Source organism: Nyctibius grandis, chromosome 27, assembly GCF_013368605.1.
Source record: "Nyctibius grandis isolate bNycGra1 chromosome 27, bNycGra1.pri, whole genome shotgun sequence".
NCBI classification, from domain to species: Eukaryota; Metazoa; Chordata; class Aves; order Nyctibiiformes; family Nyctibiidae; genus Nyctibius; species Nyctibius grandis.
This window is the reverse complement of record NC_090684.1, coordinates 1,873,677-2,149,287: the sequence shown is the minus strand read 5'-3', so window position 1 is coordinate 2,149,287 and position 275,611 is coordinate 1,873,677. Positions and strand designations below refer to the sequence as shown.

General features: G+C 48.6%; 12 protein-coding genes across 16 annotated transcripts; 5 read left to right on the top strand and 7 right to left on the bottom strand.

The window, feature by feature from the left end:
- Positions 1–3,141: 3,141 nt before the first annotated feature.
- PM20D1 (peptidase M20 domain containing 1) lies at positions 3,142–14,711 on the bottom strand. Its single transcript, XM_068419311.1, has 13 exons — positions 14,516–14,711; positions 13,046–13,132; positions 12,233–12,465; positions 11,396–11,482; positions 10,457–10,590; positions 9,880–9,999; positions 9,019–9,094; positions 8,724–8,785; positions 8,393–8,471; positions 7,217–7,288; positions 6,482–6,650; positions 5,667–5,766; positions 3,142–4,837 (listed from the first exon to the last, which is right to left on the bottom strand). The coding sequence occupies exons 1-13, from the start codon at positions 14,709–14,711 to the stop codon at positions 4,708–4,710; spliced, it is 1,545 nt and encodes a 514-aa protein (XP_068275412.1). The 3' UTR covers positions 3,142–4,707.
- A 3,828-nt stretch (positions 14,712–18,539) lies between these two features.
- SLC26A9 (solute carrier family 26 member 9) lies at positions 18,540–30,499 on the bottom strand. The gene is made up of 20 exons (XM_068419392.1): positions 30,375–30,499; positions 29,178–29,317; positions 28,739–28,849; positions 28,307–28,482; positions 27,688–27,852; positions 26,940–27,092; positions 26,461–26,543; positions 26,029–26,176; positions 25,190–25,303; positions 24,658–24,735; positions 24,223–24,318; positions 22,963–23,069; positions 22,328–22,397; positions 21,991–22,083; positions 21,415–21,531; positions 20,582–20,899; positions 20,297–20,351; positions 19,755–19,900; positions 19,214–19,291; positions 18,540–18,587 (listed from the first exon to the last, which is right to left on the bottom strand). The coding sequence occupies exons 1-20, from the start codon at positions 30,497–30,499 to the stop codon at positions 18,540–18,542; spliced, it is 2,421 nt and encodes an 806-aa protein (XP_068275493.1).
- Positions 30,500–47,451: 16,952 nt separating this feature from the next.
- On the bottom strand, positions 47,452–49,393 carry RAB7B (RAB7B, member RAS oncogene family). 2 transcript variants are annotated; one of them, XM_068419201.1, is made up of 5 exons: positions 49,326–49,393; positions 49,070–49,196; positions 48,536–48,751; positions 47,997–48,122; positions 47,452–47,532 (listed from the first exon to the last, which is right to left on the bottom strand). In XM_068419201.1, exons 1-5 carry the CDS (start codon positions 49,376–49,378, stop codon positions 47,452–47,454), a joined length of 603 nt encoding a protein of 200 aa, XP_068275302.1. In that variant the 5' UTR covers positions 49,379–49,393. The 2 variants fall into 2 exon arrangements, with proteins under 2 accessions (XP_068275302.1, XP_068275301.1); XM_068419200.1 differs by lacking the exon at positions 47,997–48,122 and having other exon boundaries at positions 49,326–49,378.
- Positions 49,394–54,470: 5,077 nt separating this feature from the next.
- CTSE (cathepsin E) lies at positions 54,471–58,226 on the bottom strand. The gene is made up of 9 exons (XM_068419199.1): positions 58,168–58,226; positions 57,529–57,685; positions 56,672–56,789; positions 55,914–56,032; positions 55,622–55,821; positions 55,241–55,363; positions 55,011–55,152; positions 54,820–54,918; positions 54,471–54,635 (listed from the first exon to the last, which is right to left on the bottom strand). The coding sequence occupies exons 1-9, from the start codon at positions 58,224–58,226 to the stop codon at positions 54,471–54,473; spliced, it is 1,182 nt and encodes a 393-aa protein (XP_068275300.1).
- Positions 58,227–63,278: 5,052 nt separating this feature from the next.
- RHEX (regulator of hemoglobinization and erythroid cell expansion) lies at positions 63,279–65,017 on the top strand. The gene is made up of 5 exons (XM_068419486.1): positions 63,279–63,295; positions 63,482–63,570; positions 64,210–64,317; positions 64,411–64,472; positions 64,811–65,017. Exons 1-5 carry the CDS (start codon positions 63,279–63,281, stop codon positions 65,015–65,017), a joined length of 483 nt encoding a protein of 160 aa, XP_068275587.1.
- Positions 65,018–67,824: 2,807 nt separating this feature from the next.
- AVPR1B (arginine vasopressin receptor 1B) lies at positions 67,825–70,008 on the bottom strand. Its single transcript, XM_068419429.1, has 2 exons — positions 69,030–70,008; positions 67,825–68,126 (listed from the first exon to the last, which is right to left on the bottom strand). Exons 1-2 carry the CDS (start codon positions 70,006–70,008, stop codon positions 67,825–67,827), a joined length of 1,281 nt encoding a protein of 426 aa, XP_068275530.1.
- A 19,689-nt stretch (positions 70,009–89,697) lies between these two features.
- Positions 89,698–94,612, bottom strand: FAM72A (family with sequence similarity 72 member A). Its single transcript, XM_068419359.1, has 4 exons — positions 94,433–94,612; positions 93,369–93,446; positions 92,189–92,313; positions 89,698–91,270 (listed from the first exon to the last, which is right to left on the bottom strand). Exons 1-4 carry the CDS (start codon positions 94,582–94,584, stop codon positions 91,176–91,178), a joined length of 450 nt encoding a protein of 149 aa, XP_068275460.1. The 5' UTR covers positions 94,585–94,612; the 3' UTR covers positions 89,698–91,175.
- A 498-nt stretch (positions 94,613–95,110) lies between these two features.
- SRGAP2 (SLIT-ROBO Rho GTPase activating protein 2) lies at positions 95,111–192,911 on the top strand. 3 transcript variants are annotated; one of them, XM_068419094.1, is made up of 23 exons: positions 95,111–95,188; positions 96,149–96,690; positions 127,371–127,563; positions 136,552–136,714; positions 147,827–147,889; positions 150,765–150,980; positions 151,875–152,003; positions 155,919–156,140; positions 157,529–157,630; positions 158,484–158,681; positions 163,134–163,218; positions 165,944–165,971; positions 167,893–167,923; positions 169,040–169,100; positions 171,344–171,421; positions 173,346–173,480; positions 174,822–174,927; positions 175,924–176,148; positions 179,402–179,481; positions 183,315–183,495; positions 183,786–183,932; positions 186,030–186,357; positions 188,936–192,911. In XM_068419094.1, exons 2-23 carry the CDS (start codon positions 96,624–96,626, stop codon positions 189,317–189,319), a joined length of 3,222 nt encoding a protein of 1,073 aa, XP_068275195.1. In that variant the 5' UTR covers positions 95,111–95,188; positions 96,149–96,623; the 3' UTR covers positions 189,320–192,911. The 3 variants fall into 3 exon arrangements, with proteins under 3 accessions (XP_068275195.1, XP_068275194.1, XP_068275196.1); XM_068419093.1 differs by having other exon boundaries at positions 155,916–156,140; XM_068419095.1 differs by lacking the exons at positions 186,030–186,357; positions 188,936–192,911 and adding an exon at positions 185,129–185,716 and having other exon boundaries at positions 155,916–156,140.
- Positions 192,912–198,313: 5,402 nt separating this feature from the next.
- Positions 198,314–210,874, top strand: IKBKE (inhibitor of nuclear factor kappa B kinase subunit epsilon). Its single transcript, XM_068419252.1, has 21 exons — positions 198,314–198,420; positions 198,524–198,624; positions 199,420–199,560; positions 199,968–200,097; positions 200,549–200,730; positions 201,045–201,205; positions 201,683–201,793; positions 202,073–202,252; positions 202,597–202,799; positions 203,215–203,279; positions 203,359–203,450; positions 204,100–204,201; positions 205,459–205,534; positions 205,633–205,745; positions 206,014–206,090; positions 206,342–206,381; positions 207,226–207,327; positions 209,076–209,172; positions 209,376–209,479; positions 209,787–209,858; positions 210,591–210,874. Exons 2-21 carry the CDS (start codon positions 198,538–198,540, stop codon positions 210,622–210,624), a joined length of 2,169 nt encoding a protein of 722 aa, XP_068275353.1. The 5' UTR covers positions 198,314–198,420; positions 198,524–198,537; the 3' UTR covers positions 210,625–210,874.
- Positions 210,875–215,269: 4,395 nt separating this feature from the next.
- RASSF5 (Ras association domain family member 5) lies at positions 215,270–239,887 on the top strand. Of its 2 annotated transcripts, XM_068419382.1 has the most exons (6): positions 215,270–215,588; positions 224,975–225,093; positions 237,080–237,193; positions 238,358–238,655; positions 239,029–239,144; positions 239,709–239,887. In XM_068419382.1, exons 1-6 carry the CDS (start codon positions 215,270–215,272, stop codon positions 239,859–239,861), a joined length of 1,119 nt encoding a protein of 372 aa, XP_068275483.1. In that variant the 3' UTR covers positions 239,862–239,887. The 2 variants fall into 2 exon arrangements, with proteins under 2 accessions (XP_068275483.1, XP_068275484.1); XM_068419383.1 differs by lacking the exons at positions 215,270–215,588; positions 224,975–225,093 and adding an exon at positions 229,434–229,553.
- A 3,619-nt stretch (positions 239,888–243,506) lies between these two features.
- Positions 243,507–255,397, bottom strand: EIF2D (eukaryotic translation initiation factor 2D). The gene is made up of 15 exons (XM_068419256.1): positions 255,100–255,397; positions 253,966–254,156; positions 253,198–253,281; positions 250,981–251,071; positions 250,212–250,319; positions 249,283–249,572; positions 248,950–249,067; positions 248,461–248,506; positions 247,672–247,775; positions 246,245–246,403; positions 245,434–245,523; positions 245,234–245,329; positions 244,199–244,319; positions 243,880–244,054; positions 243,507–243,774 (listed from the first exon to the last, which is right to left on the bottom strand). Exons 1-15 carry the CDS (start codon positions 255,153–255,155, stop codon positions 243,704–243,706), a joined length of 1,800 nt encoding a protein of 599 aa, XP_068275357.1. The 5' UTR covers positions 255,156–255,397; the 3' UTR covers positions 243,507–243,703.
- Positions 255,398–255,786: 389 nt separating this feature from the next.
- On the top strand, positions 255,787–263,861 carry DYRK3 (dual specificity tyrosine phosphorylation regulated kinase 3). Its single transcript, XM_068419299.1, has 3 exons — positions 255,787–255,888; positions 256,578–256,690; positions 260,430–263,861. Exons 1-3 carry the CDS (start codon positions 255,849–255,851, stop codon positions 261,999–262,001), a joined length of 1,725 nt encoding a protein of 574 aa, XP_068275400.1. The 5' UTR covers positions 255,787–255,848; the 3' UTR covers positions 262,002–263,861.
- The last annotated feature ends 11,750 nt before the right edge of the window (positions 263,862–275,611 follow it).

The following is a 275,611-nucleotide window of genomic DNA, read 5'->3' as shown; positions in this document are numbered from 1 at the left end:
AAACACATGCCAGATGTAGTGGCTGCAGTACAGCCAAAATGGTCAGAATCTGGAAAAAAACATCCATGTTTTCTCCTATGGGCTGTCTGGAGGAGTTCATACCCCTTACTCTGGGCACTGGATCAATCTGTGAGGGTAATCCACTGCTGCCTTCCTCTAATCATCGTCACCATACAGAGAACATGAAAATAACCTGTTGTAGCTGTGGTAACTGGACTGAGAGCGTGTAGGGAGCCTCAGCACTGACACACAGTCAGCACAGTCGCTGAGCACAGGATTACTGCCATCAACTAGGAGCTTTTTTAGTTACTCGGTAGCTGAACTGCAGGCAGGCTCCTCCCTGCGGTTGCCTTTCTAGTGCAAGATCAGGCAGTGTTCAAGTGATCCGAGTATTTACAGGGGTACAATAAACCATACAATTGTGTTGGATTAAAAATATAAATTAAAAGATGTGTGAAAGGCCCGCTGGGATATGGTACATGACTTGCATGTTGCTTCTCATACCCCACTGCCCAGGCCGTGACCAACTCCTAGGTAAATCCATCCGTGACAAAGAGCATTTGCCCTTTGTCCCTTACCCCCTGCATCAACCACCCTTCCATGTGGTCATTTTCCTTCCTGCTGAGCACTGACTGCAGCTTCCTCTGGGGCCCACCATCACGGCTCTTAAATCAGCCAGTGATCTCTACTGAGTGAAGCGGGTCACTCCCTTCCCCACCACGCTGAGCTCTTTATCTCTGCCGCCCCTGCTGCCCTGGGAAGCCGGGGAACCAGAAAGCGGAGCCAAGCCCCCTGCACGGCAGCTCAGATGACATACAGCCTTCACTGTGCTGGTCAATTAAGGAAAATAATTCCCTGGGCAGCACTTCTGCGCCTCTAGGCCTTGCTACGGGCGCTGAGAGATGTTGGCATGCCACTACCAGTGCTGTACTAGAGACCTCACAGGTTGTGGCAGCACAGTTTCTTGAAAGGGTTATTGCAAGAGCCTGAATTTGGGGACTAAAATGACAAACTGCACGTGAAAGTTGCAGAGTGCTAGCAAGCTCTGCAGGGGAGCTGTGGATGAGGACTGAATGCATTGGCAAGAATCCGTGCAGGGTTCAACCTGGTAGCAGCAGGCAGTACTGAAGACCAGTAAAGGCCAGGATTAAGGGTCACAGGCTGAGCTACAGGTGAGGACTGCTTCTCTGTAATGGCAGAAGATGCTGCAGGCTATGACCAAGCAGCCTCCACGTTCCTCAGTGGATGTCTTGCTCTAGGGCACTGATAAGACTAGGGCTTGGTGGCATGGGCTGAGCTGTGGGGAAGCTTCCACAGCACCTGCTTGAGAAAATGGATCTTACCAGCTCCATGAAATACCAAACTGCAAAAGAGGAGCCAAGAATGCAAGTGTCAAACGCAAGGCTGGAGGAAACAACTTTGTAAACACCTTGTTCCTGTGTTCTCCTCCAGCTCTGTGCCTGAACTCTCCATGGTCACTCTGGGCTGAAAATAAACCAAGCCCTTTTAGAGGCCAGCAACAGAGCTTTCTTTAGAAAATGCAGGTGTGGAATGTGACCTCTTCTGCATCGTGTAGCAGGCCTGCATGACCCTAAATCAGCTGCTCTGCTAGCTAGCAGGCTGCTATGGCTGGACAACTACAGATGTGTTACTTTGAGCAACTGTTGTCAGAAGAATGGCAGCTTTGTAGACTTGGCTACAAAGAAGAGGAAAAAAAGGAAGTTGCTAATGGATATAACACAGGAACAGGTTAACATACTGGAATTGGACTAATGCAAACAGCACTCAAAAGCCTATTAGGTATGACACCAAGTTATGCGCCTTCAGAGCAGAAAATGAGGCTTTTCCTTCTCTGATGAATCAGAGGTAATTGCTCTGCACGCTCAAAGTACAGTGACTCATTACAAAAAAAAAAAAAAAAGAGTAGCTCAGAGCTATCACTCTGTTTTCATGATATACTTGGCATTGTCAAGTAACTACTCATACAATGCAAAGTTGTACACGATCTTAGCAGAAAAGGCCAGAGCATCATCCTTACACTATTATTTACATGATGACACCAAGATTTCAAATACCATTCTCTGAAAACATACCATGGGAGCAGTGAAATGGGGTGGAAAGAAAGCTGTTCTGCCAGGAGAGGTGTGCAGATATCAAATCATTGAGCAACCCTTCAGAATTGTGCCAGATAAGCATGGCAGCTAATGATAAAATAAGGAGACGTGAGAATACGAAGAAAAAAGCACAGATGATTACCAGAAGTGACTGGAAAAAATGGGCAGAGGTGGGGAACGTGCTTTTCCACAATTGGATCCTGCAAGATAGTCTGTTTCAAGCACTTCAGTTTACAGTAAAGCTCTGTTGAACATCGACTCAGTGCAGAGGCACTGCATGATTTCAGCACGAGCTGATGAGCAGCACTTAATGAGGCTCTGCAACAAGCTGCATTAGCGAAACCTCATGGCACACATTTGCATAATACCTGCGAAAACCAACCCTGCCTTCCCAGCGCTGTTTGCCCTTCACTCTTCCTTCAGCAGCAAAATGAATCTTCAGGTGAACATCCCCTAAAGAAACAATGCTCACCAACCACAGAGATGAGTGATTTTGGGCTAGGGACAAAACAATATTGGCCCCGTACTGCCATAGTCAAAGTGAAGGCTCTAGACTTAGTTGTCTTTATAGAGACTTGTCAGAGGAAAAAAAAAAAAACAAAACTTTCCTCCACCTCCCACTTGCAGGGATGTATTTTGCTCTGTGCTGTACCCTGACACATCACTTTTGCCGTGTCTGCAATGTGAGTTTGCAAGAGGGATGACACCTTCACAAATGAGCCATAGACATGTGGCTAAACAAATTAATGACATTAGAGCACACAGACAAAATGCAATAAATCATAAAAGCTGCAAGCTATTTACTACCTAATAATGCATAAACGGAGTTAGCTAATTTTGTATAGGAAGGGGAGCACCAGGGAGGGTGCAAAGATTAAAACAGGCTGGAAAATATGTGGATTTGTTTTGATGGAAACTTTGTCACTTGCTCTAGTGTAGAATCAAGTGTGGAAATGACTTCACTGCAATTATACAGTTACATAAAAAGACTAAATAATAAGCAGAAACAGAATCTGCATTCCTTGTTTTATTAGATGAAAATGCCAATCTGGTTTCAATTATTTAGTAGATTGATACAGTTTTAACCCATTGGCCATACTGATAAGATCAGAATGCAAATGGAGAATGGTGAACGGAAAGAACAGGCATCACAGCTCCATCACTGTTTTCCAGGGTATTTCCTGTACATTCCAGTGCATTTTACAACATGATTTTAGAGCAGAACAACCACCCATTCCAGCGTGTAATTCAAACTCTGAAAAAGACCCACACATCTCTGCAACACTGCGACGGGAGGAGCTGCACTAGTACCCGCAGCACAGAGTCAGCACGTCAGTACAACAAAGCAGCTTTCACCCAGTCTTTACTTGGGCTAACACTGGGTTCTTAATTCTTTCTTTGTTTAATTAACAATAGTAACTCCAACTAAAGAGACTACCAAGGCCAAGAGAATGCTTAACCCTTTAGTGCTAGCAAAGGTAGGCATGCTAGTGCAAGAACACCAATATGAAAGAGTCACCATCAATGGCCTGTCTAGGTTTCTCGTAGAGCAGAGTTAGCAGAAGTGCTGCAGTAAAGTGAAATCTGCTTGCTTAGGCTGCAAAGGAACAGGGGCTTTCTGCTCCCACTGAAGTGGAAGAAACTGAAGGCCTTCACCATCTTTCCCAATCAAGTTCTCAGAGGACCAAAAGAGAAACATACACTACAGAACCTGACTCAGTGCAAAGAGAATAGATGTGAGCAGACAACACTGATGTATTTGCTTATTTAAAGCAGCAATTCCTTATTCTGACACCCAGCTACACACCGTACCCTGGGCCACACCAAAGAGTGAGAGAGGAAAAAAAAAACTCACCGAAAAGACAGGAAGGAAAGTTTTCAGCACCTCTGAGATCAGGGCAGCATCAGTTAAAGCAATACAGCTAGAACTTCTGGAGCTCAGTATTTTAAATAGAGTCAGAGATCAGTGCATACACGGGAGAACTCAGCAGTATGAAGTTAACCCTGACACTGGTTGAGAGCCCCTTTGATGCTGGTTGAGAGCATCACCTGGGGCAGAAGCCCCTACCAAGCAGCAGTGCACAAACTCTTAGTATAACTCTACCAGTCACACGAATCCTACACCACGCCACAAACCTTTCACGTGAGCTTTTGACAGATACATCATTTGTGAAAAATCAATTAACTATAAAATGAGCTTGTCAAAAGCACACATGGGAAGATTCACCTCTTTTACTGACAGATGAGTGACTGCTGATTATAGCTTAGATTTTTAAGTGACTACCAATTTCAGAGGCTTAAAGAAAGTGCTGAAAAAATTAATACCATCAGATTAACTGCTGCATGTCAGAGCAGGGAAGAACAGAAATCAGGGTTATTTGTTGTGTTTTGTCCAGGTTCTTATCACTTTCTGGCAAACTCTACATTTGCCTAAAGCAGCAACCAGCAGTTTTTCTATCTGTATGTAAACCACAATATGCAAAAAACAAATTCCAGACGTAGCTCAATACGCCACACAACTGCATCTTATGGCCCAGCCCGCTGCCATCCCAGAGTCCACCTTAGTAGCTGCTGCTCTTCTCAGGTGTGTCTCTCACAGCTCGTGGGAGTTCGAGTGAGGCTCCGGAAGCTTCTCAGTATCACAGTTCTTTATCAGCTGAAAGAGGAACTCGACCTGTTTCTCATAATTCTCAACTGAGATTCTCTCATTCAACCCATGGATCCTAGAAGAAAGAAGAATGCTTTTCATTCCAGTGTGCATTTGTGGCCCACCTGCATATACCCAGCACCCTGCTTGCCTGTTCACTTCATAAAGCAATGCACAACATACAAATACAGCAATACACACCAAATACTGCACTGTAACTGCAGTGTCTGTTTCTGAGGCCAACCAAAATTTACTGATTCTAAGGCTCAGCACACAACAACTAAGTCCATAGTGTACGTGGAAAAGAAAAAAACGGTATTCTAGCTCTTTGCCCATTTCTTGGCCATTTATGTCACTGTCCTGTACAGCTACAAGGACACTCTACGCCTGTATCGTCTGCACCTCAATAAAACAACAAATCTAGTACATGCTAAATAAACAAACAATCCCTTGCCCGATGATGTTCTTTGTTATCACTTTACTCCAGGAAACCTAACTTCCAGCTCTAAGGAGCAAATAAATTCAGTGGTATGTGTCCAAACATAGGGATAAATCTCTTAAACAAGGCCAACGACCAGAGCAACACCCTTCACACTGCTGCACTGTATAAAGGATCCAGTCAGCTTCACAGCACTGCTTACTACCGAATGGGACACCTAAGTGACGTTGTATCTGCATTTGAAGTAAAGAAGAGCAAGGGCTAGCACTCTCCCAGTGTAATTACCATCCCCTATTTGTGCAGCACCCAAATCTGCAGGAAATAGATGGCCTAACAGAACATGAGGCAACACCACCACCATGCCAAGGTATACAAGGCTGGGTTTCCTTCTCCTAACGCACATCGATTTTCTCTCTCACTAGTCCCCACCCCAAACAGCTGCCCACGTGCAGGCAGAACACAGTACCTGGGAAGATCGTCTGATGTCAAGAGCAGTGGGTTAAATCGATAAATGGCATTGGTGATGTTAGTGAAATGCCTGCTGTCTGTGTTTCCAACACACGTGCCTGGAAAACAAACCTCAGATTTACTTTGCATGAGAGCAGCAATTTATGACCCACACTTTTCCCAGGAGAAAGGAAAGGCATCTGATACCAGTTCTGTATAAGCCCTAGCTACACCAAAAGCAAAATCACTGGAAACAATTTATTAGTACATCCTGGAAGAACATTCTCTCCTTCATGAACAGGAGGAGCTGAACATACAATTCAATCATTGTAAGAACAGCCATGATACTCAGCCTCCACAACAGTTTAAGCTTCAAACTGCAGAGCAACAAACAGTACAGAACTAGGAAGGAGCTGCGAGAAAGGGAAGGGGCTGGGATCATAAGGAACAATGCAGAAAAGCAGGAATGGCTTTGCCAGCTATGAAAACAATAAAAGAAGAGCTAAAGCAAGAAGACCTCCTACTCTCCCTCACAATTCCTTTCTTCCCTGAAGAGATTCCTTTGTATGTGCAGAGAGTCAAATTCAAGGCTCATTGTTTCTGTCAGTTTCCTGTTTGCTTTTTTACTTCCACTACTAAAAAACAACAGTAAAACTTCTAAAACATGAAGAGGGAACAGAATAGAAAGAGGAAAAAACAGCTGTTTCCAGTAGTTAACAGCTGGGGTGGAGAAATACACAGAAAATGGAAACAAGTCAATACTGGAGGATGGGGGAGAGAAAAGCAGGGTGGAAACTGGAGAGGAAACAATAACCATCATGGGCTTGCTGTTACCTGGGACTACACTGTCAACATCTGGGAAAGTATCCAGAATGGTTCTTTGAAAAATATGGACTCCAAATGTCTGGTCATCCCAAGGACTGACGGGGAGTGGGTCAAAGGCCTCTACTACATCAATCCTTACTCTGTCATCAGCAATGGTGTTTCTAACTATCTCTAGCACCTATGGGCAAAACACAGAGATTAAATAAGCAAAAGAAATGAGAGCACATCCCTTCTAGATGTCAGCAAATGTTCCACCTTCCAGAAAATGTTTGTCCATGAGCTGCCAACTGTTGCTGCAAATACAGATGCACAGTTAGGCCTGAAGCTGCGTGGCAGTCTCTCTTTCTCAGCGGATGGCTGATACTTTAGCTAACTTGTTTAACCCCAGTGCAATCAGATGCACACTACTTTCTCGAGGTATTCCCGAACTGCTTCAGTCCTGAAAGGCAGGTGGTCACCCTGCTGCTACTTGGTAGTTAAGTCATCCAAGTAAATAATCCAGAAAAAGCTCCCAGAGATGTAAACTTTCAGCAAAGGCTTGGGAAGGGAAGATATTATTTACTGACAATGTTTCACAGCTGTCCTTGGCTGACAGGCATGCCACACCTACTGAAGTGTGCAAGACTCACACGAGAGACAAAAAGAGTGTTCTTATAGAACAGATCTGCTGCCACAAATGGCCAAGTGCCACCCTGCTCAGAAAGGGAGGGAGAATAGCCCCACACCTGAGGGTACAGTAAGTACCTCAGCGGCCTTCTCTGCAGAGTGGATCCGGAAATTCACGGTTGCTTTTGCAGAAGATGGGATGACATTTATCTAGAAAAAAGGAAGGACCAAAACTTAAAAGGAAGTTAAAAACAGATTAAAATGCCAACTGCAAACTCAGAATCCAGGCGTCAGACTAATGCTTCACTCTGTTTCCATGAACATTAAGTGTGACATCTCTTTCTGCACTGTGTTAAAATACTCTAATCTATAATGCAGATAATTACACAAAGAAATATTCATCAATTCAACAAAAATGAAGTTATCTGTTATATAGAATTTTTCTTCTTGAGATAATATAAAGTTTCTGAAGGGAGAGTGTTTAAGAAATTCTTAAAGTTTATGGTGTTTTTTTAAGAAATATTTTTACCTAATTGTCATATTACTTTTCCCCAATTATGAGACACGGAGGTCGCTTAACAAATGATGTTACTGAAGACACATAACTCTTCTCTTCTACAGAGTGAATATTTATAAGTTTGTCACACACAAAAGGTGCAATCTTTAGAAAAAAACCAAGAAACCAGGGTGCCACTTCCCTCCTGACCACTCAGTGTCACTGTTCAGCCACTGTACCTTGCTTTCTTGCCCAGTGATGCTCTTCAGTAACAGATTTTTTCAGGGACACACCAAACAGCCTGTTTATTTTCCAGGGCTACAGTATTTTTGGACAGCTACACCTCCTTATCAGGGTAAGACCTGGCTGTATCAGCTAGAACCTGTTATCTCTCAGTCCAAGGTGCACACTAACCCTGCTCGAATGAAGGTAAACGCCAGACCCGTGCTCACAAACACAAGACCCCATCTGGGCTAGGGAAGTGTTTACGACCATGACACAGTTTCAAATACTGTTATTGATACTTTGTATGATTACATAGGAAACGCTCTTTCTCGTCCATCTTAAAATGTAAACAATCTTAATGCTGGTTTACAGAGATCTTTTTGTGACAGAGGTCAGGTACTCCTGAAAGGCAGTAATTGTCAACTGTAGCTAAACCGAAGCCACATCTAGAGTGAAAATGAGACTGGTGGTGCCACCACACAGGGTCTAAGACCAGGGCCCACACTGATCTTATAACTGCATATAAATATGTGGAAACAGTATATCCAAATGATCTCATTTTACTACACGGAGAAAAATCAAAATGAAACTACCTTGATTCCTGCGTTAAACATTGTGACTGCTGTAGTAGTTCGAATCAAAGCATTGGTGGAAGGTTTCCAGGCAAGAACTCTTACAAAAAAAAGAAAAAAATCTTTTTTTCAAAGTTTAATATCATTAAAACATAAGCACCACAATTACATAGGCAGTAAGTTGAACGATGGCTAAGTCAATTAACAAAGTAGTTATTAACAGTAAAGCACTGACATTGTCTAAACTATGAAACGGTGTAACTGATTTCCTGGGAAGACTAGAAATGGCCAGTGGTCTTCACCTTTTAAGAGGGAGAGGCTAGGAATGTTCATCAAGGACATAATTTCTTACCTCCTGACAATAGGGGAAAACAGCCATAGATTGCTCATGATGAGATTGAGAGGAAACGTGAACTAAGTGAAAGAAACAAAACCACAAATCAGAAAGTTTCTAGTTTTAAAGGAGACAGTGAAGTCACTTGGCTACAGCTGAAACAATTCCAGCAGAAACAGTTATCTGGGAGAAAGGCCAGCCTAAGTCTTCTCCTTTCCAGGAACTCCGTAACTGTGCTCTAAATTCATATGCTGGGTTACTCTTCACTTATTAATATGAAAATCTGAGAATGAAATGCTAGTTCTTTCCTCACCTCTGATGCAAGGTGCTCCATAGTCATGAGTTCTGGCCCATAGCCAAACAGATTGCGCAGGGGATTCTGCTCCAGTCTAGGGCAAAGCAAATCAACATTTAAAATTCAAAAAAACTCTCTGGCTATTATTGCTCCAGAAGGTTGACAGGAATTTGATCTGTGAAATGTATCCACGTATTTGAGATGCGACCACTCTTTCCTCTCCTGGTATGTAAATCTGTGAGCACAGCTCCATGACTGATTTCTGAGCATTCCACTCAACATGCAAAGATTTTCTTTCAAGAACAGCTGAAAAAATCCAAAAGCCTGACTCTTAAAAAGAATAAATGGAAAACTACAAAAATATCACACCAAATTCCATCATATATGTACATATTAAGTTTTTCTAAAATATATATTTATTAGACAATTTGATAGCTACACAGACATGTAATGAGATGATTCACTCAGCCACATTCTGACTTTACACCATGTTTATTGGCTTGGATAATTACCAGCTAGAGGTAGGAGGTATGTGCAAGAATAAATTCCAGAGACATTCTGCAACCCAAACAAAGCATTCTCTATCACTGCAGAGTAAATTATGATAGACATCACGATGCACCAATTGTCTTGGTTTTAAGGAATCAACTGACACTAGGAACAGTTGAAGTGAAAAGACACTCCAGACATTTGGCAATTGTCCCTTTGCTGGGGATTGCATTTCTACCCTTCAAAGTGAGCTACAAGCTTAAATTTCAAACATATAAGGGGAATTTGCAAAATACTCTAAATATAAATATGAAAAAAGAAAAGTCACATATCAGTGACTTAGGAGTCTGCCTGATTGCCTTCGAAGTTCGATGGCAGGGAAGGTCTCACCTGGACATCGCTGCTGCAAGAATGCCAATACTTGTCTCCTTAGGAGGAAAGGATGAATGTCCTGGCTCTTTTTCCACCGTGAAGTTCAGTGTCATTGAACCCTTTTCTGTGATAGCAATTCTGGTCAATGATAAATAAATAAGTGATTAATGCAACTCCAAACACACATGCACAGACAATAGGTAAAAAGAACAACTCTGCATATTTTTAGTATCATAAAAACCACCAAAGAAGCAGCAACAACAAATCCTTAAGAACAAATCCTTAACACAATCTTTAAATATTTGGACGACTGATGTCTTGGCTGCTTCCCCAGCGAGCAGATTCTACAGCACACAATTAACACGCTTGCACTGGCGAAGTGGAATATTCTGCTTTTGTCAGCACAGCTGCAAGGAACAGCAAGCAAATGCTGAAGGTCCTTTGCTTGCACTTTGTGCCACTGCTGTAGCTTTAGCAACGCCAACGCTGCCACATGCCTTGTAAACATATTTTAGTGACACTACCAAGGTCATTTCTCACACTTATTGAAAATTAATCACTTTCAACACAGTCAATTGTGTTCTCTCTTACTTACACAGCTACCGGCTTGTTCACTCCCGCAATGATGCCATCTAGTATTGCACTTCCCTCATCCAGTAAGAAGGACAGTTTCACTCCTCTAGCTTCCAACAGAGCTGCAATCTTCATTGCTCCCTTCCGACCAGACACCTGTGAGAATCCAGAGGAACTGGTCAGATTAAGCCATGCCGTTGGGAAGAATACTGGAAAACATCTTGCTATTGACAGTGACCAGTGCTACAATGCAAAGAATGCAAGAAATCCCCGAGTGAACAGCTCTAGAGCAACCTGCCAACAAAAGGTTCTCCCTAGTAAAATTCGTTGGAGATTGTTAAGGGCCTAGTAGCAGATGAATTTATGTCCACATTGCGGAATGCTCTCATTCATGAGTCACTGAACGTTGCTTTGAATCCTACTAGTTCTTGGACACAATGATATCTCAGAGCTATAAGCCTCACAGATTAATTAGTAATTTTAAAGAGGTATTCATTTTAACTATTAACAATTTTTTCTCTTTACATTTTGAAAATGAATAAGCAAAACCACCTCATCTGTCTCTTTGTACCATTTCCTAGTGGGCATACCCACAAAAGCAGAACATTTTTGTTAGCTCCTCCTGACCATTTGGAACAGCCATGCGTATCTCAAGCCAGCTTTTCACGTACTATATATACTCCAAAATGTGACTGCTGCTGCACCTTCCATGCAGAAAAGAATTTGAACTAACACTCTACTGTGTTCTTTTCTTTGCTCATCACACCAAACCCTTTGTCAATGTCACTTGAAGCCAAACAATCAATATGTAACTATGACCACGTGCCTGACACAGTATCTACACACATAACTAGGAAAACCAGGAAAGACTTTCTAGCTAAACAATGTTTAAAAATTAAGCCTTGTTACATGCATGAACAATGCAAACAACTAGTTGTTTTGATGAAATGAAAGAAAATACCTCTTCATCATGTCCAATGCCAACATAGAAAGATCTGCAGGGTCTGTAATTTCTTCTCAGCAAAAACTCTAGAGCTTGCAGAATACCCTGCAGAAAAAAAAAAGCAGAATGTATTGTACTATTCTTGTGTTAGTAAGGAGAATAAATGTAAAAGAATGCAATGTAATGTAAAAAATATGATGCATTCAAACCCATTGAGGAGACTTTGTCCTGTTCACAGCTGAGCTTTTATTTCTACAGCTCCTACTGATGATATTCGTATTCTCTGGAAAATACACTGCAATACTCTTGAGCAATAATGCTTCAGACTTCATGTGCTATACTGTGTCAGCGTACAGACACAAAACACAGTGTGGGCTTGTTCTTGCTACTGATGCAGTCAGTGACAAACTGCACAGGAAACACGACAGAGTTGCAATTATCTAAGCAATTCCCTGTTCCTTTAAACTGTTTCTTTTGAAACTCAAGCCTTTTCAAAGGGTCAGGTTTGGCTTTGAATGTCCATATGACATCTGGGAAAAAGTAAAAGGTCTATCCCTGATTTTAAACACAGCATTTGACATAAAATTTAAATATGACATTTAACCAAATACATCTGCATCTGTGAATATGTTTTTCTGTATCTTTTAAGAGCTTTAACTCTGTTTTCTTCAGTAATAAAAGACCATGCCTCTTCATCTCTAGGAAAAGTTGGGAGAAAACTGCCAGGCTTAGGAATTTATCACTAACATCCTGCATTTAAAGCGGGGCAATACAGTAAATTTCAAGAGAACAGATGCCTCCAATCTGCCTTTTTCAGGCTTTGTATCTCTCTGAAATATTACCAAGATGACGTACTATGGCAGAGTTTTTGTTATCCAGCGTTCCTCGTCCATAGATGAAACCTTCATGCTCTGCAGCTGAGAAAGGAGGGAAATCCCAGCCCTCTGGGGGAGCAGGCACAACATCCATGTGTGCAAGCAGCATATAGGGCACCATTTCAGGGTTAGAACCCTGGACAGTAAAGAGATGGCTGTATTTCCCAACAATTTCATGTTGAATGAGCTTTGAAGAAAATACAGCCGGAAAGACTGTCAAGAAAAAAATTAAAAACACATGAAAAAGAAAAATTAACAATAATGTCCAATTTTATCATTATATTCTCCATAGAGGAGCCATCTATTTAGCCTCAAGGGGAGCACTGTAAATAAGACTGACCACAACAAATTTGCTTCAGGAAGCAGATGTGCAGCTGTGTTCTCACACTTCTACCAGTCCATCCCGCTTTGTATTTAAGACTTCCCTAAGCAAAACCAGGAACTGTTGTTCACCGGTGCAGGCAGCAGTGATGGGACTGCCAAAAAAGCAGGCTGAAGCAGGGGTAGTATTCCTCTTTTTTTTTTTTAATGGCAAGGTCATTTAACCATCTCAAGGACCAAAAATCACCATTGCAAAAGGACATTTGAACCTTCTCTGTTCTAGCTTTGGCCATTGCTACACCAAAGTACGCTGTTGCAGAGGTGACTTATGTATGCCATTTTTGCCAGTCCTTTCTTGAGGAAAAACAAAATAAAAATCTGTTCCATTATATTCAAGAACCATATATACTCTCTCCAATTTGTTTACAAAAATAAAATTGAGCAGAGATTGCCAAGAATGAAAGTCCAGTACCTTCCTGAATGTAATTCCCAAATTCTGCCATGGCGGTTGTATTCAGGTCCTCTGGAGATATGGAAACAGTTGGGATTTTAATAGCACCTTCAATGAAATACGAAACAAATCATTTGACACTGAAATCAGTCAAATACTTGAATTGCATTTCAAAAGGGAAAGTAATATTTACGTTCCTGAATATTTTCGAGGCTTTAAAGATTATTTCACAGGATAGCAAGAGCTGCCACTATCAAAAGACTGATGTACTTCAGCTGAGCTGTGCGCACGCAGCACACCGCTATTCCTTCCAGCTTCAGCCAAGCTATTTCTCTAGATACTACAACCCCGTTTTTCACGCTGAAGTATTGAATGATGTTATTAGAAATGCTACTGTCCAGGAGCAGCTGCATTTTGCTAGGGTCAGCCGATTCCTCATAAACTATTCTGGCAGCTAAGCAGGCAGCTTAGTTGGCAGCTCAAGGTTCTTTTTCAGTAGTAAGTCAGGTTGTGATGGCAAGACTGTTACAGCACCTTCCTTCACACTGCTCCAACCCTTATATAAACAGACAGGTCTTTTGTTGATCCTTCTAGTCTGCTCTGTCATTTAAACAGGGTCAGACTAGACTGCTCTCCCATACTGAGTCACTGTCATGTAAAATATGGATATAACTTAGCCCCAGCTGCCTATCCTACGAGCATCTGCCAGGTGAGGTTAGAGATTGTTTTAAAGGTCGTGTTGTTCAAGAAGAAACACAAAAATAAGTTCTCTCTTGTACCCCTGCATTTTTGCATTTAAAAAGTGTGTAAATAGAATTTGCTAAGCAACAAATCTTACAAACCAGCAAAGATTTACAGAACCCAACCCCTACTTGAACAGCCACGGACTATCACGTCATGCCAGATTGTGGTTTCCTGCAAACTGCCAGTGCTCAGGAGGTCTAAATATCTTCCAAGTCTCCTGCAGAAGACTGTGTCAAGAGAACACAAACACACCCCGACCTGTTACGGACAGGCTGCCTACGATGAAGTGGTGTGCAAGGTTTCAGCCAGCAAGAAAGAAAAAAAAAAACCCGACAATGATTTATCCAGTGGACAAAGAGATGCCTCGCTAATGCAGTCACAGGGTGCCTGGAGCATTCTTTGTGTACGAGAGGGAAACGGTGAAGAAAATCAACACGGGAAGCAAGCTGGCTTCAGGAGAATAAACACCGGTTTTCTCCAAGGGGAAAGCACCTGAGGGACCGTCCCGCTTCACCGCTGCCCACATCCCACCCGCGCCCCGCGGCCGGCCCTTGACGCCAGCCCCTCCCCGCGGAGAGGGCTGCCACGGCCCCAGGGCGGCTCGGGACGCCCCAGCCGCGACGCCGCGGAACCAGGGGGACCGGCAACAGCCCCGGAGCCGGGGCTGGAGGGGGGCACACAGGCTGCGGGCCCCCGAGGTGGGCCGGGAGGGTGGGCCGAGCAGGGCGGCCCGCCGGGCCCCCTCACCTCGCAGCGCCTCCTTGAGCTCCAGCCTTTCGCCGGCGCTGAAGGCGGCGGTGCCGCCGCGCCGCGCCCAGAGCCGCGGGATGGCCGGGGCGCGCAGGAGGTAGGCGCGGAGCAGCACGGCGGCCGGCAGCGCCAGCAGCGCCGCGCACAGCGCCAGCCCCGCGGCCCACGCCGCCGCCCGCCGCCTGCCCGCCATGCCCGGCGGACTCTGGCTGGGGAGCGGACGGGCGTGGCCGAGCGCCAATCGTCACGCACCCGCCCGAGAGGGTGGCCAATGGGCGGCTTGGACCCGCCCCCTCCGCGAGCGCTCCTGGGAGCCGTAGTTCTGCGCGCGGCACATTCGAGATGGCGGCGGGCGGGAAGGGAGCAATGGTTGCCTCTCCCCTCAGTGAAATCGCCCTCTGTGTTTTTTGTCTCGAGGGGACGTTTAGGAGCCGTGGCGAGCGGTGTCTGGTACCCGCAGTAGCAAGCAATAATGGGAATGTCCCCTCACCCTGGCTTGGGCTGTGCCTGGAGCCCGCTGGTAGGCCCAGAGTGCTGGGCCTCAGGATGCTGCTCCCAAAATGACGGGGCGCTTGAGGGGGAAAAGGGCTGCCCGTGGGGAACAGCCACCCCCAGGCTCAGTGGGGCCGCGGGTGAGGCAGGAGGACGCTGGTCAGTCAGGAGCAGGCCAAGGGACAGCCCTGAGGCAGGCACAGTGTGTGCCCTGGGATGAGCCAGCCCCGCTCCTGACAGGGTTCACATCCGCCTGATTTTCAAAACACGTTACTTCTTGCCTGGTTTTGCCAGGGAGCACAACGGAAAAATTGTTCTTCCCTTCTTTGTGGCTGTCTTGTACTGAGTTTGAAGATTTATCCTATCTTCCCATGGCATAAACTGTCCAGAGATGCTTAACACCGGGTGGGAGCTGCCGTGGGAAGCCTGCTCTCGAATCAGCAGAAGAAGCAGATGATTGTTCACACATTCTTTATTATCAAAAAAGAATGAAACCAATATTAAATTAAATAAATTACAGACATTTCTGAGCTGGTTATAAATCATACATTTATCAAGTAAGGCTTCAGAGCCATTACACATAAACATCACTGTTACTTTAAGAGCAATAAAGGGACACTGGAAATTAAAATTTTTCTGCCTCAGCGTGAAGTTGAGGTTCCCTAATTCTCTTCCCTGGGCACTTGGAAATTAAGGCTTTGAATTGGCCGCACTGTGCCTCCAGCAATGCCATTTGCCCACTGATGTTAAGTTTATTGCCAGAATTGGCCCATGGCTACAGAAATGAGGTATCCTTCTTCCTGCGTCATCAGAATCGCAGAGCGTACAGTCACTGCTGCTCCTTTCAAGCCGTCTCCTTGGACATCCCATCCATTATGCTTGTAGGAATTTCAAGAAATACAATCTATTTTTTATACATGGTCTGTTGCTCTGCCTGCCAGGCCCTGAGACTGTGAAATCAGCCTCCTGTAATTAACCTTGAATGAAGAACTGGAAATTGGAATTTTCCTCATTTAACATGATGCCACCTCAGAGATACAGAAATATCAATTAGCCTCTGTAGGATTGTTTCTTGTTCCCTTGCACCAATTTCTTTGTTGCTTTTTTCAAACAAGCAAATAAAAGGAGCACTCAGGCAGTAACAAAAGACCATGAGTAATCACCCTCAAAGATAATTTAAGAGAATTAATCTCTTGATTTTACCTTATAGAACAAGCTATACACAATTCTGGGAAAATCACTGCTGTCTGAGATTAAAATAAGTAATAACCATTAGTTAGTGGGTTTTTCCTTTTGGAAACTAACCTCCTTTGGTTTTATTACTCTCTCCTGCACCACATAATCAGAAACTGAGGTAGAGAAATGGTGACTTAGTTAATGGGGTGCTACATAAAACCAAACTGGCAGGGTCCTGGTGTTGTTGCCTCAGTCTAGCTATGATGGTTCATGAAGCTCTGTTTTCCTTAAAAATGAGACATCTGGGAGCTGTAGGAAAGCCCCACTTTGTCTCCCTGGAAAGCCTTCTAGCAACCTGCTAGTGAATCAGCTCAATAATGTATATGTACTTCAAAACTGTACATTAAAGCTTGGTAATATTTTTAATATCTTAGAGTAATAAAATAGAAATAACTTTTAAAAATATAAGTTACTTTCATTATTAAGGCCACCCTTTATTTTCTTCATTTACGGAAAGATAACAGACTGTCCGGTTTTACTTCCATTATTGTTCACTTTTTCTTGTTGACTCTTCCATTTTATCCCAGTGCTGGAAATACTTTGTAGGAGGATTTGAAATTCAAACAAAAGAAATTGTTTTCATTGCAATTGAAGACATACCAGTATATGTCTTTATCTTAAATTTTTTAAAACCTTGTTTTCATAAAAGCCATATATGAGGTTGAAATGCACTGAAGAAAGAAGGGTCCCTTTAACCCTTCACTTACGCTTAGATTTTTCAGGCTTTACATTGTCATCTTGTCATTACAGTCACAACATCAGCACTAGGTAAGAAGGGAAGGCATCAGAAAAGGAAACTAAAATAGCAGTTGTTACTAGCATCACTCAAACATAAAAGAATGTCAGATTTTTAGAAATGATTAAGATCTCAACTGTCTGTCTCTGGGTTAGTAAGGCAGGCTTGTTTGCCTGAGAGGTAGATGGTCCTGGTAGCATCAGTCTGTGGTGAATTTTAGGGAAAATCATCAAACATGTAGTAGATAATCGTTCTGGAAATATCACATACTATACAAGAGTTGTCTCTTTCTGCACAAGTGACCATTTGAGAGCTTGTCACCAGAAGCCCTGCATAACACAGGGTGTCACTTGGGCTGTTCCTTAGTTGCAGACATAAAATACACTCAAATTTCAGTTTTACTGCTCTGGATCAATGGCGGCATGAAAAGTGTGCAGAAAGGGCTTCCTTCCCTGTCCCTGAACTTGCTACTTGTGCTCAAAATGATTTGGGAAAAAAGTATCTCCCCAAAGCACTCATCCATGTTCTGGATTAAATCTTTCAGTTGCTCCAGTCAACAAGAAGATGGGAAGAGTCAGAACACCCTGGGGATGAACGCTTTCATGCCATTCAGTCTAAGAGCCTTATCTGAAGTACTGTTCAGTCAGTAGAAATATCCTTAACAAATTTCAGAGGGGATTTGAACTGGACCCTGGGTCTTTTGAACATGTGCTCAACCCACTGGGCAGGCAGGACAGTTCGTGCATATAACACACAGTAACAAGGAATTCTTATTTCTGATTACAAACTATTCCTATTAGTAAGATAAAAAAATGTAATCCAGAAAGTAGCCCTACCGAGATAGAGTACCAAGGTCTTTGGGGTGTCACTGGTTTGAGGCAGTGGTTTCTGGGACGCTGGGTCACAGAGAGCAGTGCAGGGGGTGTAGAAGAGGGGCCACAGGAAAGGCAGAGGTGGTGCTACACAGACACGGGGAGGTTCAGGGGTTTGCACTTACTGTGCAGACACCCCCAAGGTCAGTGCACATTGTAGGACAACGTTACCTTACAAAGCTGCCTCGCCGCACCTTGCAAGGGTTGCTTTTGCTCGTGAATCAAAGCCGTGAAAGGCTCTTAATATTTGCTTATAATTCACTTCATCAGGAAAAGAGGGAGGAGGGAAAAGAAAGCAGGGGGATGCCCAAATTACGTAATGCCTATGCGGGCAGAAGGGTGCGATTGTGTGAGACAAAGGAGAGCGCTTGGCAATAATGACTAATCGTCCCTTGTGTTAAGGCACCTGCCTTCGAATGAACTCGCTTCTCTTCTGTAATTAATGAGATGGCATTTCCTGAGTTCCTGCTTCCGTAGACTTCTGTTGCCTGCTCCAGAGTCCGTTGCTCTGAATACCAGAAGCAGAGCAGGAAGGAGGGAGGAATTTATCAGTTCAAGAGGTGTGATGGCCTCTTGCTTTGCAAACTTATTGTATCCCCAGGAAGAAATGCAGCTCTTCACGAAGGGATGGGAGAGAGGAGTCTGTTCGGGAGGGTTTGCCCGTGCGCCGGCGCTCCCTGTGCGCTCACAGAGCTGTCAGGGTCTCTGAGCGGAACATGCTTCCAAACATCTCCTAAAGGGCACACAAGGCACGCTGGGTTAGGGCTGATGCCGTGGCACAAACCCAGCAACGCAGCTCGGCAGTCATTCAGTCACACAAAGGCCACCAGAGACTCCAGCCCTTCCCAGCCCTCCTCCACAAGGGAAAGCTGGTGGTGGGGAGGTTGCTCTGCTCCCTGCTGTGTGTGGATAGCATGGGGAAGGTCACCTTGGCATGCATCTCCTCCCAGGGACCTGGGTTCAGTGGGTGCATATCATTTCAGCATTAACTAAATCTGTGCTGAAAAACTTGACAAGTGACCCTTCTTTTGGGCTTGAGCTAAACCTGGTTCTCCAAGTTCACCCCAGTGCCTGAAGAGCACAGATCTGACTGTGAACCTGAGCTATGTGGCCCAGAATGGATTAAAGGATTCCCCTGAGGGGTAACCCAGCTGCTCCTTCATCCAGGTGCCTGCCAGAGCTCCTTGTGACAGGGGTTTAAAATTATTTTTACACCTAACTTTTCAAAGCGTTAACTGTTGCTGGCAGTTTGCCTGGCAGTGATACAGGGGACTTCCTATCTAATCAATCCCAACCACGACTTCTGATTTCCACCTTATGTCCACAGCTGAAGAAGTGACCCCTGACACTAGGACTAACCTCCTCCAAGTTCTTGAACTCCGCAGTGCTTTCATCCACAGACTCGTCATAGATGGAGAGCTCCGTCTGATTCGGCCTCTGTGCAGGAAAGAATCAAATCCCCAAATCAGCAGAGTGCAGGGTTGAAAGGAATGAAAAAAAATGACTAACTCAGGCTTAAAACATCACTCGTGCTCAGAGGGAAATGCCCAGGAAGAAGGGGCACAGAAACTGTGCACCACCAAACTGGGGGCATAGGGCTGGAAGAAGCTCTTTTGGCTTCTCCAGACTGGGACAACATTCATTTCCCAGTCAGGGGTTTACAGAAGACAGTTACACTTCTGAATTCTAATTGAAACCAATTCAATCAGTAGGTGCTTGACCCATATGTGAGAGTTAAGAGATGAAATGTTTTGTTGGATTTAGACCTTTACCACTTGAGATAAATAAGAACCTTTATTAGGTGCAGTATTGAGTTGTTATTCTTCCTTTGTGCTGATGCAGCATGTAAACCTAATAGTGCAGCAGCGTGAGCTGGAGAAAGGCTGGGGTGCAAATTTACCTCTTCTAAGATGGGCGGGTGGACAACTTCTTTGATATTTGCCAGTGCAAACAAAACAGCATCATGGATCGTCAAGAAGATGTGACTTCGGTCCAGGCCTCCTTCCTCAAAGACTCCACCTGTGCTAATGTCATTGTACACCTGGGCTGAAGAAAGGAAAAGCACATGAACAAGAAGGAACCCAAAGAAGGAAGCCTTTGAAAGTGCACATGGCTGACTGGTCCTCTGAGCTAAAGCAAGGGTGGGATGCATAGGGAAGGCACAGGTTTGCTGCAGAAATGAGAGTGTAGGGGTCTATTTTTCTGCATGTTAAATGTGGAGATGTTCCAGTCATATCACTTCCCAAATGAAAGGACCTATTTCACACACAGAGAACAGTATTTCTCCTTCCTTTCTTCTGTTCTCCTCTTTCATCTGTTCTGGTTTGGGCCAACAAAAGGCTGACAGCTCATACAGTTTGCATTAAAGAACACAAAAAGACCTGTCAGGAGCACATAAAGGGGGGAAGATCACATGGAAAAGTCTTCTTCATGGATTCTTACCGTGCACGTTTGCCAAGAACACTTTAATGCCAATCTTCTGATAACTGGAACACAGCTAGAAGGGATGAGAGGGGAGAGAGAGGATTAATAGCACTGCTGCTCCAGTTTTGTGTTTAGATGTAAAGTCCGTTATCCAGGGCTTTACACGTGTCCTGGTGAAGCTGAAGGATAAAGCCACACAAACCTTCTATTGAGGAGGGTAAACATCTTTATCTGAGCTGCCCAAGAGAGTAGAAGGTACCTGGGTGATATGTTGCTTGGCTGTGTTTGTAGTACAGAACTAACCTTGCCCAGTGCTTTTGTGCCCATGAGGTCAACAAAACACACTCCACTCATGTCCAGGATGATGGTGTGAAAGCTGATATAGGGCGGTGCTGTCATCATAGGGTCAACATCTGCTGGAGGCATGACACTGAAAGTGCTTCCTTGCAGAGTAGTGGTGCTGCCCAGCTCACTGGGGGCGTGCACCTGCCCAGCACCATTGGCGGGTGGTCGGAACGTGACGTAGGAGATGCTGGCACCATTAGCAGTCGTCTGGTTGTTATTGGTATCTGTCGGAGAGGTGCTTTCAAAGTCTTTCTGGAGCTCTTGCAAAGACAAGGTCTACAGCAAAGCAGAAATGCACAGTCAGGGCAGGATGTGCTGCAAGAAGTAGTATCTTCCTTCTTACACCCAAATACATAGAATCATAGCCTCATCTTGGTTGGAAAGGACCTTTAAGATCATGCAGGATCTTTCCAGACACTGAGCGCAGCTATCAGCAATAGCTGAGATCCTGATGTGTGAATGCACCTGAAGTATTCAGTGGCATGAAGTGTTTTATTCTGGACTAACTCCAGCCTGGTACTAGACTGAATGTCCCTTGGGGTTGGAGTACGTTAGGTTAATTTGGTTTCCATTCTAGCCACCCCTATGGCTTTCTCGCTCCCAGCCATTTCCATTTCTCCACATCTTAAGGTTTTGGCCATTGAGAGGAATGGAGCTGTGGGTGGGAAGGAAAGGAGGCAAGAGGTGGCAAATGTGGCTAGGAAGAGAGTGCAGAAAATCCTATGTCAAGAGGAGCTTTTGATGGGGACTTGGGTTCTTATTCATCAACACAGGAATCCAAACTGAGTTACCTTGTTGTGCCTCGATAAGAATTTCGGTAGCTTTGTTGGTGGTTGTGCTGTCCCCTTCTCCTGCCGTTTCACATACTTCTTCCTGGCTAAGAACACTTTACCAGGATCCACCCCAGTCTGTGGAAGAGAGAGAGAGTTTTCTTTGAAGAAGTCTGTTCAGTCCCGCGGTCAGGGGCTGCTGTTTCTTTCCTGCTCTTTCCCAGCCTGTGGCACGTGGCACAGGAGGACAGCAGCAGCTGTGCATCAGAGTGAGGTGATCCTGATGGCAACCAAACAGCAACATCTCCAGTAACTCGGGGTACCTGCACGTGCAGGGAGCAGAGACGTGCAGCAGCAGGGTGACTCTGCTTTGGAAGAGCTTGGAGGACGATACCTGCCAGCATTCAGGCATAACCTCGAAAATGGGGTCTACAAACAGTCCTGAAGATCAGGGAGAAAAGGATGAAAGAGTAGAGGATGGATGAGACTATCTTTCATGATCATCCTAGGCCTAATTATCTCCATGTAGCAATACAGGAGAGAGCAAGGGCCATTTGGGACTGGCTGCAAGCAGAAATTTGTTAGAGCATTGCTCACCTTGGCTATAATCTTCTCACGGAATATCTCTGAGTTGGCAAAATACAGCGGCGAGCAGTAGGTTACGATTTTAATCCCATTAAGTTCATGTACCTGCAACAGAGACAAGGGCTCGAACCGGGCCTGGTGGGGGGTGTGTGGGGTGCAGGGTGGCTGAGAGTTTGGGCAGCAGCTAACTGGGAAGGTCAAACAGAACAGCAGCTCTTGCTACCCCTGAAATGAGCAGCAAACAAACAGCCTGGCTGAGACAGAAACAGGGACTTGAGTTTCCTGATCACGTTGGGTACCAGTGACAGAGAACATAATTTTCTCTGAGGATGCTGTAGCTTCTGCTTACCTTGTTGTAGGCTTTTGGGTTCTTGTAGATGTCGGTGGAAGTTACCTGGCCCAGGGCAGAGCCGTTACGGCTAGGAGAAAAGAGGCAACCAGAATTAGAGAAAGTGTTGCAGGGGAAGAAAACTGCTTTGCTTCACATTCCGTACCAAGATTTGGAAACTTGCTTTGTGAGAACACTTAGATTTCATCCCTGCAGAGTCTACAGGGCAAAAAAGAGTCAGCAGTTTGAGATCCCAGACTGGGAAATATTAATAAAGGGCTTTGATGGATTAAAAATGGTGTGTAAACTTCACGCCAGTCTCTGCACATATACGGGGCTCTTTCTTTTTGTGAGCAGGATTTTCTGCTGCGAACTATGCAGGTAGCTGAAGTAAATACCTTCAGACTTCCCCCTGCCTTGGGATGTGCACATCGCTGACCGTGCGCAGGAGTGGGAACACAGGCAGTAAATTAGCGCCTGCCATTCCTGTTTGCACATTCCAGGGGCTGGGGAGGACACCTGCACTCCCCCAGGCTCCTGCCGCACGTTCCTTCCACACTTGGGCCAGAGGTCAGTTATAAAAATAATCTGTCGTTTATTCTGCAGCTGGGAGGTTTTTCTTCCCTTCTGGTTTTTGTAGTTACACCGATACTTACAACTGGGTATGAAAAACCACGACCAGCACGGAAAATCCCACGCCCACAGCGACTCCGTAGGGCAGGCTCAGGAAGAAAGCGGAGAGGAAGCTCACCAGCCAGACCAGCTGCAGAGAGAGAAGAGCATGGCAGGTCGTTTTACTCTACCACAGGCTGGAGCACAGTGATGGATGGAGAATGTCTCTGTGCTGATATTCTGGACCCAAAGAACTACACAGCTGAGGATCAAGGCCTGAATTCTGCAGCTATTCTAATTACACAGTTTATCGCATGCTTTCGTGTGAAGCATCCTTGCTGGGAAGCTTGCCAGAAGACCCAGTTTTCCAGCCGTAAAAGCAGCCAGTGCATTTCTTCACAGCTGCATGATCACCCACACCACTCGTTCAGTTCAAAAAGTATCAGCCTATAGAGTCAGGAAAAGGCTCCTGCAGATCGGACCATCTGCTGCTCAGTGACTGCTCCCAGCCCCAAGAAAGCTCCTGCTGTCCTGCTCAGTCCTAAGCATGGACCAGTTTTTGGTAGCTGATGCCCCATGCTAAAGTGTGCCTTCACATCATGGTCACACCCCTGTGAACTCTCTGCCTGGACTGCTAACCCATCGCTTCTCCAGCACCAATTTGAACAGTATTTTAGGAAAGCTCTTGATGACTCAGGTCAGCCCCTTTGGACTCCTGATTTCTCTGATAAGGCGGTTCACGGGGACCTGACAGGATATTGGCTCAGTGTCCGCACACACCACTCAGCCGTGGGAGCCCTGTTCAAACACTGTCTTTTTATGTCAGACATTTCCAAATTCCGTTCTCACTCCCCCGCACCCCCTGCCTGGGTTTATACATCAACTAGCGCCTGGAGTCCTTATCGCTGTGAAGGGCTCTCCTCACCCTGGAGGGCTATTGTCTAAGTTTTTAAGTCATGACTCCTAGATATTGAGCAGGGCCGGTTTGGCTAGTTCTGGGCAAACAGGCTCCCGCGCTTGATTGGCATTTAAACAGAGCAGGTAATAGTTCAGGCCTCTCTGATATGTGCGCTAAGCATGAGAGTGCTCAGCTGGGCAGGACAGGCTCCTCTGCTCCTCGGGACCTCCTTGGCGAGGGCTTGGAAGCACGACCACAGCAAGAGGGCGAAACCCACCTTCTGCAGGGGACTCAGACTTCCCTCCTGCCCCCAAAAGCCTGCTGGGGGGCTGGCCCTGCCTCCTGCCTCATGCAGCCATGGGCTGAGCTGCCAGCAGATGCCTCCCACCCATCCCCAGGCACTCACGCAGTCCAGTTTGCTCTTCTTCCACAGGTAGAAGGGATCAGCCAACTGCTTGAGGGAGTTTTTGAGGTTCACCGCGATGAGGGCTCCCAGGACAGACTGTGGAGGAGAGGGGATTGTGTCAGCTAGGATGGCCAGCAGTGTGGATGGGCCACGTTTTGCAGCAGATGCTTTCTGTGGTGTTTGCCTGCCTTGGTCCAGTTACCACAAGGGAATGGGAAAAAGTGACATTTGCAAAGACCTAACTTGGATCTGAGCACGATAATTTAGACTCTTCCTACTTCCAGGGACTCCATGCAGACAGGACCCCAGCACAGGACCAAACTGTGCTGGGCAGTGGTTTGCATCAGGGGTTTTTGGAACAAGGCTGTGCCTTCGCTTGGATGTGTAGAGTATGTGACGCAATGGCCGCGCTCTTTGCACAGAGGTTTGTGTTACCTTTGGAAGAGGTTCAAGGTAGATCCCCAGAGCCAGCATGGTCACCATAACCACCAAGGCCACACAGAAACTTGCCACCTGCAAAAAAGGAAGAAATCACTTCAGCAAACATCAGGGTCTCCCTAAACCCCCTCTGAGTCTTTCTTCTGCTGCTTCAGCCAACAGCACAACTGGTCACTGCTGTATTTTATATGAGCAGACAATTGCCTCTGAGAAGTGGGCTAGGATTTTGCAGATCTCACAGATAACCCCAAACTTCCCTCACATGGGAACTCTGCTTAATTGGGAGAGCCATACTGGTAACACAGATTTACAGCCCTACATCTGTGACCAATCCAAAGAACCATCCAGGGAACAAAATGGGGTTGGGGAGGGAGGAAATCCTGCTTTTAACAAGAGCAACCTGAAGCACCCATGTATGGAGCTTCTCCAGACCTACAGCAGCGATGTCAGGCTGGCAGCATGCAGCAGCTATGGAGGTTTGTGGTCAAGTAGGGTCATGCAGGGAAGACAAGGAGGAGGAGGTACTAACTTGTGATTTCCCTCCTGCCCCATCCACGGCGAGAGTGACGGAGAGAGCACAGCAGATCACGTGGATTTTGAAGAAGGATCCAAAGAAGTTGCTGCAGCCCAGGGCCAGCATTTCCTGTGGAGATGGGAGAACGTGGTCATCAGCAAGGACAACTGCCCGTCCAACACGTGTGAGCTGCTGGGCAGGAGAGCAGGGGCCTGAGGCTGGGGTTTGTGTGGCCAGAGAAGGGACTTGGGTTCCCTGCAGTGTGTCCCTGACCCTTTCCTTCAAGTAAGAGCTGGGATGGGCTTTGGTATGGCAGGGAAACCTGGAAACACAATTCCACATAAACACGTTGTCATCTGTTGACACACTAAGGGCAGGGCTTCATGTGGTATGTGTGGCTGCTATTGAAAGCTGCCACTGTGCCAGTGATGACAAAGAGTATTATTTAATGTCCTGCCTCTCACAGTATCTAGGTGACACACCAGGAATCCAGGTCTTTCTCTGCTCAGTGAGAAATACATGTGCCTCCTTGTGCTCCAACAACCTGTAAAAATGCCATCTGTGCCAGCACTCAGGGCTGAACCCTCAGGTCTGGAGGGAGAGCAAAGCAGAGAGCTCAACCTAAGGCTCTCTTCCCTACTGCAGGCTCTCTCCAGTCCATGGGAGGTGGATCTGCCATGTCCTTTCAACCCCCACATGGCAAGCTGCCACACGAGCCTGCATGCGTGGGAGCAGCACGTCTGTTTTAAGCAGAGCACGTTTGAAAGCTTCCCATTCATGCAGCGAAGTTTTCTTTTCACGCCTGAGAGCAAGGGGAACGGTCCTTGACTGCGTCCTTCCAGACCAAGCGTTACCTGGTTGGGGTCCACGTCGTAGCCATGCTTGGCTGCCAGCGTTCTCCCCATGGCTAGGTTGATCACGTAGCTCACGATGGCGAGCGAGAAAGCTGTGCCGATCATGTCTTTCCACTTGTTCACCAGGGGCAGGGTTGGAGCTGGGAACCTGCACTCAGAGCGGAGGCGAGAAGCAGTTGTGACACTAGTGTGTGGATGCTGGTGAAGTGGGTGAGGAGCTTGTGTGTTCAGGAATGACATAATCCGTGTCTACACTGTCACTGTGGACAGCTTGAGTGGATGGTGGCAGTGGTGTAACAGGGCACAGCAGTGCTGCCTGACAGTCCTGGAAGGGGACTGTCGTACAGCAGGGAAGAGCGAGGTGTTTTCCAGGCTGCAGGAGGAGGAAGGAAAATTATCTGGAAGTTGAGTCAGACCTGCACATGCGCTTACCCCATGCTGATCTTCCCGACCACTGGCATGCCGTACTTCTCGGGCATGCCAAAGCTGCCGGAGATTGCAGTCGCAACTATTACCTGAAAGGACAGAGAATAAAAGAGCAGTAAGCAGAAGGAGCAGGAGCTCACTCAGAAGCACTAACCTTGCTGGGCTCCTGGGGATGTCAGTGGAAAATTAGCACCAAATTTGGGGTAGGAAAGGAGAGAACCTCCCCAGAATGAGTTATAGTCCTCATCCTCAGCATCACCAGGATGCAGGTACAGTCTAACAGGGACAAGCTGGGCGTCAGAGGTATCCTCCATGAGGATGGCCCAATTTCTGACCCCAAGCCATGTGGGGGTCACGTCATATTCACTGTATAGATGCTCTACATGATGGACCCTCTGTGAGAAGAAGTGCGTGTCCCAGGACTGTAAAGTGAGGGGGGGAACTGTCTCCTGGAGGGTCCAAGGGACAGCTCGTGCATCACTTACGATGATGATCTCCATGGGGATGGGCATCCGGATCTTTTTCATGTACTTTAGGTTGAGTTCCTTGACAATGACCAGGAGCACAGCACTGACCAAGGCATAGACCAGGGAGGCCACGTTGGTCTTGGGCAGACCTTTACAAATATCAATGAACGTCTAAAGAGGAGAGAAGAGGAGAAGGTGTCATGGGGAATCAGAGACTCTGGATAACGTGGACAGCACAATGGAGAGCACTTGTTACCATAATCAGCTGTGAACACCCTGAGATGTGATGAGGGCTCTATAGGGTGAGGGAAGCGCTAGAAACCCGGCTGCTGAGAGATCAGCAACCAGCCCTGGGTCTGTGCTGTCCGGTTAAACACAGTTCTAGCTGCATTAATGGAGGATGCATCCATGGAAGATGCAGGAAAGCTCAGGAATGGGTAAACCTGCTCATAGGAAAAGTTTCTGTGGCTAACAATTGTGCAAGACTCCTGCTGTAAAGCAGCACAGTTGATATTCTCCCCAAATCCCAGACCCATTTCATTATTTCTAATTAGAAACTACCAGACAAGGGCTGAGATAGTACTGTAAATACAATGGTAGGTGTGCTGGGCTGGGAGTGGTGCAGACAGCCACGTTCCCCCTCCCTCCACCCTTTCCTTCTCTCCGAGCCCCCCTTTCCCTTGCACGGGTGGCAGCGATGCCTGCGGTGTGGTGGTCACTGGGGGAGGAGGTGCGGGGAAGGCCCCTGTCCAGAGCACCCACTTACATAGACGATAGCTAAGGGCCCGGTGTAAGACGGGACTGTCAAGCCGAAGACGTACTTGAGCACGGAGATGAGGATCTGCAACCCTGCTGCTGTCATGAAGCCCCTGATGAAAGACTCGGAGAGGTAGATAGCAACAAAGCCAAACTGCACGAATCCCAGGCAGAGCTAGGGGAGGACAGACAAGGCGTTGTTAGACGCGTGCCAGCCTGAAAGGGCGAGGTGCAGAGCCCGAGCGTGCCCGCGCCGGGCAGGCTGCTCTGCCGGGAGAGAGGACGCGTCCCTCCCACGCAGCCGCGGCACGGGCTGGGCTGAGCGGGCTGGCCCGGAGCAGGGGTGGCAAGAGGAGAGCTGCAGGGTGCTGGGCTGTCATCGCTGGCTGCCGTCCTGCCCCAGGGGCTGGCCTCACCCTGGGCCAGTCTGTTTGGGGAATTTCACACCAAGACTGCAGCTGGGGCAGGATTCCCCCAAAAACTCTACTCTGAGGCATCGTCCACTTAGAAGCGGGGCCTCTTCTAGCATCTGCTACCACCATTTCTGCTCCGGGGAGAGAGCTCGGCTGACTCTGTGTGGGTCAGCTCCAGCCAGAGGACACAGCACAGGCAGGGCAGTGAGTCCTTACTTGTATGACAGCGGTCAGGCAGGCTAACGTGGCAGAGATCTCCAGCCTGGCCGCTTCCAGGGCTGTGGTGTTCACGCTGGTCTCATTGGTAGTATGGTTGAAGTACTGGAAGTCCGACTCCGGAGCCAGCTCATTGCAGACGTTGCCAACAATAATGCTGATGACTGCAAAAGTACCTAGAGCACAACACGGTGATGTCAGTAGTTTTCTCTAGAAAGCATCCAGTCCTGGACAGGTTGGGCTGCCCAGACCGAGTCACCCAGCCCATCACTGCAACCAGCCCCACGGCGGGATGCAGCAGCGGATCATTGGGGTGAATCCTGCTGTGCAGACAGACCAAACATGCCCAAACATCTCTATTCTGGGACACACCGAGTATTCCCAACCGGTATTTAACTGATTTGTGCGGAGAATTGCTCTGCAGACTCTTACCTGGGACCATCTGATGGATACCACCAAGGAAGAGGTATGTTACCAAGGGGAAGAAGGAGGAGTAGAGCCCGTTGACGGGAGGCAGGTTGGCCAGCAGCGCGAAGGCCATCCCTGGAAAACACAAGGGAAACAGGCAGGTCACCCACGTCTGTGCAGCGGGAGTCAGCCCCTTGCCCTGCTCACACTCAACACCAGCTCCAAGAAGGTGCTGTGGCCAGCACAGACTGCTGCTTCCTGGGCAGGAGAGGCCAAAGAGGGCAGGGAAGGGCACCGCAGAGAAATATAGGGGCAATTAGGTTGGAAGTAGAGCTTGGGTTCACACATGTCAGCAGTAAAGGTAGCTAACCCCCCTGAGACTGGACGTCAGCTGTCATCTGCAGACCTTGAACTGGCAAAGTGCTATCCCCTCTTGGTGAGCCAGAAAGTCATTGTGTCTCACCTTGTGGCACTTGAATGGTCCCCGCACTGAGCCCACCGAGAACATCAGGCAAAATGTAGTCCTTAATTTTATACTTGGGAAGCCACACAAGTATTGGGAACAGGCTAAAGAGGATGAGTTTGAATCTGGAAGCTGAACATCTAGAGGGGATTAAAAAAAAATGCAAATAAGTAAAGAAGGAAGGAAGCAAGTGAGCTGGGAACTGAGCAAGGGAGCAGGGAAAGATCATCCTAGGAATGTCTCAGACTTTCTCCCACACCAAATCCTGAGCCCAGTGTTAGGTGCACAGCCCTTCCCTGCACGTGCAAGGCTCTTGCAGTTCACTAGCTGTACGTGCCGGGGGGGTTATTGTGGGGACCTTCCTGCCTTGGTGGGAGGTCCCCAACGCTGCCACAGCTGGAAGGAGACCCTGCACAGAGTGAAGGATTTAGCTCCCCAATAGCTTGATACCCTTCAGATAAGGGAAAGGTGAGCAGTAGGGTGGAAACACAGCTCAGAGATTCATGGGGCAGTTGCACAGAGCCAAAGATGAACTTTTTCAGGTGCTTGGTCAAAAAAACCCCACGTATATCTGAAAGAAGAAGATTGCTTCTGGGCTGACCCATGCAATATCTCCACCTGCTAACACGTACGTTCTCACTTTCCTGTATTACTACCTTCCTTTTTCCAAGGAACAGAGCTAGATTTCCAAGACAGTGATCAGCAGGATTATTAATCTCTGTTTGCAGGATTATTAATCTCTGTTTGCAGGATTATTAATCTTTGTTTGCACAATTATTAATCTTTCTTTAAGGAAAGCCAGTGCTATTTTTAATCGGAAAGCTGATAAAAGGCAATCCCATCTGGAAAGCTTAAAGAAATAATCCACACACCCATACCTACGTCACTAATTGTACTTTTTTCACTATTAAAAACAATCTTGGAAAACAGAACCCCAAATCCCAAAAGCACTCAGTGCAAACTGTTCCACTTATTTGCCTTACAGCCTAGCAGCTGAGGCAGTGAAAAGAGGAACCCGTTTCACTTGCTTCAGTACAATTTGCATTTCTCCTGTGCCTTTCATCCATCAAAGCCCTGAAGATCATGGAGAAGGTTTCCCACGATAAACAAGGGAGTTATATACCCAGGTCCAAATTATATCCCAATTCCAGACCAAATCTGGTTTACATTTGCCCCAGCTATAGCATTCTATGTTACCTGAAGAGGTTTTTCAATTTTTCCCCAACGGGATAACTTCTACTTTTCTTCTCAAACTCTTCATCGAAGAGGCTGACCGAATACGCAGGACGTTCGATGACATAGCGAGGCCTCGTGTGGTTCATCTCTGGATCATTTAAATTTTTCCCAGAAAAAAAAGAAAAAGCAAAGCCAAGAACGTGACTGGAGCTGGCCCCACCTGCAGTATAACAGACCGGACACCTCCAGCGTCTGGGAGCCCTCCCCGAACTTCTCCACCCTAAATAGTTTCCCCGTGGCGCAGAGGCAGGTCCTGGGAGTGGCTTCTCCCAGCACTGGGGGCTGCTGCTCCCCTGCACAGGGAGTTTTTACCACCTATTTTGAGGTGATGCGAACGAGCGCTGCCGTGTGAAGGGGACCGGAGCGTGTCCTGGATTGTCTGGCAGATGAGCATGGGTGTTAATCTTAGCTCTGCCAGTGACTGCCTTTTTGCCTCGGGCAAGTCACTTGACCTTTCTCATGCCTCAGTTTCACCATCTGCCAGTGGGGTTGGCAAGACTTTGCAGCGCTGGGCAGCCCTGACACAGTTTGTGATGGTAGATCCTGGCACCGAGGTGTTCCTGTTGCACTGCCGAGTGGTCCCGTTTGCGTTCAGCAGCCTTCCTATCTCCCCCTTGCCATGAGAGGCTGTGGATGAGCCCTTAGTTTGTTCTAGGAAGTGATGTGCAGAAAGATAACTGTTGCCAATCCATTTCAGTGATGAAGATGCCAAAACATCTGGATGGACTAGTCCTGCCTGGTATCTGGGTCTCACCAAATAAAGATGATGAACTTCAGAGAGCCCTTATTTTACTAGGAGCAGAGATGCCTGGGAAGGGGGGAGAATCATCACAAACTGGAGAGGCTAGGGCTGGAGGGAGGAAGTGGTCAGATATAAACCAAGGATCTTGGTAATTATTTGTGGTATGGCGTGTATCTAAGTGGGTCATTGCCCAACACAGGAGTAGAAGAGGGGGTGGAAAAAGCTGGTGATTCAGGCAGGAGAACATATCAAGAAACAACATCCAGATTGCTGAGAACTTATGGAGTGATTTGAATGTGCCACATTCTCCTCTCTCCTGTTTTGGCACTGTGAGTACTGCTGGTCAGTGCACTCCTTGACACCGAGTTCAGTGGAACCAGGATGAGCAAAATGTCCATCCGTAGGACTAATGTCAGTCCTCACTGATAAGCAGTTACCTCGGAGTGGGGGCTGGAAGACATGAGTAATATGAAGCAGAGTGGCCCAGAAGTCCTGGGCAGGAAGGAAAGTATGATGCAGGCAGCCGAAACTTTGGGGAGAATTTAGGTCAACAGAATCATTATGCAAATAGGAGCTAATGGGTTTAGAAAGAGAGGTCATCAACCCCAGTCCTGCAGTGGATGCTTTAGTTTAGGGCAATCAAGTGCAGTTTGCTGTAGAACAGCTCCAGCAACGGTGTGTTTGTGATTCCAGGCTCTGCCCTGCACCCGCGCTGGCTCGGGAGGGACCCCAGCCCGTGCCTCTGGAGGGGCAGCCGGGTGAAGGAGAAGACATGCCCCATCCAGTGCCCTCTGCAGCCATGCACACACTGGCAGCCCTGCTGCTCCTTTTCAGCCAGAGATACCCTTCCAAGAGCAATTACAAGCTTTACCATTTGGAGGATTGGTGCAGGCCAAGACTGAGCAGTGTCTAGGCTCTTTCGCAGCCCCTACGCTCATGCCAGAAGCTCATCTGATAAACGGTCATTCCCTGGTTTTCCCACGTCAGTCTGCGCAAGGCTTGTCCCTGCCTCCAGATCCCATTGCTCAGCAAGTTCCCAGCATACCCAACCCCACCACTCTGCTCTGGATTTCCAGTTCTCCAGACTCAGCAACAGGCTTTTAAGGGGTGATAAACCCGCCCAAGTTTCTGGCACGAGAAGTCTCTCTTAGCTTTATTTCTCGGCTCCATCACTTGCCGAGCAGCGTGCCTGAATCAGCCAATTATATCACAGCTCTTTAATGAATTTCTCCTGCTGAGCGAAAGTGCTGTAATCAGGAAAAATAATAAACAAGGCGCGTATAGAGGTAAAAATATCCCCATGATTAAATTCCATCTTAAACAAACAGGCTAATGATGTCAGCATCTCAGACAGAGTCAAGTTCTTGACTTGGCTTATCGCTGGCCTTGCCCTAGATCAAACAGCAGGTTAAACCTTTGAGATTTCGGAATTAAAGAGAACGAGCTGTGTGACTGCTCCTTGAACAAAAGGCAAAACCAGCTGTCCTGGTGTTGATGGGATAAGACCAAAGCAGGCTGCAGGGCTGGTTTAAATCCTGCAGCTGGGGCAGGACGCGGGGCGATGCAATGCGTGTGGAGAGAAAAGCAGAGTGCCAGTAAGCTGCTGCGTTGCAGGGACCAGGTTTTTCAAGAGCTCTGTTACCGTATGGGCATGGAAATAAAGGACGAGGTCTGAGGGAAGAGGTCTAAGTGCGGAGCTTTTCAGGAAGCCCATCCCTCCGATGTGTTGGCTAGAGTGGATGATGCTGAGAAACGTGACGTTTGGCCTCACTGATAAGTCTACTGAGCCTGGAGTCTTGGAGAAACTGTGACACACTGCATACGTAACTGTGATGTGATTCTTGGAGCAAGCAACAAATGAAGGCAGGACTGCTTCACTTCAAGAATATGATGTGGGTGAAAGCTACTGTCCCAGCAGGTCATCAGCTGAGTCCCATCAGTTCATACCTGGCTGGTCCCTGCGCGGCCAGTCTCAAACCAGCCTGTGCATGCCAGGCACGGACCTTTTTCCCAGTGTTCATCTTGCAAATACACGTACTAAGCTCTTATCTTCTGTCCCTGTGCTGGTGATAGCTGTGTTTGGGAAGAGGAAAGTCACATTGAGGTTTCTGGCTAGTGTTGACAGGAGCCTTTGGCATAAAGCCACTCTCCTGTGCTGATGTAGGCACAGAAAAGGGACTCCAGGACAAGGAGTGTGAGTCAAAATTTAGTGGGAAAGCAATTTGATCGCTGCCTTATGGGTGATACAAGGGCCCAAACTGATCCCAGTGCAAGAGCTGGACATTCAGGAAATGCCTCTGCTACATTTTAGGGAGGAAAATTCAGTGCTCTGGAAATATTGTTTCCTCCTTTGTCTCCCCCTCTCCATCCCCTCTTCTCCTTGCACAAGGCAACGCACACGCAGATCTCCTTGCTGATTGCTTCTCAGCTGATGGAGTTCAGAGGTCTGGTCCCTTCCAAACCCTGGGTGAATCTTCATTAAAAACATCTCTCTCCCAGCTCTGTTGCCCAAGAAAGAGTTATAAAAAGCGACTCTCCCCTACCCCAGGAGACAAGGTCTGCCTGGAGAAGGCAAGCACAGGTGCAAGGGTTTGGTTGCAACACCAGGACAAGGTCTTGACTCCTGTTCCCCTGAATCGATGCCTTCAGCATCGTGTCCGCTGCGACTCCCAGCCTCCTGCTCATAGCTCCGGCCACAGGTGCCATGGGAGCCCTGGGGCAACGCGGTGAAAGGGCCCAAGTCTCGCAAGGTCAGGTGAGGAAGCTGTCACCTCCTCACCTGCAACCTCCTCCCCTGAAACCGTGCTGTGCTTCCTCGCTGAGGCGTGGCGTGGGGAAGGACAGGGCGGCTGCAGTGCTGGGCTCTGCAGTGCCAGACGCTGCAGTGCCAGGGGCTGTGGTGCTGGGTGCCGGGCTCTGCCGTGCCTTGCAGTGCCGGGTGCTGCGGTGCCGGGCTCTGTGGTGCTGGGTGCTCCCCCAGACTGAACTCTGCTTCACCCTCCCACCGCACACCCGCCTCCCTCTCCCTTTCACGCCTCTGGTGTGGAGCTGGGCTCGCAAAGCACACAGGCAGGAGGAAGAGGAGGTTTCTGCTGTCAGTCAGTTCAGGTATTTCAAAAGGATGTTGTATAATTCACCTCCGCTATCGGGCACTGATCAGCGCAGCGGATCCGCCCCCGCGCTCCCTGGTTGTTCACTCTCTCCGACCCCCTGGCACCAGGGACGGGCCAGGACCGAGTCCGGCTGAGAGGCCACACCAGGAGCTCCCCACCAAGGGACCCCCGGTGCGTTCACTCAGGATAGTGTCTTCACCTTCGGGGACACCTTTGTGCTCACAGTTAAAAGCGCTTTGATCCGATTTAGTTTTATTTTACCTTTAACTCTGAGTTGCCACAGAGTTCGTCTACAAATGAACTGATTCACGAAGAAAGCACCTTGCAGTGGTAAAGCCAGACCTATAGTCCCACGTTTCTGGCACAAGTATATTGGTAAAAACATCTTTCCTAGTGAACTGGGGAAGGGGAAGAGGCAGAGGTTGTGTTTCAGGGGCTGAGCAGCCGGCTGCAGGGCTTTAACTTTTGCTTAACCTCTGCCCTTTGGAAAGAGAAGAGGCTGATGCTAGGAGAGCATATAGATCAGTTATGAAAAATATCCCATCCCAAAAATGACTTTTAGCCTCAGAAAAGGCAAAATGCCAGAGTCCATAAAGCTCAGTAAAACCTTAGCTGTTTCCATCAATTTTCCACAAGCATCACGCAGGAACAGTCGTGATGGCTGGTGGAATAAAAGCCAGGGAGGGAGGGAGAGGGCGAAGGAGGGAGAGAGGTGCCGGGAGGTGCTACCTGGCCCTGCCTGCTGGTGCTGAGGCCCGAGGGAGCCAGGTCTGCCTGGGTGCAGGGGCAGGGAGGAGACATCGCTGCTCCCCTCCAGCTCCCACCGTCCCACCTCGCTGCGCCGTGCCGCAGCCTTGGCTCTAACGGCCCCTCGGGAGCAGCCGGCCCCTTCCTCACTCCTGCGCTCTTGCCACAGAGCAGCCAGGCATTAAATCAATGTTTTCATTTCGTTTAGATTAAATATTTGGAGTGCTAAATAGGTGATTTCCATAAGGCAGATGGCCCTTTTCCTCTTTTAAGCCACCCAGCCCAGCACAGGCACCGGGCAGGAGCTCTGCACTCTTGCTCTGCCGTCGCTGGGCCGGTGCCAATGTTTGATGTACCACTTCACACGAGTTTCTAACCAAACTAGCTCTGCACTAGGTAACCAGAATAATAAGATCTGTAGACATCTGCCAGCTACTGAAGGTGAAGCCAAAGTGTCTGGCTCAAAGGGTGTTTATTAAGTAAAATGCTTATATTCAGCAGCCCGGCTTCTGTGCTTTTTAATGCTATTGTAAATGCAGCAAATGCCGAGGGCACGGGGGATCTGCTCTGTGCTGGCACCGGGGTAAACGAGCCCAGATTTTGCCCACTCTTTCTGTGATTTGTTTGATTAACCCCCTTTTTCGCAACCCCACCCTAACTCTCCAGTACTTTTGTGGTTGCATCCAGAGGGCTGGGCTGGGGTGAGGCAGCAGGCGCATGGCCTGGGGTGCTGCGGCCCGGGGGGCACATATGGCCCCATCATAGTCCTCCCAAAGCCACCAGCTTCCCTGCCCTGCACTCCCCGGAGGCGTCACCTCGCTGAGTGTGGCACAGCGGTGCTGGGACCAGGCTGCCAGCTCCTTGGCAGGCGGAGAGCAGGGCCTGACCTTAATGGCAGCTGAGTCTGTCCCCTGGGAAGTGGCGTGTCCATCCTCCCCGTCCCCTCGCCGCTCCCTCGGTATACAGAGCCGTTGGGATGGGGCGAAGGGAAGGTTGGAGAGTGCACTTAAAAGAAGAAGTGAAACTTCAGCGTCCCTCTCTGCCTTGAGTCTCTGCTCTCCACATGCCTCTGACACAGGCCTTGCCCTCCGCCTTTGAAGAGCAGGTGGGCAACGCAAATCCCAAGGAATTAAAAAGTTTGCAGACTGCAGCATTCTTGCCCTGCCTGCGAACACTTAGCCAGGATGCCTGCTGAGAGCTTCCTCGTGCACATGCTCCCCACCCCTGTGCATTTGTTCTTGGAGAGGGAAAAACACCTCTGGGGTCACCCAGTCCATCCTCCCCCAGAGGCAGAGGATGGGACAGCATTTCTCGACTGGAAATCTCTGACCTGGGGCAGAAATACTGTGTGGCCAGCAACAAATGTCACTCCAAGGACTTATCGTCAAGGGAGAGAAGGACAGGTCCCCTGCTTAAGCTTTCAGCTTGCTTACAAATAAGGTGTGGACAAATTTTATCAGGGCAGAGCAGAAAGCATCCTAGCTGCACGAACTGCAGTTTCCGCAGTGGAGCAGGCTGATGGGGATATTGTCTCTTGTCTATAAATGAGGGAGCCTGCCCAAACTGCACCTAAACATCCCACGAAATGGCACTGGGAGGAGCTGGAGACCCTGCACCCAGTCTGACAGGTCTCAGTCTGGGACCACATCTCATTCCCAGCTTTAAAATTCCCTCCTAGTCTGATTGTGTGCCCACAGCCACGTGTCCATGCACCGGGATCCCCTGTGCAGCAAAGACCCCTTGGTTAGATGCCTGTGCACAACCAGGGCTCCTCAACCACTGCCTACGGGCACTGGGCTCCACGGCCTCTATCACTATGCCTGTACGTGCAAAGTCTAATTTGGGCTGCAACGTCCTCGGGGCAGGGACCACTTTATATAGTTCCATGCACAGAAAGTTCTGGTCATAACAAGGATCCAGAAACAGAGGATCTCTCATCAGTATTGCCTCACCTATACCAGGCAAATCCCCCCACAGATCTCAGCAGGAGCCAGCCAGGATAAGATGGCAGGATTTATTCTAGCAATAATTAATTCTCATATTTGGCTCTTCCAGCCTCTCTTCATAAATCAAGCTCTTGGATCGTTGGTGTTGCTAATTCCTGAGTAAATCTGCTGCTGTAAATCCCCTTTGCAAAAGGAGGGGGAAAAGGAGAAGGGGGGGGAAAAAAAGAAGTACCAGTTCTCCAAATACTGAAACTCACACCCAGTGGCTGTGCAACCGGAGTGTAAATCCCCCACGCCCACCCAGACAAAGAGCACGATTGTTGGAGCCGGGTTACCTGCGCCTGGCTGGGCGGAGAAAGGGCCGATTCTGCGAGGGGAGCTGCAGATGTGGCAAGAAAGCCCGGGCAGAGAGGTGCTCCCGAGGAGGTGTGCAGAGGTCTGTGCTCAAATAAGCCAGTGAGTCATTTATAAATCACCTCAGTCAAGGGGACCGAGGGCTGTGCTTGGCGCCTGATTGGCTTGTAGGACGTAATTGCAAGCAAGTACACCCAGGCTAAGCCCAGGAGATAGCCAGGGGAGATAAGGAGAGATCTGAAGAGGGACAAGGGCTTTTTTGGATGTCCCCCCTCACCCCACCCCTTCCCGCCCAGGCCTGGGCTGTTTGATCACCTTTGCAGGTCCCTCTGTGCTCTGGGCTCTCGGTGACAATAGCTCATATTCACTGTCACCCCGGGCCCCCTCCCTCACCCGCTGTGGACTCGGGGCGGGAGGAGATGCTTTTGTTGGCCTGGGCGAGCTTCCCGGCGCGGTGGGTAGCCTGTCCCCGGCCTTTGTGCTCCGGCCGACTCTGCGCCTCCGGAAGGGACAATGGTGCTTTGTGCCAGCGCCGGACCCCACCGCTCGGGCTTTGGGATGGGGTTGGCAGGGGAAAGCAGTTCCTTTCTTATTTCCAGGTTCAAAGGGATGAGAGGAGTGAGAAAGAGAGGCGAAGGCCCCGCTACCTGCCCAGGAGAGAGGGCGCGGGCTCCATTCCCCTGCGTGGGGAAGGGGACGAAGCCCTCAGCGGCGTGGGGATGAGCTGGTGAGGATCAGGCTGGGCCATCTGCCATCAGCCTGGCAGGCACGGACCCCAGGCAGGAGCCACCCCTGCACCACGTGCTCGTCCGGAGGAGAGTTTGACAAGTTCTTCAGGTGCCCCTGTCAGTGGACGGGGATGGAGCAGGGAGGCGCTGGCATGGGCTGTGCGGGAGCTGCAGGCTTGGGGGCCACCTCCCAAAGGTATCAGTCAACCTCCTGGCCTGGGAATATGCCGATGTTTTGGGAAATGCAGTGTTTTGAGCTGAAAAAGGCACTGGTGTGACCTGTGTGATGGCAGGGAGCAGCCAGCTCAGACTAGGGGAGAGGGCTCGTCCCCTCCTGCCACCATGTCCCCAACCCACGCTGGCACCACTGTGCTGAGCTGTGCCTGGGCTCGTGGTCTCCTCTCCTCCCAGAGAGATTTGAGAGTGCAGGAGCCAGGTACTGGTCAGGGTGTCGCAGGTGATGAGATGGACAGGGACATCAGCAGGGGACATCACCGAAGGAACAGGCCACTAGAAGGCAGCTGTGGGGGGTTATTTGCTGTGGAAGGATTTGAGCTTTCATGTTCCTGTTGTCCCCAAGCACAGGTCAGCACAAGCTGTTTATAGGGAACAGCTTTGCTGCCTCCCCTTCACCGGGTGTGAGCCCAAAGAGCAGATGCAGGGTGGGTGGGATGTGCGGCCACCTCTGAGTGTCTGTTGGCCAGTGTGAGGGGAAAACGATGGGAAAAGGAGAGGAGAGAGAGGAGGCAGGGCAGCGAGGGAGGGGGGAGAAGGAGGGAGACGTGACTGGGGTGGGAGGAAGGGAGAAGGCAACGATGTGGCCTTTGCTTGCACCCAGAGGCTGTCAGAGCGAAAATCTCTGGTACCTTGTGTACGCACAAGGCATCAGTGTTTACTGCCAAGAGACCTCATCTTATGGGAATCAATCGTTGTGTCCGGAGCATGCCAAAGGAACACCCTGCCGGAGGGTGCCAGAGGAGAGGGGGCTGATTCATTGCCATCTGACAAACATAGGTAATAATTGCCAAGCAGTTATCCTGTAAATATCATTAATAACCCCTATCAAGTGTTTTTCTTAAAGGGCAGCCTGATATGCGTGGAGCCCTTTGAAACGGAAACGCGTGACATGGCAGGAGGACCAGCCCAGGAGTGTGTGCAGTGGTCCTGCCGCAGGGCAAGCCCGGGGAGCCCGGAGCACCAGCACCCAAAGGTCCCACCCCAGGGTCCTGCTCGCCAGGCACTGCGGAAAGAGGGGAAGCACCATCTCTGCTGCAGAGGCCATGCTGGCATTGCTAAACTGCCCGGACAATCAACTAATGCTAAACGGGACTTCTTTTGCCATCCTTGAACTGGCACTTTCCCCAGCAGAACTCCACCAATGAAAGATTTTTCTTCCCCTTGCTTTCCTAAACTGACATCCCAGAGCTGTGGAGCTGGGGAAGTGGCTGGGGGCACGGCGGGTAAATGACTTGTTTGAGATCAATATCTGAGCTTGGAACAGGACCACAGAGCCCTGAATTTAAGCTTCCACCTTAATGACAACCATCTGCCTTTGAAAAAGAGAAGCTGCCAAGCAGAGAGGCTTGTGCAGCCAGTCTGTGCACCCAGAGCTCCAGCATGGCTGGCACATGTGTGCCCCGAGCCAGGCGTGTGGCAGAGGGGACAGGTGTCCCCTCGGGGACCAGCCCAGCTCTGAGCTTTGGGAGCAACGTCAGCTTCATTTCAATCCAGCTGGTATGAAAAGTGAAATCCCAAACTGCCACACTGCGATGAGTGAAATGGGAGCAGCTCCAGGCGAGGAGGCTGCTGGTGGTCCTCGTCCTCCGAGCCATCTGCCCTTTGCACCAGGCCCTGGACAGGCGTGTTGTGTAGGACCCAGCAAGGCCAGCGGTGGGGGTGCCAGGTCCAAGGGAATGTGTCCCTGGCAGACAGACAGTAAAATGCTGTTACACTGGGATGAAAACCAGACTGGCCAAAGGGACCCGTGGTGCAGTTCCCTGGGGCGTGGGCTGGGACACTGGCAGGGCTGAAGTCCCACTGGTTGGGTTTCTTGCCCACCCAGCGTTGGCAAAACCTGAGGAAGTTCTCAGTCCTGCGCAAGGTAATTTGCCCACAGGGGATGGCTTACACGACACCTTCAGGCTTGCTCTGTCCCCTTCAAACCCCCCCACACAGACTCTCCACCGGTTCCCGCTGCGTGGGGACAGGCGAGCTCGCGGGGAGGGCTGGCAGCTCCCCGGTGCAGGAGCTGCTATTCCAAAGTCCCGGTGGGTGTGATCAGGGAACTGCAAGGTCTTGCCCTATGGAGAAATCAGCCCCGTACAGCCACCGATGGTGCTTTGGCATTTCTTGCAACGGAAGGTGCAGTCCTGGTCAAATTCCAGTTTCAGTAACTATAACCATAACTCCCGTTCTGCCTCTTTCTGCTTTGGCCAAGCTCGCCGTGTGTGGCCCAAGCCACTCTGCTGGGATGTGTCCGCCAAGGGACCAGCCAGGACGATGTGCAGGGCACGGATGAGTGTCTGGGGAGCACCGGGGCTGCCCAGAAATCCCAGAGGCACTGGGAGATGGAAAGACACCCCGGGGACTTCCGAGCCAACCATGGAGCCCTGGGAGCACGGGCTGCTGAGCTGTTTATCTTCTGGTCCGATAACAGCATACCAAGTGCTGGAATGTGTGGATTTATTTGCAAATGATTAATATTAGCTGATATGTTGCACTTAATGAGGGTAATAATTCAGTGCTAATTTACTGCTGGAAATTATAAGAAAGCTTCCTTGGAGCCCCGAGGTTAGAGTCAGTGGGGAAAGGCAGCGCGTGCCCCCGGGGCGGAGGGAGCTGGTTCCTGGGAGCTGGTGGTGGGACCTGCAGGCAGCTCCCTCCCTCCCTGGGACCCGCGCCCGGAGCTGCTGCTCTTTCAGACAGTTTTGTCAAGGAAAAGGGGCTTGTGCAGCCCCAGGCGTGGGTAGGAGCTGGGGTCTGAGATGGAGATGCTGCAGGTGGAGAGAAACTGGTGCTTCCAGGTGGGTCCAGGAGGTCCTGAAGGGCTGTGGCTCCACACGGCTGCTGTGTCGCTCGGGCTGTGACACCCACACAGGGGACATCTGAAGTTAGGGTGTCTGTCTGTCTGTCCCTTCAGGAGCTTTTGCAATCAGTGGCATACCTCAGCCAGTCGGGAAAGCAGAGGTTTGGGGAATGAGGAATGCGGTGGCCGTGCCTGGAGCAGGGCGCTGGACGTGCCCAGTGCTGTAGGATGCTCTGGTCTGCCGGCTGCGAGCAGAGGGCTCGGTCCCCACCGGGTACCCGCAGCGTGGCGAGCAGTGTCACCCACGGGGCCCGCGTGTCACTGCACAGAGCCTGCCTGGAGCGGTGAGGTTCCCAGGGCTCGTTATCATCGTTTCCTTCTCGCCCAGGAACGCAGCTCCCAGGCCTGTGCTGCCGCCACGCTCTCGCTGGCAGACGTGGCTGAGCCTCGGCTCCACGGTGCCGGGCGATGCAGACACAGGCCTCGCTTGAAAGGGAACCGCCAACTTTTAACACTTCCCAGGCTCCCCCTTCGCTGCAGGGACGTGTGGTTGGTCTCACCGGCTAGCACAGGGGTCAACGGCTTTATCCGGGGAGGGATGAGGAGCACAATGTCCCGGAGGGAAACAACAGCGTTATTTACAGCCCCAAAATAAAGGGTGGAGTGGGGAAAGGTGTTGGGGGGTTCAAAGCTGCCCCTATGGCTCAGCACCACGGGGACGTTTCATGCAGTTTATTTCATGGTGTGAACTTAGAGCTGGGGAGAGGCACTACAGCTTTGTGGTTATGTGCCGGAGGGAATTGCCGTGTCTGATCTGCTCATGGCCTTTACAGCCCTGCAGGAACATCTCCAGAGGCAAGGGAAGGGGGACCCTCCTGATGAGACCGTGTCCCCTGCACGTGTCTATCGAATAAGCCCTATCACAGCGGTGCTGGCCCTTGTCTTCAGAGGGAAACCACAAAAGCAGGGCTGGCACGAGCACACCGTGCAAGCGCATCCCCAAATCGAAGGCTTTGCAGTGTAAGACGTCCTGGCTCAGGGAGCAAAGCACGTTCTGTTGGTTAGAGACAACCCCACCAGCTCCGAACTCCCTCTGGAGCACAGCAAGGTGCTTGCATCACCCTGAGAAGACCCTGCCCGGCACAGGGGCAGCCCCTGGATAGCATCGTGGAGCAGGCGTGGGCCGTGGGCTGTTGGTGCTGCGGCTGAATGGCTGCTCTCCTGACAGCCCTCTTCCCCGCTCTGCCTCCGGTGACCTTGAGCAAGGGCTGTTATCTTATTTGTAAAATAGGTGCACGATAGCTGCCTTCTCCCGGAGAGCACACGAGCAAGGTCTGCCCAAGGCCCCGAAACGCGAGCAGCGCCCGGCAGCGGGGCGAGCTGCTGGCAGGGGCTGGGTGGGAGCAGCCCCAGCCCACGCCTTGGGTCAGAAATGCTCGGGCTGCGGTGTGGAGGATCCCGCTCGCCTGGAATCCGGGCTCGGGGCTGACTCTGGGCTCTGCCTCCCCCCACCACTCATTGCTTCCCCCCTCGAGGCTTTCTGCCCACTCTGTGAATGAGGAGTCAGCCGCAGTGAGGCTTTTTCGCACGAACAATTGAATTCCAGTGAAGGGAGGTTTTCCAATTTAGGAAAAAAAAAGAACAGAGGAATTTTTCCCCCCAAAAAATGTGGGAAGGTGCATGGAGGAGTTTGGGAGAAGCTCAGCAGCACACAGCTGCTCCCTCCTTTACGCCAGCGTTTGTGCAAAGCCGGGGAGGCCGTGGGAGCAGGGGGGTGGGTGAGAAGGGAACGTGAACGTGGTCCCAGGGCAGGAGCCATCGCGTTGGTACGTCGCTGCTATGTGGCCTTGGGCAACTCATTAAGGCCAAAATGCTCAAACCTCAGTGATGGGAGATAAGGCGCGAAATAAAACGTCTCATTGTTCAGGGCTCTGAGGTCACTATCTTCAGAAGTACCCGGGTGTGTAAAGTGAGGGTGGCGGCGATGGAGGTCCTGTCGCCCCCGGTTAGGGAGATCAGGATCCAGCTGTGAGATGAAAGCGCCGCAGCTTTGCCTTTTCCAAAGGTTGGTGCACGGCGCTGCCGTGCTGCGCGGATGGCCGGGTGCCGGTGGCACGAGGCCAGGAGCCGGCTCGGGCTGCGTCTGCCTTGAAAGAGTCGGCGGGCAGCGGGCATTTACAGCTAAATAAATCATTTCGGGCCAGAGGGATGCAATGCCTGGGTGAAATCTGTCGGGAGCACAGCGTTTCTGGAGGGCTTTGCAAAATGCACATCGACTGCAACGAGGGGTGGAAAACCCTCCAAGCAGAGCCCTGCCCTAGCCAGTGCCCCATGGACCATAGTGCCACCCCGCACTGGTCTGGCCATTGCGAGCCTGCCCATCCCAGCAGCCGCTGGCAGCAGATTGCACTTTGCTGCTGGCCCGCAGGCGGTGGGAAGGGTGCCTGAGGCTCAGGCTCGCTGCTGACTTCAGCATGTACCTTAGCTGACTGCGGACTGGCCGCAGCCCCTAATCCTCTCTACGTGCCGGCTCGCAGACCTGCCGCGTCCCCCGGCCCCACCGCTCACAGCCCCTGGGGCCGGGCAGAGCCCTGTGGCCTCGCACGACCCCACACGTGGGCGCTGGCTGCAGCTGGGACGTGGTAACAAAAGCTCCCGTGTGGTGGGTCTGAAGGAGAAGCATCAATATTTGCTGTGAATGGGCGGACAATGAAGCAGAGGGCGAGGGGACGGTGTCCGCTCTGCCTGATTGTGCTTCGCCCAGGGCCTAATTGCATGTCCCTGGCAGTCGTGGTGGGGACAGTGACATAAATCCCATTAGTGTCTCCCACAACAGGCTCACTGCTGCTCGGTTGGGGTGCAATAATGGGGCAGTGATGGAGGAAACAAAGAAGAGTCACTCAAGTAATTAATAACATCATCAGCGCTCGTGTATGGCAGAAGAGGTGCCGTACAGCAAAAAAACGAAGTTTAAAAAATCTTGCTTTTTTTAAAATCTGCTTTGCAGCTTTTTAAGCTACTTTCAAGCACCTTTATTGTAATTATCACAAGTTCAGTAAGAGAATTTCATCCCACCCAGCGCCAGGTGCCGCAGGCTGGGGCGGGCGGACGCTGCTGCGTGTCCCCGGGCGCGGGGACGTGTCTGCGGGCAGGAGCTGCGTGGTCAGCCCGGCGAAGGGGCGCTTTGCGATGTAAATCCACAGGCTCTGACCAGAGCCCCGCACCTGGAACCAGTCTGAGCTCAACCAGTCTGGTCACACGAGATAACACGGAGCGCACGCTGCATTTTTAGAGCACGTGGGGTGGCGGAGGGTGGAAGAGCTGTTAGGAGTAGTTAAACCTGAGAAGCACTTAAGCAAACTGCAGCTGGGAGTCGAGGATTTAGGGTGAGTGTCAGGGGCTAATTCTGCAAATACCGAGGGCAGCTCTTCTGTACGTGCCAGCGGGGCAGGGCTGGTTTCCCTGCGGTGATCAGCATCCTCAGGCTGGGGCTGATTTCTGTGCGTACCTTCCATCAGCGAACGAAAACCTGCCCAGGCAGAGGTGCAGCCCGGCTGGGCTGGCCAAGCCGAGCGCGGTGCAGAGCCCAGCAGCACGGCTGGAGGGTGTCTTTGCCTTATTAAATCCGGCAGTGTGGGGCAGGACAGCGGGAGGGTGAGAGCTCAGGCTGGTTTGGTTTCTTGGCTGTCGCCATGGCCAGGCGCTCTGCCGGGATGAGCTGGTGCCGCTGCCCGCGCAGGAACTCACTGAGTCACACAAGGCAAATATTTTTCGCTTTGATTTTCACCCTGAGAAAAATCTCGAGCTGACCTTGTTAATCCCACGCGTTGCAAACCTCCCCCCGTCCTTTATCGCGTTTCGGCCGCGGGATAGTGTTACCGGCTCAGCACCTCTGGCCGCTCCTGCCAGCATCCTGCCTGGCGCAGGGCCGGCCCGTCGGGCTCCTGGTGCTCCTGGAGGGAGGATTCCTGCAGGACCCCGACCACCCCGGGGCTGCCGCGCTGGCAGGACCATGCCGGTGCTCCTGCCCGGGAGGGATGGAGGGAGAAGCAAAGCTGGATGGCTGCGGGCGGCTCCAGCACAGCGCTGCACATCTGTGAGGTGCGTTAGCCAGGGTCTCTGTAGGGCAGGGATGCCACTAGAGATCCTGCCAGCTCCCAGGGTTACAATCTCTTATGCAGTCTTAATTCCTGTGTCTGGAATGACGCTCCACGGCCACACAAGTGCTCCGGCCCCGCTGTTCTCCATTGAGCGCCGTGTCTCGGAGCCTGAACAAGGGCTCTGGAGCGAGCTGCGCCTGCAGTCGAAGGTCTGTCCCCAGCTCAGCTGGGTGCTGTGACACGCTCCTGGCTGTGCTTTGCCAGGCAGACCCCAAGCCAAGCCTGCAGCTCCCACCTGGCTCCAGCTCCTGCCTCTCATGGGCTTTGGCACCTGCGGCAGCCCTGGACACGCACCAGCGGCCACTCAGCCCCGGCCGAGGGAGCACCCACTCCACTGAGTGCGTTCGTTTGACCTGCTCAGCGCTGGGTGTCCAAATTGCTGCTTGCTGGAATAAAATGGATCAAGTTTGCATCCACCTCCAGCACTGAGAGCTGCTGGGGAAAGGGTGTGATTAGAAACAATATCCCTGTTGACACGGGTGGTGCTTAACACCCACCGTCCAAACAGACCTGGCCAAGAGGGCTGTGCTGGGATGGGGGCTGCATCCCGGGGGTGATGCCGGGCACGAGGGGGGCTCTGGGCATGAGGAGGGCTCTGGGCAGGCTGCGGAGCCTGGCCAGGGACTGGGACTGTGCCAGGTGGCACTGGGAAGGTGCTGTTGTCCAGCTGCCTCCAGGACAGAGGGGGAAAGGGTATGCAGAGCTCAGGGAGGAAATAGTTAATGCCCCTCTCCTCCCAATATTAAGGGACAAATCCTCTCCCCGGCTTGGTGCCCAAATAAACAGGCTGAGCATTGCGTAAGGAGGAGGGTGGGAACATCTCTACATGCCTCTCTGGAGACTGGCAGGTGAATTATGGCACCGTGGCCCCCCGCGCCCCCCACACCGAGCTCTCGCTCAGGTTTCGCCCTGCCCACACGCACCCGCTGGCCCTTGCCCTGCTGCCAGCGCAGATGGGTGCCGTCCCCACCTTGTGTCATGGCTCGGTGGTCCTGGGTGAGGATCAGCCACGGTGGGGCTGCTGCTCATGGAAAGGTTCCGGTGATGCCAGGGCAGAGCCCTCATGGCCCCTGGGAAGCTCTGCAGGACCACCGGGGTTGGCGTGGATGGGTCTGGAGAAGGGTGGTGAGAGGGCAGGACATCCCGTGGACACCTGCCCGGACAGACACGGGGGAGGGTGCCCGGCTGGGGGGCGCCCTGGGTCCTACGGCTGGGTGCTGCAGCCCCAGGGATGCAGTTCCCGAGGCTGCAGGGAAGGTGGCACAGGGTGGCCACGGCCACCTCTCTGGCCAGCCCCAGCCTGTGCCTGGGTGCAGCTTCTTGAAGGTGCCAGAGCGGGATGGATGCAAGAAGGGAAGCGGTGGCTCAGCTCCCAGCGGGCTCCCTCTGCTGACAGCCATCCGGGCCAGGGCCCCATGCCACCACCGCACACCCACTTTGCACAATGCCTCAGGTGCCTCCTCTCTCCCCTGATCCAAAATTTGCACTGGAAAAAAAATCCAGCCCCAAAATGCATCCTCGTGCCCGAGAAGCTGGCTGGGGCTCAGAGCTGCTGGCCTCGTCTGGAGCATGGCCCACGGGACAGCGCAAGAGCCCGGAGCCCCCACCCCATCCTCCTGCTGCCGGCCCACAGGAGCGTTTTACGACACATATATAAAAATAAAAATGAAATATTTAATTTCCTTTTTTAAAAAAAGAATCCCTGACAAAGTGCTTTACTGAGGATCCTCACCAGTGGGCAGGAGGTGTTTGACAGGGGGTGTGCGTGAGAGCAGGGGAAACTGAGGCACGGAGTGGTTACATCCACAGTGGCTGAACGTGGGAGGGGACCTGGCTGCTCTCAGACCTGTGCCATGGCCACCAGCCCCACTCCTCTCCCAGGACAGCCCGTACGCACCGTGAACACTGCGGGGCCACCAGTGCATGTGCCGGGAAGGGTCACCGGCAGGGCCAAGGTCATGGTCTCTGGAAAGGCATCAGGAGCACTGCCCAGCTCCCTGGCACCGTCACCGCAGGGGGATCACCCGCTCGGGCGCCACATGGCAGCGAATCGAGGAGGACAGGGCCACCTCTGCCCTGGCCTGGCCAACCTCTGCGGCTGGGCTGGGGCGGGCGGGGGGCATGGACCCCCCGGGCAGGGCTCCAGCCTGGGGCATCGTGGGGTCCAGCACGCCCGGGCCGTACTCACGCAGGTCAGCCCAGAGCGAGGCAGCGTGCCTGGGGTCAGCAGCAGCTCTTCTTGGGCTTGTCGTTGGGAGTGAGTTTGATGGAGTCGGTTAAATAACTCTCAAAAATCCCTTTGTACTGGGAAAAAGAGGAGAGAAAGGGAGAGAGCTGTTAGCTCAGAGCCAGCCTACGTGGCCCGAGGGGAGCACAGGTTTAGTTCTGATTAGTGATTAAAGACAAAATCCAGGGGAAAACCACCCAGCTCAGCCAGGAGCGGGGCCACCCGCGTGCTGGGCGTGGGGACACGGAGGTCCCCGTGGGGTGGCCACTAGAGGACAGTGCTGGCGCACGGTTCCTGCCACCGCGGGCAGGGAGAAGCAGCATTCCTTATTCTTTTCTGGCTTGTTTTCAATCTATTTTAAGAAATTGAACACTGATGCATTTCTCTTCCCTGGCGCTCCCCTACGCGCTATGAACAGGAGATATTGTGCACCAGCGGGTGGGCTGGGAGGGTCTGTGGGACCAGCCCTGGCGAGTGGCCAAGTCCAGCTCCCACCTGAGCCCCGGTGCGGGCACATGCTCGGTGCGGGAGCGATGCTCACCGTTGTCAGCGCCTGCTTCGCGAGGGTCTCGAAAGCCTCGGCGACGTTGATGTTGTTCTTGGCGCTGACCTCGAAATAAGGGATGTCTTTCTCCTTGCACCAGGCTGAGGCGATCTCCTTGGGTACCTGCGGGAAGCGGGGATGGAGCCACGGCACAGCCCTGCGCAGGGCTGCCCGGAGCAGCTGGGGGGCTGGCGGAGGGGACCCTCCTCGCCCAGCCGGGCACTGCTGGGTGCAGGCAGGGTGCTGGCAGCGCGGGCAGCTGTCTGCCATGCTTAAATCCTGCTGCCTTCAGTGGGGACGCTCTCTGCTGTGTAGGGCAGTGGGGGGGATGCTTCTTGTGCCCTGCAAGAAGCATGGGGGAGGCGGCAGCACTGGGAGACCAGCAGCTCCTCACCCAGGAGCCCAGCAGCTCCTCAACTGGGAACCCTGGTTTTCACGTGAGCATCAGGAGGTGGCTGGCTCTGCAGAAGGATCAGCACTCGTAAGCCCTTGGGGCACCACGGCACCCCAATCCATGCACTCTCCTCCACCCTTACCTGGCGATCGCAGATGTCTATTTTGTTCCCCAGCACGACCATGGGGAAATCTTGCTCCCTTGGAATGACCTTCTGCAGAAAGTCATCTCTCCAGTTGTCCAGGGACTCAAAGGACTCCCTGTCTGTCACGTCGAAAGCCAGCATGCAGCCGTCCGAGCCTTTGTAAAAGGTCGACACCATGGATCGGAATCGCTCCTGTCCCCCTGTGTCCCAGATCTAGGGCAGAGAAGGGCACAGGTCCAGACACATGATGTGAGCGGCATGGGGGTCTGCAGCCCTGTGCTCTGTTAAGCTCAGGGGACAAGCTTCAGGGAGTGCTGAGCCCCCAAAACTGCTCAGGGGACCAGCTTCAGGGAGTGCTGAGCCCCCAAAACTCACGTGGGACTTCTGCATAATTCATGGATGCTCAGGGCTGCTGAAAATCAGGCCCTGCAAATCCAGCCCCGCACCTCGTGACACCAGTGGGCATTTGGGGACAGCAGGACATGGTGGCACCCACGTGCCCATGCACAACCAGGTCCCAGCCCCACTCACCTGCAGTTTCAGGGGGGTGTCGTCCACTGCGAGGACTTTGGTCAGGATGCTGGCGCCCAGCGTGGTGCGATAGTCCTCGTAAAACGTCTTGTGCACGTACTGGTGCAGGAGGGAGGTTTTGCCCACGCTGGCGGGAGGGAAGGGACGCGGGTGAGGATTTGCACGTCAAAGCTGGGCTCACGGGGTCGGTCGCAGCAAGGATGGGGGCTGCGCACCCACGTGGGGCTTCCCTCCCATCGCCAGCGCCGCTCCTTACCCCAGAGCTCCGATGATAATTATCTTCAGATCCACCTTCTTGTTGGCATCCATGGACAGGCCCTGTGGGATGAGAGAGGGTCACGCAGCTGTGGGGATGGGACTGGCTCCCGGTGAGCCCTGCGGCACTGGAGGAGGTGTGGGAGCAGCCGCTGCACCCCACGGCCTCTCCCCGCTCCCACCCCGGCTCTCCCAGGGCCCCAGACACCACCATGTCTGCACCGTGCCAGAACCGTGTCCGTGCTGTGCCAGCACCCTGCCGTGCTCGCGGCCCGGCGGTGGTGGGGGCAGAAACCCCCGTGCTGAGCCCGGCCCACGTCACCGCCCGGGACCGGCTCCCGAGGTGCCGGTGCACGTCCAGACACGCACCGCGCCGCACCGAATCATCACCACAAAAAGCTGCTGTGAGCAACTTCCCTGCCTCTCCCTCTCAAGTGCAATCCCTCCCCCTGAACTTGGCACACACCGGGGGCCTGCGGAAAATTACATTCATTAAAGAAGACCATGGCTGGACTTCCCTGGGTGCCCCAAGCACAGCCCAGGGATGCCACCCAGCCCGTGAACACTCCGAAGGGCTCCCCACAGGCTGTGTCCCCAACATGTCCTGATGTCCCCACCTGCTCTGTGCCCGGCTGTCCCAAGGCAGGAGCCCCAGGCGCCTCCAGCAAACCCCCTCCCCAGGCTGGACGAGCATCCTCCGTCGTGGCAGCATCAGGCATGGTGCCGGCCAAGGCTCAGATGGAAACGCTTCCAGCAGCCTCATCGCTGCGTTCCTCCCCGCTGCGCTGGCCAGCCCTGCGCCGCCCCCCCTTGGCACATCGCCCCTGCCAGGGCGGCTCTCAGCCGGGGGGTCCAGGCTCTCCCGCACCCCCTCTGCCACCCCAGCCCGCGGGCAGCATCCTTGGCACAGGCAGAGCCTCGTGTCTCAGCATGCACAAACTTTCCACTCCTTTTGCCAGCACCGGACAGTTTTCTCCGAGCCCAGGCGGTTTGAAACTCAAAATGGAGTTTCCCAACCTTTTTTCCTGCCGGTTGTTGCTCCGGGGGTCCCCTGCTCAGCCGTGGCCTCGGCTGCGGCCCCAGGGGCAGGAGGGGCAGAGGGTCAGCGCACTCACCTGCCAGGGCATCCGTGTGCCGGGCGGCCGAGGCTCTCGGCTCGGTTCCAGCCGGCGTCCTGGGGAGGGAAGAGGCGAGAGAGGAGGATCCAGGGAAGGGCGGCCAGCCCCAGCGCTGATTCCCGTCTGCTCCCCGCCCGGGGAAGGCGGCTGCGGGGCCCCGCGCCGTGACATCAGCAGAAAGGGGCTGAGATCCTGCCCGCGCTGGCGGAGGAGCTGCGGGCGGGCGCTGGGATGTCACGGCGTTTCCCTCGGCTCTGGGGCTATGCTGGGTGCTCCCTAGCTCGGGGTCTGATAAAGAGAACAAGGCTCTCTTCGTCCCCTGGGGGTTGGGATTGACTTTTGGCCTCTCCCCTTGCTCAGGATCCCCCAGTGCCTTTTACCCACCTCCCAGGGACCCCTTATCTGTGTTCCTGCCAGGGGATTATTTAGGGCTGAGAACAAACCCCCAGCGGGGCTATCGGCAGCATCCCCGGAGCCCGCAGGAGCCACCCTGGACTTTGCTCAGACAGCTCCGATAGCGCGGGATGGGATCAGCAGCTCCAGAACCGGGGACAGCGGGGGGACGGTGGCAGGTGAGGTGGGGCTGGGGGCAAGAGACGGGGGAGCAGGTGGGCAGGAGTCCCTTTGAGGGGGCTGTGGGCTCTGTGGGACTTCATCACCTTTTGCAGGCAGGAGGAGAGGGGCTGGGTGGGAAGCAGGAGCATCTGCAGCCCCTCGGTGCCGCATCGCTGCAACCCCCAGTCCTTACCATCCATGGCCAAGGCCAGCATCCCATGGGCACCCCAAAAGGAGGGGACCATGCCAGGATGGGACCCCCAGTAACCAGAGCCGGTGGCATCTCCTGGAGGAGGGGATGTGTTCAACCAACAAGTGGGATTTTGGGGATCTCAGCTGCCACCATGGAGCAACTGAGGAAGCCTCTGACCATCTCTCCGAGCATCTGGCTGGTGGCCACGGCTCTTTGGCACGGGAAAACCCGCTCAGCCGTGGCTGCAGAGGCAGAGCCCTGCTCGCCAGCGTGTAAGGGCAGGCCCTGAGCCTTTTGCCAAGCATTCGATAGGATTTGGGCTTTGCACCAGGAGCGGGGTGTCCTCCCCATTTGTGAACCCTCCTGGCTCTCTCACCCTGAATAACATCTGCTGGTAGCCTCAGAGGGATCCCTCCGAGGCCACCGGCTGTTGCTTTTCCACTGGCTGCCCTCATTTTTGCAGATTTTTTTTCCTGTAGACATCCCGTATGGGATCTCAGGGAAGATCGCTGCACTCAGCAGGACAAACCCTCCTCCTCCTCCTCTTTCCCAGGTATAATTTTGGGACCTGTCTGGCCAGAAAAATCTGTTTATTCCCCCCACGGGGCAAGCGCAGGGAGGAGCTGGGATGAGGCAGGAGAAGCACCTGAGCCAGTTCTCACCGGCGGTGGGTAGAAGGCTGGTGTTTCCCCAGAGCAGATCTCTCCTAATACCTATTTTCAGCCTGTTTTCTTTGTGCTGCTTCACCTTTGCCCTTACAGGGAGACTTTGTTGTCCAGCTTCCCCCCTGAATACTTCTGCCCTCGTTCCTCTCCACGTGTCCCTCCAAGCCTGGTGGGTTGGCCATTGCTCACGCAGTCAGATGATCGATGCCTCTCCATGCTGGTGGAGATGGGGTTTGCAGTTGCGTTGCTGCAGGCGATGCCCGCAGCCACTTCTGCTTTCAGGCAGGAGGGACCGTACCCATCAGGGCTGAGCCCAGCCTGGGCTCAGCACCGGCTCCAGCTTTTGTTTGATTTCACGAGAAAAGGGATTTTCCCAAAGCTCCTGCTCTCCTCACCGCTCCTGGTGTGAACTTCGCCCCGGCTGAAGGCAGTGGGAGCGGTGGTGTAGAGGAGGTGATGGCCAAGACGTTGCTCAGCAGCTCCTGCAACCACAGCCGCAACCCCGTCCCCGCTGCTTCACCGAGTCAGCAATTCTGAGGAAAAAAGCGTGTTTTTTGTGCCCTGTGACTATGAGGAAGATCTCGCAGCTAGGAGATGATGAAACACAGGCTGAGGGCTGCCACGTTCAGAGGAAAGGCTCGTGTGGGCAAGGAGAGGACGGGCTGTTCCCTGCGGCAAGGCTCGCAGGGCAGCGAGAGTGAGGGAAGGGGAAGCAAGAAAAATGTGTCCAAGTGAGTACGCTGTTCCCTGCGGCTGTTTGGCCACCTCTGCTCTCGGGGACAGAGGGAGCCCCGTTCCTCCCTACTGGGATGCTCAGCATTTGCTGGAGCAACATCCCCTGAGCATCCCCGGTGTGTGGGGAGGAGGGCTGGAGAGGACCCCCCGGCACCCCCCGAGAGGATGTGGGATGGTCTGGGATCCCAAGAGCACACAGCACCAGAGTGGCCCTGGTCGAGTCCAGGCTGAGCCACCTCTGGCTGCTGGCCAGTGTTTGGGGATGCCAGGTGGTCCCTCGTCGCGCTGGGGAAGCTGGGTGCTCCCGCAGTGCCTACGGCTGCGGTGATGGGCTGGTGCCCAGCAGCACCTTGGCATGCTACGAGTTAAGCTGGAAGAGGAAAAGGAGACCTTTGTCCAACTGCCCCTGCACCTTATCTGCCCGGTGCCTGGGCAAAGCGCGGCTGAGGTGAAGTCGATACAGGAACCGGTTACAGAAACCGTACGTTGGCGAGTGGCACAATCAATGCTTCTGAGAAAGGCAGATATTTCCTTTTATTGCAAACGACAAGGCTGAGCCGCAAAGTTTATAACCAGATCTGAATTTTTCAGCGCTCTCAGACCCACCCCTGAAATCTGCTCCGCTCTGGGCAAGATGCAGCAGGCGCAAAGCCCGGCTCCGCCACAGGGACCCCGGCACCTCGGCCCCGACGCCAGCCCACTGCAGGGCCACGCTTCAGTGGATAAAAATAACCCTCCTCTGCGCTTCCCTTTCTCGCTGCCTTCCGTGCCTGCCTCAGATGCATCATCCATGAGCCACCATTGCTCGTGCATTCTCCCACATCCCTCGCGCTGTCAGCAAGTCCCGTGTGCTGCCGTGACTCACGGGGAGGCCTGCGGCCAGCAGCCCATCGCAGCCCCCTGCATCCCCTCGCAGCCCCCCACAGCCCCCCACAGCCCCCCGCAGCCCCCCGCAGCCCCCCGCAGCCCCCTGCATCCCCCCACAGCCCCCCAGAGCCCCCCACAGCCCACCGCAGCCCCCCGCAGCCCCCCAGCCTCTGCCGCCCTCCGAGCCAGCCCAGCCCGCAGCTTCGCGCACCCACCAACCACGTTGTCTTTGCAAGTGCCTGGAGCATCAAAGCAAAATTCCCTGGAAATCACCGGTTGTTCCGGGAATTTTGTGGCACAGAAAGAGCCCCGGGGTCTCTCCAGTCTCTTTGTTACCTTCTTGTTAACCAGCATCAGCTCAGCCTGATGAAGAGACACATTCTCCCGGGGATTTCTCTGCTCCGCCAGCCCCTGCCCGCAGCCGTCACCTCAGGCTCGGCGCGGAGCTGGGGATGCCCACAGCCACGTCCTGGGACTTTCTGCTCTACTTGGGCAAAGTGTCCTCTTCTGCCCGGGTGGAAATCCCAGCTGAGGACCTCGGAAGCTGACCTTTCAGACCCAACGCTGCCCAGGGGCATCTCCTGCACCAACAGCACCAGGCACACAGCCGTGGCAGCGCCGTGGGTGCACCAAGGCTTTGAGCTCGCTGGGGAGGAGGGCAGGGTGCGGGGCAGGAGGGTTTAACACTCCAGTGCCATCCAGCTGAGATCTGCAGGGTTACTGCTGTGCTAATCATGAGCATGGCAAGTTTTGTTTTATTAAAGCTTTTATTGACCCGTGTTTAAAAAAAAGTGAATCTGCAAAGCAGATCACAGAGTGGCTCAAGACGTTTTCATATTCATGATGAAGTGGTTTCCTGGTGTGGACTGAACTTCTGCTGGGCTCTTCAGCCGCAGCCCCGGGTGTCTTTGTCACCTCTGGGGACACCGATGCAGTGGTGACTCCTCCTGCCCTGCCCAGGGGCAGCAGCCTGGTGGCTCCGCTCCCCTCCCGCCCCGCAGGGTGCCGCAGCCCTAAGGGACGGCGGGGGCCAACCCCACCCTGTTATTGCCACGGTCAAAGACGGAGTAAAACTGACGGATAAAAACGTCGCCCAAAATCCAGAGGGGTCCGGCGGGCGGGGGGATGTCCATGCCCTGGAAGCCGCTGGTGCAGAAGGGCATGCCGTCGCTGGACTCCTGGGGAGGGAGAAATGCAAAGCTGGGGATGAACATGACAGCCTCGTGCACATGGAAACATGCAGGAACGGGGAGTGTGTGTCCCATGCACAAAGCAGTGGGGCTTGTCACTGTGGCTCAGCTCCCGGGGTGGCTCTGGGCCACTTTTGTCTCCAGAGCCATTGGGAACTGGCTGCGGCCGTACCGTGAGGGTGTAGGCCTGGGCGCTGAGCGTGTAGGGGAGCCCGTTGATGGTGAAGGTCACGTCAGGCATCATGCCGAGGGTGCTGCAGTCCACGGTGCACTGCAAAACAGCCGGGCTCGGTGGGATGTCCCTCCTTCCAGGGTGGGGGTGCCGGGGTTTTGCCCCCCTCCTCTCCCCACCCTCGCTCTCACCTCTCCATCCATAGTCGTGGCACCAATAAAGCTTTGCAATTCTTTTATATCCTTGGTGGGGCCTGTGATGAGCGACGTCCCGGTGTCGACGATGGCCTGGCAGCTGTTCGCACAGAAAGCCACTATCCCACCCAGCTGGATGCTGGAGGAGGAGGAAAGAGAGAAGGACCAGGAGGGCCTTGTCCTGCCCCTCTGCCCCAGCCCTCCCCTCCCTGCCCAGCACCACTCACTTGTCCAGCTGGATCTGCCAGTACCCTTGACGGGTGACGGGCACCCAGTTCAGGGTCCCTGTGAAGTGGGAGGGGTCGAAGCCACCAAAAAGCAGCTCTCCTCCCAGGGAGGATTCAGGGTTCCTGGAAGGAGGAGGAGGAGATGTGAGGGATTTTCTCCCTTTCACTTTGCACATCATATTTTAAATGGGTGGATTTATACCCACTCGCTTTCCACAAATGCTTAGGGTCATTCACTGTATTCCTGTAAGGCCTGAGATCTGTGATGCTCGGCACGGTACCAAAAAACCCCTCTCCTATCTTTATTTTAGCAGCCCCTCCTGTTCCCTAAGAGCAATGCCTGAGTCTAAGCACTGTCCCGGAGCAAAGCCGTGTCCATACGTGCTCATGTAGACGGAGAACATGGGCAGCTCCACCAGATCTTGTGCCATCATGTTGTCAAAGACGGGGGTGACCCCATCCACGGCCAGCGAGGGGTAAGCCAGCCCCAGGATGCCATCGAACCCGGCGTCCAGGAAGGCTTTGCCCGGCTCGCTGACGCTCTCTGCAAACTGCTGGTTGCTCACGGTGAGGCCCTCGACCTGCGGGGAAGAGGAGGCTCAATGGTGATGCTGAGTCCTCAGGCAAGTCCCAGGCAAGTTGTCCAGAGCAGGAGAAGCCAAAGCTGACTCACGACTACTTGGTCAGATCCAATGACCCCCGTCAGACTGCCGGTCCCGTACTGGATGGAGAAGGGGGTCCCTATCGCCTGGTACGTGCTGGACTGCGACGGCTGGAACTTGGCGTGCTCAGCTGGGGAAAGAGACGGAGCTGTCAGCACAAATGGTGTTTCTCTGCACGGCCGTGGGACGCGGGCACCTGGGCTCTGTTGGAAGGACCCGAGGAGCCCTGGGGCTGCTCAGAGATGCTCCGTGGCCGGGGGCAGCAGGGCTGGGCTCCCCGGGGCCGGCTCATCCCTGACAGCCCGAACAAGCGAGGTGCTTGTCCCACGCTGAGCCCCCGGGCAGCCAGCCCAGACCATGCCATGGTCTCTGTGCCTGCCCTGTTCCTGCCACCCAGCCCCTTGCTGACAAGCCACGTTATGTGCTATCACTTTGCTTGTTTGTTTAAAGGCTCTCCCATAAGAATGGCCTAAAGAGCACGTCCGATATCTCCCGTGGGCTGGTGGTGCTGGGTGCTGGTGGTGCTGGGTGCTGGTGGTGTGATCGCCGCCTGCGCCTGAGCAAACAAACCCTCTGAGGCTCCCCCCGCTCACCCCCCACCGGGTTCTGTTATCTGTTTGTGCCTCGGGGGGCTCAGCTGGTCAGGGAGGTCCCCTCAGGCCCCTGGGGTGTGTGTGCTGGCGCCCCCACAGCCTCTCTGGGGCCACCCCAGGGGTGTCACCCAGCGTCCCACTGAAGGGGGACGGCTCGCCGGGGAGCCCCTACTCACCGCAGGCTTTGCTGACGCAGTAGGCGGACGGCACCCAGAGGTTGGAGGAGCCCGTGTCGAACACCACGGTGAAGTTCTGGGGGGGCGTCCCGATGGAGATCTGCCCAAAATACTCCACCTGGCAAAGAGCGGAGCCGTCAGCCATCGGCACGCCGAGAAATCCTGGCAAAGGGGGGCCTGTGCCGGGGCGTCTGCGGGGAACTGGTGGGGTTTGGTGCAGGGGGTGGCTGGCACCGGGGCGGTGTTTGATCTGTCACGGCCGCAACGTGCCAGGTGATATAAAGGAGACAAATATTTAAGGAACAACAAGGCAAGGTGAGAACAAAAGGCAGGACGACGGGTGCAGGCGCCATCCTCTTCCTGCTGGATTCAGGGGGAAGGCTGGGCCCCGAGGGGACCCTCATCAGCGGGGTGCAGACAGGGGCAGGGGCATTGGGGACAGGACCCTCATGCTGCTGGGGTACGGGAGGAGCCTGGGGAGCACCCTCCACCTCTGGCCCTGGGTCCTTCGTGGTGGGGTCTCCTCTGATGCATGTGCCACGTGTTAGTTTTGGAGGAAATCTGTCTCCGCGCCATGTGCCCGAGAGCACTGCGGGCAAGGGAGAGGGCTGGCAGCACCGGCCATGAACACGCTCCCGTGTCCCCTCTCATTGTCACATTCCTGGGAACAAAGGACGTGGCAGGAGCGGGCAGGCAGCGAGCCCCGGCACGCTGGGGCCCTGCCTGCAGGCGAGCGTGGGCTTTGTGGGGAGCACGTCGGCACTGGGGACTGCTCGGGCAAAGCGATGTGCTTTTGGGATGTGTGGGCACGCTGCCGGGATGCGGCACCCCGCAGCCCTCAGTGCCACCACGCTTACGTCCAGGTAGTTGATGAGGGGCTCGTTGGCCTCTGTGAAGGCGGCGCAGTCGTCGCTGTACTGGACCGTGTCGAGCTTGTGGGCTTTCCAGAAGTGGGAGAGCTGCCCGCGGTCCCGCAGGGACTTCCGCAGGGAGCGGTGCCGCTTCAGGGTCACCCTGGGGAGGCAAAAGTCCTGGTCACTCACCCGGCACCGCGGATGCTGCTGATGTCATACAGTCCCCACGTCTTCCCTGAAGGTCCCAGTGCCACCAAGATGCACGTCCAGACCTGCATCCCCACTGTAATGCTTTCTAGCCGAGGCACAGCAAAATGGGGGACTTGGTCTGGTTTAGGAGGCAGAAAATCAAGGGTGGTCCCTGTGTGATCCCTGTGTGATCCCTGTGTGGTCCCTGTGTGATCCCTGTGTGGTCCCTGCATGGTCCCGGTGTGGTCCCTGCGTGGTCCCTGCGTGGTCCCTGCGTGGTCCCTGTGTGGTCCCCGCGTGGTCCCCCCGCTCCCGTGCAGCCGCAGGGTGTCTGTGCCAGGGGAGCTCAGCTCAGCCCGTTCATCACCACCACGCTCGGCGCCGGCAGGACCCTGCGAGCAAAGCCCCCTCGAGAGCCCAGGGAGCTGGGGTTCACCCCGGGGACCTCCTTACCTTTTCAAGCCACTGGCCAGGCAGAGGCAGAGCATGGCGAGGAGGAGGAGGCGCTTCATGCCGGCAGCAGCATTGGCCTCGGCCGGGCTCTGCGGGTGCAGCCGCGCCGCGGGGTTGTTCTTATACCCGCAGGTACACCCTCACCCCGGCGTGCCAGCGCCCGCGATAACGCCCCTTTCAATGTCAACACAGGGCTTTGGCCGTGGAAATGAATCACTGGCCACGTCCCAGGCGAGGCAGAGCGAGTGCGCTGGGGTCAAGTTTGTTTTTGTGGGCGAGGGGCTGGCAGTGCCGGAGCAGGGGGGGTGTGGGGACCTGCCGGGCGCTGGGCAGGGGGCTGTGTCGGGCACTTTTGGGGGCAGCAAAGGTCCCGCAGCAGGAGCAGAATGGGGTCTCCAACCGGCACCAGCTCCTCATCCACGGGAAACCCCATGGCCCAGCTGAGCTGGTGGAACCCCCCCAAATGCTCCAGGGGAGCGTTTCCCCTTTCCTTTGCCCCACAGCCACCCCCGGGGACCTGCCCATGGCCATGGGGTGCCCCACACCCCAACGGCTGCCAGGGGGTGCAGGGAAGGGATGTGTTTGTAGCATCAGGCAGCTGCTGAGCAAACTTGGAAAGGCAAAGGCTGATTAGCGGTGATGAGCTGCTCAGGAATCTGCAGCTTTCCCTTTTAAAGCCTCGTGTCATCCCGTGTCATCCCGTGCCATCAAAGCACTTCGGGAGGAAGCTTTGCACGGGAGACAGTTCCGTGTTCTAATGGGCTTTTCCCCAGGGGCTGGTTTTTGTTTAACAGGGGATGGCCGTCTCATTAAGCCTCTGTGAATGCAAATAAAAAATGCTAATGAGCAAATAAAGCCTTCAGATACAGAGGGGAGGGGAGGGGGGGAAGGCGAGGCTCCTCTTGCTGCCTCCATCTCTCAGACATCGATGCTGTGTCCTCCGTGTTGTTGTTTTCCATGTTTACAGCACTATAAAACCTGGTGAGGGGCCGCACAACTGGGGGTGTTTTACCCCGTAAGTAGTGTTCAGGTAATTAACGGGGTTTCTACCCTTAGCACTGCTCTAATCGAATTTCCCTTTATCTCGGTTAGTCCGTTTTATCTAATTAAAGTCCTCGCCCCAGGAAATCTAAGCCCTCGCCTGTGAGGCAAAAAAAAAGTCCTAAAACAAAACCAATTGCAGCAAGTGCCAGATCAGCTGGAAGCAGCAAGTGGAACGTTACAGACATGGTTTATAACCCGAAAATCCTGTAAGAAAATCCGGCCTGAAGGGTCGTTGGGCTTCTGAGATAAACGTGAGTGGGAGCTGCTGCACAGAGAAGCCGAATACTTAAAGCAGAATAGTTTATTTAGTGGAAAAGATCCCCAATTGGATCATAATAATCTGCAAACTCGTGACAGTAGATTCAGCGTTAAAATACAAAGATTAAAGAAATAAAGAGGCCAGACCTTGCAGTTAGAAATCTTTGAAGTCGAGCAAATCTATTTCTACTTTTATTTAGTTATTTTAAAAGTAATTTTAAAACACAAACCCTTAAAGGCAAATTGACAGTTTATTTCAAGTCTGACAAAATGGGTTTTTTTCCTCTTTCTTTTAGGAGCCAGTGCAAGGCTCGGCCCTATTTGTCCAGAAAATTGGGGAAAAAGGCTTTGCCTCATGTGCACTTTCAGCTGGTTCTCAACGTTTGAAACACGCCGCGTACACACACGGGGGAGATGCACCATTTTCAACGCACGGTGCCCCTCACCGTGGCAGGGGGTCAGCCGTGGTGCTGCTCATCCCTGCCCGTCCCTGCCCGCGCCTGGGCTGCCGCTGCTGCCTTTGCGGCACCTCCTGAGCCCAGAGTGACGGAGCCAACCAGGCAGAATTATTTCCAAGCCTGGGGGCCTTGGAATCCGTCTTGTTAATAAAACAGTAGAAAAAGCGCTTACGTTCAGCAGGAAGGTAATGAACCGTGACTGCCAGCTACGGGAACATCCCGGGGCTGCTCGGTAACGTATGGCCTGTGTACAGTCCTGTGTTACTCCCAGGCAGGAGCTGTCACAAAGCGTGTCTCACCCCATCCAGCTTTGCGTTCGTGGCCTCAGATATGTCAGAAATAGGTTATGCACCTTCTGCGGAAAACCCATCTCTCGCCGGCTCAGCGTGCAGCACTTTACTCATTTTAAGAAACCTGCTTTCAGGCTAAAAATATTTTCTTGGTGTTCTTTTTTTATATTTCCTTTAGTTTAGCCACTTCCACGATTAGCTCTGATTCAAATCGCACCCAAGTAGCATTTGCTGAAAAGCCTTTTTTCTGTTTATCAAATACTTCTGCCACCTGTTAATCTGTTTATACATCACTGAGCACTTAAAAGAGTGAAACCTGCGACAGCAAACACTCACTTTTTAAAAAAAATAAACACAAGCAAGCTTCAGTTAAATATTTACACGTGGTGCAGAGGCTGTGGGTAAAGCAGGACTAAGACCCCCCTGGGATGGAGCTGGGAGTCCCCGCGGCCCCAGGGGATGGAGGAAACGTGGACCCACGGCGGGGACCTGGCAGGGGACCCCAACTCATGATGCAGCTCCTGGGGGGGACCCCCAACGGCGCCTGGCAGCTGAGGGTACGTGGAGCTTCTCAGGAGCTGCTCTTCTCTTTGCCTTTGGAAAGTCAGGGGGATGCACTGAGAAGCGGGGATGTTATTGCTGTGGGAGCCTGGGGGGGATGGAGGTGTTTAAAGGCCAGCGGGCACCGTCCCCAGGAGTGAGGGACCCTGCGAGAAGGGGGGTCCCTCGCTCCCTGCCCAACTCCTGCCAGGGAAGGAGCACAAGGGAGCCCATCGCCTCCGCTGCTCCCCCAGCAGACACCGAGCCATGCCAGGCTCCAGGACCGTGTCCCTTAGGATTGAAAATGTTTTACCCGCATGGAAGACTTTTACTTGGAAGCACCCAGAGCACTTTTTGGGTGGCAGCTGAGTTGCTCGGGGCTGAGCCAGCTCCACTGCTGGGCAGAGCTCTCTGCCCTCGGGGACTGCTCTTCTCCACCAAAGCTCAGCTGCATTTTAGCACGAAGCTGCTGGAAGATGGAGCAAGATGGGGGATGCTGCTGAGGAGAACCGCCCGGGGGGATACAGCATCCCCAGCCCTGGATCAGAATCAGCCGCAGAAGAGCAAAGAAACACCCAAATATATTTAAATGAGCCAGAGGGGAAGCGTCATGGAACCTCATGTGGGCTCGTTCCTGCCATCGCCATCGGGGTTAGAGCGAGACCGCATCCGGCACCACGCCGGCGAGTGCCTCTGCGCCGCTGGACCCGCGGCTGCGCGGGCACCCAAAATGCTGCTGAAACGTCCCTAAATCCTGCTCGCCCCACGGCCCCAGCTGCTGTCCTGCGGGGAAGGGAAGGTGCAGAAAGCTCTGGTCGTCCAGGTAAGGCACGGGTGGGTATTGCATTGCTGCGCGTCAGGACAAGAGCTGGGTTTGGTGGCCGTGTCCGAGGGTTGCCCGCAGGCGTGCGTCGCCGCCACCCTGGGCTTTAGCCTTAACCTGGGGCAGCAAGGCCTGACTTAAATGGGATTTAAATAATTTGAGGCATTCCCATGACTTTGCTTACCTTTATGTTGAGTGTAGACATCTTGAACTCTCTGTAACCAGCCGAGCAGGAGCTCTTTGTGTGCCTTGGCTTCAACAGGGCACCTTGCTGGAGAACGGGTTAATACCCTGGGGGCTGGCGGGTGGGAGGCTCGCAGCGAGTTACCTGATACACCAAAAAAGTACACGTGCTGCCAGCATCTGGCTAGCTGTTATCTTCAAAATAGATGTTTCATACGCGTATGCGTATCACCTCCTCGATCTCGCCGTACCCCCATCTCAGCAAAGCTGCCTGCTGCTGCTATTTGGATTTGGGTCTTATTTGGCAATTTCCTTTTGAACAGCTCGTTTTTCAGATTGTTATCTGCCACAGCAGCGTCTGCCCCACGATAGGAAATGAGCCATTTGACAGCCATTTGAGAAGGATATTTGGGGACAGATCGGTTCAATAAGGGAGGGGGAAAATTCCAGCAAGAAATGGACTTTTAGCTTGGCAGCTGCCAAACCCTTTGGGTAAGTGGAATTTCACAGGAGATTGGTGAGGTGATTGGAAAAGCTTTTGATGAATTACTCTTAGAAATGTGTCATAGAGGAAATTATAGGATCTGACCCATAGGATGGATAATGCCTTTGCTCTAACTATCAATCTATCTATCAGTCTATCAATCATCTTATTATGGCTCCTTTAATCATTGTATCAAAGCTTTAGTTTAAGACACCTCCCTTAAGGCCATTTATAAATAGTAAGTATATAGGCATTGAGGGACAATTTAATGTGCTTTTTTTGCATGTGAAAGCTCACAAAATGAATGCCCCCAATTGCCGTCCTTTATTATAAATCTCTTCAATATTATGGCCAAAAGTCCCAAGCCAAGGGGCCCAGTTCAAGCGTGTGTGTTTTCTGATGATGTGTTTTAAGTGCCCTTAACTTCAACAGGATTTAAGCGCTCACCTAGAATTAAATCCGAGGTGTTTCACAGAGGTTTTGAAGGGTCCCTGACCTTTCTGGCTGGATCTTGACTGATGCAAGAGCCCAACACCAAACCCGTGGCCTTCTTTTGATTACTTTCTTCTGTGGGTTTTTTCCCCCAGATTATAGTTATCAAATATTTTTTGTGGATAAAAAAAAAAAAAGGAAATCCTAGAGAGGATTAAAGCAAGAAGAATAAATTTCAGTTCTTGTTACTATCAGCGCCGCGGCGCAGCCCAGAAGCTCCAGTCAAGTATCAGATATGACCGAGGCGGCAGCGTATAAAACCATTAAGCTCGATGATAACGGCAGGGAGAGTCTGTGGCGGTGTCGGGTGCGTACGGGACGGACTCGCACCTGCAGGGGGAAGGCTGGGTACCTTTGTTTTGTGTCTGGGATGTCAGACGGTTGCTTTCAAGTGGGGAGCCTGATCTTTGGTTGGTGTGGAGCAGTGTGAAGGTCAATGGGGCCATTTTGGTTGGTTGCCACCAGGGCTAGCTGCCTCTCGCTGTCCCCCCGAGACCTCCTGGGCATCGCATCGGCCGCCGAGACACCTCGCAGGGAGGATGAGCACTTGTGAGTGGTGAGTAAAACACCCCAGAGCTACACCACCATGGGCAGCCCTTCGCAGCCCTCCTGCAGCGAGGGAGATGCTCTAAGGTGGAAGGAAAACCGCTGCTATGGGGCATGTTTCTGCTCCGTTCCTGAGTCCTTGCTCATTAATTTGGTAATTTCTTCCACTTAAATAAAATATTTTTCTCCTGTTCAGGTGGGTGCTGGTTGCCATCTCAGCTGTCACCCTGATCCTATACGCTCTCCTCTTGCTGACACTTTACATCATGCTCAGCAGGAAAATAGGTAATTAACCATCTGGTTTGATTTACCTGCTGCGTTCCTCACTCTCGCTCGCAATAGTTGAAAGTTTTGCTCTTCAGACAGCAAAAGCCCTTTGCCCAAAACTTCCACACCCCCGTTTGTAAAGCACAACCAAGTCCTTGTTCTGGGGCTGGTTCTCGCCCCCCCACAGGGTCCCGCCGAGCAGCTGTACGTGGTGTGGGCAGGATCAGAGGGGCTTACACAGCCTTGTGTTATTTCAAAACCATTTTCTTTTCTTGCTCTTGTTAGTAAAGGGGTAGAAAAATACCAAAATCGATTTGCAAAATATTAATTCAGATGAAGCTACTATTTCCATCAGGAAAACCTTTCACCCCAAACTGCTGCCCACATCTGTACATAAACAAGTTCTGCTCGGCCCCTGGGTCACACTAATTGCGAACCCGCACGGGAAGAGGCCCTGATGGCGTGATTTAACCCTGGAATCTCGCATCGCTCAGTCCCCTCAGTAATTGCATCGATATTTGCCCGCTCCAGTACATAATCATAATTATTGCCGTGCCAGCGGCTTGCCCCGAGCTGGCTCTGCGGTGGGTGGGGGTCCCTGTGGCACGGGGTGTGGGGTGCACCGAACGCGGGTGCTAACTGGGCTCTCGGTTGCAGCCGGCCATCCCTGCGGCGGGCGGGCGAGCGGCGGCCCCGCAGCGCAGCCCCGACAGCCTCCGGCCCCCACAGCGGGAGGGGAAGGGGCGCCCAGACCCACCTACACGGGTAAGGGCATCCCGCAGCAGCAGGGCTTCCTCCTGGCACGTTATTTTTCCCCTCTAAGCGGCGATGGAGGTGGTAATGTTTCCTGTTTTTAAGGGAGCAGCGACACGTCTTCAGAGACCTCGGAGGACTCGGACAGCAGCCCCTCCTGCCCGCAGGTACGGCGCGGGCTGGGACCCTGTGCCAAAAGCAACCACGAGGTGCCGGTGCCGTGTCCGTGCGGCTCCTGCCCACCTCGGGACCCCCAGAGCAGCAACGGGGCAGGGGGGGCAAATGTGTTGACCCCCATTGAAATCCCGGCGGTGAGGCTGGGGTGATGGATGTCACCTGCCATATGCAGCGTTCCCTGTTTAGAGGGAAGCATCCCGAGGGGTCAGGGGATGCCCTGGGCACAACCCGGGCACCTTGAAGGGACAGACACCTGTGTGGGTTCAAGGGCAAAGCCGCCACAGGGGGAGGCCAGTGCCTGACCTGGAGTTCGTGTCTGCTTCTGCAGGGCCCTCGCTCAGAAGACAACCTCAATTACACGTCCCTGGTGTTCCCGGGGAAAGGCCGCGGGCCAGGCTCCTCCGGGGACTACGAGAACATGAAGACTGGGGTGGACTATGTCAACGTGGACCCCAAAAAGAGGAAAGTAGATTTCTGGCCCTGCTCCAGCCCCGTGGCGTCCAAGTCCATGGAGTACACCGAGGTGAAGCTGTGACTCCCGGGGTGCTGCTGGTGGGTTTTGGGGTCAGACCGCTGCTGCGATGGGGAGATGCCCGAGGTCCCCGGCAGCTGCGGGACCAGGGCTCCCCCTTACCCTTGCCTCGGTCAGCGCCTGGCACGGGCTGACGCCTGCCAGCTTTTATTCCTTGTAACTCTCTAACCCGCCAATACAATTCGCTTGGTATTTCACTTAAATGCATCACTGTTCCTGCCTGCTGCTGAGCGTGGCATGGCATGGGGACACGTTCCTCCTGCCCTGGCTGAGATGTGCTCTCCAGTTGTGTGTGATGGCCCTTTTTCTCATTTCATGAAAGCAAATGAAACATCCCCCCCTGCCCCTCAAAATGGGAGGTAGTTCGGGGAGGGAAGTGCAGTGGTCTTCAAAATACCCGTCAGACCTGGCTGGCGTCTCCTGAACCGTGCTTGCTTTGCTGATGGCTGTCATAAAATCCTTTTACATACAGTTCCTCGCTGCCTGACAAGCCCTGATTCATTGCCCTCCTCTGCACCCCTTTCCCTCTGATGCTCAAAATCTTTCCAAGCCCTGGTCACCCCCAGAGCTGTCGCTGGGGTGGCCACGTGGGTGGCTTGACCCCCGGCTGTGTATCAGGGCATGTCAGGGCTGGGGAAGGAGGGTGGCCGCCCCCCCCACCCCAGAGATTTTCCTCCCACAGCTGAAAGCCATGGCCATCAGCCCAGCTGGCAAACGGCCGAGGGCTTCCAGGGGATTTATATGCCCCTCCTTGGGTGGAGGACCTGGGCTGGCTGCTGGTCCTTTGGGGTGTGAGGGGCACAGGACTGGATGACAGGTCTCCATGTGAGCGTAGGCAAGTCAAATCCCTCTGGGTCTTGTGGGGAGGGGTGATGTTCCGTGTCTCCCACCATTTGTTTTTCCTGCTTTGTCCCTGCACCAAACGCCCTGGGTGCAGGAGCTGGCCTCTCCCCACCTGAGCGATGCCCACACGCTGCAGAGCGGGGTCGGCACCCTGGGCTGGGCACATGCCACTGCCCCTGCTGTGATCTGACACCACATTTCACATTTTCCTTAAGTATTATTTTAATTCCTAGGGGACTCGGAGCACAGCACTGCAATTTTCTCAAACAAAACTGAGTTGGGGGCTCTCCAGCTTGCAGAGATAAGCTTGGGATTGTGAACTGAATGCACTGGGAAGGCTGTTATCTCCTCGGAGGTGCTGCTTTCCCTGCTTGTCGGTGATTATATGTGTCAGGTCACCTTCATGCTCCCAGGTCCAGGAGAGCCGGTGCCCGGCCAGCCCTGCCCGCGGCTGGGGCTCGCTGCACTCGCTCTGCTGCAGCAAATCACTGCTGAAATGGAGCCGGTTCCTTCCCATCACTCTGCATTTCATTACTTAAGTTTATTTTTTGAAAAATCCTTCAAAGTGCTGGGGAAGGGGAACTGTGCAACAGCGGGGAGCTCTGTTAGGGGATGGAGCCGCTGCCTCCCAGCACAGCCCCCTCCATCTGGAAGGGAGCTTTAATGAAAGGTTGTGAGACGATCGATTTGGTATCGATCCCGGGGTGCGGGGGTCAGGCACTCCTGGTTTTATGACCTTGTTTTGCAGATCTGGCCCAACTTGAAGGGCACATGAAGGAAAATGTTCAAAAACCCAAAGAATCTCTGGGCGACGTTGCTAAAGACCAGGAGAGGTGGGTTCATGGAGCTGGAGAGGCTAGTGGGAGTTTCTGGAAAAACTGATTCAAATGCTTGGTGATTAAAAAATGAAAATAACTTAAGATTTCAAAATACTTTACTCTTAATGTCTTATTTTTACAGATTTAGCCTGTGATAATAGAGGAGTAATGCACCTTACTGGCAGGGAATTCAGTACCTTCGGAGCTCCGTGGGGCACTTGTACATCCCCCATCAGCAGTTTTGAGCTCGACTCCCAGTGCACGGGTGCTCTTGCCCACCTCACTCGTGCTTTCATCTTAAATAAACCAGCTTCTGGGAGACCCACAGCACGTGGGGAGAGGGGCAGGGGCCAGGCTGGGACTGCAAGGCTGCAAGGCTGGGACTGCTCCTTCCCAGCTGCCGGCTGCCCCTCCTCTGCTCCCAAGCTCCCTGAAGCCTTCTCCAAGCCCTGGGTGGTTTTGGCACTCTGGTCTCTGCTAAATAAGACAAAAGCAGCAGCAGTTTGAGAGTAGCTCTTTACTGGGGTGCAGCAGCTGTTGAACAGCGCGGAGCAGCCCAGCACGGCTGGGGGCAAAGCTGCGCAGCGCAGGGGGGAGCGTGTGCTGTGCCCCAGGGCTGGGGAAAGCTGCGTCTGTGTTTGCTGCTCTGCCAGCAAAGCCCTGAGGATGGGAGAGGAGTAATTCGCTTGCAGGGAGCTCTCGAGCAGATGTAGCCATGTTGCCTCCTGCCGTGCTCAGGCTGCTTTGCTGGCGTCTGTGAAATGCCCCAACCTCGGGTCCCTGCAGGAAGACCCCCCCAATGCAGCATCCCCGGCGGATACCTGGGCTGTGGGGCATTCCTGGAGGACAGCAGCTGGGCAGCGAGAGGCTTCTGAACGTACCAGGGAGGTGGGTGCTGTGGTCAGGCAGTGGCTGATGGGCTCTGTCCGTCCCCCTGATGCTCACAACAATGCAGCGTGCATGGCAGCAAGCACCCAAGGGCAAGAGGGACAGGGGTGCTTTCTGGGTGAAGCACCCAGCTTCCTGCAAAGTCAGATGCTACCAGGTGGGGAGAGACACACCTCTGCGGTGACAGTGTTTATGGTGTCACATCTGGTGGCAGCTGTCCTCAGTGAAGGGATGTGCCCAGGGACCGGCCACCGCCGCAGCCTAGAGCGTGCCCGACTCGGTCAGCACCTCCTCGCAGGGTGGGCAGCAGTCCTTGGCGCTGCTGCCGTGCAGGGGGAGGCCGGCAGGGCTGGCGTGGTGGCTGGGGCTCAGGATGGTGGTTTTCCTGCTGCAGAGGCTGCCGGTGGAGGCCGGTCTCCGCAGCCGAGGGCCACCCCAGCAGGACAGGCAGCGTGCCGCGTCCTGGAGCAGGTGCCCGCTGAAGAACATGTAGATCCAGGGGTTGCAGCAGCTGCTGAGGCTGGCCAGCAGCATGGTGATGGTGAAAGCCACGTTGGTGGACTCTGGGAAGGGAAAGGAGAGAGCTGAAACATCCACAGGCTGGGCAGGGTCCCAGTGTGCAGTGGGCAGGACCTTGGGGGCTCTTTCTGCCTCGGGCACTTGTCCTTTGTCCCATTCCCATCCCATCTGACCGGCATTTCTTTGGGGAGGAGGTTTGCAGCATGGCAGGCAGAGCTGGGCTCTGCCCTTGGCTGAGGGTTGCAAGTGGGTGACGTGCTGTAACAGGGATGTGCTGAACCACATCCGCAGGGAGAGTGCTGGGAGGTGGGACCCAGCAGCTCTCGGACCTTCCCTCAGCCTGTTTGCTGGCCAAAGCATCTCCAGAAGCCTTTCAATCTTGGATAACATTCCTTCTACCCATGAACAGGCTAGGAGAGCTACTGAAAATTCCCAGAAAATGTCAGCCTATGAAATCAGAAACCCACTTCTGAAACCTCTGCAGCCGGGTCTGCAAAAGCCTCAGGGGCACTCGATGCTACACGCGAAGGACCCGCTCCAGAGCCACGGCTGCTCCATGAGACATTCCAATGGGAGCAGCAGGCACGGTAAGACCCTCCCTGCAGTCACTCACTGAACACAGCAGCTCCTGAAGCAAATTCCCACATGAGGGAAGAGACACACGTGGGAAAGATGCTCCCATAACATCTGTACACATCCCTACAGGTGACGGTCAGAAGCTGTTGCTTTTCAGTGGTTTTTCAGGTGAAAGCAATGATTTGACTCTGCAAACAGTTTGCTATAAATACTACTGGGAGCAAATCTGTAGCTTTCCCCACGATTTTTAAAATGACAAAATAACAGCAGCTCTTGTTTGTTAAAAATGCAGTGGGCATGCTGTGTGCCTCAGGTGCCCGGGGCTCTGCGCCTGTGCTGGGCTGCAGCTCAGCATCCCCACTGCTACTCACCATCATCGGGAGCATCCTCGTCCCACACCGACCACATCTGCATGCTGAAGAACGGCGCCCAGCAGGCGACATAGGCCACCACGATGACAAAGGTCATCTTCACCGTGCGGATCTTGGCACGGGAGATGGTGCGCACGCTGCTCACCCGCGAGGGCTGCCCGCCGGGGCATTGCCCCCTCTTCTCGGAGGAGCTGGGAGCTGGAGGGGCAGCCACCACGGGCCCCCCTGTACCTGGGGCACCACTCTGGGTCTTGCCCTTGAGGTTCTTGCAGATCTCGTAGCAGATGAGGCTGTAGCAGATGGTGAGGATGCCGACGGGCAGGATGAAGATGCACAGTGTGGTCCAGGTGATGTAGGCTCGGGCTCCCCACGGGTACCTGAAGTCTGCCCAGCAGTCCAGCACCCCCGAGCCCTGGCGCACCTCCCGCAGGGAGAAGATGAAGATCTGGGGCAGGCTGAGCAGGCAGCTGAGCAGCCACGTGGCCCCGATCATGACGTAGGCGTGGCGGCTGGGCTGCTGCAGGGTGTGCAGCGGGTGGCACACGGCCATGTAGCGGTCCAGCGTCATCACGATGAGCATGTAGGTGGAGGCGAACATGCTCAGCACCTGCAGGTACTTGATGGCCCTGCAGAGTAGGTCTGGCCCCAGGAAGCGGTACGTCACCTCCCAGATCAACTGCGGCAGCACCTGGAAGAGCGCAACGCCCAGGTCGGTCAGCCCCAGGTGCAAGATGAAGAGGTGCATGCGGCTCATCTTCTTCCTCAGGCGGTACATTGCCAGCAGCACCCCTACGTTGCCTACAGTCGCTATGGCCAGGATGGTGGCTAGCACCCCGACCTCTGCCTTGGCCAGCTCCTCATCCCGGGTGTGCAGGAGGGTGAGGTTGGGGTCACCTGCCAGGGTCTGGGGGCTCAGCAGCCCCCGGCCGTGCCCAGGCTGGCTGTGCTGGGTGCTGTTCCAGCCCCAGCCTGGCTCCATCCCTTTGGGAAGCTCTGCAGGACACGGGCAGCTGTACTGCTCGTCTCTGATGGCCTGTTACACCCTTCCCTGCCTCCCCCGGGCTGAGCTCATGGGGTCAGTGCTGCCCCTGAGCGCCGCTGCACCAGCTCCTCTGCCCTCTGCCGGGGGGCTGGACATGCCTCCTCCTGCGGTCCCCACCGCCGGGGCAGGCTGTCACCTCCTCTCCCTTGTGCAGCCCAGCATCACGCTGATCCTGTGCTGTGCGGCTGCACCTCCCCTCTCTGGCTCGGCTGCTCTGTGCAAATATTCCTGATAAGCAAAGAGGTGCAAGAGCCCCCGGTTCAGTCCTTGGTCTTTCTCTCTGCACTAAACACTCCCAAAGCCCCGTTTCTCCCTGGACTGCTCATCTTGATCGTCCTCTCTCCTCCCTGCACTGGTAAATTGAAGGGGGAAGAGGATTCCTCTTTGTTGCTTCTTTCTAGTGCAGCAAAAGTAACCGAAAACCCTACAGAGGCTGCGTCTCTCTGGCCTTTTCATTCCAAGAAGAGCACAAGGCAGGTGAGCGGTGTCCGAGCGTCCGTGTCTCTGCGGGCAGCGGGCGGCCGCCTGCCGCGATGGCTCTCGGTCGCCGTGTGTGTGTGAACGCTGCCCGGCTCTGGGTTTTATAGCCCCGCAGCTCCCCGCCCTGCCTGGCCCCAGCCTCCCGGCTCCTCCGCACCAGCTCTGCTGCTGCACCGTGCCCAGTGCTGCGGACGCTGCCTCGGGCAGGTGAGAGCCCGTTCCCCTCCTGCTGCTCTCTCAGGAGCTGCCACCCCTGGGCTTTTACCCACCGCGATTGCTGGGCGAGAGCTGAAGGCTGGGATTCCTCCGTCCTTGTCCCCCGTGTCCCCTCTGCTGCAGCGTGTCAGGGCTGGGGATCCTCTGCCCCCCATTTGCACTGTCCCTCCTGGTGAGACCTGGAGACCTGGCAAAAGCCCAAGTCTGCCTGCTTAGTCCTCAGCTAAATGCTGTCATTTCACTCCATCCGACAGAAAAGCCCCCGGAGGTGGGGAGCAGGATCCTGCTCGCCTGCAGAGCAGCCTCTGCCTCGGGTCCTCAGCGTTTGCCCCATCTCCCATCCGCACAGAGCCTGGAAAAAACTCATGGGAAAGGAAAAGCTGATGGGGAGAAGTGAGCTGAAGAGGCCCCAGAAGCTGCAGACTTTATGGAAAGGTGTGATGTGAGCCAGAGGGAAGGCGATGGCCAACAGGAACCCCCTCGGTCAAAGGACAAACGCACTATAAATTACGTGGCTGAAAATACAGATGTGGCACCAGCTGAAATGCCCCCACGTCCCACCCGCCTGGGCAGAGCCGTGGCTGAGCACGGGGCTGGGACCTCGGACGCCTGCTCACCTGCCTCTTCTCCTGCTCTTCCCACTCTTCTTTGAGCCTTCAAGGTGTCTTCCCACCTGGTGTGTGATTGCAAAATATTTTCATTGCACACGTACACAAACACACCGGACACACACACAGTTTCACTTTTGTTTTGCAACGTTAAGGCTTTGTATTTCCCCTGCTGCTGTTGAATGATGTCAATAAGAAATAAAGCCACTCATCTATCGCCAACGCTTTTTCCTTTCTCTGCTGGGGAAGGACGACAGCAGCAAACAAAAGAAACGCACCAGCACGGGCTTCTTCCCAGCACTTCTCTGCTCGACCTGGGCTTCGCTGCCTGCAGAGCCTGCTCCGGCTCTCTGGCTGTGGTGTTACAGTGAAGTTGCCTGTGAGAAAGCTGAACAAAGATCTGCAGATCACCTCTAATAACCATAAATGAGCGCAGTTTATATCTAATTAAAATACATTCATCCTTACAAGAGACCCTATGGGTATAAAGCACCCATCAGAGGAAAGTGCCCAGCTGAGGTGCTGGAGTCAGAGATAGGAAGGTATTTCAGTGAATAATGATATTTTCTATATTTGTGATCAGACAGATGAATTTCTGAAAGATTAATAGAGGGCAGCGCCAAAAAATCCTACAAAGCAATGGAAAGATGAAGGCAGAGGTGGAGGGGCAGATTCTGCAGAAGGAAAGAAAAGGTAAAGCGTTTTGAGGACAGACTCAGCTTTCACTGGTGCCAGTTTGATTTGGGAGCAATTCCTTCAGAGTTAGAGCTTTTACTCCAGATTTACCTAAGTTTAGTTGAAGGGAGAATACTTCTGCAGAGGAGCTCGGGGGAAGGTGAAGCTAATTCACAAAGAAAAATGATCCTTGGAAAATAGAAATTCATTTTCTTTAGAGAGAGATTATCACAGCAAGGAAATTTTTCAAGCAGAAGGATTAAAAAATAAACTCATTTTCTTTCCTCGGTTTCCTGACCGCTTTGACACATCGCCAGTATTGCCAGGCTGTGCGTGTTTCAGCAAAACCACAGCTGGGTTCTCCAGCTCAGCAGCTCGGGAATTACTCGCTGAGCAGGGTTATGGTTGGTTCAGCGCTCTGGGAGCCCCGGGAGGGGATGGCCCAGCTGTGCCCAGTTTAGCCCAGCTGTGCCCAGTTTAGCCCAGCTCAGCTGCAGCCATTTAGGCTGTTTCCCATAAGCCAAGCCCTGGGGGAGCAGGGCTGGAGGTGCTGCGGGATGGGGAAATGTTGCTGTTTTCTGGTGGTGCATCTTTGTGCTGTGCAGTCTGTGTGCCCAGCGGGGGGAGGCTGCAGCCCCCAAGGGTAACCCCGACTGCCAGGGCTCTGCGCTGCTGGTTATTGTTGCTGCAGGGTGACCTGAGCCCTGAAAACTGTTGTTGCAAGGTTTGTGTTTCCTCCTTTCCCTCTGGGTGTGATGCTGAAGTATGGGACCGTGTAACTGGATTTTTAAGCTCTTAACGTTTGGTTTGTCAAGGTAACACTGTGGTATAGCTGATTTTTGGCAGCTGGTAGCATCAATACGCCGTGAAGTGTGACACACAAAATGCTGTTGCTGTTACCAGCTGGCATCCTGCGCCCTGTTGCTGCAGAGCGCAGGGGTAGAGGGTTTGTGATTGCTGAATCATTTGGCACAGTAGTAGGTTATGTTGCTTTGTGGGTAGCTTGCTGGTGAAAGAAATAAATAAAATTTGTTGGCTTGGGTTTGTATGCTGATCTGGCTCCCTTTTCAACACAAATATTTTATTTGTGGTATGTGATGGTGTTAAACTTATCTTGCTGACAGCACAAAGCACACTTGGTCTGTCTTTAGCATTTAATCACTAAAGTGCTTTCTGTGGGTCAGGTCAGGAAAAAGCAAGATTTGGCTCAGGTGCTATAAAATTAATGGTGTTGCAACTGCTTTATAGCAGCTTGGGATCAGCTCCTGGGAAAGACTGAGGGCAGGAATGAGGGCTGGGAGTTGCTGGTATCTGATGCTACTTTTAATGCCAACTCTCTGTCAAAATTAAGCTGTGAATGACTCTACCTCCTGAAAATAGAAACTGCTGAGGCTTTCCAGTTCTTAAAGACTTCAGGATGTTTAAAAGCCTAGCTTGCTCTTGCCATCAACCTAACTCCATGTAGGCTTGTGCTTTGTTTTGTTCAGACTTTGGCAGTTTGGAAGCTGAAAACTTGATATAATTTGATTTTTCTTGCTTGCAATGTTTGTGAAGGGTTCTCAGAAAAGTGACCTTGTGGTGTCTGGAAGTGCTGAAGGATTTAGCACAGCCCTGGTGCATCCTGATACTATGAGAAATGCCCCCAAATATTAAACTGTCTCTAAAAGGACACCTGGTTCAGCACTTGTACTGTGACTGCCATTACCCTCCGGAGGCAGAAACTGCTGTATAATTGGGCAGCGTTATCTGCCATACAGCTCTGGGAACTGAAGGCAGGAGCTTCTATAATTTTAAGGTAATTATAAGCCAGATGTGTCAGTCTGTCTCCCCTTTTCCTCTCCCCTTTCCCTCATTCAGATTTGTTTTTTCCATTTAATTAAAACCTCTGATCCTGTTTAATATTAGAGAGCATGTCTGGGCGCATAAATAAACACGCTGAACACATGGTAAATGCCCCAAAGCGGTGCCTGTTAGGGCCGCTGCTGGGCGGAACAAGCAGTTTTGATTTTAATGGAAAATCCATGTGAAGCTGTAAAAATTGGCAAAGCAGAATAACAAAAGCTGGCAGTGCTGCATTAAAGAGCTAAACTTTAAAGTATCGGTGCTTAAAAACGTTGCCTTGAACATAAACTTGGGGGGCTGAGTGGCCGTCCCTGCAGGTGCTGTGTCCGAGCTGTGGGTTTGGCTCAGCCCAGCTCACCTCGGAGCATCACTCCCGTCGTCCTCCGTGCTGCTCCTGGCATCTCTGCTCTCTGGGGACAGCCCTGCCCACCCAAACACCCCAGGGCTCCCAAAAGCATGCCCAGAAGCACATATGCCCCCCCCAAACCCCACAGAGGCAAGCCCAACCCTGGTGGGGTTTGGACCAGTCTTCTCTCCCTGGCACAGTCTGCAAGGTGAGCCAGAAACGCCTGGCAGGCTGGTGAGTAGCACAGGGGATTTCTGTTGGATAAAATTAATCCAGTCCTGGGGTGTTATTGCAGCTGATTGATAACTCTATTACAGTTTACTTTTTTCCTTGTTGTTTTCCTGCATCTTTTCGTTTGACCCATATGCATGGCAACAGTCTGCTTAAGTAGAGGCAACTGCCAGAGGAAAAATTGAAGCTACAGGCATCTTCAAGATAGCAAATTACTTGTTTATTACACTTACGTTCTCCCTGTTGGTTTCCTCGTATAGCCAGGGATGTTTAAAGGCTTTGGTAGCTGTGAAATGCTTCAATCTCCTTCCCCACTCCCTTATCTCCTTTTGCTGTTATCATCATTAGCATTTAAAAACCAGACACGGCCAGAGCACTTACAGCCTTAAAATCAATAATAAAAAAACCAAAATTACATTTCAAGGCTGGAAACAAACGGCTTTTTCTTGTCAGGCTGCTGTGGGGAAAACATATGTCTGTTAGCTCTGGTGTGGACAGACAGACAAGGCAGTTTAGAGCTGCCTGGCAGGCAGCGGGGATGGGAGAAGTCACACCGTGGCCAGGCTGGGAAAGGTACTTTCTTTAGGTCCTGTATTTTTGGGAAGTGAACAAGAACCTTTCATGACCTCAGATCTGCTTTGTCTACTGCTCCCCTCCTTGCCTGATGGAAATGCTGCAGTTACTCAGAACTCGTTGCCTTCCAGGTAAGAGGCATCAATCAGGATTATGAAAGGAGAGGAGCAGCTGTTTCGGGACAATATATTAGAAAATGATGAATCATAGGGAAAAAGTCTGCAGTGATCTGCACTCTCCCTGCTAAAGCAAAGTTCAAGGCTTCATGATTAAAGGTTGTTCTTACCTATTTGATAGTCAGGCCCAGGTTATGCCCAAATACAGGGAGGCTTGTCTGGGATTGTGCAGCCTCTGCAGTGGGACCGCTTCCCACTGAGGTCAGCTTGTATCGTTCAATGAAAACACGGGGTGTTTCTTACCTGCCCTGACATTATTACCCCAAAAGCTCTGGGACTGTCAAGCGAAGGGACTTTAAGATGCTGAGAGACAAGTTCACAGAATCAAGACTTGGCCACTAGAAGCACTGCTACCAGACCTGCTGCTTCTCTTAAGCTGTTTGAGCACTTCTTTCCTTTTCTTGCTACCTTTTTGTGTGTGTGGAGAATAGGACAAAATAAGCCCAATTAAAGCACATTATTGTTGTTTCACTGGCAGTTTAGCTCGACATGCTTAACGGATAAGAAGTGCCAGGGGAATTACTACCTTCAGCTTGCACGAAATGTGGGTCTTCTTTTTTTATTTCTCCCATCATAGTGTGTGAAAATCTCCTAGGAAACATAGCCCTAATGGTCTGCCTCCTCCCTGTGCTGCTGTTCCTGCAAACGAAGCAGAAAGCTGCGCTCTAAACATGCTGCCTGCTTCTCCTAATTAAATGGCTGTGGGCAGAAGATCCTTGTAGCGTTGATGGAGCTGTAACACCAGGATGCTGCCTTTGTTTGGCAGTTTCTTGCTGTAGCTCTGGATTCTTGGGCATCCATGGATGGTTACCATGCTCTGATGATCCTCGCTGTCACAGGAATTGTTGGGGTGGAGGTCCCAGACATGGAGGCTGGAGAGCACCGCAGCTCTGCATGCTGAAGGAGATGCTCCCCCAGCTCTGTTCTGAGTGTGACCCAGGGGAGCGGACCTTCCTGGAGTGAAATGGGAGATGCAGCTTCAGCCCTTTGGACAACAGTGGTTGGTTTGGTGCGAGGTGACACCTCATCGGGGAAGCCTTCCCATACCCCCCGACCTGCTCTGCCCAGGCTGTGGCACTGCCATCACCACTGCCAGGTCTTGTTTGGAAATGGGCACCAGCTTTGAGGGCTTGCACAACTGCTGATCCCTTCCCCTGCAGCTTCATTAACACCCACCCACCACCTCTTTGTCCTTTGGTTAGGACAAGAGTAGTTAATCCTCACACTGCTCTCGTCTCAGCTCTCTGGCAGGCGGGGCAGCGGGATGGGAGCCTTTGGGAAGGCAGTTAATGCTGTTTAATCCTCTCCCAATGTGGGGTGTCTGAGGAGAAGGTGATAAAGTACAGCGGCTGCACATGGTGTACTGCCTGCCTGGGAGGTGGGTGCCTGGGGTCAGCTCGGGCAGCCCAGACCCGTTACCGGCAGCAGCGTCAGCGCAGAGGCAAAAGGGCTGGTGCAGGAGCGTGTGCTCTGGCCAGGCAGGCTCTGAGGGATGTGTTTTGCTCCTTGCAGACCAGGACTTCTCCAGGGAGACAGCAGTTGTGATTAAGAACAGTTGGTTGCTTTGATGGTAAAGCCAACAATCTAGAGCTCTTATAAAAGCAACTTGTTTCCCTTCATACCAACTGTCCAATAAGGTATTCAAGCAGCATGGAATAGAAATGATTCTGCCCCCTCCTCAGAAATTGATTTTAAGAAGTATCTGACTTGGTGCCTCTAAGTGCCCGATAATGGCGAACTAAGATAAAAGCCGTGGCAGGTGTATAACTCTTATTTTTCAGGCAGATCATAGACTGAAGGGATTATTTTAGCCAAAGGTTGGATAGTCTGGCAGCCTGGTTTGTGTGCCCGCAAAGAACATCATTTAACTTTACCAGACGATGGCTTTGTCTCTGACTCTTCCCTGCATGTACGGTGCTAATTGCCAGGGCGTCTCTTAAAAGCTATTTTCATATGCACTCGCACAACAGATTCGAAAGGCCGTGAGGGTGTACTTAGCACTGCTGCAAATGGGAAATGTCGCCCCGTGTTTCAGAACAATGACATTTTGGAACCTGCCAAACGCAGAGCTTTATCACTTACACTTCAGATGATCTGTGGACCAGTATTTCTGGCTGTAATGGATTATCACTTCATCGTGCGAGCAAATCACAGTCTGTAGCGAGAGCCTGCTGGTGGGGAAACCACGGGGTGAAATCGATGCATTTCTTCAGTGGCCTTTACATTATCTCCCTGTCTCACCGAGCTGCTGTCGTCTAGAAAATGAACCAAATTAACATGCAGGTCGAGCATCAACGGGTGATTTTTCTTTAGGGTTTCTGTATGGGCATGAGAATATGGGTATTGCTGTAGCAGCAAGAAAATAATTACATCTGTTCTGTGTCCCGTCTTCAGGAGAGCTCACGGGCTGGGCTGGCTGCAGGGTGGGTGAGCGTGGGGAAGGGCAGAGCCTGTGTAAGGTGGGGTGGGAGGGACAGATGCTCGTTTTTTGTGTGTTGGTTGTTTGAGGTTTTACAGGGTTTTGTTTGGCAAAACAAAAAAATGAGGGAGAGCACGCTCTGATCATGGTGCTGCTGTTTCCAGATTAGATGGGGCTTGGTGTACGCGGTTCAAAGCCCTGTTACTTGTGGTTAGTAGGTGGTCTGCGCCTGGTTACATCTAAGGAGCTTTTGTCTCACTATCGAGCACCAAAGGGAGGTCTCCATCGAGTCTGGCAGGAGTTTGGGGCTGGTGTGTTCTGGGACTGTAACCCAGAGGGCTGTGACTCTCCTTGCAGATCACTCGTATCAATTCAGGGCAGCAAATCCCACCCGGAGGCTTAACGAAGCATCGTGCCTGTCGCACCGAGGTGAGAGCGAGCACAGCCTCGATGAGGGGGTGGATTTACAGCTAACTGTTGGATTAAGATGAAATGTGAAAGTCACTGCTAAACCCCTTGTGTTTAGCCAAGCGAGGCGGGGAGGCTTGAACCTGCCCCCGATCCTCACGGGTCCAGAGTCTCTTTGATTATCAGCTTCGATGGTGAGACTTAAAAATAATTAAATTAATGACTAAGTCCTCAAAAGCTAATTGGGAAAGGATTATCCTAGAAGGAAACCGGAGACGCCGAGGAAAAGGGACAGCTCCCTGATGTGACCTGTGCTTGCTGCTTCAGCGGGTGAGGAGCCAGATGCTGTTTTCCCTCCTGGTGATCTGTGTGTAATCACCACAGCCAGGCTGGGGTCTCAACGAACTCTAGGCTTGACTAACAACCTCTTGGGAAGCCTGGCCTTGAGGCTTCTCACCAGACGCCTCAGCCACCCCGATGCAGAGTAGAGCAGCTCTGACAGCGCAGCAGTTTTGATGGGAATTATAACACTGGGTGATTCCTGCAGCAGCAATTGCTGTCTGCTTAACGTCTTGCAAACGTGCATTTATGCGAAGAGCAGGAGCAGCCCCTCTGCTTGTAATGGGAGTGAGCGCAGCCTTTTGCTCCGGTCAGGGATAATTCTCCTCCTCCTGAACACTCCACTGCAGGGAGCCACCAGTGCTGCTCTCATCTGCCCCACTTGAAAGACCACATTCAGGATAGAGGAGCACAAGGTATTGCTTGGGAAGTTACAAAGGTCCCCAGAGCCCTGGGCAACCCCATTCAACTAATATCCCAACTTCTGACAACCAATATCCACTGTCCTGCCCCAAAACTAATTAATTTTATACATGAGTGAATTTAACACCATCATTTAGCTCTGTCTACTGGCAGGGACTTTGAAGTACAAAGTGATTATGCAGGGAACAAGCTGGGAGCTGGTTAATAAGTTCCAACAAAGTGTGCACTGCTGGGAGGCCGTGTTAGATTAAATGTAGAATTTTATTGTTGTTTTGTCTTGGACCTCAGAGACAAGTGAAGCAGCAGCAGAGTCTGTCACTAGAGAGAGAGGGAGAAACGCAATGACAGTGTTGGGAAATGTTTAAAAAAGGTGTTAATGATCGGGACTTGACCTCATTCTTCACCTCATTTGCTTGGTTTTGCTTCACTTCAGGTAGGCTGGTGGTTAATGGAGGAAATCAAAGTGAATCAGCTCAACAATTCTGCTTTTGTGGGGCTGACTGGAGTGAAGGGTGAGGCGGCTTAGCCCTGAGCTGGTCAGCAGAAGGTGGGTGAAGAGCTCTGGGCTGGTCCTGCTCCAGCACTGCCAGGGCAGAGGCTGGGGTGTCTCCTGACTTCATCCTTCTTCCCAGTTGGAATATCTGGGGTCTCTGGAGACTGTGTTCATGGTGAGGGGCTGGGGCACTAATGGGATCTTCTGCAGAGCAAGGGGAAAGCAAGTCCTGAACAGTCAGTGAGTGTTTGCCAGGACACAGCCACGCTGGGAACTGTTCACAACCTTTCTGCCAAGCAGCAGCGATGACCAGTGCAATTGGGGAAGTGTCAGATAAGCTCAAGCATCCGCCCTGACACGCAGTAGAACAGCACAGCCTTTCTGACATCCGAGGTAATTGCCTTTTTCTCCTTTCAAATTCACAGTACGATTGAGGGAGAGAAGGGAGTAAATTGTGATGGGGAAAGACTGTTTGAAGTAGTTGTTCCCACACAGTCCCTGAGGATTGCTTGTTCCCTGAAAAGCTCAGTGCTGCAGAGTGGATGCAAGCTCAAATCAAAGCTTGTTAAATTGTGAACACTTTTTTTTTTTAAATGTTCTTAAATCGTGATGCCCATGATTTACCTGTGCTAAAGGCCTTGTCTCTGGATGATCCCTCAATAGCTATTTTCTTTTTTTTATAGTCTGGAATAGGTAAAGAGTTACTTAATTGTATTTAACTGGCTCGCCACTACCTATTATTCACATCATGGCACTTCTGAGAGGGAATAGACTGGTGACTGTGCACTGAACTTCAGCACAGATTCCAAGAGAAGAGGTTTGCCAAGGGGAAGCCAACTCCCAGCCATCGTGTTCTCCAGGGATGATCTTGGTTTGGCCTGTGAAGGAGAGGTAACGGCAGTTACGGTATTTTGAAGCTGTTTGTGGCTATGGAAAATCTGCACTTCACCAAAAGTCAAAACACAGCTGCAAAAAAGGTTTGTAAAGTCAAATTAAAAGACTAACCAGGAGAGAACTTCAGCAAAGACTTTAAATTAATAATCTCTGAGACTCTCCCCTCCCCTTGTGCTGCCAGGTACCGGGGCTATGCTTCATGCAGAAGTGCTGCTGAACGACGCTGGCCCAACCAGGCCATATTTCCACCCCACGGTCATGTTTTTTTTTAAAAAAAATAATTTAAAAAAGATCATTATAACAATTTTCTACCCAGGGCCCGGGGAGGGCGCGCTGCCGCCGCGCTCCGGCAGGGGGCGCCGTGGGGCCGGCGGATGAGGGGGGCTGGGGGGGTCAGGCAGTGCCTTGGGGGGGGTCTGGGCAGTGCTGGGGGTCAGGCAGTGCCTTGGGGGGGAAACTGGGCAGTGCTGGGGGGTCTCCATCTAATTTGGAAGCAACACGACTATGGTCAGAGCATGCTCTCCCTCATTTTTTTTTGTTTTGCCACGCAAACCCCTGTAAGACCTCTCCGCGTGACCCCATCTGTGGTGGCTGCGGTTGCACCCAGGTGCTCCAAACTGAGTTGCCCATGGGGCCCTGTCAGCCAGGGAGCTGGTACCACCACGTCTGCGCTTGGACAGCGGCCGGTGGTTGTCACTCTTGACAAAGACGGTCACCAGCGTGTGGCCTGACCCTGTGTAAGCTGTTTGACTCATTATATTTTAAAAGACATGTGTTGCTTGAGCCACTTCACACCCTTCAAGGGAAAGGGTGACTTCTTTTTCCTCTTCTGGGCCACATGTAACACTCTGCCATGAGCAGACGTTTCCACCCAGCTCCCCTGATACCGTTGCTGAAGACATTTGCTCCTAGTCCATGGGTCAGTTACCACATGGCCACCAAAGTATGTCTGATGCCACCGGGGTCAGGATTTCTGGGTAAATAAGACTCGCCAAGCGATGTTGCTGCCATTGCTTCCCCACTAGTTAATTCCTGGCCAAATCCCTTGTAAGTGAGACAGAGGTCCTTGCCCCGAGAGTGCCTGCCATGACATTCTTTTGGTTACACATAAGCAGCGAAACATTTTGGAACTGGTTGGGAAATTTTCACCAGTTTAAAAGAGATTTGGTTGAGATTGTTGTGTTTGTTTTTGCACATGTGAAATGTCTGGATTTTCCTTATGTCTGGCAGGAGAGTTGCAGTCAGAGAATATTCATACACTGATCTTGCTGACTTTCCTCAAGCTGTTTTTATTCCTTTCACTATTCTATCCATATATTGCTGCTTTTTTTTTTTTTTTTTTTTCCCCTGTTCAGGCTAAGACAAGCATAATCCCTTACATGCCTCAAACTGTGGGGAGAATGGGCAGGGTTATTTTTGTGGCTGACTGGGCAATAAGACGCAGACGTTGTCCTGATGTGTGCATTAACCATGCCTACACGATGCCAGGCTGATTCTTCTCTTTTCGCCTTCCTCTGAAGCTTCTGACACAGCCTGTGGCTCCAGGAGGACACGGCAATGAGGAACAGGAATATGAGCAACATTTCTTTTGAGTTTAATAGCGGCATTTCTTACCCCTGCTGCATACCTCAAGAGTGACTCCAGGCTTGGCCCTGCATCTTGCAAAACCGATCTGGCATTCTTAGGAGAGCTGATGTTTTTGGCTAGTTGGGGCTTCTGATAAATGTTGGCACATCTGATTTATTGTCTGACTCGGTTCCCAAGGAGATCACGTATGTAGCAGTCTGAGATAAGCGGCTTATAACCTAAAGGTGAATGCCTTAGAATACCAGTGTCCCTTTCCCTGCTTCCATTGATAGCGAGCTCTTGCTTTCTCCCTGCTATCTTTATTTCACTCTGTTATCAGAGAATTAAATACCTCGTGTTGTGTTGAGGAACCTGGCTGTCTTTACAATTGGCTGAATTTATAAATTCAGTTGGATTTTCTGTTATCGCTCTTAATGCAAATTTGTTGAGCATAATGCCAGTGCCTTTTATGCAGTGGCCTGATGACAGCTCTCGTGCTGAGACCCAGAGCTGGAAGACCCCCAGATCACCACGGAACGTGCACACGCATTCATTTGCTGTACTACCCCCACCCCCAGCCCTGCTTATTTGTGTGCTTCAACCTCCTTCTGCCTTGGTGAGAAGGAATCGCAGTTGTCCTGCTCTGGCTGTGGGGCTCCACTGGCTGGAGAGGGCATTTGATGTGTGGGGCACGATTTGTGATGGTGGTGATCTTACGATGATGCTTTTCCAGCCATAGCTTCAGCAGGATGCCAAGATGTGTGACCTCAGCAACAGGGAGACCGTCACCTCCAGTGTGCACCAACACCATGGGAATGCTAAAGGGGGATCTGAGGATACAGCTGTGGGTCTGCGGGGGCTGAGAAAGGGTCTTGTGGGGGCAACAGACAGCAGCAATTGACACCAGCAAAAAAAAAAGCCAGTTTGTCAAGCATGAAACAATTACTGGTTTGGGTTTAAAAGTGGGAAGATGAAGGAATTGGATTGTCTGTTTTACAAAGAAATTTGGAAGGTAGTGGGGGAGGCAGAAGTGCTTCTGCTTGGCTTAGAAAATATTCAAAACCTGTTACTAGAGCTCTGGAAGCACAGGATAGCTACCTGGTGAGATACCGGGGTGTTTGTGCACTGCAGGAATACAGACAGTCACCTCTCGAAGCCTGAGCCAAGGCAGAGGGATGTATATGAGTCAGAGGGACCAGCAGTCTGCTCGAGCATAGCAACAGACCTGCCTTTTGAGTGGCACAAACGTGCTCCCTCACTCAGGTTGGCATGCCCAGACATCGCTTCTACACAGCCAGCCTCCCCACCTCTCCAGCGAGAGAAAGGGTGAGTCTTGTCAACTTTTTATACACCTTTTTCCCCTGAGCACATTCCAACTGGTTCAGCACCTGGGGTCAATTTGTGAAGGTGTGCACAGACCTTGCAGGCTTGATGGATTCGCCTGACTAAACCTGTACTTTATACTTTCCCTCCCACTGCTTTGTTACACCCCCTCAGAGGCCACGTCTTGCGAACTGGGGCCTCCCTTGCCGGAGCAAAAGAAGCAAGATCATTCTTGACGTTGGTCTGTGTCCTGACCAACAACCCGAGCGCGTGGTGTGGCAGCCTATGAAGGAGATGCCACGCTGGCGCGGTGTCTGTGCTATGAAATGTGGCATCACAGGGAATGTCCTGGGTTGGCTTTGTCTGTCGGTGGCCACCATGGCCCCATCGACTCTCCTCTGAGGCGTAAAGCACTGGGCCAGGCTGTGATCCCTCCAGGAGGGTCTTCTCCTTTCTCTTCCTAGCAGTGGCCAGAAGGTGATGTCAAAACTCTGTGCAGTTTTTGGATGAGGGGATGCTTCTCCCGAGCTCTCATTAGGCAGAGTTTTGACTTATAATCCAAGCTGAAAGTCCCGTGGCATCATTTGTGACTTCCCAGCACTGTTCCCTTTTTGTAACCCAGTCAGCAAAGGGAAGATCACACTTTCCTGATTTTTTTCTCCAATCACACCATCAGCAGTGCCTATGAAATCAGCAACCAGTGAAGGAGCCATTTAGCCACAAACATCTCCCCTTCCACGAGGAGGATGGACCACTTGCTGAGCAGGGAAGGTAAAGCTTAAGAAACAAGTCGCTGGGTCTGTGCTATGGCGTCAAAGCCTGCGTTGGTGTTGAGTTTCTGCTCTTCAAAGTGCACGTTTTTCAGCCAAGATACATTCGGTTGATGCCTCTTCTCCCAAGGTCATTTGCAACCCCAGCTTGTTTTCAAGGAGTAAATTGGGCCAGCATGAGTTTTTGTGGGGGAGAGGTAAGTGACAAAGAGGGAACCAGTTCTTTTTCTAGCAGAGAAATTTTCAGACCATAATTGATGTGTCTTCTCCATGCATGTATGTGCATGCACACACCCAAACGTAGCTGTCTTTGATCTCTGCAGGGAGGCTAGGGAGAATACAGAGACTATAAAATCAGAGTTATTATTAGGGATGGAGCATGGGGATAACTGCACTGCTTTCCCTTGGGCTTTGGAAAACGGCAGGCTTGGATCCTCCTGGCACGTCTTGCCAGCCATTGCAGTGTAGGAAGAGATGTGACTGCTTCAAATACACCAGCAAGGCATTGGGAGGGGAAGGTGATGCTGCTTTGTTGTCAGGTCTGGCAACATACACTACAATTAATGCCAAAGCCATCAGTGCCCACGTTTTGAACCCCCTGGCAGGAGCAAGAAGGGGCCCAAGCGATGCAGGAAGAGTGGCAGGTTGTTATCAAAGTGCCTGCCACTGTTATTAAGTCCTATGATTTTTGTGGTTGACTTACAGCAAGTGCTGCTCGGTTTGCTGAGTCTTCCATCGGAGTGGCACAAAGGTAAGGAGCAATTCAGGTTCATGTGTTATCACTGGTCTGTTTGCATTAAAGCAGAGTCAGGATCCAGCTAATAAGGTAAAAGGTTTCTTATAGCAGCCAGTGCCAGGTGCTTTAAGCAGTCTTTGAATTTTGATTTCCCGTAAGGGCTGGAATACAAAAAATTGACATATTCTGCTGAATATATACTTCTTGACACTTCTGAATGCTGCCTTCTGGTAGCAGGTGAGGTGAAAAAAAAATGTATTTATCTGAATTTTCACTTTCAAGCCACAAATTTGGATTTTGGGTAAAATTTGAAGCAGAGTAAAACTCACTTTAGAGTAAAACTCACTTCCAACATGGGGTCCAATAAAAAGCAGACTGACACTGTGGAAAGTCTTATGATGGGCCTTTGCACAAGAGCAGATTGCTTAATTTTTTCCAAATATTTTAGGCGCTCATTACCATCTGAGTGGATGCTAGGGTGAGGCTGCAGTAGCTTTCACAATCTCTTCCCTCAAATGTGACCCTGTGTTATTTCATCTGTATTTTTAACCAAATAATTCTCTGATTGTGTTGGCTTCATTGACCACTCCATGAGGAAAGTATTGCAGCTTTGGTATTCTGGTGGTCTAAAACCATCGACTTCTCTGTCTTACACTGATGAATCAAGAGAATAAGTGAATTGGTCAAAGCAAGTAGCCCTAAAGTGGTTTAAAAATTCTGTGATTGAAAGGGTCTAGATTTTGTCTAGTGTAGTAGCCTAACACATAGTTTTGCTTGAATACAAGGGTTTTGGGGGTGCATTCTTAGCCCTGTTTTGGGCATAGATCCTATCTATGCTGTCTTCAAATGCGTTTGAGTCTCTAGCTTCACACACTACGGTTTTAATTTAGGCTGAAGCCTGCTTGCAGCACTCAAAGTGAAGACTGGCACTCCTCACATCCAAAGCAGCTTGCTTCATGCTATCTTGTAGCTCTTCCATTGCCAATGTGTCTTGAAAAAGCTTTCTGGGTATGTTCTGCGAGCATAGCAGAAATAATAGACCAGATTCATTCTTGTTGAAGCTTTGCTAGTATCAGAACTAAATATATACTTATACTTTTTAAAATGACAAATAAATTGGTAATAAAAGAACAGCTCCTGGCAAAACCTCCAGAAGCTGTAGACAAAGGGTGTGTGAGCTTTGTACTCCCAGTTTTCAGTGTCCTTTGGTCCTGAAACCCCTTTGCTTATCTGAGCAGTCCATTGCTGGAGTGTGGCGTTGGCTCTGAGAGGCAGACAGACGATAGGAAGAGGCAAAATCAGATGTATTTTTTTTCTGCTGTCCCAGCAGACACAGAACCAGTTTCTCTTTGGTTTTATGTTCCCATGTAAGATAGGATGAGAGTCCCAGCACACCTGTATTTCCAGCATTGTCTCCTCTGTTAGTGGAAATTTCCTATTCCAAACCAGGCCATATGCTCGAGTGGGATGAACTAATCAGCTTCCACCACGGCACAGCAGGGAAGGATCCTAGTGTGGCTGCAGTTACGCTGGAGCGATACTGGGTTATTTTTAATTAGCACTTTCCTCCAGGAAATAAGTGTAGTCAGAGAAACGCAAAAGATCAAGTCTTTTTTATCAGTCTTGCTTTCTAACTGCCTGCACAAATTTCTACATACGTTGACATGCAGATGGCAGTGCCCGAGAGTGCTATGGTGCTAATTTCCCTTGTGTGGCATTACCCAGGGACATCAAGCTGTCAGCATTCAGATGACATAAGAAGTGAAGCACCAGAGATTTTGTTTGGCTTCTATTTGAGCAGCTTTGTTCCCTGTTGGTTTTTTTTTCCTCTCACTGCTGTCCAAAATGTGAGGCGTGCTTTCTAATGAGAAATCAATAGAGTGCAGACTCACTTTGTTAAGCTTGTGTCATGCATGCAAGATGACAAGAGACACTGCAGACAGCAAAGCAGCTAAAATGTCCCCCTGGCTAATAGCTGCTTGGAAACGCTGATGCTTTTCCAGAGAACAGCACAGTTGATATTTCCTGATGAGAAGAGGGAATTTTGGGTAGTGCATCAACTCGGAGTTAATTTCACTGGAGGTGTTCAAGGCAGGCATCCTGCTTTTCTCTGTCGTTCTTGTATTCTGCAGAAATTGAAGAGCGCATCTCTCAGTTCTGTGACTGCTGTATCTATACAGGTTTGGAATAACCTGTTTACTTTGTAGGCTTTTTATTGGTATTTGACTAGAGGCTATAACCACTCTGTGTGCTAGAGCAAGAGGAAACACCTCATAATGCAGCAGAAATCCAGAAACACTGGCATAGAGAAGGATCCTTGCTTTAAATACGAGACGATCGAGTGTGTGTGCTGGAAGAGCTGAATCTATTCATAGACTTGCAAATGCCTCTTGGAATGGGAAGAAGCGATCCCTAGCTGCAGGAACAGGCACAGCTTGGTTCTCTGTTGTAGTGTTGGAACTAAGGAGTCTCCTCTTCAGGCTGACCCAGTTGGGGCTTTACCTCTGATCTCTGGCAGAGCCAGTGGCGCTGTTCCCTTACCATCCCCTGGCTGCTTTGTTTACAGTGCAGGTTCTCCGAGTCTACAAGTCGCTGTGCTCGTACAGTTTCTTGCACAACAGGCACCCGTAGTTGTTCTACTATACTAGCCAGTAGACACTCCCTTAATCCAAATAATAGCACACAAAGGCTGTTTACTTGGGATATGCGCTCTTCCTTGGGGTATGCTTTCAGAAACCGCACAGACTGCAAATGTAATAAAATATGTAACAATGACCTCTCACGACAAAGTAATTGGGTGATTTATAATACATGACCATTTTACCTGACTTTAAAAAGCATGCCAGCTCTCGCATGACAGAGAGAAGAGCAGAAAATAAAAGATAGCTTAGTGATTTCTGTCTCTTATCACAGGACTCCTTCTCAGATTCAAACCCTGGGACTCCAGGTTCTGTCCTAGGAGAGGTGACCCATCTGTTATCTGGCTCGAAGTGGACGAGCTGCATTCCAGGCTGTGCAAGAAGAGAGTGTCTTTCAAGTTGAACCTCCCTCAATAATCACCATATCGGTTTGTGCTGATAGAGATCACATACTGAATTTCATTACAGAATGATGCCTACCGTGGTCCTTGCAGCATGCTGTCTACTTGGCAGCTGCTTTGCATCCTGGCGTTGGCTGCAGTTCAACGGTAAAAGAATTCTTAAATGTTTGTCATTGTAAAGCACTTTGGGATGGATGGTGTTACATAAATGTAAGATTATGATTAGGCATTAATCTGTACCAGAATAATGAAGAATATTTAAATGTGCTTTTTCTAGTAAGTCTTATTTAATATGAAGGGGAGTCAATTTATCACTGTCTTGCTGTGACTTTCTCTTGCCCCTCCAGCTAGTATTGTGCATTGCAGGAAAAAAAATGGTTGACCATCGATGGCAATGTCCCCGTGATTTAAAAATCAAATCAGTTATTTATCCTCGGTGGCTTTTGGAATTCTACTTTCAAATGTTTTCACCCAAACAAGTCTGTGACCCTGAACCTAGAAGTCTGTCTGTCACAATAATAGCTGCAGAGCTGCTGGGAAGGGGCCTGGTACGTTGTGTGACCGATGGGTGCCCTGTAGCAGCTGCAACACCGTGGGCACTAAGGCTGGCTGCACCCAGCGCAGCTGTGCTGCTCCTGCCAGGAGACTCTGGAAGTCTTGTGCAAGCACTGACTTTGAGTCTAAAATTTAAGACCCTTTGCCTGGTGTTCACTCCCTTCTGAATAAAACCAGATTAGAGACACTGAAGTTCTTTAATTACTTGCCTTGTGCACCTTAAAGAGCAGAAGAGAAAGGCCTTAGGACTTGGTTCTTGTTTTTCAGCTTTGTGCTCTGTTTTTGGCTTCATTGGCTGCACAGCAAAGATCACGTAAAATTTCACTGTAAAATCCTTACCAAAGATGACAACAGCTGCCCAGCTTTTCTGTGTCAGACTGACCATGGATCTATCGGGAAGTTGAATCCTGCTGATATGTTAATTCTGTAAGTTATCTGACTTAACATGCAGCATTATTATACCAAATGCCTTGCAACCATCATGTTCCAAATAATTCACAGCAGATTCCAGGGTTGTGCTACACTATACATATCTTGTATGTGGAAGAGTACAGAGAAAACAAAAAAAACCCCATAAAGCAGAGACCCGAGTCGTTTTACTTCAACTGAAGCTTTGTGTGGGGTGAAGTACTTGGGAGCTTTTCTAGAAATATTGATCTGATTTTGTGCCAGCTGTTTAGTGTTAGATGTATCTATCAACCTGGAAAGTACTTCCCTACACAAGGGTGATCCTTGGAAACTTCAACCCAAAACATTAGGGCCCTATGAATAAGAAGCAGTGGCTTTACCACAAGCTGCTTAATCAGTTCTCTTTTTAATTTCAGATAGAAAGAACAGAAGGAGCCCTAGACATGATTAGTTTGGTAACATTCAGGACAGCTGGAGCTATAGATGATGTTTACTTTGATTATAATACCTACAAGTTTTTTATCCTCAAAAAAAAGTAGTGAACTTACTTAAAAGTTGGCTCATTTTTTCTTTCAAGCTGATGCCTCGCTGAGATGAACCAGCTCTAACAGGCCTGGGTAATTACAGTAGTTCATAGTAGAACTTCCAGTTCTATGTGTATGAACAGATAGGGAGCAAAACCAGAATGATTGACTTGAAGAAAGTGTAGTCCTCTAGTTCTCTGCAGGAGAACAGCTCTACAGTCATCTCTGCCACTGACACGGAGGTGACTCGGAATTGTGAAGGTTAGAAATGGCAAGTGTTGAACTTGCAACAAAGCAGAATTATATTATGGGAATTTTATTTGAACTATTATACATGCTACTTATACAAAAACAATCAGATGTATTTTTAGCTCATTAATTCTGTTGGAAAAATCTTTGCGTGAGATGTCACCTTGCCAGCTTACTCCTGTAGTCATAATATGATCAAATTCATGCAGCACAGAAAACAGGCAAAAAATGGGATGTTGTGTTATAGAAGAGTTAACTGACTAAACACCTTTAAGACTGAGCAACTGTCAGGTTTGTCAACCTAAAAAGGAGGTGATTTTTTTGAGGGTCTCTAAAACAAAATCAAAGTAGTAACCACCTAATTATTCAACTAGTTTAATAAAAGATGCTATTTCATTTTGATTATCTAATATCATTACACATCCGTATTTATTACAGCCCAGAAGACTATGCAGTCCAGAACTTGTATTTAATGAGCAGACATAACACAGGAAGTCAAAACAAGATACACATATACACACACATACATATATATATACCAATATACATTTAATCAATGCAGAAGAGGTAGTACTGTTAATTAAGAAATATATAACATGCAGTAAAAATACTAAGACAATTCAGATCTGCCTTCATTGTACCTCTTCCAAGTATCACAAGAGGCTACAGATGATTTATTCAGCACCAATCGGAATTTAAAAATGTACTCTATTTTCTTATATGATTGTACCTTGAATTTTCTAAAGGTGATCCTTCAGGTGATTAGCTGAAGGGGACAGTATTTAGTTCATAAGTTAAATACTATGGCTGTAACAACTCTGATAACGAGCTTTGAATCCATTACTCCTTACAGGAACCAGATTGCCTGTATGCTTTGGGATGTAAGGTTAGGCATGAACACCAAATATTTAACTTGATCTCTTTTTTTTCCTCTAAAGACACCCAATCGGATGACTGAGTTCTGTTTTGGAGGGATGCCTACCCTATAAGGGGAAAAAAATAACACATAAAACTGGATGGAGTTTATTGTTGACCTTAAGAAAAACTCCAGTGTGGTCTTGAAGTTCTAATTAGACATTAAGTAACTGCAATATTTAGGTTTTATCAGGGGAAAAAACTGAACTTGATTGCTACAGAAACATGATCCTAAATGTACTGAAAGCTGAAGATGGGAAGACTCTGTGAGATAGCTCCCCAGTCCACACTCGGGAGCATCCCAGCATGCCTGAGATACCCAGAGAACAAGCTGCTAAAAGCAGGAGAGCCAGATCATAGAGCCAAAGCTCCAACGCTTTAAGCCACTTAGTCAGCAGCTCTGTACACTCAGCATAGAAGCTCTGAGCAACAATCTGTGCGACCACAAAAGCAGAGTCTTTCAGAACGTTGTCAACCAGACTGAGGATTTCTTAAGATTTTTAAGCTGTACTTACAGCAACTGAAAGATTTTGCTCTGTGAATACTGTTTTAGGAAAGAAGAAAAATAAGAGTTAAGAAGGATTATCAACTGTTGAGACTTAAATGTAAAAACAAAACAGACCTAGACCTTGGTAAATGCACCTGCCATCTGCATTTCCAGATCAAACCAAGGCATGTCTCTAGTCAGAAGATAGACACTAGGCAGATTCAAGAGTCTAAGGAAGGCTACAGTAAAAGAGGAAGATAATACCTTCCTTTTTTAGGATTGCTTTCCAGATTTCCTGGTTTCTTGTATTGTTTAAGCTCTGACAAGCCAGCAGGGAAAAAAAAAATCCAAACCAAACAGCAATGCAACAAATGTAGGGAAGATACTGTAGTATGTTGTAGATAACATTTATCTGATATGCTCCTCCTCAGAGATGCAGGACGTATCTTCATCTGTGCTTTCCTCCAAATCTGGCAAGTTGCCCCAGAGCAATACATTCACACCTGGTGGGAAGGAGGTAAGAAGACAAAGGAGGTGGGGGGGGAAAAAAAAAAAAAGTATTTTTGGATTGTGACCTGATTTTTAAGTTGTACAATTGTCTGTCTTCAGAGAAAATAAGTACTCTAATCATTGCAAACTTGGTAAATCATGTTCATAAATATATCTAGACTATTTCCTATTTTTCTTCCAAAGTGATCTTGTAAGTGGTGGTGTTTACAGCATAGTTCAAAGTATAAGTCCCTGCCCACAGATTTATATAGCTAATTCATGTAGCTATTGATAATCCCCTCATGGATAACTTATTTTAAATGCATGGATCTGAAACGCAGGTGACACCGAAAGGTTTAGGCAGTAAGTTACTCCAATCTGCAAGGAGGGGAAATGATTTGTCAGAATGCTATGCGCTCCTGAGGACTCAAGGCAAATTACGCTAGACACGTGGCATCCAAGCAACACCTACCTGAAGGAACTAGCCAGCATGAGCTGTAACTTCAGCTGGAGCTAATGAGGACTCAGTTATTCAGGGTCAAAGTGACAACGTGACTCACCCAAAAAAAGTGCCCGTTGGACAGCTGCCTAATAGCGCAGTAAAGCTATACATACTGCTATAAATAGTAGCTGGTGGCTGTGTTTATACTGGTTATAATGTTGCTTCAGAAAATCCTGACTTCTGTCCACAAAAGGGGTAGGTTAAGTTTTCTGATGACGATAAATTTCCACTTAGAAATTTTCATTTACAAAGTAGCTACAACTGCCTCCCCCAAAGTGGTTCGCTAGATTAGCAATACAGTAACGCCTGCCTTGCGCCTCCATATGTTACACTCCCTCCGTATGCTTTAACTATAGTGAGATGCCTCATTAGAAGGAGGACTTGGAATTCAAGATTTTAAGGAAGAGAAGGAAACATATGTGTTCCTTACCAGAAGGGTCTAGTCTGTTGATGCCAAAGACTGCTTGGCTATGAAACATCCAGAAGTGGCCGTTATTACAGGACAGCAGGCAAGGTTTGCAGGGAGAAATCACATGATAACCGACAATGTTACCACTAGAAAGACATGTGAAATAATGAGAAATGCAAATGCCTCATGAAAAGATAGATATTGTTGGCTTTTCCAGCTCACACTAATGTTAAATAGCCACGGTATCAGACCATTATATAATGCTCCTGTTTTGATAAAGTTAAGGGGACATAGTTAAACAAGCATCTTAAATATTTAGGGAACATCTGTGAGGAGTTACAGAATATCTACATTTTAGATCTTTGGCATAGAGAACCATTTAGTAACCTAAATTGTGTAACCCAGAGTAGTTTACATGCCAACAAATTGTGGTGTATTTTTTTTTTTGGAAGGCCAGTGATTCCATTGGAATTGATGTAGAAGTTCATCATGCACATAAAATCTGTCTGTACAGAAGCACTGTGCATGGAAGAGTAGCAGTAGTAGGAGTAATGAGACTGAGAATATTGAAGCCTTATCTACTCTTAGGTTGAAACCTAGAGCAACCATTTTTCTGCTTTCTCAGTCATGCGCTCTGGTGAGCTATTTCTGTTTCTCTACTTCTGTCTAAAAAAATAAAATACTCTGTTCCGGTCAACCCCCCACCATTTAAATCAGAACAAGGTAAAAGTCTTGATTCTGAAGCTGAAAGGATTGTCTCAAATAACTGTGAGCTATTTGAGAGTTGTTGTTTCTACTTTTAAATATCAGGCATTAATAAAGAGGATAAAAGAACTCCAAGAACTTCAGTGACAGCATGTTCCATCTGCTAGCAACAACTAGATCTGCCAAGAGGATGTTCTATTAATTAGAATATGAGTAACTACTTCTTAGTGCGGCCTTATTCACACAATTATCTCAGTGTTGAAGCAGACATTTAATCAGGCAGGTGGCATGCAAGCTTTCCCATATACTCAGACTACTGACAAGGTTGTCACATTTCCACTTGGGACTTGCACAGAAATAGACTGGCAGCCATGCCCAGAAGTAGTGGGCTGAGTTTCTATCAAGCAGCATTAAATTTGAAATAGAGCACGCAATCTGTTCATTCATCCCTTCACTCTTGCACCGCAGTAGTCTGCGGTGAGAAGGGCATTCTTACCACTTTAAACACGCGATGTTCTTCAATTTGCATTTGCAGATCTCAGTAAAATAGCAGCTTCCGATGAAATCAACAGTACTAGATGGAAAGAAAGTAAAAATACAGAAGTTTAGATGTGGCTATGATTACAACTGTAATGTTTGGATAATACAGGTCTGAAGTCACAACAAAGTGATGTTACCATTACAGTCTTGTGTGGGTGTTTTAAAACTTTCTCAAGACCACACAATTCCATTTTCCTATCAGCTACCAGCCATACTCATATGGAAACAGAAAGAGACACGAGACATTACATTAATGTAATCATAAGTGCTCTCAAAGTAGACCAGGAAGCACTGCTGCTCCTGGTACTCGCCAACGCTTGCCTGCTCGGGCCCTGCTGCTGCCTGCGTGGCACTGGCAAATCTCAGCTAAGACTAGGGAACAACAGCTTAAAGGTTGGGTCGTTTAAAACCAAACCTTTGATTTCTTATCTCCTTTTTAACCCCTGCTTTCTTATTAACATGTTATTTTGCAATCTTATTTCCTTAGTATTCAAATATTGTTATGGGAAAGCAACACGCAACCCACTTGGAGGAGAGTCGTTCTGTGCAAGATCAGGTTTGTTCTGTTTACAGATATTTATTTCAAATTCTAATCTTTGCTTAAGGAGCTGGAGGAACTCCCCGTGGCTTCCCGAGCCCACGTCTTCCCCACGAACAGATGAAATTAGACCTTTGATTTGCTAGCCAAGGGGCAGCCTTGCTCTGGCCGTGGCTTCCCCGGGGCTGAGGAAGAGCCGCGTGGAACTGGAAAGGGAGGAACGGGTTTAATCGTGCGCTTTGGGGCCGTTTTCCTGGTGACAGCGCGTTCGGAGAGGGGTCTCCAGGGGGCCGGCCGGTGAGGGCTGCGCGGCCCCGCCAGCCCCGCTCGGCAGATCCCCGCGGGGGAGGCTGCGGCCCCGAGGCGGACAGGCTGCAGCGCCCGGGCCGGCCCTGCGGGGCCTCGGGGTTGTCACCGTGTCCCGCCGGAGGGACGCCGCGGCCCGTGGGGACCAGCCGCCCGCGCGGAGGCCCGGCGCTTACCCCGAGGGCGGGATGTCGGTGGAGTAGAGGTCGATGTCGGTGTCCGCCAGCAGCACGGCCTTCATCCCCCGCGAGCTCAGCACCTGCCGGCAGAAGCGGCAGCACAGCACGGCCACGCACCGGTCCTCGAAGGTGCAGCTGCTGGCCGACATGGCGGGCGGCCGCCGCCGGGCCGGGCCCCGCCGCCGCTCCCCGCGCCGGGCCGTGCCGCCCGCTCCCGTCCGCCGCCAACGGCCACGCTCCCACCTGTCAGTTTGAATTCCCGACCTCAGTCTGCCATTGGGCGCGGGAGGCCCCGCCCCCCCGAGCTGATTGGTGGAGATGGGCGGCGGGGCCCACCCTCTCCTTGCAGGCCATTGGAGGAGACGGGTGGCACCACCCCTGCCGCCTGGATATTGGCGGAGGGGCACGCCCTGCCTTGCTCCCATTGGCCCTGCCGGCAGCCGCTTTTCATGACTCGCCCCGCCCCTGCGCAGTCCTTGGGGCGGAGGCTACTGCGCTCCGCCAGGCTCCGCCCACCCCGGCCCGGCGGGGCCGTGCTACGGGTGCCAGGCGGCGGGAAAGGGGGGTGGGCCCAGCTGAGAGATGGAGCCATCTGGTTGGCCGGGGCGCCCGTCGCTCTTACCCAGCGCTCTCCTCCGATTGGGCAGTCCGCTCGGCGGGGCGGGGCGGCAGCGGGCCGGTGAGGGGGACCGGGTGGCGGGCGCCAGCGGCCGGAGGACGCCCGGCTGCGGGAGGCGGCTCCGCAGCGCCCAGGTAATCGCCCCGCCCGGCCGCCGGGCCCCCTCCCCTCCTCTGCCAGCACTCTGGGGGGCCGCGGGCTGCCCCCGCCGCCCGGCCCCGCCGCCTCCCCTCAGCGTGGCCCTGAGGCGGGGCGCGGGGCCGCGTCCCTCAGCCCCGGCCCCCCCGGGACCCCCCCACGCTTCCTCTCCCCGCCGCCCTCATTGTTCTTCCCGGGCGGGATGCGGATCCGGCGGGTGCCCTGTTTATTTATTTCTTCCTCCCATACGCGCACCTTCCGCGGGGGCTGCAGCCGCGCCCCCTCCCTCGCCCGAAAAAAAGGGGAAAAATTATAATAATAATAATAAAAACAAAAAAAAAAGACGGGAGAAAAGTTGTGTCCCGCCGTCCCACTGCGGGCAGGTTCCCGGCTGCCTCGCCCTGCCGGGCTGCGGCGCCGCGGCTGCGGGCGGCTCTGACCCGTGCCCCGGGTGAGGGGCCGAGGGGCCGCCGGAAAAACCCAAAATAACCAAAAAAAAAAAAAACCTCCGGAGCTGCCGAAGGAAAAGCTGCGGCTGGAGCCGCTCCGGCGGGGAGGGGTGTGGGGTGCCCGGGAGCGCCGGGGCTCGTCCTCCGACTCCCGCCGCCGCGGTGGCTGCGGGCTGGGGTGCGGGAGATGCTGCGGCGGGGCCGCGCTCCGGCCGTGCCCCCCGCGCTGCCGCTCGGCTGGAGCAGCCCCTTCCCTCCCTCCCCCGGGGACCCCGCTCTCCACAGGAGCCCCCGCTCCCCCCGGGGGCTGGCTCCCACCGAGGCGTTTGCCCTCGCTTACCTGGGCTGCGTTTCTAACCTCATCCTGCTGCTTAAAGGACAATTCGCAATGTCAGGGCAGCTTTGCTTTCAGTCACAAATTTTGGCTTCATATCTTGTGACTGCTGGCTGCAAGCTGTAATTTTCTAAATATATATATTTATATATTTTTTTTTTTTGCATTTGCAGGCAAGCAAACCAAAGAAAACGGCTTCTTGTCCTCCGTTTCTGCTCTCGTTTGGGATTTGATTTGCATCATCTCTGAGCCCATTTTAAAAAAAAAAAAGAAAAGGCAAACCAAACCCACACAAAACATGTTGTGCGGAAGGACTTCCACTCCCTGGCTGTGCTATTAACGTTAGCAATCAGGAAGAGCCTTTGGGGGCTGCAGGATCTCGCTAGTCTGATGCTGCTGCTAAAGGTTTTGGTGCAGGGAGGCAAAACTGCTGCCTCTTCCATCCGCTGATCTCTCAACATCTGCATTTTGCTGCTGCTGGGCTCCGTCTCACACCCTCTCTCCATGGACTGATTTTTTTTTTTTTCCCTTTGGTGGGGGGGAGGACAAGCGGAAAATCAAGGCATCGCATTGAGAGGAGCGAAATTGCATTTGTATCGTGTGCTCTGGTGGATCCTTTTTGAGGTTAATCTTTTTTGGAAAGGAAACATGACGTCGCCAGCAAAATTCAAAAAGGATAAGGAGATCATAGCTGAATATGACACTCAAGTTAAAGGTAGGAATGGTTTTATTTTCAGCTCTTTGGCTATTGCAGTCCTGACTTGCAATTGTAGGAGTTCGCAGGAGATGTTTGGGTGGGGAAGGGGGAAATCATTTGCAGATTGACTGCAGTTTGCAGGGCTTTTTCATAATACAATGCTGGATCGGGTTTGCAAGGCTTTTTCTCGTCCCCATGGGGTAGGTTCCTACTATGGTGGTGCCGTTTTAAGGTATCATGGTGAGGACTTTTTTATGGAATGTAATGAATCTTTGAGTTCCGAGACATCCATATTTTTCTGTCTGCTGTTCTAAAATATGGCTTTGCATTTGAAATATGAGAGCCACTTAATTGCTTTTTAATCCTCCTCCTATCATGGGAATCTTTTAAAAGTCTGTGTAGTGTCAGAAGAGCATATTTCCACTGGTAGTGACAGGGGCCGTGCTGAGGGTCCCTGCAAGCTGGTTGTGCTAGAAAGTTCCATTATTCAGGATTTTACTCTTGGTGAGTCTGTGCTATTACTGCCTGGTTTTTCTTACTGCGCTCTTGAGCGTGACACCTTAAGGCTGCAGTGGGTGGGTGTGTGTGTACGTACATATATATGCAGACGTATGTAAATGAATAAAACTAATGCAGCAGTGTTATTCCCATCATCATCAGGAAGGCGATAAAGAGTCAGAGGCATATTTGCAAAGATTGTGCAAGTCTTCTGCAGAATTCAGTTGGCTGGGTTTCAGGCTATCATGTGCCCTAGGTAAAAAAAAAAGAAAGGATGGAGAAATGTCTACTTAGCTTCTTATTTTTGCAAAGTTTTCAAGATGATGCTTATTTAAAAAAATAATTATGGCTTGTGCATGGCTTGATGTATGGCTGTTAGGAAGTTATGAGATTTAGTGATTTATCTAATCGGTTAAAACTTGCTTGGTATGCTCATAGCGTGCAGGAAAGATGGCCTTCGGGCAGGGCTGATTGAGTTAAATCAATGCGATTTAAAAAATGTGATTTAAATCTGAGTAGGAAACCTAGATTAGAACTGACAATTAAAATATTGTTTTGCAATTATGTACTTAGTTATTTTTCCTGCTGGGGGGGGAGGGCTGCTCACTGGTTGCAAGTCACGAAAACGTGTTGTCCTACAAGGTGCACGTCCTACACTGACCCTGGTACTCTGTACCTAGAAGTAGTTTTGACATTTATGTTAAAAGTGCTTACCTCAGCAAGTACAAAGCTGGGTAGGAGTTTATTTTATTATTTTTTTAATTTTCAGGTTCTTCAAGTTAGAAATGGAGAAGAGCATGTTTCTTTTTTACTAGTTTAGTTTCTATTCCTGTTTTCTAGCTGTCTTTGGAAATGGGAATTGAAGTCTGTAAAATTAGAGGCTTGTATGTTCTTTCATTATTTACCCCATCAAAATGTGTGTGGTAAATAGAAGCTTGTGGTCCCAATATTTGTGAATTGGATGCAATAATAAGCAACAAAGCTTTCGAATTAGTAAAGCGCATCTTCTCACCTCTCCATTTTTTCATGCATTAGAAAAGAAAATAAATCTTTCCCTTTTCAAAAAAGAGACCAGCAAGAGAGGTAACATGGGAATGAGCCTTCCCTGTGTGCAGACCATTACTGCCAAAACTCAGTTCATTGCTGAGGTGCTTATGCAGAGACCTGTCACTTCAGCCTGTGAGTGTGGTCCCAAAAGTGAATTGTTGTAGTGGCATATAGATGTTTTTGCTTTTTACCTTATAAAAATGTTCCTGTCTTAAATACGTGAGGTTAAGGAGAGCGGAACTGTGTGAATGGATCACAAGGAGCTGGGAGAAGGGGGTTTCCTTCCTGAATTAGCGGTGAGGGCAGCTATGAGTGTGTCTGGGGATGTTCATCCCTCTCACAGCTGGGCTTTCCCCACGCAGGGGACTCTCGAGGTGCACGCAGGGAGGTTAATGTTGTGTGACACCAGGGAAACCTTGTGTTGGACACCTCGGCACAGTCCCAGAGGTGGCTCATGGAAGGTGCTCATCCATCTCCTGCCCTTCCCTTGAGAAGGGCGGTATAGATGGGCTAAACAGCTCAAAAATACACATGATGATAAGTAACAATCCTCTCCTCCATCACCTCATTTGTTTCAAAGCACAGCAGGGAGCTTCCCTTCTCCACCTGGCTTCAGCTTTGTGAGCTGCTTTGAAGATGGAGATCATCATTCTTCTGCTTTTAGGTATGAAGTTTTTGGGGAGACTTTGAAGTTATACGCTCCTCTTAAAATTCTGTGAAACTTGCTTTGCACCTCATAGATACCTTGGTTCTGAGTTGGATCTGGCTCTACAGGGATGCTCTCAGGAGCGGTAAGACCCCTTGCCTCTCTGATTCCAGAGATGTGCTGGTCTCTCTGCCACAGTGGGAAGATGAGGTGGTACTAAAGACACACTTAAATCCGAAAGTGTGGTGCTGCCTAATCATTAAACATACCGTGGTCCTTACATAAAAATTCTGGTGTCCTGTTCAAATTCCGACTTGAGCTGCAGGAACGGTGTAGAAATGGTGTTAACCCTGATTATGGGTTGTTTGGTATCTTTTCTCTTGTGTTGTGAAATGATGCCATGAAGCAGTCGCTGTGGGGGTGAGATGAATCAGGTGTTGGCGTGCCGCATACATCGTAAGGTGTCACCTGTTTCTCAGATGAGAACACGCTGATATTTTTTACTGGCCTTTAGAAACTTACTGTATTTTTTTTGCTACGCTCCATTCTGCCGTGCATTGGAAACAATGTTTAGAGGCTTCGTTTAAAGCCATTAATCCACAGACAGGTTCTTAAGCGCTTTAAATTATTACTAATAGAATGATTGAGCTTTGTTTAAAAATTTAATAGTCTTAAGTTGTTAATCAAAAACTATTTAAAGAATAGTTTGGTTGTGGTTAATAGATCATTGTTATGCAAAATTTTTGGTTTCTGTTGCTGAATGAACTGAGTTATTTTTCTTGTAGAAGGTGTGTAGGGGTGACAGGTGTTGATGAGTGAAACTTTTTGCTCTCTCGTGGCCGTGAGCTATATATAGCTATTTGTTGTCTTCTTCCAACAGCCGGTTCTTTGCTTCTTTTGGGCTGGAGTAAGCTCTTCCCGTGGTTTGTGCATGCAGCTGATGGCAGGGGAGGTGAACGTTAGGATGAAATGAATTTCTGAAGATGAAGACTGTTTACCTCTTACACATCGAACTTAGGGTGCAGTGGTCAGTGGTCAGGGAGGGAGGGATGTGTTTCTTCCTAGTTACTTGTGTGGTGTGGCTGAGGACAGGCTTTGCAGTCTGCAGGTGCTGGTGCAGTGCACCCATCCTTGGAGGCTGCTGGAACCAGACTGGATACAGCCTTGAGTTCCTTGTCTGACCTTACCGCTGACCACCGGAGACTGGGCTGGATGACCTGAGCTCCCAACCTGAGCTGTCCAATGAGCCCATGGTCTGTAGTATCTGGAGGTTCAATTACAAACTCGCTGTCTTGTGCAGAAGTAAATTACCCTGCGGAGGTGTCCAGACAGGGCGACTTTCCTCAACAGCTGCACTGACCTTGATCCTTTTGCCTTTAGATGATGCCAGCAAAGTCTGGCATGGCTGTGCCATCTGCACTTGAATGCCTCACAGTGCTGGTGAGGAGAGGAGAAGTTGCCAGTATTAGCGGGCTCTTCTTGCAGGACTTGTTGAGAGTGCTTCTCTCTCTGAGGAAACTCTGAAATGGCTGCGTGTCATGCGGGATTCTCCTGACAAGATGATACGGGGTCAGCAGGGGAGGGAAGTGCAGCTTTGATACGTTTCTGTACCATGTGCTCGCAAAGATTATGAGTTCTGTGAAGCTGGAAAGTGAGATTCTGTGGGCTCCATATGGAGCCTTTGATATCTCAAGCTCATCCCCTTGTCTGGATTGTCTCTCCCAATTCCTTTGTGCAAGTTGTGGTAAAGCAGAGATAATTAATTTATGCTGTGCAGTGTGTTCCATGTGAGATTTGGATGCTGCCTATCTATGCCCAACCAAGGACTGTCAGACTGTTTTTTGGTTTAATGTATTAAATTGGAGTGTACATTTGCTGAGGAAAGAAAAGCTGGTGATTTATCTCTTAATTCTTCTTTTCTTTCTGCTCGTGTCCCGTGAGAGCCTTATATTTAATTAGTTTGCATAAAGCGTCAGTAAATAGCTTCATGGTTTGGGCTACAGAAATTTAATACTGAAATTTTTTACACAGCGAGGGTTCATGAGACACTTTTGTCCTTGAGTATCTCTAGCAAAAGTTAAAATGCATCTCTTGCAGATCTTGCAGCACAGTCCAAAAAGCGCCAGGAATATGAAAAATAGATGAGGTGGTTTATAGCAGGAGCGAGCACAGCACAGAGGTGGCTGTGTGATTATTTAGCTGAGTGTGTCTTGAACTAAGAGAAGGTGCCTGAGAAGAGCTTCAGGCAAGCCTCCCCCCTGCGATCAGATCCAGGCTGCTATAATGTCTAAAACTTTCTTTTCAATCTCCCCAAAATTGCTGATAAATTTCAGCCAAGTCCCTTTTCCTTCTCAGGGTTGAACAGCTGATAGTTTATTTGATCTGATTGTGATCTTTTGCCATAAATGCTGTTTAAAAATGCCTTCAATGCTGCATACAAATCTCGTTTGGGTGATTGTCGGCAGCTTGGGTGATGGTCAGCAGTTTTTAATCCTGGTAAACTGTTTGAGTGGTGCAGACCTTCTGTGTGAGCCGTTACAGAAGTAGCTGTGACTGGGTGAGCAGCCGCAGTTTTGGGACTTGGAAGTGTGATGCTTTTGGTGGTAATTTGAAACAAAATTGGGATTTCTCTCAACTGTTGAAAGTTTTTCTGTTAACTACGCGCAGTGCTTGTCTAGAAAGCGGCTATTTATAGAACTATCTTTTGATTTTTAGATCAATAAATTGAAATCACTGTAGTTTATTTTGTTGCTAAACCTGTGCGCCTGGGGATTTTCAGTGCTGTTGGCGTTACGTGTGTACGATGACTTCTCTTTTGTGTATGTCTTCTGTTTTGGTCGCCAAGGTGGTCGCTGCACACTGGTGCTCTGGTTGTGGATACTACCACCATGTATGGCTGCTTTGGAGAGTCACAGATGAGCTCCTGGCCACTTTGGCAATGCCTATTTAATACATCATGTAAATAGAGTTTTCAGCCGCGCACCCTGATGCGGTGGAGTGCAATAGTTCTTCATTTTGAGATTTGAGTTTGTATCTCTTGGATTACCATTTACATTGAAAATGTAAAACTACCTTTTAAGGGGTTTTTACAGTTAATCATTACTCTGTGCGCGTAAGTGATTCCATTTGTTTGCAACAATGACTTGCTCCAAACTCCGGCTGTGGAATTGCTGTAGGATCATCTGGTTTTCTGCAGTTCTTGATAGTGCTAATCCCTGGAGTTTTGGAGCTGGATGGGGCCAACGAAGCAGCCTGCTGCCAGAAAGGGGGAAGGGGCTGTTGGGTGACTGGTGTGATGTTACAGCAATAGTTTGTATTTCCTTTTGTCCTATGTACAGTTCCTACTAATGGATTATTAACGAGGAGGGGAAGAGGTGAAAGAATGCGGAGTCTTTCCATCTCCAAAGTCCCTCCGTTGCAGATTCATCACTATTGCAAGGCTAGAGACCAAAGCTGACCAAAGGACCCCAGTCTGCTTAAGTGTTGCAGTTTCTTCCAAAAGCGGAAGGAATGGCCAGTGTAACTCCAGTAGGGTTTCTACAAAAGGTTTACTAGAGATAGCCACTTCTCCCTAACTCCCAGCTAAGGGAGCCCCACGACATTTTTCCTTAGCTCTGGATGATTTCCTTTCGTGGTAAGGGTGCATATTAGTATCTTTTCCTTTTTCTGTTAGTTAAAAGGCTTGACTTTTTTTTTTATTTTTACTGCTTACTAATTTTTGCCCATTTTGGGAATTTACTTGGAAGAACCTATTTGCCTGGTCAACTTTTTCAGCTGTCTTTATGAAGAGTGAAAAATCTAGACCTCTGTTGAGATGGAAAGTATGTTTAAACACATGTTCTTTTGAATAGCTTTCGCTATGCCTTGCACAGTTGATATTCATTACTTATGACTTTATTTAGTTCATTTTTGTATGACTTTTGCAGATTTCATGCTTGCTTTTTGAAGATTTCTACAACATCATGGGAGTCCTGCTCTCTGAATATTGGAAACGTTTTGTAGGTGATGGAAGCAAATACAGTTATGGTTTGATTTGTTGAGGGATAAAAAAGTATGGGAGAAAATGGCAGAAAGGGTCTTGACTTCACTCTTTATTCCATAATTAGAGACCATTCTTCATTTCTGCTTCCTCTTTCTCCTTGTCTTCCAAAATAGCAATATTATAAAAGACAAAACAGGACCTTCTTTTTGTGAAATCTCTAGGTAGTGGCCAGCGAAACTTTTGATGCGAGTGTTTGAAGTCAGAAAACACATGTGACTATAGAGTAACTGTGTCAAGGAAGCTCAGCTGGTATTTTTTCCAAGTAGATGCTGCAAATGGATTTGAACCATTTAAAATATTATTTTTTTTGCCATCAGAGTAACTATTTGCTATTGTTAAACTCTAAAGCTTCTGACCCAGTCATTTAGCTTTCAGTTGATATGGTGAGTTAATAGTTGCTTGGAAAAAAAAGTAAGGGACGGAGAATTGAAAAAAAAAGAAAATAATCACTTCCTCTGCAATTCTGAAGGTAAAAGGATCATGTGTTTACAGGAGGTAGAGTTATGGGCATGATGTTAGGAGGGCAGCACGCAGCCTGCGCTGAGCCCGGGCAGGAGCGAGGATGTGCACGCCAGGAGAAACGAGCCCAGCGTTTGCAGTTCTTTAACCGAGCAAGGCCGCCGAAATGGAAGCAAATATAAATGCAAATGCGAGCTGTGCCTGGGTGTAAATCTCAGCTGATACGCCTGGCACGGCCGGGCAGTTTAATCTGGCGTGCATCCTTTTGTATGCCGCAGCGTGCCGCACGGAATAGTGCAGTAAATCTTTGGCATAAACCACAAGCAGCAAAATCTCAACGTGTTCATAGGGTTCCCCCCTTTAACGACCGCTTTTTCTCCAGCATTTTCTCTCAAGGTGTTGCTAAATGTGGTATAAAAATTCTTACATCTTAAGTATGTTCAGTGTGCCACAGAAACAACTTTTGCTCCACATTTATTTCTGTGAAATCAGCTGAATTAGGCTGGGCTGAATTATCCCGTGGCACATAAGCAGCTCCTGGCTTTTTGACTCTTGAGAAGGAGCCAAATAAACAGATTAACTCTAAACCAAGAGTGGATTTTAATCCACAGTTGTGAAGTGCTGCAGCAGGGTGATTTGGTCAGTCCTACTAATTTTGAAGTTGTGGGTTTTTTTGTTTTATTTTTTTTTGTTGTTGTAGGACTTTCCAGGAAGAGCCTTTTGGCTTCCCTTCTTTTGAGCAGGGAAGGGTTTTTTGGTTTGTTTTTGAGCTGCTGTCGTTGGACAATGGTTTTCATGCAGAGAGTGAGCCATGGAGCCGTGCAATTTATAGATGGGGAGTGCTTGCAAATTGAATCTACTTAAAATAACGACAGTTGTTGCCTGGGAATTAGTCGCTGACTCTTTCTTTGGGCAGCTATCCAGTCCCACTGCAGGGGCATGCTCTGATGGTCCCGTGGGGAAGGGGGGGTTTGTTCCTGACAGACCTGAAGCTGCCAGAATTGCTAAACTGCTTGCTCTGAACAAGTGGATCGATTGTTTTCTAACCAAAGATCCTAAGCCTCAGTTAGTCAAAACAGTTCTGTGTCATTGGTGGGTTTGTGCAAGGCAAAGCGTGCAGGGCAGTGAATGTGTTTTTCTTGCTGTAGCTTTTATTTGCTACCTGAAAAGGGAGAGGATAATTAAGCACAAACTAGGGCTTATTCTAGAAACAAAGATATTTTTCTGTTTTCTTTGGTGTTTAGCCTCTGCGTGGCATGCCCACGGGAGGGCTGAAAAGCTGCGCTTGTTCGGCTGCCGGTCACCTCATCGTTGATCCCTACGTTACAGGAGGGTCCGGGGCTTTAAGCTGCTGTTATCACACGTGAAGCTTTTTACCCCCTTTGCATTTGCAGCTTGAATAATGATGGATGAGGTGCTGTTCTGTTTCTCCTTTCTCACCCTCCTAATTTCCCATCCATCCTATCCCACCACTTATAGAAACAGTGAGGATGGTGCTGCAGATAATGTGGCAAATGCCGATGTTTTAGCCACCAGCCCATTCAGTTTTGTTCAGAGAGTGTCTGGATAAGGCGGTAATAAAATATGATACTGTCTGCTGCTGGTGGAGGCTCGGCGGTGAGAAACCCAGGGGAAACCCGGTTTGTGGTGGTAAGTCCTTCCCAGCGATTGCTCTTTGTTGGTTTAGTGATCTGAATGAGATGAGGTAGGGATTGTCATTGCCCTGTGTCAGCCATTATATTTAAGCACTAATTGATCCCCTTGGCACGAGGAAACCAAATTGATGGACAATTTCCAGGCATTTTCTGGGCCTTGTTACGTATGATTATGCCTTTATTTGGGGGATATTTAAGATGCCTGTTGGATGAGGTTTAAATATAGTGGGATAAATTACTCTTGTGTCTTTGAGGATGCTCCTACTTGTTAGCACTTAATGTGTGAAATTAGGTGTTAGGGAAATTCCACAAAATCCTTTTCTTTGTGCAGGTTAACACTGGGGCAGTGCTCTTGCTGTTCTGCTAAGAGTACCTGGTATCCAAAATACACTTTATGAGATGTTCTTGCTTTTAGGGGGAAAAAAAAAAAAAGAGGAGTTATTTACATGTTTCATTAGCACTGCTTGTTATTAAAATATAAAGAAATTTTACAAAGCAGGTATATTACAGGTGTGTTTTGAAGAGTCCTGTCTGATGAACATGAAGTGCTTTGTGAGCTCAGGACAGAAAACATGTAAATAAGAAGCAGCCATTATTACTGTGAAAAAAAAAAGTCTCAATTTTTGTTAATATGTGCAGTGGATATATTAATGGTAATGACAAACCATGAAGTGTTCTGTGGATGGTGGAGGCACAGAGCTCTGAGCAGGCCCGTGGAGGTTTTTCCCCAGCGTTCGATAACCAGTTACTGAGAAATTTAATAAATGAATCTCTCTGTGAAGTGGTTTTGGAAAGGAGCCTGGTTTTGCTTTGGTCTCTTTAATGAAAGTAACTCTTCCGAACTTTTCTGTGCTCTCTCCAGCTGGTGAAGAAGGAAGCTTGCTTCATCCCATTTACCCTTTATAAAAAAATGGGTAAACCACCAGTGTTTCTGCTGCATAGTGGGCTGCTTGTACCCGTCTGTGTCCCAGCTCAACGGGGCGGACTCCAGTGCTGCAGAAAGATGCTGAAATATGAACAAAAGGCTTTGCCAGTAAACGGCTTAAAAGTGTGCAGCTGGAAAAGGGAGGGGGAGAGGGTTTCTGTGCTGTATGGAGGGAGGAACAAATGCAACACTACAAAGGTCACAGGATACAGTAATGATGTTTGCATGGAAACTTAACTTGCTATGAATGAAACTGCGCTCTTGTGTTTTCCCCCTGGAGCTGAATGTCTAAAAACTCTGGATACTTCTTGTTCTGTTTCTTTTTTTTCCCCCTTTTCTTTTTTTGGCTCTCGTGAGCTTCCATGAGTTGTGCTATAGAAATTAAAAAAATGGAAAACTGGAGGACAGACAGCACCCGCACACATGCTAGGAGAGGCTTAAATACATTAATCTCTTGGGTTAATCAGAGCGGTGACGTTATTAATTTCTGGTTAATCTAGTACAACTGTTTGCAAGTCAAAGTTTTGTCTATGCTAAACAAATGTGTAAGGTTTCTTAGCAGGGAACTTATTACGTTACCAAAGATGTCAGCACTGCTGACCAGGGTTGTTGGATAAACTAAGGACTTGAGCTAAGCACCCCTTGGAGCCGGCTCTTGGACCCCTTGAGCCGTGATTTTTCTTTCTTGTGTGGGGTGAAGTCTTGTTACTGGTTGCTAAATTCTTTTCTCTCTCCGTGTGCTCTTATCCCGTCCAGATTGTCTGTATTTTCTCTGAGGTTAGTTTGATCTTTTCTCAATCCTTATGTTGTTGTTACCTTCCATTATCAGATTAATTTCTGCCTGTAATGATACATTACCCAAAAGTGTATGAGAAATCCTTTTGTTTAGCCCAGTTGTCCAATAGCAAGTACATTCATATGCATTGCCTTCATGCTTAAGGGATTAATCTTTATTTAGCCTTTAAATCAAATTATTTCCCCCATCCCCATCAGAATGAACTTGACAGAAGATAGCTATGAAGGGCTCCTTTCATCCACCAATTTCTACCTTTCACTCTTTCTCCCCAGGAATCTTGGCTAAAAATGCCCTCCCCAGATGTGCCCCCCGAGGTTCAGGCAGTAGGTTCGTTTCAGTTTTAAAACAAGGGAACAAGTTCTGGCACTGGCCTCTCTGGAAAATCCCTATAGGTAGAGTCGTCTTTTATGTTTTGAAAGCAGTGACAGCTGTTGCCAGCAAATGAGAAAATTTTTTGGTTTGGTTTGGTTTTGTTTGGCTTTTTTGTTGTTTTATTTTGTTCTGAAACTTCAAGTTATTTTCTGGTTGACGTAACAGTTGGTCATTCTCACTGTGATTTATAAATATGCTTGACTGTTGCTGATTAATTGCTAGTTTGAGCTTAAGGAGCACCCAAGGCAGGAGTATTACAGGGCTACAGGAGAAGGCTCCATCAGTATTTTGGGAAGGAGCTTGAAGTTGCTGGACCAACACAGACAGAGCGGACGAATATGTTGTTTTTCTGCTGCTGGAGGTTTCTCATCTGTAGCTTGGGACGTTCCATAATAAATACTTGCTGTAAGCTGAAAGATCAGCTATAATTTTCTCTGTACTCTCATGCCTTTTCCAGCTCACTCGCATCGTTACAGTGGTTTTATGATGAGGCTTCATGCAAATAGTTCTCGTTCATGCCCCACCCTCTACCAAACCCAGAGCACCGTGGCCAGCTGCGATGGTTGGGATGAAAGTGCCGCTAATTTGCTGTTACCTGTAGTTTAAGGATTCTGGATCTTGTGCAACATTAAGATGTTATTTATGTTGACTATTTAAACACATTTATCAGTTCTAAAAGATCGTTGCCTCTCCTTTCAAGAAGGAGGTTGCTTTGAGACCGTCCATGGGAAGGTGCATGCAGAGGATGACGGCTGCATGTATCTATAGGGAAGAGTAAGTTGATTTTTTTTTTCTTCTTTTTTTTTGAAAGTGATCAGTATTCAGCCGGCCTTGCTTGGGCTGTCTGTTGTGGAAAGGTTACGCTGTGCTTACAGAACTACTTTGAGTCTTTGACAGCGACAGTAAGAATAAATTCAACGCTCGGCACTAAGGGCTCTCTGATGTACAAGGAAAACAGGTTCCTTTTCTTCCCCTGCCTCCTTTTCTTTTTTTTCTTTTTTGCTTCTAGTTGTGTGCCTCCCCCAAAGCTTGTTTTGTTAACGAAACAAAGATCCCCCCAAAGCCACCCTACGCACGCTTTTAGCTTATGGCAATAATAAAATCTGTTGACCATTAACTTCTTGGAGCGCAGGTGTTCTCATTTCTTTTGCATAGAGTGGTTTTTATCAGAAATGTGTAAAGCTCTTTTATTTTTTTCTTTCAATGCATGAAGTATTTATTTACTGAGGAGAAGTTTGTTTTTAAGTAGCCCAAACAAAATGCCTGTTCCGTTCAAGGTGCTAAAGAGCTATTCAACTGTATCGTAAGGCTCCTACGGTTCGTGCTTTATTACTACATCACTTTCTAAATCCTGTTTCACTTAACATCTTAAATCTGCTTTCAGTCTTTGCGATGACCCCTAACCTGTCAGTTAAAGTGAGGATGTCAATACATCATACGTAATATTTATAATTGAGAAAGCTCTTGTATCTCGCATATTTAAAAAAAAAAGCTGCCCAAAAGCCAGAGTTGTCTTTTGCAGAATTCTTTGATTCTGAAACTTCCTGTAGCATATTTGAAGCATTATAGATGTTATTCCTTGTCTACTTTGAAGCTAATTAAAGCAAATTATTTCTGGGTATAACTGTGGGCGTAACTGTGTGTGTATTTATAACATCCATATAATGACAATTTACTTTCTTCCCTCTTCAAAATTTCATCCATTTCCTTTCAAATAGCCTTACGTGTTTGTGATCATTGGAAGAACATCCAGGCTAAATTAGCATTTTTAGTGGTTTGACGGGGTCAGGGCTCTGTGGGTGCTGTGAGGAGGGGCATCCTCCTGCGTTCGGTGCTGTTAATTCAGATCTATTTTGAGGAGTCTGAGCTCTTTGCGTTGCTGAATTAGGTCTTTCAGCAGATCTTGCACGGTTGAATGGCATTGTGTTCCAGGCAGACTGAAAGTAGGTAAAAAGATTAAAGGGTAGTGAATTACTCGAAATGGCCTAAATCAAGGTCTCCAGTGAGATTTATGGGATTCAGTTACAGATCTTAAAAGTTTTTTTTTTTTTTGGCCTGGCACGCAGCCTGCGTGGCTGGAAAGGATGTGCCTCTTCTTTTTAAGAAAAGTTACTCAGAGGAGATAATTGCGTAGTTGTGTATGTGGGATTTTTCCTTTTTTATTTTGTGTTCTTGTTTGGTTTTTTTTGAGGTGATGGAATGACAAATCCCAGCATTGTTTTGAACCAGACGGCTGTCGAGTCAAGAGGTGCTCGCTGGTCCGAGTGGAAACAGGGAGCTGGGGAAGTGCTCAGATAAACCTCAGTGGAGTTTACCGCGAAGAACAGTCAGAAACAATTCCATGAATGAGTCAAAGTTTGTGCAGCCTTGAGCTGGATTGTCAGTAGCTGAAACGTGTCTATAGGTATCCCCTCTTTTGACTCCTTTCTCCCTTCTCTTTTCTTCCTCCCTGACTTCTGCCATTGGGTAATAAGAGGGAAATAAACACTTCCCTGAAATTTCCTAACACAAATAAACAGGTTTTCTATTTTTAAGTGCTAGTTTTTTATGATTCTTCCAAAGTTCTTTTTGCTCCACTGGGATTGAGTCTTGAATGAATGTTTTCTTTAAGATTTATTTTTAGGAGTTAAAAGGCTTATGTGAACTTCAGTGCTGGCAGAGATACTAGGTTGCCAGTCCTAGACGTCAAATTTATGTTTTAAAATTTTTCAATCTTTAAGCTGCCAAGAAGAGAGGCCAGTTGAGAATACTGCAAGAGATGCTCATTTCGCTGCCTCTTGTACTGCGGTTTTGTTGACGCTTGCCTACGTCTGTGAGAAATACTTTGTGTTGAAGCAAACCTCCGCTGTTCCCGTTGAAGCCGAACTTCAGAGCTTTGTGAAGAGTTTCAGTTTAAATAGGAGAAAGTTTCTTCTTTTTTTTTGTCAGTTTGCTTTCTTTTTTTCTTGTCAGTTGGGACTAGAATAGACAAGGAAAAAGATACAAAGCGATCGGATGTGTTTGAGAAAGGGGAAGAGTGTCAAGAGTGAAGAAAAATCTGCTCTGCCTTGTTGGTAATTAAGGTGGACTTAAAATTTTAGCAAGTGCCTGGCTCCTTGGTGATTTCATTTTCCACGTGCCTTAGCTTGGTTTGAGGTTAGACTGCTCATACTAACGTGTTTTACAAAATGGATGTTCTCTGCGTAGTGGTGACAGTGGGTATGTCTATTATTACTGATGGCAAATTGGTTAATAATGTGGTCAGTCTAAATAAACTAATAGTGCAGACTGTGTTTCTTTCGTTGCCTAAGTTAATATTTTTATAAGTCTACTGTTAAGTTTCTGATGTGGGTTTTTTTTTTTTGGGTTTAATTTTAGTTCTTTTGCTCAGCTAGATGCAGCTTTTTTGTACGTCAGTTCCACAACCATCCACTCAGGCCTTGGGAGAGTTTTAACAGCACGTGGTGATTCCTCCCTAGGAAGGCTTAAAAATGCCATCGAATACTACGAGCTCAGGGCTTGAACTCATTTTTATCAAGCTGAGCAACTTATTTATGGCTTAATTGTTGTCATTTTTTTTTGGATAGAGATTAGTTTCAATTTTCTCCTGTTGGCGCAGTTGGTTTGGATGAAGTGAGAAGTCCAGTGAACACAGTGGAAGAGAGCTGGGTGTCAATAAATTCACTTTTGGGGGCTGGCTTTTTTCTTTGCTTGCTAAAGAAATATTTTCTTTAATATAGTGTTCATATGTAGCAATCTGCAAATTGGGAGTAAGTAAAATCTATTTTAATGAGTGAGAAGTCAGTGTGGGTGACTCAACCTTCATCTTTCTTGGGTCCCGATTCAAATTTATTCCCTGTTTGTAGCAATTGAAATGTCACCAAATGTTCACACTGTCGGAGGGGTTGGGAGTGGCTCCTGTCTCCGTGATGGATCGCACCACGTTGCCAAAGGTGGTGGGCTCCGAATCCTCCTGGCAGCTTTTGCGGAGAAGCAGGAGCCTGGATGGAGAGTGGGAGGATGAATCACTTCTCTGCTCCTCTGGACCCAGATTGGAGCTGGGAGGAGCTTTTGGCTTCACATGGCTGCATATAGAAGACAAAATTTTGCCTTGGGTGTTTGCAGATGACTTATGAACACTGAGGCTGTGATGGGGCTTCTGGGGCTTAAGTAACATGGTTTTTTTTAGAGGCTGATATTTCTGTGTCAATTACGAATCAAAAAAATTAATGTTTATAGAAGTAACTCAAGTACATTGCTTTATTTTGTGAATGGAGGATCACTTAATAAATAATTATGAAGTCGCGCTGAGAGGCGTGCAGTATCCCTAGGCAATGGCATTCATTCCCAGTACGTGCCTACTGGTTTTGATATATTTTGATTTTCCTACAGATGATGGAGATGAGCTAGTGTTGGATTGTCAAAGAGAAACTTGCCTGTTTTACACTTTGAATAGCTCTCCGATGGGGAGGTGGACAGCGAGAGCACACAATACGGCCAGCGCTGGGTCGTGGGGGCTCCGCAGGGCTATTATTAGATGACAATAGCCGGAATGGAAAGCCGTAGACGCTGCATCGCGTTTGGGCCATTGTGTGCGAGAGATGTTTTTAATTTGGAGAGCCAGAGGTCTTTCAGGATCTCCTTCTCTTACACTCCTCGTTGGAGACCTCTTGCTATTTTTCTTTGCTGGAGACGGTGGGGGTGATGAAGGAAAATGGCTGCGAAGTGGCTGCTTTTAAAGCAGACTTATAAATTCTGCTTGCGTGGGATAAGGTTTAAGACTAACAGGCTGTATGCGTTCCCCATTGAGTGCTTGGAAGGTGACTGTTTTTGCAAGGTTGAGTCAACTGTAAGTTCAAATTATGGCTGTCTTGATACCTTTTTGTTAATGTTTCTGTTTTCCAAAGGAGGTTCACGCACGCACAAGCAAGGTGATGATCTGTGTATGTATTACTCAAAAGCTGAGAGCTCCCAGGGCTCCGGGGGAAGCTGATGTAGCTGAGTGGAGTTCATCGTGACCTCGACCGATGTCAGAAATGAAGAGGATCTCTTGGCATTTTGCTGACTCAGTCCGTCACTCTGCTTAGGAGTAACAAAGCCTTAATTTTTGAGGAGCAGGGTTTTTTGACTGAGCAGGTGTGACTTCTTTGCAAGAAAGGAGGCTGTTCATTCGTAATCTCTCTGGCACAGGTCACTCGAGTTACACATCTCCGCAGATGTGTCCGTGTAAGACAGCGCCTCAACTTCAAGGGCACGCAATTCCTGACAACCGTATGGGCCAGGGAAAGAGACAGTGCTTAAATATTTACATTGCAGAATAAAATCGTATTTGAAGCCATAGATAGACAACTGCATCGTATTTTTCACAATACGCTGTATGAAGTGCCTTTTGCAAGTCTACTTTCCTCCACGTGCCTTTTCCCTTTGCCTTCCCAAGCTTCAGAGGGAAAAAGCAGCAGCTATGCAGATTGAGCATCTCTCGGGCATTAGGAGGAGGTCTTGGAAGACAAATTTGCCAGTTTCACAGTTGATAAAGCCATTTTTCATGTATGATGCTATAGAGTGGAACCATCTCCTAGTGCGAGTCCTCCGGTCATTTTAGGTCTCCTGAAATGACATATCTGGCACCTGAGAAACAATCCCAACTGTCCCACAGCACTGAATGTAGTTTTATTATTTGAATATAATTTTAATAGCTCTTTACCTGACTTCTTTACAGAGTGAAATCATGGTCTGTTTTTCCATCAGCATTGTATCCTGTTTTCTTCTGCTTCGATCTGCAGTTTTGTATGGTTAATGATAATTGATCTTTGACTTTCAAAAGTATTGAGTCCCAAAGAACAATTGGCAAGTGGCCACTTCTGGAGATCTGAACGTGTCGGACAAGGAACAGTCTTGTCATAAGTCGTTGACGCAGTTTTTGAAAAGTGGGAACTGAAACCTCTTGAGGAAAGAATTTTCTGTTCATTCTATTTTGAGTTTATTGTGAAATCAAGGAAAGTACAAACTGGTATTAAACTTAAATTTCTATAGCTGTGTATGCTGCAGCAAGAATCAACACTTAGGGTGAAGTGGGTGGTGATCAGGAGAGTGTATCCATGAGCAGCCCTTCGGTTGTGCTGACACACAGGTTTTGAGCTGAGCTGCAGTAAGATACTGAGCAGAGAAGTGATGGAGGTTAAACCATTACATCGTTCAGAGTGATCTGCAGTGGTGAGGATTCGCCTTGAAACTTTGCTCTTGGAGGACTGTCATCTAAAATCCTCCCTACAAAGTTCAGGGCGAAGAAGTAGTTTCTCTTACAACTTCATTTTTAACTGTGGGGCTTTTTGCAAGAAAGCTGCTGCCTGCTTCTGCTTCCAGTGGCTGCTGTCGGTCTCGGCCGTAGGGGAAGCAGCCGCTGTCACCAGGCACGTTGACTTCTCCCTTGGCAAGTCTTGAATTTGAGGAAGGTAATTTGCATTGCTGAGTATGTTGCTGATGCAAGCTCCAAACGTGGAGCTGTTTGTTTCAGTCCAGTCCTTGTGTCCATCATCTCCGAGGATGCACAGGAGTGCTGTGGAGTGTCACAGTGGCTAAAAATGAAGTTTTTCAGGTGGGGTGAGGTGGAAAGCCGGAACGTATCAGGCTGTCTCCAGATTGATTGGCTTGACTTCCTTCCCATGCAGTGGTTTCTTAGCTGTACTTTAGAGGGAGATTAAAAGCTGGACATCCTGTTCTTGAAGAGGTTTTGCACTCCTGGCTTGCAGTGTAGGTTACTCGTAAGTAAGAATGCTGCAACGATTGATGCCTTATGCTTATCTCATTAGTGGGATGGCATTCCCAGCCCAACACAGAGTAACCTTCCAGCCGTGCTGTGGGACGGCCAAGTGGGCCGTCAGCAGTTGTGCTAACACAGTGCTGTTAAATCCAGGGGATTTTCTTACAGTTCTTTTTGCCTCCCTGTCTGCGGACACGGGAGGAAGACCAAGGGAGAAGGCAAGGTTAGGGATGGGAGTCTTAGTTGCTGTACTCAGTAAATACAGGACAGGGCAAGGGGTAGGTGTTTGTCCTGCAGTGAAACGGGCTGTTGCTGTGCTGGTCCACCCAGCGCTTTACACTTGTGTTCTCGCTGCCTTTGCCATGGTACTGCAGCATCACCACTTTCCCTTCACTGCTTTTCTTAGTGTCTTTTTTCCTTTTGAAATTATGCTGGACATTTAGTAGCAAAAATACACTTTAATTTATCCTTTTTCTCTTGTTTTTCTTCTACACGATGTCCTTTTGCTTTCCCCTAAGCTCAACCCCGACTTCCCCCTAAAAGTAACTTACCAACAAACTGCTGGAATTTATCAAAGGAAAAAGCCCGGGGTTCTTAAAACAGTGAAATACTTAAGAAGACAGAGCATCTACTTTGCTTTTCACAAGCTTTATTTTCTTTTTATTTTACTTGCTCTTGTCGAAGAGCATCCGTACCTGCTCTCTTGCTGTGTAATCCGTTTTCTTCAGGCAAATAAGCTGATTGCGTCCAGGTTTTTTTTTTTTAAACATAATTTTATTCCTTTTTAATTACAGCATCCTCTGCAGACGTCGGAGTGTCATAAAAATGAAGTGTGGAAACAAATGCGAAGTTGTCATGGCTTGCTCCAGATTTGAGACAGCAATTAAGCTGTCGGGGGAGTAGTGGAAAGTTCGGCTGGCTTTATCTGTCTGTCCTTTGGCAAATGACGTATGGACTCATTAATGGGAAAGGCAAATGTGAAGTGAACTGTGTTCAGTGGTTTTTCTGTATCAGTGCATCTGCTTTGGCAGATCAAGGATAAAAATAACCGTGGGCAATAAAGTCTAAGGTTTGGGGTTTTACTTAGTAGCTGGAGCCATTGCTGATTGCTGTCAGGGGAAATCGAGGTGGAAACGAGCAAGAATACCCAGGGTCTGAGTGTTTCTTTTCTGGTTGGTAAGAAGAAACACTGGCACAGCATTCGTGTTGGGGGCTTGCTGGTTTAGCTGAGGAAAGCAGCAGATGAAGATGGGCTACCAGGTCCAGAACTGCTCCTATATGGCAATAACTTAAGGGGGTGGGTGGGGATCAATCGGTGACTTCATCCTTTAATGGCTTTTAACCCACCGTAGGACCATGGGCTTCCTTTAAGCCCCGGTGTGTTACCTGCTCTCAGGTTTTATATCTGAAAAGGTTGAAATGTAAAGAGATAAGTCATATATGGATCCCAAAAGGATACGCGTTTCCTACCCTCTGTCTACTTTCAAGATTTTCTGGCTGCCTCTAATGCGTTCGACAGATCATCTTGTGTAATCCTGTCTGGCAATTTGTTTCAAGACGTTGGGTTTTTTAAAAGCTCTTGTCTGAATGTTTTGTCCAGACGGTCTCGGTGAATCAGGCTGTAAGGTACAGTGTCTTGCTTTGATAAGGTTGCTCGCTCTGTTCAGATAGCGGATGGCTTTATAGGAGTAAAAGAACAGATCTCTCGTGTTAGTGGGAAATTACCATTCATCCTCTTGAAAATAGGGCCAGAGCGTCTGAAGCTTTCACTGCTCACTTCCCACTGTAAGTTATTCTCCTGTTCCTGCGAAAGTGTTGGATTTTAAATGGTGATAACAAACCCATCTGTCCTGGCTCCTCGCAGGAATGTCTCTTGATAGTAATGGTCCACCACTATGAGAGTTTACAAATGTCAGTCACAGCTTCGTGGCATTAATGATTTATATATGTAATAGGCAATAAAAGAAAATGAAATGTCTTATATTGATAATTCATAATTTGAAGATGTCAATAACTGGATTTCATAAGTTATCTGAGGTATTGTCAGCATATAATCAAATTTAAATAAGTTTTATTGGAAGTTACACATACAACTTTATCAATGGAGATTTTACTACACTATTTATTTTCTTGCTCCATATTGTTAAACAGTATTATTCATAGCTCTTCCTGACATAAGCTTTTGTTAAGTACATATATTTGCAAAAAAAAAACCCAAACCAAACAAAATGCTCCACCACCTTGGCATTTTAATGAGACTCAGAAACATGGATATTCCTGGGCTGCTTCAGTCTCTGGATAAACTGGCATGCCGCTGAATGACTTTTATAGAGCGACGTTTCCTTTCCCTAATTCAAAGTGCTTTTTTCAAGGGGAGGATGGAGAGAGGTCTGAAGTAACCTGAACCTGAATTCACACTGAAACTGAGAATGAGCGGCCCATAAAATAGTTGGCACTCGGAAGCCTCCTGGCTGTTTTTAGTATTTCTGCGCCGGGCTGTTTGTTGGGTTGGTTTATTTGGGCGTGTTGTTTTAAGTCACTGGTAAATGAACCAACATAAACATTCCTTGTAGCGAGGCTGGCGGAGGAGCCGAAGCCCAACGCTTCGCTCCCGGCTCCCGTGTTGACTTTGGCTGGTGCTGAGCGGTGCTCGTTCAGGGGCTCCTCTTGGCAGATGGTTGGAGCTTCAAACAGCGAGGGTAAATAAGTCACACCCAGTATCCCAATCGCAACAGCGAACGGGTTACGTGTGCTTTCGTTTCCTCCTGTCCAAATGGCTTTAATAAATCTTCATTTAAATTATATTTTTTTGGAGGTGTTTTCTAGGGACTGAATTGTTTTTGTGGAGTTGCATTAGGCAAATGAAGTGAGTTGCTAATCAGGGCTGGGGTAGAGCTCGAGCTGTATGGAGGAGATGCGATATGGCACTTTTCCTGCTGGGATCTGTCTGCGTGGAAATATAAAAAATTTCTACGCTCAGTATTGTCTTTTGAGGGCCCAATCCAAAAAGGAAGAAAAAGAAAAAAAAAACAGTTGTAGTGCAGATCTTCAGGGGTTTCAAACCACTGAAGATTAATCAGTGAGGTCAAATATCGGGAGACTGGAAGCAGAAGCACTTGGCCAGGCGTGGAAACCACTTTGGTGCAGCGCAGCGGTCAGGGAAGGTTCCTGTGCTTGCGAATGTGAGGGGAAGCCAGGACGGGAACCAAGAGATGGTCTTGTCTGTCCAAGTGATTTTTTTCCACCCTTTCTGTGACATGCACCAGCCCTGCTGTGCCTCGTGGTCGTGCCCGTCTGCCTGCGGAGGCTCAGAGGCAGATCTCCGGGCAGAGGCTCCAGTTCATCAGACCTTCTTATGCTCTTCCATTCCTCTGGGTATCGGCAGCAGAAGCTAAAATCCACCTGACATGAAGAGGAAAGCTCCCGGTTGCAGACTCGAGGATGCTGAAGCAGAGCCTCCCTGCCTGTGCTCCCCCTCCGTGTCCTTTGGGGCGTACGGAAGACACATGTTTGTCACCCACTTCTGCACAAAAGGTTGTTTGGGTCCTGCCTTTGGGATGTGTGTGCGGTTGGCAGCGTGGCTGTGGTCTCTGCTTAGAGGGAAGAGCTTTCTGATGTTCACAGGTGCTGAAGGACTTCTGTTTTCTAAGGTGTTTTTTTTAATAGTGATAATTTTTGGTATCTAGGGGCTGAATTTTTCTAGAAACATCAAATCCTGCAAAGCTTTAACTTTTGCACAGCTTTATTCAGGTATTTCTAACAAGTGCGTTTTCTCTAATTTTGCCCAGTCTCTATAAGAGCACATAAATGATTTCTAAATGATAAAGTGTGCGTGTGTAAAAAGGAGGACCTGAGTCTTCATGGCAGTTTTCTGACAAAGGCACCTGAAAAATAAGCATCTCCTTGTTCCTGGTCTGGTCTAAGCTGCGCTGATTAATGGGCGTTGCTGTAGCTGACAAAGAACTGATAGAAAAATGATGATTCACATCACTGGAGCTTTGCAGGCTCTGTCAAACACTCATTTCCCCTCTTTATGAGAGGTGCTGTAGAGTAAAAATATAAGTTCCTTTAAAGACAGCAGTCCTGTGCTTACACAGCTGAATATTTATAACTGAAGGAATGACTTCTGTGTTTGCTGTGATTGTATAGGAATAACCTGCTTGGGACACCTTTGCTTTCATGGAGTATTCCTGGTGTAAACTCCTTAGGAACATGAACACAGATGGAGCCAGAAAGCAACAGGGAGGCTGGATCAAGACTTTTTTTTTTTTACATAAACTATTTTTGTGGTAAATTAGGCTTATATCTTCTGGTTTTAGGTGCTATATATGAATTATAAACAATGCTCCAATTTGATTTCTTATGTAAACAGCTAAGACTGATTTATGGTAAGCTCTCATGCCAGTTTAAAGAGGAATTTCTTTGATTTTGTGTAATGGTTTTGGTTTAATGGCAGTTGTTAGTTATTACAGCAGGGAAAATAAGAGGCTGCTCGGGTGGAAACTAGCTCTGTCATCAGCATCCACTGGTACCGCGGGCAAATAACTTGGACCTTTTTGATCTTGTTGAAGTCATCTGTGAAATGTCTGTAATGATGCTTATTATTCACCTCTCCTGGAATGTTCATAGTTAATTAACAGTTCTCAAAACCTCCCCGAAACACGCACGGCAGTGTCTCTGCCGGGACTGCCGGGGAGGCAGTGACGACTAGACGGGGTTGCGGAAATATATTTGACTCACGTTGTTGACTTCTGTGGACAGTCGTCTTCCTCCTCGATGGACTGAGCGCCTTGCCCGGTGTTCCAGCGGGGAGGGAAACAGGAGCTTAAGGAGGAGGGCCGTGGAGATCCTCCATGGTGCATGTGTACAAGTCTCCGGGCTGCTGGCCTACAGCCGGCTCGGGCGCTCGCTGCGTCATTCGCGACCGACCAGGTGGGTCCGTCCGTGCCGCGGTGTGAGGGTCAGCCCGGAGCACGTCCAGCCCCGCATCTCCCGGGGACCCTCAGCCGTGGGAGCGAGGAGGTGTGGGGGCTGCAGGTCTGGTGTCTGATTTTGGGCTGCGGCACCTCCGGGGTGTGGGTTATCTACAAGAGACCGAGGACCAGGAGGGGAAGGTGTTCGTTCCCGTGGCAGCTTCAGGATGCCTCTGGAATAGTGGTGCTAACCCCAGGTTATCTTTTGCTGTTATATAGTTACTGGATTTTAAAGTGAAGCCTCATCCTCTTTGCTTTTTTTGTATCTTTAAGAAATGCTCCAGGTAAATTGGTGTTGGTTCTTCAAAATGTCAACTTAAAGCAAAGATGAAAATCGTTGATGCAATCAAAAAACCAACGCCGCGTTTATCTGTCTTTCCCCTAGCTGCCTCAGACAACTGTGGCAGCTGGCAGTCTACTGGAAGTGATTTTGAAATGTAGTTTACTGTGCTGTGCTTGAGAAGTGTTCACGCATCCCTTTTTGTTCCTCTTCATTTATTTCTCGATCATTTATGCGTGTTAACATGTTAGGAACCAAAGAGGAGAGGGAGGAGAAGAAATCCTGAGGTGAAATTAAATTGGACACCAGCATTAATCATTCTGTTTGTATCTCTAAATATATGACATAATTCACCAAAGGATTTTCCTTTCATTGAAGATATTAAAACATATAACTCATTAATTGCTACTTTTATTCTAGCAATTTTATTGATTTGACAAATACACTTAATGTTACTTTGTGTGAAATACTTGTGTGTAAGAGTGTAAATATCAAGTCTTATGAATTGGGAAGATGTAATAGTATCCCAGTATCTTCCAGCACTTCCAAACTTTACTTAACCTTTGGAGCACCCTTGACAGATAGAGAAATGGAAAATTATAATGTCAAATTAACTAAGTTTTTGCAGTAGGAGCAAAGACGGCTGGGGATTGGGTCTGGGCAGTTTGGTCCATCCCTGGACTGTTCTCCTGAGGAAACAGTTATCACTGTGGAGGATTTCATGGGTCCGTATGTGTATGGATGCCACTTTCTCACCTATAGATGTTTCTGTGTGTGCGTGCATATGAACAAGGTAGTCTGGTGATGTATAACATATAGTGAGTTTAATTTGGGATTCCTGAAGTGAATTGAAGCAGTGAGAACATATGGCAAATGCCAGAAATAATGATCGCATTACATGTTTCTGATGAATAATTCAATTCTGTTTAGTACTGTTCCACCATTAAAACAAACCCCTCACGATATTTGACATAGTGCAGATGAAACACTTCAAGAAAAAATTTGGGAAGGCGAAAGCAGCAGTTGTTTCACTTCTGTTTGAATCACCACCAGTAGAGGAAATCTTAATGCTCGGTTAGAACGAAGACATATAAAGTCTTGGGCTGGAGCTGTGGCTATTAAACAGCTCCTCTACGTTGTGTAGCAGGGGAGCAGACTTCAGGAGAAAGAACAGTGGTTGTGAAGGGCTGCTGTGGAGCTGCAAAGAGAAACTTGGTAAAATAGGCCGGGAAAGCACAGCAGAAACTACAGGAAACAATCCATGGGAGAAATTAATTTTATAATTGGTAAAAAAAAAAAAAAGTCTCCTTTTTCCTAACAGTAAATTCCACCTTTCTGAATTTGGGTACTGATACATCATGGGCAAAAAAAGTAGAGTGAAAGAGAATATTTCAGTGACACCCAAGGATTTTTTAGCTCTTCTGAAAAAAGTTCTGCCACCCATCATTGAGGGATGTGTTTTGGGGAGCGGGAAGTGAATGTTTCTGCAGCTGCTGGATGCTCTTTCTGCTGCTGGACCTGTTCTGCTGTCTCTTGCTGATGGATTTCCATTCTAGAGTAAAGAGACGTTTCTGTTGAAAGCAAGTGCCAGCCTCTCCCTTCACAGAGGAGTTACCTTCCTTTGTGCAGCGCGAAACACGGCAGCACAACATTCTTCATTCAAATCTCCTCCTGTTTTGAAGAGCCGTGAGTACCGGGCTCCCCTCCCTCCCTCTCCCCACGCCCAGGCGGCTCATTGCTTGCAAATGAATTAACGTGGTTTCTGAAGGGTGTTCCTGTACATTTCCCACACTTTTTGGTCAGTCTGATTAATTCTTGCACTCTGATGCTCGGTAGGGAAGCCCAGGATTGATCGCTGCTCATGAGCCTTCCCCGGACTTGATATTTCATTCCTTCATAACTTTTTCATGGTGTTTAAGATGTTAAATAGTGGTGTCAATAGTGTGCTGGGAACGGAGGGTTGTCCCAGGGCTGGTGGGGTTGCAGGAGTTAAACTTGTCTTGGTCGGAGCGTGAGCGCCTTGTTCGGTACCCAGGGGAAATCCCCACTCCTGTTCTCTCTCCCAGAAAGGACACAGAAACTTACATTTTAGTGGTTTTATGAGAAATTGAGAGTGGTTTGACTGAGAACGTGTCCAGCACGTGCTTAGTTTTATTCCTTACTGCATTTATTCCCTGTTGTTGACTTCCTATAACTGGGAGCACACGTCCAGGCTCCCTGCACTGCTAACCACCTCTTTCTGTAATTAACACAGCAGGGTTTGAGGAAGGAATCTCCTCTTTCTTGGAGGAAGGTTTGAGCGGTCAGAAGGAGAGTGTGACGAAAAATACCTGAGAGTCTGGTGCTTCAGGGAGACTTGGTTTGCCCTGGACCAGAAGCAGAAAGGGCATTTAAAGCAGGAAAAAAACCCCTTAGGTTAAAAATGTTCACCAAATTTTTGGCCATCTCTGCAGCGTCAGCTTCGTCACCCTGCATGAGAGGACGCTGTTCAAATAACTCTTAAAAAGTTGTTTGGAGACTGTATTATTTCATGTTGCTTAATGTGCCCAAAGCGATTTCTGCCTCCCGGAGCACGCAGGCTCTTGGGATGCTCGTTACTGGAGGCTGCAAAGAGTTCGTCAGCTCCAACTATTTTCTGAGTACTGAAAATATGAACTGGGGGGTATGTGTGTGTTGCTTTTGATTACGCTGATAGTCCATGTGTCAAAATGACTTTTAAATTGCTTATTATATAAATCCATGCTGCAAACCAGTGATAAAATGTAGTTTTGCTACTCGCCCATAGTATTTTGTCCGGCATTCAGAAGGTGGGAAGGCATAGGCAAAGGTTTGGCTGAGGTTTTTCTTGGCTTAATGTCCTGGGGGAAACCTTTAACTGAGCACAGACAATCCTAAAATAGCTGTGAAACTTCCTGGAGGCAGAAGCAGTGGTAACGCTCCTGCTGCTTGCGTGCACGTTTTGGGTTTTCACTTAGTTGAAATGTAGTGATAAACTTTTACTCACTTTGAATAAAGTTGTAGTACCTAAAAATATAATATTGCCTGATGTACTTAGACACGTTACCTTTATCAGGGTTTTTATGTGCTCTATGGATTAGATATAAAGCTGAGGACTTTGTTCTTGCGCACAGGAGGAGTTACCCACGCTCTGCTCTTGGAATTAGGGCAGTGAATCCCTGCGCAGGGTAATTTAATCTGGATTCTGTTTTTAAACATCCTCCCTGAAAAGTCAACAGCGTGGACTGTGTTTTGATAATGGCAAAGGAGACTTTCATGACTATTTCATTAGACAAAAAAAAATAAATCTAAATATTTAATTTGAATTCTGCGTGGATTAAATGCCTTGGCAACTTTGTCAACATGGTTAATTGCATAATTTTGAGCATTTGCTTAAAAGCTGTGCAGATCTGAAGCGTTGCATCAGTTTGCAGGCTGTGAACTGCAGATGAGTGTTTTTTCCTATGGGTATGGAAAACCAATGTATGGGTTTGCTGCGTTCAATGGGGTTCTAGTTGGTGCTTAAAGTTATAAAATTTCCAAGCTGCCAGTTGTGACAGAGGCGTTACACGCCTGGAATAAAGGCAGAAAGCATCGACTGCCTCGCGCCTTTGAGAAACACTTCTGTTGTGCCTAGAAAAGCTGGTAGACCCAATTAGTGATGCAAATCTATTATGATGTTGGTATGAAAATGAAAGATGAGTGTCCTCAGTACTTCACTGAGACTGAGACTAGCCTTAATTTTTGCTTTTAAGCATGTCTCGTGTCCTCTTCTTTTACTTCATTAACGCAAAACTTCATGCGCTCAGCTTAGACATCAAAACGATTTTATCATTCCGTATTAGAAAGAAGTTCGGCAGCTAACGCCTACAATTCTGTTTATATATTTATAACTATAAAGGGGTTGTTGTCAGTGTGTGTTACCCAGTGCTAGTGTTTCTCAAATGGCTGAGGAATATCCTGTTTCTTAAAGGAAAATTCACCTTTTCCAGGGCATGCAGTTTCTGACAGGATTATGAACCTGAGCCTGAATCTCCCTCCTGGCTCTGGTCTTAAACTGTATTTCCTCCTCTTATATCATTTTCACTTCAAAGCCTAGTTTTTAGATTACCAGCGAGATTTTTAGGGCTGTGATGATCAACAGCTTTCAGCTAGCAACGCAGTTTGTCCTGTGAAATTCTTGCTGTTACTGTGTAAAGGTTTTTCGAAGTCATTAAACCTCCCAGCCGTAGTCGGGGTTGTTGGGCTGTTGTCTGTCATTTGTCGCAGCCCTATTTGCAATCATGTACCAAAAATCAAAAAAATATTGTGACCACTTCCATAAAATTAAGCAGTCGTTCACTTTTGGAGCACAGCCTTTCTTATGTATGTTGGTAGGGGAAATGTGAACAGTTCTTAGCAATTAGGAGTGTGCTGGGAATATGTCAAAATATGTAACCCAAAGGATTTCCTAAAACTTATTTAAATGGTTTTAACTTTTACTTGAAGCTATACTGTTGGTGGGTTTTAGTTTTTTGAAACTGAAAGGAGTGTTAACTCCAAACTAAGCTGTAATCTTAACCTAAACCTCAGCGGGGTTGGCAAAGGGAGGCAGGTGGGTGCTGTGCCGCTGCCGTCTTACTCCGACGTTCAGCACCCGAGTGCGTGGCAGCTTTCAGGAGATGGGGATTCAAGAAACTTGTTCCAGCCAAGGCGCAAGATCTAAGATTAGTGCTCCAGCCTTCTGTACGAAGTGGAGATTTTGTTCATTTTGGCCTGCTTTGTCTTTCCCATGCTGCTGAGTAGCCTGAGAGATAAGATTGTGTTCGAGCTGTGTGTGCAAATTCATGCTTGGTGACTGCCAATACTTCTGCGTAGTTGCGTCTTACGTGCTGGGTGGGGGTCCTGAAAAGTCGGGGTAACTGCGCTACACATGAAGGTTTTGAAGCTGCTACCTTCCACCTTCCCATTCGTGGTTTGATTCTGTTCTGCTTCGATGTTGATGTGCCTCCTGCTTGTGTTTTGTTACACGGCATTAACACGGGAGGAGGACCGCTCCTCGCAAAGCAGCCGTGGGGGACCGCGGAGTCAAGGCGAGAGCGCGGAAGGTTTTGGAGTTCAGCTCTGCCAGTTGGAGCGGATTTGTGTGGGTGAGAGGATTGCTGTTTAATCAGGGCGGGAGCTGGGGGCTGGTGGTTCTGTTTTGTTGTCATCCCACTCCTTTCCCAAGCTTGTCATCTCTTCGTACAGCCGTGGCATTTGGGATAGGGTGGGAACATCTTGAGAAGGCTACAGAGCAGATACATGGAGATGGAGCTAGATACTGAGAAGCAGCTCAGGCTGCTCGTGCCGTCTCCTGGTGCAGGCTGTGATTCACTGTGTTGCTATCCAGTTAGAGCAGCTAAAGCTTATCGCTGGGAAGAGCTGAAACCCTGCCTAGGGAGATGATCCTGCTTGGAGCAGGAGCATCGCTCAGACTGCGTGAGATGACTGGGCAAAGAGGTCTCCTGGGTCTGAGTTCACGCTTCTATGTAGTATGTCTCTTAACTTGCCTGTGATGGAAACTACTGGTGATGACCAGTAGTATTAGTATTAGAAGTGTTAGAGGCACCGTCGCTTAAATGCCAGCATTTTATTCAGGGACAATTACCTTCATGATAGTGCAGCATCAGTTGCACCAACACTTTATATGCTTCAAAGTTTAAAAAGAAAAAAAAAATTGTATAGATTATCAATGTTGAGAAAGACAAATGTGACTAAAATACAGAAGATCCTTCCTTACCCTTTGAATTCATTAATCACTAGACATGCCTGCTGAGTGCCACAGGGAACGTTGAAAAGGTAGTTGCAGAGAGGATAAAAGTAAAATTATGCAACTGTCTAGCATTATACAATACTCTGTCCCTCTGTGACCGAGGTGACTTCATGATCTGGTGATGGAAGTGAATGAACAGTTTGTTTTAAATGGATGGAAGCTTTTCTATTGCTACTAGGGACGTTTTAATTATGTAGTTGTCAGCCACGTGAGCTTGAAATACAATAGAAAGGATTCTGCAGTATGGGGCAAGGCTTGGTGTGAGCATAAGAATACCTGGTGTTTAATCCTAATTCTACTACAGGCATCTTGACCTTGAATTAAATGTGCTACTTCACCTGTAGGCACTTGAAGCACTGGCAGCAGGAGCACGGCCTTTAGGATGCTGTTCCTTGTCTTGACTGATCACAGGGGGTGGGATTGCTAAGGTCTACAAGGTTTAGAAGCAGGTGGAAGGCTTTTCGGTACTTAAAGTGGCTGTTAACCTAATAACCTGTGTAAAGTAAAGATGCAAAAGCAGTGAATTCAAAATTAAAGGGGTGGTTGTGGCTGCAGACGTGAAAAGGTCCCGTGTAACATGGTGACCCGCGGGTTAGAGCACGCACGGCCTCTGGCTCTGCCGTGGTATGTTCTCAGAGTGAGTCTGAAAAAAATGTCTGTTGCTTGTGTAAGCAATGGGAAAACAAGCGGACACTTTATACTCTAGAAAGCCCAGTAAGCCTCAGGAAATTCCTGCATTCTTGATTTTATTTCGTGGCAAAGTACTGTGTGGTGTGTTTTTGAAAGATGAGCAAGGTTGCCCTTCTCCAGCCCAGCGCCACAGCCTCGATAAGCTGGAGCTGAATAGCTTATTGTTCCCCTGCGGGCAGCCCGGTCAGCTGTCACTGTTCCCCTCAAAAAACACTGAGTTTATTTATAAAGAAAAAGTGCTGATATTGCATTTCTTACTAAAGGAGAGGTTACTAGTTCTTGCTGCTGTTTCGCAGGAGAGCTGTGTGTGAAGTATCCCACCTTGAGAACCAAGAGCTTGAGCTTCTTGTAATTTTATAATTAAAATACATGTGCTCTGCTGATCTTCTAGTCTTTGAGAACTCCTACTTTTTTGGAAGTGGTCCTTTACATTTCTGCTTTTTCTCCTGGAGCTAGTTTCTCAGTCGAGAACATGACTGATGGAGAATGTCAGTTACCTGTCTCAGGAATTGGCAATGAAGTAGTTGATTAAAAAAAATTGCATTTGGAAATTGAAGCTTACCCATCTTCAGTTGTGGTGACAAAGTTGTGGGTGCCTGCAGTTGCAATGCATAGACATAAGCAAAGCTGAAGACCTCAATGTTACTTATTTTATTGCTGAGTCTGAATTCAGCCTGGAACAACACATCTCTGAAAACCTTTGGAAGGGGCAGCAATAACAGTCAAGCAATAGCAGGCGTCTCTGAAGTCTGAGTGCTCAAAGTTCTTGAGATGAAAGTGCGTATTTTATTGTTTTCATGTTGAGATTATTGCCTGGATAAAAGCCAAATAACCTCTACTAGCTGCATCGCTGAATATTTCCGCATTTTTAGACTAAGGAACTGATGCATTTCTGCTATGTTTTCTTGCCCTGTTTGTCATTTCACTATTCTGTCCCTCAAATTCAGAATCTGTAAGATAAGGAGAACACCACCCTGGTTTAAAGGGCTCATGTGAGAAGTTTTCACATTTGTAAAATGTTTGGAAACTGTAAAATATTATGTAAATACAAATAGATACCTTCAGTAACAATTATGCATAATAATAACATTTAACAGCTATATCTGTGTGCTTTATGGTTCCTTTAGACATAGGTATGTTACTTGCAGACATTTTAAAAAGAAAAATAGTCTTCCTGGAGATAATTCCCTAATGGGAAGTGCTGTCACTTCGGCTCACTGAAGGGGTGTCTTTATCTTTATTTTTCGATGGCTTGGTTTATAATGAGAGCTGCACAGCTGGGGACTCGGTAACTAACTGAATAATCCAGAATTGGTGCCTTTGGGGAGTGCCCCAGTACGCGCAACGTCTTGTTTCTGCATCAGGAGCAGCCTGCGAAGGAATTTGATCGAAATTCCCTGAAGTGATTTTCTGAGCTGACGTGGGGTATTGCAGCATTCAGTCCTTTTTCCAGACCGAGATTCAGTACATTTTTAGGCAGTGACCGCTTCTTTTTGATGCCAAAAATGCACTTGACGCTTGTAACTGATGCACTGTTCAGCAGTAAAGCTTCGCTTGTAGATCTGTGCGCCGGCTTGCAGGTTGTTGGATGACTTTCCTGCGACCGGTGTGTCCGAGGTGCAATCGCAATCACTTTCTGTCTGCAGATATAGTTAATCATAACGGAGCTTTGCTGACATATTACTAATGAGGGAACATATTTTTCACTATATTTTACTGGAGAATTTTTATGGTGTTTTCTCTGATGGGATTTTGTTTAATCTGTAGTGCTTTTATTTGTTACAGAGATCCGTGCCCAATTGGTAGAGCAGCTGAAATGCCTTGACCAACAGTGTGAGCTTCGGGTCCAGTTACTGCAGGACTTGCAGGATTTCTTCCGCAAGAAGGCAGAGATTGAGATGGATTACTCAAGGAATTTGGAGAAGTTGGCTGAAAGATTCCTGGCTAAAACTAGGAGCACCAAAGACCAGCAATTCAAGTAGAGTATTTGCCTTTTGTTCTTGCTCTTTTTTCCCCTGTAGATGTGGTCACAAGGGTAGGAATGCAAAAAGCGAGCCGATACAGTGAATGTAGGTACCAGCACTGTTGTGAATCTCAGAATAAAATGTTTCCCAAATTTGTGCTAAACACAGATCCCATTTTATTTTACTACGTAGCCTGGTTGCTAGCTTCATTTCAATAATTCCTGGTAGGTCATGTGTTGTCCATAGCGAATAGAATGGTAAAAATTGGCATGTTGAAAGGAGTAATTTTCTTGGGAAGGTGGGTAAAGCTGTACACTTGATTTGATGGACAAAGCCAGGATTTCCTTCAGTGTCAGTGGCTTTGGTCTGTCTTTTTAAGAGTAGCTGTTTCTAATCTGGTATATGCTGTGATTTGCCATTGCAGCTCTCTGTTTTCAATATCCTGCACATACTCAGTGTAGGATTTAAGTGTGTTGTATCTCTGCTACCATCACTTCAAAACAGTTAGAGCAATGAAGCCAATAGTACTTCCAAATACAGCTGTGCTATTTGGAGTGGGGGAATCCCTAGAAACTGAGTTGATGGGACTCAATTAAAATTTAAAGATGTCCTTATTGACAGTTGTCTCACCTGCTTGAAACATTATTTACAGGTAGGTCTGACCATACTGCTTTGGTTGTCCCCCGCTTACCTGTTTGAGTTGGGACGACTAACGTGTATCGAACGTGGTTTCGTGGATTCAGAGCCTTCTGGTTTACTACTGACTCGTGGCAGGAGGAAGGGACGCAGGTGCTTTTCCCAGGAAGGGGGATGCAGGAGAGGACCTGCGGGTGAAGAAGGGGCTGGTGCAGGCAGCGTGGCTCAGAGACATCAGCCCAGTGAGTAGGTGGCCGGCACAAAGCCACAGCCACGGGGCTCCTGTAGCTGACCTCTGGGCAGTGCACGAGCTTGTTGGGTTTTGTTGTCAGGGTAGCAGCTGGGGGAAAACACCGAGCAAAAGCAGCCTTGTGATGTGAATCATTTCTGCTTTGGACAGATCGGTCCAAGAGGATCCATCTGGGTCTGCCTCCGCCCAAGGTGACACGTCACTTTTAGCATTGTTTGGGTCGGGCTGGGCTGTTATCTGTGTTTGTGTTTTTTTGTTGTTGCTGTGTTTGGAGGGATATGGGGATTTATCAGCTTTCCCTTTCCACCAGAAGCTCTTTTTGTGAAAGCCATTAAGTAGGCACCGTTTTAGTTTCCTTTCTGTACAGCTTTGATTTACTTTAGTTCTCATTTAAAACACACATTGTGCTACATTGTGAGGAGAGCATGATTCCCAGGCATAGCTATGTGACAGGTTGGAGAAGAGCTATTCTGCATATCTATAGAGCTGTAATTGTCTTAAGTATTTTTTTTTCTTTTCCTTTACAGTGAAATTGTTCTTGTAACTATAAGCTGCACATATTCTGCACGTGCCTTTAAGATGGCACTAAAGAAATGATGTCTTGAACTGTAATTTTCTGCTACATTATGGTTGGTCTTTTTCAGCTTATTTTGTTGTTATTCCTGGTGAAAATTGACATGATTTCCTTTATATTACATGATGTGAAACATCCCATCAGAAACACTTTTGTATTCAGCTTTCAGTGGTGGGAAGGTTGTATATAACTAACATCCTATTTTGAGATTCAGAGAGAATTTTTAATGTGGAAGTTTTTACCATAGTTGAACAGAATCCTGCATGGTGTCGTGCTTCACGTGAATTAAATATGCTGGCTGTGATACTGCAGGTTTTTAAATTTTTTTTTGTTTGTTCTAATGCATTTTCCTCACTGACCTCTGCCTCTGGTTTTTGAGCTATTTGTATTTTAGATAGGCTTTATGGAGTTGTACCTGGACAAAGCTGACCTCAAATATCCTAGCTATCGAGTGTAGCCTGAATTAGATGGGTGATTTTATCAGCACATAAAACTTCCATTTGAATTTCTGAATTAAATGTCCGTGCTTTTCTGATCAAGTCCAGCTGTCTGTCCTGTAAAGCTGGCTGTCCTGGGTAGCTCCATCTATGACTTGTTTGGTCATTTCTGTCTGGCTGTAACATTCAGAAATATGTCAAAATACCACAGGGATCAGTAAGGAAGCAATTCCAGTTATAATTCCTATCCCCAACACTGCTCTGTCTGAATAGCGCGGGGTGACTTGGCTGGTGTCTCTTCTGTAGGCGCTGAAGCTGTAATCTCATTTGGAAGCCCCCAGAAGACCGTTTGATCAAAGCCAACCATCAGAGCTCTCCTCCTGAGGAGCCTGGTATTACACAGCCTCGAGTCGTGCACAGGCGGGTGGCTACTCTGTAATTGCCTGGCTGTGACCCTATAAATATACAGTAATAGCATGTTCTTTGGATAACGTGATAATTATGTCGGGAGGTACCGTATCATTCAGTGACTGCTTACCGTGTCACTCGCTGTTTTTAGATCTCATAACACACTGTCGAGGAGGAAATCTGTCAGGCAGTAACCCTGTAATTTGCATGTGCTTTCGTACTCCGTAGCCATTATGTAATTGCCAAGTGGCTCCGAACGTGTTCATTTACGGGAATGCTGTCAAGGGCAGGAGGCTTCAGTCTGACCCTTGGAACTGGATGGTGTGGCTCCCTCCACCATCCATCTCCGACCTGGTAAAAGCACACACTTAAAGGAAAGGGCAATGTGAGGTGCAGGCTCGCGTTGGGTTTGTCACAAATGCATTGCATGGGGTTTATTTTTCTCAGATGTGGCCGCATCAGAGGGTGAGCTGGTCAGGTGGCTGCGTTTTCCATACGGGTTTTGAAATGGAGGTGGTTGGGTCTTGACAGCAGACAGTGTATAGCCAGGGATGGACTTAAAGGGTGCTCGCACACTGCACAGTTCGAAGCTAGCTTCACTGGAGCATCTTAAAATGATTTACAGAGGTAGGTGTATGTTATTCGCATTTTATATCTTCGAAGAAAGGGAACAGATTGGTTTAGCCAAGGTGACATACGACTTGATGACAGTTGGATATATCCCAGGTTTTACTTGCTTTTAACTATTCTGGCATGGCTGTTAGACCTCGCTTTGTCTGTTTGCTTTTAAAAATGGTTTTTCAATTAGAACAGTTAAAGAGAATAATCCTACAAAACCTATATATTTGGTAAGGCTTGTTCAATACCCATTGGTAAATATCCTTGCACAAGATGTAAGAACTGGAGGAAAAAAATGCACACAGCCCAATTCTTGTAGCTCCTGTTGTTACAAGAGCTTGTTGGTCACAAGTTTGGTACAGCCATCGCTCCTTAAATATCTGCTGAGCTAAAGGTCTCAAATAATGCCTGTTCAAATAATCAGTTACCAACATAAAAACCGTGGCCAACCTTAAGTGATTCCTTTCAAGGGAGAAATTGGAAAAAAAATAGAAAAAAAAAAAAGTAAAAAAGGAAAAATGAAAAGACAATGCTATTTTAAGGCCATGTTTTAAATCAGAATATTCTTTGGAAGCAGGATACTGAGTAGCAGTTGTCAGCTGGAGAGCTGAATGTCCAGGATATCCCAGCATGAAATTCAGATGGCTTTCTGGCAGCCTTTGCCTTCAAGTAGAAGATGCAGAATAAGTCTGGCAACCTTCAGGCTGAGCACTTGTAAACAACAGATGTTCATAACTGGAATCTTTTGGAAGAGAAGGGCAGGGAGCAGCGTGTATGTCCATGCTTGTAATTCTCAAAATTTGCAGTTAACACTGAGCTGTGTCAGGAGGACTTTAAGGGGAAATTAAACGTTGGTTTGAATGAGCAGCTTGCAGAGAAGTTCAGCTTTCGTTTTCTTGAAAGTGAAATGATTTCTTTAAAGGAGAGATGATACAGGCAGTGAGGGAGGTATCGACAAAAGCATTTGGGTTATGTGGACTTCAGTTACGTTTTTATTATTATTATTTTAATTGATAAATATTGTCATAGGCTATTTTGACCTGTGATTCTTTTTGATGGAGCTGAGTCCTGAACATTTTTTTTTTCCCCTGAGTCTTTCAAGTAACATTTGGAAGCTTTTTCTAAGCATGAAGCATTCATTTACTCAGTGACCTCATTGAACCCGGAGATCTAGGGATACATCACCAGCAAAACCTGATGTAAAACCCCAAAGTGGATCTTTGTGATGTTTTTCATCATATCAGCGATCCCAGTATCGCACTGCGTTGGTTGGTGTGATTGTAGCTGCTCTTACAGAGCACACTGCAGAGGACAAAATTCAGACAAGTTTGAAAAAGTAGGTACAGAAACAATTACGTCTCTGTCTAACACTTGGTCGAGCTCTAGCTCTGATGGTTTGCAGGGCGGGCTTGACATTTGCACAGATCTGAAAATAACTGTCTTTTCGTCTCTCCCTTCACCTCATGTCTAATTTTAGCAGGTAGTTCAGGTGAGCTGGGCACGAGGTCGGTACAGCGGGGTGTGCACCCTGCAGAGCTCAGAGCCTGAGCCCGCGGGTCGCTGCTGCCATGGGAAGGGCAGTGCCTGCAGGTTACTCTGCAGGGTGGGATATAAATCAACTTCTCAGTTCCCAGGATCCTGATCACTATTTCAGGAGGTACCAGGTCTGGAAATGGCTGTCGCACACCTCTAGGAAACAGATCCTGAATATTTTAGGGGACGGGGAGGCAGAACAGGAAACTTCAGTTTTTCTATGTACCACCTGGCTTAAAACCCCTCAGTTCGAAGGAGGCGTGGTGGGAGAAGTTTTTGTTTCACACGGATGATGTGACATGCCTGTGTCAACTTAAATGTTTCTCTTCCTAGTTAATAATATTTTCATTCTCATCTGACTCATTCCTTCATCTCATGCTCCTTATGGAAACCCAATATTCCTATTCCTGGTTTGTGGGTGTGGGTTTTTTGTTTTGTTTTTAATTTAGGAAGGGGGGGAGGAGGTTGTCTTTTAAGATAATTTTTCTGCTGTTGCTCTGAATGGGGTTACCTTGCAATGCCCAACTAAGTGTTGCCGTTCTCTCTCCTACTTCCCTTAAAGCAGATAAATCTTGGATTGTCTTGCGAGTTCCTTGTATGAATGACTAATTTAATTAAGAAGTTTCAGATACTCGGAACTCAATCTTCCCTTCTGATCTTTTGAGACCGACTGAAGCCTTTGAAGTGGAAGTTGCACAGGACTCGATCAAGATAACACCCGAGAAACCACAGAGCTTCGTACTTTGTGGTTCCTTAAAAATCTGTGCACAACTTCCTCTTCCTGCTCCCAAACACCCCCGATTACTGTGATCTGGTGTAATTTAGGCTAACCTAAATAAACTCGCCAGATTCACTATCATCACACGATCTTTAAATGGGTATAAATAGTGCTTGAAATAAATCTGGATCTTGGCATCTGCTTCCTCCTCCTCCTCTCCTTGCAGGGCAAGTTTGAGTCAAACAGTGGTGGTGAGTGTGAAATTGCCAGCACTTTGGGAAAGTTCATATCCAGGTCCTAAAGTTTTGGGTCGATCTCATTGATTTTACTTCTTATGGGTGAATAGTGACTCTGGTCATTCTGCAGGATCTGTGGAAATGGAGCTCACTCTCGATTCAACCCAGAGATCCCTGTTGCATATTTTGCTTCCCTTTTTCATCCCTCCTCTGTGGTGACACTGGAAGCAGAGTATATTTGCCAGTTCCGCTGAGAATTGAAACGGTTAATGAAAATCGCAATTTGCTTCTCTGCCATCTGCTTGTGGTTGTGATAGAAAAGGGTCTGTTGTAAACAGTTGTATAACTTCTGCTCCGTGTTGTGAAAACTGTTGCCATGTTCCACCCCAGAAAACGCTGCGTTTTTAGAGGTACTTTAAGAGTTAATGCGTGTGTAGTTTTAAAGGCTCCTTGGAAGGTTGGAAGCAAGTAACTGCCTCTTTCCTCTTCTGTTTCATTTCTGTCTTAAGGCCTGCCTTAATCTGCTTTTTGCCAGGCCTAGGAAAGTTGTCACTAGCAAACAGTGAAGGAGAGTTTTTGTCTCGCTTCCTGTAAAAATCTTGCTGTGAAAACATTGAACCTGTACAAAAGCAAGACAGACCATTTTAACAACGTACTGAAGGGGTTAGTGAAACCGACAGGCACCAAGATATTAAAGGAATTTAAACGAGGAATCCCGAAGCGTGCAGAGCTGTGGCTGCGGGAGGCTGAGCCCAGGGTGCGGTGCTCGCTGCGCAGACCCGAAGGTGACAATCCCGGTCGCGGACTGGAAGCATGTGGGGTTGTGATTATTTTTTCCTGCAGGATGGCCTTTCATGTCTAACCACACGGAGTGTGTCAACAACCCATCTGGCGCCATTAGACACCAGCAATTTTGCTCACCATGCTTTTCATGGGCTCCTGGTATTCGTGCTATGCGCTGCCTTAGAATAGCTCCGGGTGTTGCGGTGGAGCAGCCTGGACAGCTGGGAATTGCATCTCTTCTGCTTCCCATTTGGTGTTTCAGTTTTCTTTGGAGAGCAAGGCGCTCGTACCATGCTGCTCTCCAGTCCCTTGCACCTATTCTTGTCTATAGGCATAACCCTTGTTGCTCACAGCTCTTCCAAGCTGCTCAAGGTGGGGTTGGACTGAGTAGGGGCATCCATGAACAGCCAGATGCTCTTAGTGGGTAGACAGCAAAAATTCATAACGAGGTGGAGAATGCAATGGGAGGTACTAAGGATCAAAACATCTGAGTGGTTTTTGGGTTGGTGTTTTGTACCGATGAGAATGGTACAAAGGCTGAGAAGGCAAGTTAGGCTGCACACAGCTGGGCTTAGGGCTGCACTGGCCTTAGGAAAAGAGTGAGGCAGCAAAGTGATGAAGCACTAACAGGCTGTTAAGGGTTTTGAGACAGGATTTCAAACAGCTAGGACACGATCAGCTGGTGAAGAGTCTGAGCTTTTTCTTCCCAAGTTTCATTCCCAAACATTTAATGGCAGTTGGTTCATTTTCACTCGTAGCTCCTCCAGCTTCAGAGGGCAAATACTAAATCAGTGTGTAAAGTACTTTTATACCACTGGTATAAAGCAGCAAAACAACCAACTTATAACATCTCGGAACACTGCCCTTTTTAAACTTCTCTTTACAGCCATCCACAGTACTATCTATCTTAGTTTGCTTTCTGTGTTCTACGTGAACCGCAGTTTGTCTGTCGGCAGAGATGGTGCGTGCACCTCCGACCTGGCGCTGCTCCTCCGAGGAGCTCTCTCTACTGATCCCTTTTCCCCTCCTGCCCTCTTTTTATTGAAGAAACTTGGGCATTGTTTCTTGTCTCACCTAAGTAAAAAAAAAACCCAAACAAACCCAACCTTTAATGTGTATATTTTGCGTTTCAGCCTGAGTCGGAGCATACGGCTCCTTATCCACACGTGTGCCCTCCGAGGGCTGGCTGCAGCCCGGTCAGTACGTGGAGATTCACAGTTTTATTAGCCAAGTCTCGCAGTTACTAATTAGCTCTCAGCCATATTAACAAAACAAACAGTACGCTGCAAACACTGATTGCAGATTGAGGGGCAACTATTTGATTTATAGAGCTTAACATCTGGCAGTTTCAACCTTGTACAGTTCTGCATTTTGATCATTCCATCTGGTTTTGCGCAGCAGCAGTATCTGCAATACAGGACACTACGAAGGCAAATATTGTCTCTAAATAAGATCTATGCCTTCTCACATTTTATGTTCTATTTTTTTACCCAAAACACCAGGGGAACCAAAAGCCCAGAATCCTTTTTATACCCCCTCCCTCTATACACACACACGCTTCAAACCTTGAAGCAGTCCAGACCACGAGCTGCGGTCATTTCATGAGCTTTTCATTTTTTAAGGAAAAGAAACCAAAGCATCAAGATCAGCCGTTCTGAAACTATTCTTTTTTAATCTAATATTATCCATATTGCACTACAGATCCAACCATTGATGTCATATGAGAAGGGTGATGAAAGTCTGCCATGGCTTAATTTTCACCTTTTCCCAGTGTCCGACATCTCTTGCAGCAGAGATTGCTGTCCTTTTAAGTGCAGAATATTCCCTTTTTCAATGGGAGTTAAACCGCATTTCTTTTAAGAGGAAACAAATCTGATACAGTCACGTACAATAATCAAGAACTTTGGCTTTCCACCAGAGATCTGACTCACTCTTTTCTAAATAAATATTGTTGTACTGTAAACAAATGATAAACAGATTTAGAGAGAAGTAAATGATGTAGTTAGGACTGCACCTAGATCTGCCAGTTCCAAACCCTGCTGCGGGGCTGCTGGGGGACCATGCAAAATCACTGCTAACGTCCTTGCTTTCATCTGGTATGAAATGGTGCCTTAAGAAATGACTTATTTTCCTTTCAGTAGATGAAATGTTAATCCAACTAAACTGAGGTTCCTCTCAGCTCTCCTTTTGCCCTTTGTGTTGCTTATTTGCAGGGTGCAGAGGGAATCAGCCATAATAAGGTTGAGAAAGTTCAAAGATGAGAAAATAAAGCTTGTTATGTGAGTGTTGCTTTCTCTTCTGCTCAGGACAGATATAGATTCTTGCACATAATTGTTTTTGTACATGAGACATAACATTTTGTTTCCTATGCAGATGCTATTTAGCTAACTGGATGCTTGAAGTCTTTTTGTTGTGGTTAAGTCGCAGATGCCTAAGACAGCTCTGTGAAACCTCTTGTCAGAGACTGGAGCCATCGCTCTCCCTCAGGCACTGCAATTTATGCACAAATTCGTGGATTCAAAAGAAAAAATTAGAGCGTACATTTGGCATCCTGTAGCTTGCACTTGCCTGATCTGTTTGTTAAAGCCCATGGCCCTGTGAATGTAGTCATGTAATTGAGGGCATGTTTTCTGTATGTGCAATAGCCATTTCAGAGCCTTTCTCTGCTCTCCTCTCCCTCAGCAGATCCATACATACTTGTAGCCGGGTTTCTAGCGTTTATAGATATAGAACATCATGGACAGAATCATTTTGTCCACTTCAGGTAAAGTCCTATCCAATTCTTGTTTCTATTTTGTGTCCTTTATAGGAAGGATCAGAACGTGCTATCCCCCGTCAATTGCTGGAATCTCCTGCTAAATCAAGTGAAGCGGGAGAGCAGGGATCACACCACCCTAAGTGACATCTATCTCAACAACATCATCCCGCGCTTTGTCCAGGTCAGCGAAGATTCGGGGCGCCTGTTCAAGAAGGTAACTGAGTGCTACAATCACGTGTTCTTTTGGGGCCCTTCTGAAATGCAAAGTTTTAGCTGTTGTTTCTGGTGGATCAATTTATTGTTGATTGTGCCTAACACATGCTGGGGTTTTTTTCCTCTTTGTGAATAACTGTGCTTGACTTGACCTCTGATTTCTTTAGTTATTTTCATGTTCCTAGTATTTTAGGATTTTCCTGAAGGTGATCAGTTGAGATTTGTTGGCCTAAATTCAGGCCATGTTTTTTCCTTTTAACCTGCTCAAAGTTCCGTATGCATTTTGAAACTTCTATTAAATAAGCAGAAACTCTCCAGGTTTTTAACTCTTAATATAATCAAGAACAACTCTCCAAAGACAAATCTATGTCTGCTGCAGAGGAGAAACTACTGTTGAAAGAAAAATTAGGAAGAATTCCTACTATGCAAGATAATAAAAGAATGTATTGTCCTTCTCTGGAGGAAGGAGAAAATGCAGCTGAGGTCTCTTTTGTTAGCCTTGTCCCCTTTTTCTCCCCTTGATTTCCACCTGGAAAAAAAGGTGGGATAGTGTGAGAGGGTATTTTTGTGTTAAGAATCTGTTCTTCCAGTTGAAGAAAGACGGTATGGAAGCTTTGAAACTCCTACTAAACAGTAACGCCAAGTCTCTTCAGAGATTTGTCAGTGGCTGTAATGTCTGCTAGTTAACATGTTAAAAGCATTGCAACTCTAACTTTGAAAGCAATTTCTCTTCCCCCACTCCGCACCCCCTTGCAACCTGTCATGATCTTGGAGAGTTATTTCTACTGTTGCAAGGCCTAGAGATGGGGGGTGCAAAAGGACTCGAGCTTTCTAAAGAATCCTTTTGTGGAGACTCATCCTAAATCACCCTGCTGCTGAGAGAGAAGTGGGAGAGCAAGACTTTTGATAAAAAACTCCTAGCATAATTTCCTGTCTGTCTTCTTGCCTCCAGTGGTGTCAGTTGTTATATTAAGAGAGTCGTGTGAGTGATGTGTGACTTTAAAATTAAAATCTGTTTAGGTGCAGTCTTGGCAGTAATTGGAGGCCGCGTTGGCTTTTCACTCTGGTCTTTGCTGTATTTTGAAATGTCTTGAGGAAAGAGAGTTCAGATATTTTGTAACATCTATATTGCTTTAACTGATAAAGAGAGTCTATATCGTGCAGTCCATCTAGACTGCTAGAAAATGAACAATGAACAACGCTCAATATTGTGGTGATGGTTCATGCCAAGACGCACTTCAAGGAGCAGCGTCTTGTGTGTTACCTGGAGAGCAGGATGCTTTTGCTCTTTTACGGCAGGTGTTTGTATGTGTTGGCAACTGATTTCTGTAGGAGAATGGAAATAAGTGCAAGTGCACCGTTGTGTTCCTTGTCCTCAGTGTATTTCTCAAGTTTTCAATGGACAGTGACAGAGCATGAACAATATATTCGTGTTACCTTCTCTCTCTTCTACTTCTTTTTTTGAGACATCACCCAAGCAGATGAGGAACCTTCTCTTTTTCAAGTAATGTCACACTAAGACCTTTTTGACCTTTTAAAACTTTCTGGTAATTACATTATGGTTGATTAGATACTTACACAGGATTATTGAATGGCAGTTACTCTTCAATTCCTCTAATCCTTCCAAAGGATAAGTAATCTCCCCACTGAATTTCAACAAAGGCTGTGCTTGAGCAAGGTGGCTGAGAAAATGCCTCGGTGAGGAGTTACATGGAAATTGATATCATCCCAGTTTGGCTGGAAAGTGGCATCTTAGTTTTCATCCCCTTGTACAAGCGTGGTCTCAGTCTCTTCTGTTTTATTTTGGGCAGTAAGACTTAAATGAAAACAAACAAATAACCAGCTAAGAACAAAAAACCCCTCTGGTTTCTTCTCACAGACAAAATGCAAACTCCATATTAATTTGTGCAAACAAAAGGCACTTGTTACTAAATTCCAACTGCTTGTTGTCTGACTGTTTGCCAGTCATACCAAATTGGCTGGAGGCCAAAACAGGTATTAGGTTGCTATTCCACTTGTGCTGGGTGGTTAAAAACAAAAATTGCATCCTGTCTTATCTAGAGAGTCCCATAGTTGAATCAGATAGCAGCTGATAAATGGAGAAATTTGGCTGAGCTTGGATCTGTTCCTCCTTGTGCTCTTTCACTAGAATCTCTCACCTTCCAGCATGAATTGGTACAAAAGCTACTGGAGGCTAGAAAACAGATGTGGTGTGTGGTTAGAATATTGGAAATCAGCTTTATATTTCAAGGATTAAAAAAAAAAATGCTGTCTGTTTGTAAAACTCCCACATAGCACGCGTGTAGTACTCGGTGTATCCCAAGAGCAGTGCAAATAATCTTTAGAGTGTCTCTGGACCATGAGCAGACAAGTGATACCTTTGCCTGGATGAAAAAACAGGGACAAGTGGATGAAGTCACTTACCCAGAGTTGCTCAGCAAGTCGCTGGCAGAGCCAGGATGCCTTTCTGATCAGTATCTGTAGGTATTGAGGAGGAATAATTAAGTGACTTAGCAAGATATTTAGGAGTGGCATGTGTTTTTGTGCCTCTAACCGGAAGTTAAAATGATGCTAGCCCAAAGGGAAATTAGTCCCGTGATGAGAAAATCTAAAAGAACATTCTCCTCCCTCTCCCCTTAGCTTCTCCCATCCTCTCATAAGCTTGAGACATCCTTTCCCATTTTTGAATGGAGAAGAGCTGCCGTGCTATGCGACAGCTCCTAAAACTGTGCACTTTTTAGCAGTCTTGAAACAGATATCGTTTATACAGGAGCTGTATGGAAAATAATGCTGCTGTGCCACGCTGCAAACCTTTCCATGACGCTGTGGAAGCAAATTTGGAGGCTCACTGGGTTGTAAATAATGCTATGAAATATGGAGAGGATAGTGATACAGAGATCCTCATTTGCTGAGGGCAGGTGAAATAAAATCCTTAGGCATGAGATCCTGTTCTTGGATAATCTATAATTTAGGCTTTCTCGAATCAGTGCTTTGTATCATGCTGGGATTGAGCAGGTGAGCTGGGAAGGACAGACAGGGTAAAAAGGATGTGCTTAAGATCCCTTTTGTTGCTGAACTCTTGAGTTGCTCTATCTTGTACTGTCTGAAGTGGTGAGCTTTTTCAAACGAGAGAGATCTAAGTGCAGCATGCAGCTGTAATCCAGCCTTAAGGCTGCAAAGGGCCTGGGCGGGTGCGATAAGGTCCGTGCTGGGAAGGAAACGCATCCTCAAGGGCAGCGGGGATGCGGAGGGAGGCGGGGTGGGAGCTGGCTGGGTCACAGCTGGAGCAGCGCGGAGCCCGAGGTGGGCAAAGCGGAGGTGTCTGTCTGGGGGGGCGTCAGCAGTGGTGGCGATGGGGGGTTTGTCTCTTCCAGCGGCTGCGGTGGAGAATCCTCAGGCTGGGACAGATTCTCCTGCGTTCGCTCTTGGACGAAGAGTTTTACGAAGGGCACAGCAGTGCTGACGGTCAAGCTTGGATGGGCCTGTCTTGAAATCAGTGAACCTTGGCAATGCCAGCGGTGGTGCCCGCGTTGCACCCAGGTTTTCAGAGGGTCTGTGTTCGCAGTGTTTGGATTCCCAGCGTCGCGGGGAGCCTGCGTGGCCTGGCTTTGTCTCATGCAGTTTTTCTGTATGGTGAAGAGATCCCTCTCCAGGGCTGTGTTACGACGTGGAGGGTCTTGTTTGTTTGAGTGTTAGATGGAAGCTTGCCAGCCACTTCAAAGGTATCTTTGTTGATAAGAGAAGCTGTGTTTGCTGCCAAAGCCAGCACTGAAGTGGTGCTGGATGTACAGTGTGTGTCAGCCCCGTTTCTTCCTGCCTCTCGGGTTTGTTTACTTCCTCGGTTAGCTCTCCCTGCAAAACCTTTACGTGTCTGAGCGTGGGGCTGTTTGCACCAAACATGGTTTTATATCTTGTTGGAAACTTGCAACCTAAGGTGTAGATATTCTTTGAACACTACTCTTTCTCCGCCCTTCATTTTGGTTTCTCCTGAGGAAACACTTTTACATTTCAGTAAAAGATGGTGTCAATAAGGGGCTTGCTGCTGTAGCAGTCTTGAAGATGAATCCTGTTGGCATCGGTGAGGATCTGGTGCTTGGCTTCAGCAGCATCGCTGGCCCCAGGAGCAGGGTCCAGGCAATTCTGTGCTACTGCGAAAGAAAAGGAAGATAAATGGTGAAATAAATGACCGCTCTTGAGCAAATAAAACTGGGGGGAACTGGTGGAACTGTCTTAATAACAAATTGTTGCACCTTGCGAAGGAGGTAATATTTTCTTATTTGTCCAACAGTTAATGATTTAGCCCTGGGTTTCGTACAAGGTTGAAGTTTAAAGCCTGTGTGCCACCCGGTGTTGCTATTCTGGTCACCTCTCCTGGAAAACCATCCTGCTTTGGTGTCAGCGCCTGTTCTCACGCACGTTCCTTTTCATTCCTCCATCTACTTATGTAGAGAGCACTCCTTTGATTTCCTGCTTACCCTCCTTCAGCGTGGCCCTTTTATTTGATATTTATACACACGTATTCAAAATATTCTTCCATTTGAGCTGACTCCCCTTTTGATTTCCCCTTTTCTCACTTTTCACTCTACCCCCATCATTTTAATGTGGCCCTTGATTTCTCTGCATGGTGCAACCTTTCTGTTTCTGGTACAGGTATCGGGTTTTCTTGCCTACGGACGTATCTTTTTGGTGGGATCCCTTGGTGATATCTATATACATGTGTAGCCTTTTGAGAAGCAACTTCTTTAATTTGGTATCTTTAATCACTCTTTCTCTGTTGTCTCTCTGAGATTTTCCTGGAAGCAGACCAATAGCTCTTGTTCAAATGTAATAGAAAGAAAATTACATCTTTTTAAAGGAAGGACTGTGGAAGCCTCAGTCACTTTGAGTAGTTTCTGAACAAACTGGGTTTTTTTTTTTGTTTTCAACTTGACAGATTTTTACATAACAAAATTGTGAAGTAATTGGAAAGTTAATAGGCAGCAAGGCAGATTTATTCTGCATATGCGTAAATTCCTGTCTTGAGGGGCCTCGGGACTGGCAGTGGCTGTTGTCGGCTGCTTTCTGGAGCTGTGTCTCTAAACAGAGGCAGGTGCCTTCTCAGCCTCTGCCTGCCTTGCTGGTACGTGTTACCTTTCCTGCAGTGTTGGTCCTACCGTGTTTAAAATGTACATCATCTGCTCTGGTTCTACCTTGGGGCTCCTTGCAGCGGTGTAACTGGGAGGCTCCCTGGAGATGCTCGGAGCAGTAACCCTCTCCTGCCTTGCTTTCTGCCTCGTTCAGGTGGTCCTGTCCTCTCGGCGTGGAGCAGCGTGGGCAGGGAGGGGTGGTTGCCCTACAAGTCTCGCTTTGAGAGCGTGGCATTCCTTTACACTGTTGTATCAAGCTCAGTTATGATATTTGTGAGGCGAAAACCCTGTAAGAAGGAATGAAGAAAACGAAACTGAGGATTTGAAATTCGCTTCCTGTTTAATACCTTTGATTGTGGAAAAAAAAACCAGTTTATCTACTCGTACTCTGCACAGTGTTTGATGTGAAATGAAAAATCCACAATGCGTTGGTTAAAAGCCTTGCAGTAATCAAGGAAGAAGAATTATTAATTCTCTTAGGGAGTCTGCGCTTAAGATGACCTACTTTACAGCTGCAGTACGTCTCACTGCTGCATTGGTACCAGAACATGAAAAATCTTAAAATACACCACACATGGAAAAGCCACGCACGTGAAGGAAATGCACTGGCCAAAATGCTGGGCATTTGTAAAAATATTTCTGCATAACAGTGTAAACATGTAATTATACAAATGCCATAAGTAAGACGGTGACTGAGGTACAGTCGCTGAGTACGTGCTATATCCCTGCTCTCAGGCTTGCATCCTTACCCACTGCGTCTTCCTCTGCCTTAGGTGCCTGAGGAAATAGTGATGTTGGGTTCTTATTGTTTTCCCAAAAGTCAGAACACACAGAGGCCTGTTGTGAAACGGCACTTTCTGATTTCTCATTGGGGAAATCACATCTCCCGGTTTTCCTACCTGCTTATTTTCGAACAAGTGGAATGGGGGAAGGGAGAGGGAGTGAAATAACTCGTATGCTGTTCTTATCTGAGTTAGTACATAAATCTGCTCCTGGGTCAGAGGCTCGATTCCCCCCACCTGTAATTGGAGTGGAAGGTTTCTGTTACACTGCTAACACTTTGCACCCGGTCAGGTACCATGATGGGATCAGAGCCCATTGCCTGGGGTGAGGTACTGAATACCAAAGGCTACAGCTGGAGTAATTTTACTACGTACGTTACAGGCTAAAAACCTCACTTCTACCTATAGATTGGGCAAAGAATATGGTGCATTTGGCCTTTTTTAATGTGTTAAAGTAGTCCGTTGTTGTTGTGGTTTGTTTCTGATTTCCTCTGTGCTGTTGTTGTCTTTCACTACACCACTACACTTGTCTTTATCTTCGCTGCAGCGTGAATTCAGATCAGCCAGGAACAAGGTGACAGCACTTTTACACTCCAGGTCATTCATCCGACTCTGATGCCTCCAGTCAATTTTTCCTAGAGATAAATCACAAGAGTTTGAAAAAGGATATAGGGAGAAGTCAGTGGCACAAAGCTGTCATGCAGAGCATTAAAACTGTAAGCAGAATTACAGAACGTTACTTCCAATATTTTACAGGACTTCACCACTTGCCGGTAGATCTTGCCACCTTCTGAAGCCCGTTTCACGTGCGACTTACTCAGTGAGGGCAAATGTAGCTGGCTTCACAACAAGAATGAATGCTCTCAGCCATAAAATTGCTTGGTTTGTTGGGATTGAGTGCGTGAAGCCCAAGATTCAATGGCATCACCACAGAATTCTGGAAAAAAAAAGGAGAAAAGGGGGGTGGGGGTTGTTGGGAAGCAACTCTTTCACCCCGGAGTATGGGAGGCAGCAGTGTGACGTGGTTTCTTGTAGGAATGGCTGTTTCAGAGCACAGTGTTCTGCTGTAGTAAGGAAAATTCCTTATTACTGACATAGTGGTGAAACAAATCACTAGTGAAATGGTGGAGAAAGCTAGATAATACAACTGTAATTTAAATATGACTGACCAGGGCATAATGGATCATTAAACTGGAAAATGATGACCTATCACCCAAAATATGCATGTATACTGTATGACATAGATTTTGTTTTCCTAGCTTTTCTTTAGATTCTGGAGAGTTTGAAGCTTTAGAAGAAGTCTTTACAGAATTCCTGTTCTGTAGGGCCATGTGATAATGGCCGAACACTTTCTTCATAAAAGTTGTTGGAGAAACTTGCATAAAACTTGCACAAAACTTGCGCAGGCTTCAGGTTGGTTACAGGCCTCATTGAGACGACATCCTTGTAAAATAAGGGGTACGCTCATAACAAATGGGTTGGACTGATGGCGATGATGGAGTACTGTACAGTGGAGCTAGTTGGTGGTGTTTAGATGAGAACATGAAGGTCATGAATTGTATTTGCTACTGCATGCAAATGAGCTAAAGGCAGGCCTGTTCAAAACAAAACAAACCCTCAAACAAACAAAAAGAAAACATTATCAAGAATCTACCTGTAAAGAATTCTAAACTTTAATTAGCAAATTTTATTTAAGTACTACATGTATGATCTTGGAGAATTTTACCTGGCAAGCTTTCTCTTTGAAAAACTTTGTAAGCAGATGTTAAGTAACGTATAATAAATACCTTGTACTGTAACCTTGATTTAGACAGGAATAAAAAGGATCTTGCACTTCTGCAAATTTCATCCCTGGTCTCAGCGAGGACTCAATCCACTTGCCTTCCAACTCCCACTGTTGATGTAAAAACATTAGAACATGTAATGTTTGTTTTTTACCCACCTATATTTAATTATTCCTTTTTAAGAGATGTAGAGAAATGATCTTATTAGAGAGTGGTTTTCAGAATCAGCAGATTTGGGTTCCAGTTCCAGCCCTGTCACAGGCTGACATAATTTCAGGCAGCGTAGTAGATAAAATCTCTTATCTCAGTGTGTTACGCATTCACCCGCCAGTGGTTTCTGAGCGCTTCCTTGCTGTTGTTGAGTTTATACAGAAAGCATCTCGTGAACTTCACGGTATGTTTGTTTTGAAGCCGTACCATCTTTCTATCAGATTTGGAACTACATTGCTGAGGCTTGAGATCCGGGGCATAAAATGTTGACAGCATTCCTTAGCTCTCATATTTATTATCCCCCCTAAATATTTTGAAGCTGAAGTCGTTAATGTTCGGTGGAATGCGGAACAGCCAAGCGAGTGCTGCAGTAGATCCCAAAAACATCTTGATTAAATTAGAGGGGAGGAGGGCTGGAACAAAGAGGCCGTTGAGAAGCTGGCACAGCGTGCTGGGAATTTATGTTCCAGCGAGGGGTGGCAGCAACCTACAGCTCTGCACGTGCTGCATATACACCCTGTTGTAACAAAGGAGTATGTGTGCATGTGTGAGCGTGTATGTGGATGCATGTGCATGCACGCACGCTTAGGGCAGCTTCTTTTGCTTTCCTCTTTTGGGCTGAAGAAAAGGCAGCTCACGAGAAAACTTTTGAGGTCATAAGTTAGTGCTCCTGGGCAACAGTTACTGTTGTCACTGTGCTGAAATGACTTCCTTGTTCTCCTGGGTGCTGTTGGTAATTTTCTTGATGTGCAGAGAAAAGGAAGGCTGTGTTTGTCGCTGATCAGCGTGTACCTTTGCAGCAGCACAGGTGAGGTGGTGCTGGCACCCGGCTCTCCCCCTTCCCCAGCCTCGGGCGTGTGGTGGGCTCCCGTGCTGTGCCATCTTCCAGGAGCGTTAATGACACGTATCAAACTAGATAATCTCCCAGATCAAGAGAACAAGTGTTTAGCCCTGGTGGGATGGAGTCACCATCTCTGGAGGGGTTTAAGAAAAGACTGGACATGGCACTTAGTGCCCTGGTCTAGTTGCCATGGTGGTGTCAGGGCAATGGTTGGACTCGATGAGCCCAGAGGGCTCTTCCAACCTCATTGATTCTGTGAAATTCTGTGGATAAGAAGGACACAAGGTTTGTGGGGACACCCCTTCCCCATGTGCACACACAGTTTATTATTGGAGCCAATCAGATAAGATTTTGTTGCACAAGCCCTTCCTCAGGCTTTTTAAGGGATGTGCAGATAGACTGTAGTTGCAGGTGCAGGCAGGAACAGATAATAATAAAATTTATCAGGTTTTCTTTTGCTTTTATTAATTGCTTTTTCCTGGAAGATTGTTTACAAAGTGAATCATTCTAAACTCTATCTACCTTTGAAAAACATCATATAGAATTCGATGTTGAAATAGAAATTGATCCCTGGAGACGTTTGCAAGTGAAGAGATGTTGTTGTTTTGTCTTGGCATGCATTTTATTTGTAATTCTGTGCCACATTCTAGCATGATCTTGAAATCTCTTTTGCCTGCGTGGCAATGGTGAAGATCAGCACCCTTTAATCTGGATGCACTTTGAACTCCATGGGACCTCAGAAAAGTTCTCCGTGTGCATCAGGTCCACCACCCTCTACAGCACTTCAGCAATATTTTTTTTGCTAATATCTAAGGCATTTTCTTTTGACTTTCCCAGGCTAACCGTTCTGCTTCCTCCAATGTATTTTTTTTTTTTTTTTTTAATTGGTGTAATCAGTACTGGGAGCAACATTAAATTAACAGTGTTCATTTCATAGCTCTAGTTTTCATGTCACCTCTGATCTGTCTTACCTTCATCTTCATGTAAGGTTTTTTCCAGTCCAGCAATCTGGTGGTTTCTTTCTTGAGAGCTCATTTGGAAGCACAAAGAGTTTTGTGTTTTGACAATTTGGCACTTAGACCACTTCTTCTTCAACCTGAATATGCATTAAAATATTCATTTTAATCTGTTTCGTGTAATTGATGCTTCAGCAGTTTGTACAGTGAATGAGCAATTTTATGCAAGAAATAAGCAAATGGGCTGAAAAGACGAGTGAAAGGCAGATGATTGGTCCAGTCCAGGCAGTTTAACCAGCACAGTGAAGCGTGCGGCTGAAAAGCTCCTTCTGTGTGAAAAGTTCAGTGCTCAGGGCATTTAAAACAGACCCAGCCAGTCACTTTCATTAATCATCTCCAACGCTGAGAAAAAGGCAGTCATGAAATCCTTGCCACCCATGTCACTGCAGTGATGAGCAGCAGCTTCAGCTTTTTTTCTGCTTTCAGAGATGGAAAAAAATGTAGATGTTGTTTCTGCAAACTCTCTTGGAGATTGGGAATCACCAACTTTTTTATTTTCTTCAAATTAAAGACTGCTCAGAAAAAGCAGGATGCTCGCCTCTGTCGGTGTTTGTGTCAGACACTTGTTTTTCCAGTAGCACGTCTGGCTGCCTGGGGAGCAGGTTTAGGCGCATGGGACTGGAGCGTACGAAAATGCAAAGGACCTGACCTTGGGTGCTGCTGCGTGTATGTCCCCATCTGAGCAACCTCGTTTCTTCCAGAATCGTTATGATGGGGTGGCACTGGCAACTCGTGATGTGCGTGTGGTCGAGGGGCAAGGAGTGAGGATAGGAGGGGCAGGCAGGCAGTATGCAGGGCTGCAAGATGCAAGGTCAAGGGAAAGGGCAGCAGGACTGCCTGGAGAGATGGGGGTGTGAAGGAGGTGGTGGCCGGTGGTCATCACAGCCTCGGGGTCTGGCTTTGTCGAGGAGGTACCTCACATCAGGAAAATTGCCGTGTTGCCTGTTTTGTGATACGATGTTCAATAAAGGAAGATCATCCCTGTTGGATTTCTTATCCTGCGTTTCTTCAGCTTCCCTATTCTAGTGTATACCCAGCTGTCCTGTATCAACAGTCTTGCTTGATCCTGCAGATCTGGTGTTTCCAGGCTTGTAATGTTGAAAATCCCACTGGAAATTTCCTTGCCTCCATACTGTAAGGCTTTCCTGACTGTGCATATATAACATTTCAGTTTATTAATACTGTTTGTGCAATTTGACCATAAGTGGCTCTGGGCTGAGCCGTTATTGGATTTGCTAGTATAAATAGTGCTCCTTAATTGAGCCTAAATTATTTGTAGCTGTGGAGCATGCTCTCTTCCTCTGCCTTTTGACCATGTTCCCCAATTAACTTTCATTTCTCTGTTTTGTTGCAGAGCAAGGAAGTGGGATTGCAGCTCCAGGAGGACTTGATGAAGGTCTTGAATGAACTCTACACGGTAAATCAAACTGACTTCTTGGCGTCTTTTCAGGCGGAAGGAAGGAGTGTTTGACTTCTCCCAGCCTGCTGTTACAGCAGAGACTAAGCACCAAGACAGATAAATGTCTGCAGCCTTTGCAGTTTGAGACAGCTTGTGTTCACCAGTCGACAGAGCACCATAAATCTCATTTTTTTCGCTCTATCCTTATATTGTTTCAGCTCTGTAAGTGGTGGCTCCACTTCTCAAAGATCTCACCTTAATGCACGTGTTGGTTTTAGAAAGAGCTATTAGAGTTATTTCCAAATACGCTAAAAATCTTCAGTCCATGGTTTTGTGTGGTCTGAGCACACAAAAGGCAGCATACAGCTTAGCAGGGGGACCCACTGTGCTTATTTGTTCCTCGACTCTTTCAGCAAAACAGCTCCCTTTAGAGTAATAGTCTTTCCATCCGTGCTTTTTGCTTCTCAGTATGTCCATTGCGGACACCAAGAAAGAGGCAGTGCTTCAGGAGGGAGAAGGAATGCGTTCATAAAAGTTCATGTGCTGCTTGGGGATTTTTCTGCTCACATAGATGAATGGAAGAGCCTGTTATTTGATTAAATTCTGGCTTTCTGCAGCTGTTAGCGAGCTAGTTCTCTTTTAAAAGCAGAACCTACACACGGTTTTGTGGCTCAAGATGTCTTTTCTTTTGTCCTTCCCTAATGATACATTGGGTCATTACGCTGAGGTGCACGTTCTTTCCTTCGTTCTTTCCAAACATGACCCAAGGATGGTTCTCAAGCCATGGCATATCAACCTTGGGATGAAATTTGGCATTAATATGGGAGGGGTTCCCTGAAATTTCCTGTATCAACATAATGTATACATGGGAATTGTTCCATTAGAGCATCAAAGCCTCCTCTAGAAATGGTCTTTTGTTTGAGGGCACAGTCTGATTGAACTTTTGAATGGGATCCTAAGGAAGAATGTAGGTCTGTCTCTAAACACAGACCTTTAGGAACTGAGTTTTATTTCTAATCCAAGTTCACATGGCACTAAAGTTGATAAGGTGGCTGGTTAGTGGAGTTTACACAGACGTACGTAATCGTTTCTGCATACCAGGCTCTGATGGATCATTGAGCCAAATAACGAGTCCTGATAATTTCTCTATCACTGGAAGATCTTCCAGAATTCAGCCTTTGATAAACAAAGTGATGTAGAGTATTACCTTTTTTAATGTCAATGCTAGAAACGTGAAATCAACACAGGGCAGGCAGAGCTTGTGGTTGCCAACGTGGCACCGTCAGCAGGATAAAATCATTAAAATGGTGATTTCTTTTTCTGCTTCTCTTGCTTTCTGCCAGTTCCACTTTCAGTGACAGAGGAAAAGAAACTACTTTGCATCTATTATTAGAAATGCCTGCTTTATAGTCTAAGCATATGCAGGAGCTGAAAGTGTGTGTGTGTGTGTGTGTGTAAATTATTCAGAAAGTCTCTCTTTAATACTGGCTGCGTTCACATTCTCTTTCATGTTTAAATATGACGTCTCTTTGTATCTGAGAACCTTTGCTGATCGCTGCATGAAGAGAGAGCATGCATCTTCTGTAAAATTCTGTTATGGTTCAAACTAAGGTGAAGTAGGTATAAGTGGGTTTTCACCTAAAATAAATCGAATTGTTTGCAGGTGGGGTCTTTATTAATGCTGGAACGATGCTATTGGCGTGTCTTTATGCAACTGTGCATTTTTTTGGCTCCTATCAAAATTTTATCATAATAATGTTGGCTTTGGAGTCTGTATGTGAATTGAATTGCTTTGTCATTGTGGAGAAAAAAAGCCAGTTTATATATCATGCCCTTTGGGTTTAGTTCTGTTTTCTTAGCACGAAGCTCGACATGAATATCCTGTGAAACAAATAGGGGTTGGCTTTTCATTTTTTGGTGGCTTTGGGGGATATTTTTCTATACTTACTTATAAAAAATGTGCTATAATAAAAGCTGTCCATGTAGTACAGGGTCCAGGTCTCCCTGAGCAAAGGGACCACACTCTTTTATTAGTATTTTTATTAAATAAGGTAAACAGAAGAGCTTTTTCATACCAAATTTGATTTAAAGAAATCAAACCTGAGTTGCTTTTGCAGCCATTGTGTTCAGACTATTGATTTGCATACGGTTCCTCAAGACTTGTGATGTTTAAAGGACTGATTCATCCAGATGAAAGGCTGATAGGCATCCCTTGTGAAACCTTACCTGCTGATGAAAAGCTATCATTTTCCAACGTTGGCATATAATTTTCTTTGAATAGTAAGGAGGCTGGATTTAGTCTGTATCTTTTTTCGGTTTTTATGACTCCTTTATTGGGTTGTACAAGGAGGCACACGCCAAAGTTAAACAAAGAAGCAGCTGCAAAATAATCCACTTTGATTTCAGATTTTAGGTTCGTTTTGAGAGCCACTTTCATTCATGCATCTTCTGTCATGCTTTTTTGAGATGTGAAATTTTTGAAATTTCCCTGAGTATTTTGCTGGTTTAGATATTTCTAACTCCCAACTAGCCACCAGATCTGACTTGCTGGTCACTGTCCATATGCCATTCCTTAGTTAGTATGATATTTTGCAATTAATAACTTACAGTTTTGAGGAGTGCATTGGCCAAATTAAAAAAATTAAAAAAAACCAAACAAACAAAACCAACCCAAAATGTTTTGCAGCATGTGACTTCTTTTTTAGGATTTCTCCCTCCCTCCTAGCCTATGAGCTTTCCAGATACAGGTATAACTGTTCTCCCTGAGGCTTGGTCATGCAGCTAAAGTAAGGCAAAACATCTGTATGCCTAGTTTGTTAGTTAGGTAAACCCATTCCTTCCTCAGCAGATTGAACTGTGGTGCTCTCTGACTCTTGTGGATCATTTTCTGCAGGTTATGAAAACCTACCACATGTACAACGCTGACAGCATTAGTGCTCAGAGCAAACTGAAGGAGGCAGAGAAGCAGGAAGAAAAGCAGATTGGGAAGTCGGTGAAACAAGAGGACAAGCAGACGCCACGCTCCCCTGACTCAACTTCCAATGTCAAGTTTGAAGAAAAACATGTTCGACGAAGCTCTGTCAAAAAAATAGAGAAAATGAAGGAGAAGGTACTTGCATAGCATTGCTGCTTGTGTAGGGTGCTCAAGGAGGGCGCCTGTGCAGTAGTTCAGCACAGGAGTTCCCTCCTCTGTGACATTCAAATGCAAGTCTCAGTTTTTGTACAAGTTTTAAACATTCAGATTTAGGAAAGGCAAAAGCTAGCACCAGTTTCTTGTAGGACAATCAGATGTGCATTTTGTGTTCTCCCAGGTTATACAGGCATGGCACAGAAAGCTAAAACGAGGTGAGGGTATGAAAGTAACAGCTGCCACCTTGGAAGTAATGGTTAATGCATTTTTTTCTTGTACAGAATACAAGATTTTTGTTTAGCATTTCATGCCACCTTAAGATCTGACCGGTGCTACAGGGAGATGTTCAGTCCCGAACCGACTTCATAGGCAGGACCAGTTGCCTTAGCAATAGGTCGGTCAGTTAAGTAGTTCAGCGATAAGATTCAAGCCGATAGAAGACAAAGAGTTATTTTTGGATTGATTGAGGCTCTGAAAGGACCAAGTTTAGGCCTAATGTCTGCTGGAAGAGCTGGAGTGCCTGTGGCAGCACTCAGACTACCTATGGGCTTCTACCAGCCGCTCTGGTAGTGCTGGGGCTGGGCCATAACCTCATAAACCCACCTTGTTCCTTCATTCTTTCCATAATCTTCCCCAACCCGCAGTCTGTTTTCAGAGAAGACTTTCAAGCAAAGCTGTCTGGTATAGTAGTTCTTAAAAACATATAAATAATTAATCTAAATTCTGAGTTTTGATAAAACTGGAATCCAAATGAACAAAAACTGTGTGAGCAGGGTAAGGTTTGTTCCGTGTACTGTGGTGTTACTAAGAATGCTGCTACTCCTGCTGCACCTCTTTTTAAAATATATTCTGTTTTTTTTGTTTATCTTTTAGCGCCAAGCGAAGTACACAGAAAATAGACTGAAGGCTATAAAGGCAAGAAACGAGTATCTGCTAGCTCTGGAAGCCACCAATGCGTCTGTATTCAAGTATTACATTCATGACCTGTCTGATCTCATTGATGTAAGTGCTGCTGCTTGGGTGCCCGCAGTGAATATCACTGCCATTACCCCTCCCACGTGCCTCTCCTTCAACATCTTATATACCTGGTGACCTCTGTACAGCTGTGGAGTGATGCTCTTGGGTGGGCAGCTCAGGGAGTTACAACAGGCGTGATAATCAGTCATTAAGCTGTTAGTTAACTACCCTCCTCCACCTGCAGAGCTGGAGTACCAAAGGCACTGAACACGGGGTGTCTGGGTCACTGAGTGTTGCTTGATCTTACTCTGCTTGCCAAGCACAGCCCGCTGCTGTATTAGAAACACTCAACTGCAAAGCCTGAAGGGGACTTTCTTTGTAGGAGGGGAGAGTAATGAACAGAAGTGTCTCTAGACACAGGCAATGAAGAGCACTCAGATCGCTATTAATTAGTCAGCTATTATAATACCTAACAGTATATCTAATGCATTTATTCAGCTGATCATAAAATCACGTGAAGTGCACTTCTGCTAGGGATTTGTTTAAACCTGTCCTTTGGAGGTCAGGATTGTCAGTGCTAGATGGTTTTGAAAAAATACTGTTATTCCAAAATGTCATGTTTTACAAAGCTGCTGTCCCTAAGAGGCATGTTTCGTTTATATGTGCTGCCTATTCAGGAGACCTTTTTTGGTTAGTATTTGCTCAACTTGAATCGTGCCACCTTGTTTTTTTTAACAAATGATAACTTTGTGTGTATTTTTATATTGAAACGTACAAGATAAGGATTCATTTCACTGGCATCAGCGTAATTCAATTGTCTTAACTTTTTCTTTTAAAATCCTATAAGTTCTCCCCAAATACTGCAAATGTGCTTGGTTCAGTTGTCTGCTGAGAGACTGTTCTTTGGACATTTTCATGAGTCACCTGTAGTAAAGAATCCATTTGGATTTCATAAACCCATAACAATTTTTAAGCACAGACCTGAGATCTTTTAAGTAGTGCATTGACAAGTGCAGGTTGCCCAGCTTTGAAGGAAGTGCTCCTCTCACTAGATACTCTCAGCGTCTCTGGGGCATGGTAGGCAGTGGTGCAAGACAAGAAGCCAAGCTTCTGCCCCACATGGGTTTGTCACTGTTCCTAGAGAGGAGCCATCATCATGGCTCTGGGTGAGTCCATGCCCATCTTAACCCCCTTGTGTTCCTTGAAGCTTTCAATTTAACACTACACTGCAAATTGTCATAATCTTTAAAAGAAAAGTATTAGCTGCTTTGCTTTCAGAAGGCATGGAAAAAATGTGGGGCTTGCATGGGAGCACAGGACATGGAATTCAGTTATCTCATTGTTAAGATGCAGGGAATATAGATTTACTAGTGCCTTTGATCTGAAGGATCAAAAATTAACAATTACAACCAGTGATGGTTGTCTGAAGCATCTGACTTAAATAAAAATGCAATTTTTAAGCCAGGTCCTAATTCTTTTCTTTGATCTAATAATTTGATGATATTGAATTTTGAAATATAATATAAAAGCAGTCTTCAAAGTTACTTAAAAGTAGATTGTGTTAGGCTGAATGGTATTAAACTTGTCATATTTATACAACACATTGTGTTCCCCCTCCAGTGTACATGGAGGGGTAACAACGAGTTAATTCTTCATTGTGAGTTAAGAGCAATAAATTGTTCCTGACATAGCCCAGTAGTTTTGAATTTCCTGACTTTGGGGACTGAGGCAGCTCTTTGATGCTAATGAAATATTACAGTAATGGGGAAGTTTGTATTAAGTCATATTTATGAAAGGGTCACTAGGACAGAATTTAAAAAAAGTAAAACTGCGTGTTTGAGTCCTAAAGCTTACTCTGCTCTTCTAGGAATAGGTGTACTATTGCTGTTTACTCCAGAATCTCATACTTTCCCTTCCAAATGTGAATTGCATTTTAAAACAGAGGGCTCCTTCTCCTTAAATATTCTATTTGGGGCATGTTTGAAAACTGCTAACTGGCAAAGGGTTAATCAGCTGTCATGTTGGGAAGTGAGTTTGAATGAGTTATCATTAAATTCTTATAAAAATTTGATTTCCTTGGAGAATGATTCCATCAAACATTTATATAACCCAGAAGAGGGATGGCAAGACTGATACATTTATAATGGTACACCGGACTTTTAGAAATGTTAGAGTGGGGGAGTGGGCTGAAAAATGTTTTCTGTCGCTGGCTTCAATAACATAAAGCTAAAAAATGTTCCTGTCTTAACGTAGTCCTGCTGCGCAGCGAGGCGGGGTGTAAAATACTAAGTCCCATGTGACTTCCCAGTCCCACCAGTGAACTCCCTGTGTGCAGCAGATCAGCTTTGCTTGGGGACGTGGATGTGCTGGAGGAGGGCGAGCGCGGGGGGGACAGCCCATCGCCCTGGGTGGGTGTGCAGCCGTCTGGCCCGCAGTAGGAGGGGAAAAGGAGCGACTGCTCCTCTTATATCTGAGCTGATCCTAATCCTGCCTGGACTGTTGGCCCAGCTGGGACTGGCTTTGCCCAAATTCCCGCAGAGGCTGGCACTGTGTGCCTGCAGAAGAGCAGTAGCTGTGAGCGGCTGTCGATCCAAGACTGCCTCCACACGTGCACATTCTCAATCAGCATCTTTTGTTTTGGGGTTTTTTGAGGTTTTTTTTGGCTGGTTTTTGTTCTTTCTGATTGAATGTAATGTCCTTTAATTCTCTGCCTCCAGCCTAACCAGCAAGTGCAGCTCTTTTTACAGGGCTCCACACCTGCCACAGCTTGTTGGCACAGGAGCCAGGCAGCCACCAGCACTCGGTGACAGAAATTCTGTGAAAGCAGGGAACGGTCCAGTAGTCGCTCGCTCTTCTCTCTCCCTCCACCCCTCTTCCCTCCTCCCCTTTTATTTTTTCCTTTTGCGTTTGCACACAATGACAGTGATGAGACCCAAATGATGGGTGAAGAGGAGATTTCATGTGAATTTTGCTTACAGAGCAGCACAGCAATCAAGCAGATGGTCTCTTTCTCTTTGGATATTCTCCTAGTGTATGTAATCTTCCTTGTAATTCCAAGAAGGTGGGCTCCTTTCTCGCTCACTTTATTAGATGTCTGAAAAATTCAGGCTGTTTCTGATCAGCTAATGAAAAGCGCCTTTCTCCCTTCTGAAACATTTAAGACTTGGCTGAGCAGCCGTGCTGGAGATGAAGCTGCTTGATTGTCTTCCAGTGACATCATCCTAGTGTCAGTAATAGCCAGGAAATTCTTGACCACAACCACTTTCTGCTTGAAAGTTTTTGCTCTTCTGTTTCACCCCAGCAATGAAGTCATCCCAACCGATCGCCGCTTGCTTTTTGGATGACTCTGTTCCTTGTGCCTGTGATGTACAGGTCGTGTTCTTGTTTCCTGAATTAAGCAGTTTTCTGTGTCTTGGGTGGAATTATAGATGCAGAGTAACTGTTGCAGATGATCCGAATCCTGTGTCTTGTTTCTCCACATAGTACTTTAGTGCCTTGTTTTCCTCTTACTTTGAATAATTTTATTTAATGATTTTGGAGTGTGGGAATCAGTGCCCCTAAAATAAGGTTAGAATTTAAAGAAATACACTGCCATATTATTGAACTTACCCTCTTCTAGGGTACTTTTTTTTAACAGCATGGAATAAAGTCTCCATGAGAACTCCACAAACTGTTATAACAGTTTAAGCTGTACTTGTCTTAATGACTAATTGTAACACGGTGTTGAAATTTGTATTGGAGTGTAGGTTGAGAGTTCTGGTTAGGGCCAACTCTGAGGTTCCCCAGTCAAGATGCCTCTGCAATCAAGGAGAGATGCAGGACCGCTCTGGTACTCAGAAGATGATAAAATGTCCATGATTTGTTATCCATTTATATAACTTCTGGCTTCAGAAACATTCTAATTTCCATTCCAGAATTTCTTCACTTATTCATATAGAATTGTGTGTGTTTTTCCAGCAGTGTTGTGACCTGGGATACCATGCTAGCCTCAACAGAGCTCTCAGGACATTCTTGTCTGCTGAGCTAAACCTGGAGCAGTCAAAGCATGAGGGTCTGGATGCCATTGAAAACGCTGTTGAGAACCTGGATGCCAACAGTGATAAGCAGCGCCTGATGGAGATGTACAACAATGTCTTCTGTCCGCCCATGAAGTTCGAGTTTCAGCCGCACATGGGTGATATGGTCAGTTTATGTTCCTCCTCCGTAAACACTTGTGGCTCCCCCTGTTTACTTCCCTCCTCTTTGATAGATAGACCCGCTGAAAGGCCACCTGTTTGGCTCTATTTTTGGGAGGTGGAGGAGAGCCTTGGAAAAGGGAGCTGATAGAAAGATTAAGCAGACGTTTATGGCATGGATGGCTGAATACGACTGACTCTTAATTTTTGACTATCAAAGCTCCTGAAGATGAAAATGCTTAATTAGGTATAATCCTAAATGTAGATAGGAAACGCTGTTTTGACCTCTCGTTCAACCCACGAGTTAACCCCTGCACCCTGAGACAGTCTCTGAAGTTAGAAATTTGAAGGGGCAACAAGATAAGAAACTTAAATGCTGGTTTTTGAGGCATTGGAGTGTGTAATCTTAGAGCACAAATGGTTTATAGTGGTGCTTTATGCATCTTCATTGTGAGATGAGGCAGTCAGAGGACTTTCATTTTTGGCAATGAAAATCTCTCTCTTTATAGGTTTATCAAGATGTGGTTACTCATCTGGGAACTGTTTAAAGTCGCACAAGCTGAAACCAGTTCACAAATCTAAACGGGAACACATGTGCAATGTAATAATTTAGGTCAATTGGTTGGATTTCTAGATTATCCTCCTGAACACTGAGGAAAAACTGTAAGGATGGTCTCTTGCAGCCAGCCTCTTCTTACAGTCGCTGGTTAAGGCTCCTCTTTTTCTCTTCCCTCTTAAGTGAAGCCCTCAGACTGCGGATGACCTGTCTCGGTGTTGCTGTGCTTTGGCAGTGTCCTGTAAGATCGTGGGAAGAAAAAGAATTACCTGCAGACTGTCATTCAGTTAGCAGCTCACATTCGCTGAATCATTTATCTTGGTTCTTTTCAAGGCTGAATAAATGCAGGCTGATGGTCTTGTTGCAAAGGTCCTGCACGTACCGGCTTGGATATATGGTGGTGTATGTGCATGTGTGTGATAAAACTCCAGTTCCAATTTCTGTCTTGAAAAAACAGCCTTATGCAATGAGGTCAGCGTTCTCCTTTTTGGAAACAAAGCAACAATAAAATAAAAGTAAAAGGAAAAGCTGCCTCACGCTGTGAAACAGGACTTCAAAACACCTGATGAGGTTACATTGCTGAAAGTAGCTGAGTTTTTCTTGTTCTTTTCTGATGTTCATGTTCTCTCTCTTGCTCATTTTTCCATACAGTCAGGAAGGGAACTGCAATGTGGTAGGACACAGACCTTTCCCACTGGTTGAAATCCAGGGTTAGAGTTTTAAAATGAAGCATTTTGGAGGATGTTTGCTTATAATAATTGAATGAAGTAATTGCCATGTTCTTGATTATGTATTTTTTTCCCCCTAGCCCTCTAAAAGCGGTGCTGTTTCTCTTCCAGGAGTCGCAGCTATGTGCCCAACAACCAGTCCAGAGCGAGTTAGTGCAGAGGTGCCAGCAGTTACAGTCTAGACTATCGACGCTTAAGATTGAAAATGAAGAGGTGAGCTAATCAACCAAAAATCAACAACCCTCTTACCACTTCCAGTGGGGAGTGGGGGGGCTAATTAAGGAATAATCTAGTTGCTGTGGTCCTCTTTTATGAAGACTTGTGGTAAAATTCAAGAATAAGGCAGCTGAGGCCAAGTGCATGATCTTGCATGGAAGCTGGGTGCGTGGAAAGGATCCTTTAAAATACCTGCACGTATCTCTCTTCCCATCCTTAAGTCGATAGGGCTGGCTGTGTTGCAAAAGTTGTATTTGGATAGCTAAGAGAAAAAGAGGAATTTAATGTTTTGAAGTGAGGACAGTGAATTTGCATAACTTAAGGTAAGAGCTAATTTTTGTTTGTTTGGTCATCTAAGATGAGAAGACCAGATCAAGGGCATTTGTTTGGGAACAGGTCAAAATACCTAATCTGCACCTCTGTGTTCAAGAGTTTTTAATCCTCCTTGGGCAAAATTTGCAACTCCTTTATGTCCAGTTGATTCTAGCCGTCAGTAAAAAGTCCTTTTTTTAATACCTAACATTTGATGCCCAGTAGATGTAGTTACAGAAGACGGTTGTAAGATCTTTGTTGCAGCACTCTTTGCTTTGAGGTTAAATTTCCTTACATCTCCTCATCCCAGCCTGTGAGATTACAACTGCTTTCCTACTCCTGGCAGGTTCCGTGTGCTGCCAGCCCTTTGTTTATGTGGACTGTGCTGCTAATGAGCAAAACTTGCACCTTAGCTGTGGCACAGTGAAACCAGTAATATCTGTTTATTAGTAAAATGCTCCAGGGTACTTACTACCTCTGTTTTTTACTTGCAACATACTGTCTTCATTTTTTAAGTACTCTCATTCTTGCTGGACAGGTTAAGAAGACCATGGAAGCTACACTCCAGACAATCCAGGATATAGTCACGATAGAGGACTTTGATGTCTCTGACTGCTTTCAGTACAGCAACTCCATGGAGTCTGTGAAATCCACCGTCTCGGAAACGTTCATGAGCAAACCGAGCATCGCCAAGAGGAGGGCCAACCAGCAGGAGACAGAGCAGTTCTACTTCACAGTAAGGAGTTAATTTTCAGTATGAGCACGGATAACATATTTAGAATTACACTCACAAGAGAGTGCAAAATGAGGCTATCATCTTACAGAGACGCTTCTGTAATTGATTTTGGACAAGCAGAGTAAGCATATTGAGTTTTAAAAACGGGTGCTTTGAATTCTTTACAAATATATTGGGATACTTTTGTTGATGCAAACTTAGTCTGTGGATAAATGGTGTAAAATTTGATTTCTGCTGCATCTAAAAAGGAATTGTCTGAGAAAGAGCTTAATAGCTTGTAAATATCAATTTTCAAAAATAATACAAACTAGAAGAATGTCTGGCTCTTTCACTTTTTGTTATTATCATCTTACAATTTCAGCTCACATAAGCTTTTAATTGAGTCAGTGCATTTTTACAAGATGCTAAGAGCTTTTTATATTGAATTTCATACCAGACTGTATGTTTTTTCCTAAATTAGATTTATGTTAAGCTGTTGGATTTGTTTCCATTTTAAAAATATTTTAAAATAGCAGCTGAAAATCATACCTCTTATCCTGGTTACTTTGTCATTCCTTTGGGCATCTTTTGCTGTCCCTAATGCCCTTCACATTGCTCTCCCAAGAATGGTGTTGCTTATTAAAAGTCTGAAGTTTCTGTGCAGATTATACTAGCTGACAGGATGGTTTCTGTCAGGCCTTACAAAAACTGGAAAGCCTTTGTGGAAGGTGGAACTGGCTACTGAGAAAAGTGGGTGGAGAAGGGGATTCAATTAAGAAGGGATTGACCACCCTGCCCAGGGGTATGAAACTAGAAAAATGATTTTTTAAATCGAACTCTAAGCGTTCCCTCTCTAGAGAGGGACTATTGTAAGTTCAAACAGGAGACCGAACCCAGGACTTTATTTGGATGTCGTATTTTTCCGTTTCATCGTGTCAGTATCCCGCTGCAGAGCGGCGAGGTCCCAGCAGGACCGCGGAGCCGGCTCAGTGAGCAGAGGTGCAGCCTGTCCTGCCCTGCAACGTGGGTAAAACAACTATCAGCAGAATGAAGCTGTTCTCTGAGGCCCTCTTTAACCAGCCTAATTGGATGTGTGATTGATCTGCTATTGACCAGGCTTATAAATATCCTTTAGAAGGATATCAAGCTTTGACTCTGTAAGGAGCAGTTTTTCAGTGTATGAGAGGATGCTCAGATGGGTGTTAAGGAGCTGGAGGGCAGAGCTGTGTAGCGATGTGGGCGAGGCATTCTTTGTGTAGGGGAAAAAACAAAGTGTGGTGTGGAATAGAGATTTAAATCCCCTCGTCCCTTACGATGTGCTAAATGCTGGGGGATATGAACGGAAAGCAAAATACTAATTTGAAAGAATAATCTGTATTACTATGTAAGTCAAGTTGGAAATTCCACGTTGTGCATTGCTAGCTAGGCAGAGCTCTGAGGTAAATATAGTGATGCCACCATGGGAATTTAATGGAAGGAGTAGTGACTGTAGTATCTCTGCGCTGGTATAAGCTGTATTTCCACTAGAGGCGTATCATTGCACACTGGTGCCGAGACGGCTCTGTTGTTAGGGCTTTGAAGGGAGATTTGTATTCAGAACAGAAGCTTAAAGTTCCCTGTGTCAGTGAAAAGCGTCGGGGTGATGATTGGCTTAGCACTGGGCTAATGCAGGTGGCTGAAGCAAGGAGCAGCAGCGGCTTCAGGGAGCCAAAATCCAGGGATGTGTCCTGGGTCCTGAGCCAGCAAACGCGAGCGAGCGTGAGGGTGAAATCCTATTGCTGGTGGTAATAGAGCTGGCACCCTGCCCTGCCCGGGAAGTGACAAGGGGAATGGGGGATTTGGTTCTTTTTACTTCTAAAACAGGATAATTTTAGTTCTTACTCGAAATGTCATTTTTTCCTCTAGAAAGATTAAAACCCAGCACGATGCTCATTCTGTGAAGCGCTTTAAAAATTGATGTAAATTTGTTATTCCCAAACCCTTAAGACATGGCTGAGTGTTATGTAAAGTTCCCCTGCTAATCACTCCTGCCGAAATGTCGTGCTGGCTGTGACAATGTGCCGCTGTTCCCACGTTCAGTCGCGAGCGGGGATCTGATTCACCCGCTCCCTCAATCGAGGGCCTTGTTTGAAGTCGTTCTTGGGGGACAGAGGGAGGGAGGAAAACTGCTGAGCTTTCCAGATCGGAGACAGTTAAGGATGTGGGACAGTGACAGAAACTGCTTATCTTTATCGCCTCAAAGGCATAAAATCCCCTTTCCCACAAGGCAGGAAGATTCGATCTAGTTTGCATTTCACTTCATTACGTGTGTGGTTCGCACTGGAAAAATACTGCAATGAGTTTGGGCTTGGAGAGGGTGTCAAAGTTGCATGGTTTTGAGGAGATGGTAGGTGCAAAATGCTCACCGTCTCTGGCTAGCAACAGATCCTCATCTCTTATTTTTTACAATGCAGAAATAACATGTCTTGAGGATGTTTCTACTGCTTTGTGTCTGATTGTACTTACTCTGACTCCAGCTGTGCTCTGCCAGGAATGAAATCCTAAGGAGTTCTCTTTTTCTTGACTGCTTTTATTAAGCCAGAAATCGAATGCTTACAGGGTCTTTGTAATTCATTGAAAAAAGCCTGAAGCCTGATTTTGAAATTACTTATTTTTTCATAAGTGTCCCGGTAACAGGCAGGGTACAGAATGTTAGGCATGAGGAAATAGAAAGAACGCATGAAATACTGCACTGGGTAGGAACGTGGTCTTTTTCTCCTCTAACACCACCCCTGGTACCCGTCGGCGGGCAGGCGATGTGCTTAATGGGACCGCTGCAAACACCTCAAAGCCAGAGCAGCTGCAGGTGCCAGCAGCGTGCCCCTGCCCTGCGCGGGGAGCCCATCTGCAGCCGCCCGTAGGCTGAGCTTAAGTTTTTATATCTGCTTCAAAGAGAAGCTTAAATCTCTTCCAAATCAAGTTGATTTGCTGAGCTTTAAGCTTCTGTTTGAGCTATTTGGGGCTGAGCCTTCCTAGCCCTTCTGTCTCTTCGCCTGATTGTGACTTTGAGATGGGGAGATCAGCACGTCCCAGATCCAGGTTTATCCTCGAACCCCCACTTCAAATTCTCTGGTTATTTTTCTTCTGTCAAAATCTGATGCAAAATTTTAGCTGATTGAGCAAAATACATAGTTGAGGCTTGGCAAACAGATTCTACAGGGAGATTCCAAAAAATATGGTTAATTTTTTTTTTTGCCACAGTGATCACGCGTCCTATTTTCTTCTAAAACAGCAAAAAAAAAAAGTTGAAGTATTAGTTTAGGAGGCAGGAAGTGCTGAGAGTCTCCAAAGGGACTTAATTCTTGTGAAATTTTTCTTCCAGTGTTGTCAACCAAAGGGACATAAAAGACAGATTCCTGGCAGTTAATTAAAGCCCCAGCTCAGCCATTTCTGTCGTGTCAGTACATGCTGCTGCTGGGGAGCCCGTAATGGAAACTTCGTTAGCTCCTGGGCAGTTCCCCCCACCCTCAGTAGTGTCACAGCATATGTATATATTGCTCAGGGTCCAGGCACTCTCTTAGCTGAAGTACCATTTTTTTTACCTTAAGGATTTGCAGTCTAATTTGGCAGAAAGTGGATAGGAAGTAGATAGAATTGGGGAAAGCTGAAGACAAGAGCTGGAACATTTCATTATTAAATGACAATCCTTTCTTTGTGTTCATTTTGCCAGCTGAATTTGTAAAATATATTTCTAAAGAATGGCCTGTGATATTTGAAGAGTTACATGCTATTTATATATTTTTAGGTGTAAACATGTCCTGATTATAACGTGGACAGCTATCGTACAGCCGAGTATTTTACGCGCTGCAGCACGGCGAAGATAAATAATGCCAAAATTAGAGATGAAAGAGCTGGAACAAACCAGCACTTGCAGAGCTGTGAAAAATCAGAAAGAAGTGGGGAAAATGACTGCAGGATTGTATAATATTTCAAATCTGAACTTAAATAATACCTTTATTTGTTTTGTCCCGTGCCCCCCCTGCAACCCTGTGTATCATGCGGCGTGGAGGCAGACACACTATTTGACAAGTAAAGTGGGGTGAGAGAGGTTAAGTGAGAGAATAAGCACAGTAGCAGCCTTTTAGTTTGTTACAACAGATTGCTCATTCAGTTGCCTGTGACGCGCGAGGGAAGCGCATTTCCATTTCACCCCGTCTGGAGAGGAGCTGCATGACAGCTTGTCAGATGTCTTAAAAGATGCCAAACATTCAGCTGATTCCACAGTGAAACAATAGAAATTGCGCCGCAGATACGTGTGGACTGAGCTTCAGATTTGCCTGGATGTGTAAACCAGGAGGACTTAGTTCATCCTTTGCACCATAAATTTCAGTGTAGTTCTGTACTTCGGCATTATGTTCAGAATCCAGTCACCTAAAGATGCAGTTGAAGAAATTAATTGTCCACTCATGATCTTGTTTTTTTCCACCCTCACAGAAAATGAAGGAGTATCTGGAAGGCAGGAACCTGATAACAAAGCTCCAAGCCAAACACGACCTGCTTCAGAAGACCCTGGGAGAAAGTGAGTGTGGGACCCGCTCGTTAGCCAGGCTGTGGCACTTACTGAATTAGTCAGCTGAGTGCAACGGTCGTGGGTTACTGATGCAAAGTGGACATACTCATGTTTTATGAATTTATTTTTCTGATCTGCATGATGGAGAAGCCAAATGACCTACGTGGCTGCTTGATCAATGGTGCACGGAAAATGCTTAATGAATCACTAATGTGCACCGCTTATTTATTAAAATGAAGCACACGCCCACTCATTCGTCCTGTCCTCGCCCTGTACACACACGTTCTGCTTCTCACTTGACAGTCTATATTGGGGTAAACCTTATGATTTGCAGTTTACTGATTAGTTGAGAAGCGTTGCCTTGTTAGGCTGGGCAGAAGTTTATTCGCGTGGTGGTGTAGCTGCTTCTCACCTCTGTGAGTTCAATCCAGACCACGTTGATGTATGTGAGCACAGGCTTTTATTAGGAGAATAACAAATTTTAGAGCGTGTAAAATATGTCGCCTATCCAGAGGGCATGAGGGAAGGGGCAGCAGCCAGAGCTGAATATGCATTTGCTATTAGTGTCTGAACAAAGGAAGATTTCTTTCCCTTTTCATGGTATGGGCAAACCCTGTTGGCCAAACACATTTAAACTATGCATCCAAGTTTCCATAGAAACCTGTCTGCCTCGTGTTTGCAGAGGAGAAGGTTTTAACAGACTAAATGTCAGGTCAAGAAATGGCTCAACTCGTTGCTGGGTTTATATGCAGGAGCAGGGCTCGTGTTTTGATATGTAACTTAACTGGACTCCCCCCAGTTTGTGGTGTGCAAATCTTCTGAATGAAAACTTGAACAGCATGTGGTCTTTGAAGTGCTTTGCTTTCGGTTTAAAAAACACACTATAAAAATAAAATACTTATTGCTACAGTAATTAAGAGTTTCATGTTTATCAGACCCAAACCACTAGAAGGTAAGGAAAGGACGTTGCCATCGTTTTGAGCTTTATTGTTGAAAGTTGCTCCTCTCTTCAGCTGTCCTGTAGGAAGGGTGGGTGAAGCCAAAGATCTGTGTCCGTCGGGTATTTTTCTTCTGTCTCTAAATATCTCCAAATGACACCCGTGCTGCCCCTGTGACTAATCACATTCCTGGATCATAGCTGACCTCTGCATACCGAGACCTATTTCCTCTTAACCTGCCTGCCCCTTGAACCCATCCCAAGCTGTGGTGGGGGGAAAGAAGAGGAAATGAGATGCGATTTCTGTATTGCTGTGTAGATTTGAAGGCTGCTTCTGTTTTCTTGTGGTTGCTTTGCAAACCAGAGCTTTCTTAGTCGCTCTGTGAAGGGACCCAGTGTGTGTCAGGGTGAGCTCCAGCAGCTTCTGAAAAAAATCCCTTCTGTCATCTGTGAGATCAAAAAGGAGCTGGGAAAGGGAGGTACATCTCATCTCCAAAACCACATTAGCAGGTTAATGGTTCAAACTGGGGACTGTGCCTAGACTTATCCATAAAATGTCACTTAATTGGGAAATGGGCAAATAAAATTCCTTTCACAAGCCCCTGGAGCACGGTTAGAAGCTTTACTGAAAAATGTGCATGCAACTGTGTGTCTTCAATCCCTGGGAAATTCATGTTATTGTTATGATTTTTATTCTTCTCTGCCCCATCCGCAGGTGGCATTTACTAGTCCTCTTGCAAATTACCTTAATCTAAAGATGACAAGTTCCAGTAATAAGAATAGCAGCAAGTCTTCCTATCTACAAGTAATTATGTCCCTACCTACTGTACACATTTGTCACCCTAATGTAGGAGCCCCTTGGTGTTGCCACAGCCATGTGATTTATATATATGAATATTCTATGATGGAAATGGGACAGATGGCTGGAAATTCTGCTGCAGAATAACATTTTCATGTAAATTATGCACTGTTTTGGCTTTACGTGGGGAGAGGAAAGTGGCTATCGAGATGTGTTCAGCTAATTGTCAGCCATCAGCAATTAGACGTTTCCCTTGTTCGTTCTTCCATCTCCCCAGGAGCAGGAAGACAACTGTAGGGAAGGTGGGTTTTCAGCCACTGTAGATCAGTATGGTTTCACAGATGATAATCTATACCACCAAAATATCTGGCCTGTACGATTCCCAAAGGCACGTACTAGTTTTCTGTCTCTCTTCCTCCTTGTTGTGCTATTTTAAAACGAATCCTGCATTAGCAGTAGCCATCAGCTTGGCTGCTTCCTTGCAAACTCAGTGCAAGTTAATGGAACGTTTTTATAAGTGTGTTTGTGGAAAATATCATTAAACGTCTGTCGCCCAAAATAGCTCAATGCCAGCACGTTCAGTCTGTGGGCTAACAAATCCGTGGATGTTTTCAGTCTTACTAAATGGCTTTATAAAGAATAATCTCTCGCCCCACCAGTTCCCCTGGGAAGGGGGAGGGAGGGAGGGGTTGACAAGCCCAGTTTTTTTGGCAGCAGAAATCAACAATTAGAATGCACAGGGAGCTAATCTTCAGAAACAATACTTGCCAAAGAAAGCGTCCTCGGGCAGCCCGAGCTGCTGGCAGCGGAGCCGTGCTGGCGGGGCTGGGCTGCGGTGGTCTCCCCAGCAGCGCTCCCAGTCTGGCTCCTCAGGGCTGCCCCTTCCCTCTCTCAGGGTTTTTCTCCTCCACCACCTTCCAAAACTGGCTTTACAAAGCAGCTGGAAGTATTTCCCCGTTGCTTTCTCCTAATGCTGTGTTTCTTTGTCTTCTTAACAGGTCAAAGGACTGACTGCTCCCTTGCCAGGTAGGTGTGGCTCAGGGAATCTTTTTTTTTAAGGAAAATCTGATGCAAATTGGTCACTGCCATTCCAGATCAGTTACCAGCCCAGGATATGTATCTGTTCGAAAAAGATATTAATTTAGCTAATATATAAGCAAATCCCTGCTAGTTAATATGGCTTTAAATACCACCGCTATTACCTACATGGCTGCAAGGTGGTGGTGCAGCTTCTACATATGTTTGGTAACCTCTGGTCAGCTGAGTAAAGAATATTTCTTTTGATGCAGTGCCTGCTTAAACGCCTCTCCTTGCTTGCTGCCGCTGCACTTGTGGCAGTGCACCTGCTGGCAGGGCTGCCTGTTGCAACAGGTTGGGAAACTGAGTTAAAAATAACCAAAGGATTAAAAAAAAAAGATACGTGGAGGTCTTGCACTTTTTCTTGTCCTGGTGCATTTAATCCAGATCAGGAAGGGGATGGGCAGGTATGAGAAACTGCTGAATTTGGCACTTGTCCAGAGGAGTATTCTTCAAACTAAGGGTTTCATAAACACATTCCTATTTCTGTAAGGGAGATGGGCCCATGACTCCGCAGGGTTTATCCACGTGGTTGGTGGATGGGGCTGAGTAACGTAAATGGGAAAACTCTTTATCCTGTTGACACTCTCTGCTCTGCCGTGGAACCGGAGTGCAGCCGTGTAGAGGTCACGGAGAATAAACTTTTCATTTATAATTAGGACCAATCACAAAACCATAACTAAGCTTCTCCTGATGGGATTTTTTTATAAAACATAACAAATCTCCATCGCCAAATTGATGGATTCAAGGGGCTCCGCTGGGCGCCAGGAGCTGGAGTAGGGGCTGTGCATCATCCTGCCTCGTTAACAAAAGGAAGGTGATTGCTGCTGATCTGGAGTCATTACTACTTTTCCCATTCCTTGCAGCAAAGCAAAGCTGACAGGTCCTAATTAGAGCCTGACATCTGTAATAATTAAATATTATTCATCATGAAACAATTTTAAATATCAAAGAACCATTACTGCTAATAGTTTAAAATAGACCATATTGTCTGTGGCAGCCCATGGAATCTGATTTATTTTTTTTTTCATTCAGTGTTTTTGATTTTTATAAAAGGAATTTCCTCTGAATTAACACATTGTACTGTCTTTTTAAAAATCACAGTTCTAATCACCTTATTTATAATTCAGCAGCCATCTGCCCTAGCAGGGAATTGGCTTGAATGATACATTAGGGCCTCTCTACTATTATCTCTCATGCTTCATTTTTACAAGAAACTATAGGAATTTTAAACCTCAGTAATAAATTTTGAGGGGGAAATGCTGGCAGAGGAAGGCTTTTTCCTATTTTTCTACAGTTAATATCTACCAACATCGATAAATGAGGCCATCCTGGTTTATACTGAGAAGGTTTAGCCTGGCTGGTGTGTGCTGGTGTGTGAGGGGATTTGTTTTATTTATTTATTTGAAGTCTTACCAGAAACTGTCATAAAGCCTCCACGATGGCAGCTGTTAACAGCACAGTAGGAACCAGCACGCTCCCACCTGCTTCTCCCCTCTGTAGAGTGGCTCTTCCAGAGAAGTGCTATGTGCAATTTATAACAAACTTCATCTTCAACAAGGGGCCCTATAGAACAGATTTCCATATGGTTGGAATTAAAATGTCAAGGGTAATCTTTTGTCAAAGCAGCGGACTCCCTTGTGTCTGTTTCAGGTTTTTAGTGATTTAAAGTCACTTAAAATCTTTCTGAAGCTCCGTAAATTGAATAAGACTAAGTCATTATGATTGACTTGTATTATCTGGCTCCTTCCCTCCCCCAAAATACACGTGGTTTGGAATGCTGAACGAGCGGAGCGATGATAGTAAAGGATTATCTTGACTTTTCTGTTCTGTTTTTCCCTCCTGCACCAATGGGTGGTTCTGATCTCAGCGGCAGGCGCAGCTCCACGGTGAGGAAGCAGGTAATAAACCTTTCCTTGAGTAACCACCCAGAGGTGGGTGTGTGTATAGGGGAGGACAGATGGAAAACAGGGAAGTGTTTTTATCCTTCTCTCCCTCTCTTACATGGACCTTTTCAGGCTTGTTCAAGTGGAACCGGTGTCTGCTTGTTCGGTACCTGAAATCAATAAAACATGGATCCATGGCCTTGATTCATTTTCTTTGACATAAATTTAAAATCATTTTACTCTGTGTTTTGACAGACCTGGAACCAAAAATGGCAAACAGCCTTGAGCTGTCCGCACAGTCACTGTTTATGGGTTTCATGCAGTTGTTTCTTTGTCCCCTTTCCCTTTATTTTCCCTGGTACCCCACTGCAAAGCTGTTAAAGCAGGAACTGCTCACGCGTTGTGTCGCCTTGTAATAACGACTTACAACAGCGATGCTTTGTTTTCCTGGCTGTGGTGGATAATCTGTTCCATTTTAGTACCTGATGAGCTAAAATATGTTTCTTTGAGATAGGGAAAAACACAAAATACTTCTTGTTGATACTGTAAAGACAAAATTTGGCTTGGAATTTCATTTCATACAGTCTGTCTTGGGGTGTTGCTTTGTAGTTTTTAGGATCCCTGTATATTGGAAATGAAATAAAAGAGCAGGTTGTGTTTTCGGTGTGCAGAGTCGAACCTTTTTCAATTACTGAGCTTAATTGTTCTTTTATTTATGCTTTAAAAATGACCCTTTCCTATGCTGAAAATGAAGTATGTGTGTGTCTGGATTGCCATTTTCACATGTAGTTTTTGAGGCGTCTCAGAAACATATTCTGAGACAGTGTTTTCCATGAGCAGGTACCTGTATGGTGCCCCTTACTTGGTGGGTTGTGACCATAAGGGACTGATGAGCTATTTTAAATGTTTGTGACAAAATAGGAGATTGATGCAATCCTGAAATATTTTGAGATGAGGGGTAATCAGTCCAGAAACTAAACACATCTGGAACTGCATGGAAGCAGAACATGGCAGATGAAAGGATAAATTTGCTTTCCATTCTTTTTTTTCCTGTTCTCCCTGCCCTCCCTCCACTTTCACCATCCCTCTGTGTTCTGACTGCTCTTCTTGTCTACATTTCTCTTTGTGCAGGATTCCTCACAGGCCATTCCCCTGGTTGTGGAGAGCTGCATACGATTCATTAGCAGACACGGTGAGTTTATGGACAAAAGGGATCCTGTGGCAGTTCTATAAAATGCACAGTGATATAGAAGCCTTCTGAAAGATGTTCAGAGCAGCTCAGGACACGGTGCTTGTGCAGCAGAATCCTGGAGACTTCAATATAAAACTATCACTGACTTTTGGGTTATGTTGTTGGTATTGTGTGTGTGATCACTTTTCCAAATGGTTATTGCAAATAACTGACCTTCCAAATGTTGTTCTTCCAACAATATCCCTTTATTTCTTGTAAAATAAGGTTCCCATCCTTAGATACCACTTGTGTACCTTAGATACACTCTTCCTAGAGGAGGAAGAATACTCTAGGAGGTCAAGTAGCGAATCAATTGCTTACTTACTGCCACAATTAGATGATTTATACCTGTTCCGAAGGTTAACTTCACAGCCTTGAATGCTATAAAAGGTTTTATATGTTTATTGTAATTTGTTTTCATTTTTAATCAATATGATCTGTTAGTAGCATGTGAAACAGCTGTTAATTAACATATGTAGAAAGAAGTTGAATTTATCTTCATTAACCAAGACACGCAGCCAGATAGTAGGTCCCGTTTCATTTTCTTTGTTTAATTACCATTTTAGAAACTGTAATCTGGAGCCCCATTGTCATCATCCCTTGGAAGAACCAAGTGCTATAATCCTTCATTAAGGCCATACTTGGACATTTGTTGGAAAAACCGTTGAAACCACATTGCAGAGCGAACCAAGTTGGGGCCATCAGGAGATTTTATTTTTTAGATTCATATTCCTAAGTTAGCTTAGATCCCCAACAGAAAGGTTTTCTAACAGACTCAGCTGATTTTTGCTCTGAATGTCAGATTGTGGCCTTACAGGTACAGTTTGTAATTAGGAGGAGTGTGCTTTTATACAATAAATCCACTTTAGGAAGGAGAAATGATAGAACTGCCTGCCTGATGCTCTTGCATTGCGGGAATGGATTTTGTTGGAGGTAGCCTGACATTTCTAAATGTTTTGCTGTGTAGGTGTGGGATGAATGTCATTTTCATCCCTGCTTCTCTGCGCTTGGGATTGTTTCTTTCCCTGTTCATAGCTGTGTGTCACAGCTACCAGATAGAGCCACGTACTGCAGAGGTTCCATTGCGTTGTGATGAAAAAACAGTCGCAGAAATTGAGAGGAGGAGGCCACAGATGCTCTCAAGAGGGCTTGTTAGTTTATAGCCATTATTATAAATAAAACAAAGACAGAATCACAGAATCAATGAGGTTGGAAGAGCCCTCTGGGATCATCGAGTCCAACCATTGCCCTGACACCACCATGTCAACTAGACCATGGCACTAAGTGCCATGTCCAGTCTTTTCTTAAACCCCTCCAGAGATGGTGACTCCACCGCCTCCCTGGGCAGCCCCTTCCAGTGTCTCATGACCCTTTCTGAGAAGAAATGCTTCCTAATGTCCAACCTGAACCTCCCCTGGCGAAGCTTGAGGCTGTGTCCTCTTGTCCTGTCGCTGGTTGCCTGGGAGAAGAGGCCGACTCCCACTGTGCTACAACCTCCCTTCACGTTGTTGCAGCATGCCCTGTTTCAGAAGGTCTACACTTAAAAGGCTTGAGTGAATGGGAGTTGACTTCCCTACGTGAAGCATATACTTCGTTCGTTAGTTGATTTGTAATGGCTGTTGCTCATCTTACGTGTACCAACAAAATTGTTACGATGGTGGTATCTTGGAGCATCTCAGCCACTTGATAATTGGTTTTAATGGCGTTGCTAATGCTTACTTTTTAGCCAGAATGTCTTAAAGACTATCCTAAAACCCTGGATAGCAGGTCACGCTGGGGTAATTAAACACTTCCGTTTCAATTGGCTGATTTGCTCTGGGCCTTTGCGGTATCACTCTTGCAAAATAAACTGCTTTGCTCTGTAGTTAGCCATATTTTACTTGTGGCTGATATACCGTTAGTTTATGACTTTCTCTGGGTTGTAAAATCCTTTGGGGATCCTTCAGGGCAAAAGATAACATGCCCGGCTGTTATAACCTGGTTATTCTTCAGTTTATGGAGAAGGGTTGATTTTTTTTTCTCCTGGTGCTGAGTTCTGGTTTTACATATTCTGTATGTGCCTGGACACATAAGGGAAAGACGGCTTGTAAACCAGCATACTTGTGCCTGTGTTGCTTGTGTTTCCTTTATCATACATGCTGTAGCTGATGAAGGTGCCAGCTTATCTTATCTTACTGTTATCAACATCTCTTACTGTCTTACAGGTTTGCAGCATGAAGGGATATTCAGAGTGTCTGGGTCACAAGTTGAAGTAAATGACATAAAAAATGCATTTGAGAGAGGTAAGGAGGATCTCGGAAATTGTTACCAAATGTATCAATTTGTTTAAATATTCTGAAGTGGCATGTTTTGAATGCAACTTGCAATATTTTGTTCCTTTGGTTTTTGTGTTTCCTAAGTGAGTCTAGCCCAAACACTCTTCTACTGCTCATTAACCTTGGATACTCAGTTGTTTGGCATTACACTTTATATCTTGTAGAGTGTCTGTATAATAAATATTCTGAACTCAATCTTCTCTCATGTCTGATAGTTTATTGGTTATTTGTAACACTAAAGGATATAGAGAATTTCATTATTGGGTGTAACTGCATTTTCCTACCCTCTCCCCGCAGCTCTTTGCGAATAGGCTGGCTGCTAGAGGATGAAATTCTGTGTTTCCCGTGTTCTTGAGGCACAGCTTGGCTACATTTGTTCTAAATATCAGCAAGTGAGAGAGTAAATTTCAAGACACTGTTCACTTGGCATAGCTTTTAGTAGATTTGATTTTCTATGTGAAGAACTATTCCACAGAAAGGCAAAGAACGGCTGGGAGCCTCCTGACTCATCAGCTCCTAGCTGGGCTGGTCTCCCTGGCAGAGCAGGTTCAGAGGAGCTTGCTCTTCAGGCAGCCCCTGCAGCCCGTCTCCCCAGTCTTGCCTGGGTCACTGCAAACAACAGGGCTCGTGTTGATTCCCTGCATACATCACTCTCAAAGAATATAGTCAGTGTGTTTCTGTGCTTGCTGTTGGAAGAGACGAGCAGTAATGACTTAGGCATAGCAAGTTTATTTTGCTTTTGGGAAGAGAGGAGTTTCATGGGCAACGTGTATGAAATGTGGCATCTAATTTCACCTGTCTTCATCTCCATCTGCCTGAGAATTAAAATCCTCAAGAATAGAGGAAGCAGAAATGTGTTTCATAGGCTGCAGGTAAAGGTTTGATATCAGAACGAAAGAGCTCTTTCTTAAATAAAGGAAATACCAGTCATTTGGGGAAAATAACCAGTTGTTCCAGCACTAACATGCAGAAATAAAAAGGTGGTTTGTTTTTTTTTTTGCTTCATCTCACTTGTCTCTGCGAAGCATGTGATATACAGAACAGACAAAGTTCACAATAATGTCTCTGCAGTTTATTACTTCATCCAGAGCCCTTGGTGGCAGTTAATATCAAGGATAACGCTCCGGTTTGTAGTGGCCCATTTATTATCCTGTGTGTTATTAAGATAATAGGCAAGCTTTGGTAATTTCAGTCACATAATGGATATATATAGCTTCAGTTTGAGGATTGCCCCGTCATTAAACCTAATTATATCCGATGGGGAGTTTTCCCTAGGGAACAACTCCTTAAGTGGGCATCATTTCTTTTGTAATACAGACAAACTGTGGCATATCTGCAGTGACAAATTACCTGTCCCAGAAGCATTTCCCCCCTCCTCACCAATTCAACGTAAGGTGTCTGCATCCTGCTGAGCCAAGTGCATGATGCTCGGGGGCCTCTTGCACGTGTGCTGCATCCACCTGAGCTTCAGTTGTGAGTTTGTGTAAAGACCCTCTCCTGGACTCACGTAACGTTCACCTCCGTGGTGGATCTGTGAAGTTCACACCCTACCAAAATATCTGGAGCACAGAGCCTGGGAGTGTTACTACTGCTCTAGGAGCAACACCACCCTCCGTGGGCACGAGGCAGGCGCTCCGGTGTCAGACTGTAGTCTGCCTGGTGGAAAGCTGTCCCAGGCCTCCTGGGATTGCTGCAGTGGCTTCCCTTCTCGCCTGCGATGCGCAGGAGACATCTCTCTCTACCTCACGCTGGTTGTAGTGCAGTTGGGGTATGTGGGATTAACTTTGTGCTGCATAAATCCTCTTCTCCAGCTGAGGTGCATCCTTCCAGTCTGATACTTTTCTCCAGTATTGTGATTTTTCTTGCCTGTTTTTCTTTGCTTGTCATGAAGGGGAAGATCCATTGGCTGGGGACCAGAATGACCATGACATGGATTCAATAGCAGGAGTTCTGAAGCTCTATTTTCGAGGGCTGGAGCACCCCCTCTTCCCCAAGGACATCTTTCATGATCTGATTGCCTGTGTCAGTAAGTATATGAAGGTCTGCAAAGAAATAGGATTAACTTTTCCAGTCTCATCTTCCACTTTCCTTTCTTCCCCTCCCTCTTTTTCCTGGCTCCAAAATAATCTATTTATGGTTACTTTGGTTGGGTTTGTGTTGCATTGGTCTCCTAGTCTCTATTACCCAGGCATGTACCTGGTTACAGCCATCTTTATTGTGATTGCAATTCTTTTATGAATGAGCAAGGAGACAGAATTGGATAGATTTTAAGGGCTGTGTCATGGATTTTTCTGAGACAGTGCTTCGTGACAGGGTTCTTTTAAAACAGAATAAAACAAAACCCTCCACTTCTGAAAAATAATCTTTAAGATGTCTCGTCAGAAGGTGTCAGAAATGCCCTCGGAAACCCGGGTTTCCAGCAGGGCTTCTTGCCCTGCGTGCTTTCCCTGGCATGGACAGATAACACGCTGTCTGTATGTCTGCTGCCATGCTTCTGCATGCTCTTAGCTGGCAAGGTGACAGTCATATACCTTCTAGCTTCATAACCATGAGGGACCCTCTATTGACTCCTTTTAAAGAACATCAATCATGAGAGCAGTCCCAGTCCAGCTGATGGTTTCTAAAGGTGGTTCTGGTAGGCAGAGGGGTTGTTTGTGGTTTTTTTGTACATGAACAACCTCATTTTGTGGCCTGACTATTGCCACGTCCTTCAGAATCGAAGAATGATTGTATTGTCCAAGTAGTGAAATAGCCTTTGCAGTGGCAGCCTTTGAAGTAAAGCAGAAGATAACTGCTTCTAAAATGGCTCGTGGTTTTCTTCTCCTGATAAATGCATTTACAGAGTTGAATTCACATTATATGAAAAGAAAAATCTGCTTCCAAATAAGTTCTCCCTTCTGAGATGATTTATGCTGCCCACTTATTTCTCAGTAGGCTGCTGCACACAGAGCTTTTTGCCTCACCCTTTAACTATGTTAATTCTCCTTTGAGTGTTATACAATTTCTTTTTTAAACACCCACCTTTCTAGGCTAACTTGAATGAGCTATTGTGCCAGAACTATTGAAACAGATGACATCCAGTGCTCCCACGCTAGGAAGGAACTTGCAGTGAAGTTTCACGTGTTCAGGGACCTTCCTTGTCCAAGGCTTCGCCAGCAGGTTCTGCAGCCGTTGCGTTCCCATGCCGGGCAGCGCTGGAGGATCCGGGAATGGGCAGAGCCTTCCTTCCTCCTGCTGCTGCTCTGCTGGCTGCCCTCCTTGATAGTTTGCCCAGGAGCCATCATAGTCTGCTGGTGGCATTTGGACACGGTGGCAAGTGGTGTGGGTATGGTGATGTGATGACTGTGGTGCTCTTTCTTCCCTCCAGCAATGGATAATCTACAAGAGAGAGCGCTCCACATCCGCAAGGTGCTTCTGAACCTGCCGAAGACCACCCTGATTGTAATGAGATACCTCTTTGCGTTCCTCAATCAGTGAGTATCCTTGAGAGCACCACGGCTCTGCTGCAGTACTAGGTGTAAACGTACACTTTACTGCTCTGCTGCAGTACTTGGTGTAAGAACCAGCCTTAACGTTGCTGTGTGTGATCTGAGCAATGGTTCGAGGTACAAATGCCACAGCCGCTTGCTATTGCATCTGCCTTCCTGGGCTCTTCAGCCTTGCTGAAATTCATCCTGATGATATGAGTGCAATCTCAAAGGAGTTCCAGAAATGAAAGTGAATAATGTGCTGGTAATCCAAGCAAAAAGTGATACGAAAGAGTCAGAAACTGGGTCCCGCACCAGGCAGGAGCAGTATGTACGAAGTAGTGTGAGTGGTGGAGAGTGCTTTGTTAAAACAGTCCACTGCATCTGCCTGGTTCACTGGAGAGCTTGGCAGCAAGGAGACAATAGTTTCCTCCAGTGATGTGGTCTTGATACCTGAGGTAGCATAAAGGAAAAATGTCCTAACCATGAAGTTATATATACATTGTCAAAGCCCTTTGAATACCATTAAGGTGAAAGAGAAATACAACTGTAAGACAATATTTTGGCTTAACAGAGACCTGAGGCTTACTGTCTGCTTTTGTAAAGCTCCAGTTCAGCAGCTACTTTTGAGGAACATCTTACTCCTTACATTAAAATGAGAAAATGTTAGGGTTTGGGATTTTTCTTAAAGATTTGTATTAAAATGGAGCAGGACATTTAAAGAAGAATGTCCTCCCCTTGTAAAGTCAGCACCCAGTACTTTTCACATAGTCTCGAGCTTTCAAACTCCCTTTGGGGTTTCCATTTCATTTCTCTGTAAATGCCATCAGTATCTCATTTTTTGCACAGACCCAGAACACTCCTGTCCCAGCCGATCAGCTTTAAACAGCAGAAAGCCCAAAGCAAACCTTCCCAGCTCAGCCGTGTGTCCTCCAGCAGATGATGATGATGATAATGCTGTTTCCTGCTCTTAACCCTCCTCCCCACTTCTGTCTTTTGCAGTTTATCTCAGTTCAGTGAAGAGAACATGATGGATCCCTACAATTTAGCCATCTGCTTTGGGCCAACGCTGATGTCTGTGCCTGAAGGTCATGATCAAGTCTCTTGCCAAGCTCATGTCAATGAATTGATCAAAACCATCATCATCCAACATGAGAACATCTTCCCAGGACCAAGGGAGCTGGAGGGTCCAGTCTATAGCAGAGGTGGAAACGCTGAGGATTACTGGTATGACAGATACCACTGAGGAGAAAAGGAATGGGTGGATCTGTATTTACGGATTAGCATGCTACAGTCGTGCGGTCTGTGGTGTCTAATTCTGGATTCGAGCATCTGGCCCAGCCTTTCAAAAATCTGTTTTATGGAAGAGAAGACAGCTCTGGTATCTCTGGAGAGTCATCAACTTAAAAGAAATAAGCTGGTAGAAAGTAGCTATTCAGTTGTCAAACCTAGCTCGCTTATCTTGAAGGGCAAGGTTGTGTGGGGATTTTCTTGAACGTTCTGGTATGGTGGCTGCCAAAATCAATCTTTTTTTTTCTTTCTTTCTTTCTTTTTTCTCCTGCTTTGGCATTTTTTTTTTCCTGCTTGTCTTGAGTGCCTTTGCTTCAGACACAGGGGTCACTTGCAGCTGAACCTAGAAAGCTGTGGCAGGGTTTAATTTTCAGGGCAGCGCTGATGGTGGGGGAGGGAAGAGGGAGGAATGCAAAATCACCGTTTCCATCCAGCATAAAGCTCCAGAGGCCCGGCCGCGTGTTCAGTCTGAAAGCCACATCTGGAAACAATTCAGCCAGAGCGGCTCCTGTCATCTGGGGTGGAAGGTTGGGGAGTGGGGGAAGGAACGGAGGTGTTTTCTTTCCTACTGGCCAAGCTGATCTCTCCCTCTGAAAATGAGGAATGTTAAATTGTGTCCTGCTTCTCCCCCCTCTCCTTCCCTCCTCCAGTGTCCCAGGAATGCAAATGATTATTTTCATATACTAAAATAAATACATTTTAAAAATGAGGTCACTTTGGTGACAGAGCTAGCCTTGTTTCCCTGACTTGTTTCAGAGTAGCTGTAACTATCAGCTCCCTCCATGTCCATGCGGTGAGGAGAGGCTCCTCTGTACTCACTGCTGTGTGCACAAGACTTGCCAGAGCCTCTTTTGGAAATTCTGTTAGTTTTACCCTTCGCTCTGATGTTTTTAGCTGATGTTATATGTGGAAGAATTGTAGAGAAAAAAATTTAAGAATCTTTGTGACCTTCAAGAAACACATCGACTTTGACAAGAGGTTTTGTCCCATAGGGTGAAGGGAATAAAAACGTGAAGTGTTCGGTGTGCTCAGTGTGGGTGACACTTCGCATGAGTGTGTAGGAGGCAAAATGTCCTGCAAGGTAACATCAGTTTTCTGAAGGCTTTTCTTCATTGCCCTTCCTAACCACCCTGACCTGAGACCCTGTTAGGCAGAGAAGGGTAGAAGCAAGCAAAGGAGACTGCTTAATAAAGCCAGGAGGAAGCATCTGGTTCCCATTCAAGCCTTCTCATAGCCCTGGTATTCAGGTAGTTGGTAGTTGTTGCCCATAGGTCTCCCTGCCGCAACTCTGAACCCTCGAAGTTCAGCTGATTCATCAGGGCACGGAGCCTGCTGTGTCTGCAGTCGCCTGGTGCCACTTCGCTGGGCTGAGCTGTCCCTGTGCCAGGGCACTCGCAGACGGGGCTTTGGCGTGGAGCTGCCCGGGCTCGGCGCCACGGCTCGCGTGCCCTGCGCTCGTGGCACTCGCTTCCAGGCAGCAGCTGCTGGGGAGCCGTGAGACGGCTCGCCTCGGGCAGGGGAGGGTAGGGCAAGGTTCAGAGTTGATGACAAATTCAGGGCTGTGCTGCTGGCATCTTGGAAATAACTGCCTTTGAGTCGAGCCTAGGGCTGCGCTGCATCTGTCTGTCCATCTGAGACTGCAGGAGGACAGCGTGGGGAGAGGCCAGGAGCCCTGCATACCCCCAAGTGAGACCATGGGGACAGCAGGCAAGAAGACAGCTTATAGCAGATGGGCTTGTACTGTGTTCCTCTGGCAGCGTGTATCGCTTGCACCTTCGGAGCCCTCGGGGTGAAGCCCGGCAGCCTGGTGCTTCCCGGGGCTCGCAGGACAGAGGCTGAGGCTGCAGCAAGGACAGTTTTTTGATGGGAGTGCTGTTGGAGGCATGGCTGGGAGGAGGCGCATGGTCTTTGTGCGGTGTTTGGATCTGTAGCGTTGGCTGTACGCGACATGACTTCACAGTCTGTGTGAAACTTTAGCCCTCAGTGCTGTGCTCCTCTCGGGACCTCCCTTTGGCTTCAAATTCTTCTGTAAACTTTATTAAGTAGCATAAAGGATGGGAAAGGTTGATTCCTGAGGTACTGACTCAGAAGATGGTGGGGGCAGCTTCGTATCATGTGGATTAAGCATAATGAGATGCCAGAACTGCTCAAACATTTTACCACTTCTCCTCTTTCATTTTTTCTCCTCTTTAAGAGAGTACAGGAGGTAGATTACCAAGGGGAGAGCACTTTACATCCATGAGCGCTCACTTTAACCATTGCAAGACCAAAACGAGGGATGAAGAGAATTAAAAATCACCTTTAACGAGTTACAGTGTAAGAGCGCAGCAAACGCATTGTGTCTTTAGCGACAGCGTCTGGTAAGAGGAGGAGCGAGCGCCTTTGTTGCTCTGGCAGGAGCAGGCAGGGCAGGCAGCGCTGCCAGCTGGCAGCAGGTCTGTGGAGCTGCTCGGGAGAGGCAATGGATCCTCTTCCAGTTTCCTTTCTGCTCCCGTCCTGGGGGAGCTGCTCGTGTAGCTTCTTACAAAAACATAACCTTTGGTTGCCACTCGTTGTCTATTGATCCTTTCAAGGCTTTTCTTCACACACAACGTAGATGAGTGCTCTGGGTGGTGTAGGTGCTCGGTAAATAAAGGTTCCAGGCAATTGATCTGGCTGTGGGAGTCGTTCAGTGAGATGAATGGGACAATTTAAGGTTGTGATAAAACGGAAGGAGGGAGATGACAAACTCAGACCTGGAAATATCGTCATGAATTGAGAAATAATTTCCCCCAGGAAGTGGCAGCTATCTCATCAGTCATCTAATGAGCTAATTAGGGCAATGGCGAATCCAGCTGAGGGAATAATTCTGGCATGGCAGAGAGGAGCTAGATCCAACATGCCACTGCTGTCTGACTTCTGAACATCTCCAGAGGTCCGGGTTATAAGATCTGAAGTTGGACTTCCCTGATAGCATACAAGAAGGTCAATGAAGGTGTTCGGTTTGCTTGATCAAATAAGAACTTAGCTTGATTTTTAGACACACCGACTTCAGTATGTGCAAATGCATCTGCAAAGTGTCTGTCACAGTGGAACCTAGATGTGGACTTCTGATACGGGTGTTCCTAGTTAAGTTATCTTTGATTTTTGTAAATGAGGAGGCTCAGTTTCTACCAGTGTAAAGCGTCTTCTCTGTTTCCTTCTGTTGTAGTGAAAGTCCTCATGGAGAGAGAGCCTCAACAGAAGACTCGGCTCAGGACGTTACGGCTGAACACCACACCAGTGATGATGGTATGCAAAGTCTATTAAACTCCTGGGTTAACTGGTGCAACCTGCTGGGGCAGAGGCAGAGAAGGTAGCGCCTTGCAATTTAAGTTCAAAGTTAGATCCAAAGTGGAGTTTAAATCAGAATAGTCACTTGAAACATCACATACAGCATTTGATGCCAAAAAGTAAAAAGGTGTGGGATCAACAGGAATCTTTAGAAGTTACCTGTTTTTAAAAAGTATCTCTTTTTCAGGGGTATCTTATCTTAGCAGCAGGCCTGGGCACACTCCACACTCGCATGACTTTGAGCTCATCTGTTCCCTAGAAGGATCTTAGAGTTGGAAGTCATGGGGGAAGCGTAGAGCCAAAGGCTGGATATGTTCCAGCGTGTGCTCCTGCTCCTCTCTGCGTGTGCCAGGCATCTCCCCTCTCGGTAGCTTTGGCAAGGGAATTGTGAGTGCCCGAAGCCCCAGAGCTTCTGCTTTAAGGAAGCAAGCAAAATAGAATCAAAATCTGTTTGTCTCCCACTGGAAGCCAGGTTTTAGGCTAGAGGGTCCTGGTGGCCTCTAATTTTTTGGGTTGTCTTTTGGCAAACTTTGTTACCCTTCTTGTCTGATCAGTGAAGAAAGAGGTGCAGACACTGAGAATTTAATGATATTTCCGAAGGAAAAGGTGATGCTGTAGTCTTGGAGTGTCTGTTGTTGGTGCTGCTTTTGGCTCTCTTTCCTCCAGCACTTGCCTAACAAACCTCTCTCATGGCACTGCCGTGCTCCTGCTGCCTTCATGGTGTTCCCACACCAATAACAAAGGAAATGATATTGAGCACTGCTAGAAATGCTGGAAAATCAGTTCTCCCTCGGCAAGGTCAAGCGCTGTCACAGCGACTCCTCGCCAGGGTTGTTGGGAGGAAACACAAAGCCTACGGGAATGCACCATGAGTTCGCTGTCTGTCTTGAATAGAGTGTTCTTTCTGGAAAGTGTTAGCTGCTTAAAAATGCATGAAAACGTCCTTTTTGAGTTTGTACCTAAAGAAGGAACAATTTAATTGCTGTAACGAAGGAAAGGCTGACTCTTCCCACATCTGTAAAGTCTGGGGCTAAAGCCTGCAGGCTGAAACACCATGGGTGTACTTGCATTGATTCTGTATGGGGTTTTTAGATTGCTCATGTAGCTGTGAGAGCGCAATGATGGGAAAACGAGCAGTTAGAGATTAGAGAAGGACACTGTTTTACTGCCTCTGGAACTAGATTGCGTGGGGCCCCTGAGCAAGGTAAAATTTGGAGGCGTTTTGGATGGAGTTCTGCAACCTACACAGAATATTCCATAGGAAGCGTTTGGGAGGGAGCGTTTGGCACCGAAGCAGAGGGGGGAGCTGGGCCTCTATCTCTTTGAGGGAGCAGCAAGGTCTGGTTAACTAAGGAGTCTCACGTCCTGATGGAGCTGTGCAGTGTCACACCTCGGGCACGCTTGTCAGAAGCGCAGCGTACAACTCCGTGACTCAGTGGGACGGGTGTTTTGAGGTTTTTCTCACTCTAGTCTTTAGATGTGACCAAGCACTTACTCCTTTAGCTCTCTCGTGAGGCTGGCACTAGTCCTCTCAAAGTAAAGCTGTCGTCCCAGCCGCCTTCACTGAAGGAAGGGATCAGTTTTGGGGTGGGAGGAGAGGTGGTGTTTTGCAGAGCATCTGTGCTGTTGACCATCACTGTACGAGTGAGTGGACACTCCGGTTTGAGACAGGCGTAAGAGGTCAGAAATGCAGGCAGGTCGTATGTTCATTAAATTACATGTATGAGTGGAAAGATTTTAAACTGCTGCTTTCCTGCGCAGGCTGTCAGACCGGCAGGGTAATTGTTTGGCTTAGCCTTATTGCTCTTTATTCGCACAGCTTTCTTCTCTGAGCATAAGTGTAGTAGGAAAAAGCTACTGGAAATTAGAGTCTAAAATCACTTCTCGGGATGAAAGCCAGAGTCCTAAAAAGCAAATTGGAAACATAAGAAACCTGAGTGCCGCACTCATCTGGAACAATAAACACTTCTTAATGAAGCAGACGGAATTTACAAAACCACACTCCCATCCCCTTCGTAAATGCAGGGGGACACCTAAAAACAGCATTATCCTTTTTTTTAGTGTTATGAAGAAGTTGGCTCCAGAGGCAAAACAAGCAAGAGGAAAGAAGGAGCCAAAACCAGATAACCACGTGCTTTGGGGAGGCTGGAGCAAGGCGGCTATCGCAAGCTGCAGACCTGGGCCGGGCTTGTCTCACCCTCACAAATATCCCACTGGTTGCTGGGGGCTGATAATGGGATTCGTGTGAGGCTGACCAGAGGCTTACCTGAACTGCGTGGTGTGACACCATTCTGAGCTGGCTGGTTTAGTAATGGAGAAGTTCATTGTTGGGGAGTCGACCTGGCAGCTCCTGCTGCTGATTGCCCTCAGTGCCTGGTCACTTGGTGCTTTGTGACTGCAGATGCTGATGGGGCTTGGGGGGGGATGCTTGTGCTCTGCTCTCTCAGACCAGCTGATGAGATGGTGGTACTGCAGCATCCACTCGCTCCAATGGAGTTACACTGTATATTTACTCAAGCCCAGCTACTACCTTGCCTGCCTGCGGGCAGCTTTAGAGAACTAATTCTTGAGTGTGTGCTCTTGCAAGGGACAACTGTAAAACCTGTGGCTCCTTTGGCCTTCTAGTCCTTTTTGGCTGGCACTTGCACTGTAGAAGTTTCCTGTTATGCAGAGGAGATCTCAGGGCACCTTTTCTTGTCCTGAAAGAGGAACTGCAAATCTCTTTCCCCAGGAAAAAACTCAATTTCCATGAACCGCTTGGCTGTGTTAAAGCTCCTTTAAAGTAATTAGAGGCTGAAGTCCACTGGGGCCATGTGGCTGAGCTCATCTCCATTCCCCTGATGTCTGCCTAGAACTGGGAGCTGGCTTAATATATATTTAGACTCAACCAATGGCAGGATTTTTCTAAGTCTTAAAAATAATCCAAGTGAATTTCATATTGATTTTTCCGAGTGTCTAAATGCCCATATTGTCCCTCTGCATGATATCAGAGTCCTCCAGGGCCCCGGGCTGGTGGCTGGCTGCAGACACAGCGTGGCTGGCGTTCTTCTGGGAGCTTTTCAAGGAGGAGCAGTCGGGTTTGGAGCACGTTGTGCAGCTCCAAGCGCAGAGCACGGTGCAGCCCAGCTGTACGGGGCCCGGGGGAGCCGCTGGCTCTCCTCATCGCTGCGCAAACCGCAGCCGTGCAGGCACTGAATGTTTTCGTTAGCTTCCGTGACAGTTCGATGAATAGCACGGCCTCCCGCGGTGCCAGAATCCGGTCCCCCGGGTCAGGTGAACCTCACAGGCAGCAGAAATTGCCTTCTGAATAGATGCTTTATTTCTGAAGCGGCTTGGGATCAGAGGATGTTGCCCTCCCTCAATGCTAATAGCAGCTCCTGCTTGCCTGCCCAGGAGGTTTAGTTTAGCTGCCTTTAAGAAAGCGTGCCATAGGCAGATTTTTGTCTGGAACATACCTGATTGCTACCCAGCTTTGAAATGTTTTATGTATTTTAATGAGATACTAATTTTGCCATCGCCACTTCCATCTTTGTGCACTTGAATTGCTGTAAGTGGGTTTGCGACGTGGAAAATGTGAATGTGTCAGGTAAATGCTGAAATTGCAACGTCCTCCTGTTATAGGGGTTTGCCTCTGAATCTTACTGCTTCAACCCTCTGCTGCCTCAGGAAGCAACACTTTGTCCTCTTCCATGCTCTCCTCATAAGCTGTTTTATGGTGGGTTTAAACTGTTGAATACTTACCTGAGCCCAAGCGTTTAGTGAATGGTTGTTTATCCCCTTCTGTCTCCTAGAGTGTGAGCCCATAGAAGCAATAGCGAAGTTTGACTACGTTGGCAGGACTGCACGAGAGCTGTCCTTCAAAAAAGGAGCTTCTCTCTTACTCTACCAGCGGGCCTCCGATGACTGGTGGGAGGGACGCCACAACGGCATCGACGGCCTCATTCCTCATCAGTATATCGTCGTTCAAGACACGTATGTTACACTTTCAGCCCATCCACAAGACGGGCTTGCCTAAAACTCAGGTGTGGAACGGAGCGGTTGTGTCAAGGTGTTGACACCAGGTGGGGAAAGTTCATCCTGATCTCCAGGTTGCTCCCAGAAATCAGGCGCTCTCATTTGAAAGATACGTAATGATTCTTAAGAGAAAGCTGCTAGCACAGTGCTGTTGTCCTGGATGTGTGTTTACATACGCAGTGCTGTATTTGAAATTCAGTGCTGTTGGCCCTGTTCTGGTTGTGATTTCCTTCCCTCCTCCTTCCTAGTGAGGATGGTATCCCGGAAAGATCCAGTCCGAAGTCTGAAATAGAAATAAATTCTGAGCCACCGGAAGAAAAAGTGACTGCTAGAGCTGGTGCCGGCTGCCCGAGTGGGGGTCACGTCGCAGATATTTACCTTGCAAACATCAACAAGTAAGAACAGCCTTGCATTATTTTACTTAAATGTAAAGATCTTGGTGATGAGTCCAGTAAAATATTTCCTTCCCTGAAAAAGATTAACTAACGAGCGCTGCCACCATTATTCTCTGCTCCCCCCCTCTTCTACCTTGCTCACATTTTGCTGTCCTCTCTCTCTTTGTCACCAGTGTGGCCAGTGCTCATTTAAAATCCCACTGGCTTCTCTTCCCTGTCCCTAAGGTGCCATCTGTTCCCATTTTCCCAAATATGTCCTATTTTATAAGCTAAGCACCCAGAGGAAGGGAGGGGAATAGCAGAGTGAGTTCTTGCAGTGGCATGTTCCCATTCCTTGTTATGTTGTGTGATGTGTTATGTCTCGTTTACATTTCACATGTTTTGTTTTATGGGGTGTGGGACAATCTCTTCAGAAAGGAGTGTCACGTTTTGGGCTAAATAACATACCTCAAGTCCCACCATCTGGCATTGCCTGTAACATTCTTCCGTTCCTCCAGCTCTTCTCACCTTAGGTTACTAACCATATGCTTGCAGTGAAACAACACACTTCCCTGTTGCTCTGACTTTACCTCCTCAAGCAGAAATTGTTACTTTAGCCAACACTCAGCATAATAAAAAATACTGGGAAATTAAGCTGGTAACAGACTAAATTTCTAGAGGAGACTTATCCCCCATATCTGTCTGATTATTTCCATAGTATTAAAAAAACCCACATCTCTCTGTTGTGCAGTGAAGGTATTAATATCATAATTACATTTTTATGGGAGTGGAAATTTTTTAACCTTCAGTTAATTTAACAGAGTGTGGTCTATAAAGGCATTAACAGAAATGCATCATTTTTAAAGGTCTGGACCTGCTCATGTCCTACACAGAGCCTGGTCCTTAGTTTATGGGAGTTGGCAGAGCTCCGTGGGTAGCAGTGAAGCTATGTTAATCTGCATCAGCTTGGGATCTGGGCTTTGGTTTATGATATTTATTGTCTGAGCCAATGAAGTGTGCCATTCTGCCAGTTAGGGAGAGATTTGTGTAACACAAAGAGCTGTCGGAGCTTCACCGTCTGATGGCTTTGGGAGCGCGTTGTGTGTAGTGGCTTTTAGAAACCTGGGTAATGTCCACTCCAGTTTTTTTCCCTTTTAGCAGGGAAACTGATATTTAGCAATAGTAGCATAAGACTCATTTTGTTGTTTTTTCTTTAGGAATGAATCTTCTGACCTATGTGTGAACAGACTTGAGCAAAATTAAATCAGATGGTTTCGCAATGACAGTTGTGCCACCCACTGAATTATTATTTGGATGCCAAAATCCTACTGGAGTTAACACTTTCTTGCAGTTATTCATGGGGCTGGTGCTATATATAAATGGATCCTTCCCTGTATAATGGATGCCAAGCTTCAGACCTATGGCATAAAGCATTCTGCTGCATTGGCCTTCATATGATTTGAATGGAATCGTGCTGTCAGACCGCATGGTGCTGGGGTAGAAACTAAATTGTTTGGACCAGCTCATCCATTTGACATCATCTTTTGGTAGATCTGTAGCCCTACATACATAATGCCTCATGGTCCTGCTAAAGCAATGAAAAAGAAACATCTATTACCACCAGCAAATATTGGAAATGATCATTAACCCCAAACTAGGGGGTTCTTTGCTTGCCAGTCTCTGAAAATAACAACTTGATGCCTTGGGCCAGGAGCTTAGTAGACTTATACTGTGTCCTCCAGTCAAAAATTGTAGCTCTGCTCTTCTAATGTAATAAAAACACATCATCAAAACCTGTTGATGGCACAGAGGGTTTTTTTTGTTCAAATATGAATTCTTTTCTTCATGACCAAGTTAATTACGTTCCATCCAAGTTTTCTGGGTTTGCTATGGATGTGCGCAGCTGCCAGAAACTCAGTCTCGTTAGAAGTGTTAAACTGGAATGATTTATAATTTTACTGTTTCACAATGACTCCTAAAATCCTGGGTGTATTTGTGATCTGGGTATCTCTATGTCTCTTCCCATTGTCCTCTGTGTTGTTTTGGGGGGATATCTTCAAATTACAGCCCGTTATGTGTACCTGCTTGTATTGACTTGTTTTGCTTTTGTGACTGAAGGCAAAGAAAGAAACCAGAGTCAGGCAGCATCAGAAGAGCCTTCCGTCAAAGTGACAGCCATGGACTAGGTAGTTCAATGGCAGAACCAGCCTCCCCAGGAGCCATAGCCGGTTCCAGACCCTCATCTCAGCCCATTATGAGCCAAAGTCTTCCCAAAGAGGTGCCAGATAAATGCTCCATCAGTGGCCACGGCAGCCTCAATTCTATCAGCCGACACTCGTCTCTGAAGAACAGGATAGACAGCCCACAGATCCGGAAAACTGTGACAGCAGGGAGGTCCAAGAGCTTCAACAACCATCGGCCCATGGACCCTGAAGTTATTGCACAGGTAAATAGGAGTGCTTGCCTTAAAGATTTGGTTTGGAAACGTAAAGAGTGTTGGATACAATGAGATGTTTTAATGTCTGATTTAATCTCGTATCCCTTCCCTTCTCGCAATGCAATATTAACTGACACCACAGCTTGAGTCTAGTCTTTCAACCTCACTCTGTGTAACTCACTGAGGCGGCTTTCATGAGTGAAGATAAACAGTCAGGTCCTTCCTCCATGAAAACTTGGCCCTGTTCATCTTTCAGAATTTAGTTTCAACAATAAAAACATCCATTTCAGAAAGTTACACAGATTCCAAAGCTGTCAGCAGAAAATTAAACAATCATAACTTCAAGACATGAGAAAAGTAAAGTCTTTAATGTCAATTTAACATTCTCCTGTCAGTTGTGCAAACTTGCCTGTGGTTAGACATCGGAAGCATATGGAGTAGTACAGTCAAAATAAAAGCAGGCTGCTGAGCTGTACAGCGCTCACAGTGGCATCTTTATATGCTTACAGGGTTCGGTGTGTGATCAGAAACCAACTTTGAACATAACACTGCTAGTTTTTCTTAGTTATTTGTTTAGACAAGTGCCTTGAAATGAGGGCAGGCTGCCGATGTGTGTGCAGCTGTGCTGTAACTCTGCACAGAGCTTGGCTTTTGGGAGCGACTCCACACACTGACCAGGCAACAAGGAAACCATCTTCTCCGATTCCTTCTGTGCAGCTTCAAGGGAAAGGTGTTCTTGGTACTTTTCTTAAGCCAGTCTGTGTCAAAACTAACAAAGACTGTTACAGATCTTTGTCTCTGTGCGTATTCTCTGCATCTCTACAGGCAGAGATCTGTCCCATCCCTCTGTGAGCTGTCACAGCACTGACTGTTACCAGAAATGCAAGTGGTACCTTGTGTCCATGGTTTCACAAGTAGAACAGAAAACAATTGAAAGTCAGACTTGGATTTGAACAAGTGACAGCTATGAACGGGGTGAATGATGTAAATGTTACACATCTCCCTCTTCCATGAGGGATCTTCCCTTTCTCCCACTCCAAGCCGTCAGATGTGCCTGCACACACGTGTTGCCTGTACCAACTGTTCTCAGTATGTGATGGGTCTATTAAAGCCAAGGAATGCTTGGGGCTCCGATTACAAACCAGCCCTGGGAGACCTGACTTCTCTGCCTGCTTCAGGACTTTGTAGGTTTCTAAAGAGCTGGGGGAAGACACGTGAAAAGAAACATTTTTATTGACAGAACAGCAACATCAAGTAATAAGTAAGGTCCAAATAAAAAGCTGATGCATACTCTGATGGGAAGCTGTATTTTGCTGTTATGAATATCTTTAGCCCATTTATTCCCGTGGAATTATAATCTATGGTTCTTGTTCTCTTCATATTTCATTGTCCTTCCAAGGCTTTGGTTGACATAAATCAGTTTCTTTGTTTTTTCAATTAAGAGTTGTTCTGTCTCCTCTTCCTGCCAGAACGTTAACTCCATTGTTTTCACTGGAGAAGAGTCTGGGGAGAAACAGAAAAGAGGAGAAAGAGGGGAAAAAAAAAGAAAAGAGGAGGGCAGGCAGGGAAGCTATGTTAAATTAGTGTTTCTCTTTGCCCTGTAGTATCTGTTCAAACACCACCTAATAATCGTCGAGCATTTTACATATTTTCCCTAACTTCGTAAGTAAAATCTGCCCGGCCTCAAGATAGACTCGGGGGTGTCAGATTTCTGTCTCTGGTTTCTTCCACCGTTCCTTGACTGATTTACCTTCCCCACCCCCTGAAAAACCTCTAAGGAAGCTGAAAAGCTGTAGCCAAACTGTGAGTCACAGAAAGGCCGAGCTCTTCTGCTCCCCGGTGAGCTCTGTGCACCAGTGGGCTCTGCAATGCAAACACGTGGGTCCTGCTGAGAACAAAAAAGCCACGTTTTTATCTCAAAGTTCTCATTATATTAATTTTTTAATAACTGTACTATTTTATAAGAGGAAGGAGAAGTGCCAGCTTGAATTTCTATATGTTTCTGATATCTTCTGTGTTTTCTAAAACACTAAAATCTTGAGCCCCATGTAATACCTTTCTGGGAAGGGAAGACAACTCACACAGCAGGAAAACCAACAAGGCAGGAAGAGCACACAAGGATTTCAGCATTTGGTGTGTGGCCCATCAGCCAGTGTCAAAATCATCAGTCCTTTCTTTCAGAATTTACTCTCCTGAACCTCACGTGCCAAATAAAGTACAAGAATGGATCTTAATACTTTGAATCCCCTGCTTTTGTCTTCATTGCTGCATTTTGGGATTGTACTCGCCTTTGAAGTCCAAGCAGCATCAGGACCAGTAAAGGACCAGATTAGCATCAAGAAAGTGCTAGCAATTATTTTGCTCCCTGTTGATGGAAAATATTACTGCTTACTGGCTTCAGTACGTAACGCTGTGGCGTTGGCGTGGGTTTCACTTTGACACCTAAAGGTCCTTGACCCGCCAGTTGATTTGAGCGTTGGTGTTTACAGGCTGAAAACAAATACGTCGCTCTCAAAGACTGACTTTTATCTCTGTATTTCTGTGTCTGGGTTCTGTTATTCACTCAGCTTCTCTTTTGTGTTTGCAGGATATTGAAGCTACTATGAACTCTGCTCTGAACGAGCTGCGGGAGCTGGAAAGGCAAAGCAGCGTAAAGCACACGCCAGATGTTGTCCTCGACACCCTGGAGCCTTTGAAAACGTCTCCGGTGGTGGCCCCCACCTCGGAACCTTCCAGCCCTCTGCACACCCAGATCCTCAAGGACGCTGAACCAGCTTTCCAGCGCAGCGCCAGCACAGCCGGCGACATACCCTGCACCTTCAGGCCAGTGAAGTCGGTCAAAATGGCCACCCAGGTGAAACCTCCAGCGACTCGGCCGAAGCCGACAGTTTTCCCCAAAACAAACGCCACGAGCCCCGGCGTTGCCTCCTCTGCATCTCAGCAGCCTACTGACAAGTCCTGTACTGTCTGATAAACTTGGTGCTGCTCTGTGGATGTAACTGTGTTGTTTCAGATGAAGAGACTCTGTTAAAGACACTAAAATTCCTATTTAACTAATTTTTTTGAACTTCTGCTGAAGGTTCGTTGTGAACTGCTGCTTACTGCTGGGAGCACTTCCTGGGAGTAAACTAAGTGGTAACAACCTCGTCCCATGTACCCGCATCAGCGACGTTCGTAAGGCAAAACAGTTCATGCCCCGCTTGGGAAATCCGGTATCGGGTCACTGTGAAGCTGAGGAGGAAAACACACAAAAAGCGCTGAGTTGGATCTTGGTTTCTAGTTGATGCCTTGTTCCAGTGTTTGGCCACTGAAAGAAATATTTAGTGGCATCATGTTTTGAGTACTGGTGTAGTGACTTATATATTCTGTGTTTCATTTATCACAGGGAAACAATAGGATAGGTTTTAGTCTATTGCATGTTTTGGTGCCACTGGTTACGTGGAGCTTGGACATGCCTGTTTCTTGTGTATTATTATTATTATTACGTTGCCCGCTGGTGCCGCGGTGGTTAAGGGTCTGTCTCGACTTCCATCACGTCCTCTGGTTTTGTTTGTTGGCTCCTCCGTTCCTCCCCCCAGGGCCAAAGCTCTTGGCCATCCAGCCTCATCCTTTAGTCGACACTTGTCACGAACAATAGTTTACTCTGGAACGCTCTTAGGTTTTGTGGAGTTACACGTAATATGTGTCTGTGCAACTACAAACAAACATGTTCCTGAGGTTTAGGAGCATAAGAAAGAGCCCAGTTGTTGCTTATGGACAATCTAGCTGTTTTCCCCCTTTGCTCTCCCATATTTAAGAACAGCTTTATTGTTTTTCAGTGTAATTTTCAGCCCGTGGGCTGTGATGTGGTGTGTGGTCTCAGGAGACTGAATGTAAAGACAAGTTGACTTTTGGAAACTAAGCGTACTCTGATGGGAGTTCATTTACTAACGCACACATTCTTGTTTTGATCATACATCAGGATGGATCCTTACCAAAATCCCCGTTACAAGCACTGTAAAAGCTTCAATCAGAAGTTCTCAAGCTTTGTGTCTTCTCCCTCTTTCTGCAAACACTTCGGCCGGTGGCTGTGGCCGCTGTGAACTGCTTTAGGGCTCTCCGCTCTCATAGAGCGGGGTAGGAACCGCTGCTGGGGACGGTGATGTGACAGCATGCAGCTTCTGGAGTGGCTTCCCTGCGTGTTCGTTGGTAGACTGGCATGGCTCCGTAGGACTCCGCACACGTGAATGAATTCTTAGTCTTTGTATTTATATGGTAGGCAGCAAATGCTTCAGCCGCTAGCAGGCTGCATGAACTTTTTTGTACTCTACTGGGAATTCTCCACAACACTAACATTTATTTAATTTAAAAAAAAAAAAAGGCATGTGCCGCTTACAGCGGTAAAGAAGATCTCGCAGTCCTGCAAGAGAGGAGACTCTGGCTGACCCTCAGTTCACCTTGCTCCCAAACTTTTCTGGGTTTTAAAAAAAAAAGCTGCACGTGTTATGTTTTCATCAAATAAATTCAGGCAAGGACAAAATGAGAGAAGTAATTTTCCTCTCCCATTTAGCTGAGCCTCTTTTAAATTTGTGGGTTTCTCACGCGTAGGTTCCTTGTGACTGCGGTGTCGTTTTAATTGGCACTTAGTAATTAAAAAAGAAGAAACAAAACTTACATTTCTAAGAACAGTTTCTTCAATGTACTTCATTTAGGATGTTACTCAGAGAAACGAACAGGGGTTTACTGTGTCCCTGTCCATCCCCACGCACACGCCCCATCTCTACAGGTGTAATATGTCCGTGTTAGTGACGGTTTTTGAAAAGACCAACTTTCTCTGTGCCCTAAATTAGGAACATGTGAAAGTCGGGGAACACAGGAAGGATTTCCATGAGAACGCTCTTTATCATCCCTTTCTCCTGGGCCGACCCATAGCAGCGGTTCCCCGTGGGAAGCCCCACGGTACGTGTGTGACTGTCACCGGACCTCACCCTGTGCCTCTCGCAGGGGAGGATCCCCAACAGTGCGACCAGCGACCTTTGCTCTCAGGTTCTGATGGACTTCTACCACCAAGGAATCACTTGTTCTTTCGGGGGAAAAAGAGAATTAAACTTGTAATTTTTTTGCTCAGGCAGAACTTTCTGGCATTTACTTTTACGTAGGGAGTTTTTGGTTTTGTTTTCTTTTTACTCATGAACGACCGAAGTTAATCTGTGTCAAGAGCAGGATCTCTGTAAATTTACTTCAGCTCATTTGTAATGCCTTATTTTCTTTATATTTTTATGCCTAGCATTCGTGTTTCTAAGTAAGTGTCCAGCCACACACAGCACATTTGGAGGAGATGCTCTTTTCTGTCTTCGAGGTCTGATGTATGAGTGGAAATTGAGATTAAAAAAAAAAAGACTTCAGGTTACTGTAACAGCAACTGTCTGTGTATGAATTACTGTGCTTCTCTCTAGCATCCACAGCTCTGGGACAATCCTACCGTCGAGGGGACTATGCTTAGCAGGGTAACCTGTATATTGAGCAACTCAACTGGAATTCTGGTGTGCACTGTGATTGACACTTACACTTAGAGCAAGCAATACGGCAGGCTGAAGATCGTCCTTCCTCTTCCACGTGCTCTGGGTCTGGCCAGCCAGCAGAAAACTCACACACGCACACACACATGGGAAAATTAAAAAAAAAACCAAACAAACCAAGAAAAAAGGAAACTTCTAGCTTGTCTGCTTCACTCTGTGAACGTACAACGCTGAGAGAACATTTGCCACAAGTGTTTTACGACCAGTCGTTGCAGGAGAGGTGGGAAGGAGAAACTGGAAACGTCGGCACCACTCCGTGCAAAACCAGTGGGCGTCTGGGAGGAGAGACCAAGGTAGAGTGGACAAGTACAAGACAGTGGTTTGCTTGGGGAGGTATCAACGTTACTTCATATCTTCATATTCAGAAGAAATACTAGCTCTTCCATGGAAATTCTCTTTCATGACTTTTATGTAATGTTTGTGTCAAATATAAAGACAAGAAGTGTTTGATAACTGGAATAACGTATGTCTGTTTGATAGTGCTTTGTATGAACAAAGGGTTCTTGTTCATCAGATGTTGGATTGAAATAATCCAAAGCAAAACTTTTAAAATAAAATACCATTTTAGGTGATCAATCTTAATAGTTTCTGAAGCTCTAACCTTTTATGTTTTATTTCCCTAGCTGGGAATTGAGCAGTGTGCTTTAACGATGGCTAAATTTCTGCCTCTCTAAGGCAATCCAAAGGCTCACAGTTTATAACTTGTAAATTGGGTCTTCGCGTCAAAGCCGTGGGACATGATCAATCTCTCACTTTATCTATACTGGATATTTTGTTGCAATGAAAGTGATTAAATAATTAGAGTGCACTGTGACAGCAGAAAAAACTTGTTGTATATGTATGTATTTTGATACCTGTTCAGAAAGAGTCTTTGGGTTTCCTGTGATGAATACCTCATATGTTGGGTTTGGGGAGTTTCTGTTGATTTTTCTTTTTTTTTTTTTAAATTTTTTTTTTTTTGAAGGCAAGATTGTTCTTGCACAAAAGTAGGTTAAGATAACCGAGTTCTCATAAATTTATTTACTGAATCAAAACACTTCAGAGTTTGGCAAGAAATTCCATCTGTTGTAGTTCCCCACCTTGCACTTGGTACAGGGTGAGCAGTCGCTTCGCTGTTGGCGTGCCTGGAAGAGCTCTAGCAATATTCAGACAAAAGAGGTCATTGCAGATGGAGTTTGCTGCCTTATTTCTCTTCTTCTGTGTGTCAAAACCTCAAATTCAGTTGAACATTGTATGTGTTTGGGGATTTGTTAAGCATTTGAGAGATGTTCTTCAATAGAAATAAATGTCTCTAGTTAGCACTTCAGGTCCTTGGCATACCTGGTAGACGGATGTTCTGTCGCCTGGTGAAATACGTCTGGATTTGTATTTCACCAGGCATGAAAATACAAATTTCCTTAAAGGAGGTTGTGCTCTCAGCGGGGTGTAGTTTGCTAGTAAGGCAGCGGCAACGATGGAGAAATACCCATCGAGGCAGTTTGATGGACTCGGTAAGACGTTGAGCTGTCTGGCCCCTCTGAGTTCAGGTGTGTGGTGTTGGTTTAGTGGGCCGGGTCGGGGGTACCCACGCTTGGCAGGGTCAAGCCCTGACTGCAAAGTGTAAATACATTTACTCACTGGCCTATGAACCACAAGCTAGGAAAACTGCTTCTAAAAAAAAAACAAAACCACCAAACTGAAAGGAAAGCAGGAGCGTTTGGGCGTTCCCGTCACTAATGAGCCTGTCCAGAACAGAAAATGAGTTTAACAAGCTGAGGATTTATTTATTTTGAGATTTTAAATTTTCACAAAAGTAATGAGCCTTTTTGTGGGCTTACCGGGCCTTGGCTAACACCCCACAACTGCAGTTATAGACATAAAGCTGTTTCTTTAGCAGGCTGGTAGCACTAGAGGCCTTTGTGGAAGGGAGCGATGTTCTCCCGGGGCTGAACGTCCTTCCCTGCGGGATGCTGCCAGCCCCCGGGGGTGGGAAAGCCGAGCACCTCCTGGTGCCCTGCACTGAACTTTGGGGTTTGAGCTCACATATCACTTCCCAAGATAATCCTCTCTCCGGACCAGCTTTCTGCTTGTCTCTGTGTGTGTGTGACAACCTGGTACTTGAAAAAATAAAAAATACTTGACCCGCTGCCTTGTGCCCACCCGGGCTCCAGAGGGGCCGGATGGTCCAGCGGCTGCCGGGGTGGGTTTAATCCCTCTGCCTCCGCTGACCGCCCCGCCAGAAGGCAGGGGAATTATTTTCCAGGCGTGGTTCTAGGAGTTTTATTTTGGTGGATCTAGAGATGTCAAAACAGCAATTCAAGACCTGGAAAATACAAGGTTTGGGGTTGGTTTTTTTTTCCTGTTTATATTTTGTGCTTCCTATAACGTAGTTTGAGACAAGAGCGCGTTGTTTTTCAGTGATGGGCCAAAAAGAGGTGAAGGCAGAGAAGGGGGGGCAGCTCCCAACTGTACTAATACTTGATCTACCAAGCTTCATACAGGGTAAATACTGAGCAGTTTGCAACAGAAATAATAGACGGACCCTTCCCTTTAAAGGCACTGCAGTGACCTTACTGCTGAAGCGGACTTCACCAGCCTTTCTCTCCAGGCAGAGCCCTGTGATCTGAATAACCAGAGTCCAGGGGTTGGACTCGTGAGTGTGCCAAACTGCTGGAGCAATACTTGTGAGCAGCAGGTTCTTCAAAAGACCAGCTCGATGTAGCCAAAATAGGGCAATTATTGAAAACCATCTCTGACGCGGCTTAAAGGATCGCGGTGATGTCGCGGTTCTGCTGTTACGTAGGAAAGTTTGGTCGCAAAGTCTTTGTTTTCTCTGTTGGTCTGAAACCTCAGTCCTGCAATAGCGGTGCGTTGGGTTTGGGTTTTTTTATTAACAGCAGTTGTTTGATGGTGGGATGGAATGTTCTTGCTAAAACAGTTTCCATTGTTTCATGTCTTCTACACCAATATATATATGGTGTATATACTAAACTGTGTAAAATTGTACTTTGTATATATAACTCTGTACAATATGGAGGTACATCCTTTTTTTTTTTTTCCCCTTTTGGTACAGTATTGTACAGTATTAGGAGTCTGTGTTGGAAATGTTCAATCCATACTGGGGCAACAAAATGTATCCATTGTCATTAGCAATAGTTTTGGAGAAATAAATGTTTTGGGTATGGTGGAAATACCGACCTGTGGGCAGCAGTACGTGATGTGCGGAGCGAGCGCGTGTGTCCTCGGCGGCGGCACCAGCGTTGGGGATTTTGGGGGAATCCTTGGGAGTTGCCTTTGTATTGGCACCGGTAAGTAGGTGGGGAGGAATCTGCAAGATGCAGAAATACAGAACATCCTTCAGAGGCACTGGGGGTCCTGGTGGCAGCGGGGAAGGAGCGTTGGCCGTAGCGCGGCGATACGGGGGGATCTGAAGAGTAAGTGACGTGGTGGTGGAGCTTGGGGTCGGTGGGAGCCCCGCAATTCCCCTCCCAGGGCTTGCACACACCTACCAGCGATAACAGGATTTGGTAGAGCATAAACTTCCCTTGCAATGACCTGATTTAAAAATGTTTCTGTCCCGAGCTCCCCAAGGACATGATGCCTGCTGCAGGCAGCTCGCTGCTTGGCCCTTATTTTTTAGGCTTTGCTGCCACCAGCTGGAACAATTATTATTTTATCACTAACTCTGTCCCCAGGCCGTGGTTTTGCCTGTGCGAGCCGGGCGCTCGCATCCCACGCGGGTTTATCCCACGTGGGCACGTCACGGCCCTGGGTCTCGCTGCGTGTTTGGTGCTCGGTGGGATCTTCCCCAATTCTGACCACGGATGCGAATGGTCTGAGCAGGTCAGGTGGGGTTTGGGTGTCACCCTGAGACGGGGAGGGCAAAACCGGCTGTTGGGGCAACCAGGGAAAGGAAATAACCGATCAAATGTAAAAGGAGAGCAACAGGAGGGCTAGGGGGGTCTGAAAGGAGCTGGGCTCTGTTACAGGACAAAACCCGGCGTGTGAGTGCCTGGGGTTGGACTGGGAGCTCCCACCGAGGCTGGACCTGACGGTGCAACCAGCCTGGAGAGCTGCTGGGGTAACTGGGATGACCCGGAGTCCCTGGGCTCCGAGGGCTGGCACCATCCTGGCATCAGGGTGTGTTGGTTTCCCTCTCGGGCTTTTTTAAATGTTATAAAATATTTGAATTATTTCCTTCTTGTCTGTGTTTGCCCAACTCTGCTCACCCGCCGGTGAAAGCTGAAGCAACGAGTACAGGGCTGAAGTCTCAGAAAACGCCCCAGTCGGGGTTTTCTGCCTTTAAAAATCTTTGTTTCAGTTTCTTTTCGCAGTAGGGAGCTGAGCCGCAGGACGGGCCCCTTTCCTCTCCCACTGCCCCTGGATGGGCTCCTTGTGCTCCGGTGCAGGAGCTGAATTTGTGGAGCTGCTCCGCACCCACTGCTCGAGGAGGAACTCGCTGGAATTCCCCTCCGGAGGTTTTACTTGCCTCAGTTTAACACTTCCTTGTGTTCACTGCTCTTATCAGCACTTGCAGGGGTGGCCTGAGATGAGAAATGAGCTGCGTTGTTTTTCTGCGTGGGGAAAGGCTTCTCAAGCATCTCCAGCTCACATCGATGGTGTGATTGTCCGGTGAGTGAGGGACACGGCACAGCCACCCCACCAGCACAGCCCCACACTGCACCGGCAGCCGGGCCCCCAGCGCGGAGCTTGGCTGTGTGGGGAGATCGATGGCCCCGTGTGGAGGGGGACAAGCACGGGCTGAAGGACACAGTTACCCCACGCATAGAAAATAGGGCTGGGAATGACTTCAAGAAGTCACCCCGTCCCTTTCTCTTCCTGTTAGCTGAGCTGCAGCAAAACGACTTTAATCAAAACGAGGTGAAGTTTCGCTTGGTTAGACCCGCGTCACTCCGCTTCCGCAGCCTGCGTGAACTCTGCTGCCCGGCGCCAGCCAGAGACGCCCCTTCGATAAGCCCAGGGCAAGGGCCAGCCTTTCCAGCGGGTTTCTCAAGCAGACTCGCACGTGGCTGGGAAATGGAGCTCAGCAGTAATTAGCAAATTAGTTAGGCAGAGGGCTGGTGTGCAGCCTGGTGGAGTGTCATATCGGGTTTTGGATGCGCCGCACGCTGATGTACTCGCGTACCTTTGCAGCTTCATTTTGTGGGGACAGGGCCTTCAGACACGCGTCCACACCAGCCTGAAATAATTCCTGCCAGTGAGACCCTGGCTGCTGGGGCGGAGGCCGGGCACGGCGAGGCGTGGGTGCTGCGGGGCCAGGAAGGGAGCAGGAAGCGTGAGCAGCCCCGGTCTGCCCTGGGCAGGCAGCGGGGTTGTGCCCTGAGCACCCTGCATCCCGCTCTGCCCTGCATCCCACCCTGCATCCCACATCCCACACCCTGCATCCCACACCCTGCATCCCCTGCCGTGAGCATCGTGGGGTGCTGCCCACGGACAGCGTGGGACAGACAGCACCCGCGTTCCCGTGGGGAACAGCGATGCTCAGCCCCGACACAGCCACCTTCGCTTTGTCTCGCTGAGATGAGAAGTCCTTGATCTACCTGATCGACCTGAATCTCCGTGTGAGTCCCGGTGAGAGCGATGCTGGCGCTGCAGCTTGGGAGCAGCCGGGGAATGCCCCGACATCTCCCCTCTGCCCTTTGCTCGTCTCTGAAACCCTCTGGAAGCGTTTGCAAGCGCTGGGGCCGGGCCGGATCCATTGCTTCACCCCTGTGGGGGATGGGTTTGTGGTCAGGGGAAGGATCAGGGCTGTTTGCTCTGTTTGCACCTGCTTCCTCCCTCCTTTTCTGTGCTTTATGAGCAGTTTTACCTGCTCAAGGGCTGTCCCCGGGGACGGGGAGCTGCCGTCCTGCAGGAGCCATCCCTGAGCTGGCTGCGGGAAGCCTCTGGGACCTGTAACTCCTGCACAGCGGCTCTTGGATCAAACGGCTTGAGCTAAACCACCCCGGCCCTGGCACGGCTCGTGAGCAGCCCATAAAGCAGGACAGCGGCAGCAGCTCATCGCAGACACATCCCGACGTGCGATGCTGTGTCCCGTGCCAGGGGCAGCCGGGGCCGAGCCCTGACCCCACACACCCAGCATGGCTCACGGGGGCTGAACGCAGACCCTGGCTGCAGGTCCTGCTCCGACTCTGCTGCGTGGTGACGGTGCTCAGCACCATTTGCTGTTACCAGAGCCCAGCCCATCCCCGCCTGGGGACCGCTGCAACTCTGGGAATTTTTTTTCTCGAGCAGGAAGCTGAAGCATTTCCTCCTCCGAAGCGTGCAGAGCGGGTTTTGCAATCCCATAGGTTTCTGTTCTCGGGCGGGGAGGTGCCTCTCACCACCTTGCAGCTCGCCGTTTGTTTGCTCGTATTTTTTTGCCTCTGTCAGTGTTTCTCTGCCAGCCCGGCCAGGTCCCAGCCGCAGGGTGGTTTTTTGGCACCGCTACCAAGCTCCGTCCATGCGCAGCCCTTCGTGGGGTGCTGCCCGCTCGGCGCCGGCGAGGTCGGAGGCTGGCGGCTGCCTGCCAGGGGTACGTCCTGCGGCCGGCTGCTTCCCCCTGCGCTGCCAGGCGAGGACGGGTGACCACCGGGGGCTGGCGCTGGGGTGACCCGTGTGCTTCCCCCTCCCTACAGCGGCACCGCCGGAGATGCAGAGCACCCCGAACTACCTCTGGAGCACCGAGGACCTCCTGGGCCAGGGCGCCACGGCCTGCGTCTACAAAGCTCGCAACAAGGTGAGCGGGGGCAGCCCACGCTGTCCCCGTGCCCCCCAGCCCTCCTGCCCCACGGCGCGGGGGTGCCCCTGCTCCCCCCTGCTCGCCCTCCTGGCAGCGCTGAGGGCTGCTCCGGGGTTTATTTTCATTTTTCATTTGGCTCCGTCCCCCCGGCACCCGCATAGGGCTGCAGGTCGAGGGCAGCGGGTCAAGGTCTGTGGGTCGAGGGCAGCAGGTCAAGGGCAGCGGGTCAAGGTCTGTGGGTCGAGGGCAGCTTTTGGGGCGCTCGCAGCCGGACCCTGCTCGCCGGCTGCCGGCATTCCCGTACATCACGGGAGGGAAGAAGCTGTTTTCAGGGGAATGCCCAGAGGTTTTGAAAACCCCGTCCTTGGAGATTTGCATATTTCATGCAAACACTTGCCAGGGTTGGAACAGAGACTCTCCGCCTGCCGGCCTTTGAAGTTTACGCAGGGCAGGAGAGGCGGCTTCGGGGATGGTTTGAAACCCGCCCCGTCCCGCAGAGAGCCGGCGGGGAGCTGCCGGCCTCAGCTCCGGCTATAAACTTTTTATGAAGCTGAATAAACACGCTGCCATGGAGCACGTGAGCTTCAGGGACAGGAAGCGAAGGGAGGCGAATAACAGCGCTTTGCTTTTGCAGTGGGGAAAGCGAAGGCTGTGGGGTGCCTGCTCGGAAAACACGTCATGGTGTCAGCGCAGTTTGCATCCCGAGAGGGATGTGGGAGCAGTAATGGGGCTGCTTGGGCCGTGGATGGTGTCACCTCCCATTTCCTTTTTCTCTTTGTCCTCTTTTCCCAGAAATCAGGGGAGCTGGTTGCTGTGAAGGTCTTTAATAACGCCAGCTACCTCCGGCCCCAGGAGGTCCAGATGAGAGAGTTCGAGATGCTGAGGAAGCTGAACCATAAAAACATTGTCAAATTATTTGCTGTGGAGGAGACGGTAAGCAGGACCTCAGCTTGGAAACCCACCGTGCTGACCGGGCCAGTAACGTGGGGGAGCTGGTCTGAGCCATGGGAGGGGTGCGGAGGTCCTGGGCTGCCCTCTCCTCCCGTGTCCCTCCAGCTCCACACCAAGCCTCAGCCCAGCCCTTCAGCACTGGTGGCACTGGGTCACTGGGCTGGAGCACGGATGTGACCTGCTCTTGTCCCCTGGCCAGGCGTGTGTCACAGCAGGGACATTCTCCAACACTGGTTTGTCCGAGCAGGACGAACCCAGGGACCCACAAACCAAGGGAGGGGACCTGGTCCTGCTGGGGGGGGACAGGCCACCGGCTGGGACCTGGGGCCGGGCCGCGATGCTGAGCACGTTGTGCACAGCCAGACCCTCACGGCTGCTCCCCGCCGCAGGGCAGCAGCAAGCAGAAGGTGCTGGTGATGGAGTTCTGCTCGAGCGGCAGCTTGCTGAACGTGCTGGAAGACCCGGTGAACGCCTTCGGCTTGGCCGAGTCCGAGTTCCTCATCGTGCTGCAGTGCGTGGGTGAGCGCGGGGGTCCCTGCGCCCCGGGGTGGGCCGGGCAGCTCCCTGCCATCGCGAGCACAGCCCGGGGCCGACGGCTGCAGGATGGGGACCTCGTGGTGCTGGCGGGACCCTGTGGGCACCAGCCCTGGGCTGTGGACGTGAGGGTCAGGCTGAGCAGTCAGAAATTGCACCTCCAGGCGAGGTGGGTTCGTGAGTTCTGCTTTCAGGGGGAGCCTGAGGGTTTCTCCTTGCAGACCTGCTCTGGAAACGGGCTGTGCCCCACGGTTGGGGAGCACGAGGGCAGTGCCCTGCCGTGTGCTCACTCGTCCTCTCCATTCCCCCGGTCACTTTGGTCCCTGTTTACGTGCAACCAGCCCTGGGGCTTGTCCCCTCTCATGCTCCTACATTTAAACAAAACCAAAGTGCTCCAGCCCCTCGCGCCAACGCCGCCGTCCCCCCTTGTGCCCAGTGGCAGGGATGAACCACCTCCGCGAGAACGGCATCGTCCACCGAGACATCAAACCCGGGAACATCATGCGGCTGATGGGGGAAGATGGGCAGAGCATCTATAAGCTGACAGATTTTGGGGCTGCCCGAGAGCTGGATGATGATGAAAAGTTTGTGTCTGTCTACGGGACGGAGGAATATCTCGTGAGTACGGCGTGTCACTGGGCTGGTGGCCCCTGGGAGCCCTGGGGGAAGCTGGTCCCCATCCCTCCATCCCACAGCTGGGCAACCTACAGAGAGCAGCAGTGACTTGGAGAGCCCCGTGTCACAGGGGCCATGGGTTTTGAAGCGGGGAGGGCTCAGCATTTTTGTTGTAGAGTTACAGGCGATGTTTTATTTGGAGGACCCAGCAGCAGAAGAGGCCAAAGTGAGCAGTCAGCTCTCGATCCCAAGGCTGGGCGCCCGCTGCGAACCCGCTGGCCGCGTTGGCAGTGCTGCTCTCTGCTTCGTCCCCGCAGCACCCGGACATGTACGAGCGCGCGGTCCTGCGCAAGCCGCAGCAGAAGGCGTACGGCGTCACCGTCGACCTCTGGAGCATCGGTGTCACCTTCTACCACGCCGCCACCGGCAGCCTCCCCTTCGTCCCCTTTGGGGGACCTCGCAGGAACAAGGAGATCATGTAGGTACTGCTGGGTGCTGCTGCATGGGACCGTGGGTGGTGGCCCCGGGGGCTGCAGGACAGCCTGGCTGTGGCTTGGTGCCTGCCTGCAGCACCGTGTGCCTGTGAGCTGTAGTTTACTGCTCACTCAATCCCACCCAGCCTGGAAAGCCCTGAGCCGTAGCCCGTGGAGAGCGTGTGCGTGCAGCGTGGTGACGGCTCTGTGCCCCGTTTACCACGTGTGCCCTCAAAATGCATCCCTGTGACTTTGTGGCTAAACAGCTGGGAGGGGAGGCAGGGTTAGCGTTTGCTTCAAAGTTTTTGCTTGTTTCTTGAAGCATTTTCCTTCTGTGCGTTTATTTTTTGTCTTTCTGTGAATCGCTCCTTTCCCAGCCCATCCATGCTCTGCCCTTTCCCTCTCAGCTGGGCCTGAGGGATGCAGTGCCCAAACAGACGTCACCTGACTCGTTTCACCTGCGAGCAATTTCCTTTCAACAGGTATAAAATTACCACCGAGAAGCCTCCTGGAGCCATTGCGGGGGTCCAGAGGCAGGAGAAGGGGAACATCGAGTGGAGCTACGAGCTGCCCATCACCTGCCAGCTCTCCGCGTGAGTGTCCCTTGCCGGGCTCGGCTCCTGCAGCGGGTGTCACGTCCTGGCACCGTGGCAGGAGAGCACATTTAGTGAGGCAGATGAGCTTTTCATCTGCAGGTGTCACAGCTCTCGGACCAGGTCTTTGCGTTACAGCCGGGAAAAGGGGGTGAGGGCAGGGCAGCGGCTCGGTCCCTACGGGAGCTCAGCCGCAGGAGAGGGGCTGCACCTCTCCCCGGCCCCACAGGGCACCGTGTTTATGGCTCAGGGTCTGTGCAAACATCTCTCCTGCTGCAGGGGGCTGAAGGACCAGCTGATACCCATTTTGGCTAACATCCTGGAGGCGGATCAGGAGAAATGCTGGGGATTCGACCAGTTTTTTGCAGAAACCAGTGACATTTTGCACAGGATCGTGGTTGACGTCTTCTCCCTGCAGCAGGCTTCCTTGCATCGTGTCTACATCCACTCCTACAACACGTAAGGACGCCAAGGCTGTGTTAAAGGCAAATTTGGGAATTGAGCTCAGGAGCCTCAGCCCCTCATTCAGTAGGTGAACCTGGGCAGGGGGGAAGCACCTGTTCCCTCTGCACTGCAGTTAACCCAGGTTAAAACAGACCAGGTTCCAACCAGCCTTTGCTGGGGAGGGCACTAACAGCTCCCGGCGTGGCACATGGAGAACACCAGGGAGGTTGTTCAAGGGGCCTCGCTGACCCCCGGGGTGTTTTGCTACAAGAAGAGGGTGTCAGGCTGTCAAAGCGGTGGAAATCTGAGCGCTCACCTCCTTGCTTATTCCCCATCTTTTCATTTCTTTTTCTTTTCAGTACCACCAAGTTTTTAGATGCTGTCTTCAAACAAACAAATATAGCCCCTCACCATCAAGAATATTTTTTTGAAGGCCATCTGTATGAGCTGGATCCTAATCTACAAGCTCATAGTTTCTGCAAAACCACAGAGCGCAACCCCCTGACCTTCCTGAGCACCGCTGAGCAACCAGAAGACGTGGTAGGAGTGAGATACAGAGACCGTGAGTACCGTTGGCTTGGAGACGCATCGTGGCATGCAGGGTGGGTGCCGTAAGAGAGACTTGCTGAAGTTATTGTCCTAATAGACTCCAGTGCACAGCAGGAGGTGGAGGGGTTATGATGCTGGAGCAGGATTAGGAGGTGTCAGGGTCAGTTTTTCCCTTGCTGAGTGCTGCTGCTCCACGGCCGCCCGCCACACCGGGCTTTGCAGGCGGTTCATGCCTTCATCCATGACTCCAAAATACCTCCGAGGGCTGCACTAAGCCTCCAGCATCACAGCTGCTCCCATGCCTGAAATCCTGAGCGGCTTCAGGTTGTCCTTAGGTGGGCGTGAGACATCCCCGTGGGTCCACAGCTGCGGCTCGGGGGCTCCAGGCTCACTCCCCGAGGCACCATGACCGCTGTCTGTCTTTCCAGCGGCACTTGACTTCCCAAAGTTTGTCCCCAAGGTGGACGTGGTGGCCGACTGCAGCGCAGCCAAGGTAGGTGGGGGTGCCCGGGGCAGCCCGGGGAGCCCCGGCCCTGCAGGCGCAGCCCCTGGCAGTGCCCTTTGCTTTGCAGAGCGCGGTGGGCGCCGTGCACCAGACCCTGCGCATCGCCCGGGCCCTGCGGCGCTGCCGGGAGCTGCTGGCCAGAGGTGTCCACTGGGTGATGTGAGTGCCAGAGCCACCGCGGTCACGGGCAGTGGGGGGGTGACCTGTCCCTTCCCAGCACCGAGATGTGTGTGCTAAGGGTTAAACCACTCAGGGTTTTCCAGCCTCTTCCAGACAGCACAGGACCACTGGGTCTGGTGGGATGTGGTCATGGGGTACTGGGAGGGAGCACAGCACGATGGCCAGTGTGTTCCCTGTGGAAGGGACACACAGTGCCAGGCTGTGAGGGGGCTGGAGCTATAGGGAAACACCACTCGGTGAGGTGAGGCTGCTCCTGTCCCCATTTTTTACTTTTGAGTCACTTTTTTCAGTTTAGGAGATGCTGAGGAAAAGAGCATCATTATTATTATTATTATTATTTATATTATTAATATTATCATTGTGCATTTTCACTGTCCTACCCACCTCCTTTGGGGCAAGAGCTTGTTGTGCAGTGGTAGGTCAGCGCCCAGCGGGCAAGAGCCCCCTGACCTGGGACCTGCACCCAGTTTTACTGGGTTTACTGCATCCAGCCCCCCATTTTCCCACGAGCAGCCAGAGCGGAGCCACCAGCTCCATCCTCACCCCCCGCCACGCGTGGCCGGCCCCGGGGATGGAGGTCGGGCTGCCGGGGAGCACGCGTTGGATGGGCTGTTTTCTCTCCTGGCAGTGGGAACCTGAAAACGGAGTGCTCACGGATCGTGGAGCAGAGGAGAGGGGCTCTGTCCGTGCTCGCCTGCCTGCAGCTCACTGAGGTGAAGACCCACGTGCTGTAAGTGTGGCTGCGCCCGGGCAGCTCTGCAGCCGCGGGGATGCAGGCGCTGGGCTGGGCAGGCACCGGCACTGCCCTGAGGCTGCTGCAAATAAGATATAGGACTCTCAAAGTTGCCTCAATAATCATAAATAAATAAAATTCCAGGAATAAGCTGGTAGCTGGAAGGTAAGAGGCTTTTTCACTGTATGTGGAGGCTGCGGGAAGTGACTGCTTCTCCCTCTTTGCCTCAGTTTTTAATGATCAGTCCCTAGTTTCATGGGAGCCCACAATTAGTCCTCACTCCCTGGCTCCTGCTCTGGGATTTTCAGCTCAGTTCAGTGAGAGAAGGAGACAGGGCTGCTGCTGCTGGCTCGTGGGAAAGGGAAAAAGAGCCACCGCTGCCAGCAGCCTTGGAACAGCAGGCAGGGTGGCATCAGCCGCCAGGTCCCCGCTGGGGTCTGGCCAGCAGCGCTGACCCCAGTCCCTGCAAACAGCCTCGGAGAGTTGGGCACGGGGAGCCCTGGGGAGGGCGGCAGCAGCCCATTGTGCCGCGCTCCCACTGAGCCCATGGCACGAGATGGCTTTTATTGCCATTCAAGAGGCCCCACTAATGGACCATTCACCGGAGGCTGAATTACAGAGAAACCCTATAACCGATGCACCCATTCCCACCCACGCTGCCCCAGGGAAAGCTGATCCCCTCTTCTCTAAAGCAACCCACGGTCATTTTGCTTTTCTGTTTTGTTGTTGTTGTTGTAGTGGAAAATTCTTCGCTGCTGGGTTGCTGTGCTTTTATTCTTTTCAATTTAGCAAGTCTCTTTAATTTCCATTTCATCTCCAAAGACAGGGACACATGGTTCCCGTTGAGTTCAGCCGCGTTACGCGGGGCTGTAGTGCCAAGAGCACTAATGCTGCAGCTGGATGCTGCTGGCTCCTCCAGCCCCTCCAACACGCTCGGGACCGGGCGTATTTCTGCTGGCTCAGCCAGCGCGGGCGCACGGCATCTGATCTGGCGTGAAGCTGGCGGGTGTGAAGCTACCAATTTGGGAACAAATTGGACACAACAGGGCGAGTTTTTACCAGATCAGCACTTTGCATCTTATGGCTTGGATCTGGTACCCTGAACACGGAGCTACTGCCCGAGTAAAGCACAGCTCGGCTTCCCCAGGGAACCCGACGCCGCCTCTACCCCAGGATGTATTTTCTTTGCCCAGGTGACGGCTGCCTCTGGCTTACATTCTGCTTCAGCAATATTCATTTTCTGACTTCCTTCAGGTCCGAGGCCGCTCCTGCAGACAGCGGGGTGCCGGCTCTGAAGGACATGGCCCTGGTGAAGACAAGGCTGCAGAGGGTGAGTGCCCGCGGGCGGCTCCGAGCGGGGCAGGGACCATCCGCAGCTGCGGGCAGCGTTCGGAGGGGCCGGCCCCAACCTCTCCTCCCCATCCGCAGGTCGCAGAGGAGCTCTCCCAGTGCTCCCACAACATCTTTGACTTCCAAGGGGCGCTGGACGGCATGTTGGCCGAGCTGGTGAAGCACAGGCAACAAGTGCACGAGGACAAAAGGTCTGTAGCGCCAGCTTGACCGAAATCCCTGCCAACGCGTCGCTGCTCCCAGCTGCACCGAGCAGACATCGCTGCGTGAGCTGTGCACAGCCCCTGGGGGCAAACGGCTCTGAGCAGCCCTGTGCACGCACGTGTAATGTTGCGTGATGTCCCTACACACAGACACGGGTGGCAGCAGTGTCCCCTGTTACAGCGCATTCGGATTTCACCCCAAAGTGCCAATTTCACCCCAACCTCATGCCCTTCCTCTTCCCCGTCCTGATTTCAGCATCCGGCAGGTCGAGTGCTGCCTGGAGAAGATGCAGCTGATCTACAGGCAGTTCAAGAAGGCCAGGACGTGTCTGCGTAAGTGACGGGGACGGCGGCCCCAGGGGCACGAGGTGCGGGGCTGCAGCAGGAACATCCCTGTGCTGGCCCCGTGGAAAAATGAATTATTTCAGTTTATTTGGTTCAGCAGTTCTTTCTGTGCCATGGCAGTTAGCCCAGGGGCTGCAGCCCTGAAAAGCCCCTTGACTGATCTCTGCAGGTTGTGAAATTGCCCATTTATTGGGTTATGAGCAGGGAAGCATGTGGTGACCAGTGTCTTTCCTCCCCAGGGCTGGGCTACAATGAGGAACAAATACACAAGCTGGATAAGTAAGTCCCAACCCTCTCCCCTTCCCAGGACCTGCCCCGTGCTGCGGCCAGGCAGGAGTTTGGTGTTTCTGGTTGAATCCCAAGGGGATGTAAGATGTTCCTGGGTCACTAACGTTGAGAGAGGGCACCTGTAAGCGGCCTCTGTGATGGTCCATCGATGCAGGACCGTTCACAGCAAGGTTTTCAAGCTACAAGCTCTTTCAGATGAAGATGTGAGAAAATCTCTGCAGACCTGGGGACAGGGAGCTGCTGTTGGGCCAAACCCGTGTGGGACTGTGGGGATAAGCACGTTTCAGGCTATTCCTCCCACAGTACTTAGTTTGTGGCCATTTATTCACCGAGATGCTGATTTAGGAAGTGTCTGTGCTTTCATATCTGTTTAACTTTCAGTGGCAGTAAAGTGTCTGATGGCTTTTGTACCTTTAACAATTCTCCTTTCAGTTTCCACTGCAACCAGGGGAATTTAACAAGCGCAAGAAATGAAACGCACACTTCAGTACATACCAGGGACGGGGAAATTTGACAGGCAGCTCCTTTACCTTAATTAATCTTCACTCTAACCTTGGACATTTGCCTTAAACTCCAGGGCAAAGACTTCTCAGAAGTGCCCCGGGGTGGGGATGACAGCCCGGCTGGGTCCCCCTGCCCCCTGAAACCTCCATCTCCTCTTCATCACAATTCGGTTTTGTTTTCTTTATAACACAGACACAGAATTAATTAATTCCCATCCAGTCTCTCTTTCTCCATTCAGGAACAGCTTTAGGTCTCCTGCCTTGCGGACTGTGATGTTCATTCTCATACATTTAAGGATATGACAGCATTCTCTCTTTTTTCCTGGTTTTAGGGTGAATTTAGGGCATCTGGCCAGGAAGGTTCTGTTGATTTTCCAGGACGACTGTGTCCAGCGGTACCAGGAGGCCCTGACCCTCCACGGCAGCAGGATGAGGTACCAGCCCCTGCCCAGCCCTCTCCAGGGGTTTTGGGGTTCTGGTTTTTGGATGGGGAGGGGAGAGGGGACCTCCCAGTAACCCACCAACCACCCGGGCTTGGGGATGCTCCCTGCTATCGATCGAGCGTTGGGATGCGGATGGAGACGATGCTGTCGGTAACTGCTGCAGAGGGTTTCATAAAGGGGCAATAAGACCTTAAAGCAGCAGCTCTGTGTGACTGCTACAAATCCTGCTGTGTGCGCCCGTTCTTACCCCCACCGTGTATTTCTGCCCTGTTGGTTTAAGGTTTTTAAAAAAGCCCCTAAACTTGCAGCTTGAGCTCAAGCAGCTGGTTCCCTCGCTCTGACAGAGGTGATTTTATCAGGACACAGTCGCTATTGAGACAAAGAGATCTACTTACGAGGAATGATTTTCCGTTAAATGGTGTTTGGGGAATAATGCAAAGAGCAAATTGCCTTGCAGTGATTGAGCACAATCCACTGCCCATGGCAGCAGCAGAGAGCAGGGCTGAGGGGAGGCAGGCAGGGCAGGGGGGGGGTGCAGAAATTGGATTTTTATTGCCAGGTTGCTTTTAGAGAGGAGCATCCATTCCCCTGGGCTGCCAGTGTGGGCGGAGGAGAACGATTTTCTGTAATGCCTTAGAGTTAAACCTGGCTTTTGACCTGGTCCTTATTTCTGATGTGGAGTAGCCCTGCTGCTAGGGCTTTACTAGGGGGGGATTTTTAGGCTAGAGGTTTGTCTGCAGTGCTCAGGAATGTCCTGGGAGCAGCAGGCAGTGCCTTGTCCCTGCCGTGTCCCCTTTCCAGCCTCACCTTGTGCAGCTGGGGGGTTTCCACGCTGTAGACCCTCGCCCATGGGCAGGTTTTGCTTTGGGGGCAGAAGCTCTTGCCCACAGCCACCTCCCACCACGTCCCATTGCGGGGCAGCGAAATCTCCCCTTGGCTTCCACGGGAATTTTGTCTCAGGGTGAAATACAGGTCGAGCCCCACAGACTCTGTGCAGCACAGGAGCCCCGTCTGCACTAAAGCGGGGCTTTTACCTACACTTACATGGAGGAAAAAACTTCTTCATGTTTTTCTAGAGTATTTTTGTGTGTCTTTTTCTGTCCTTAGGGAGAGGGCACTGTGAGTCACAACTGGATATTTTTAATTTATTGTTACTTCAGGTTTTGTTGTCCTGTTTTGAGTTTCTTCCTGCCAGCAGCCAGGGGTTGTGGTGTGGTGGCTGTTTTTCTGGGGACTGGAGGTGGACCAGTCACCTTAAATATTCTTTTTTTATTTCTTTAAAGCCAAACCAAACCTTTTTTTTAGACAACTCACAACACGCCTGCCTGGCTTGAGGGGGAACTTTTCTGGCCTTCATGTGCTTCAAGTGTGAAAGGAGAGCAGGCAAAAAGAAATACAAACCCCAGCAGCCTTTTGGGGTAGATGCTCAGTCCCCACGGGGCACAGAGGACCGGCCAGCGCAGCACTCAGGGCAGGAGTGATGGGCTTGGGCTGTCTCTCATCTAAGCAACACTTTCCCTAATTAATTTGCTATTAGTGTTGTTTGGATAACCTCCCCTACGGCGGCTATTAGCAGAGCTGCAGCCGTAATTACAACATAGTTGTGACTCATTTGCTTTCCTTCAGGATTTTAACTTAGATCCAGGAAGGTTTGCAGAAATTAAAACACAAGGAAAATGCAACGATCCACACTGCTGCTGAGCATTGGCTGGAAATACCGTTGTCGTCTTTCTTTCTAGGAAAGTTTGTGAGATAAAGAAGCATCTGAAGAGGCTCAGCAACCGCATCAGCGCCTGCAGCGTGGAGATGCTGGAGTGCCAGGACTGCCTGCAGAGCGTAGGTGCCCACGGACGTGGTTCTGTTTGTCCTGGAGGGGTGGATGTGCCGGGTGTGACCACGTCGGTGCCATTTCTCCGAGCGCTTTGTCCCGGGGTAGGCACGCTGTGCTCGCAGGGCTGAAGGGAGACCCGGGCACCGCAGCACCCAGGGGGTCACACCACCACACCTGCTGGGGCTGCCACGGCTCTCCCTCTCCACAGGCTCTGGACAGGTTTCTCCAGAGGGAGAAACGGAGTTTGGCCCCGGTTCCTCCTGCGCCTTCCCCTGTCCATCTGAGCCAGGCACGCCAGGAGATGGCTTTTCAGTGAGTCTTTTGGGAGAGGGCTCTGCGGACAGCCCAGCTCCCCGGGGAGAAGCGGGACCTCCCGCTGCCCATCCTCCACACGAGCAACAGGGCGAGCGCTGGGGCAAGGGCTCTGCGTGTGCAGGGCTGGACAGTCCGCGTTAAGCCCCTCACCGCTGCGCACGCCGTGGCCCTGCCAGGTGCCATCCCCGTTCGGTGACACGTGGGGTGTCCCTGCCAGCTCGGCCAGCCCTTCCGCAGGAGGTGCTCCCACAGGGAGCAGGGGCTGAGCAGCACGGGGGTAAGGGGCTGGTTGTGTCCCTGGCAGGATGCAGGAGCTCCTGGAGCAGATGAGGTCAGCGAGTTGCAATCTCCAGTTCAACAACAGCGTCATCGAGCGGTAAGTAAGAGGACCCAGAGATGGTGATCCCTGCCCCTGACACCAGGACACGGCCGCGCTGCCCTGGGAAGGGGCGGTGGGTCTGGGTGGGCTCCCTGGGAGCCGTGCCTGGTGCCCAGCACAACCACAGCTACTCATGGGGTGGTTCACATGGGCGCTTGAACGGCACCAAGTTTACATCATGATCTGGCAGCAGCAGAGTTTCTCTTTCTTGGAAGTTTAAGCATGATCTTCTGCAAATGCTATGTCATGTCTACACCCTCTTTCCAGCCTTCCTCCTCTGCTGCTCAGCACTGTCAGCTGCTGGCTGCCACGGAGAAGATGTTTTCCGTGTCTGGATGAAACTGTGCAAATCCCAGCATCCTACTGCTGACAGCTCCCTCCTGGGTTTCTTCCTCTGCAACCTTTTTTTCTGAGGATCTTAATGCAAATCAACAATATGAATATGCATATCAAAATGTCAGAGAGTTTCAGATCAGATTTTAAAAGGAAAAAAAAGAAATGGGTGATTCAGCCCAGCCCTGTTTGTGTAGCACCAGCTGTGTTGGTGCAGCGGGTCCACTGTGAATAAGGGCTTAAGGAAAGATCTGGTGGGCTTTTGGTTTGAGGAGCTCATCCCAAGAGACACCGGGACGAGCCCAGAGATTGGTGCCCAGCCCAAGTTGTAGTCTGGGACTGCGTGAGCCCAGGTGACCCCTCTCCAGCCTAAAGCCTTTGGTTTTGTTCCTGCAGGTTAAGTGGGGCTGCCCCCACGCCCGGTATTTGAGAGACGTGGTGGATTCACGGCTGCTGGAGCGAACCCTGTCCCACAGCAGGGAACACTGACAGCACTTCGGGTCCGGAGCGATGGAGGCATCTGCCGGTCGTGTTTGAGGAGCTCTCTGTGTCCTACCTCTCCGTGCCAGCACTTTTGCACAGTTCACCAGCATTAGCTCTGAGCGGCTTGTGAGCCTTGAGCCTTGGAAAGTTCAACCAGAAAACCGTTTTGGTTTTTTTTTCATTTTAAAAAGTGCTTGAAGGACTTCATGTTTTTCTAGCTTCTCTGTATCACCATGTCAGATGATGAAGAGGAAGAAGATAGACAGATAAATTATCTTTTGCCCTTTTACTTATTTAGGGATTACTCCCACTTGTAATGTACTTCTGCTCCCTGAGGCTTTGTGGAGCAGGGCAGGAGCCCAGGGCAGAGGGAAGCTGCACCTGATGGATGGGAGACGGGATCCAGCCCAGGACGGCTCCAGTGGTCTGCCCGGGAGGCCCCAGCATGGGGAAGGCTGGAGCCACAGCAGCCTCTCCTCCTGCTCCAGGGCTTTGCCTCCAGCCCAGCCCCATGTGTGGGCTGCTGGAGGTCTGGGAATGGGAAGCTGCGGGAGGCTTCTCTTTTTTGGTACATTTCTATAAATATAACTGAGTTCTGTGTTTGTGCCTTCTCCAAACAACCCTGTACTGAACGTACAACTCCATCCACTGAACCTGGCTGTGAGCGTTTGGAGCTGCCCTGGGAAGGACACGCACAACACTTCACTCCTGTTACACTCCAGAGAAATAGGATGGAGGGGAAACACGTTACCCCCCCACCTCATTGCCCCCCAGGAATTTCACAGAGAGCTGCGGAAGGACCCCGATGCTCCGCGTCAGGGCTGTACCCAGCCCTTTGTTAGCGGTGGTTATTGTGCTTCGAATTTCCTACTGTTTTTTGACCTTGGGTTTTACAAGGAGCCGTAATCCTCCCGTTATCGGCTGCGTCAGCTGCTCGCCAGCAGCAGCGTGCGGAGCAGCGATAGGGGCAGCCTGGGGTCTCGGGAGCGTGAGCATCAGATGGTATCGAGGAGCTCTTTGTGGGAAGAGTCAGACACGCTGCCCTCCCTCCGCCTCTTCCTGCCGGTCCCCAGGGTGATTTATGGGTTGTCACCCAGATTCCCACATCCCGTAGTGCAGCAGAGGGGAGCAATGTCCCCCCAGCCAGGCAGGGCAACAACCCCCATCCAGCCGGGCTCAGACATGGGTATTTACACCTGTGAGGCTCCTGCTAGACTGATGGGCAGAACCACCTTGGCTCTTCCCACCCCTCCCTGGCACACACGAGTGCAAACACACACAAATCACCGCCCTGGGCTCCCTGGAGAGCCCCAGCCTCCTGAATCACGCTGGGAAGGGGACTGTGCTGCTGAGTGGCAGCCACTGGCCAGGGGGAAGCACAGGTCCCGGTGCCCCTGCGTATGCGGGGTGGGGGGGCTGCACTGCCGGGAGGAAGGAACGTCTGGATTCATTCCTGTCCCCTGCCTAAACCCTTCCCTCTGTGTTTGCCTGGTTTCTGCCTGTGTGCAAACCATGACAGGCTGCTGGGGTTACAGGAGGTTGGAGCAGGGCCTGGGGAGCCGGGGCAGCATTGGCACCAGCAAGGTCCAAGGGCGAGGGACTCGCTGCACGTCCCAGGGACTGGCTGCGTGTCTGGAAGGGGAGGCTGAGCCATCATTTGGCAAGCAAAGGAGTCTGACTCAGCAGCGGGGATGCTCAGGGCGCCTGCCTGGACCTGTCCCTCGGTAGAAAACGAAACGCTCGACTCTGCCCTTCACCTTCGCTCCAGCTCCCTTCCCAGCCCCTTTGCTGGAGGGGACACACATCAGCTCAACCGAAAGCCTTGGGCCAAGTCAGGGCCTGCCGTGGCTGCTCTGGTTCCCCGGACATCGTCCCCAGGATTCACGTTACCTGGCAGTGCCCAGAGGCAGAGCTGCAGCAAGGACAGGGAAGGGGGTGCCTGCCATGGGTGCTCCTTGGATGGACCCCGCAGCAAGTATTTCTAACCTCTGCTGGGAGACATTTGGGGACGTCAGGTGAAACATCCATGGAGCTGAACATCTTGCTGCCGCGCTGCCCCAAGGCTCAGCAAGGAGCAGCCACTCCAAGGCTGCGCCCAGCTCCACTTTCTTGTAAGAACAGGCCAAGCGCCCAGGAGCTGCCCCCGCCCAGGAAACCAGAGCAGAATTTGGCACCAAACGTTCCCATTCATTTTAATCATAAAAACCAACATCCTGACTGTCAAACCCAGCTACTTACTTGTAGGAGAGGTGGAAATAAGCCATCGCTTAAAAGCTTTTCTCCTGCAAATGATTTTCTAGGATTCGCCTGGTTTTATAACAAATGTTATTTTTAATTCAGCTCGAATTCACTGGCATCCCCTGTAGGAACAGGGCAGGGAGCCCGGGCAGGGTCTCCTCGGAGTCAGTGGAGCTGCGCTGATTCGTACCAGCTGAGTGTTTGACCTAGAACATGTTTGGCTTCAACAAAAAGGGATTTATTTCTTGGCAAAAAGAAAAAAAGAGTTTTTGCTAACAGCCCTTGTCATGCTTAAATTGCCATAACACAGCAGCTGTGAAGGGGACTCCCAGAATCCAAATGAAACAGGAATTTTCCTGCCAATGTTAATTAGGGTTTTTTTTTTTCCCCCAAATATTTTAACCCTTGGCCTGAAAGAGCTTCCTATGCTGTCAGACCTGAATACCTGCACAGACAGCTGAGAAGGATGATGACTCCGCCACATCTCTTATGCAGGTGTGACCCAAAGCTTCTTATGTTGACAAAACATACTATATATGATATTTATTTGCACTAGAAGTTGAGCTCTGCGGCTTCCCCGGCCAGCCCTGGTCCAGCCATGTCAGCCTCCAGCAAGAAGGGGCCAACACGTGTGACCCGTGGGCAGAAGGTCCCCCAGCATCGGGGAGGACTTTCCCTGCGGACAACAGCCTCCGCTGGAGCAGCTCCCGGGGGAAGTTGTCTGCAAGCTGCTGTCAGGCTGTGCGTGCCCCCCCATGGCAGCCACTTGGCTCCCAGGCACTGGGGATTTCCTCAGGGCGAGGGGAACCAAAGCCCTCCGTGGGCGAGCAGCGGGAGATCCCCCCCTGCCTCCTCCAGGATGCTGCAAAACTGAGCTGAAACTGTGCCCCAGGATGGACCTGGAAAAGCAAACGTCCAGGATGGTTTTAACAGGTTCCCAGCCAGGTGCCAGGTATGTCTTTGCCCTCAGGAAGGTCGTTTGCTTTCTCGCAGGTGATTCCTTATACGATTCAATGGTTTGGGGAGAATGTGGGCTAAAATGCCAAGTTTTTGGGAAACAATTTACCCAGGAATAAATCTGCTGCTGTTCTCAGGCAGAAGCAGAGGACACATGAAAGTGAACCAGGATCCTGAATGCGGAAGAAAAAGACCTTCTGAAAATTAATCTGGCTACTTAGCACAGAACAAAACTAGAATTTTTCAAGCTGCATTATTGCTTCTTTGGTTTGAAGCTCTTATTAGTGACTGCTTATGGCACTAGTCTTTTGTAACTCAGAGCCAGTGTTTTAATCCATCCTTCAAATTAAAATCCTTGAAAAGGATTTAGATATCCTTGGCTTATCCTGTCCTCGGGAATTCGTGAGAGACATCAAACTCAGCTTCCCGTGAGCCCAGAAGCCAGGATTCACACAGCCCAGCACTGCACTCACTGCAGCAGCTCTTCACCCGCCTGCTCTCACGCAAACCAAAGAAATTCAGGAGCAATTCTGTCTGAGTTATGTATTTCAAACCAGTACAGTGGAGAGCGGCAGAGAAGGGACGGTCTGGGTTAGGCAGCCAGCCTGCAGCCAGTCGTGTCCTGCATGACTTGGGGTGACCGTGTCACCCTCTCTGTGCGCTGGGCTCCATCCAGACACGGGAAAAAGGGCAGTAGCTCATTTTGTGCCTCTTCAAGCCAGTGGGGAAGGGGTTATGGTGACACAGGACCTTCACATCGCGATATCCAGCCCTTGCTACTTCAAAACTGGGCCGTAATATTTTCGCTTTCGCACTTCCCACAACCACAAGTGCCTCATCTGGGAGAGATAATTGCTCCAGCTCACCGCCCTCCGTGTCGCTCCCCAGCCCTGCTGTCACTGCAGTGGGGAAAGGTGATGAGCTCCAGCTGCCCTTGCAGCCGAGCCAGGAGAGGGTTCGCACCAGCCTGGGTTAGTGTCGAGCCCACACAAGATCCTGCAGCTCCCGTGGGGGCAAAAGGGCCGCGGGGCGGGATGCCGCTGCGCTCAAGCAGCAGACGCTGGAGAAAGCCCCCGGCACCGCTTCGTGCCGCGGGACCCGGCCCGGGGGCGATGGACGCGCTCCCCCGGGCAGCCCCGGTCCCACGGGGAGGCGGGGGAGTTCCCACGGGGGAGGGTGTTACGGGGAGATCCCGCGGGGAGGGGGGTTGCCACCAGGAAGGATCGCAACGGTGATGGGTCCTGCGGGGAGGGGACCCTCGGGTCCTCCTGGGGGGTCTCCACGGGCAGGGTCCCCCGCAGCGCCGGTCCCGCTCCGCCCCCCCCCGCCCTGTCTCCTCCCCCCGGGCCGGTTCAAGGCGCCTGCGCTGCCCCACGCCCGCCCGGCGCTGCGAGCCCATGGCGTGCCCGGCCGTGGGGCAGTGCCCCCGCCTGCTGCCGCCCTCCGCGCCCGGCTCCATGCGCCGGCGGCCACCCGGCCCCGCCGTCCCCCCCGAGCCGATGGGCGGCCGCTCCCCGGGGAGCCCCGGCGGGGCCAGGGCGGTGCGGAGGCTGCGGCGGCGCGGCGGAGCCCCGCGGCTGCTGCCCGACGTGCGGAGCATCTTCGGGGAACCGGGGGAGCGCGGCCGCGGACACCGCTTCGCCCTCCGCCCCCCGCGCCGCGGCTGGTGCGACCTGTGCGGGGAGGCGGTGCGGGAGCGCGCCCTGCGCTGCGACTGTGAGTCCTGCCCGCGCCCTGCCCGCACCCTGCCTGCGCCTCGCTCTCCCGCACCCCTGCCCTGCCTGCACCTCTGCCCGGCCGCTCCATCCCGCACCGCAGCTCTGCCTGCCGCTCTGGTCCCGCACCCTGCCCGCACTCCTCCTCCCGTAGCGGCAGCACCGGACCCTCTCCCTCCCCTTCGCCCCGGCTCTGGGCCCCCAGACCCCGCTGCGGCTGCCGCGGGGACCTGCCGGGTTTGCGGGGAGGGCTCCGCACCGCGCCGGGCTTCCCTGGGGGGGGTCCCCGGCGCCCCGCGGTGCTGCGCTCCGGGAGCTCTGCGGAGGACGGGACCTGGCCGGGGTCTCCCCGCAAAGGGGCCGCTGTCCCCGGGTGCGGGGCAGGGCTGGGCGTTGGGCACGGGTGCGGTGAGGTGCTGCCGGGCGGATTTGGGAAATGAAGTTTTTCCAGGAGAGAGGAGATGATCAGCTCATCGGCGGGGCTGGGAAAGGGCTGGCACTAGCGCTGGGCAGCAGGAAGGATTTGTGTTTGTGAAGCTTTACAGTGAGGTGTAAATTCCTGTAGAAATAGTAACTTTGTCAGACACCTGCTTTGCCCAAAGTCCCCGGGTAAGAGTGCTCATGCCGGTGAGATGCACTAAGATGCGTATTCCTCGCGTTAGACACGCTGTATTCGTGCTTGTGTTTTGCCGGAGAGATTAATCTTTCCATCGTGTGGGAGGGGACACAGAGGGGCCAAACGAGGTGACCCAGCCGGGGCTGTGCAGTGCCACACGCTCTGTCCCATGTCCCTGGGGTGCTGCTCTCAGGCCACGGGGTGTTTGCATGGCCCATGGAAAGGTGGGACCTGTGTTAGTTGTTGCAGCTGCGGGTGGGGAAACGAGGGGGCCGTGGCGTGCCAGGGCAGAGGAGGTTTGAGCAAACCCGTGTCACGGATAACTTGGTAGCATGTGCTGCGCTGGCTGCTGACAGTGAACCTGCTCCTTTCCAGCTGGGCCCATCAGCACGTCCTGCTGCAGGCTGGGTGGGAACTGATCTCCGATGCAGCTGTAGAGCTGTGCTTGGGCTTGAGTGACTCGAAGATTTGCTGCTCCGGGTCAGCTGAGCCTCTTGATTTGTGGCAGAAGCTGTAACACCAGTGCCATTCGCCCCAGGCTTGTGCCCACAAGACCATCCATACCCAGGCGGGGGCATGTGGGGCGAGGGTACCCTCAGCATCGGTGTGGAGGGCGGGTAGTTGGTGCTGGTGGTTATTTGGGGCGAGGGAATGAGCTGTCTCCGACCACAGGCCCTGGGCTGGCTGCCCAGCTGGCAGCTCTGGAGGAGGCTTCATTGCTTGTTTGCTGGTTTGTTTGGGGGGTTATGCCAGGCACGTGCCGTAACGCCAGCCTCACCGGGGCAATTAGTCTCTCGCTCAGCCCGTTCTGGTTCTCATGCTTGGCTTTCCTTAGATTATGAATCAATTAAATGTTTCTAGCGGTGATTTGCATAGCGTGGTGTGAGCAGGGCTCTTACACGTGCCTCCTGGTGCTGTCTGGAAGTGAAGGGCAATTGGGAGAGACAGTCGCACCATATGGCCCTGCTGCATCGCATTAAGGATTTAGCATTGACTGCTGTTAATTAAATGTAACGCAGCCATCACCGTGCGGCCAGCACAACATGACACAGGAATACGCTGGGGCCAGTGAACAAACTTTGTTGGGGCTCTTGTCTTTCACCGGCCATGCTGCAAAGCTGCCACAGGGCTCATGTGCCAGGTGGGGTCCTGGGCTGTGTCTTTTGAAATCGTGATCTGAAGTAATAATTCATAGAACTTTGTGGTGTTGCAAATACTATAAATAGTTGTTTTGAGGGACTTCTCCTCCGGCAGGAGTTTTCCCATAGTTATATTGAAACAAATCTTAAATAACTCTATTTCCCTTTTCATTTTGGAGGCGAATTATTCAGACTGTGGGAGTAGTTCTGCCCCTAAAATTCCCCAAACAACCAGGCTGGGGGAGGAGGGAAGCTTCAGTGGAGGTCCTCGTAACATCGTCTGCATTCCCTGTCATCCCAGTAGTGTATCCTTTTAAAAATGCCCCAGAGCTGCAGACGGGGTGTGCTGTCCTCCCTTGGTAAATGTTTCTTTTTCTTCTGATGCAGAGTTGCTGCTTGTTTGCTTTTGATTTACAGCCTGAGGATACTCAGGTTTTAGTTTGTACAGTTCTGGCCTATTTTTATTTGTATCAGATGTGATGGTGATGTGAAAGTGGTAACCCTAAACGGTCCATGTCCCTTCCTGTCCATGCGGTGGGCACGGTGTCCCACGTGTGATGGTGCCTGGCCCCAGCACAAGGGGAAACGCTGCCTGCAGCCCTGGGAAAAGGGAAGGGGCAGCAGGAGCCGGCCCCGGTGCTGAGTGAGGAGGGGGTTTCGTCCGCGTGCTTTTCACACCAACCAGCGATGCGCTGAAATCCCCTCAGCCCCGTTTCCCCTTTCTGGAGTGGCGTGGAGCCGCCTTTCCAAGGCTAATGTGGGATACGTGCGCTGCGGTTCCTCTTCCAGCCGGGGGTCTGGGTGGAAGGGGTGGGGGCAGAGACCTGGCAAGTCCCCGAATCAGGACGGTGATCCCCTTGGGTGGTTTCCTTGGGCACCTGGTGGGTTTAGGCTGTTCTGAATCAGTCTCATGGCTCTGGAGGCGGCGAACAGGCTCTGACTGAAGTTTTAGGTCAAGCCCTACCCACGGGTGATGCATCTGGGGCTGATGCAGATGTTGTCTGAGACATTGGGAGCCTTTTCATTGCCTTTATTGGGAGCCTCTGGGTCTGTCCCCTGGGTGACAGACATCAGGCATGCTGCTCCCATTGGCATCAACGCGAAGGGATGGGGAGGTGGGAGCGCGGCAGCGACTGACCCCGGGCCATCCTGCTGGCGGTCGTTACAAATGCTTGTTTGCAGTCTCAAAGTGAATGCAATTGGGCATGAGGAGTAGCTGTGCCATTAGATGCTGTGTCTTGAGTATCTTCTGTCTAACGTATGTGGCTTTGTGCTGCTGGAGCCTTTCAAAGCCTGAGTGAATATTAAAAAACCCCTCTCGCTGCAGGAGTGTAAAGGTGTCCTGCTGCCAGCAGCTTTTCCTGACACGAGAGGCTGCTGTGGCTGGGGAGGAGGGGCCGGACGGGCAGGTTGCAGAGGTGCATCTTTGCTCTGGGTTTTCTTTGGTGTTTGTTCTGGTGGGGCGGAATGCAGTCGCTTGAACGCAGCGGTGACTAATGCAGCTTCAAAGCCTTCAGCGTGGTTTGTTTTGCTTTGGAGCAGAGACAGCAGAGAGACCAGGCTGAGCTCTGCGCTGGGGGCAGCTTCCCCGTGGGGAGGTTTGGGTGGGCAGTGATGGAGCAGCACACAGGCAGGGCAGCGATGGGTTGGGCTTTGGTGTGTGGCTCAGGTGCTTCCCTGGCTCTCAGTATCTCCGTTGGTGCAGTCTCAAGCGTTGTAGTTGCATTTTTTTTTCCCCTGGCAGCATCGTGCTGGTGACTCAGGGTCCCTCTGTGCTGCGTGGGGTGGTCACTGGTGAGCAGGGATCTCGTGGCTTATGTGAGAGCCTGACCTGTGCGAAAGGACTTTCTCATCCTTGCTGTACCCATGATGCAGGTGCTGTAGGAAATTCCTGTTTCTGGTGCTGCAGCTGTTGGCGAAGCCCACGGTAAGATCTGTAGATCCTGCGACGTGGACCTGGTTCAGTGAAGCACTTCAGCGTGTGTCTGGGTTTATGCCTCTGGTCTGAAGCCACCCTTATCTCTCAGAGCAGTTAATTCTGTGTTCAAGTACTGTGCTGAATCAGGACCGATTTCCTTAAGGAGGAAATTGGTTAAACACACACCATTTCTCTTTCTAGTTTGTAGAGCAAATGACAGTTCTAATATTACTGGTCCTCAAGTAGATGTTTGCTTAAGATAGTGAATTCTTTCGCAGGTGTGGACGCTCTTAAAAAGCACAGCCCAGCCTGGCTGGGATGAGGCTCTGCTCACGCCACTGGCACTCTCTGGGACATCGTGGTTTTTCGTGTTCTCTTCTTCCAACACGTCCTCCCACGCTCTGTCGTACCTCCAGTCTCGCCACTGTAAATAATAATTACTAACAGTCCACAGGACCCACGGTACTTTGCATTTCTGTCCTATTGAGCTGGTCCAGACAGATTCCTGAGGCTTCTCCTCCTCCCAGGTGACTCGGGCAGGTTGGGGTGGCACTTGCCGGGCGGGTGCTGCTGAGGTCAGGCGAGGACGGGGTGGGGTGCTGGGGTGCATCCCGCCCGCTGAGGCTCCCCGGGGCAGGGCGTTCGCTCACCCTGGGGAGATGGAGGTGTGGGGAGGGACGGTGACCTGCCCAGAGCTGTGTGGCTGGCTGCCAGGGCTCCTGGAGCAGCTCAGGTCTTTCAGGGACGTGTTTCTTGCTGCAATCCAGTCTGGTGCCTTGGGAAGGATTTATGGAGGGAAATACCAGCCAAGGCTCCAGGTCTTACTTTGCAGGTCAGTTTTTGGGCTGTCCCCTTTTCTTTCCCCTCTCTGTCCCTGGTCCAGTAGGTTTAGTTGAGTTTGCTGGTCACAGTGTGGGAAGCAGGGGTGTGTGTAGCTGAAGAGATGCTGTCTAGGTGTTGGGACAGCGAGGGGTGAATAAGGAAGTCCCCGTGGTGTTTAACTTATTGCTTATGCTGCTTTGGTGTGATTTTTAGGATTAGTTAAATTCCATCTTTGTTACTCCCTGTGTAAAAGCAAGAATGTGTTGTGCAGGGTGCTGGAAACCTGGTCTGTTTGTAAGAGGATGGCTGAGCAGAGAGGGGACAGTCGTGGTGTAGGGGGAACAAAGTGGCAGATTTCAAGGACTGGTGTTTCTGTCCTACCCCATCACTGACACCCGGTGTAGTTGTGACTGATAGATGCTCTGAAGGGACTGTAGTGTGGATCTAAAAGCCCAGCTGACTATGTGCAGAGTTCAAATCGGTATTATAAATATAGTTCATCTTAGTGTATTCCTTTACTTTAACCTTTGATTAAACACTGGGGACTTTTTTTCCTTAAACTTTAGAAGGCTGCAGGGGGAAAGCAGCAAAGTGAAGGGGGGGTATTGGAAAGAGCCCTCCCAGCGTACGGCTGGGTCCTGCGCTTTCTCTCTCTAATCTCTTCCGTTGGGTTGTTTTATCTTATCAAGCAAAAAGCCCCAGAAATAGAAAGTTTTCCATGGCTAACAGGACAAGCCCAGAGATGCACAAGCTCTGAGCTGCGTGTTGCCTCATTGCTTAAAAAAAAAGAAATAAATAAAGCTGTCAAATGGCAGCGGATTGTAAATGGACAATGTCAATGTTTTATCTCCGTGGGAGGAAAGACCTCCCGTGGAAGCAGACGTAACTTGCACCGATGCAGGTTGCATCTCGGCAGCGTTCGGTGTTGGAGAGCTGCCCGCCGGGCTCCGCGTGCCCGGGAAGCCATCGATCTCCTCCCGCAAGGATGACGGACGGGAAAGAGGGGGCAGCCGCTTGCTTTGGGCTCCTAACAAAGAGAATTCGCAAAATATTCAGGCATTTTCCCAAGTCAAAGTCTTGGTCTGAGGGACTCCGGCTGCTGAGGAGGCCGAGCAGGGAGGTCTTGCTGGTTGGAGGTAGGTGGTGGTGTAAATCGGCGTGTTTGGGTGTATTTGCTGGCTGCTGCTGTGCGGGTTTGCTGCTGCTCGTAGGTGTAAGGGGATTCCTGCGGTGCTGCCCTGTCCGTGCTGGTGATGCCCGGCTGGCGCGGGGTCCTGCCCAGCTGGCACGGCGCTGGCACGGTCTCCTGCCTCCGTGCCGGGTGGCTTCGACTTCTGCTCCGGCTCCTTCTGCAGCCCCAGGCATCGGTGGTGCCCCGCTTGCCACTCGAAAGGAAAATTTACCTTTTAGCAAACAATGGCTGAAGAGCATCTGCCTGGCAGCTGGGATCGCCCTCCAGACCCTGCGGTGGTGCAGGGACCTCTCCGAGGGGTGGTTGTCACCAGGGGGGTCTTGTCTGCTCTGGACAAGCAGAAACCCACCCTTGGCTTTCGCTGTGTTTGCAAACAAACTAAACCCAAACCACCTGATTTAGACCTAAAACTGCTGAGACCTCGAGTGACGGAGCTGCAGAGATGGGGCTGGGTCGTTGCCGTCGGGGATGTCAAAGTGCTTCGCGGAAAAACCAAGACCCTTCGCTCTGCGCGTGCGGGAGCTGGTGGCGATGCCGCGGGCCCTGCCCTGGCCCCGTGGCAGGAGGAGACGCCAGCTCTCGTGGTGCCGCAGGGCCACATCCTGCAGCCGTCCCTGAGGTTACCCCCAGTGACGTGAGGCGTCTCCTCCGAGCCAGGGCAGAGGCACTGAGCCCTCCGTCCTAAGCAGCACAGCTTGCAAAATCCACCCTCGCGAGTAGCCCACGTTTAAGGGTGTGTGAGCTGGCTGGAGGATTGCGGGGTCCAAAGGCGGATGGAGGAGACCTCCGTCCTTCAGCACTGGCCACTTCCAGCCCTCAAACACCTGCGGGCTCTCGCGTTGCTTTCAAAACTCGTGACGTTTTACTTTTCTGTCTTGGCTGGCTCTGAGCCTTCCCGTGGCAGCTGGGTCACGCTTCAGAGGTTTTCCTGAACTTTGCTGATGTTGGGAGTATTTCTGATTAGCTTTTTTTCTTTTTTCCTTTAATGAATGGCAGGATCCTTAACAAACCAGGAACTGGAGCTTTAAGATAACTCCTGCAATTTCATGATTCATTTTAACATCACACGAGGGGTTTTTTGTAGCTTGTTTGAAGCGTGCCCTCTCGAGAGCACTCCTCTGTGGTCCCATGTGGGGAGGCAGCCAGCACCGGGGCAGAAAACACAGACTTTGGTCAGAAATCAGAGTTTAAGAGCATCACAGGGGAGGTGCTGGGATACTTTTGACCCTTCCCATCCTAATTTTGGGGGCAATTGTATCTGGTCTCCCATGCGGGGTTGCAGGAGGTTTTTCTTTGGGTGAAAGCCACGTGTCATCGCTGGGGTCAGGCTCTTGGACCCTCTGTCATCGCTGGGGTCAGGATCTGGCTGCTCTGCCACAGACCTGCGCCTTCTCCTTTTGTTGCCCCAGCCTATAGATCTGGGGCTTGCACCCGGGGTGGGTGGAAAGATGCCCCGTAGCATCTGCAGTATTTGGGAGGTGGGAGTGGGCGGATGGGGGTGGGCAGGATGACTGCAGTCCTATATTTAGGCATCTAGATGGGCATCTGTCTTGGACTGGTTTACACTATCCAACGTCATCCCTCTGGGAAACGTTATCTGTGGAGAAAGGGAAATTCCTTTCAGCCACCAAAGTTTTTCACAGCATTGTGATCTGACTAATTTTTTTTTTTTTAAAGAAACTACGTTTCCAAGTGTTGCTGTGTGTGACTTGGATGGAAATTATCTCAAAGCGTTAAGTGGAGGCATCCTGCTCCTCTTGGCAAACCTGTCACGTGGCTGCTTCCCAAAGCTGCGCTGGGTTTCTAAAATTAGTGTTCCCTGCCGGATACGGAGTGATTAGGTCTGTTAATAGGTGACGGTGACTAAGGAGGTGTCATACTTTAATCCCGTAAAGAAATGCCTGGCCATAATGGGCCCGATGCGGAGGTGTGCTTGGAAACTGTAATTTCTGTGGTCCGTGTTACGTGTTTCAGACCTCTGAGGTGAACCTGCAGCTGGAGCATCCTCAGATTGGCATCTCCAGCAAAGACTTGGCGCATGTCCCCTGTTAAAAGGCTGTTCCAGTTGCTCAAAAGGTCATGCATTAAATTACCGTGTAACTGTGCAGCTTATCTCTAATTAAAAAAAAAAAAGCCCAAACCAAGTCTCCCTGCTTTCCCCCAGGCTTACTTGAGACAACTGACTTGGAATAGGAAAATGATAGACAGCTCATGCCAGACGGATGTGAAATGATAAATGATTTTTCTGTTTCCCCTGGAGATTGATGTTTTCCCCCCTCAGGCACCAGCTCCCAGCAGCGGTTCAGCTCTTCTCATTCATTCTCGGGCATTCCTGCACGTGAGCACTTAGCAGCGCTGAGCAGAAATCACTGTTTCCAGAGCAAACGTGGGATATTCCTTTGCTTTCCTGCAAGCCCCAGATATTCAAAACCAAGGACCCAAGAAAAAGAAAAAAAAGAAAAGAAAAAAGAAGAGTATTTAAAATATGAGCTGGGTGGCAGGGCTGGCGCGGGGATGGGCACTCAGTCTCGTGTCCTTCTGTTGAGTGAACTCTCTTGCCTTGGTTTTAGGGTATAATTTTTTTCAGGTCGGTGACCGCTCTGGAATTTTGGGTAGTGTAAAAAGTAAATTTAATGCTGTTTGTACGACAGTTAAAAATTAAAAGGATCAGAAGGGCCATTAAAGGGGAAGGAGGTGGTTAGCTGTGGTCAGGAGGGTACGGAGCAGTCAGGGCTCTGAGGGAAGGGGCTGGGGGAGCGATAGCCACGAGTGTGTGACAACCGTGGTGGCTGGAGCTGGAGCTGGCTGGGCTGAATGCTGCCCCTCAGCAGCCGTGGGCAAGCAGGACCCTGTGCTAAAGAGGTTAAACCTGGGCTCTGCAGAGTCGTCTGCAATTCCTACCGGGAACTAGTTAATGTCTTACAGCAGGATGGGTCAGCATCCAAAGAAAACACACCACGTAAGTGCCTCACTGCACCCGGGCAGCGTGTGTGCTGGGGATGGATGGTCACAGCCTTCCCCGGCGCCCGGGACGTGTCCACACCCTCTCCAGGAGTGGCTTTTTGGCAGTCTGATGTAGATCTGTACCTCAGCCACTGTAACGGGCCCTTGAAGTGTTCATCTTTAGTGACCTTAAATAGTTTGACTTCTGTCTTACACAAAGATGTGCATTCCCTCCTGGTGTCGGAAGATGAGGCATTCCTTTCCTCGTGAAGTGGCCAGGCTTTTGCTGCAGGTGACATCTCCAAGGAGCATAGCTGGGGGGTGGCATACCCTGTGGCTTGGTGGGACCATACCCTGTGGCTTGGTGGGACCATACCCTGTGGCTTGGTGGGACTTGACTTGAGCATATTCTTTACTTTGTATATTAAGGTGATGGCAGATCAGGGGAAAGGCAGCAGGTCACAAGGCAGGAACGCTGCCAGTGATGGGGCATTGCAGCAAGAAGCACAGGTTTCTCCAGGGAGAGGGTGTGGGAGTAATTTTTGCTCTGGATGAGGTATTGTGGAACCTCTCCCTGTCTGCAGGAGCGTGCCCGCCTGGGGACGTGTGCCTGGCTGGCAGCTCCAGCCATGCCGGTGCCCACGAGCATCGCTCTGCCCTCCGGCAGGAGCCTGGTCCCTTCCCGGGGTTCCCCGCCGCTCCCGGCAGCAGGCTGCGGGTCTCGGGTGCCTCACTGTCTCGTTTCTCCCCCGTGCAGACTGCAGATACACGTGCCACCAGGAGTGCCGCAGCCTCGTCCAGCTGGACTGTCGCCGGCCAGGCCCGTGCCAGAGCCAGCTCTCGCCCGAGAGCACCCTCCTGCCGCCCTGCAGCCAGGTACGCCGGGAGGGGTCTGTGGGGGGGTCAGCAGCCTCACGGTCACCGCTTGCATCCCCTTCAGAGACCTGATTTCGTGGTCCCCAAGGGTTTTACAAGGAGGAGGTGTTGTCAGAGAGGTCAGCCCGTCGGTCCCGCGGACCCAGGCATATACTGTGTACGTGTTGCCTGTGTGCCATGCATGGGGGGCGTGGGGGAGGCTGCGTGCATGGGCATCCCCCTCGCCATAAACACATGTGTGGAGCTACATCATGTCTAAAATGCTGCTGTTGGCCAGGTGGGCTGGAGCAGAGCGGGAGAGGAGCGATGCCCTCCTGGGACGGGGACGTCGGCCCCCGCGCTGCAGCCTGGCCACGTCCTGGTGCCTGTGACAGAGGGTCGGTACCAGCATTAAATTGCATCCCAGCACTGGGTGCAACGTGCTCGAAAAGGAGCAGCAAAGGTGCATTTCTGCCGCATCTTGGCAGAGCAGGAGCATGGGTTTTGCGAGGAGCTCTGGCTTAATAGCCTTGTTTCAAGAGTTTCAGTAGTCCCGGGGCATCAAGACCCTTCAGTCTGTATTAGGCATGTGCTGTAATCCCCAGGGCTGCTCCGGAAGGCTGAGCTGTGTGCTCAGTCCCCCCGAGGGTCCCGTGGTGGCTGTGATGCCACCGGCGTGGGTGTCTGCTGGGCCAGGCTGCAGCGCGTGGGACCGGGCGATGCCACGCAACCTGAGGTGTAAGATACTGAGTGCTGGAGGCTTAAAACCGTGCTTAGAAACCTGCCCGAAGGGGATTTGACTTGCACAGAGCCTTTTCAATCTCTGTATGCTTTTTTTAAGACTTGGCTTCTCTCCTTCGTTATAACCGTGTGTTTGTGTTCCTCTTTGTGGAGGACCTTGATGCACTTGTGCAAAATTGGAAGTGGGAACGTGTTCTCTACCGAAGAAGACGTGGGGTTTCTGTTGGGCGCGTGAGGAGCTGGCGGTGGGGTTTGGTTGTCGTCTGCTCTTTGCTGTGCAAGGTCTTCCGAGCCAGGAGCTCCTGTTTTGGGCTCTGTGGTCGTGATCCTTGGGAAGAAAACACTGGGTGATTGCTGCTCCGAAGGAAACAGTCAGGAGGGAACCTGAGTTAGACGAGGTTTATCTTACAAGTGATGCGTTACAAAGGGGCTCTGAATGGATTCTCTACTGAGCCTTGAGGTATTTGAGTAAGCGTGTGAAGGCAGATATGTGTGTGTTTACATCTCCTTCAGACAGTGCTGGGCTTCCCCCAGCAGCGTGAGAAAAGCTTGATTTGTAGAAAAATTGGAAAGGCTTGTTTCTTCTTCAGGGTTGATAACAGCAGCCAGGGGTTATTGATGGTCCTAATAATAAACACGGAGCCTGCGCTTCGTGGCAATTCATCACTCTGACGGGTCTCTGGTGTGATCCCGGGGAGGGGCAGGCGTTTTGTGCCAAGGAAACAAAAGTCTCTCCGATTACAGCAGCAAACAGAAATCCATAAACCCATCCCGAGGTCCTGGTCGGGGATCGCAGCTCTGAACCCTCGGCGCAGCAAAGCGCTGTCTGGAGTCTCTTTACCTGTGCTGGGAAGGGCTGCGAGGCTGGGGGGGCTCAGGAGCTGCGTGGGCTGGTTTGAGGGTGAAAGAGGGTAAATCGCTGCAATAAAGCTCTGTTCTTGCTTGTGGATAATCAGGGAAAAATCATCTTCATGTTTACTCGATCTGAGCCTATGAAGCTGAGCACACAGCCACCTTCCTGGAGGGTTTCTGTTGGCCAAGCAGCTCAAAAGAAGAAGGATGGGGAGGAAACAGTGTCAGTATTCCAGAAAGAGACTCAGAGAGTGCCTGAATACACTGGGGGGGAAAGGGGGATTGCACACTGAAAACACAAGGAACTTAAATTAATAGCTGGCGTAGTTGGAAGTCATTAAATAGTATTATCAAATGTAAGCAAACTAGAAGCATCAGAGAAACAGCTACTTTAATATCGCGTAGTTAAGTACTGTTGCCATGTAATACCAGGCATTAATAATTTGGGCTTTGATCCAGCAAAGTACTTAAGAGTGCGTTACATTTGGGTCCCAGATTAACCTCCCTGGGTGGAATCCAGACTCTGCTGAAGCTGACGAAAGCCTCGGCTGGTCTCAGCAGCACCAGGAGTTTGGCCCCTGGCTCCAGCAGAGCTGGTTGTGCACTTCCCACCTGCAAACTGGTGCAGGACACTGGTGGGTGGGTTCTCTGGGGGCTGTTGTGCAGGTAACCATGAACTGGAGCTGCTGCTGAACCAATGGGTCAAAATTACTTAGGTTTTTATTTTTGGTTGGTTGTTTTTTTTACGGAGCTGATCTCCTAAGGAGGTGGACCCCAATGGAAAAGTGGGGGCTCCTTGGGGAAGCCCATGGAGCAATGCAATGGCTGTGCCCAGTTTCCACATGAAACACTCAGGGCTGAGGCTTCAGTGGTGGCTTGACGCCTGTGCCACTCGTTGGCCCAACTGCTCGTGTTGTACATGCTCAGTTTAAGCCTCTTTCTCTTCTAAATATAGCCTTGTGGAGCTGAGGAGGTTTGTGCCGCTGCAGAAGTACACGTGCTGCTAAGAGGATAGCTTATTTATTTGCAACATTACGAGCTGCTTTGTAAATATGCCACTTGGATCCTTGCCTTCCTCTCTGAGATGCAGATGTTGCGTCCTCCCCCCGTCTTTACATTGCTGTCCTGGTTGGTATTCATGGGATGCTGCTGGCTGTGGGGTACAGAGCTATCAAAGGCTTGTAGCAATTTAAGTCCTTCAGCTAACAGATGCAGATGGAAGGGTATGAAACACCATCTGCAACCTATCAAGAGGGGAAGAGGTTTTCATGCGCAGATGGTAGCTTGTGTGGAGATCTTGGAGCCCTTTTGGACCGGCCAAAGGAGCCCTGTGACCTGCAGAAGCCAGATACCTCGTGCAATTCTTTATTCTTTCTTGGATGTGCTGGGGGGGTATTGCACAAAAGAGTGGGCATAGGATGGATTTATTCAGTGGCGTGATACTCTCAGGCCTTGTTCCCACTTTCTTTCCTGAAATATGGTGGAGAATTGTTAGCGTGCACATTAATACTGCGTTGCCTAAGCAGAGTCCTTTCAACATGGTGTGTCAGGCTTTTCTTTAGCCCCCTCACCCTGCTCATGCCCAGGTGGGTGAGGAGAGCCCGTGCCGGGATGTGCTGCATCCCCATGGGTGCCCAGGGCTCTGTGCCCTGCCCAGCTCCCCAGAAATACCCGTGATCTTCACCAAGGAGGAAGGTCACAGCTGCTTTAGAAGCTGCTGGGTAAAATGCAGGGTCTTGGTGGGATGGTGGCACCTCTGGAGGGGCCAGGGCAGAGGGGGATGGAGGAGGCAGCTCTGGGGATGGGTCTGTGCCAGGCTGGGGTTCCGCAGGGCTGAGGGGAGCGGGGATGATGCTGTTGCTCTGAGGCTCCTTCCGAGGCCAGCACAGCATTTTAATGGTTCTGGAGCGAGTGCATCTTGCACACAGGACAGAGAAGCTCAGCGGTGTTTTCCTGGGCTGCAGTTGAAGCTGCCCCAGGCGGGTGCCAGCGCTGCTGAAATCGCTCCCGCTGCTCTAGAATCAGCTGCGGAGCGGGGAGGCACCCACTGCCTCCCGGAGCGTGATGGCCACGGGCTCCTGGCACCCCCGAGGAGGGTCTCTGAGGCCGCCAGCCTCCCCCCTTCCCCACCACCTTTTGGTCGGGCTCCATCCAGCCTGGGCTCGCTTTCCTGAGAGAGCAGACGCAACGCAGCCCTCGAGGATGCGCTACCAGGGAAGGAGCAAGGAGCCAGCCTGCCGTGGCCATGTCTGTTGGGTAGCAAAGGAGGTGCCGGGGGTCCGCGGGGGCCGGGCAGTGCCCAGGGCCAAGCCCAGCGCCTCGGCCCCGGCGGGCAGCGGGGTGAGAAGTTTTGCAAGAGGAAGCGTCAGGGCTGCGCGGGGAGGCGAGCGCAGGAAGGGGAGGCGATGCTGTGCGGGCGCCCTGGGGACCAGACCGCGGGCGGTGAGCGGACCTGGGCACCGAGAGCGGGAGCAAAACTGGCAGCTCTGCCCCTTCCATGCTGGCCCAGCGCCGCTGCGCAGGGAGGCGGGTGGAGGAGGAGAGGGAAGGGTTACCCGGCACGGCTGCCTGTTAAAGAGAAATAGCTCGGCTGGCTCTGGAGGATGAGCAGAAGGAGCTGTCGCAGATAAGCGCCGGCAAGCTGGGGATGTGAGAGCGGGCTCGCTGCTGGCGCGGGAGCCAGAGCGGGGACGGCCGATGGTCGCCGGCCCCCCGAGCCCCTCGGTGACCCCTGCACGCGCTTGGCCTCTCGCCTCTCCTGGGCGTCGATGACCATCAGCAGCAGCATGAGCAGCGGGTACTGCAGCTTGGATGAAGACCTCGAGGATTGCTTTTTCACAGCAAAAACCTCTTTCTTCCGGAGCACGCCGAGCAAGGTCCCTGCCAAGGTAACGGCTTAAAAAACTAGTGAGAAGGGCTGTGCTGGGGGGGGTTTGCTGGCAAGGGGAGATGTCGGTGTTCCTGCACGTTTGGCTGCAGGTGCTGCCAAAATGAGCTCGAGATGGAGCGAGGGCAGAGCTGCTGGCGGGGAGGAGGCTCTCCTGCCTCTCGCAGGCTCCCGTGCAGGGGTCTGTGCTGCTGCGGATTTTTTCTCAGCCACGTCTCAACCTTTTGCATGTTGGCCCCTTCCCGGGGGATCCACAGTGGAGGAGCAGACTCCAAATGTGGGGTTTTTTGGCTACAGGGGGTCAGGCTCCCACCCTGCCAGCTGCCATCCCCGGGTCAGGCTCCTGGCCGGAGAGCGGTGGTTTGTCCTCACAAAATATGCACCGTTGGTGAAAATTGCACCTGCCAGGTGGATAGGGAGATGGGAAAATTACAGGACTAAATTAACCTGCAAACTTATTAACGCAGTGATGAATCTGGTCCTTTTCTGGGCACTTGGGTGCATGTGTCTGTCTTGGAGAAGGGAGAGCGCTTGGCTGGGCAGTGTTTCACCCCAGGACGAGATTTTGGTGTCAGTAACATTGACAAGGCTGCTTCATGTTTTTTAAGTGTTTATTTTTAAAAAAAACCCTAAAACATCCCTATCATAAACTTTGGGGCCCCAACCAGAACTGAGCATAAAAGGAGAAGGCGAGCAGGCGCTGCTGCGGAAGTGGGGGTTTCGCTCAGAACCGAGAGCCCTGCGGCACCGAGAGAGGAGATCTGGCCTCGGGAACAGCTTTTTCACTTAGAAATTCCCCTGTAAACCGTCAGCACCGACGCGCTTCTGTTCAGGCTCTGTTTGTGCTGCCGAGCTGCAACCCTGCTTTGGGGTTCAGCTGCTGCAGCACGGGGTGCCGGGGGTTCCCTGCTGACCTGCTCTGTTCCCCGTGGTGGGAGACTTTAAATCAACTGGCAATTTGATTTTAATTTCTTTAAAGTGCTCCCTTGGGTTTAACACGGGGTATTCCCTGCTAGCCAGCAGCTCCCTCTCGCTATGATTAACCGACACGTACTGCTGGTTTTTAAATGTCGTTTGATGATTCATTTGTGTAGGAGATGGAAAAGGGCACGGGGTTAGTGCAACGCTGCTGCGCCCCGCGCCGGTGTAACGCTGTGCTTTTGGAGCCAGGGCACTGCAGACCCTCGGCTGCCTTTCGAAATCAGCCCCATCGCGTTCGCGCTCGGGAGCTGCTCCCTCGCAGAGGGGTCGGGGGCTGCTGCGGCCCCTTCTCGCCCGGCTCTGCGCCATGGAGCAGAGCTCACGGCTGCTGGAGAAGATGGAGCCTGTCAGGGGTTTGGTGTTATGGGGAGGAAATGGTTCCTGTGCATGGAAAAAAAAAAAACCCCACACAAATTTGCTGCTCAAGCAAATGTTGTGTAATGGGTCTGTGCAGAGGTGGGTCCTCACGTTTCTGCAGCTGGGGGTGGAAACCACCCTCAGGCCTTGGTGGGAGAAGGTTTTGGGGGGCTCGTGGCATGCTGGAGGGGTGGTGGTGGTGCAGGTCCTGTGGGAGCCTGAGGCTAGACCTCAGCTCTGGATGGAGCTGGCCCTGGAGCACAGCAAGGAGGAGGTGGTGGGCTGGTGAGGCAGGGCTGGAGGGCGGTTGGAGGAGAGCCTGTGCCTGGGAGCAGCCAGCAAAGCAGAGGGACAGGGGACAGGCACAGCCCCGAGGTGGACATCTCCCTTGGGTTGTGCTTCACTCCTTGTCCCTCCTTTTTTACCTGGTGTCTTAATTCTGGAGTGATGTTATTGAATGTGGAACGTTTCCACCACCGCAGTTGGTGCAAGAGCTGCGTGTGGCAGCAGCGTTGCATTTCACCACCAAGTACAGTACCTGCTTGTGGCCATGTGCAAAAAAACCACCCTCTTGGACCCAAAAGTGAGTTACCCTTTTGGATGTGTTTGGGAACGGCAATGTTTGTCCATCCTTAGATGCCCAGGAATGATTCCCGAGCCTGGGGTGCACAGTGTGGGCAGCAATAAGCTAAATATGGGTAGCTTAGGGAGGCATGTCTTAAAAGGCCGAGGAAGCAACCTCTGTAGAGGAAACATGTTGAATGTGGGGTAGGAGGGGACAGAGAGGCCTCCCACCATTTAAAAAAATAGTGGACTTTGATCACTGTGATTAGAGGCTGTGATCCATTCCCCAGTGTCTGCTCCTGAGGATTGGTGGATCCCTCTGATCCACCCAGGCTCTGGGCCGGGGTCTCGCCAGGCTGGTCTCTGTGCACACACAGTGCTGTGGTCAGGCACCCGCGGGGTCTCATCCAGCCCAGACCCCCCTGTGATGGAGCTCCCTGGGAGCACCCGCTCAGCTCTCGCTGCTGAGCAGGGATGTGGCAGGAAAAACGGTTTCTAAGTGAAATCTCCATGGCAATCAAACCACGGAGCCCACCTTCCCTTGCCTCTCACCTCTCTGAAATGCAGCAACGCTCCTTCCCCCCTGCTCTAGGGATGCACCGCTCCCATCTTTTGCCTCTTCCTCTGAACCCCAAAGTAAACCACAACATCTCATTTGAACTTTTCAAAGGGAGTGAAATATGTGGGTTATTTTATTTTTTTTTTTTCCAGTCTGTTGTGTGATCCTTCCCCCCACCCATCCGTGCTCGAGCAGTCGATCCTTTCCCCATATAGTGCTGTGAACCGTGGGAGTGTGCGGCGCAGGGGGAGGCGTTGGGTTCTTGCAGCGATGAGAGCTGTGCGAGCGCAGAGGTGTCCCAGCTCTCCGGGGACTGTGATCGGGCTGCCCTGGCCCCAGTGCCCCCCAGCCGTCACCACTCCCTGCTGCAGCTGGATTTATGGTGTGATGGTGGTTGCAGGGTGTGAGCTGGTGATGCTCCTCTGAGCCACGGCTGCCCAGCCAGCAGCGCTTGGACACGCTTCTCTGGGCTTTGTTTTCTGATGTTTTAAGACAAATCTTTCCTTAATAAGGGGAAGAATTGAGGATTGATGCCCCGAGACGTAAAATCCCTTCAGAAGAGGTCTTCAAAATACTCTTGCAATCTGAACATGGAGCCAAAGGGAGAGCTTGGGCTGCGCTTCTGGGAATGCAAATTATCACAGCGTTGCTGATGTAAGTGGCGATGGACCTGTGCCCGGGCACACCAGGGAGGGCTTGGCCACTCCTGCCTCTGGATAGGGCCAGTCATTGCCAGGAGTGTGGTGAAGTTGGGCCAAATCCGTCTCCACCATTCTGCTGTTCAAATTCATTAACTAAGTAGCTCGTGAGGAAAATTGGCTGGGAGCAAGGGGCAGGGATGGTGTCTCTGAGGCTGGTTTGGGGCTGCGAGGAAGCAGCCCTCACTCCAAGGAGTGTCCCGTGGAAAGGCACGCTCAGCCTTTCTACCTACGGTGCCTTTCCATGTCTGGTTTTATGGCTGGCAAAGCCACGGGTTGTGAGCTGCTGGTCTTCCACCTCCTGAGCTGTGCATCCAAGCCATAACCACGTGCCGGCTCCTTGGGGCTGGCTGGGGCTGCGGTGGGATGGGGAGCTGAGGGGAGAGGGCACCATCCCCTCTGTCCCGGTCCCACCTTGAGCTGTTCCCAGCAGAGAGGTCCGGCGCGGTGCAGAGCTGCTGCCTTTGCTGGCTGTAAAACAGTTTTTTAAGTTAGGGGTTGACTTCTACAAGGTGAGAGGCTGGAGGAAGGATGCTCTTCAGCCAGACGTGGAGTGTGTCTCTCCTGGCATCCTTGCAAACCGATAAATAGAAAAATCTCTCACGGAGGTTTCATCGTTGCCTTTCTTGGCTTAGAATCGCTCTTTTGAGAGTATGGCACCATAATCGTGATGGCCCCTGGGGTTTTTACCTCACCTGTAATAGCCTGTCACGAGCTCATGGCTCATTAGATGAGTGGTACGTTGCAAAGAGGAGGCTGGTGTGGCTACTGACCCGCCGCCCCGGCCCCGGGCGATGGGCTTTGTGCTTCACAGCCAAGTGCCTCTTCCCGGGGCACTTGTTCTGGGTGGCTTTTGTCCTGCCGAGCATTAGCCCAAGTGCCAGATGAGGCTCGAGTCCTTTCTTACAGCTGATGTTTCTTACAACTGAGAATTAATGCAGGTTGTGGCAGGGGAGCCCGTTTGCAGCGGGCTGTGATGGGCAGGGGGAGGCACGGGCAGGTTCACCTCCCCGTGCTGCTGTGGGTGCCCCAGGGCACCGTGGCCAGGCTTGGTCCCGTGCAGCCCGCGGGTGCCTGCGTCTCGCTGCAGGCCACGGCTGGCTGTGAGTTATTTTAGGGTAGTTTCATAGGGGATGGTAAACCCTTTGCCTGCTGAATTTAAACGATGCCAGCAAGCTGGCAGTGGTGGTTAAACTGGCATCCATGGCCATGGGATGTTCTGCATCAGGTTTTTAACAGCGGGGAGTGGAAGTGTCCTGGCAGCTCCGGTCTCGTCATCACTTTTCTTCCAGTTGCATGTGAGGGTGGTGCGATGGAGACAACGGGGACGTGCTGGTTGTGCAGGCTGGCACACAGACGTCACGGCGTGCTGCCAGGCTGTCCCCGAGGGTGGCCCACGTCGCTCTTTCCCAGTTTCCAGCCAGGAGAGCCACAGGTCCAGCAGCGACTGGTGGGGCTCAGGCCCAGGCAGAGTTACCGGGCTGTTGTTTTGCTCACAGCTTGTTTCATCCTGTCCCGGTACAACAGGAAATGTGGCAACGGTTTATGGTTAATAGCTTCTGTTTTTCTTCCTTCAGTCAGAATTGCATATTCTGCACCAGAAACTTCGCAAAACCAGAGATCCGGGTAGATTCGTGAAGAGCAAGAGGCAGCTGATCTAATCGCCCGTGACGGAAGGAGCAGCACTTCTCCTCCTGGGCCGCGGCCGCCCTGCCCCGGGCTCCCCCCGCCGCGGTGCTGGGGCTGCTGGGCTGGTGCTGGCCCTGCTCGCAGGCTGGTTTTGGTCTGTAAAACAGAAAAGCAGAGTGTCCAGCCGTGGGGTGTTCAGGGGCTGGGGGCTTGTGGTCGCTGGGGCCGGGGGCTTGTGGCATAGCTCTGCCTGAGCATCACTGCTGTGAACAGCACGAGGAGGTGGCGGGGTGAGCCCTTGGAGCCCCGGTGCCCTTTACAGCTGGGTTTTGCGAGGATCGGGGTGTGCTGGGGGGGTTGGGGGGTCTGTGCAAGCAGAGAACCCTGCAGGCAGGGCTGATCCGTGCAGGGGAAGGCAGGGAACTGGGGGCTGGGCAGCGGTTTGTCGATGAAGGTGTGCGGGGACACGGCGCGAGACCTGTGACGTTAGTGCCACCAGCACTGTGTTCCTGAGCCAGGCTTCCCACTCCCCCTCCTGCGAGTGATTCAGGTTCCCTGGAGCATGAAGCAATTAGCGTCTGTTCTGTGCCTGCTGCAAAGCCCCCGGGGGACCAGCGTCACTCCAGGCTCTGCAGTCCTGGGTGCACCGTGCGTCCTCCATGGAAACCGGGTGCCATCAGCGCGCGAGCTGCTCCAAAAGCCCTTAATTGCTGGCACGCGCGGTTTTCCTCAGCTGGGAGCATCACAAGAAGGGAGGGACTTGCTGGGGAGAAGCAAACTGCAGTGACAGGGATGGACTGAGCGCTCTGGTGCTTTTGCCGTGCGTGTCGGGATGGGTGCTGCTCTGCACCGCGTTGGCTTTGTGCCACGGGTGGAGTGCCAAGCCCCTTTGCGTGCAGGAGGGGACAGTCCCGTGGGTCTCCTGGCTCTCGCTGTGCCATTGGGGTGGGTGGCAGCACGGCTGTGCCCGTCTCCAGTGCTGTGAAATGGGTGACGTGAGGAAGTGGAGGGTTTCTAAGTGCACATCTTCCGTTAACTTAAAGGGAGGGGTTTTTTCTGCTTTGTTTTTTTTTTCCCTTCCCCAGCGCTACTTTTGAAAATCTCTACCCTTGACATTACTTTCAAAAACTCCCCCCCCACCAGCCCAGCACCTGTGTGCAGCCATGTGAGACCTATTGCAGGCAATGGATTGCTGTGCAGCGTGTGCCTAAGGGCTGTGACAAACTGGGGAGCTGAAATTGCCGTTATGATAAGTGGATATGTGCAATTCTTAAATACCCCAGAAAAGCTTTGCTTTTATTGTCTTAAAGCACTGCACAAGAAGGAGACCGTAATACAATGTCAGTGTTCCTTCGTGGGGTTACTAGTATCTCCAGATCTCGCACTCTTTTGTGAAAAAAAACCTTACTTGGGGCTCTTGAGTCCCAGCACTGGAGCTGTCTTGCCAGGTTGCAACCAGGATTTCAGTCTGTCCTGTGTTTCATTCTCCTCCTAAAAGAAATATCATGGGTAGCCTGGGGCGATAGTGGCTTATTTACAGCTTGCTGCATCCTGATCTCATGTGCTGCGGGGCTGCTTGGGAAGAGATGGGCTTTGCTCCCAAAAGTGCTTTTTTTTTTTCCTTCTTGGAGGTTACAGGTTTTATTCTGTACCGGCCTCGATAGCACATCCCTTCACGCTTTCTGCTCTCTGCTAGCACTAACTCTGAGCCAGCCCACGTAAAACACGGGAGCGCTGGCAAAATGCACTGACAGCCTGTCTGCGGGGAAGGCGGTGGGTTATGGAGCGCTGGGCTGTGAAATCCGGCCCACGGAGCATCGTCCAGAGCACACGCAGGCTTGTTTGCAGCAGGTCTGGACTTTGGGATGCTGCAGGAGACCCGCTCTCCTGGCTGGCTGGAAAGCCCCTCCGCTGAAGGGCTTTGAGTAACCCAGGCTATCTGAGGCACAAGATGTAGGGAGTTTCCAATGGTCTTGTGGCAATAAAGTCATCGAGGCTTCTTGCATGCTGCTGTCGGACAGCGGCTGGAGAAGCTGGTGAAGAGCTCCAGCAAAGGCAGGCACGACGCAGGGGGTGTCCCCAGCGGTGCTTGCTGCCTGTCTGGCCGTGGCTCGGTAGCTTTAGCTTTGTGCCTTGGGTTTCTGTCCCATCCTTACCCCATGAGCCTTGCTGCAGACCCAGCGTGTCTCCTGCTCTGAGCTATAATTTCCAAAGCTAAGGAGCAGAGGTTTAACTTTGGGCTCTGCCTGGGTGGACCTGCTGAAGCTGGTTGAGGAGCACCCCAGGTTTCTAAGGGGGTGCCTGGCCCTGGTAGGCAGTGCCATGAATATTAGAAATAGGATGTGATTTTTCAACGGCGTTGCAAGAAGCAAAGAAACGCTCGGCGGGTGTGGGTGGCTTGTTCTGAAAGTGGGTTTTAGAGGCTGGATTCTTTGCCCTGGTTTGTACTGGGATGTCTTTACTGCTCTGTGCCTCAGTGTCCCACTAACTGGTGGGTTTTGGGTCACCTTCCACTGTCTGTTACTGGTGTATAGGGGTGGTTTGGAGCAGGGACGTGGCATCCTGCACGTTTAGCCTCTTGGCTGTAGGGACCATCTCTGGCTGCGCCATCGCTGCCAGCGTGAGCCCAGGATCTGCGCAGCCTCTTGGGTCCTGCCTTTCCCAAGCAGAAGCAGAGCTGAACAGACGCGGTGTCACCCCGTATATAAACCAGCTCAAGCCTGTCTCTTCTGATTTCAGAATGTAACACAAACAGTAGAAGAAGAAAAACGTGAGCCTCTGACGGTCCAGGAGATCAAACAGAAAATTGAAAAATACAACACAAAAGTTACCAACTGCCTGTTGATGAAGCTGGTAGGTGCTGGGCTCGGTGTGGGTCATACAGGGAAAGACCGATGCGGGTTTCTGTGGGCTGGGAGCTGAGCCGGGCTGTAGGAAGGCATCTCTGAGGCAAGAGGGCTTGTGGCTGTTGGGATGTTCTTGTCTTCCTTACCTCGTCGGCTTTTTCTCCTGCTTGGGTTGTTCTAGTGGGGATGAGTCCTGGTAAAACTTGGGCTGCGACGCCGCAGTTCAGCAGCTGTCGCAAAGTGGGTTTAGAAACACAAAGTGGATTCAGGAAGACCGAGTGTATTTAGGAACACACAGGCTTTCTAGAGAGAGAGGCTTTTTGCCTCTGCCACTGCCAGGCTTGTTTAAGCAGAGGTCTAAGACCCCCAGTAGATGCCTTATATTTTGAAGCTTTGATTGCAAACCTGCTTATCACTACCTGTAAATAAAGCCTTGATGACATGTGGTGAGATGACAAGGAAATCACCTCTTCTACAAACCTGAGTGCTGCAAAGGTACAAACTTCACTGGATCTTACAGAGAGGGGGAGGGAAAGCTTCTTAAAGAGTGAAATAAATTGTAGAACTCCCGGCACCCGAGGTGGATCCCTCGGCTTGTTCCTGCCTGGCACCCGCGAAGGGGCTGCACGGAGCCAGGCTCTTCCCTTCATTCGTGCATGTTTGCAGAGCTGAGGGTAGGGTAAGGGACCTCTTGTGAGACAGGCTGACCTTGAATGATGATTTATTACGTGGAGATGTGAGAATCCCATAAGTGGGGAATAAAATGTGAGGAATACAGTCAGGAGATCCCACTGAACACAAGGGGTAGAGACCTTCCCAGAGGTTCCAAATCCTCACTTAATTTGCAACTACAACTTACGTGTAATGGTTTCCATAACTGACTTGTAGCAGTGTTGGTTTTAAATAGGACGAGACCGCACAGACGTGAGGGAGGGATGAGTCAGTACCGAGGGGAAGGAACAGGAGAAAATCAGTAGTGACTAACCCAAAATTACTGGTTACTTTTTACATGATTAATAAGAAACCCTCAAGACTCTAGCAGTACCGAGGGGGGGAAAGTCCTGCAGTCACCCCGCAGGCTGCAGCGCTATAGACCAGGAAGCCCCTTGTAGTGGGGAGAAGGACTAGAAGGGCTCCCTGGAGCCTGACCCCCCCCTCTCCTTTGCTTTAGAACGACGATGGGACTTACACGGGTTTCATTAAAGTGCATTTGAAACTGCGCCGCCCCGTGACGGTCCCGGCAGGGATCCGGCCGCAGTCCATCTACGATGCCCTCAAGGAGGTGAACCTGGCCGACATGACGGACAAGAGGACCTCCTTCTACCTGCCGCTGGACGCCGTCAAGCAGCTCCACATCAGCAGCACGACGACGGTGAGCGAGGTGATCCAGGGGCTCCTGAAGAAGTTCATGGTAGTGGATAACCCTCAGAAGTTTGCACTTTTCAAGGAGATGCGGAAGGATGGGCAAGGTGAGTTCGTGCCCTCGGAGCCGCCCGCTGTCCTGCAGCTCATCGGTTTAATTACTATGTTGTGTCACAGAAACGTCATCACAGCACTTCGGTGGTGTGGCAGGCGGGCAGTGCCTAAATGTCAGATGAACAAGGGCCTGAGCACCACAAGCGGTGATGCTGCTTAAGCTAATGGGGAATTACTGGTTTTCAGAAGGGGGCTGAAGTCCCCTGAGACCTAACAGAGATCACTGTGGATCTCTGATACACTCGGCTGTTTCCACTGTGATCCTGAGCAGCACGAGCCGCTTTTACATGCTCCAATTGACCTCCTGAGCTCTCCTCTGCCCTGGCAGCCACGGGCTGACGGTGGCTGTCTGCTGTCCCCTTGCAGTGCTCTTCCAGAAGCTCCCTCTCACCGAGTACCCCCTGTACCTCCGGCTGCTGGCGGGCCCCAACACAGATGTGCTCAGTTTCGTGCTGAAGGAAAACGAAACGGGGGAAGTTGAGGTATGTCGGTGACTCTTCCCCTTGGCTTTCACATGCACGTGGCAGCGTTGCAGAGCTGGGAGGTGTAAGGCAGAGGCAGCACGGGTTGAAGCAAGGCTGCTTCCCTCTGCTTCCCTCTGATGGGGCTGGGTTTACCATACGGAGTGTGATACCAGCTTGTCTCCAAACTTAAATTATCAGCTCAATAGACTGCTTGTACCTTACTTTTATACATTTATTGCTCCTCAAGTATGTTGATTTTTTAAAAAAATTCCAACTTGAGCTGTGAAAATGCTGAGGCCAGTTTTGATGGCCAAACCGTAATCTGTTTACAGAACCAAGCAACGCCGTCCCAGAGTTAATCCTCAATAATTAGCTCAGCTAAACACTGCTATAAGTAATCCACTAATTTAAGTAGAAGCCAGGGACACTCAGGTAATAAATTCGCAGTCAGTTGTTGGTTGCAGTCGTGCAATACGTGTTTAAATTGTTCCTCTTCACAGATTCGGGGGAAAAAAAAAAAAACAAAAGCAATAAGGTGAACGGTGTGTGCTTACTTTCCCTCTGTTTCTGCTGTTTCTGCAGTGGGACGCATTCTCCATCCCAGAGCTACAGAATTTCTTGATGATACTGGACAAAGAAGAAAAGGAAAAAATCCAGCAAGTGCAAAGGAAGTATGAGAAGTTTAAACAGAGACTGCAGCAGACCTTGAAAGAAGCCAGAGGCAAGCCTGGATAACTCTGGAGGAGGCCCTGGGCATCAGACTAAGCTAGATATTATTTTTAAAATGAAAAGACACTTCTCAGGACACCTTATAGTGGTCACTCTCCCTCTTCATCCTTCCATTACGGACTGGCGCACAGCACCCATAAAATGAACATAAAGCATTTTCTTCTTCTGAAACCTCTTACCCCAGGACCAGAGCCAGTCAAGGAACGGGAAGCCTGTTCTAGAACTGTGGCTGCCAACGCCCCGAGCACAGCTGCTGGTTGGCTTTCCAGCTGTGCCATCAGATAGAGAAGCTTCGTGGAAAACACACAGTGTTAAACCCACCAGGAACATCTTAAACCCGCCAGGAACATCTACGGGCTAAGGCTTTGAGCAGGGCAACGCTCGCTGCTCGTACTCCTCCCAGGAACTTGCTCGTTCTTGTTGGGAGGTGCTGCGGCTCGTTGCGTGTGCCCACGTGAGTTCTCATTTCGTAAGTAGAGCACAGGAAGCAGCAGATAAAGCGGAGGAGGTGGTTGCACCAAACCACGTGGGTGTTGCAGCTGCAACCAATGACAGAGGGCCTTGTTCAGGGCTAAGATAGCCAGGGAAATGTGAAGTTATGGCACCAAGGCAGCTGCAACACCCAAACAGTCTGTTAGTAAGTGTTATTGAAACTTGGTAAGATTAATTCTGGGAAAAGGCATCTGTTTTGATTCTAATTAACTTCCAATTTTGAAAACAGATGTGAGCTAAAGCAAATACCCCTGATGCTTAGCTAAGCTAGCCAGTGTTTTACCAGTTTTCTACTGTAGGAATTGGGATCTGTGTTTTAACAAATTGTTTGAAAAGTGTAAAGATGATGGTTGAGGCATGGGCTGATGGTTTGGTACTGAACATTTAGCAATACACGTCCGACAGACTAACCCAGGAAAGCTCAAAACCCCCTTTCACAAATCAAACTGATTTGGAGCTATGAGCAGGTCTGGCACCGAGGGAGAGGAGCTCCGAGCAGGGCCAGGCTGTGGATGTGGCACCAAGAGCACAGGCTGCCGGTGTGGGAGAGCCTCAGCATGAGGAGGAGCAAGGGAACCTTTAGGCTCAGATGCTTTCCTCCCACCACTCTCTCATACTACGCTTCCTCTTGCTAGCCCTCCCTGCACTGCGCTCCCACCACTCCTGTCCGTGACACGCCATCCTCTCCCTGCCCGTGCCACTCCATACCTGTCGTGTTCTCCCCTTCCTCCCCACTCGCAATCGGTGCTCTGCCTGCGTGTCCAGGAAGGTTACCAGGTTTTACTCTCTCATGGAGCTAGGAGAGGAGAGCCAGTCTCTCTCCCCCTCTCTCAGGGCTCCCACTCTCTCATGCATGCACTGTGCATCCTTCAAAAATAAAAAATCCTTGAGCTGGAGTGTCGGTTACTGCCACAGCTCTGACCAGCGACGCTGCTCTCGCTCCTGCCATGCAGCGATCCCTGAGGGGCGAGGAAGGTGCCAGGGATGCCAGTCTGAGAGAGGGTGGTCCCCGTGTTTACACTGCACACAGCCAGGTCAGTCTTCCCTCTGTTTACACAGGACACCGCAACAAAGCGTAAAGAGAAAACGGATCGTTAACACGAGCCGGATTCGGATGGAGCATGAGAAAGGGGTTCGTATTGACCTGATGAACAAGTGTCCCTTTGAGCTCAGTGCAGACTGCTGTGACCCCACCTGCATGAAGTGGGAAGAGAGGCAACAGGTTGTTGGGTAACAGCTACCCCAGAGACAGCAGGGGAGAGTCTCAAATTTACCTCAGTGCCTTTTTTTCCTTAAGTGTGAAAACTTTGCATTTGGGCTAAGGAGGAAGTTGGAAGGGGCTTTTGTCAAGAGGCCTTCTCAGTCCTGTCCCCCTCTTTACCTAAAGTACTGTTGTGATGAGGCTGCTTTTGTCCGCAGAGGGACGAGGAACTGTTTTTGTTTCTTTCTTGAAGGTGACTGCTTGGGATTGTTTTTTTTTTCCCCCTAGATTTATACTTGAGTATGTTTGTTTATAAACTGTTAAGAGAGTAACTTCATCACTTAAAGCCCCTCAGTTTGAATAAACGCCACTTTCTGCAAGCTTAGTTCCAGCTCCTGGTTTAGTCAGTAGTGTGAAAGGGTTTGCTAACAGGGCTATGGCCTCTGGCACACGGTGCGGGACGGGCCTCCCAGCTGTACTGTACTCTACACCCAGATGACCTTTAACAACGCGGCAGCAGCCCAATTAGAGCAGCAATTTTCATGCTCTGGGGCTGTTTGTCCATTTACAAGAATACTCATTACTTCACTATGCACTTGTGAAGTAATTTAAATAACATTTATCTCGTGCTTTGAGTCTTGAAAGCACTCTATAAATACTTCTGTTCAGCCAAGAGAAAGAACACTGTCAAAACTGCCATTGGTTCTGAGGAGTAAGATCCAGACGCTTGTTTTTAATCCCTTCTCTTTCTGGCTAAAAGCTGTAAAGATTTCTTTTTTGTTGTTGTTTCCTACTAGAGTTTTGGTGACTGTCTCCCTCTCCCCCCCTGGAACCCAGCATGTCTTTGACATTCTGTAGAAGGCATGGCTTCTTATGCAATTACCGTGAATGCTGCTGAAAGCCTCCTGCAAAGGGGAGGGCTGTTTCTTTTGGTTTTTTGTTTCAAAATATGGGGCATTTGAGGAATTGGTAGATCTTGAAACTCAAATTCTCAACAGTCAGTTGAGCTGTGACTAGGATAGAAGTATTGGCCCCTTCCTTAAGCGCAAAATCCTGTTGGCAGTGCCTTTGGTTACTATATTGTCTTGCCTAGTTCGTGCGAATTTATTTTCCTGTCTACTGTAAAACATGTAAAATAATGTGTATAGAATGGAATAGTAAAGCTTCTATGGCAAAATGAAATGCATTTTTGCAATGCTGTAATTTATTTTTACTACTCCCTAGTAATTCTATGGCATTTTTAAAAAATGTCTCACTTCCAGCTTTTTTGAAGGTTCTGAAACTACTCGTTCGTATGCAGACAGTGTAAAAGACAACGATAATAAAACTGTCAGTAATGAAAGAAATCTCCTTAACTTCTTTTTCTGGCGCTCTCCTGTGGAACTTCCATGTATTACGCCTAAAGGAAAAAAAACAAGAGTCCTTCCCAGAAGTGAATTTAAAATTCTTAATTCTTCTGTAAAGTGTTTAAGCTTCAGCTAAAGCAGTACAGAACATCTATGCTGTGAAACCTGACCGAAGAGTTCCATTAATCTTCTCTTAGTATGTTAGCAGAGTTTGACAGAGCTACCCCTGACTACCTGTAATAAATCACAGTTAATGATGTCATACATAAAAATGTATTTATATATAAAAATAATACAAACCATAAAAATCCAGCTAATAGAGTTCATTCTCAGTGCTGAAATGTCTGATATTAATACCAGGAAATGTTTAAAAGGATAAAATCTAAAAGCAAATGGGTTTTACTTCTGACATACACAATCTATGGCACAACATGTTGGACTGGTCCAACACGTGTTGGAATGTACTTTGCTTACGTGTCGGTGGAGGGTCTATTACTGTGCCTTTGCTAAAAGATGCAGAGCAAGAATGCTGAACTAGCCAAAAGCCACAGTAGCCAGAAAAAACAATGCACCATGAGGAACTTCTAGAAAATATAAGGCAAAGAATAATGCTAGGGGTTTTATTCAGCTTTTTATTTTTATGAAAAATGAGCAGCTGGAGCAATATTATTATTTGGGTGAATCCTAGACCTTATAAACATCCAGGACTCATCTCTGAATGAATAGGGTCTGTACATGATCCTTGATTTGCTGGCAGAACACTTTTATAAATAATGAGATCCGAGTAATTCTTACAGTAGATTTTTCTCTTACTTCTTCCGGCCAAGCTTTGGAGCCTTCTCAAGGCCTTGGATGTATTTCCGAGGTAGCTGGTATTCTTCTGCAACATAACCAAGAGTTTGCTTCAGGTAAATATTCAGAGCTCAAGAATTAAAAACTGTATCTTGCTGTAACCAGTCCCGGCCCAGCTCCAGACTGGACTTACCTAGCAGCATCTTGGCCAGATGATGGATTTGGTTGCCTTGGATCTGGACCTGAACTCTGTCTTTTGTTCCTGGTACTGGGGTGATGGTGGCACTGGCTTGGACTTTTTGTTGCAGAATGTTGGCCACACACTGTGGGTCTAGGCCATACAGCTCAAGGTTCTTGATAATTGTCACCTGCAGGTTTTAATAATTATTGCAAACATCACTGCTGTAGGTATTAGCAAGGCATGTCCCGTTCATCCCAGAAAAATGAGCTGCCCAAGCCACTCTCAGGATCTGGGCTTCTGCTCAAACCCCGTTATTTTAGTCTGGTTTTACCTTCTTATTTGATGACCTCTGTGCTATGGTTATGTCGATGGGCTCAATGTTTCCTTTCCTCACAATAGGTTCTTGTCCAAAAAACGTCACCTGGTGTAAGGGCTGCAGTCGTTCAAGGCACCTGAACAAAATTTATGCATCCAATTAGTCTAGCCAGGACAGCAAGGCTGATGTTAACTGTCCTTTCCCACTGCAGCCTCTCACAGGTTTTTGAGACTACACAAAAGCCGAGATTCTGCGTGAGAAGAATTGGTATCTTAAGAAGATAATGCATGATGATCTCATGCAAAGATTTGCGTCCTAGCTATTATTTAAGGAAAGGGACTGATTAAAAAGAAAGCTAGTCTACTGATTTGCAAAAATTATAGCTTAGATTGTTACTGGTAAAATCTTATAATTTGGTTCTTGTAGAGGAAAACCTTCTTTAATTTTGTCTTTAAATATTGTTCAGTTGTATTGTTCACAGATTGGTGAAGCGACTTCAGTTTAAAATTCAGCATAAACTGTGTTACTGTGCCACGAGCAAACCTGGCTTCAGAAATAAAGGAAACTGCTGGAGATGCCTCAGAAGCTTTGCATGATGAAGCAGCTCAAGGCAAGTAAGACATTGGGGACATTTAGGCAAAGTTTTTCAGTATATGGAAACAAAGGTCTTGTGTCACTCAGGCCTCTTGGGTCTAACAGGTGGGTTTAGGTTATAAATGCAGAAGTGGGCATGTTCAGTTATCTGTTGCAAAGGATGGCTTTATAAATATGTACATAAAGATTATACACAGAACCAGGCACTGTTTGTTCAGGACACTTTCCCTGATAAGTGCTGAGCAGGTAAACAAAAAAATTCCAACAACAACAGTTAATGCTAGATGCTTTTTAAACTGTAAAGAATGAGAGACTCTTTAAGTGAAGGGCTCTGGATACTTTTTGTTGTATTACCAGTAGGAAGTTACAACTTCAGTAGCTCAAATAACACATGGCTTTGAGTTGCATGCAATAAATCTGTGTAATACCGAAACACTACATTGGGAAAAGTGTCACCTGCTCAAGAGATCATCCCATTTGAGGTTTGAGATTTCATCTTGTTCCGATTTATCTAACAGGCAGTCGCACAGAATGGTGTTCACCTTCACAAAGCTACAAAACAAAAACACGCATTAGAAGCAAACAAGTTCACTTTTTTCCTCTAACTTCAGCATCTCCTGGGGAAGCAGAGCAGGACAACTTCCATGTCTACTTACTTTTTGTTTGTTTCATCAACCAGCTCATTAGTCTTCACATAGTTAATGATGATGTTTCTCACCTCACTGCTTGAGAGGATGCTACCTTTTCTAAAGAGAAAGAAAACTTTTTAAGTCATTAGGTGTTGGGTTCTGTCACCAAGACACAAGATGGCAACTACCCTGACTACATTTGGTAGCAACAGCTCAGTTCTGAAATACACCTGCTAGGGAGTGATTTCTGTTACACCTCAGCTGCCATATACCAGACAAAAGGCTTACAGCAGTAATTACAGAGACTCTAAACCCCGTGGTCCAGGGAGCCTAGTTTGGGAGGATGACTCTAATGGCACCCCTAACTTCAGGGGACTGTGGATAACTTGTACAAAAGGGTTCAGCTGAAGAAAGGCTGCCACTGAGTGCTGTCTATCTAAACTACATCAAAACAGAGAAGCTTAGGGCACAAGGAGGCAAATGAGTTCTTTAAGTTATCTGGGCATCCTCTTTTCAGTAAACCATACTGTGGGTGGGCAGAATATGCCTTATCCAATGGCAAATTAAGACAATCCACGTAAAATGTATCAATTTTGACACTTGAGCTATCACCTCCTTAGCTGTGGGAGAAGCGAAGTGAGTACTTGCTGAACGCAGTTGTCACAGCCTCTTATCTTTCCTCCCTTTGTGAAGCAATGAATATATTCTTGATTCCCATCACCTTTCCTGACAATATCACAGGGCCCTCCCCATGAGAGCTACCAAAATGGCAGCAGCATTAGGTCTGTTAGTCTCTCTTCACATAACAATGGTTTTGTTGTACTTTTCTAGTGCTTACCTGTGCCCAGATTCCTGAAAGAGTGGAATCATTTTTGTTGAAACCCCATAAAGCGGAATGATTTCAGGAGCATGGTACACTTGTTCTCTGTCTTCACTCTTGCTGTCTTGAGCAGCAGAGGCTGAAGAAAATCCTTCAGGTACTGCAAACGCTCTAACTCTGAAACGAGAATTTGATGTGAGTGAAAGGGATTGAAACTTATCACTTCCATTTCACTGAGAAACTAAAACCTAGGAGAGTCGTGCAAAAAGCTGCCTGGTCTGTTGGATAGTGTGTCAGTGCCTCCAAATGCATTCCATTGCAGCGGGGCCCTGTGTCTGTGGATTAAAGGACACGAGGAAAGGTCAGTATTTTGAAGCATTAGCTGTAATTACTAAATATGTCCTTGTACACGTTTCAAAGATACACATAAATAAGCACCTTAACACAGGTTATATTAAACACCTTTCACTCTGAGTAAAGCCCTGTATGTTGGGGTCACAGTAAATCTCTCCAGCTGTTCTGAGTATTTTTGGCTCTCATAGTTAGAGAGAACTGCTGTAATTCAAATGATGCAGCCCCATTCCGTAGAATCCCTAGAATTAAATTTAAAAAAAACCAACTGCACTGTCTGCAAATATACAAACATTTAAAAGCTGAAATGATTCTTTAGTGGTCACTGATAAAAGACAGTTCTGGAAGAGAGGGGTAAGAACTGTATCAGTGCAGGAGCAGGAGTCTCATTTCGGTGACCAGAGCTGCACATTCTGTGCTTGCAGGTAAGAGATCTGACAACCCGAGTTTGAGTACGCCTGTCTCCTAGTGATAAGGCCAAGTACAATGAGAGAAAAGTTAATGCAAAAAGTCAAAGTAATTCTGCTTCTTTCCAAACGCAGACAAGAAGATACGCTGACATCTACAGAAATATTCTCCGCTCCATTTGTTGCCAAGGAGCGGTTCTGTGACAGGAAGCCTCAGGCCCGCTGGGAAATTCCAAGAGAGAGCGAACGTGCTGATACGCAGAAGGAACAAGTAGGATGTTCTTGATGTCAGGTAACTACTAATCCTAAGATAACAGAAACACCAATATAGGGGAATTGGGTACTAAGTAACTGAAAGAGTAAGAGTATTTGTGCAAATCAATATGTGTAATGGAGAAAACAGTGATTTTTATTAGACTTTAAGCATGCTCAGTGCCACTAAGTAAAGAAGGAAGAACACAGTTTACCTGGAAGAACTTACAAGAGCAGGAAACATAAGCAATGTTGTACAGAAGCAGGGTATAAAACGCCTCCATAGCACATTAAGATTAGGAAATGAGGGTTGCTACAGCTATTCAGAACAGGAATTCAAGCAGAGTATAAGTAATAAGGCTGGAAGTAGCAGATTCTGCTCCCTTCTTTCAGAGACTACCAGCTCTTTTAAAAAGACTACAATATTCTACATACTCTGGATGTTTCCAGTCCACTTCCACGATGCTCTCCACACCTTTGTTCAGCTCCTTCACTTGTAAGATCTTCTGGTGCTGCATACATTGCAGGAATTTAGAGAACTGAAGGAAGCAACAATCAGAAATGTGGAGTCAAGCATTTTAAATTCCTGTTCATGTGTTTCTGACTGCCTCAAAGTTACTTGCTAAATGAGAAAAACTTCTTTTAAAAAACCCAACACACACCCGACACCTTTGCTTCTCTAAACACTGCAACTGCTAAGGAGGAGTGAGTGCCTGTGGCTCTACAACAGAGTAAGCAAGCGTTCCTTTTGTAGCTCTGCCACCTCTTTGCTCTGTGACATTCTTAGCCAAATCACAGTACATCTTACATCACTACTGTGAGATCTTTGACAATGCACTTTGTCTTTGCCTGTCATCTACACAACAGACATAATATCGCCTTCATTTTTGTTGTTAACAGCTTCAGAAAAGGAATGGCCTCTTCTTGCAAGTAATTGCGTTGTCCAACGAGATCAAAACCCTTTAACAGCTGTCTTGGGATATAGTGGCAGATAGCATCAGCTGCATTCAAAGCAGATCAATGCTCATGCTTTCAGGACAATTACTTTTCTCTGTGGATCCCACAGGAGCAGACAGTTGAGAAAAAGAACTTGGCTTTTAAGAACAGCTTCTAGGTTTTTTTGTCTGTCTATTTTACTAACACTTGAACAATTTTGACTTAAGACTTTTTCTCTCCTTCCGTTTCTTATTTAATTTAATCCAAAAACTGACAGAAAAATCTCACCTTCTTATAGCTTGATTTCTTTATGTCCAGTTGTTGTCCAGCAGGGCTATAAATGGATTTTTTTAGAAGTTCTTTAGTTACAAGTAACCCTTCATTTCTTCTTAAATCTTGCAACTTATGCTAGAAGTTTCTTAACAGCGGAAATACGAATCACACAGAGAAAGAATTACTTCAACGCAGCTAATAAATAGAACATGATGAGTGAAACTAGTGCTGATGCTCCTGTGGGAGGCAAACAGCCATTTAAGTGACTAAGCAATCTTGAAACAAATGTCAGCCAACTCCAGTTAGCTACCAAGTGCATATCCTGGTCTGGACAACCCTTACATCACAGCATTTGATGTAAGAAGTGAGCATAATCTCGGATAACCTTAGATACCGACTGAATTTTGAGTCAAGAACTTCATCCTAAATATCACACTTGATCTCCACAGTTTTAAAGCCAAAAACCCAGCATGCAAAGCCAAAGATAATCATCTTACCACATACCAGCATGAGAACATATGGCTGCGTAGAAATGTGCTGGTGAGCAGAGGGAGATCTGACTTCTTTACTTTGCATTTTAAGGCATGAAAAAAGCACTGATTAAATAATGCATCCATTTGCTCTGCAGGGAAGAAAAGGACAAGTAAGCTGTGAGTAGTCTGTCTTTCAGAACACAGCACTCCGTTTCTTCAGACTGTCTTTCCCATCACACAGAACTGTCCCTACCCCATTCTCGCAGTGAGCTCTCCAGAGCACACAGTACTCTAGATCATTGCTATGGGCTTCAGCAAACCAGACACAGGGGCATAGTTTGGTTTCATCTGTATGCAAAAATACCTTGTGGAGTCCTACTGTCTTCAGCTTCCTGCTGAACCTCTGTGTTGGTATCTTCAGCTGTTTCTGCAGCTCTGGTCTCATTGAGTTCCTGCTTTCCCATCAGGATTGCACAACTGTCTCGCTCCTTCAGGCTCAAATCACCAACGTCCACATGCTGCAGTGGGTCAGTGGAGGAGCTGATGACAGGCTCTTTCCCTTCCAGCTCTTCCTCATCTTCAGCACTCTCCTTTTCAGCAGAATCTGTTACCAAGGGAGCTAAGGTAGGAGGAGAAGATTTGTCACCATATTCCCTATAAAAGGAAGAAAAAGCATAACATAGCTTTCTGTTTACTGCTTTGAAATCCGTAGGACAATGAACAAATGTTACCCTGATAAAAGGCACTGGCAGTTGCTTGGATCTTTTTCCACATTCTCAAAACTATAAAATTTATTTTTAACTCATCTTCCTCCATAAACTCTTATGTTCCCGTCATGAATCTTAATTAAAACTGAGCAGACTAGTTGAATCCAAATGCAGAGCAACTCATTTATTTGCTTGAGACTGGCACAGTTGAATGTTTTTTAAGCAAAAATGATTCAAAGTTAACTTCTTATAGAGTAAGATTCTCTAAAATCAGAGCAGCAGGGATGTTCTAGCTTCATTTCTATAATAATTACACTCAGGTTGGAGGAACTGAATCAAGTGAATAATTTTATATATCTATTTCCAATATGATGGATAGATGTCAGGATGGACACCTGCTTCTGTCAGAAAAGCGTGGTCATCAAAAACATGTAGCTGAAACCTTAATAATGCTCATATCTAAACTGTACCCAAGTAACCCAATATGTTGAACTGACACACTAAGTTTCCTGGGGCACAGATTTTGATTTTAGTGAACACAGGAGACTTGTTACACATTTTACCAAATGCCTGGCAATATACGCACCAGAGGTGATCCGTGTAAGTATGCAACACAGCAAAGCCCTTCCCTTTCATTCCAGCAGCCAGCATCTCCGCAGTGGACATAGTGGCAACTGCAACTGCTACTGGAGCTCTGGGAAAAGAAGGGAGTATTACAGCAGGACAGCACAAATACACTGTGCTACCTGGACAAAGACAGACTGTGCCATTGTGATATACTAAATTTCTTTTATGATGTCCTTGTTCTTTACAACCTTCTTTTTTTTAAAGCATCTAGGTATTTTCTGGTTCTGTCCCACCCTTCTGGTATGTAAAGTCTTCCAAAGAATCCCAAGGATCTGTGCAGCTGTGATAGTGGAGGTTGTGCAGTGACACATTCCTCACTTTAATAAAGTACAAGAAGCATCTCCACTGCCAGAAGAGACTAGCAGTGGGGGGGAAAAACAACAGCTTTAGCACTGCTCCCTCACTCTGAATTTCCTCATAGACAAAAAGACAACTGTGTAGAATACAGTATTTTTTTAAAAAAAAATTACTCTGTTTCAAAACAGATCTACCAGTTGTGCCCCCACAGGTCCAAAAGAACCAATTTGCAAAGCTGTCCACCCGAACCCAAACATAGCCTAACGCAGAAACTTAAGTGGATTTTTTTTTCTACTGTATTTTCCATTGTTCAGGTCCACAGTGCATCAAATGCACAAGAACAATTCTGCAAAAGCCCCGGAGTCTTCCTGTAAAAAATTAATTTCATTTTCAGTTTCTAAGAAAATACATGAATAAAGAATCCTCCCTACCTGTTTCCCAAGAGGGTGACAGCACAGAGCGTGCCCCGCTCTACTTGAGGAAAGCCAGAAGATGGCACTACAACTCCTGGCAGCATCAGATCTGAAAATAAAGCACATCCACTTCTCAATTAAAGACTCAGACACCACTTCCTCCACCCCCATCCCTCCTGTTACTCAGCAAAAATACAAGCCTGTTAATAGATGAGCACATGCCAGATAAACATGACTCTCTGTTTCTCCTAGTAAGGCAGCACTTCTTGCTACCACCCTGTGGAGTAAGAGATCCAATTCACAAGGGTGCTGGGCACATCCCAAAAAATTGCAGAAGAGCTAAGCATGCTCAGCCCCTTGCCATGTCAGGCCTGAAGGGATTAATGTTGTTAACAGAAAGGGACAAGCTCCCAACCTAGAGAGCATTACTCTTCATTAATGACAAGAGAAAGAAACAAGGAGATGTGCCATTTCCTCTTCCCTGTCCCAAGGGCAGGTTATCCCAGCAGCTCTCTCCCTGGAGAAAGAATTGCCTAAAATGTGCCACTGCTGACCCAGCCCTCCTGATCTGACACAATAGCTGCACTCAGCTGTGAACTCTCCTCAGCATGAGGAAGCAGCCTTAACCATCTCCTTGTTAATCTGGACAGAAACAATGCCTTGTTGGGTGCTTCCTTCTGCTTTCCATACCTGGGATGAACAGACTGGCATGTGAGTGAAGAACACTTTTCCATGCCACACATACAGCATTGCATCATCACAAAACCACGTGAAGAGCATCTGCTCTCCCTCATGGCTGTCTAGAGCTTGCAGTCTCGTGGACTGATCTGTGTTCCATGGTTTGGTTTTGAAGGCATCTCACTTTTTTTCTCAGCATCATAGATTTACTGTGTATGCTGAAGAAGCCAACAATATTTTTCCTCCCATTCACTGTCACAACTACTTTCAGCAAATCTAGAATGAACTCTGCAATTGCAACAAAGGCTCCACATCTCTGAGGACAGAAATCACATAAAGACCTTAACGTGACAAGGTAAGTACCGTGTGTATATTGTGTAAATAACCAGGGCAGACAGTAAATATTTGAATTCATGAAACAGATATCACCAATAGCACTACCTTGCTCTTCTTTGTAACTTAATCCTCCCCAAATCTGCTCCCTCCCTCCATGTCTGCAGCACTGGATAGTCTCACGCCTTTCCCCTTTTTTCTGAGATGTGGCTCTACCTCTCCCTCCGCCTTTGTTCACCATTGTCTTGGTGGCCAGCTTCTTATCTTTGGATCCTACCCAGAGGTAGCCTGGTTGCCATGGGAGATGAATGACCTGCAGCCCTCTTTCATCAATGGCCTTCCTCCATTAGCAAGACTTTTTTTTTTTTTTCCCAGAAACTAGGTCACTACAAGTCAGCAGGGAGGCTTGCTCAGATGTCTATCACAGCTACACATTCAAGCACTTTATTTCCCCAAAAGCAAACAAAGTAAATACAGGGACTTGAGTTCTACTTCAGATACTGTGTAATGGAAAAAAGACGTCTCTTCCTACACGTACACTTCCATTTACAGACTAAGGCCACAGTGGCTGCAATTTAATCTTTTTCTGGTTGAGCAGTTCTGCAATTTAAAGTTTATAAAAACCTGATTCTCACGAGTCTGAACTGCATCCAAAGCAGGTTCAAGAAAATAGACTCCTTTCTTGTTAGTCTTGATCCATAACTAGGTGGTAGAGCCAGTAATCCAGGAATTCAAATCCAGCCTCACCTGCTCAATCCACAATTTACTTGGCACCGATTACAGTTGTAGGTTCCAACATAAACTCACTCGTCAGCCACAGCATAAGCTGGTTCACCTCTGAACTGGCGGGAAGCAGAGTGGCAGAAAAGGAACTCAGCTGCTCAAGGAAAGTTATAAAAAGGACAGACCAATGACACAGGCACTTCTCTGTCCCAATTCAGAGCTGCTGATCACCCTGAGAAGATATTTCTAAATCTGAGACTCCCACATGGAACAGGTTACTGCATTTAAACAGCTTAACCTACTTTGTTTCATTCACAAACTTTTTTTACAGCTGATTTATTTTCCTTTTCAGGACATCACCATGAATTACTTTGTGAGTATTTATTCTTTACACTTTTTTGTTTCAGGGACATTTTTGCCACTGGGAAAGATAACGTCAAAAAAAGCCCGGAAGGCAACTCCTTTTTGCAATGCAACATGACAAAGTTCTCTTCCTCTTACCTGCTCCTCCTGCTAGTTTCTGTAGCACAGGGGGCCATGTTGAAAAAGCAGGGAGAAGATCTGGGTAGACCCACAGCGTGTACACTGTCCCAAAACAGAACCAAATTTAAAGATGCATCATTAAAAACTTCTCTAGCTGTTGCTTCTTCCCATCTTTAAGACTCAAAGCAGTACAACACTAACCACAACTAAACACTCTACTGTTACTTGGGTAATGAAGAAATCTGAACTCAGAACAATACTACAATAATTAGTAGATGTGATGGAGAAAAATAAACTACTAGTTAATTCCAGCTCCTGTGAATTGTTATAAAGGATACAGATAAATGTTTGCATTATTTTCCTTAAATCAAAGACACTCTGAGCTAAAATGCTGTTCCAACAGGGAAGAATTGCTGGGTATGGGAAAAATAAAAGCATAGAATATCAGAGCAATTCATTGCCTAATTCCAGGGCTGCCTGGAAGTGGACATCATGCTGCTTGGAATTATACCTTGCAGTGGACGAAAGAGAGAAAAGGGGCTAAGATACCAAACTGTGACTTAAAAGATTTGTTTCCTGGTTTCCAGCCTCTCAGCACCTCAGTTTCCTTCTTGCAGAAAGGATCCAGAAATGCCACTGATTTCGCAAAGACATTGGTAGAATAAATGCACTAAAGATTATGACGGGTACTGAAACTATAGTGATAGGAGATGTACTTCAGACAGACACAAGGAAATCTTCTGGGGAAAGGTTGGTGCCTAGTAAGACGGAGGATTATTCTAGTACCTGTTGGATACAGAGCTTTCTCAATTTCAAACAGTATTGGGTTCCTGCTATTCATGTAAACAGTGACGGCCTCCCCTTTGTGAGAGTGTATTTTGATGACATTAAGCTCTTCCTTGTTTGGAATAAACTCAGTCAATTGTTCAGCACTAAGGTTAGGAAAAGCTGCTGCAACATCAGTTCGTAGTTTTCTCCTGTAATGATAAAATCACAAACGTGTTACAAAGCTGTCTAGACTATCTGTCAAAATAATTCCTAGAGCAGTAGTTACTATTTTGTTGGCTGTTCATGAGATTCCTGCTTTTTCACAGAAGATAATTTGAAGCATTTGTGTCCAGGTTTACAAATGAGATAGTTGCATGCTGGAAGAATACTGGGAGGCGGCCAAATATGCTTGTCCTGCTCATATTCCTCCTTATACATCTGCTTACAGCTCCTGTTGCTGTCTTTGCCTCTGTTTTGCAGTGATTTCATTACTGCTCTGAGCTCCTGAGCACAAATCTGGGAGTGTCAGACTTGCTCAGCCCAGCCTGTCACCTACAGACCCCCACAGCTCCGGCACGGAGGAGGAGGGGTGCAGACACATTTCCCTCTCCCCTCAGTTTTAACTGATGTTTAAGACACGGTGACCAGCACAAGGTGGGTTTGTGGGGTCATTCACAGAAGCACCAACTGAAATCTACAAGATCCACAAGCCAGCCTAGCGGCACTACACGAGAACATAGAAGTAAAGAAGGATCAGCCAGGCCTCGACATAACAATTCACTTAAATCTGGTTTAATTATGGCAGCGCGTTCACGCGGAAGGTGCATTTCGCGTTCCGACCGGCAGTTCGCGTTTATCACAAACGAGGTGGCAGCAGCCGCCGCTCCCGCCTGCCCCACGCCCGCATCTCTGCGGGGCCGAGCCGCCGCAGCCGGCCAGGCCCCGCTCGCCCCGCCGCTGCCCTCGCCGCCTCCCGCGCACCACGGAGACCGACGCCGAAGCGTGGCGATTTCAGGCCGCCGGGCAGCGGGACAGACCCGGCGCGGGAGGCGGGACTGGGCCGCTCCCCTCAGCGCAGCGCGGCCTCCGGCCTCCGGGCCTGCCCCCGCGGCGCAGCGGGGGGCTCCGGCCCCGGCCCAGCCCGGCACTCACCGGTCGGACCCCTTGATGGCGGTGTTGGATCTCACCCGGAACGCCCTGGAGAACATGGCGGGCCCGCGCCCCGGCCGGCGCCGCGCTCCCCTCAGGCCGCGGCAGCCGCCATGGCGCCGTCCCGCGGTACAAAAGCGTCCGGGTGGAAACCGCCTCCCCGCTCCGACCGCCCGCTTCGGTCCCCCCGCGCCCACCGCCTCCGGGCCCGGCGCGGTGCGAGGGCCGGGGGTCACCCTGCGGTGCTCCTCGGCCGCCTCCACACGAGGGAGACGATCGCCGTGAGACCCCTGGAGCCGCGGAGCGCCCGCGGGTGCTGCGGGAACGGAGCCTTTTCCTCCGCCCAAACGCTCGTGCTTTGTTCTGTGACGGGCCTGCTGGGGCGGGGGCACCGGGAGACACGCTGCGGGGGGGGGGCGAGGGACGAGAAACGGGCAATGAAACGCGAAGGTTTCGGGTACGGATTTAAAAATGTCACGGCTCTTCGTGAGGAGGGCGCTCCCCCGGTTACCGGCCGCCCCCCGGCCCGGGGAGGCCTGCGGGCGGCCCGGCCCGGCCCTTGCCGCTACTGCGCAGGCGCCGCGCGGCGGGCGGGGGCCCGTTGCCGTGGTAACGGGCGGGCCAGTGGCGGGCGGGCGGCCGCAGCCTGAGCGGAGCCTCCCGGCCCGCCTCGGCAGCGCCGGACGGCGGAGCACGGGCGGGCGGCGGCGCGGGGCCCGGCGGGGGATGGGGGCCGCCCCCCCGCCGCCACCATGCTGCTGGGCAGGAAGCCGGAGGCGCCCCTCGGCGCAGGTGAGGCGGCGGGGCCGGGCGGGAGCGGGCTGAGGCGGCCGCCGGGCCCTGCCCGGTGCGCCCCGGCGGTAGCTACGGGGGTCCCGCGGGGAGCGGTGCCGCGGCCGCGGGGCGGAGGGCCGGGGCTGAACGGGGAGCCCCCCTCGCCCCGCTCCCCCTTCGCAAAGCTGCCGGTGCGGAGTCGGTTGCGTTAAACATTGTAATTTTAAGTTCTCTTTAACAGTGTTTGCCAGCAGTTACGGTGCAAACCGACACGACTTTTTTTCCCCCCCTCCTTGGAGCAAATGTGCTAACTGTGATTCCCACATAGCATTTTTAAAGGATAACCTACTTGAAAGGATAGTCCTCTCAAGTATTTAAGTGCATGCTCGTTTTCTGTTGTCGTTCTCAATGAGGCTAGCTCGGGATTATCCTACTTAAGGGAAAATGGGGAGTATATTGGTTAATACTTGCACTGCAAAAGTTGATTAAAAAAAAAAAAGAAGCTCTAAATTAACAGTGTCAGAAATTAAGATTTGCTGAGAGCTTTGCGGTATTAAAATATAGTTAAATTCTAAAGATCATTTAATAAATGAACGAGAACTGATGATCTCACAGACTAAAATGTGCTAATTGAGATATGTTTCAGCGTTTGTCTGTATCAACGTGAATTGTTGTGACTAACTGGTTTGTATATGGGATGCTTCCAGGCAGGTTTGGAGATGGATTATATGACTCCTATATGAGGATAGATCAGATCAGGTACCAAGAGTCTACAAATGAACACAGCCCCTCAGCACTTCCTTCCCTTGCAAGATCTAATGTGAGTATTTTAAAGTTCTATGGGCTTCATGGTGTGTTGTGTGGCAGAGAAAACAGTCAAGGAGTTACATATCTCGCTATAGAGAATAAATTAAAACAGTGGGATGTTGCAGCTTTGCAGTAGCTTATTAACTGTACTGCTTTTACTAAGCTTAAAAATGATGTGGTATTGTGTTCAACGTGGAACTTGCTGGGCATCCTCAGCAACCCCATTTTACAATCCTCAACTCCTATTTTAATCAAGAAAGTTATTTTACAACTGGCTGCAATTTCTGCTGTGTCACCTTGTGTGTTGATAAGTATGTAAATCCACACGTGCTTCGCTTTAACTCTTGCACGTTTCCATTTTAGTTTCCCTCATGAAAATTCCAAGAGATAAGTGCTTGCGAACAGCAGAAGGAGCAGTGTGGGTTTGCATGGCTGCCAAACATCTTATGAAAGTATCTTTCTCCTCTGAAAACTTTGGCATTATCTGCCACTTGGTTTGATAGCAAAACAGATCTTTGTGGACTGACGGTGTTAACGTGCTGCTTCCTAAGTGCTGTGTTTCCTCAGCAGATGTGGAGTTATGAGATCTTTCCTTAAATTGATTCAGCTGAGCCGTAGTGGTCATGTTTAGCTGTGCAGTGATCTGACCTTTATATGGCTTGTAAATGTGTTTTGGCTCTTGTTGAATTCTGGCAGAAGTGAAGGTGCTTGAGCTTAAAAAGCCCCACTCTCTAAAAAGTGAAAATAGACATTTCAGTGAGCAAGGTGCATTTGAAAATCATCACCTTGTGGGAAGTTATTGTAACAGATATTAGTAATTGATTTGGTTTGTGCCGTTCACTGAGCAAACTCAGTAGCATGGGTCTGTGTTTTCCCTTTTTGGCAATATTGAGGGAGAGCAGAAGAAATTTAGAGATTTGTTGAGTAGTAGAGTTGGAAGAATACTGGGTTGTTTTTGCAGGGACGTGGGAGCTTTTAAATGGCAGTGTTTAAGTTGTAGTGTAACTTCAGTTCATAACTGAACAGAAATCAGTAGAATGGAACTATCCTGTTAAATACAAATATAACTCTATGAATATTTTGTTTCACTGGTGTATCTTATTCTTCTGTATTTTGTTCAAGCCTGTTGACTTAAGGCAAGATTAAGGATTATAAAATGCTTAGTTTTGCCATGATGACACATTTAAAAATTACAACTTTATGGTAGCTTGTGAGCAGGAACTGAGATGAAGCGTGCAAGGATGAAAATCATGATGCCAAATTTTAATGGGAAAGTATCTGGAATTAAGTGATAATTTGATTTCCTTGCAAGATTTTTTTATTACGCTGTAATGTTAGATGAGAATTGAAGAGTTCTGATGTCTGCAGCTGTCCATTCTTTCCATCTTAGCTATAAGAGAGCATAAGTAATCTCTGCTTTGAGAAAACTCAGTTCGTTTAATTCAGTGTTCAGAAAATAACTGATGCACTTTTGCAAAACCAGTTGTGTAGGAACTGAGTTAACTGTTCCCTTCTCAATTAAAATGAAGTCTTGTAAGTACGTGAAAATCTTCAACAGGGTGCCACTTGTGTTGTCAGTCGAATTTCTTGGCTGCTAACAGCACTTTATCAACTGAACAAAACCTGTGCAGCCTGTGATGTGTAAAAGCAAGCTGTTGAAAGCAAGCTGATGTTGCCCAGAAGTCATCTGACTTCAAGTGGAGCTCTTCTGAGTTCGGGTTAACATTGATCTATATTTGTGTCTCATCGTCACGTGGGGGATGATTTTGGTAGTCCTCTCAGAATGAAAATTTAGTCCTTACTACTGAATGCCTGTTGAGTCGGGTTTGAGATCCAAAGCCATTATTTCTTCTTAAGAAATAGTTCCGGGATAAATGGAATAATGAATTCCTTGTTTATTTAGGGATTCAAAGGTACAAAATGTTTGCTGCCACAAACTGCCACGGCGCTGTTCTGCGCCAGGGAGGCTGCCTGCAGAGGTGCAGCTGGGTCTGTTCTGAGCCACAGTGATAAAAAGCTGCTCTGTTGTGCCCACAGTTGAAACCCACGTAGGAAGAATATCGAGTTTTGATTGCAAAGGTGAAAGTAAGACTTGTACTGTAGGACAGGCTTGTTTTGGTTTGGTTTTCCCCCTCTCTCGTGCCCCCCTGGAAAACTTCAGAAAACAAACAAATGTGACCCTTGTTCTGTGCTTCTGTTCTCTGTTTATTTGTAAACTTACTGTTTGAGCCTGCTGGACTGCGTAGTCTTTTAGCCAGTTCTGAAAATATGTCATCCTTATCTCAGAGGTTCAGGCAGACTCTGAGAAAAAGGCATTTATTCTGAGTTACCAGGGCTGGGCTTTGTTTTGTTATTTCAGACTTTCTGGAAAGGCGTGTCTCGTACAGTACACTGCATTTTGGGGTTGATAGGACCCAGAGTAGTGGAACTTAGTAGGATACATCCAGTGGCCCCTAGTCACCATTGATAAGGACTGACTTCTGTAGGAAATGCCCGTTTTTGGGGTCTTCTGAGCAAAAGCTGACATTTCAAGGCAGCACCAACAGAGTGGAGTTGTTTTTGGCAAGAACATTCACTTCCCTTATTTACTGACTAAGCCAAGACGTTGGATTGTATGTAACTAAAAAGGAATTTGGTTTTATTGCTGTGTATCTGCAGGTTTATTTATATTTTTTGTTTGATTCCTGTGTAGTTATTTTGGTTTTCAGGAATTCGGTTTGGCATGTGTCTCAAATCTTTATTTTTAGATTAAAGGGCAAAATGGAAAACAGATGTTGCTACTCTAGTCACGGCTTCTTCAGTGTTGCACAGGATAAGACACCACCTCTCTGCTGTCTGTCAGCACGGAGCGTCAGTGAGTAGAAGAGGGGCGTAACTGCAGTTCTAGTAAGGACCTGAACTCCAGGGAGTTCAGCATTTACTAAATTGTAAAAATGACAAGCTTGAAAAATTTCACAGGGCTTTTCTCACCTTCTGTGTGTTCATTTGAGATGTAAATATTTTAACATATGGCAGTAAGAGGCAGTGGTTACAGACTGCTGTCAACAAAGTTGGAGTAAGAGATACTCTTGATTATGCAAAGCTTCTAAGTGTGTCTTAAGATAGTTGTGCAGCTATCGTGATTTCAAAGGGAGTTGTGGATATGGTGGTATTTCCCCTTCAAAGAATAAGCATCGATTAAAAAAAATATGGTTTATCTCGTCTTGCTCTGTCATCCTTTTGCTCCTCGTTCAGCTTGGTTACACCAGCCTTACATCACTTGCTGTCGTTTCTTTGTCTTCCTTTGGCAGCTTGTCCTTGCAGTATTCCTGATTCTCCTCTGCACGTTCACATTGTGTTGCATGTTTCAGACAGGTGCAAGTTGCATCTGTCGTTGGTTGTGTTTGCTGCACCCACGTTTAGAGCTAAACATAGCTGTTCCCCCGGCTGTTTGCTGACTACGTGCCTACTAGTAGAGATGGGGATTGTGTCCTTGTTTGAGCGTTTGACTGTCTAGGGTTTGCCCTGTATCGACTTAAAAGTACACTGTTTGTGCAAGTGCTTGTTTCAGTAAGGTGCATTCTCTTTGTGTACCGTTCTATGACTATGCTTGTAACTTGAGTTAGTTTAGGTCCAGCATTTTATATTTGTTCCTAATAGAAATGCAAAACCTGTTGATGTTACTGGTTTTGTTTTATGTGGTATTGAGTTTATTCTTAGTCTGTGCTTTAAAAGATAAAGTAAAGCTTTTTTTTTTTTCCCCCCTTCTGTAGGTTTCTAGCAACAAACTCACAATGAAGGATCACCCTCTAACTGGAAGTCAGGTCAAAGTGGAGCAATTATTTGAGGACTCTGGCAACAGAAGGGGTAGCACTCTTCAGTCTACAGGAACTACTCGTTCAGAAAGATCTCTTCCTTCCTTGACAAAAGAGAAAAGTATAGAGAACATAAGCACTTCTAAAGGTAGTGGTAGTTCTTCAAACGCACACAAAGCCATTTCCCAAGCTCCAGACCAAGCTGTCAAACAGTACAAACATCAGCTATCTGCTTATGAGCAGCAAGAGATATTTAATTTTCCTGAAATTTACTTTGTGGGTCCAGCTGCAAAAAAGAGGCAAGGAGTAATTGGTGGTCCCAACAATGGAGGTTATGATGATGACCAAGGCAGCTACATTCACGTGCCCCACGACCATCTTGCTTACCGGTATGAAGTACTCAAAATCATTGGCAAGGGCAGTTTTGGACAAGTTGCTAAAGTCTACGATCACAAACTCCAGCAACACTTGGCCTTAAAGATGGTTCGCAATGAAAAGAGATTCCATCGCCAGGCAGCAGAAGAAATCCGGATTCTGGAGCATCTGAAGAAGCAGGATAAAACGGGCAGTATGAATGTTATTCACATGCTGGAAAGCTTCACCTTTCGGAACCACATCTGTATGACCTTTGAACTCTTGAGTATGAACCTGTATGAGCTGATAAAAAGAAATAAGTTTCAGGGCTTCAGTATCCAACTGGTACGCAAGTTTGCTCAGTCTATACTGCAGTGTTTGGATGCTCTTTATAGAAACAAAATCATACACTGTGACTTGAAGCCAGAAAATATCCTTCTAAAACAGCAAGGGAGGAGTGGAATCAAGGTGATAGATTTTGGGTCCAGCTGTTTTGAGCACCAAAGAGTCTACACATACATTCAGTCTCGATTTTATCGGGCGCCGGAGGTAATTCTGGGAAGTCGCTATGGGATGCCCATAGACATGTGGAGTTTTGGCTGTATTCTGGTGGAGCTCTTGACTGGATACCCTCTTTTTCCTGGAGAGGATGAGGGAGACCAACTGGCTTGTATGATGGAACTTCTCGGAATGCCACCTCAGAAGCTTTTGGATCAATCCAAGCGAGCCAAGAACTTCATCAACTCTAAGGGTCATCCTCGCTACTGCACCGTAACTACACATGCAGATGGAAGAGTGACCCTTAATGGGAGTCGCTCGCGCCGGGGTAAAATACGAGGCGCTCCAGGGAACAAAGACTGGGTGACGGCCCTGAAAGGCTGCGACGATCCCTTGTTTATAGAGTTCTTGAAAGAATGTCTCAGCTGGGATCCTTCCACACGCATGATTCCGAGTCAAGCTCTAAGGCACCCTTGGATTTGTAAACAGGCACCCAAACCACCCAGCACTGATAAAACCTCCAATAAACGGATCTCTAGCTATACAAGTTCTCTCGCAGGAATAGGTTCCAAGTTGCCTCCCGTAGTTGGAGTAGCGAACAAGCTGAGGGCTAATTTGACATCTGACTCCAACGGCAGTATACCTCGATGTACTGTGCTACCCAGACTGGTCAGCTAATAGAGATTTATGTATTTCCAGAATACATACCTTGTGTTTTAATTGTTTATTAATGTGTAAGGAGGTTAAATGCAGAGGTTTTTAATGGATTTACTTTTTATTAGAGGCTAAATCTTGAAGAAGTTCAGTCAAAATGTACACATTTAAAGGGCTAACTTTTATCCAACTGTTTCACTCACAACGTGGTGTGTACTACATTACTGGGTAGGTCAGCTCAGCTGTTGAGTAAAATGACAGTTTGGCAAACGTGCTATTTAATAATGCTGGTTTAGAAATCAAACTGTTTCTTATCAGGACGGTTTAACTGGTTCTTTTGCTTAAGATAGCAAGGGAAATTGATTTAAAATACACATTTTGAGTTAATCCTCAACTGAACTCGTTTTATTCCGGGGAGAGTTTTTGTATCTGTTGTCAAAAGCACAAATGTGTTAATGTAACGCAGTAGGAACTTACTTGCAAATTGCTAACTTATGTTTGAAGAATTTGATTTCTCTGCCCTGCTTTTATCTATCCTGGATGAGATTTTAAAAAATACCATGGGATGTAGACACCAAAGGAATTTGGTGGGGAAAAAAAAGATTTCAAATGATTAAAATTTCAACAAAGGAGCGTAGAAATGCCATGGAAAAAACCTACTAACTTCTGTTCACTTGCACTTGCCATTAAAAGCCTGTGGAAAGCTGATAGGGGAATACAAGTGTGAGCCAGTTTGTTCACAGCGAATGAGTCAGTTAATGTTTCTCTGGAGCTCAGACTTAAATCATCAGTTCTGCCAGGTGTGTGTGTGTTTGTTTATTTTCCTGTGCTGTTCCCAAAACAAAAATGTTGACTTTGAAGAGCTGTTTTATATACATTTTTGAGATTCTAGTCATTTTAAAAATGTCTTTTTTTTTGTGTAGAGTGAATTCCATTAAATTACATGGATTTCTTTTAATAAAAAGCAAACATGCCACCCTTATTAGACAAGTAAAAGTTTTTAAGGCCCAGGACTGTAACTAGAAAATGGGGGGGGAACGACACCTAATAATTAGAAGCATGTTCTGAAATCTAAGCATCATCTGTGAAATATAAGGGAAGACTGATGAGGTGCAAAAACTGGTAGATCCAAATCAAAATACGTTATGAGAAGAATTGCTTTATTTCTAATCGTATTCCTTCAGGTCTTTGAGAGAGACATGCCTATGTTTTCTTATTCTTGAAATATATGAGCTTGTATTTCCTCCTCCTTTATCTTCCAAGAACATGAAAAGGTGGGGTGATCTGTAATGACAACAGCACAACTTGTTTGGGTTGTTACTTCTTGCAGCCACATGGCCCGAGTCCATTTACAAACACATCTGATCTCTTGCCAGGTGCCTGAACACAACTTTAAATACAATTTAGAGCTTTTATGAACAGAAGGTTTTAAATTTAATGAGTTTCTCTGTAGCAGGTTTTTAATGTTAAGGAGACTCTCGGTATAGAAACAAAGGAATTATCAGGGTGATTTTTAGGATAAGGTGGCCACATGTTCAGTACGAGACCCTCCCTCTGAGAAGATGGGGATGCATTTTTTCCTCTCTTTAATTACAGCACTGGTGAAGGGCTGGGTGGAGGCTTGTGTAAAAAGTCAAAGAGACAGAGCCAAAGCTCCAAACTGTTGTTTAAACTGAGGTTCTCATGTACTTGGCTTTTCCGAGTTCTTTTGTTTTACAAGTGTCAATTCAATAAGCTTAGTAATAATATTAAAATAACTTTATCTGTGCAGCTACAAGCAATACCAGCATGTATGGTGTGTTCATGGTTCACTTCATAATAATGCATGACTGGTGTTTTTTATTTGGCTCAGCTGAGTGAAGTTTTGTTTGAATGGAAGTGGATTTTGGGGGGAAGTGGTAGAAGAAGCCGTCGACTGTAGTAGAATCTCTAATAGACGTGGCACGTTTTCAGAAGCTGGAAGCATTCTTCTTCCTCCTCTGCCCTTTACTCTATGCATTTTTTTACAAAATATACCTGGTGAGCGAGGAGAAAGGAGCCTTCCAGGAGCAACAGCTCGTTAGGAAAGATGCATAGAAAAGCACTTTAACGGTAGTGTCTGGAGCCTGGCAGAAGACAACAGTGTTGGTGTGCTGGGAGCTGTACAAACAGGTCTTCTCTTAGGAGCACAGAGCAGTGTCTTGGTTCTAAACCATTTTCATCTATAAAATGCCAAATGCACAATAATCATTCTCCTGTGACTTCTGGGAACTGGTTACTATGAGGTAACTTCTAATGTAACAGTCTCTGGGGTACACTCAGTAATCTCACTTAAGGCTGGTGCTGTAAAACTGCAGAAAAAGTAATTAGCTGGCAAGAATATTGCTTTGTATCTAGAAAATGTTCAGTGTGACCTGACTGCGCAAGGTGCCCGTTATGAGTTGTGTATGTTTAAGACTGGTTCTTACTTACTTGGGACTACTATATTTTAAAATCAAGTGCATAGTTAACTCTCTTGCTAATTTGGGGCTCTTGTCTATGTAGCCGTAGTCGGTGAGAAGGAAGAGGAAGCAGCCTCAGCAGATTTTTACTACATTGCAAAGGACTTCTTTGTACCCAGGGAATACAGCTGAGAATATTTCGGTCATGTTTCCAATTACTAAGCCCCATTTTCTTTATAACTTGTTTGTTTTCAGTGAATAGTGTGACCCAGTATTCCCAAACTGGGAAGGCCCTTTGGAGGAGCTAATAAATCTCCCTGCACACACTTGACTTGTTGAGATCCCTGTGAGTTAGTGTAGGAGGTGTAGTGAGGTTCTACTGGAGCTTCACTCACGTTCTTCTAGGAAGTTAGCACAAAACAAATGCAAATTACTTGAGTTTACAGCAAAACAGACATCACATTTATAAAAGTCACCCAAACTTGTTGTAACATGTCCCTTACAATGTTCTCTTTGTTTTACTACGCTGTCAGTTTCTGTGTGTAAATACCACGCTCTGTTTATTGTCTGCATTTTTAGCTGTTTGGTTTAGCAATGGTTTTACATAAACAAATGACAAGGCGTGAGCATCCCATCTGACAGATGCACATTGCCTTTACACTCGGGTCCAAATGTTATCTGCCTGTCCACGTTGCAAGGAGAAACTTGTTTTTACTTGAACTCAGTGGACAGTGAAGTACTTTTCTTCCCTGCAGAACGTGGTATCACAGACACTGACCCAGGCTGCGTTTAGTTCGTTACAGCTTTGATCTTACTGGCACAAGCTGTTGAACGTGAAGCTGTTTCACAACAGTGACCTGATTCTGGTGGGGTATCTGTGTACGCAGATCTCTGGAGTTTTTTATCCTTCCCATCCAGCTTGAATAGGAGCTCTAGTTGTCTGGTGACCTAAAATTCAGAACTGACTTAACTGGAAAGCTTTAAGGTGACTTTTGTGGAAGAGTGAGTGCGTCGCTCAATCTGAAATTGTTTACAATCGTTGTGACCTGTTAGGACTTCCATGCAGTTGAAAACTTTTTAAGCAGCAGTTTATCAGTAGAGGTTCTTTGCAATGGTCATAGTCTTTAAAACTACCTCTGAAATAAACCTAGGGTCCTTTTTAACGGGATACTCACTGCAGGCTACAGCTCTTCTTTTTTTTCTTGTTTAATACTAATAGCTGTTTTGGCTGTGAAACGTACACATGATGATCTCAGCAATGTCTTACTAATCCCAGCCATACAAGCAAAAGGCTGATGCTGCACCCAGAGATCTCGGCTCAAACGATGGATACAAATCCCCTGCCTGCCAAAGTTTAATACTGCTGTGGAAGGGGAGAGCCAAAATAATATGGAAAGCTCTGCGGTACCTCTCTGCAACACCCAGCTGAGGTTCCAAACAAATGGAATGAAAAAACCTGCAGCTTGTGCATGTGTTGAGCACCCGGAGCTGTGGGTACCTGGCAGGTTTGAAAACTGGACATCATGTTTTTATACTTGGTGCTTATCACAGATACCACTTGATTTTTTTTTTTTTAATTAATTTGATAAGGGTTTGAGGAGATGGATCCACTTCATACTTAGCATAAAAGAGCCCTTATGTGTTTGAAAACTCCGCTGATACCTTACAGTGCTTTAACTCCCACTGTCACATGTAAAATCCGTGGGTCATCAGAGCAGCCCAGGGTAGGTGACCGTTGTCCCTGCGCTCGGAGGGTGCAGTGGCTTTAACCCAAATACCGTTCTTGCAGACGGGCTAACGGGGTCAGTAAGTCTGTGTTGCTAAAAGAGTAACCCCTGTTCCCTATACATAGTACTGTGCCTTATTATTTTACCAGCCTACGTCTGTCTCGGTGCAATCCAATTACTATTCAGGGGTTCTGATACGTTGCAGATGTTCATACTAAATGTCAATGTCTCAAGAATTTACAGGTTAGCCTTTTTATTATAAATATTGTGATGAGGTGTAATATGGTGGAGAATGTAGAAAACATGTAAGGTGCATGTGAATATAAGTCTGTGAAGGAACGCTCTGGAAATAAGTCAGTCTCAAACTATGTATCTAAATGTAATGAACAGGTATTTCCTAAAGTTGTATTTCGGTTCATTTTTAAAAGAGAATAAATACATAATTTTCTTTAGCAACAGGAAAAAAATGTGAATTATTTCCAGATGGTGCAGCTTACCTTGTGTTGCCAGACACTGCCTTCTGTGGCATCTAACTAGAGATGAGTAGAAAATTTTCAGACTCTACGTGAATAGATGATTTCAGCGTGTCTGTGCTAAACGTGATGAATGCTCTGATCTGAGGAATGTTCTTCTCGTTAACGGTGCCGTAATTAGAACATATGGAAGTTTTGCCATGACATTCTTCAGTTGTCACTTTCTTGTTCAGCTCACTAGAGATCTTTTTAAAGCCCAGAATCCTGCTTATCCCTGGGCTGAAAGGAGAAATCCAGTAATAGCCGCTTAAGGAAGATTTGCTTTTATTAGAAACCTATAAAAGGGTAACCTACCGTACACAAGTGGATATTGGAATAGTTTGAAGATGAAATCATGCTGCAATAAAAAGGTCTCTAGCTATGACCTGTGTGATTAAAGCATGTGTGTTACATGCAGAAAATTCGCAGGCAACACCGAGTGAATTTTTTCCTTACTTGTTTTAATGTGGGTGAATGGCAAATGTTTGATTAAAAAGAGGTTACAATCTGCAAACAGTAACAAAATATGTACATGCAGACATGTAAGTGTTCTCTGAATGTCTTTGTTTATATATAGTGTATGTACATACGTGCGTGTAGCTACGTAGCCTGCAGGCACAGTGCCTGCTCGGTCTGCCACGGTTACTGATGCTCATGGGACAGTCTGTATGAGGGTTTTGTATGACTGAGTGGCATTTTCTCAGGCACAGCACCTGATTTTTAAAAAAATAAGCTTATCTTGTCATGCCGTAATGCTTGTTGATGTAATATGATAAGGTATTGTATCACAAATTCTCTCCAAAGCTGCACAGTGTCTGTAACAAGAAGCAATGTTTAATGCCAACTAAGGAACTGGGGAATCAATATGCAAACATCTGTATTCACATAACTCTGCCTGTCTGAATTATGCTGAGGGATGTCAGTGTAAAACCTGCATCTCGGCACAAAGAGTCGGATCGTGGGGCAGAAGCCTGGAGTCTGGCTCGTCATTGCTCATGTGGTATATTCCATCCATTATTAATTATTGCCGTTCATTAATTAATGTGGTTTCTTGAAGGAAAAATTAATCAGGAGATTCTTGAATCATTTTGACAGGCAGAAGAAGAGGAAGAGATTTATGTGCATTCAGGAATACTCCTTTTGTTTCACCGGGTTTAACTTCTCAACCTCGGCGCAGCAGGAGGGCGATGCCGTTCCACACAGCAGGTTCATTTAGCGCAAAGTGCTTTAAAAAGCAGCTGCATCGCTCTTGCAAGTGAGTTGCTGCTTAGCACAAATTTGTCCAGTTTTAATTTCTGCCTACTGACATTTTAAAGACACAGGCTGAGGGTTTGTTTAAAGCTGCTGTCTAATTTATACTTGTAAGCCAAGACTTTTCAATGGTGGCTGGTGGTTTGGAGCTCCAGATCTGTGTCTGGGCTGCACCCCCTGCTCGTGCTGCCGACGGTGAGCTGCCTGGCAGGCTCCCTACGTAGCCCTCGAGTCAATTGCCTGCTGGAAGGGTTATCAATGAGAAATTATCAATGAGACGTCAGGCTGTACGGGCAGTCTGTCTGCGCTCTGCGATTCTTACACGCACACACTGTTCTTATGGGTGTGGGTCAGCGTGTGGCTCAAGGCTGTGTGGACCAAAGAGGTGATTTTTGCCTATAATTAGGTTTTCTTTAAGCATCAGCTACCAAGCTGGTGCTAATCTTCATATGAGTCATCTAATCCTTTTTATAAACTAAGCTATTTGCTGCACGGACGATGAATGAACGGTAGGCAGCGTTGGGTTTGTTTTCTTTCCTCTTGTCAAATGAGCCGAACGGGCTTTATCAGGACAGCCACGTGCACAGATGCTCAGAAATGTTTTTTCCTCTGCAGGTTGTTTTCTTCTCTTCACGTGAACGCGTGTCCTTTGAACAAAGCACATATGCCATACACTAAATGTTTTTCTCTGGTACCTTCTCTGTCTCTCCCCGGTGTTTATACAGACACAATAAATGCGCGGGGATGGGCGCGATGCGGTTGCAGCCAGCAGCAGCAGACATCTGTGCCCCAAGGCATCTGTGAAGCCTGAACTTATAAGGAGTCGAAGGAGGGTTTGGGATCTGGCGCAGAATTGCAGGGAGATGGGGTCATCGGCACGAGCGCTCGCAGCTTTTCCCTCGCCTCTTGCGACGGGGGTTTAAATGCGCGGCCCCTTACGTGCGCTCCAGCTCGTTTGCTGTGTCTGCGGGGATGAAATAGTTGCCTGAATTAAGTCTGCCCATTCTTAACTGCTGAGAGGAGCTTTCTAAAGATGACCGAGGCAGCCGCGGCCTCTTGCTGAGGAGCGGAGCCGTGTAAGGATTCGCATTCCTCCCGCTGGCTCGGAAACTCTGAGATCTGGCTTCACAAGCGGAGCAGAGGCGTATCGGAGAGAATTGTTTTCCTGGGCAAGTGGGTTGTAGGTAGGAAGGCAGAGACCATTATTGTAATAATTAAGTGCAATTAAGCATAGCTGGGAAGGGATTGAAAGAAATAAAGCAAATGCCTGATTAGCCCACAGAATTTACTGTTGGAGGCTATTGTAAAGACCAGTGACGTTGTTTTTAAAACAGGTTGAATTTAATATGAAGTTCTTCACCACTTTAATTGAATTGTGAGGATACCTCGGATCAGGGTGCTGTTGAGCAAGGGATCTCCAGACAAGAAATACTGCAGCCCGTTCTTGCCCTGGGTGGTTTTCTGGCTGCGGGGAGGCCGCTGTGGACACGCGTCCCTGGAAATGCAAGAATTCATAACAAAGGAGCTGGGAGAGCAGAGCCTTGCGCTCGGCTGGTGGCCTTCGAGGGCTGTGCAGTGGCTGGCCACGTGGAGGAAGATCTTGTAGGGTGGGAAAAAATTGAAAAAACAGGATTTCCACCCTGCCACGCTCAGCAGGAGCCTCGGCAGCTCGTGCTGCTCATCCTGGTGTGGTCAAAGGATGAGAGGAGAGGGCGAATGAAGTGTTTTACTCAATACTCCCACAGGACTGAGCGATAATGCCCAAGGTCCTCGTTCGTGTCCTGTGCCCATCTCCGTCCAGCCGCTGCCCCAGTGCTGGGTGACAGCAGCACCAGTAATGGTAGTGACAGCAGCTGCCAGTCTCTCCAGCAGGTGTTGATGATGGACGGCATAAATGGAATTACATTTGAGGTGTGGGCAGCCAGCTGTAAAGTCATCAAGCAGGAAAGGTCACGCGAGTAATTTACACCAGGAGTTCTCTGCTCTCAAAGCCATAAGCACAGAATAAATATGTGCAAGCAAGTGGAGAGGGATATTTTTTTTTTCTGAGGCTGAATCTCTGAGACATGAGCCGTACATCCCCTCTGTATCCCCTTCACAATCCCTTCGTTGCTGTTGCCCTGTGCGGAGCTCAGGGAGTAACAAGCCTTTGGCGTAGTTTGGTCTTGATGCTGCCAGCTCCTGTCTGACCTGGGATAGAAGGGGGCTGGAGACTGGCAGCTCCAGGGCTTGTGCAGGAGGAAATGTGCTGCCCACCCTTTGCTCCATGCCGATAGGATTTAGGTGCTTAATTTCTTCTTTAGTTGTAGATAGATGTGGAAACAACGGGGGTGGTTTAGGCCATTTCTGCCTCTTTGCTGGAGGTGCCTCACAGCACTGCACAGCCTCCGCGCGGGACCCCGGCACTGGGAGGGGGTAACTGTGTTTCCCAACGCTTTCGAGATAATTACACCCCAGTGATGTTCAAAAATGCCTCTTTAATCCAGTCTCATCTAGGGGCACAGGGAGGAGCGGGCCAGGCTGCGGCTCCCGCTGGGCACTGAGTTGCTGGGGAAGGTGGGAGGATGTGTGTTTGGAGGGGGTGAGTACTGGGGAGCTGCTGGTTATTCTGGGAGGTGCAAGAGGGGAGCAAACAGCCCGGCTTTCTTTTCCAGCCAGCTGGTGCTGATTCAGGATGTTTTTGCAGCGACAATTATTGCGTGGAGCTGAGCCACCGAGGGCTCGGTTACGCGTTCAGCTGCAGTCACGTGTGCGGCAGCGTTTTACCTCCCTCATCGTCCTGTTTCTCACTGTGTGGGACACCGGCGGTGCTCGTAGGAGGAGCAATAAGATGGCAGGAGGGTAAGAGAAAGCCAAGACCTCCAAGCTGGATTTCCTTCTTCTTTTCCCCAGCCTACTGGGATCACATGCTTTGCTATAACTATTTCCAGACCCCTCTTCAGCTCTTGCAGGACTAAGCGTGATCCTTTGACACATCCCCATGTGATGGGAAATGCACAAGAATGACACAGACCTTTATAAATATTCTTTGATGGTTTTTTTTCTATTAAACTAAAACCAGAGCTTCATGCATCGTTTGCACTGTTAGGTCTAATTACACACAGCAGATAAGACGGCCGTTATGAAATGCTTTCTCAGGTCCTGGTCTTGCCCCGTGGCCCTTTCTATGAACTGGCAACGTTACAGAAAGATGCTTTACTTTCCCACAGGGCCCCAACAAATGCAGCTTTCGGTGGACCCAATTTCAGGTGTGCTCCCCCCGCCTTTCCCTGTCTCTAACCTCCTCGATGCCATTTGCGGCACTGCAGAGGGATTAAGCCCGGCCAGCTCGGAGGATGGCAGGGTGGGAGGTGGGAGGTTTGTCCCTGCTCTGCCTGCAGCCGCGGGGTGACCTTGTGCTTCGCTCGCAGCTCACACAGGAAAGCGCAGCCCTGGCAGAGCCGCCCGGAGCGGCAGAGCAAGGGGGCCCTGTGCTCGCAGGACGGTTATTTTCTTATTTTGTATATAACCAATTTGGACTCGTTTATCAGAGCATCTGCCTTATTTTCTGTCTGCCGGCCGCAGAGTTTGCTCCTTCCACCCAGACCCTGCCACTGCAGGGGCTGCGTTGGCACAGTGCGTGGTCCCGAGCTTAAAGTCCATCTGAAGAAGCCCAAGTCCCTTCGCTGACTCCCTTTCCCTCTCCATAAAGTGGGGATAACAGCTGGGAAGGGACTAGCACTCAGCAACGTAGGTGACACCTTCCAAACATCGGGTGCAGCCCGGTTCACGCCTGTATCTGCACCCTGCCAGCTCTGTGTGTGCTGTACCCAGCATCTCTCCGTACACCAGCAGCCGAGAGCCTGTGGTATGTGAGAGGGCAAAAAAAACCCTTTAAAATGTAAAGAAATATATTATGCCCAAATAAATAAATATTTCTGGCCTAAAAGGCTAGACACCTAGCCCCTGTTGCTGTTTTTCTCAGTTGCTACACACACAGTTTTATTTCTGGCTCGCGCCGCGTGCCAGCTCCCAGCCCGCTGCGATGTCATCTCGTGTTATTGGTTTAAGCACGCTGGGGCGGATGCGGCGGTTTCAGAGCAAAGCCCTTCCAGCGCGGCCCCCGGCAGCTGCTCCGCCTGACCCGGCCACTTTGAGCCTGTTGCTCGGTGGCCCAAGTGTTTTTCCACCATGTGCAGAAACCCAGATAAAGCCCCGTCATCGCCCCGCTGCCGCCGGCACCCGCGCGGGAAGGCGAGGGCTGAGCCCGCGGGGTGGGAGGCTCGAGGGGAGCCACCCCCAGCCCCTGGTGTTGCCCCCAGCCCCTGACCCCGCCATGCCCAGAGCGGGGGCCGCAGGGGTCCCTGCGCCCCGGCTGCGGCTCTGTGCACCAGTGCTGACCTGCTGCCTGACCAGCTCTTGGGCCGCTCTGTGCCTTACGCTGAGGCATTGCTCACAGCCTGCTCAGCCACGTTTTCAAGGGGTTCAGGAGATCACACGCTTGTTGTCTCCTCATGGGTTGCACTCCCCCCTCCCCTCTTCCCTCTCCCCTCTTCCCTCTCCCTTCTCCCCCTCCCCGCAGGCAGGGCAGGCAGCGCTCCTTGCTCGCACACCTGGGTGCCTGGGGTGCAATGAGGCCCAGCTGCTGATTATTGGCAATTAATGCTCTTAATTGCCATGGGAGAAGCTTCCCTCTGGGAGTGCTGGTTCTGGGAGTAGCTGTGCTGCTGTGGAGGGGTGAGGATGGAGTCTCTGCTTGCTCTGCCCCCTGATCCCCGTGAGCCCTTCAGTGCTTTGCTTTGAGCTCTGCTCGCAGGTAAGTTGGGCTCCCAACGAACCTTCTGCAGGCAGCACGTGGGCTGTGTGTGTCCTTCTGGATTAGGGCCAGCCCAGGAGCTGCTTATGCTAATGGTGCTAATGTCCATAATCTTGTCACACAAATGCCTCCTCTCTGCTGGCAGACCTGCGGGGATTTGGGTTATACGTGGATGCCAGCAGATGTAAGTGCACGGGGAGGTGACACAGAGAGGAGGCACACCTGGGGCTCGTGGGGACCCACGCATGGTTCGTTCTCACCTTAGAAGTCTGACCTGCTCCAACACCACCTCTTGCTGATGAGGAGCCGAGTCTGTTCAAGCTCATCTGAGTTATTTCACACTCAAAGAGAAGCCTCTGGGCTCCCTCTCTCTGCTCCAGAGCTGCTTGTTATATAGCACGTAGTGATGAGTGACGTGGAGGCATAAGGCAGGATCTGCCTTCTGTCTGTCCTCGAAGCAGACAGCTCTGCCCTGCAGAACATGACATGTTTGGGTGGAGACCCCCAGGGACCACAGCGGCTGTGTAGGGACCCAGGAGCCGCAGAGAACTGGGTGCCTCCCCGATGGGATCCATGGCGCACGAGGGACCACTTTTCATTCAAAATATCGAGACTCTCAGTCTGATGGCTGAGCTGAAATCCCGTCCCCTCTCCGTAGTGACACTGCTGTGGATTTTCTTAGAAAATAAGTGAAATAAATCTGCATTTAGAGAAAGTGATGTGAGGGCTAGACATGAGATGCTGATGGCTCCTTGCTCCAAGGCCACGGGGCTGCTCTGCCGCTCCGCTGTGCCTTAGGCAAGAACTGATATTTGCTTTCAAGCACAGCCTGTGGTTTTGCTGGTCAGTTGGACTACATCCCTTTCAAAGCAAATTATTTTGGAAGACATATATTTCTGTATTTCTGAGCAGTGGTTTTTGTGACTGTGAGTTAAGGAAGTGCATTTGGCATCGTCTCGTGGGCAATGAATCAGGATACAGTTTCCAGGCGGAAAAATCACCCTGTGTTGAGAAAAGCAGCACAACGGGTCAGTGCTGGGGGCTTTTGTGTGTTTTTAATGTGCCCTTTCCTTGGGCTGAACGCTCCCCGAGGTGGACACGTGTAAGATGCACCCACAGCACGATGCTCTGCCCCGTGGGTCTTGCTCTGTGCTGGCCCAGAGTCCAGTGACCGTGGGGTGCATGTCCTCGCCCGCGCTGGGTGTCGGGGCAGCCGGCTGTCCAGAGAAGGGAGAAGAAAATCCTCGTACCCATCAATCAGACAGATATAATCCTGACCAACATTTCCTGACGTGTCTTGCAATTATGGGTTCTGTGTGTCAGCTAGAGTATGTCCAGCGGGAAGCGCCTGGGGAGCCGTCCCGCTCAGGTATGCGAGCCACGCCGGAGCCTGCCGGGTGCTAATCTGCCCAGGGGAAGCCCAGCCCTGGAGCTGCCACCTCTGCCCACCCTGTGCCAAGGGGCATTTCTCCTGCCGCAGAAGGGTGGTGCCAGGGGGGAATAACCCTGGCAAGGCACTGATATTTCCAGCCAGAAGCATCCCCTGCTCTGGCAGGGTTAGGAGAGAGGGTGTCCATCTAAATGCTCTTGCTCAAACTCGTCTCAAGACAAGCAAATGAAGGGTGAAGTGGAGAAAATTCGTGGTTACTTTTTGGGTAATAAATCCAGTTTATAATAGCTCCTTTCATCCTAAAGGATCCCACGGTGCTTTATAAATAGATCCACAAACCATGCCCGAGGATCACTTCCAAGCGCTGAGACGCAGCCGCTTCCTGGGAGAGCGGAGCAGCTGGTCGGGCAGAGCTGGAGCTCCCGGAGTGATGCAGCTCGGTGCAAAGTAACCCGGAGAGCTGGGCTGGCTGCTCGGGGAGCAGCGGGGTGGTGGCTGCATGGAGCTCATCTCCCTTGCTCACACAGAGCTGCACTGCACTTCCTTTGCATGGAAAAAATCTTGCAGTGTTACACTTCCAGTGCTACCTCCCATCCTTGTTTCAGTCCTCCCATCGCTTTACGAATGAGATTAATAGCTGTAATGGGGATTAACAATATCTTTTCAATTCCATTACCCCCATCCTAAAAGCATGTGGGATTATTTAAAGGTATTATCATTTTTTAAGTGGGGTAGGTTTTCACCAGCCTCATGCTCATACAAATCTACCTGGGGAGAAGAACAGGATGCACACAGCCTTAATGATCATTACCTAATCTACATGGTCTAGTTTTCCTGGTAATTCTGCTGTAATCAAATAACAATCTGGTTTATTACTTGCCAGAGAAAGTGTGTTAGCAGCTCAGCCACCTGTGTCATGTAGATGTAGAGGCTGAGCCTGCTGCTGGCCGTTGCTTTTTTCCCTAGTGGAGATGGGAGTGGAAGGAGGGAAAAAATCCCTTCCCGTTCACATCCAGATGAATTTTCTTGTGGCCAAGGAGTGGAGTTCACTGCTGCTGGGTTTGGTGTTCATGGGGGGGAGCTTGGGGCATTTCTTTTGTTTGGTGGGTTGTTGGTTTTTGTGTTTGGTGGGGTTTTTTTCTTTTTTTTTTTTTTTTCTTTTTTTTAATAGCAAAGGTTGAAGCAGCCGGATCTGGTGGACTGTACAGAAGGGGTTGCTCCTGTGGTGGGCCCTGTATGGTGGTTCTTCCTCTGCTGTGTAAAGCTGCATGACGTGTGGGGAGGGCAGTGGGTGGATGGTGAGGATCTGGCTGTGCTCCACGCTCGCATCCCTCTGCCTCTGGAAGATCACAAGGGAGATGGATATCTCGGTGCTTCTGGGATGGATTTTAATCCGTTAATGGAGTACCTGGAAATAGGTCCCCAAGTCTAAGGACTAGCCTGTTTCCAGCCTGTCTGCAGGATTAGGAGAGAGGGTTTTGCTGTGAGTGTGTGTGCCAGCGGCCGGGTGCTGCTCACCTCCGTGCTTCCACGTCCAGC

Coding starts and splice junctions, on each gene's coding strand:
- CTSE (XM_068419199.1), bottom strand. CDS start 58,226: ATGAAGCGCCTCCTCCTCCTCGCCATGCTCTGCCTCTGCCTGGCCAGT. Junction 55,364..55,621: donor TTCTCCGTCTACATGAGCAC/GTATGGACACGG, acceptor TCCTCCTTCCAG/GAACCCTGAATCCTCCCTGG. Junction 54,919..55,010: donor CCACGACTATGGATGGAGAG/GTGAGAGCGAGG, acceptor GCTGTTTTGCAG/TGCACCGTGGACTGCAGCAC.
- SLC26A9 (XM_068419392.1), bottom strand. CDS start 30,499: ATGAACCACACGAGGCCTCGCTATGTCATCGAACGTCCTGCGTATTCG. Junction 26,544..26,939: donor TCCCCATGGAGATCATCATC/GTAAGTGATGCA, acceptor CTGTCCTTTCAG/GTAATAGTTGCGACTGCAAT. Junction 24,736..25,189: donor GGGCAGGAGGGAAATCACAA/GTTAGTACCTCC, acceptor CCTTTTTTGCAG/GTGGCAAGTTTCTGTGTGGC.
- EIF2D (XM_068419256.1), bottom strand. CDS start 255,155: ATGTTCTCCAGGGCGTTCCGGGTGAGATCCAACACCGCCATCAAGGGG. Junction 247,776..248,460: donor AGAAATCAAGCTATAAGAAG/GTGAGATTTTTC, acceptor TGCTTCCTTCAG/TTCTCTAAATTCCTGCAATG. Junction 246,404..247,671: donor GTGGACTGGAAACATCCAGA/GTATGTAGAATA, acceptor TTCTCGTTTCAG/AGTTAGAGCGTTTGCAGTAC.
- SRGAP2 (XM_068419093.1), top strand. CDS start 96,624: ATGACGTCGCCAGCAAAATTCAAAAAGGATAAGGAGATCATAGCTGAA. Junction 150,981..151,874: donor TAGAGAAAATGAAGGAGAAG/GTACTTGCATAG, acceptor TTTATCTTTTAG/CGCCAAGCGAAGTACACAGA. Junction 186,358..188,935: donor ACCCTGAAGTTATTGCACAG/GTAAATAGGAGT, acceptor TTGTGTTTGCAG/GATATTGAAGCTACTATGAA.
- RAB7B (XM_068419201.1), bottom strand. CDS start 49,378: ATGGATGCCAACAAGAAGGTGGATCTGAAGATAATTATCATCGGAGCT. Junction 48,123..48,535: donor TAGACATCTGCGATCGCCAG/GTAAGGGTGGAG, acceptor CGCTTCCCGCAG/GTACCCAAGGAGATCGCCTC. Junction 47,533..47,996: donor CGAAGCAGGCGCTGACAACG/GTGAGCATCGCT, acceptor TCTTTTTCCCAG/TACAAAGGGATTTTTGAGAG.
- PM20D1 (XM_068419311.1), bottom strand. CDS start 14,711: ATGGCGGGCAGGCGGCGGGCGGCGGCGTGGGCCGCGGGGCTGGCGCTG. Junction 12,466..13,045: donor TGGGAATTACATTCAGGAAG/GTACTGGACTTT, acceptor TTTTCTTGACAG/TCTTTCCGGCTGTATTTTCT. Junction 10,000..10,456: donor GTGAACAAGCCGGTAGCTGT/GTAAGTAAGAGA, acceptor ATCATTGACCAG/AATTGCTATCACAGAAAAGG.
- AVPR1B (XM_068419429.1), bottom strand. CDS start 70,008: ATGGAGCCAGGCTGGGGCTGGAACAGCACCCAGCACAGCCAGCCTGGG. Junction 68,127..69,029: donor CGAGGATGCTCCCGATGATG/GTGAGTAGCAGT, acceptor TTCCCTTCCCAG/AGTCCACCAACGTGGCTTTC.
- RASSF5 (XM_068419382.1), top strand. CDS start 215,270: ATGGCGTGCCCGGCCGTGGGGCAGTGCCCCCGCCTGCTGCCGCCCTCC. Junction 215,589..224,974: donor GCGCGCCCTGCGCTGCGACT/GTGAGTCCTGCC, acceptor TCCCCCGTGCAG/ACTGCAGATACACGTGCCAC. Junction 237,194..238,357: donor ACTGCCTGTTGATGAAGCTG/GTAGGTGCTGGG, acceptor CCTTTGCTTTAG/AACGACGATGGGACTTACAC.
- IKBKE (XM_068419252.1), top strand. CDS start 198,538: ATGCAGAGCACCCCGAACTACCTCTGGAGCACCGAGGACCTCCTGGGC. Junction 203,280..203,358: donor CCGACTGCAGCGCAGCCAAG/GTAGGTGGGGGT, acceptor TTTGCTTTGCAG/AGCGCGGTGGGCGCCGTGCA. Junction 204,202..205,458: donor GAGGTGAAGACCCACGTGCT/GTAAGTGTGGCT, acceptor GACTTCCTTCAG/GTCCGAGGCCGCTCCTGCAG.
- DYRK3 (XM_068419299.1), top strand. CDS start 255,849: ATGCTGCTGGGCAGGAAGCCGGAGGCGCCCCTCGGCGCAG. Junction 255,889..256,577: donor GGAGGCGCCCCTCGGCGCAG/GTGAGGCGGCGG, acceptor GGATGCTTCCAG/GCAGGTTTGGAGATGGATTA. Junction 256,691..260,429: donor CTTCCCTTGCAAGATCTAAT/GTGAGTATTTTA, acceptor CCCCTTCTGTAG/GTTTCTAGCAACAAACTCAC.
- RHEX (XM_068419486.1), top strand. Junction 63,571..64,209: donor CATGCTCAGCAGGAAAATAG/GTAATTAACCAT, acceptor TCTCGGTTGCAG/CCGGCCATCCCTGCGGCGGG. Junction 64,318..64,410: donor GCCCAGACCCACCTACACGG/GTAAGGGCATCC, acceptor CCTGTTTTTAAG/GGAGCAGCGACACGTCTTCA.
- FAM72A (XM_068419359.1), bottom strand. CDS start 94,584: ATGTCGGCCAGCAGCTGCACCTTCGAGGACCGGTGCGTGGCCGTGCTG. Junction 93,447..94,432: donor ACCGACATCCCGCCCTCGGG/GTAAGCGCCGGG, acceptor CTTTCCATCTAG/TACTGTTGATTTCATCGGAA. Junction 91,271..92,188: donor CAACAGACTAGACCCTTCTG/GTAAGGAACACA, acceptor CCTTCCCACCAG/GTGTGAATGTATTGCTCTGG.